At 33.5% G+C, this 288,358-nt stretch overlaps 12 protein-coding genes, 3 long non-coding RNA genes and 1 pseudogene across 28 annotated transcripts; 6 read left to right on the top strand and 10 right to left on the bottom strand.

The window, feature by feature from the left end:
- Positions 1–5,162: 5,162 nt before the first annotated feature.
- LOC128170947 (multiple epidermal growth factor-like domains protein 10) lies at positions 5,163–24,862 on the bottom strand (annotated as a pseudogene).
- A 38,287-nt stretch (positions 24,863–63,149) lies between these two features.
- On the top strand, positions 63,150–77,401 carry LOC128172252 (glycine, alanine and asparagine-rich protein-like). Its single transcript, XM_052838047.1, has 7 exons — positions 63,150–63,305; positions 65,119–65,136; positions 67,403–67,468; positions 72,571–72,639; positions 74,709–74,735; positions 75,006–75,278; positions 75,881–77,401. Exons 1-7 carry the CDS (start codon positions 63,260–63,262, stop codon positions 76,759–76,761), a joined length of 1,380 nt encoding a protein of 459 aa, XP_052694007.1. The 5' UTR covers positions 63,150–63,259; the 3' UTR covers positions 76,762–77,401.
- A 1,202-nt stretch (positions 77,402–78,603) lies between these two features.
- Positions 78,604–87,775, bottom strand: LOC128170409 (major prion protein-like). Of its 2 annotated transcripts, XM_052836182.1 has the most exons (10): positions 87,601–87,769; positions 87,366–87,395; positions 86,455–86,469; positions 84,789–85,058; positions 83,522–83,575; positions 82,775–82,789; positions 82,499–82,528; positions 81,870–81,954; positions 79,322–79,395; positions 78,604–79,064 (listed from the first exon to the last, which is right to left on the bottom strand). In XM_052836182.1, the coding sequence occupies exons 1-9, from the start codon at positions 87,638–87,640 to the stop codon at positions 79,326–79,328; spliced, it is 609 nt and encodes a 202-aa protein (XP_052692142.1). In that variant the 5' UTR covers positions 87,641–87,769; the 3' UTR covers positions 78,604–79,064; positions 79,322–79,325. The 2 variants fall into 2 exon arrangements, with proteins under 2 accessions (XP_052692142.1, XP_052692143.1); XM_052836183.1 differs by lacking the exon at positions 86,455–86,469 and having other exon boundaries at positions 87,601–87,775.
- A 4,727-nt stretch (positions 87,776–92,502) lies between these two features.
- Positions 92,503–114,398, bottom strand: LOC128172083 (uncharacterized). 3 transcript variants are annotated; one of them, XR_008242187.1, is made up of 12 exons: positions 114,358–114,398; positions 112,552–112,583; positions 111,450–111,619; positions 108,641–108,728; positions 105,261–105,417; positions 104,279–104,474; positions 102,706–102,964; positions 101,566–101,716; positions 97,168–97,250; positions 96,393–96,480; positions 93,567–94,768; positions 92,503–93,467 (listed from the first exon to the last, which is right to left on the bottom strand). XR_008242187.1 is itself a non-coding variant. In XM_052837856.1 (11 exons), the coding sequence occupies exons 2-11, from the start codon at positions 112,558–112,560 to the stop codon at positions 94,620–94,622; spliced, it is 1,350 nt and encodes a 449-aa protein (XP_052693816.1). In that variant the 5' UTR covers positions 112,561–112,583; positions 114,358–114,398; the 3' UTR covers positions 92,503–94,619. The 3 variants fall into 3 exon arrangements, 2 of the variants coding, with proteins under 2 accessions (XP_052693816.1, XP_052693817.1); XM_052837856.1 differs by having other exon boundaries at positions 92,503–94,768; XM_052837857.1 differs by lacking the exons at positions 92,503–93,467; positions 93,567–94,768; positions 96,393–96,480; positions 97,168–97,250 and adding an exon at positions 100,315–100,952.
- A 2,378-nt stretch (positions 114,399–116,776) lies between these two features.
- On the top strand, positions 116,777–149,131 carry LOC128171195 (uncharacterized). 4 transcript variants are annotated; one of them, XM_052836918.1, is made up of 9 exons: positions 116,777–117,031; positions 120,162–120,263; positions 136,216–140,194; positions 140,518–140,661; positions 141,308–141,384; positions 143,634–143,811; positions 144,176–144,281; positions 144,999–146,888; positions 147,264–149,131. In XM_052836918.1, the coding sequence occupies exons 2-9, from the start codon at positions 120,207–120,209 to the stop codon at positions 147,472–147,474; spliced, it is 6,642 nt and encodes a 2,213-aa protein (XP_052692878.1). In that variant the 5' UTR covers positions 116,777–117,031; positions 120,162–120,206; the 3' UTR covers positions 147,475–149,131. The 4 variants fall into 4 exon arrangements, with proteins under 4 accessions (XP_052692878.1, XP_052692879.1, XP_052692877.1 ...); XM_052836919.1 differs by having other exon boundaries at positions 116,777–117,109; XM_052836917.1 differs by lacking the exons at positions 116,777–117,031; positions 120,162–120,263 and adding exons at positions 131,639–132,507; positions 134,516–134,693.
- Positions 149,132–150,290: 1,159 nt separating this feature from the next.
- On the bottom strand, positions 150,291–151,772 carry LOC128171196 (uncharacterized). Its single transcript, XR_008242035.1, has 2 exons — positions 150,836–151,772; positions 150,291–150,760 (listed from the first exon to the last, which is right to left on the bottom strand). It is a non-coding gene; the product is annotated as an uncharacterized LOC128171196 (long non-coding RNA).
- Positions 151,773–151,800: 28 nt separating this feature from the next.
- Positions 151,801–156,793, bottom strand: LOC128172050 (translation initiation factor IF-2-like). Of its 3 annotated transcripts, none has more exons than XM_052837822.1 (3): positions 156,674–156,793; positions 154,356–154,548; positions 151,801–154,111 (listed from the first exon to the last, which is right to left on the bottom strand). In XM_052837822.1, exons 2-3 carry the CDS (start codon positions 154,538–154,540, stop codon positions 153,754–153,756), a joined length of 543 nt encoding a protein of 180 aa, XP_052693782.1. In that variant the 5' UTR covers positions 154,541–154,548; positions 156,674–156,793; the 3' UTR covers positions 151,801–153,753. The 3 variants fall into 3 exon arrangements, with proteins under 3 accessions (XP_052693782.1, XP_052693780.1, XP_052693781.1); XM_052837820.1 differs by lacking the exon at positions 156,674–156,793 and adding an exon at positions 156,475–156,570; XM_052837821.1 differs by lacking the exon at positions 156,674–156,793 and adding an exon at positions 156,475–156,561 and having other exon boundaries at positions 154,356–154,545.
- LOC128172048 (cyclin-H-like) lies at positions 156,735–170,484 on the top strand. The gene is made up of 11 exons (XM_052837819.1): positions 156,735–156,854; positions 160,411–160,548; positions 161,001–161,123; positions 161,537–161,610; positions 161,909–162,110; positions 162,378–162,485; positions 163,665–163,720; positions 166,426–166,496; positions 166,887–166,998; positions 168,801–168,876; positions 169,923–170,484. Exons 2-11 carry the CDS (start codon positions 160,432–160,434, stop codon positions 169,986–169,988), a joined length of 1,005 nt encoding a protein of 334 aa, XP_052693779.1. The 5' UTR covers positions 156,735–156,854; positions 160,411–160,431; the 3' UTR covers positions 169,989–170,484.
- Positions 170,485–177,693: 7,209 nt separating this feature from the next.
- Positions 177,694–201,171, bottom strand: LOC128173765 (uncharacterized). 2 transcript variants are annotated; one of them, XM_052839432.1, is made up of 15 exons: positions 201,085–201,171; positions 200,176–200,241; positions 198,822–198,904; positions 197,337–197,408; positions 196,740–196,884; positions 194,812–194,894; positions 192,488–192,556; positions 191,858–192,038; positions 190,671–190,826; positions 190,198–190,239; positions 189,604–189,639; positions 188,086–188,208; positions 186,230–186,250; positions 179,139–179,340; positions 177,694–177,763 (listed from the first exon to the last, which is right to left on the bottom strand). In XM_052839432.1, the coding sequence occupies exons 1-15, from the start codon at positions 201,116–201,118 to the stop codon at positions 177,727–177,729; spliced, it is 1,350 nt and encodes a 449-aa protein (XP_052695392.1). In that variant the 5' UTR covers positions 201,119–201,171; the 3' UTR covers positions 177,694–177,726. The 2 variants fall into 2 exon arrangements, with proteins under 2 accessions (XP_052695392.1, XP_052695393.1); XM_052839433.1 differs by lacking the exon at positions 201,085–201,171 and adding an exon at positions 200,923–200,968.
- Positions 201,172–202,227: 1,056 nt separating this feature from the next.
- On the top strand, positions 202,228–204,355 carry LOC128174932 (BPTI/Kunitz domain-containing protein 4-like). Its single transcript, XM_052840355.1, has 3 exons — positions 202,228–202,385; positions 203,436–203,546; positions 204,158–204,355. Exons 1-3 carry the CDS (start codon positions 202,337–202,339, stop codon positions 204,307–204,309), a joined length of 312 nt encoding a protein of 103 aa, XP_052696315.1. The 5' UTR covers positions 202,228–202,336; the 3' UTR covers positions 204,310–204,355.
- Positions 204,356–204,492: 137 nt separating this feature from the next.
- On the bottom strand, positions 204,493–208,155 carry LOC128174875 (IgGFc-binding protein-like; the record flags this gene model as incomplete). The annotated part of the gene is made up of 1 exon (XM_052840302.1): positions 204,493–208,155. A coding segment is annotated over one exon (1,251 nt), but the record flags the coding sequence as incomplete, so codon positions are not given.
- Positions 208,156–208,274: 119 nt separating this feature from the next.
- LOC128174933 (uncharacterized) lies at positions 208,275–216,106 on the bottom strand. Its single transcript, XR_008242594.1, has 9 exons — positions 216,056–216,106; positions 215,895–215,930; positions 211,649–211,729; positions 210,523–210,600; positions 209,931–210,066; positions 209,297–209,388; positions 209,105–209,173; positions 208,649–208,736; positions 208,275–208,407 (listed from the first exon to the last, which is right to left on the bottom strand). It is a non-coding gene; the product is annotated as an uncharacterized LOC128174933 (long non-coding RNA).
- A 6,216-nt stretch (positions 216,107–222,322) lies between these two features.
- Positions 222,323–229,296, bottom strand: LOC128174874 (IgGFc-binding protein-like). The gene is made up of 8 exons (XM_052840301.1): positions 229,091–229,296; positions 226,267–226,338; positions 225,934–226,060; positions 224,712–224,806; positions 224,536–224,604; positions 224,029–224,116; positions 223,715–223,789; positions 222,323–223,572 (listed from the first exon to the last, which is right to left on the bottom strand). Exons 1-8 carry the CDS (start codon positions 229,202–229,204, stop codon positions 222,323–222,325), a joined length of 1,890 nt encoding a protein of 629 aa, XP_052696261.1. The 5' UTR covers positions 229,205–229,296.
- A 14,739-nt stretch (positions 229,297–244,035) lies between these two features.
- Positions 244,036–267,391, bottom strand: LOC128171545 (ras-related protein Rab-27B-like). 5 transcript variants are annotated; one of them, XM_052837322.1, is made up of 6 exons: positions 267,291–267,391; positions 256,963–257,082; positions 248,436–248,542; positions 247,111–247,196; positions 246,345–246,572; positions 244,036–244,366 (listed from the first exon to the last, which is right to left on the bottom strand). In XM_052837322.1, exons 2-6 carry the CDS (start codon positions 257,066–257,068, stop codon positions 244,174–244,176), a joined length of 720 nt encoding a protein of 239 aa, XP_052693282.1. In that variant the 5' UTR covers positions 257,069–257,082; positions 267,291–267,391; the 3' UTR covers positions 244,036–244,173. The 5 variants fall into 5 exon arrangements, with proteins under 5 accessions (XP_052693282.1, XP_052693283.1, XP_052693281.1 ...); XM_052837323.1 differs by lacking the exons at positions 248,436–248,542; positions 267,291–267,391 and adding exons at positions 253,470–253,576; positions 266,962–267,273; XM_052837321.1 differs by lacking the exon at positions 267,291–267,391 and adding an exon at positions 266,962–267,270.
- Positions 267,392–280,059: 12,668 nt separating this feature from the next.
- On the top strand, positions 280,060–282,865 carry LOC128173178 (spondin-1-like). Its single transcript, XM_052838891.1, has 5 exons — positions 280,060–280,176; positions 281,070–281,198; positions 281,415–281,543; positions 282,124–282,294; positions 282,443–282,865. Exons 1-5 carry the CDS (start codon positions 280,068–280,070, stop codon positions 282,463–282,465), a joined length of 561 nt encoding a protein of 186 aa, XP_052694851.1. The 5' UTR covers positions 280,060–280,067; the 3' UTR covers positions 282,466–282,865.
- Positions 282,866–284,681: 1,816 nt separating this feature from the next.
- On the top strand, positions 284,682–286,338 carry LOC128173486 (uncharacterized). Its single transcript, XR_008242511.1, has 3 exons — positions 284,682–285,015; positions 285,347–285,416; positions 285,640–286,338. It is a non-coding gene; the product is annotated as an uncharacterized LOC128173486 (long non-coding RNA).
- The last annotated feature ends 2,020 nt before the right edge of the window (positions 286,339–288,358 follow it).

The following is a 288,358-nucleotide window of genomic DNA, read 5'->3' as shown; positions in this document are numbered from 1 at the left end:
ATTTGAAAACATAACATGTTATAAACATTAAGATGTAGTTTATTTAATTAAATGCTTTGTAATTTGAATAATCTTATTTTTTTTCTTTGTCCTCAACTTAATCTAGTCACAAAATCATCCACGTATTCTCTCATTAACTGTGTAGTTATCCTTAAAAAATGCCATATTAACAAGGTTAGTTCCAATTCATTGGCAAATACAGTCATCCTTCAAATCGTGAACTCTTATTTTGCTAATCATTAAATTGATTTTGTTTTATTTAAGACAATAGTAATAACACGTTTTGCCTTTAGAGGGTGACCTTTTAATAGTTTAATACCTATGGGTATTCAACCGTTTTCTATAAGTGTATGATCTACTACCATCGCATGTGATTTTTTTAATTGATTCTATTCAGGGTTAAATGGTTTAATCATTAAGTGCGATAATTAACGCTAATTAGCGTACCAAAATATGGAATTTTCCCATTAGGTGATTCAAAGAGACTCCATAGAAATGGTGACTGTAAAATTAAACGAAATTTTTTTCTAGTTTCTCTAAAGTTCAAACTGGTATTTTTTTGTTGTTTTATTTAATACGTTGTAGAATACAAAACACCCTTTTTCGTGTTTAACGGTTGGTTTGCTCAAAACAGGAATTTCAAAACCCGCTTGTCATTTTATTTTGGTTTTAACATCATGATATTGACTTGTTTTCATTAAAAAAATGGTTTTAGAATTTAAATATTATTTATACTATAGTTTAATGAGATTGATTTCGTTAAAGACAAACGAAACAAATAAAAATGCTCTACATGATATAAAAAAAACAATAGGTTGTGTATGTACATTTTTGTTAATTAATTTGAAAATAATATAGGCGTTATATATATTTCCAAGTCTTCAAGCCAATAGAATGTCTTGTCGACAAAGAAACATTTTGATTTGCAATTTGCATACACGATAAATGTAAATTACAAGACTGAATATCGCAAGTGTCAATGTACAGTGAAGAATTTTCATTTTTCCATGAGGTAGCTAGCATTGCAGAGAACAGAATGCATAATCCGCATAATCAAGTCATCGTATTTGTCATAAAAGTTTCTGTCCATATATCTAAATCATTACAATATCTAAATCATACCTAGGCTTTTGTTTATCATTAGTTATATATAACGCTTAATGAGACTGACATTACCGACATTCAACACGATATCTATGCTACAGAGAAAGAAGATATCTATTTATTAATAGGTGGAATGTTACCTTATATTCACTGACGTTTGATGACAGCTCCTGTGGTACATGTAAATTCTACTAGAGAACGTTTTAATACAGGCAAAGTTATATACAACTTTATAACATAAAACCACATAAAAAAATGTCAGTTTCCTTATAGATAGTTTGTTTAAAATTCATATTTAGTAAATTAACAATAGAATTTAAAGCAGTATGAATGTATATATCATAGAGGTAATATCGTTTTGAAACCGGATCTTTTGTATTTTTGTTTTGTCTCGTTTCAGATTATTAACATCCGGTTTTACATTCCTGTATTTATGTTCTGTTCAATTGTTCAGGCACGTAGCATCGGAGGGGGGCACACCTTTTCTAGCAGCAACTTATTTGCATAAAATAATATATACAAAAATAAACTAATATGTAGTTGGCCCCTCTATGTTTTAGGGAGCATGTAAAAAATTGAAATTAAAAAAGGAATTGTGAGTGAAATTAAAATTAAATATATACTACGCCACCACCCCCCTGCCAACGGATTAGGTTTTTGATGATTTTAAAGATTTTTTTTTAATGAGTATGCCCGCCTTTCAAAAACGATTTTACGTGCCTGTTGTTTGCCTGCTATATAACGGATATGAACTTATTAAAGAATATATATTATGCTGCTGCTGTCCGGATACTGTGTATAACACTACGATTCTGCATTGTATGGTTCTGTCTCCTGGTGTGTAACCAAGCTGTCAGAGATGACGTCATCGCAATTAGAGCGCTGGAAGTTCAAGTTCTACGTAATAAGCTTATCCAACCCCCAACCTACACGAAGAATATTAATGAATATGCTTTTTAAAAGACCAATGATTTGTACGAATGGAAACATGGAAAGCAGAATCAAAATACATTATTATGTTTACTTCCTAAAACGAAGAGAACTGACAGTTGTTTATTATGTTTTTGAACGGAATACTTTAATGAGTCGGCATAGTATATGTACTATATTCGGGTTTAATAATTTTTTTAATTAAAAATCAAATTGCAAAATCAATTATAAATACTGCTTGCTTTTTATTTCATTTGAAGATTAAATAAAATATTTGACAACAAATGCACTGTGTTATGAAGCTGTGTTAGTTACAGTATATATCCACATCTACCGGACAATGTCCCTGCTTATACATAGCGACCGCCTTGGTGCAATATCCCGCCACAAAGAACACATTAAATGAATTAAAACGATAGAAGTGCCCTTTTTGGTATTTCACGGAATTTCTTTTATGTAGAAAATTTACAGTTTTAGCTGTGAAAAATGTTCATGGGTTCATTATCTATCCGACTTGGCTTTCTTATCTCACTTTCCATATTTTCCTGTTTCCAAAGAAGATGAACAACAAAGAAAGAACTACTGGTGTAATTTTCTGTAATTTATTTTATTTTTATTTTTTATATAAAACGTATCACAAACCCTTTGACATAGTTAAAATAGAAAATGATGGATGAACATTGTGTTGATATTTTTTTCATTTGCTTTCAAAGTATATCATTATCATACAAAAGGTTCTAATAAAAATAAAACATTTACCAAAACAGAAAGCAGGATTGACAATGCGTTTGTGGCATTATTCTTAAGATAACAATAAATTGATATACGAGAAATTCGTATCAATGTAAACCACTATTGACGTCGTTAATATTTTGTTAATGCACAAAAGCATCCTGTGTTGTATGGGGCACTCAATGTCATGTTAAAGAGCAATGTGTTGATTGTATTTCGATTAAATCTGTGTAATTGCTCTATGTAACGTAGCTTCTAATGTTTAGTATCCTATAACTATTACATGTCTCGTATGTTAAGTTAAACGCTAATTTATTACAAATGAGCATCAAATGAATTCATTAATATAGATAGACATGTACATATTACAATCACGTTTGTAAACGCAGTTGGCTTTTCAAAATAGTGCTTCAAATGACCCCTTACGTAATTACTTGGTTCGGAAAGGGAAAACAAGCAACATTATGCATTCAGAGAGTTTTGTAACAAACATTGTGAACAGTTTTGACGGCGACAGTTTGATTGTAGCTAACAGAAATCCATTGCATAAATCCGCATTTGATATACAAAAGAGCATCGTTTTAAGAGAGCGGATCTTCAAGTGTTCTTTGATGTCCACCACGATACAGTTAAGATGTACTTCTCCCTGTATATGACAGAAATAAAGATCATTCTAATATTGTATGTATATCAGCTTTTTCCTGACGGGTAGAGCATGGACATGGAGCAAACAAATAGATTTGAACTGAATTGAATTAAACTGAATTGAATTATCAAGTGATTAACAATTACAGGTAAACATTAAAAAGGGATAATCACTGTCATAAAGTGACGAGCAATTACTAATTGGGATAGATTATAGTTTTTTTTCTTTATTCGATAGAACAACACGAGTTGTAAAAATAAAACCATTTTTTATGCTATATTCCAGAATTTGAAAATATATTATGTATTTGTTTATTGTTTGCTTACCAACTCTACATGGCTGGTTTCCTAAGAAAGTTCTTCCTTCGTTTGTGGCCAAATCACTCCCTAGGTCTGCACGGTGAACAGACTGTGAGGCAACGGAGAATCGACAAATAAGTAGACACGTCAAACATTAATCTGAAGTCATAGGATTTTAAGGAAGACAGTTGAGACTTGTAAATGTTTAATCAGCCAAATCGCACTAGCAACGAAAAAAGTTCTTGTGAAAGGTAAATACGTTTCAAAACAATGGTTTTATGTTATCTCTACATTTACAGTATAGAAGGTAGATTTCGAGTTATTTGTTAAGAGGGGCACGCCTTATCATTACATCCATACAACAACATGCATTTGAATATTTTTGTAATGCACAAAATACAAACTTATGATAACTGATTGAAAACATATGATTATAAATGATAAAAAACACAATTACATTCATTGTTAACCAAAAAGATTTTGCATAAATCGCCTGAAAACGTTAGAAGTATTGTTTACAACACGAGTTAGGTGGTTCTTTTTGTCGTCAAATGTTTTGCAGGTTACGTTCACCCGGAACTATCGAAAGGTGGTGCAAGATGACGAAATATCTGATAAATAAATGTTGGTATTAAATATTTGATATAGTATTTGGCCTGCATCTTTGAAATAGCTGTATAAGGAAAAAAGAAGTAATTGTTTAAAATTAAACTGACCATTTACTAAAAAGTTTTGCAATAAAAATTTATTACCAGTGGGTTTGTGGGTGTGATGGATATTCACGTTATAAGTACGTACTTATCTCTTCAAAGGTTGGTGATTTCCCTCAGTGAGTTACCGCTTTGAAAACATGATTAAAAAATATAAATGAACAGAAAACTGTTGATATTTGTTGAACATAAAGCAGCTGTAATACATTTCTTTACTTTGATATACGTTGCTTTATTTTTTGAGTTGTTAATTAGATAATTAACAATGTCAATATATACACCACGCTAATTTGTTGAAGAAAACATGTATGATGTTGTTATGTAAAATAATCTCTAAACAAACATATTATCTTACAAAATTATATAGATATGTTAAAAAAAATCTCAAGTTATCAATGACAAATCAGATAAAAATGAAGTTGTAGAAAATTCTTGAAATAAAAGCAAAATTGTTCGTGTTCAGTCACAATTGTGCACTTAAAATATTATAATATGAACAAACCTTTTTAGGTTATAATCAGCACAATTAAAAAGGGTTTCAATAATCAAAGTTGCATTACTTACCAATTGAGCAATTTTTTTCTTTAATCTGCTTAATACCTACCAGTTACCACTCAAGGATACATGTATCATATTTTTAAAAAAAACGCGTACAGTGCATTTTCGAATCGATAATTTCATATTATAAAGGCGGATTTACACCATTACGATAGAACCAACAATGTGTATGTGGGTTCTCTCTCTCTCTCTAACTCTCTCTCTCTCTCTCTAACTCTCTCTCTCTCTTACTCTGTTTCTCTGTCTTTGTCCCTGTGTATGTTTCTTATTGTTTGTTTGTTTTGTTTTGTTTTGTGGACACTTGTTGTTTGTTACTGGTGTATTACTGATCAACAGCACACTCTCTGACATACGTCCAACATTAAATGGACTCAAACTGATACACTTTTTAAGATCCTTGACTTTGTTGAAGAAAAAATTAGTATTTGTCAGTTGTATTAAGCAAGAAGACCTTTCTGATGCGCCATTAATACAGTTCTATGAATGCAGAGTAAAGTTGTGACCTTGATAATGACTTTCATTTCTTTTTGTGTAAAGACTTTGTGTATCTGCTTACAGTGTTTATGTTGAGGTGTATATATTAAGGAGTGTATCAACATATATATTATTTGAAACGTTGTTATTACCTACCATATATCAAACTGCAAATGCATAAATCATGATTAGTAATGCTTTAAACATGTTCAAAACATAAAATTAATTAAACCTGTTTCGAGTATTAACAAATCTGTTGGCGATCTATCCTGCATCAATGATTTGAAGTCACTTATAACTGAAAAAGGTACTATGGATATGTAATATGAGTAAAGTTGTATCATATCAACAACATAGACAGATTCCATGCAAGCTAACCTACCAATATCACAATAGTCTCCCATCCAGCCTGGGTGACATCCTCTGTCACACACACCATTCACATTGTTGCAGCCCGTACAGTTTTCGTTACATTCACCAGTACAATCTTGTCCGAACAATCCATATGGACAGGCTTTAATAACATTAATAAATATAAGATTGCAATAGTTTGTTTTATCACACAAGACAAAAACATACCTAGTCCATTTGATTAAAATCTGAAATATTCTTGGTTACAGGACAGAAGGATCTAGAACTGTAGATAAAATCCATATTACCTCTTACATCCCCGCTATGAATAAAGTATACAAATAGCAATTTATTTATTTTTTTCAGAGTAAAAATCCATCATTGTATTTCGATACATTTAGGAATTATCCAAAACATTATTTCATTTCTTAAATTTTCTCGAAAATGGTTTCCCAGTCCCGAAGATCTAAACAAAAAACAATTTGCCCCCACCCCCACTCTTAAATGTCTCCGGTCTGTGTCATATAGGTGTTCGTACATGGTTTGCACTGAAGTCGCCGTAGCAGACCTGAAGCGGAGACAATGCGAACAATGTGAAAGCCGACGAAGGTTTCGATCGGGGTCCATTTTCTGTTTTGTTGTGTTTAGTCGGTACTGTAGAACGTTGGTTGAAATTCTGACATTTGATATATGAGGACAATCTAAATGGCTGATTTTTAAAATAGATAATTTTGTACCGAGGATTTTTTTCTCAGTGGAAAAATGAAAAATGTAACCCCTAATTTTATAACGTCATACGCATGATAAATGGTTCATGTTTCTGCACACCATCTTTTCCCGGTACAATATCGGAAATCTGATATAAGACTTAATCGAATGGAAGAAGATTAGAGCTAAGAAGGGTTTTACAAGGATACACAACTCATCCTGTACAATGAATACACAGTACTTTAAAATAAATTGTTCCAGATAAGGAAAAACAAAAAGCCTTTTTATCTATCTATCTATCTATCTATCTATCTATCTGTCTATTTATTTAAATAATTAATTTTTCTGTTTATTTTCATACAGATGTACGTACGTGTTTTACACACATCGCCTTCATAACCAGCATCACATCCAGTTAGGCATGATCCATTGGTATGAACGCAGAGACTTTCATTACGGCACCGTCCACAAGTATCGGTACAGTCAACGCCATAAAATCCCTTGTCACAAGCTTTTGAATAAAAAGGCAGCTTTGGTTTGTTAATTAGCTTTTCAGTTTTTAATGTAAGTTTGAAGAAAGAATTGTGAATGTGCACGACTAAAATACGAGAAAATTTGGCGTACACATATTCAAGCGCAAACGCAAATGTCAGTGAGTTGGCACAATTAATTTTTGTGCATGCACCTTTTTTAAAAGGTGAAATAAAATAAGATTATTGTTCGATCAACGGTTAAGCTCAAAATATATTCTGTGTCCGCCAAAGCAGGTGAAAACAATGACTACAATCTCTAAATCGAGTACATGTCTTTTCAAACAAAATATATTTCACATAAAACAATAATGGATATACCTATGTCTCTATTGATATGAATGACATTTGATGCAGTATATAGTCAATTCAAAATCGAAATTTCCTTTAGCAAAGTAAAAAAGATAAAAAAGTGTAAAGAATTTATGTGGAATTTATAGATGAAAAATCTTAATAAAAAAAAAAAGAACTTGTGTTATTAGTAATATTCTACATGTATTTTGCCTTTGTTTTCATCCTCTAGTTTTATTTAAAATTCTTATTACGATGTAACAAAATATAAATCTCAAGAATATGTTATATTGATAAAGTTTAAATATATCAACAACGGAATCGCTTGTCCTATGAGATAACTAACCTATATCACAGTAGTCTCCCCTCCAGCCTGGATGACATCCTCTGTCACATACACCATTCACATTGTTGCAGCCCGTACAGGTGTCGTTACATTCACTTGTACATTTGTGTCCAAACAATCCATATGGGCAAGCTATCGTTTATAGGAAAACGTACTAAATTTAATATACACAATTTTCACAATGCAACGATTGTCCAATATACGTATTTATGTTCAATTTAATGCCCAATAAGTTTTGTTTTTTTACATAGTTAAAGAACATTTTTTAAATATGATTACGTAAATCACTGTATGTCATCACTACATGTCACCACATGTCACCACATGTCACCACATGTCAATCCAGTATAGAATAATCAATATATTATTTTCTAGCAAATGTGAAACCAGTTTTGTATACATTGACACTTTGAGATGCTCCTTGCCATAGACTGTGGAATATTATATAGACAGATAGATTTTGTTTTTAGGTTTTTTTAATGTTGAAAGGGTGAAATCAGAAGGCTTTTTAATTAAGAATTGCACAATGAAAAAGGAACAGCTTAATTTATCCTAATAAGGAACAAACCTTTGAATTATAGTTCTTTCAAAAAGATCTTTGATGCAATATGGTTCTTTTTTTTTTTTAGAAATGCACGGTGATAGTGCGTTGAGTGTTTATTTCTGTTGTAGTTAACGAAACGTCACACTGTTATTACTCCCACTCACCTTTTAATTATGCATCATTCTTTTTTAACCTACGCTCATTGATATTATTTGGTTACCAAACAATTCATTACGCAGATATTATTTTGATGAATAGCTTATTCAAAATTCACCGTTTTCGCAGAAGTATCCTGTATACCCTTTGAGGCATCCATATTCACACATACCAGTTACATCATTACAACCTGCACAGTTATCGAGACATCTATTGTTGCAATTTTCTCCAAAGAACCCGCGCTGGCATGCTAACAAAAAGAATAAACAAAATTCCGTGCAAATATTTCTTTATAATAGAGATATTTTTCCTATCTTTTATAAACAAAAAGAACGCTTTTATACTCACGTGTTTTACACAGGTCACCTTGAAAGCCAGCAATACATCCTGTTAAGCATGTTCCATTAGTATGGAAGCATTGGTTTACGTCTTGACAGTGTCCACATGTTTCATTGCAGTCAACACCAAAGGATCCTCTGTCACATTCTATCAATTAATTCCATCTTTGTTGAGTTTCATATATTGACGATTATTATTTTTGTAAATGGAAATAAATACAAATCATTAACTTACAAATTAAATAACAACATTTGATTTCAAATTTCTTGTCCAAGGATCTTCTATCACATTATATGATTCAATTTTATCTTTGTTGAATTATTGTTACGCTACTTTAACCCGTAAGAAATAAATTGTTAATGAATCTTCTTTATTTCATGTTAACTCTATCTCAAATTCAAGACATGTATACAAAAAATATCCAAAAATAGATGTACAGATACTATAATGACCCTTTAATTGTCCATAATTTTTATCTTGATATTAGTGATTGTTGTAGTGCGATCCGATTTATGAAAAACTATACTGTGGTTTAACGAATCCATACCACCACTCATTGAAACCGATGACGACCTGTGCAGTAAATATTGCATACATGCTATTTATACAAAGGTTCTGGGTAATGACAAAGTTAAATTTAAAAATAAATTGATTCCTAAAAAAATGCTTAGTTCATCATCGTATTGATTAGATCGAACGAGTCGTATCACGATTATCTGCATCTTGCAACGACGCGTATATTTAAGTAATATATTATATAGTATCTTATTTAAGAGTGTAAAAGATACGTTTGATCACACCTCACAAGCCATAACTCATAAACTCACGTGTTTTACACAACTCCCCCCGAAAACCAGCCTCACATCCAGTCAAACATGTTCCGTTGATATTGGAACACTTGTCTACGTCACGACAGTGTCCACATGATTCACTGCAGTTGTCACCAAATGACCTGTTATCACAAGCTAGTGAAAGTGCAAACAAAATGTTATTTATTATATCGGATATAATGTTTTGTCAATTTTTTTTATAAAATACATTAAATAAATCATCAAATCATAAATATTGAAGTTTACTCAAATAATTTGTAAATCTAAGTTTATAAAAAAAATTAAGCATTTATGAACTTTTTCTTTAAAAAAATAAAATACTATTTTAGTGTTATGTCTGTCCATTTTAAACAGTAGGGAAAGGAGTAGTTTGGGGGGTTTTAATCTTTGCAAAATGAATAATTACAGACTGATCTAACATTTTGCCGTTACTTTTTCTACTTCACCTTTTTATGAAATTTGCTAAAAGCCGACAAAGGTGAGTGAGCTAAAAAGACATTATTTATATAATTTATACACATTCAGACGGTATGCTTTTTATTTTTTTTTTTTACAAATAATAAATTTCTAAATTACCATCCTGACATTCTATTCCCTGCCATCCGGGGTTACAGCCAGAATTACAGGAGCCATTAAATCTGTCACAACCATCACATGTGTCATTACATCTCTTGGCACAGTCTGGTCCGAAGAATCCGAATGGACAAGCTAGAATTACCATATAAAATATGAAACACAAAGGCACATATAATCAAACGTTGGCATTTACTTAACTGAAAACGGCACTTAAGGTATATTAAAGATTATTGAACGAGACAACATTACTATTCAGTCGCGACCTTTTTAAAATTTACTTTTAAGGAAAGGTACATGCACACTACAATAATTTCATATGAATTGTTTATTAACGTACGTAATATCAAAATCAGACAATTTAATACATATTTTCTAAAAGGAAAGAAGTTTAAATTATTTTGTAATGAAAACTGTTTTTTTAAAATGGTCATTATACATTTTGATAGAGGGTTTTTGGGGTTTGATCTGAAGTTATTACCTTTTTTAAAAGTAATTACTCACTTGTTTTACACAAGTCCTTGTGATAACCAGCATCACATCCAGTCAAACATGTCCCATTGATATTGGAACACTTGTCTACGTCACGACAGTATCCACACATTTCACTGCACTTATCACCAAACGATCCTTTATCACAAGCTGTTGAAAGAAAAGAAAAACGAACTCTTGGTATGCTGATAACAAACCAAGGTTAATCTTTTTCGTCTATTTATTAAATTATATAAAACAGTAATTTTGGAAAAGGAAACAAATGTTTCAAATCTAGGGTTGATTGAAAACATATAGATTAATATATAAAAACAATATTTTTGGCACTTGTATGTAAAATACTGGGACGATTAGATAAATGAACAAACTCTACATTTGTTAATTGATAAATAACATAAAATATATGGCTAAACCAAGCATATTCTTGAATGATAACAATTCTAAACATGTAGACAATTTTTGTATTTAAGCTTTTGAAAATCGGTTAGTTGGTTTATTTATCTGTTTTACAAATTCATTTAACTAAACGTAAGATGCGAGCAGCGACTTAAAGTATTTTTTATTTATTTGATAAAATGCCATGTAAATATTTAAGTTTAATATCATCTTATGAACAAATAATTCTGAGCTTAACAGAGGTTAAAATCAGCTCAATTGACGTGGCTTAATCTAAAGACAGTAATAAAAAGTTGTAACGATGAAAAAATATAATTTAGACAGTATTTACCAAAAAAACAAAACAAAACAAGACTGTTCAAGATATAATTCTTTTTTTCATAAAAACATTTTTAAAATCATTTTGCTACCTATACATTATATTATGCCAAATACTTTTTTTGTCAGTAATCAGTACAAATGAACACAATGTCGGTACAAATCTCTCATTACCTTCTTGACACTCATGTCCCTGCCATCCGGGTTTACACCCAGAATCACAGGAACCATTGAATCTGTTACAACCACCACATGAGTCGTTACATCTGTCAGCACAATCCGGTCCAAAGAATCCGTATAGGCAAGCTGAAAGTAATAGATAACGTATGAATTTAAAAAAAAAACTAGTAACATGCCAAATAAATTCTTACCAATTCTTTAACTAAAATGTAATTAAAGTTGATTTTTATTTTTTTCATAACTCACGTGCTTTACATGTTTCTCCATCATAACCAACTTCACATCCTGTTAAACATGACCCGTTGGTGTGGATGCACTGAGTTAAGTCACGGCAGTGTCCACATTCTTGTTGACACTCAGCCCCATATAGTCCTCGAACACACGCTATTGGAAAAAACAAAATGATTACTTTAACATTAGACATTTTTCAGAACAATGAAATGGTAATTAAAAAAAATATGTTTACAAAACAACATCAATGCACAGTCTATTTTCCGGTGAAATCTTAAACAAATGTATACATGTGTGATGTTGATTTAATTACCAACTTATACCAAATAAAATTAAACAACGTCAGAAAGGTGTTTGTTCCGAATGGCAACACAAATAAGTTAAAAGTAATAGATCGTTTTTATTCCTTGTTAATTACAAAAAAAAGATGAATAAAATTGTGCATTTAAATAATTATTGTTAAAACCAAAGAAACATGAGCACATTATCTCTATGAAAATTGTATTATCTAAAATACAGATGTACAGATGTACATGCAACATAAAAATAACTGTATTGTTTCAATTTTTCAATAGCTTCATTTTGCTCTTCTAGACCTTGTTCTGTGCCTGTTTGTTTAATATGGTATCAGTACAAATCAATTTTGTTTCAAAGTCGTTTTATAGGTCACAGGTTTTGATAATCAGTCGTTACATTGGAAATTGGTAACAATTTTTTTAAGAGATCTGCGCTTGGAATATGAAGTGAGCGATTGACATCAATTTTGTTAATAATGATTTAAAATCCGACGAACAGTAAACCATTGCATAGAAAGAAAAGTAACTGCGTTTTACTGTTAAACAGAGCATAAGAAGATTACTGAAGATTTTTTTTATGGTTTTAGATTTTGAAGCAAAATCATACAAATACACAATCTCGTATTTCTTGGTTTTTAGAAATGGCGTTCGTTTATCTATAAAACTATGAAGTTTTACCATTACAAGTAAAAAAAAAAGCATCATTAAAGAATTGTAAAACATTGTCAATGAGGTACACTACGGTTTCACAGTGGTATCCATGCATAGTACAAATTTTTAAGTGTACAATAAAACATTCGTTACCTGATTTACACAGGAATCCTTGGAACCCAGGTTTGCAGCCCTGACAGGTGCCCGTTTCTAAATGACAGTAACAGTTGGTGTATGGGCAGGCGTTAGTACAGTTTGCCCCGTAAAACCCTCAAGGACATCCTGTAAAAAGTAAAAACAACCAGCACTTAAAACAGATTGAACTCTTTCCTTATTTATTTAAAAAGAATACATATACCCACCCACCCACCCACAAAAGTAAAAACAACCAGCACTTAAAACAGATTGAACTCTTTCCTTATTTATTTAAAAAGAATACATATACCCACCCACCCACCCACCCACCCAGATCAAAGTATTTAATCCAAAATAACGGTGCATCCATTTACAAAGTTGTTGATGTTATGTGTATTCCTGCTGGCCGCTTCAATTATACATGCACCAACAACAATACAGAAATTGTAAAGCAGCTGTGTGTAATATATAATAATGATAAGAAAAAAGAATTATGATACATGGGATGTGATAAAAGCAGCTTATTGTGTTTATATCAGTGATACAACAATCTTGCATTCTATAGCAAACATAAATGGAATTTAAATAAGAATTAGACGTGGTCGTTTTTAAGCCTTTCTTATTATATTAAAATTAAAATCCATATCAAAACAATACTCAAGTATTGCTGCTCCAAATGTGCATTGAAATTATATTGACAAATGTACACCAAGAGCATAATTATTCAAGGTTGAATTCAAGAAATAAGGAACACTCACCATACACCTCCACTTCACAGAGGTCACTGTTAACATCTGTCGAGTACCCTCTAGGGTAGGTAACTCCTGGTAGTCTCTCGTTGTAGTAGATGACGTACTGTCCATGTACAGGACAGGTGGTGGTGAAGACAGCAGGTATGGTGTCCCTTGTAAAGTTGTCGTCCTTGTAACACAGTGTTCCCTGTAGCCTGTCTGTTGTGTTGGAGACGTACGCCGAAAATCCAAGGCAGTACGATGACAGACTACGATAAAAGTCTACAAAAGGAATCACCAACAAAGATGAACTGATAAAAGCTAGATTAATTAAACAATATCGTTATTGCTCTGAGGAATCGGTATTTTTAAAAAGGATGAAACACGCTCTGAAAAAATACTAAAAAATATTATTGTAATAGAATTCTTTTGGAGTAGTGTGTATGAAGAAAATAAAACAATAAGCAGTCGAATAAACAAAAGTTTGCATGTGTTTAGTGAAACAGTAAAATGCTTTCTTTGGTGATTCACGCGGGAAATTGCAGAAAAATACATAACCCGCGTAAGTGTGTTATGTAATTTTTGTCTGAAATGGTCGTTTATATCTTTATCTTTCTATTAACAAATAAATTGTTTGTAAAAAGTAAAAAAAAATCGCTAAATTACTGTAAATGAACATCACTGCGTTAGTTAAAAGAAACTGTATTACAGCCAAATCGTCTCCTGTGGGAATTTGAGTCTCACACCATCTTGATTATTTCGTGTATTCCGAGACTTTTCATAGGTCGCTGTAAGTTATAACCTATTAATAAACGGGGTGTGTAGATTTCAGTTTGGCTGTTTCTAAAGAGCTATGAATTAACTATAATTTCCGTTAGAAATAAAAGAAATCATACCCGGTAGATGTAAATATTCCTTGATATGTGCATCGTTAAGACCTTCAAGTCTTGCCATCGCCTTAGTTTATATTTCTTTATGTTAAATATATAATTTTATATATTATCACCGTGTGGAATGTTCCCCTTGGGCACGACACCTTATCCCTGTTCCTGGCGTTGAGTGAATTTGACCGGACACCCTTAATTGACTCATGGTTTATCTTAGTATAATCCGTTAATTGAAGTAACTCTCAATATTTACTTTTCTATTATTATCTATTGTTAAAAATATTTTGTTATCTATATGTAATTAGTTGCCATGTTCAATTATTCGGCAGTTGCAGTGCGACGGTGAAGGCACTCGTACCTTCGACCGACCTCGCGGAATAGTGTAATAAGTTTGCGGAGTTTTAATAAATCTTGTAAAACGAATGCCGACCGACTTATACATTTTCCGTGGGTCACAATATGCCAAACTTTTATTTTAGAAAATATTCTAAGATAATAACATCCCGTATATAAGTTAAACCTGTTACATTCATTTTCAAGAAAACCTACAAAGATTCGAAATAACATAGAAGAATGAAATGCCTATACCTCAAATATACACTGGATGAAATATCCAGTTTCAGCAAAACTGAAACTATATGGAAACCTTGCTGAAACTCAAACACCGGTGCGTCTGTTTACCCCAATGAACCCCAATAATACCCAATGAACCCCAATGATACCCCAATGAACCCCAATGTTACCCCAATGATACCCAAATACACCTAATGATACCCCTATGATACCAAATAATATCCCAATGAACCCCAATGTTACCCCAATCATACCCAAATACACCGAATGATACCCCTATGATACCAAATGATATCCCAATGAACCCCAATGATACCCTAATGAACTTTGAAATATTAATACCCTAATGAAACTAAATGTGTGCATTGTTAAAAGATCTTCCGCGCAAGCGTGTGAATAAACACCGTACATGTGTATAATTAATATCGACAAGTTTTTTTTTCTTTTTGTTTTTGTTCATTTTTGACCGAAAGTTTTCTTAATTCTTTTTTTAAAAACTATTCTTTAAAATTAAAATAAAAAATCCAAACCATGGCTGAATATTTAGAGGAGCTGTCAGGGTTTTTAAAAATCCACACTGAAATGGATGATATATACAATTTGTTCCAAGGTCAAATTTCTCTATAATTGTTCATTACTGTCCCAAATAAGAATTTAAAGCAATAGGGGAGCAAAATTAAAAAGCAATTGGGGAGAGAGTGGTTATCCAATTCAACTTTCCCCGTTTTCTGCATTCATCATTTATTCGTAAAGACGTAGAACAGAATCCGTTCATTGTTTACAAATAAGTATAAATATTAACTACCAATCTGCCGTGCATCTTCCCCAATTCAAGGGTTTCTGATCTGCAACGCTTCTCAAAAATCGGTTTATATATAGCGGAGCGGATCGGAAACTCTTGAATTGGGAAGATGTCTGTCATGGTATAAAAATGAAATTATAAAACGCTAGCGTATGCGTGTTTATTTGCATCAGATTTGCTTGATCCAAAGTATCAGTCCAATTGTTAACTAGCCTTAAATATCCGCGTTTATGAAAATGTATACACACCCCACCGACAATCTTCAATTGTTATTACGCACCCCTTTCCACTAAGCATTGGCTATTATGACGTACAGTTCGGTATGCGACGTTCAACTCCGATCTCCGACTGTATGTCGTCAAATTATTTTAAGGTCAAGATCTAGTAAATGAAATGTGCCTACAGGTTTATGAAATTCAAGATATAAATTCTTTTAATGATGCTTCATAACACTATCTTTGTTTAATAGGGTGTACCGGGGCTTAAATTTTTAGTAAGCGCAATAAAAAATCTTGTTATAAACAACCATTTTCTATGAAGTATGAAGGATAAAAGCAACATATCTCGGAGTTTTGTCCATTTTTGACTATATAATGAAATATTAAACAAGCTCTTGATCTCCTCTTTAAAATGATGTCAGATTGAATATAGGTACCGGGATTACTTTTCCCGTGATTAAATATCGAATGTCCAAATTTTATTTTCTATACATAATTACTTTAAAGCCGTAAAATACGGGAAAAGATTCATCAAATCAATTATGACGTCATAATGGTTCCAGCACCAAAAAGATACTCGGGAATCATTTACTAGATCTTCACCTTAAGGTTGGTCGCGGGTTTGCTTTCGTCATCAAATTCTGTACTCAATTTAGACAACTCAAGAGGCTGTTTTGTGCATATTTGTTTATGACGTCATAACGGAGACATCTCAATGTTTCCCGCTTCACATTTTCTAATGTCATATGCTCTTAGTTATAATATAGTAATTCGATTGAGGTCTATAGTGTAAATACTGTAGTAGTAATTCATACCAAGCATTAGTTTTCATGTTAGAATCGTAAGTTAGAAATGCAGATTGGAAGCAATACATTATATTTATGTAGATTATTATCAAGAATTGGAGCGTTACTTTTTAAATCTATGTGAAACTGTACATAAAAGCTAACTAAGTAATGACAGTCACGTAGTCTCGAACTTTTGACTTCTTAAGCTAAAATTAGTAGCTTACATTCCTGGAAAAGCAATTTTGGAGAGTATGGAAATAATATACAAAAAAAATACGGCAATTTTCGGTAAAATGATCAAAAATAAAGATAAAATAGCAAAAAATCTAGCGAGAACACATATAAATTTTTTTTTACATTAATTCATTTTAAATCACGTTAGAAATAGAAATCTGACAACGACTTTACTTTGAATTTTGACGTCAAGGCGGCGCAGCGAATATACTTCAAACTGATTGAAATATCAGAAGAAGACCTTTTAAGGCCACGCAATTGCTTAAACAAAAACTATACGATGACAAGGGATAAAGAGCTTCAGTTCCTCAATTTTTTTGATGACCAAACTCCCATCAGGAGATAATTACAGGTCACAAACAATCAATTTTAATCATTTCCCATTACTAGATATGGCCCAATCGGTGAAAAAACGGCACGTAGTTGAAATTTCATTTGTGCAACATGTTGTTACATACAATTCATTAAGTGTATCAATTATGAACATACTTAGTATCATTTGGGTATTTCAAAGTTCATTGGGGTATCATTGGGGTATCATTGGGGTCCATTGGGGTAAAAAGACGCACCCCTCAAACACAAGTATAATCAGAAAATAAGTTAAATGGAAATTTATAGAGAAAATATATATTGCATTTATTGGCCAGTGAATGTCACAGTCTACAAGTAATTTATTACCCACAGAGGTATATACACCGGTGTTACCCAGGGAACCTGCTTGGGATGCCCATCCCCAATGTGACTGGTGGTGGGAATAGATATTATATACCCCTGTCAAGAGTGAATGCCACGTACAAACAAGGAAATAGAGTTTTGGGTTGGGCCCTAATTCTAACACAACTAACAGGGGATAACCAGAGATAGACCACAAAACCGCCCCTAGGAGTTCAACGCATCTAGCTGGTATTCAAAAGATACCACTTATTAACCAAAATTCCTCCTTACATGTAGTACCGTGTTGTAGCTGATGAATGAGTTGGTTGTCGCGTCTACGCTGGAATCGAAAACCTTTACCACAGCATGGTGTTAAACGTTATTATGTTTTTATCTGTCCTTGGAAAATCATTAATTCTAACTCATAGTATTCTCTCTTACTTTATTAATTTACAATTTATTATGTGTCACTAATCCATATCGCCGCCCATATGTTGAGGATTTTTAGAATGAATAATCCAGCCTTCATTATCAAGAAGTATTAATTTCATAAACAAATAATACATATATCGACTGCGAACAATAAACATAATTACATTAACATATTTAACAGGTGCCTCGTTTAATACAGTGAGGGTTTCTTTACATAACACCATGTCGTTGTTTCATAACCTAAGATCAAATTTACGAAGGCAATGATGGCGTCGTTGGTATTTAATTTCAAGTACAATGATCACTGCATACAAAAGGTGTTTGCAATGATATGTTACGTTTAGATGAAAATTAGTGTAAAACATCAATAAAGCAAGTTCTGTATCTGTGTACAAGTATTTCTGTTTTATCTTCAATTATTTGTCTGTATGTACATGGACAGAAGTATAATACGTAAACTGTGTAATGTGTAATAGTTACTAGCGATCACGAATTAGTCCATGTCAACAAAATGTCAATAATCAAATATATATGACTGCCGTCACGAGAAAATCAAATTTTCACAGATTCATATTTTTGTCAACTTGGATAAGCCAACTCCTCCTGAATGCAAATATACAAAGACACTCAAGATATTATGTTTTTTAAACATTTTATGACAATTTTAGTAAGACATGTTAGCACTATTTTGACGTTGAGCATCGTCGAATTCGTCACGAAATCACGAACGTCAAATTTTGTTTTGTATTATTTTTCATTATTTCGTTTAATCCTTTTCAATTGTTTGAAGAAAAAACATATCAATAACTATCTATACAATTGTACATGCCAAACAATATTAACAAAAATGAACAAAAACATTATGAATATCCAGGTACACTTCGGTAAATCGATAAGATAATTAAGGATATATAAGGATATTTGAAGTATATCAAACGTATTCCCACCTTGAAATACATCTTAGTTTTTAAAGCTGCCGGGGAGCTAACAAGCAAACATGTAACAAAAACACGTGAACAAAAATGATTAAATTCGATGCCTATGTTTAAGCATTTTAGATTATAATGAAGAACACACATAAGTGCTTCATTCTGAAAAAGATATATATTTATTTATTTATTGATCTTTTTTGCACGACCATTTTTATTGCATAGTACCGACATTAAATTGAACGAATTTTTTCGCAAGCGAGTTTTAATACCTAAATATTACAAAATTAATGTCTGTTTTTGAATTTCGCAAGTAATGTGGTATTTTCTGATTTCTCTTCTCTTTTATAAGTCAGGTATCAACAGTACTTAAAACAAGAGATGTTTGTGAAACACATATGCCCCCCTCCCTGGGAACCATCCACTAACAAAATGAACGTAAACTGCAAATATTTGGAATTTTTCTAAGTCCAAAGGCCATAACTCTGTCGAAAATAGCTCGATTGTGCCCAATATCGAACTTGATCTAGATAGTATCATGATTAACCTGTATACAAAATTTCATTTCAATGTGTTTATCCTCTGCGAAGAAAATGAGCGGGAACTGCAAATAACTGGAATTTTTCTACGTCCAAGGGCCATAACTCTGTCGAAAATGGCTCGATCATACCCAATATCGAACTTGACCTAGATATTATCATAATAAACATGTATACCAAATTTCATTTCAAAATGTTCATCCTCTGCTAAGAAAATGAACGGAAACTTTTGGTGGACCGACCGACCGACAGACCGACAGACAGCAGCAAAGCAATATGCCCTCCCTTCTTCGAAGGGGGAGCATAATAATTACGAGTGAAAAAACAATCAGCTTCGACTGTCTCACTGTAATGTCACAGCAAACGAGATGTGGATAGTGGATTTCAGAGAAAGGTTTTAACAAAATAACATCTATTTTATATACAATTATATACTCGTAGCATTCGGGGTAGGATGGTGCAGTTATAGGGGGGGGGGGGGGGTAGGCCACCCTCCCACTTTTTCTCGCAGCAAATTTTTTTTTTCAGAAATACATATAAAAAATTAAATTATCATGGAGTTAACCCCCCCCCCCCTTACATTTTTAGAAGCATGTAAAAATTTGAATTCTGTTAATGAACAGTGAAATCGAAGTTAAGTATAGGCAACACCCACCCCCCCCCCCCCTCCCCCACTTTGAAAAACAAAACGATGTTACGTACTTATAAACTGTCTCTACCCCACTGTTTTGTGGTACTGCATGATCACTAGTTTCAGCTTTCCTGGCTGATTAGTTTTTGAGAAGCAGATTTTAAAAGATTTACTAAAATATTCTTATATAAAACTTCAAGCCACCCATTGTGGCCCCATCCTACCCCCGGGGGTTATGATTTTCGCAACTTTGAATCTATACTACCCGAGGATGCTTTCATACAAATTCAGCTTTGCTGGCTGATTAGTTTTTGACAAGAAGATATTTAAAAATTTACTCTATATAATCCTTTGTTAAACTTTGACACCCCATTGTGGCCCCACCCTACCGCTGGGGGTCATGATTTTCACAACTTTGAATCTACACTACCTGAGGATGCTTCCACACACGTTTCAGCTTTCCTGGCTGATTAGTTTCTGAGACTTCGAGCCACCCATTGTGGCCCCATCCTACCCCCGGGGGTTTTGATTTACGCAACTTTGCATTTACACTACCTGAGGATGCTTCCACACAAGTTTCAGCTTTCCTGGCTGATTAGTTTTTGACAAGAAGATATTTAAATATTTACTCTATATATTCCTATGTTAAACTTCGACCCCCCATTGTGGCCCCACCTTACCCCCGGGGGTCATGATTTTCACAACTTTGTATCTACACTACCTGAGGATGCTTTCAAACAAGTTTTAGCTCTCCTGGTTTTATGGTTCGTGAGAAGAAGATTTTTGAAAATTTCTCGAAAATTTTCATAAATTCCTAATATCTCCCTTTGCAAAACGGTGTGGTCCTTAATTTTCACAACTTTGAATCCCCTTTGGCTAAGGATGCTTTGTGCCAAGTTTGTTTGAAATTGGCCCAGTGGTTCTTGAGAAGATGTTGAAAATAAAAAAAAGTTTACAGACAGACGGACAGACACACAGACGGACGACAGACAAAATGTGATCAGAATAGCTCACTTGAGCTTTCAGCTCAGGTGAGCTAAAACAGTAATAAACGGGAATTTAATCAAGAATGGAGCATTTTGACAAAGCAAAATGTGACTCAGTAAGTGTAACTATACAACGTGCATTACAAACAATACCGGCAGTTTTACTCCCACGGTATCGTGAATCATGGTCTGAAAAAAATGAGGTGAAGTATAATACACAACCCCTATTTTGGATTTCACTCTGGCAGAAAAAATGCGTATTTATTTATAACAAGACCTAACGGTATCAACTGAAATGAATTGCTAGTTTTGACTTATATTCACAGTTGTTTAAATCAAAAAGAAACGAAGGAAAATTGATCGATAATTGAGCAGTAATTATCCCGCATAAGGCCGATCGATGAGTGGCCGGAGTACGGGAGATAACTTCCACTAATTATAAAGAGTTGGTTCTTTTCATCTCGGCCGGTTTTACAGAATAGACAAGATCTGGGTTACACAACATTTTTTTAAACATAAAATGATAAGAGAATGTCAAGGGACTGAATAATTTTGCCGGATTGGACAACATGCCGGAATGGACAACATTCAGATTCAACAAGTTTTACTGTATACTTATGGGATTATTCAGCACAATAGAAGTAAATAAATTGTGTACATTTAATATTAACTATCCTAAGAATTCAAGATTAATGACCACTATTACCATAAAGGATCTTTTAAACCAATGCTACATGTAGACTTGATATATATATTTGCAAAAATTACCTACTTTTAATTATTTAATCAAACAAATAAATTCTTCAAGCTTGTATGTGTACAGCGTTGTATCTCTGATGCGATTTTATCAACTGTAATCATTGGAATAATCAAGAATTATCCACATTTGTTGTTTTCTTTTTTTCAAATGCAAGATTAATTTCCATGTGTATATCGATAGTACGAGAACTGATAGACGTATCTTATATTTAGTGGGTTATCACACTGGGTTTTGATTATTAACCAAATCTTATGTTCTTATCAGTAATGTTGAAAAATGAATGAATGAATGAATACATCTCTCTTTACCCCCTCCCCAACTTGCGCTCTCTCTCTCTCTCTCTCTCTCTCTCTCTCTCTCTCTCTCTCTCAATACAGACATCGGCAATGTGATTATCTATTTTTTAATCTGAAAAATTCTCCGATTCTCGAAAATATTATTTTTGCTGTACATTGTAACAAACACCCATAAGAAACACTGACTGTCAATATCGGCAAAAGAAGGTGTATAGGGAATATATAGCGCAAATGCCCATTCAGTTTAGTCGTAAAATACATTTTTGATTTTTTTTAAATTGAATCTATTTAAATATATTTTAATTCAAGTTTGCAAAAGCACAATTTCTAACTATATTCAGTTTTTAATATATTTAACAAAAAATAAAAAAAATATTGCTCCAAATGTGTGTGCTATCGAACCCATGACACAAAATCCCTAGATATATAAGGTTAGCTGCATGTCTGGTGCTCTAACAACTGAGCCATTTCAGACACAACAAAGTAGGCTGTTTAAATACCATGTGTCACTTTGGCCTCGAATTCACGGACTTGTATTATTTTTTAAAACGTTCAAATGTTGGGATACAAAATAATAGTTTTAATGTATAGTGGGTCACCTCTCCACGTTTTTGTTGTTTGAAATCGGTTTGTTTTTCCATTATACCTTGTTTAGGCTATGAGAAAAAATATAGAGCACAGACCCACTCTATATAAGAAAATGCCTTTAAGTTCTAAAAAAAAAAACCCACTATTTGCAGGTTTTGATACGTATATGTCTGTTTGAATCAACATATTCCCAGTATTGAACATATTTATAGATTAAAAATAAATGATATGTTAAATATATATTGTTTTAAATGATATTTTTTAAAATATTAGAATGATTTGCATTTGATATTCTAATTTCTCAGTATCTTGTCCGACCGTGCATGGATGTTTTACACGCCTTATGCAACCATCATCTTTGTTGATTGTATGCATAAAAAAAGGATGAGAAAATATCATAAATGACGTTTATTGTGCAGCGTCCATGCATGGTAATTTTCACAGAGGTCTTACATGTAGCATGCGCGGATCTAGAGAGGAAAGGTGTGTGTCAGAGGGGTCCGGTCCCCCCTTGTAAATTAATTTTTCTTTAAATTTGTATAAAAAAAATTGCCAAAAGTATGCCTCAGACCCTATCAGACCACCCTACCCCCACCCCCACCCCCCCCCCCCCCCGGAAGAATTTTCTGGATCCGCGGTCGTGTAGTGTATATATTTAGCGATAAATATATTTTTTTCTTCAATGATAAAACAGCAATGCCATTGACTTAATATCAAAAGTATAACAGTATAAATGACTGGTTTTTTTTTTTCAAACCTGTTAATGTTATTGAATTTAGAACCACGTATGTAACTGACCCATGCGCGGATCCAGAACATTTTTCCAGGGGGGGTCCGAAGGATAATTGTGTTTGCCGGGGGGGGGGGGGGGGGTCCGAGGCATATTTTCGCGATAATTTTACTATGTAAATTTAATAAATTTTCATTTTCCAGGGGGGGTCGGGACCCCCCCGACCCCCCCTCTAGATCCGCGCATGTGACCTGACATGAATATATTATCATATAAATGCTTAAACTATAAAACCTCGGTGATGTTATGACAGACTGAGAGTCTAATAACACAAAAAATGTGTGTACGTTAAATATCTCAAAAAATACACATAACACGTGGATTTGGGTTGTCAGATTGCACAAAAGAACAACTTATGTTTCGTGCAGATTATCACTTATATTTCATTCATACATATAGATTTAGTTTTAAGTTGTTTCTTTAAAAGCACTTTTCTTGTAAATGTCACGAAGAATAAGATTTTCCCATCAAATCAAATGAAAAGTTTACCGTGTTAACATATTTTTCAAACTCTTCGAATCCTTGAGTTACATGTACATGTTTTTAAAAGTATTTAACATTTTAACAGTCGGTCGCTATGTAGAATACAAATACATGACTAACGTGTTGTTTTTAAAGTTTAAAAGCGGGTGAAAAAGCAGCATTCTTACGAAAGTTCAGTTGTGTTCAATATTTCGTTCGATAAGCAATACAAACATAAGAAATTATTGGTAATCAAACAAACGTGGAAAATAAAGGAGCTATCGTGTAAAAACAATGCACGGCATTATCGAAAAATCAAGAAATAAACCTGCATAATAACTATTTCAAACATCATAATCAGATCGTGGTACGAACTTTTACATCAAACACAATAGGATAATTCTTAAATATAATAGTCAGTGGAAATAAATATCATTTGATCATGAATTTTGAATTGTTATATGAGGGTAAATATAAAAGAATAAAATGAGACTATACACTGTAGATTATTCTCCGTCCTGAAGTATATGGTGATGTTGTGGATGCTGTGGATGGTGGTCAGGTTCACCCACCAGGTGGCGGTTCGTTCGTTCCCTGATATAGCACATTGATCACCACCACTCAGGTCTGATTTACGTCCGTCTACAGCGTTACTGGCGTCACTAAACCATGGGTCCTGTAGGTACGCTGGTTTGTTGAGGGCGACATTAACTGTGAAGATAAACACACAGTATAATGTCATTCTCGGGATGTATATCAACACACGATGCTTTGGTTATTAAAAACATCACTATACATAAAAAAGTTTAACTATGAATTAGAGAAATACATTAACATTCATAGTAATATAAATAAATTCTAACTGTTATCAGGAATGTATATATTTTGGTTGTAAATGTCAACCAATTTTTGAAAATCAGTTTAAAGATTGAACTGTTTGTTTACATAATTTAAATTGTATCCAACAAAACACACAACAAAACCTCCCTCTAAAAATAGAACGTTTCCTGTCTTTTGAAAAGGGACTTTGAAAGCTGAGATATCGTGCCAAGATACATGTAGGCAGCGGCACGATAAAGAGCCACACTGCATGGTAAATGGCCTTATCACCGAGATTTAAATGTCATCAACTGTATCTGTTGATATACCGGTATATACATGAAAGGAGAGTGGAAGGCAGACTTTTAATACATCCTATAGATCCCGCCATTCATCTGACGCTCAACATGGAACCACTGTTTCCTAGATTCACATTATGTCTAATTTTTCAATACTAATTAATACCAGAGGCGGATCCAGTGTAAAATCCAGTGCTTGTAAAGGTGGTATGGGGCACATTTTAATAACGTGGACAGAAGTATATTACAAGTAATAGCTTTCAAAAATGCTTGCCTGACTAAACAAAATTATTCAATAGAAGCATGCATGTATCAATTAGGCTTATCAGAAATGAATTTTAATTTTCGCTGCTGATCATAAATTTATAAACGGAACGTGCAAATTAAGGACGAAATATCAGTCTTTTCCTCGATCTAGAACATGTAAATATATATATCAATTAAAATTCATTGAAATTCATTTATTTTATCAATTCATTTTTTTAGGAATGTACACATATCATATAAGTTTATGTAAGCTTGAAAGCTGGAGGGTAAAAAGTCGGGTATTTTTAATTGTACATGTATTTTATATATTAATTAAGATGCAAAATCAACTGAAAGGCATTTTTAAAAATGTCCAACCATATGAAATATGAAAGGGTATACAAACACGTTTTGATTTTGAATGTGTGTGGGCAGCTTAATCAAAATCATCTTGAAAAGCAATTAAAAAAGGATGAATTCTCAAATTCATTGAAAAAAACCCTAACTGTAACTTCAATTCAATTAGAATTCCTTATTTGCAGTTTCATTTATTGCATGCTCCTACAAAAGTGGAGGGGGGGGGGGGGGGGCAAATCCATGATATTTCCATTTATCCTATAAAGTTAAGAAAAGTGCCAGCTGCCAAAAAAGTGGTGAAGGGGGAAGCAGCCTCCTCACCCCAACCCCCGATGCTACGTGCCTGTGATTTAAACACGCAAAAACTATGAATGAGACATTATGGCGCGAAATTCTGCTATTACCGAGAGCCATGGGGATGGGATCAGATGAATTGTTGACATTTGTTCTGTAACAGCTACATACATGTATATTATACTTTGGTTCGGATGTTTTGGAAGAAATCTATCGAATTAAGAAACACATTTGATTAGTAATTGTCAAAATGTAGTAGTGTACATTTAATAGTTATAATCACTTTTCAAGATTAATGAAATCGCCCGACTGAACGAAAATCGGGTCACACCCCACTTTGGCGATTTAGTTCCTCCAGTAAACATTCCAGCTGTATAAATATACCTTTGTTTTAATTCAAACTGATGACTCTCTTGTAATAGTGATAATCCAACACCAATTATTACTTACATTGTACCGTAATAGACAATATGTTATAACTTGTTGCGATGACCTCCTTCCCCTTTTTCACCGTTCAAATATGGTGGAATGCTGATCTATTTTCAAATCAGGATTACACACGTGTATTGCATGGTGAACGTCCCTTTTACTTGAAAACTCTTGCTCGCTGTTGTTATAACATGCCATATAACACTGATTTTATCAATTGTGAACGTAAATGCCGACATCTTAAACATGCATCGGTTAATCTTTTTAGTGATATATCATGATATTGCTTTTCCCATTGTCTGCACTGTTTCGGAGATTGCAACTTTTAAACCTTAGATATGCCTGACGTCATGACGTCAGGCAATAAACAAATTACTATCGCCGGTTTTTCTTAAGTTACAATATTTGACAAAAAAAAAATATATTTTAAACATATTTGGAATGTAAAAACTATAAAAGCTCCAACGGGATTCGAACTCAGGACTTACATTCTTATTTCATTTTCTAACCGATTGGAATACACTGTTTTGTAAAAATTTTGGGAAAGAAAACATTTATAACATTATATTTGATTTCATTGTTTATATCGATAGGAAGTCTACAGCAACGAGAACGCGCTTCTTCCCTTACAGTTTTTTTTGGGGGAATTTTTAACGTTTTACTCGATAGCGTAGATTTCTTGCTTTTCAGTTCAAAACTTACAAGTTTGAAGTCTGAAGAAAATCACTTTATCTAAGGTGGCAGGGGACAGTTTTTTTGATACAATTCATTGTAGCCAAGGGATGCATGTCTTCGGAACTCTGTAACTAGAATTTCCTCAGTTCCCATTCAGCACAAATACCTTTAATTCACTCTTTATAAGGCCAATCACCAATTTCTGAAGAAAATTACTAATCAAAACCTGTAAAATCCTCTACATACTGCTTTTTATCAGATTTTGAACCTTTCATATTTTGCTAATTTTTCATGATTTTTCAGCTTTTTAGACCTCCCCCAGCTAATTCCCTGCAGAGGGTTGACCTTCCGTACCGCGTGCATGTTGCACTATCACATGTCAGAAACTTACCGGTGTATAGTTTACAATGTCCCATCCACCTACTTTTCGTGTTATTTTACCTCCCGTCTGTAACTTGCAATTTCACCGTGTAAAGTCAGCACAACAGTCATAGCCGCAGGTTTCGCATTTTACATCTGATTCTCATGTACATGTACCTAACATATGGGGCCTACATATTGCATATCAAATTCAACAAGAGACACCCCTTTAACTAATGATAATCATTAAAAAATCATTTTATGAATTTTAGCAACACTCATAAGCCTTCAAGTACAGCAACTCTCAATTTTACAAAAAATATTGACGGGTACTTTATTCGAAACTGTCCCTTGCTACCTAAATGAAAAAATGAAATTTGTTTTAAAAACTACCGTCCATTGTACGAAACTCTTTCATATAAGCGATTTCTAAATTTTTTATGTTAGATAATTATAGTATTTAGATTTAGGATTAGAAAAATGGCTTTAAATATATGAGAACTTCAAGTTAAAACGAAAACATGTATATCACAAAAGATGACGGGACTCTGTGTGACGTATCCTAGGGCTTTATCCGAATCACAGGTCGCCGCCTCGAGATCTGTCCTGATACGGATCTATGCCTATAATAGGGCTGTATCTCTCCGACACAGGCTTCAGACAGGTACACACAGTTGTTTAAATTCAAAAATCACTATTAACACACCAAGCATTGGTCATTTGGTTTGGGCAGGGTTGGCTCTCGAGTGACGAGTTTCATGGATGTCCCGGATGGCAAGGGAACTAGGGAAGCTGATCTAGCTGGAACCCAAGCTTAGAGGATATAAATGCAGTAGGAGGTCAGGTGTACAATAGGTCTGACCAGCTTTTAGACTTGATAACACCTTTTTATGCCGCCAGTGTACAGCACTCCGCACGCCCGGGTAATGAAAGATAATACTGTGATAGGGTAGGTAGACATAATCCTTACCCAGGGGTGAGTGGGAATAGGGCTACTTAAAAAATGGGTGTGTAAGAAACAGCTGGGTCTAACAATTCACGGGCCATGGAGTCCTCCCGGCGGACCACAATTGTGTTTTAATTAAAGCACGGGTTTTAGCTTTCGAGTCACAGTTTGCCTAGATTACAAAATTTTTGGTGAAGGTGTCAGGGAACTTGGGGGAAAATCACTCTCAGGGATTAAGTCCCAGGGAGAACGCGCACGCCATCCCGCCTCTTGAGGCGAAAATGGGTCATGGAACAGTATAAAGTTGTTGACTGGGGTCGAGGGCAACTGTTGATTGGTCGGACCGGCTCGCAAACTGTTGCCCGAGACACAGTCAACAACTGTTTTGTTATACCCCTTCTAGTCAATAACACGTTTTCGCGGAATGTGACGTCACCGGTCAACAGTCTTTTTTTAACGGTCAATTTTAACAGTTCCAATCTAACAGTTCCAGTCAAACAGTCAAAATGCTGGACTTTTTTTCGTATAGAGTTATATAGTAACTGTTTTACAGGGGTATAACAATGGACACTAGATAGGGACCCTGTATTGAACGCTAGGTTTTCCAGGGTTGCTAACACTGTGATCCCTGCTCGAATGGTACAAGTAATAGTGGGAGGGTAGTCCAACTGATGATGGTTTTCCTGGCCAGAGACACAGTCAAAGATAGCATTCATGGTTGGCATTCCCAGACCACTGGAATACTGGAGACAGTAGGGTAGGCCACGTATCGGACAGCAATGTCGGGACACGTGAATAGTGTATCAGAGTAATGGGGCCGTACTTTGGTGAAAATCGTTGTAAGGTGTGTCCGTCAGGGCAGTCAAGATCCTCAATATACTCGCTGTGTAGTGATTCTTATAGACAAGCAAGGCGTGATCTGCCACAGAGGCCAGAGCCTGTTGCTCATTTAGCTATTGCCAGTAATGCGTGGAATGGGGGGGGGGCTATCCCCCTTGTCCTCGCGGTTGTCAGCAGGGATCTGCTTTATGTTCTGCATGCTATCAGCAGTGGTATTTAAAGCGAGTTTACCTGAACAAATATCGGGTCGAATCCTCTTATCCACAAGCTCGCGTGGGTAAAAGTGGTGACAACAAGCATGTAAGTTCCCTCGATACTCCAACAGTTGGGGCGGCTTCTCGAGTTGTGCCATCTGTCAGGTCTGGGAGCTTTGCCTATGGGGAAAGTGTGCGGCACATACCGGTTAAGGTAGATGGTGTCCCAGGGAGTGCAGTACTCGACATTGCACACTGCTAGCTCTAACAACACCTGTCCGTATGAAAATCCCCTGTCACCCCCTGTGTTTTCACTGTCATCACCTCTACACTCCCTTTCAGCCTCTATACAGAGCCCATGTATACCCTGACATCTCACGTGCGCCCCTGTATATATCCCCTGTGTGCCACTGTAAGCCCCTGTCATCCCCTGTATGCACCTGTCAACCCACCATGTAAGCCACTGTACTTCCCTGTGTATACCCCTGACATCATCTGTACGGCTTTTGACTTTTGTTTTTTTTTCAATAGTATTTACTTTATTCAACTATTTAAATCACATATGTTATATTTTGAGCTATAAGTCAAATTTTGCACTTAACAGCGCCAAATCACAAGACGCACTGTTATCGTAATTTTAGAAATCACATTTTTTTGTTAAAAATTTATTGATACTTATATAATCATGCTAAAAACTGAAGACTTGAGATTCACCGGGTGGTAAACCTCACGTGAGGGCGGGGATTATTTTAGATAGATGTGAAAGCCGTCAGAGCATGTAGTCCTTCAGAGTTCAGGAACATCGCCACTCCATTGTGTTTGAAAAACAGACATAAAAATACATAGAGCGAATTGTTCATTTTTAAAATTGTCTACACATTGATGTACACTTTTACTATGAATATCCTAAACCTATGAATCGTATGATTCTTGGTAATAAATAATAAAATAAAACCAAAGATCAAGCGCTACACATGGTATTAAGCATTTAATTTTGAATATATCTAAACATATAGGTACACACTAAAACCAGTAAATCAGTCAGAATGTAGAATTTATAAGTAGCCATGTTCCATTAGAGTACGCCTTTCTTCTTTTTTTAACCCAGTGTTTTGATATACCTTTATTAATTTTCCGTGAATAGCAAAATATAGCTTCAATAGCTTATATAAGTTTGGCTAAGAAATTATTTTTGTATGTTTGTTTAATATGTTTCTGACCAGCTTATTGAACTCTTAATTTGAGGTAAAACTGATGATTTATTATCATAATCAATTTCATTAATTTCTACAATCTAATTTCCATATCCATTTTTACTGCAAAGTGGAAGATATCAAAGATAATTTAATTAATTGCCAGTGAACAGAAATTTGCGTTATACAAAAGAACTTACGGCAGAGTCGTAAATATTTTCAGTCTCATGGAATGATATTTAAAGAACAAAACTTAGACATAACCATATTTATAGAACTACTTTGATGTCTCTGATAATATTTTATAGCCAACAAAATGAAATATCGATTTTAACATTCATTAAATTTATTTGGTCGTAAGTTCTGTTTTAAAACGCCGTCCTGCCGCCAAGGTCAGAACATGTCAATGCTTTTTCCAACATGTAGGAGGTTATTTCGATATTGGTCGAGAAATAAAAAAAACCTGATTAATCATATGCGAGAAAGAGAGAGACAGACAGTCAGGGAGAAAGCGAGAGTTTGCATTGATTTTTAATTAAATATTTAATTATATAGTTTCCTCGGGAATCAATTTCTTCATAAGTAAACATGCAATGCTAATTTCATTACCAATTCTTTATCAATCTGCAGCCTTGTTAGAACATTCACAACACACATTACATGTAAATGTAGAACTAAACTAAGTGTTTTCTACACATGTAACCTAAGGAGTTTATGTAGATACTGAGAGAGAGAGACAGAGAAAGAGAGAGAGAGACAGACAGACAGACAGATAGTCAGGCAGAGACAGGGAGAGAGAGTTTGTATTGCTTTTTCATTAAAGATACGAATATTTTACCCGGGAATTCTTTTCCTAATAATTAAACATGCAATGAAAAAAATGACAATTCTAATTTTTCATAACAAATTCTCTATAATTATTTAAATTGATTTTTGATTCATCACTGTTTTTTTTCTACACCAGATCAGTTGATCAATGAACTTGAAAACACGATTAACAACTAGCTAATTGAAGCTATACTTTCCAAAGGAGAGGATGTTGACATAATAGCTACTGTAAACAACCCCTCTTGACAATTTGCAGTGTACGATAGCGAAGTAGGAAGAAACGAGATGATAGACACACGTGTACATGTATATATACACACACTTCCTAAGATATGAATGGTCGGTCAGTGATTATATAATAGCTACTGTACAAGGACGTTCTTGACAATTTGCAGTGCACGGTAACGAGATTGGGAACAATGAGGTGGCAGACACACGTGTACTTGTATATGTATATACACACGTCCTAGGGCCTTGATGCTTGGTAATGCTACACGATGATGCAATATATTGTTTAAACACCCCTTATGACTTTTTTCAGTCTGTCAAGAAAAAACAAGAAAGTACAAATTTCGATTTCTCAGTTCTAAGAATTAAAAAACATGAAAAGAAAGATTTAAATTCAGAGCATCATTTGGCACAGTGATATGAATTAAAACTGTAGATTGCTCTCATATTTCTCATTTTTCAAATCAAATCAAATTTAAACAAATGTATGATATCTTTCTAATCCCAAACCCGGAACATTGTTTAAGATCATCATTGTGTGTTTATACAGGTATGCTACCCCGTTACCGTCATTTGTAGATATGCAATAAATCATTCATTACCTGTACCATTGCTCTAAATATATATATACAATAATGCATATAAATAACTAATCTGGAAAATGCACACTGATAGAATTTAAAAGTGTCAATAAACTGGTCTATCCCCCCGTCTATCCCAATGAACTGGTCTATCAGTAAAATAATAATATCTCTCTCTCTTTCTCTCTCTCTCTCTCTCCCTCTCTCTCTCTCTGTCTCTTTTCTCTCTCTCTCATGATTTGCCCAACAACAAAAAATGTTGACAACTAAGATCAGCTATTTACATGAACTTCATAAAAACTGTTTAATTCTATGCATCATTACACTGGGCAAAACAGTCAAAATGTAGGTGATCATTTCGATCGGTGTTTGGTGTTTATGCACGTGCTGATCATGTTGTGTTATATTATGCGCTTTAGCTCAGACAGGTTACGTGGCACAGAACATTGCAGATATCCCTCATTCCTTCACTTATTGTTTTTAAATTATTTACAAAAAGTACGTGTATACCTTGATTTGTGTCAATGTTGGATCAGGATTATTCACATTTTTAATAATATTGCCCTCTATGAAATGCAAACTTAAGAAAAACGAGCACCGTCTAAAACACGAATGCTGAATATTAACTTTTAAAAATCAGGATTATTTAAAAGCTATTTGTTCACTTTACAGAACGTACATGGAATGTCAGGGGCACGCACAGGGAAATACAGTGGCTTACAGGGGATGACAGGGGCGTACAGGGTATGACAGGGGCTTACAGTGGCACACAGGGGATGTGCACAGGGGCTGACAGGGGGCGCACAGGGGATTGACAAATTGACATGTTCCTGGATATCGACTTTATGCAAAAAAATGGAGTACAATTACTCTGCTGCAAAGGAGAATTTCGCATGAGGGTAGTCTGCCAAACAGCCCATGCAACGTACGTTTACCTCCATTGTCAATGAAAGTGATCGATTCTGGAATTACTGGCAAGATGTCTGATTTTATTCATGAGCCCATGTTGAAATTCCCTGTACTGTAGGGTGAACTCTTTCAAGGTCATTTAACTATTCCGGAACGAGGGTTAATTGTGCCTCATGAACCTCATGCAGAAGGCACATATTTTTCGGCAGGGGGCTGCCTTTAGCAACTGCGATGCTTGCGACGGAATCAGGAATCTCGAAGGCATTTGTGAAACAAGTCAGAGTGAAAGGTTCTTCCGAAGTACCCTCACACATGAAGGGGTTACTTGACGACATCCGGAATAATGCTCCGCCTGAAGTGCGTCATGAGGTCGTGCGACTCATAACACAATTTTCGGATGTATTCACTGTTTGCGACTTAAAACAGGGCGAGTTCGCAGTTATCGAGCATCAGATTGAGACTTGAAACGCACGGCCTATTAATCAGCGCATACGCAGCACTCCAGCGGTCTTCCAAGGAGAGGAAGAGCTTCATGAAGACCGCATGCTGGCCGCAGAAGTTATACAATCGTCTACGTCAGATTGGGTGGCTGTTTTCGCGCTGATAAGGAAGAAAAGACGGTTCTGTGCGGTGGTGCGTTAACTATCGGGCGCTCAACAAGATGACGGTTAAAGGCACCTATCCGCTTTCACTCATCAAGGAGTGTCTCAACGTGATAGCGGGTAGCCTCTGGATTTAAAAAGTAGATGCTAACTCCGCAAACTGGCAAATTAAGGTTAATCTTGAGGACGGGGATAAAACGGCTTTCATAACCAAAAAGTATGGGCTCTTTTAGTTTACGATATTTTGCCTCTGCAATGCCCCGGAAACGTTTTCACGGGCTATCAAACTCATCACACATCTGTTTGATAGCCATTTTCGAGGATGTTCTTATCCTCAAAGAGTCTACGCAAACAAGTTTAAATGTGTTCGGCGTTCTTTTTACGGGTCTCTATCTTTTTGTTTAGACTCTTGACCACAGAGGCCACGAGGAACCGGAATATAAGCTCTCTTCTGAGTTGTATATCATTTGTAATAATTGTGAACACAGAATAAATTGATTTTATATCAAACTGATTAGTTGTCTAACAATTGACCGCACAAATCTGTTTAATACCTTAGATAATTTCATTTTTTTGGATCATTTTTCCTCCCCTTACTCCGAAAATGTATGTAATTTTTATCTTAGCACGCTTGCAGTTCAAAGTGATTGGGATTTCTTATGCCTGGTTTCTATTTCTACTACTTTTTTGTATATCTACTTTAGTTCCTTGTTGTCTTGGTCTTCTTATTTGCCTTTTATCATTTTGTCAAAAAAAGTATTTGTTTGTTTGATTTTCAACTCTATGTTAGCTAAAAGTTATGGAAATGTGATTTAATACGAAAGTCAAGAAGTTTCGAGATTTGAAATTCAAAATACGAGAGTCGAAATTCGAAATTCTATATTAAAATTGTCCAATCAAATCATGGATCTGAAACGTATATCCAAGCGACATCCAACTGTTCTAAATAAAGATCATTTGTTCATGTGTTTATCTACAAATAAATGCCTTAATAGCTCTTATATAGTATTTACATAATGATTTAATTAACTTTAATGAATTTACCCCGTACAGTATCAACAATTAAGTTAGTGATTACACTGTGTACTTTGCTAATCTTCATGATTTTGTTTGCTCTGTATGTATTTTCCCCCGATGCATTTAAACCCAATATATGTATTCTCCCCCGATACATAGTAAATGTGTGGCAACTGTTAACTGTTATAACTCAACTGTTCAAAATAGGTAAACGAAAAAGATCTATTTAATGTAAATGATTAATATTGAGTGTGATTTTAGCTATGAAACGAAACTCAATAAAAAAATAAACCTATTAAACTAGAGGTTATGATAAAGCTTAGACACCATGATTTAAATACAAGTTTAGAAAACATAGAATATATGCGACCTGATCGGCAAGAATACAAATGCATGTAATATAGTCTACCCATAATCCAATGTCATGGTCGAGGTTACAGAGAGAGAGAGAGACAAAGAGACAGACAGACGGACAGAGAGACAGGCAGACAGAGATAATCGTACTGTCAAACTCAGAAATAGAGAGAGAGAGAGAGACAGACAGACACGGAGGGAGAGACATACACAGAGAGGGAGGGAGAGAGACACAGAGAGAGACACAGACAGAGAGATTTAAATTCATTGAAATACATGTATATAAGCAATTTTTTGATAAGCCTTTTTAAGGAGAAAAGAAAGGAGGTAGCTTGGGAAGGGCTGACCTATTAACAAACTATAATTCCCTTCATCGTTGGTACCGCGAGGGGGTGAGGGCAGGGAAGGGAGCAGACTCATCCAAAAAATCTTGACAAGCCAAAAAAAAAAAAAGGAAACTTGAAAACCCTAATCCGTTAGATAAAGGTAAAACAGAGAAGAAGACTTTAACGTGCAGATCCTACTGTACCATTGCATCCAAAACAACGTCTAACACTCAAGCATCGAGTTAGACTTGCTTTGCTTTTCATTCACTGGTTTTAAAGATATTCATTTTTAGATATATTTAGATATTTTGTATTCATGACTGTGCTGGAATATCTGTTTACCCAAATTGACACAAATAAAGTTAAATACACCAATACACTTAAAAAGATGACAGAAATAATTTTGAACAACTCGTTATTCATTACTAATCGGGTTTGTCTTTTAGAAAAATTCTAAAGAATTACATGAATGTTGAACATACATGTAAATAGGCCTATACATTAATTTAATTGTCTGTTATGTGATGATAACACTTTTTATCAATGTTTTGCAGGATGGGTAACAAATCCCAGCTTATTTGTTTGTTTTTGCACTAAATATTTGAGAGAATTAGCTGCCAACTTCTATTCATTCCCCGCAGTTTGTTTTTCTTTGTATGGCGACAGTGGCAACAGGGCAACAATCAACTTCTTGTAAAATGTTTCCTGATTAAATTTCATCCGTATGGTGGCATAGATCTGCCACCACTTGTCAGATAATTATGTCGACTTGTCAGATCTTGATGTCGACTTGTCAGATAATTATGTCGACTTGTCAGATAATTATGTCGACTTGTCAGATAATTATGTCGACTTGTCACTTATCCACGTGTTAAAAAATTTAACACTATAACCTTTCCACGCCCAATTTGTGCCATCAAGTTGAAATAATATTTTCTGACAAGTCGACATAAGAATCTGACAAGTCGACATTAGCATCTGTTAAGTCGACATAATTATTAGAAAAAAGGAGAAAGATGTACTCTATCGTTACATAGCTGATTATACTAAAACACTAGTGTGTTGTTTATTACCAAGAATCATATGATTCATAGGCTTTATGATATTCATAAGTAAAGTGTACGTATAATTGTAGACAATTTTTAAAAATAAATAATTTACTCTATGTTGTATCTAAATATCTGTATTTCAAACATTAGGGAGTAGCGATGTCCCCGAGCTCCAAAGGACAACATGCCCTGAGGGCTTGCACACCTAATATAAAAAATAATTCCCGCCCTCACCTGAGGTTTACCACCCGGTGAATTCAAATCTTTGGTTGTTAGCATGATTTTTGAAGTATCAATAAATGAAGAACTAAAACATGTGATTTCTAAAATTACAATATCAGTGTGTCTTGTGATTCGGCGCTGTTGGGTGCAAATATTGACTTATAGCTCAAAATATAACACATGTGATTTCAATAGCTGAATTAAGAAAATGATATTGAAAAAAAAACGCAGTCAAAAGCCGTACAGGGGATGTCAGAGGCATGCACAGGGGTATGGAGTGGCTTACAGGGGATGACAGGGGCGGACAGGGGGTAACAGGGGCTTACAGGGGGTGAACAGAGGCGCACAGCGGATGACAGGGTATACCGGGGCTCTGTACAGTGGCACACAGGAGGTGTACAGGGGATGACAGTGAAAACACAGGGGGTGACAGGGGAGGACAGGGGATTTTCATACGGACAGAGGTTTTTAGAGCCAGAAGTGTTATAGAAAAGTATTACATATTATATATATATTACTTATCGTAATTTTAATGAATTATATAATAGTTTCAGTTCAAAATAAATAGCTTTTTGTCTCAGATTTGTGTACACTAGTAAATTGTTGCATCAATTTCATGTTTCATAATTTTTAATGAAGATTGTTTTTTTAATATTAACATAATATTAGCTAATGGCTTAAAATGTTTAAAAAAAATCAAGAAGTGTATTTCGTTAACGATATGTGTTCTTTCTTTGATTTAGATATTGGTTAGCGAATCATTCAAAGCAGCAAGAACTTTTATCTTGTCGACAATGTCTTTTTTAATAACTGCGAATGTTATATTTATTTGTTACTCATTAAACCGATGTAAAACCACATGGTTAACTCCATATAGAATACAATTTGACCATATTATCAGTATTATATCATGTTATATTGTTCCACCAATATATAATGCATGCGTTATGATTTAAATGTATGTCATCATGCTGTCCCTTTCAGATATTCACTGTGTAAAACCATGATGACGTCATTACGTGGTCATGTTCACTTGTGATATCTTTCGCTTTAAAACTCCATTTATTGTAAATTTAAATTCTCAAGGTAGGAGAGGTGTGAAGTTCGCTGAATGACACAAAATTAACTTCTTCTTTATGCAAATATGTTACAAAGCTAAAACAAACAAAAAAAGAGCAAATCATAACACTGGTATTGTTGAGATTTTTAATTTAACAACTATAGTCTGTCCCAAGTTATTGCTTCCATCACTTTTTGATGATTTTTAATAAAAATACACATACCTGTGAAAGAAAAACAATTGAAATCGATGAAAGGGAATATATCCATGATATCTTCATTGAACAATTATCCCTTTTCACTCATAAAATTTCACAGGAACGAAAACAATTTTCTTACGGAGATTTATAATGGGAAATGTTTACATCTTTTCTCCATTCGGAATACACTCGGAGTACATCGCGCAATTTTTTAACGCTATCATCCGGGCTTATTAATGGCTGATGCAATGCTAAATCTCCGTAGACTTTCAATTTTGGGATGTGTATTGAAACCTGAAGCGGTAGAGGGGGCGTTTCAAAACAAATAATCTGGACATTTTTCATATTAGCGGATGAACGTAGTTTGAGCACAAATGTATTTACTCTAATTGAAATATCAAGCTAAAAGTGGTGGAAGCAACAACTCGGGACAGAGTATAATAGTTAAGTTTTCTATCTGGCATTTAATAGCAAACAAAACTCTTTTCTAATGATGAATGTGGTTACATGTATTGCTTTGGTAAATTTCACCGATTAGTCATTGATTGATTTACTTTATTAGAAAAAATTATTGATTAGTAATCACGTGATTAGAATTGCACGCTGTGTAAAAAAAGTATATGATATGTAGGTATTTATGAAATGTGTATCGAAGAGATATACACCCTTTTTAAAACATCAGGGATTGATTGGAAAAATACTATGCAAAAACTTTACCAGAACAGCATTGAGCAGTTTCCCTGTAACTCACCCAGATGTGTTTAAAAATATGAAGCTTTTGAATGGTTTTTTGTTCAATGACGGTTTGGGTTTTATCGTACTCAACAAACATTTATACTTTTTTTATTTCATTCGTCAGAACAGTAGTTCAGTTAGTCTAGTTAGTCAATTTACAATGCCCATTAAAACTTTTCTATCAGGCGTAATTATTTAAGTAATTAAAACAGCACTGTTGTTTTTGTATAGAAGATAAAGATTATCTTGTCTATTATTGCGTTATACAATATTGTTTGCTTTTCTGTTTTATTTCCTTTTGCAGCATTCCAAACCGTGTTGTTTTAATGAAAATGTCAAGTGTTGTTCAATTTTCTATTTTTCCTCAAACGTTGCGTACCTATGAACTCTACAATGAAAATATGCTAATATGCTATGAGACATTGTTTTTATGCCGAAGGAATGACCTCAAAGATAGTCTCGCCTAGTCACAAATCATAGTAGCTTCTGATGGTAATGACCTATTTAAAAGTACATATCACACAACCTTAAAGTGATCTTCTCAAATGACAATTCATTTTAGAAAAAAAAGTTTGTTAAGTCCAATTTTATTCAGTTGACTTGAGAAAAATATGAATTAATACTATTTTTTTCTTTTGTTTTTTTTTCGGAGGGGGGGATAACATTGCATTCACATGACGCTATTCATTCAAGGATCACTTCCAGTGTAACGTGTGAACATTTAAGTGGCGTGCACTCAAGAGTAAAGTATCTTTCCGGTATTGTTTAGTAGTGGAATATCACGATTATGAATGAGTTAAACTGTATTGCTGTCGTTTTATCACTATAATGAAAACAAAAGTGGAGCAATGAAATTATCAATGACCAGTTTCATTGAGACATTATAATGTTTCTATATGTTGTAATACACTCTACATTAAAATTATACACTCTTCATGATAATAATTGTTATTTCTGGACTAGTATTGTACCTCGGATTCTCCGTTTTCAAAAACAAATGTCGTTTTCATTAGCTCAACACCTGACTGAAGCTACACTGTGTTTGCTTTTTTATATGAGCTAATGAAAACGTGTCAGAGTGTGCAACAGTTGAACATGTGTTCAAAACAACAGTGTCCCAAAGGAATTATGTTGGTATTTATCTTTTACATCATACTCCATATCATAACATAACAGTGAAATCTTATAGCATAACATTGGAATCTCATACCATAACATACAACCTCGTGGATTCTCATTCGTCATTTTATACCATGGCATACCATAGCACAGCATACAACATAATTTTAACTTGGTTTTAAATTATTTTTTTAAAGAACATATGTTCACTTTGCAGATTAGTGGTGAACTTTGGCTTAGTATCATTTTATTCCGAAATGTTTGGAACTCTTCTGTGTATGGAAGCGTTTTGTTCAAATCTCATAGCATTGCATTCAAATTTCATAGCATTGCGTATTTCATAGCATATCTTTAAAACCGCATATCATAGCATAGCATGAATTGTAATAGATATGCATGAAATGACTGTAAGACAAATGTTTAGTTACACAGCTGCCTGTATTTACCACATAGTCTATTAACTGGAAATCTATTTGTACGTATCCAACATTTATATCAGAGGAGACTTTTTTCTCAAAAACAGCAACTTTACAAGAAACACTATATCTGGTACCGTGTTTTTCTACTGTCATGTACATGGACAATGTGTAATCTACTACAACAAGAGACTACCAAGAGTTATCTTCCATGAAGAGTTTTCTGTTGTTTTTTACAGGAAGATTTGTGAAGTAGACCTGTGCTGTGTGTGTTATTAATTTCTTGTAAATTCAATTTACTTTAAAGGAAGTGAACATGAAAAAAATAATTGTTGCTTAATAAATTATAAAAGCCTTTTGAAACTTAAAAAAGAGGTATGTTACCTATTTGTTTATTTCTATCAAGAGATTTTATCAATTTAACACTCTCAGTGAAAGGTTTATGGAGGTAATCCATTATTCCCCAGCATGCATCTGTTCTCTGACGTAGATAAGCCACATTGCTGCTGGTGACTGGGTCAATGTTGGAACTAGGCCAGTGTTTATGTACAGAGTTGATAAAAGTTGAGGAGAAAAATTATGCCTTGATGTGAAGAAAAATTTTGAGTACTGTCATGAGAAGACAAGGATTTAGTACATTTCTATAAAGGAACCTCAGATAACTATTACAAAAAATGAATATAGATAAATTAATTTGTGAAATATAAGACCATCACATTCCAGATGTTTGTACGGAGATGCATGTGGCAGTCAGTGTTTACATAAATAAAATGCTGTTTTTAGATTTCAATTTAAATTAATATAAAATTGTAATTCCATTTTCCATGTGGGGTTTCTTACCGTTACTTTTTATTTAAATGCCCCGGAAATTCTTCTGATTTGTTTTTTTTTTATACATTAGATCTTGATGATATGTACGCCGGTTCTGTTTATGCTGTCAGAAGAATAACAGGACTAAGACACTTTTTAAAAGTCAGGATGCTGTGCAATGCACCTTGTGTGCTCATTTATGTAGCACACATAATGTTCAAACTCATAAACAAGAAATTCCCGACTGCAAGAAAAAATAGGTCACAATAACACTGATCCACGGACATTCCATTCTAGTTACATGTCACATTAACTGCTGGTGGGAATGCATCATTCTGAGATCCAAAATCTTCCTCCATAAACATTGTTTAAAATGACAACTCTTTACATTCCTTTCAAGTTTCCTTTCACATTTTGATGATGGCATTTTATCCCTGTCACTACACGTGTGTAAAAATGCAATGTGTCACACTGACAGCAGCATCAGTGCTGCCCTCTCTTAGATGCTTAGAGATAACCCAGCAGGGAGGTAATGATCTTAACAATATGGCAGCGCTCATGGATTGCAAGAATTAGTTATTCTAAGTGGTATATCTTTTTATTGAGGAAAGCTCTGTCTAAACGGTTTTCAGATATCATTATACACATCAAACAGACAGATTTGAGCCCTTGATAATTTTTTCAGGTTCACTTCCTTTAATCGCAAACTACTTATACACTGTGTTACAAAGCCAAACCTACTGTCTTGGAGATGATATACGTCACTCTACTGCCAATATTTACCACAAAACCTACTAACTGGACATTTATTTGTACATATCTTACATTTATATCAGAGAGGACTTCATGTCTCAAGAACAACAGCTTTACAAGAAACACTATACCTGCTGTCTTTACCACCACCTGTCCTGTATATTGACAGTGTGTTTTCTAATACAACGATAAACAACCAGGAGTTATCTTCCATGACGAGTATTATGGCTATATACAGGCATGACTGTGAAGTGCATGTTATTTATTTCTTTTACATTGGAGTCACTTAAATCAATGACTGCTCCCTGCATTGTTTTAGACTTTTTTATTTATTCCTTACAAACAAAAGTAAACTAACAGGTCGTTTTTTAACAAAATATGTAGAAAAAAATTACGATAAAGCATGATTACAGGAAAGAAAAATAGCCCATGTACACCGTACATGTTTCTGTGTTTATCAGAAGAAAGAAGAAAAAAATACTCCTTTTATTGATAATTTACATATTGTGGAATCATTGAATTTCGTGGAGGCCAGTTTTCATGGATTGCTTAAATTTCACAAGTTTGTGGGGACGTAATTTTGTGTATTCCCTTAAACCTACAAATGACTTTATTACCCTAATTCATTAATTCATGGAGGATGTTAATTCGTGGATGAGAGGTACCCACGAATTCCATGAAAATTGAGTCACCACGAAATCTAATGATTCCACAGTAGTGGTTTGACGTATCTAACGAATTTAACTAATAAACTTAGAGTGTATACTCAATATTTATAGAAATAAACTTCCACATATTACACACATTTTACATATCCGTAAATACAAAGAAACATAATTAATACAAATAGTAATACCCCCTCTCCTGAGGGCTGCATGTCCTGAGAGTGTTTATTTATTTTTTATTCAAAAGTTTCTCTGAACGAAAATCCACTTGTTGTTCATAATTTATAAACGAAAGACATAAAACACATGGATCACATACGAACCTGACTACCAAAACCCTTACAACTTCGGCTGTAATTCCTATTCCATCAATCTACATGGTCTCCGAGGACAATCTTCCCTTTGTTCCTATCCTTGTCAATTTTTTCTTCTTGGCCAAATCTGTCAAACTTAACGGTATTACGGGTATACCTATCTTTCTCATCGTCGCCCTTGTTGTGATAGACTGAGCGTGGTATCACGTGGCCGATTTAATGCCCGGGTTTATTCATATGCTGTATTTATTGTGGACGCAAAAATAATCCAAAAAAATATTAATTAATTTCTATATTTTTTAACCCGATTGATATAAACCGTGTAATTCATTGTGAAGATATATCTTTATATACCATATTTAAATAAATAGATCAATCAAATATTTCTTAGCATGAAAAAATACGTCAAATATACCTTTAAGCTAAAGAAAAAAACATTTCTCACTTCTTTTAGGTAAAGGCAGAGTTTCACTAGTTCAGCCACGTGTGTCTGTAGCCAAAACTCTCTTGATGTGAAACATAGCGATAAAGACAACGATAATGGACATCACAATGAGAACAGGCAGTATGGAAATTACAATTAATGCATGTTTTAAAATAAACTCGGCTGCAAAACAAGTTGATTTTGCGTTTAGTGTATACTGTAATGTTATTTCAATTTGAATATTTACATTTGCAAATGTTTCCTTATATGAACCTATAGAATAGCGAAGACGTTTAATTCTGTATGAACTTTTTAGGGTTAATAGGTCACCAATGACCGAATTACATGGCGCATTAATATCTACATGTAAAAGTACCACTTTTCATGTAAACAAATATTAAGTAGGTCACAGTATAAAAAATAATTGCAAGGTGATTTATACTGTTCTTTTGGAGTATTCCACAATTGTTTTTTGCATTAAAAAATAAATTTCTTCAACAAAATAACTTTAACTGTTTGTTGTTATTCAATGAAGTTGCCCGTCTGCTCTTTCACTGTACATGTACATGAAAATAGCAGAAAATGGAGCATTTGAAGTAGGTGGAGAAGACAAAACAGATAAGTTATTTTCGCTCTTTAACAATGCAATTATGGACAGTCTTGATCTTTTTAACTTAGAGGCTATTTCTGATAAGTCTGAAATATCTGAGATGTGCAAAGAGCTAGAAAAGCCATCTTTAGCTTGCCTCCCAAACCCAGACCCCTGCTCAGGCTGCTGAACCGAACAGATTTCGTTCTCTTACAGAAAATGAGTTACAGGAATTTCAGGATTCAAGACAATCCTGTTCAACCAAGAAAAATACAAACTCAGGCATCAAACTTTTCTAAGATAAGCAAAATAAATATCAAAATGTGAGACTTTGGGGGTGGGTGGAGATGGAGCAACATCTCTTTTATGCACAAATAAATACAAACAGAAAGCAGTAGCTGTTATGAAAAGAGAAACAAGCTCTGTTTGGCGACAATAAGCAACCCAGAATATGAAAATACAAACAAATCGGACGCGTCGTACAATATTTCATTACCTCTAGTCTCTATGCCTGTTTTGCCCGAAATTCCTCTACATGTTTCATTAGTCGTCGCTGACACTGCAACCTCGTCTTCCTCTTCACAACAGGATATCCACTCACAGTCTAACATCACCTCCTCAAGAAGAATGACAGCTAAAATTCTCTCCAGATCATCTTTCCACAACTGCACGTTTAATATAAATTCAATCTTTTAGGATGCGTGGTTAACGACCGCTTCACCACCTGACAATTCTACCTCCGCTTTGTGACTTTACATTTTCACCAACAAAGTGGGGATATTAAACCTTTACAATTTAGTTAATCCTTGTTATTTAGTGATATTGACATTTTCTATAATTTGTTGATTTTCAATGTAAACGATAAAATTTTACTTAAAGCTTTTGGAACTATTTTTTTTAAATGTCTAGGTCACGTTTCGGCTCAATTTTGTATGGCTGACAGATAGCGTCATAATTTAAACAATTTGTCTCTCCCTCAAACGTAAATATAAGTAACAAAAATAGTAATTTGAACAATATAACTCAATGAAATACGAAATATAGTTTTCTCTTTAGATCTGTAAAAAATGTTTTAAATTGTGGAACCAAAATTGACTTATGAAAAGAGGATAATTATGTTAATAGATTAAAATATGTCAAAATAATAATATCTGATATTATTTCAAAATTTGTTAAAAATAATTCCAACAAAAATATCAAATTATATGTGTATTATTCATTTTACTCAGTAACATGAATCAAATAATTTAGTGGGAAACAACTTATCAGGTAAATTTAACCACCAGTTTGAGGTTTTTTGTAGGTGTTTTGGTTGTTCAGCTCATTTGGACTGAAAGCTCAAAGAAATTTTTCTGATCACTTTTTGTCCGCCGTCTGTATGTCCGTCTGTCGATTATAGAAATTGCTGTTCTTAAAGGTGATAATTTAGAGTTATTGAACTGTTGTGTTTTCTTTTAAGTCTTCTTCTCTAAAACTATTCGCCAAGAAAAGCTAACAGTTGTATGGAAGCATCTTCATGTAAGGTAAATTCATTTTTTAAAATGATTTTTAATGATTTTAAGGGATGGTGGAAAATCATTACCGTCTTTCTTGAATATTAATCAAAGGGACTCAGTGATTAACGACATTAACTTTACTTATTTGTCTAGATTTGTTTTGGCTTTTTTGTTATTGTTTGTTGGGTTTTTTTTCGTTTGTTTGTTTGTTTGTTTGTTTGTTTTTTCATATGTGGTTTTGATGAGTTTTACACCAATCCTCCATAAAATAATAAATTATGGTTATGAAGTCATATTTTTTTGTAGGTATAAGAAAATACACAAGATAACGCCCCAACATACCTGTAAGATTAAGCAATCCGGGAACTTTGGCCTACAAAAATATTAATGATTCCACAGGACTTTGTGTTGACCTACAGCATAAACAACAGAGAGATCATTTAACTCTCTACTCTTTACTTTTATATTCCTTGTTTAATTAGATATTTAGATAGATAGATGAAAGATCGATAGATTTTGGTAATATGAATACACGTGAGTGTGTAATTGCTTGAACAGGAACTAAACAATTATATTCAAAACGTGGAACTCCGATCATCATTAGTTGTTTCACTAACTTTCTGATTTAAAATTCCTCCGTATTCCCTAAAATAGGAATTAAACAATGATCTTCTAAACGTGAACAACCGATCATCATTAGTTGTTTCACTAACTTTCTGATTTAAAATTCCTCAGTATTCTCTAAAACAGGAATTAAAAGTTGTCTTTTGTATCGACAATAAAAAGATTCACCTATGTACCTGCTACTATGAAGTATTGTAATGACAATAAACAGTGTAAAAGGATTTAAAAGCGCATACTTATCAAATGATATCAAGATAACCTATTTTTTCCGAAAATGAACGTGTTTATTCTTAAGGCATTAGATAACCCCCTTTTTATTTCAAATTTTGTTAAATGCAAACCTTTTGTAGAACAATAGATTGATGTGCAATTAAAACAAGGTACAGTCGCATAACTGATGCCCATTTTCCGGTTAGTTTTATTCAATTTATCGTGTTTTCAGCATACGTGACTATTCAGAAACCCGTAAATAAAATTAGTGTAATGGTAGTATTAAATCACTTTCTTTCGTGATGCATGCAGAATACTTGTATGAAGGTGGCAGCATTGCAAATAAGTACATAACCGGGTTAAGCGGGTTATATTTTTTCTGTCACAAGCGCTACCTTCATCACCCACATGAATCATTAAAGAAAGCATCTTATTGTTTATACTTAACATTTTTCAGCGACAATTTCATAATTGAATCGTAACAAGTAGGTAAAGTTAACTAAATTCCTGTTAATTTACATCAGTACATTAGCTAAAAGAAATAGACACATCGTCTTTTATGGAACTTTGAGTCTGAAAGCATGTGGCTATTTCATACAGTGTTTTTTGTTTGTTTTTTCAAAGTTTCGGGATGTGCAGATTTTAGTTCTATTAGATTCTACAGAGCTAATATTTACAAACAGTTTCCGTAAGTAATAGAGGGAATCAAACAACTCGGTAAATGGAAATATATATATATATATATATATATATATATATATATATATATATATATATATATATATATATATATATATATATATATATATATATATATATAAAGTATTGTTGTTTTAATGAATTATAATAGTTACAGTTCAAAATTAAATTGATCTTTGCCTCAGATTTGTGTACACTAGTTAATTGTTGCATGAACTTCATCTTTCATCATTTCTATTGAAGATTTTTTTTTTAAATATGATTTATAATATTAACTTATGACTTAAAATATTTTAAAAAATCAAGAAGCGTATTTCGTTAATGATATGTTTTTTTTTCTTTGTTTTAGATATTGGTCAGCGAATCATTCACAGCAGCTAGATTTTTTTAACTTGTCGACAATATCCTTTTCATAACGGGGAATGTTATATTTAAATGTTACGCATTAAACTGGTGTAAAACCACATGGTTACCTCCATATAGAATTCTATTTGAACATATTATCAGTATTATATCATGTTATATTGTTCCACCAATATATAATTCATGCGTTATGATTTGAAAGTATTTCATTATGCTGTCCCTATCAGGTAATCTCCGTGTAACACCATGATGACGTCATTACCTGGTCATGTTTACTGGTGGTATCCCTCGCTTTGAAACTATTTATTGTAAATTTATATTCTCCAGGTAGGAGAAGTGTGAAGTTGGCTGAATGACAAAAAATAACTTTTTCTGTTTGCAAAAAAGTTACAGAGCTAAAACAAACTCATTTTTTTTTTAAAATCCTTTTTATGTGTAATTACATTTAAAAAGGCAAATCTTTAATTTGACAACTAAAGGTTTGGTTCTCTATCTGGCAATTAATAACAAACATAACTCTCTTTTGATGATGAATTTGGTTATTGCTTTGGAAATTTTCACTGATTATTCATTGACTGGTTTACTTTTTTAGAAAAATCCATTGATAAGTAATCACTTGATTAAAATTGCACGCTGTGTGAAAAAAAATATTTGATTTTTTATGTTTTTATGAAAAGTGCATCGAAGAGTGATACATCCTTTTTAAAACATTACGTGATTGATTGGAAAAATACTATGCACAAACTTTACAAGAACAACATTGAGGAGTTTCCCTGTAACTCACCCAGATGTGTTTAAAAATAAACTATACTAGCTATGAAGCTTTTGAGTGTTCTTTTTTTTGTTCAAGTACAGTGCGGGTTTTTATCTCACTCAACACGTTTTTTTTAACTCTCTCCCAAATTTATCTATTTCAGGAAAAATATATACTGTTACAAACATTCGTATTCTTCTTCTTCTTTTTTTAACGTAAATGTATACTTTTAGAATATGTCTGAACAGTAGTTTAGTTAGTCTAGTTAATGTTCATTAATTAATTATGCCCATTAAAACTTGTCTATCAAGCGTAATTTTATAAGTAATAAAAACAACATTTTGTTTAATAAATAAATACATATCACCCTTTCTGTTGTTGCGTTATACATTATTTGCATTCAGTTTTATTTCCTTTCGGAACATTCAAAACAACGTTGTTTTAATGAAAGTATCAATTATTGTTTGATTTTCTATTTTTCCTCAATCGTCGCTGACTTTACAATGAAAATATACAATATGCTATGTTTTTATGCCTAAAGAATGACCTCAAAGATAGACTCGCCAAATCACAAATCATAGCAGCTTCCGATTGTAATGACTTATTTAAAAGTACACACCACCAAAAAACAGTCTTAAAATCATTTTTGCAACTGATAATTCACTGAAAAAAATTCTGTGAAGTCCAATTTTGATAAGATGACTTGAGAAAAATAGAAATCAATATGTTTTTTGTTTTCTTAGTTTGTTGTGTTTTTTTTTTATTTTGTTCTCTTTTTTCGGGGGTGGGGGGGGGGGGTAACATTGCATTCACTTGACACTATTCATTCAAGAATCCCTCCAGTGTAATGTGTGAAAATTTTAGTAGTGTAATATAACGATTATGAATGAATTAAACAGTATTGCTGTCGTTTATTCACTAGAATGAAAACAAAAATGGAGCAATGAAATTATCAATGACCAGTTTCACTGAGACATTATAATGTTTCTATATGTTGTAATACACTCTACATTAAAATTATACACTCTTCACGATAATAGTTGTTATTTCTGGACTAGTATTGTACCTCGGATTCTCCGTTTTCAAAAACGAATTTCGTTTTCATTAGCTCAACACCTGACTGAAGCTACACTGTGTTTGATTTTTTATATGAGCTAATGAAAACGTGTCAGAGTGTGCAACAGTTGAACATATGTTCAAAACAACAGTGTCCCAAAGGAATTATGTTGGTATTTATCTTTTACATCATACGCCATATCATAACATAACAGTGAAATCTTATAGCATAACATTGGATTACCATACCATAACATACAACCTCGTGGATTCTCATTCGTCATTTTATACTATGGCATACCATAGCACAGCATACAACATAATTTTAACTTGGTTTTAAATTATTTTTTTAAAGAACATATGTTCACTTTGCAGATTAGTGGTGAACTTTGGCTTAGTATCATTTTATTCCGAAATGTTTGGAACTCTTCTGTGTATGGAAGCGTTTTGTTCAAATCTCATAGCATTGCATTCAAATTTCATAGCATTGCGTTCAAATCTCATAGCATATCTTTAAAACCGCATATCATAGCATAGCATGAATTGTAAAAGATATGCATGAAATGACTGTAAGACAAATGTTTAGTTACACAGCTGCCTATATTAACCACACAGTCTATTAACTGGAAATCTATTTGTACGTATCCAACATTTATATCAGAGGAGACTTTTTTCTCAGAAATAGCAACTTTACAAGAAACACTATATCTGGTGTTTTTCTACTGTCATGTACATTGACAATGTGTAATCTACTACAACAAGAGACTAGCAGGAGTTATCTTTCATGAAGAGTTTTCTGTTGTTTTTAGCTCACCTGAGCTGAAAGCTCAAGTGAGCTTTTCTGAACACCTTTTGTCCGTCGTCTGTCTGTCCGTCTGTCTGTCCGTCCGTCCGTCCGTCCGTCCGTCTGTAAACTTTTTACATTTTGAACTTCTTCTCTAAAACCGCTTATCCAATTTCAACCAAATTTGGCACAAAGCATCCTTATGGAAGGGCGAATTTAAATTGCAGAAATAAAAGTCCGATCTGTATTCAAAGCGGAGAAAACCTTGAAACTGTAGAAAAAGGGGGGTGCATTTTTAAAAATCTTCTTCTCACGAACTACGGACTCCAATTCAACGTAGTTGAGCATAAATTATCCTTATGGGAAGGAAAATATATATTGCAAAAATTAAGTGCTAATTCTGTTTCAAATCTGAGTCATTACGAAAATAATAATAAAGGAAAGGCGTGTTTCAGCTTCGAGTTCGGCATCCGGTAAAATGGGTAGGCAAGTCTTGGCCTGGGCAAAACAAAAGATTGGCAGTTATTAATCTGCCAATCTCATTAAAATTTCAGGATATTTGATAAACCAGTATATTTGTATTCGCTGTAAATATTGCTGCAAAATAGTGCGTATTTGGAATTGACGATTGCCGATCTGTCCGGCTTTTATTTTGCCACGGCCCGGGTTTGCATACCCATTTTACCAAGACTCGTACTCATACTTCTAAAACGAGGTTCTTTGTTTAAAGCAGCCATGACATTATACGAAAAAGGGTCGATCTGACTATGATGAATTTGCTTGTTATGCAACAGTTCGCGTATGAAGGGAAATTTTTGAAACATGCAAAATATATTGGTGCCGATTTTGTGAAGTAAATTGAGGCTAAATATTTCAATGCGTTGACAGTTTACACATGACGTTGGTGTTAGCTTGTTCTGATTTTCGTTTCGTTTTCATTATTTATGCTTTGTAACCTGGGAACTATCGTCTGTATTTCGTGATTTTTACGTATCAAATCAAACAGAGACTTCGGTAAATCAAACAGTTAACTGTTTACCTGCGCAAATTAAGCAAAATCTGATGTATCAAAAGAGTACTGAAATACAATTCATTCTATCGGTAATTCGGCATTATCTTTTGCGTAATGGTAGATTAATGCAATAGGTTTTGTTGAGATGTTCGGCATTTTCCCTAGTTTATTCAGTTTAAATAGAGTTTGATATCGCTAATGGAAATATGTAGGTATATACATGTATATATATGATTCATTTCGAAAAAATAAATTGTGTTCTTTATTTGTTATAGTGCATGTTTCTTGTGTTTAATTGTTTACGAATTCTATTTACTAACCATATTTGAGTGTTAAGCTTCGAATTATAAGCAAGATACAGAGATTTGCTCACAATTCTATGTTTGTACACAGATCTTAAAAACAAAAGATTAAAAAAGTAAAACAATTGTCAATATTTATTAAGAAAATTTTCAAAGTCTGTTCTTTCAGAAACCAACTTTAACAACTTATTGTATTGTAAACTTAACCTTCTTTCGTCATTATTACTCCTACTGTACATGTGATCTTTGACTGTGTTTGTGTACATTTGTATAAACTCATTTTGAGCCTCAAATACCAGTGAACTTGTCTTGAGTGAATAAAAGAATTTAAAATCTTAGGCCATTCTTTTTTTTTCATTTTAAATGCTGAATAGGAAATACCAAGTTAAAAATCTTAAGCTGAATGTAATAAACTCATGTGAACAAAATATGACTCAAACCTAGGCGAACTGTGAGCTCTGTATCTTGCTTATAATTCTACGATTGACGCTGAAATTTTGGTTGAACATTAGAAATTCTATATGAATTAGAGTATGTTAAATACTTGTACAAACAAAATAAAAGAATGATATTCTGTGTATACCTACTCTCTGGGGCCCCCTCTTTATACAATAATTAATGTGAAATCTACATCAGTTTTGATAATTTTTCAGACACGAGTAAATAAAAACGACATATCTAAAACAGTTTCCATAGTTCTGACACATTTCTGTTGCAGGGATAAAGTAACTATCGCTATTCCTAAGAAACTATCACAGCGGAAAATTATCCTGGTTTGTACGCAAGGTAAATAACAGTCATTTAATTACAATGGAGAAGACAAATTAAATTTATGAATGTTTTTAATTTGAGGAATTGAGCACATTGAGGTACAATTTTCTTCTTCACATCTATACATGTAGGATTTTAAAAATAAAATACAATAACTATTATATTTTTTTAAAAATACAATAACTAGTATGTAGTTGATGAAAAAAATGTACCTATATGCTCTCATATATTTTGATCGCTTTACAAAGTGTGTGTGGGGGGGGGGGGGGGGGGGTAGAACAAAAATATAGGGAATAGGAAGCTAACAACTTACCAGTATACCCCTACCAAATGTTTAGTTTTATATCTTGCGAAGGATTTTCTTATTCTGGTAAAAATAGTATTTCATGAAGGTACAATGTCAAAGATTACGTGTATGCAAAAATAAGTGTAAAATTCGAATACTTGTCAATATTTATTTTTGTTATTCTACCGAGGGACCATATGGCACAATATCTTTTGAACGCCCATTGTTGCTCAGGTGAGCGATGTGGCCCCATGGGCCTCTTGTTTACAGGAAGATTTGTGAAGTAGACCTGTGCTGTGTGTGTTATTTATTTCTTGTAATTTCAATTTACTTTAATCGCAAACTACTTATACACTGTGTTACAAAGCCAAACCTACTGTCTTGGAGATGTTATACGTCACTCTACTGCCAATATTTACCACAAAACCTACTAACTGGACATTTATTTGTACGTATCTTACATTTATATCAGAGAGGACTTCATGTCTCAAGAACAACAGCTTTACAAGAAACACTATACCTGCTGTCTTTACCACCACCTGACCTGTATATTGACAGTGTGTTTTCTAATACAACGATAAACTACCAGGAGTTATCTTCCATGACGAGTATTATGGCTATATACAGGCAGGACTGTGAAGTGCATGTTATTTATTTCTTTTACATTGCATTCACTTTAATCAATGACTGCTCCCTGCATTGTTTTAGACTTTTTTATTTATTCCTTACAAACACAGGTAAACTAACAGGTCGTTTTTTGACAAAATATGTAGAAAAAAATACAATAAGCATGATTACAGGAAAGAAAAATAGCACCAAACATGTATCTGTGTTTATAAGAAGAAAGAAGAAAAAATACATCTCGTTGTATTGAATATTTACATAGTGGTTTGACGTATTTAACGAATTTAACTCATAAACTTAGAGTGGATACTCAATATTTATAGAAATAAACAACCACATATTACACACATTTTACATATCCGTAAATAGAAAGAAACATAATGCATACAAATATTAATACCCCCTCTCCTGAGGGATGCATGTCCTGAGATAGTTTATTTTATGCTTTATTCAAAAATTTCTCTGAACGAAAATCCACTGGTTCATAATCTATAAACTAAAGACATAAAACACATGGAGCACATACGAACCTGACTAGCAAAACCCCTACAACTTCGGCTGTAATTCCTATTCCATCAATCTACATGGTCGCCGAGGACAATCTTCTCTTTGTTCCTATCCTTGTCAGTTTTTTCTTTCTTGGCCAAAGCTGTCAAACTTAACGGTATTACGGGTATACCTATCTTTCTCATCGTCGCCCTTGTTGTTGTGATAGCTTGAGCGTGGTATCACGTGGCCGATAGGAATTACAGCCGAAGTTGTAGGGGTTTTGCTAGTCAGGTTCGTATGTGCTCCATGTGTTTTATGTCTTTAGTTTATCGATTATGAACCAGTGGATTTTCGTTCAGAGAAATTTTTGAATAAAGCATAAAATAAACTATCTCAGGACATGCATCCCTCAGGAGAGGGGGTATTAATATTTGTATGCATTATATTTCTTTGTATTTACGGATATGTAAAATGTGTATAATTTGTTGATTTTCAATGTAAACGATAAAATTTTACTCAAAGCTTTTGGAACAATGTTTTTTAAATGTCTAGGTCACGTTTCGGCTCAATTTTTTATGGCTGACAGATAGCGTCATAATTTAAACAATTCGTCTCTCTATCAAACGTAAATAAGTAATAAAAATAGTAATTTTAACAATATAGCTTAATGAAATGCGAAATATAGTTTTCTCTTTAGACCTGTAAAAAATGTTTTAAATTGTGGAACCAAAATTTGACTCATGAAAAGAGGATAATTATGTTAATAGATTAAAATATGTCAAAATATTGATATCTGATATTATTTCGAAATTAGTTAGAAATAATCCCAACAAAAATATCAAATTACATGTGTATTATTCAATTTACTCAGTAACATGAATCAAATAATTAAGTGGGAAACAACTTATCAGGTAAATTTAACCACCAGTTTGAGATTTGTTGTTGGTGTTTTGGTTGTTCGGCTCACTTGGGCTGAAAGCTCAAAGAAATTTTTCTGATCACTTTTTGTCCGGTGTCTGTTTGTCCGTCCGTTCGATAATAGAAATAGCTGTTCTTAAAGGTGATGATTTACTGTTATTGAACTGTTGTGTTTTCTTTTAAATCTTCTTCTCCAAAACTAATCGCCCAGAAAAGCTAACATTTAGTTTAAACAATATGTATTCATTATAGATTCAAATACATTTACATGATGATAATTACAATTGTAAGATCGGGAAAGAAGCCATAGGGCTTATGTGAATCCCTCTCTTGCATACACTGCAGAAATGAGAGGTGTGAAATGAAATGTAAGTACAAGGAACAAAAATAGGAAAATATGTCAAAAGTCAAAGTTGGAAACACATTTTATAAGGTAATGAAAAAAAAGTCAACAAAATAAAATATCATGAAAAGAATATTACAATATATTCGTTGGTTGAACATCAGAACAGAAATCTAGTATACATAATCACGTGTTAATGTTCAGACACATCCATACAAAAAAGAAAAAGTGGCTTTATTTCTTACACCAGTTATGTATACGTTTTCAGTACAATTTTAACGCAATACATGCTAACACATCATAGAGATACCGTAGGATTTTTGCCGATTTCCATTAATTATTGTCATAAATATAAGTGGTGGGAATAAGATAAACAGGCAACCGAAAAAAATGTATTATTATTGTACAACATTCTACGTGATATTATGATTGCCGAATCTTTTACTCTCAAGTATAAATCTTTGTACTGTGTGAAAAATTTGTTCATTTTCTACAATACTTAGATAATTAGATCCGTAGAGTAGTAAGTTAGGGTCTGTAGAATTTGCAAGTGTGTTTATTGTTATATTTCGTATTGTAGCATATTTTGGACAATGCAAAAGGTAATGATCAGTGTTTTCTACTGACCCACACGAACAAAAAGGGGATGGACAAAGGTCTCTGTTGAACATATAAAGATTTAAAGTACTACATTCTAAACGTAGTTGAGAGTGGAGAATTTGACCAATGCGAGACCCTATGTGATAGTATTCGGGAACAGTTATCTTGTTTTTGTTTAGATATTTTTTTAAGCTTCTGGAAGGATTGTTCTGTACATTGCTTGGTATTGTGTTCCAAAGTCGTATGGTATTGGGAAGAAAAGAGTCGTAATATAGCTTAGTTCTTGCGTAGATTTCTCGTATTGAGTTAGTGCTTCGTGTATTATGTGATTCATTGGAGAGTAGCTGAGTTTGCAAAAGGTTTAATAGATAATTGGGAACTTTGCCGTGAAACATTTTAAACAAACGAATAAGCCGATGGTCTTCCCGACGCTTAGTTAAAGGAACCCAGCCTGTTTCTTTGTATAGGAGAGTTTTGGAGGCTAGTCTATTACCCCCTGTCACAATTCGCGCCGCTTCAAGCTGAATGTTCTCGATTTTTAAACTAAGATATTCTGGTATATTATCCCAAATAATATCGGCATATTCCAGGACTGGTCTAATAAAGGAGAAGTACAATTTTTGAAGACTATTTCTATCTAGTATATATTTTACCTTACGCATTAGACCCAATTTCGCGTATGCTTTGGATAGAATTTCATTGATATGCAAGTTCCACGATAGATTGCTACTTATAGTTACTCCGAGGTGTTTATGCGATTCTACATCTTTGAGATGGACATTGTCGAAAATTAATGAGGGATGAAAAGGTTTCTTTAGTTTAAGGGAAATAGTCATACATTCCGTTTTGTTAGGATTAAAGGATACCAGCCATTTTGTCGACCACTCGTTTATTTTTTCAAGGTCAGAGTTAAGTAAAGTTCCGGACGTAAATGGATTTTCAACAGTTATATTATGTAAACTGAAGTGTCGTCGGCAAAAAGTTTGATGTTGCATTCGATATCAACCACTAGGTCGTTTATGAAAATCAGGAAGAGGAGTGGACCTAGATTGCTGCCTTGTGGAACTCCTGCTTTGACATTCATAAGTTCTGATCGAGATCCGTTAATTACAACACATTGTTTTCTATCATGGAGATAACTGCGGAACCAAAGTAATAAATTTCCTCGTATACCTATTTTTTCAAGTTTATACAATAGACCTTTATGCCAAACCTTATCAAAAGCTTTACTGATATCAAAGAATACCACTCTGATCTCTTTGCCTTGATCAATAGCCCGATAAAAGTCGTTTGTTATACATAGATTTATTGTGGAATCATTTGGACGGAATCCAGATTGTTGTAGAATTAATATGTTATTTGAATGAAGATAATTATATATGTGCTTAAAGATGCATCTTTCCATACACTTTCCAAGTACACTTAACAATGAGATGGGTCTATACCTACTCGCAATATTAGCTGATCCTTTTTAAAATACTGGGACAACATTTGAAGTTTTCCATAGACTCGGGAAGGATGAGTTTTGAAGGGAAAGGTTGAAGAATTTAGTAAGAGGATATGTAAGCTCTAATGAAGCTTGTTTGAGAAGCATTGGATTTAGGTTATCAGGGCCGGTAGCTTTGCTAGTGTTTAGCATTTGTAAAGTGTCCTTAACATCTTGAGAAGAAATAACGATTCTATCGATAATGCTTTGTGAAGTATTATTTGGGTTATCTGGTAGATCAGTATTTTCGTCATTGACCTGTGACTGTAGACAAAAATATGTATTGAATATATTTGATTTTTCAAAATCGTCGCTTGTCGGTGTACTATTTTCATTTAATTTGATAGGAGGATAAGAAGATTTGTTAAGTTTTTTAATATAACTAACTCTTTTCAGTAATGACCACCATTCTTTTTGAGACAGGTTTTTAGATTTGATCTGGTTTGCTAGTTTTAAGTAGTATGTTTGTCTTGCATTCCTTACTTTGTTTACACATTCATTTCTAGCTTTTCTGTACTTAGCCTAGTCTGCTGGATATTTCGTTGGTTTTTTTTTTTTTTTTTTGCTTTTTTGTGCAATCGTTTTCGTTGCCTTATTGCTTTGCGGACTGCATTGTGCAGCTACGCGGGTCGCTAGGGCGATAAGTGATTACCTTATTTGGTATATTTTCTGACGCAGAATCTAGTATTTTATTTGTCATTTCATTACAGACTTGATTTATATCATCCCAAATTATACTATCCCAATCTTGATTTTGCAAGCTGGTTTTATAATCACTAAAATTTGTTTCAGCAAACGACCAAATTTTCCTTGTGAATGTCCTAGTGTATGATTTGGGAAGTTTTAAAACACAATATATAAGACAGTGGTAGCGTGTAGTGCTAGGAAGTACATTTTCACCCATCCCAAAGAAATCAATCTTTTCCGTATCGTTTACGATTAACAAATTCAATATGGTTTCGGAATTTTCCGTAAAATGTGTTGAATTTGAGATTAATTGAGTCATTCCTATGTCTTTGATAAAGCCACTAATTTTGCAATTTTTTGAGTTGCGGATATTGTCATTAAAATCGCCCGTGATAAATTCATTTTCTATGTTTGTGTTTTTGGCTTTTTCCATAGATTATGCAATTAAATTCCATTTTTCCCTATCGGCATTCGGTGGACGGTAAAAAGTTCCAATAAGAAATTTTTTCTTGTCAATTAAGCATTCGACCCAGATGCATTCGGTTTGGTTAATTTCTAAATATGTTCGGCGTTTACATATTATATTACTATTTACATATATCATTACGCCACCATATCTATCGTCTCGTCTATCGCGTCTAAATGGCTCTTGGAAGCCTTGGACCATTAAAGTTTCAGAAGTTGTATTATTGTCTAACCAAGTTTCGTTTAGCGTAATAATGTCGAATCCCCCAAATTCTGCTTGAATTATATCAAGCTTGTTACATATACTTTGAACATTGAGGTGTATTAGAGTAACTGATTTCTCTAGGTATGCATCAAGAGAGTCTAGAGAGCTGTCGTTGTCATGGTTTATCACTGGGGGGCCTGGATTTTGTTCAATGTCGCTGCAAAGTAAAAGTAAAATATAGATAATTATTGATATTATTTTCATTGTCCATGTGGGTGATGATGTATATTTATGTGGGGGCATGTTAAGGCGGGAGTCGTAGTATTTCGATTCGTTGTTTGATTTTGGTGAGTTTTGGTTATTACGTGGCATTATAGTCGTGTATGTAGGTAAAATGCATAATATTAATATGATTAGTGATATTGATTTTGGTCCAAACTTAAGTTTTAGGTTGACCATCAAAATAGTAAGCAGATTAAGAAACTCATTATTCTTTTTAGCACCGTTGTATAACCCTGTCCGGATCCTGTGTGTGACACTATTTACTGGCATGGTTTAGGTAATTGGCGTGAAAAATACATATAACAATAATAAAAAAAAAGGGGGGGGGTTACACAGGATCCAGAGCTGACAAAAACGGAATAGTAATACAAATTTGATATGTAGAACAGTGACTTCACTTAAGGTTGATATTCTAGGTTTCTTTTGTGTTTCCAACTCAATATATAACCAAAGGAAAAATAAAATAAGGAAAATATGTACATTCAAATCAAAAGTAAGCATTTGTTTTCTTTTGAGTGCTGTAATGAAGGGTTTGACTATAGACAAAGGATTTTGTTTGTAATAAATGTAACAAACTTATGAAAAACTTAGAATTTGTCAAAAGTTAGTGATGAACACGATTTGAACACATACATTAATGCTTTTCACAACATGAGTGGATCTTAGGATCCGAAAATACCAAGATTTTTACAACGATCATGTGCGTGGCAGTTCCTGTGAGTGCGTTAGTTCACCATGAGAAGGATTTAACCGTCCGCTGTTTGTCGTCCTCCAATATGAGCAAGAAAATTGCTCATGTCTTTGGGGTTAAGGATCTTGTGTTTGCAGTCGTGAAAATCGATAACGAAGTTTTTTCCGTCCCAAACGAATGTTGATTTGGCTTGTATGGTTTTAACGAGTTGCCTAGCCTCGTAGGCTAGCTAATTTTGGGTTTTAGTAAGGTCTTGGTTTATGGCGACCTTGTCCATGCCCGTAACGTTTCTGAGGTCTTTGCTCGACTTGAGGAGGCTATGACGTAGCTCGTAATTTTTGATACGGGCAATGATTTGCCTTGGTTTTGCCGGATATTTTGGTCCCACACGGTGGGACACCTCAATGTCCGTCTGCTTTAGGGGAACGTCGAGTTTCTGGGCGATGTCCAACAATACTTGGTCGGTATCCCCACACTCCTTGGATACGCCGGAGACCCTGACACGACTGCGTCTGCTGTACATTTCTAGGTTGTCAATCTCGTGCTTGAGAGCTTCATGTTCGTTTTGCAATGAAATAATTTGATCTTTTAACGGTTCTATAGCGTTGTTTAGCTCTGTAACCAAGTGACCCTTGACAGCTACTGCTATTCGGTGTACATCGATGTCTGTTAGTACCGATTGTTGGGACTGCTGCTGAGGCACACCCACCCCCACCCCGTTTGTGTTTGGTGGAGAGGACAGAAAAGTCCCGGGACGTACCATGTGGGCGAGGTGTGGATGATAGGGTGACATTGGTGTAAAGGAGCCCTGAGGAACTTGGTTGGGGTCCTGCATGGATGCGTGCAGTGACATGGCTGGGGTTATGTTCATATGTTCTTTCGTTTTTTTGTGCAAGTGAGTTGTGCTTGGTGACGGTTCAGAGTCAGAGGAGCGGAATTCAGATCGTTTTCGTTTTGATTGTTGCTCGAGTTTAGACATACATATGATACACAAAAACTACACAAAGAAGGTTCACAGTACACTTTTGTTTTGTTTTGGTTCGCTATACGCTTGGCTGGCCACTGTTGTTCGAGTTTATCTTCACCCAAATACCATGTTATACATACTACACTTGGACATATAAATTTACATTCGGAACGTCCAGAGGATTAGTAATAATATATATCTTTCTTCAATTATGTCTTCAACTTAAGACATAATCAAAACAAGTTAAGGACAGCGACCATGGGTATAAACAATGAAACAGTGAAAAGCGTGCGTGCGGGGTGAGCGTAGACTCACCTGGCTAAGAAAGTATAACAGGTGTTCGGGTAGAATACACTATAAATTCCATGCGAATCTTCAAATGTATGTCAAATGTATGTCCATTAATCACAGTCAATGCAAAATTCACCCTTCACTATTAGGGACAAATAAGTAAAACTTACATATTTCTAATTTTCTCAGTCCGTTGAATATCCCACTCTCACCTGTCTAGCACATGCGCATTTCGGGGCTAACATTTGTATGGAAGCATCTTTATTTAAGGTAAATTCATTTTTTTTAGCATGATCTTAAGGGGTAGGTGGAAACCATTACCGTCTTTCTTGTATATTAATCAAAGGGACTCATTAACTTTACTTATTTGTCAAGATTTGTTTTCAATTGTTTTGTTTTTTGTTTCTATTTTCTTTTTTTCGTTTTTTTCGTTTGTTTGTTTGTGGTTTTTATTTCATATGTGGTTTTGATGAGTTTTACACCATTCCTCCATAAAATAATAAATTATGGTTATGAAGTCATATTGTTTTGAAGGTATAAGAAAATACACAAGATAACGCCCCAACTTACCTGTAAGATTTCCGGGAAATTTGGCCTACAAAAATATTAATGATTCCACAGGACTTTGTGTTGACCTACAGCATAAACAACAGAGAGAAAGATCTTTTAACTTTCTACTATAATCCTTTTATATTCCTTGTTTAATAAGATATTTATATCGATAGATGAAAGATCGATAGATTTTGGTAATATGAATACACGTGAGCGTCTAATTGCTCAAACAGGAATAAAACAATGATATTCATAACGTAAAAAACCGATCATCATTAGTTGTTTCACCAAATTTCTTATCTAAAATTCCTCCGTATTCTCTAAAACAGGAATTGAAAGTTGTCTTTTGTATCGACAATAAATAGATTCACTTACGTTCCCTGCTACTGTGAAGTATTGTAATGACAATAGACAGTGTAGAGGGATTTAAAAGCGCATACTTATCAAATGATATCAAGATAACCTATTTTTCCGAAAATGAACGCGATTATTCTTAGGGCATGTTTCATTTCAATCAAAATTTGTCATTAGATAACCCCCTTTTTTCATATTTTGTTAAATGCAAACCTTTTGTACAACAATAGATTGATGTGCAATTAAAACAAGGTACAGTCGCATACCTGATGCTGCTTTTCCGGTTCGATTTATTCAATTTATCGCGTTTTCAACATACGTGACTATTCAGAGACCCTTAATCAAAATTAGTGTAATGGTAGTATTAAATCACTTTTTAGCAATAAAATACTTTCTTTGGTGATGCATGCGGAATATATGTTTGAAGGTAGCAGTATTGCAAATGAATACATAACCGGGTTGAGCGGGTTATATTTTTTTCTGTCACAAGCGCTACCTTCATCACCCACATGAATCATTAAAGATAGCATCTTATTGTTTATGCTTAACATTTTTCAGCGACAATTTTATAATTGAATCGTAAAAAGTTAACTAAATTCCTGTTAATTTACATCAGTACGTTAGCTAAATGAAATTGCCTAGATGGCCCAGTGGTTAGCGCGGTGGCCGCTCACTGCTAGGAGAATGGGTTCCAGAGGTCGTGAGTTCAAGCCCCGGCCGGGGCGGAGGTGGAGCTCCAAAAAGGTGAATTTCTCTGTGCTTTATATATATATATATATATATATATATATATATATATATATATATATATATATATATATATATATATATAATATATATATATATATATATATATATATATATATATAACACACTCGTAATATATGCATAAATCGTGAGCAAATAATGCGAATCAAAAAGAGATAAGTTGAGTGAGATTTCTAAGTTTAAAGATGACTGAATTAACTGATTGTTAAACGACGGAAACGATTTGAAGCTACATACAAATAGTTTGTCCTATTTCGATTATATATCTTAAGATATGATGTAGTATACTATGGAATCATCATTGTTCATTGAAGCCTAATGTTTGTAGCTATCGCAGGTATCAACTGCGCACGAAATAGCATTCCTTGCATCGTAAATAAAAGCATTTGTTTTATATTTATTATAATGATCTCGCACTTGCTATCAACGAAATTAAGGCCCCACGTTCTGGTAAATTTCGACTACCCACGAACATTAACCCATATTAATCAAAAGGATCCCAGAGTACATTTTCGCTCTGTTTTGTCTTTTTCAGAAATTAAAAGATTTTATAATTTGATAACAAAAAAAAATAATTAAAACGCACACAGATGTATTTAGACAAAATCAATCACTATTATAAGTAATATTAAATGCTAAGCAATGACATGTCCATCCCATGTAAATATATTACCAAAGATTTACTTAATATCATAGAATATTTTTCTTCAGAAAAGAGCACGTTTTTAATAAATAAAGGACATTTTAATAAGTTTTGTTTATTATTTCTCATGATCGGTATTTTTTTTAAATTATTATTTTTATTCTTCAAAATTAAAATAATACTCCCCGACGTTGATGAATATTCCAGACTTTTTTGTTAATTACAGGTTCTAATACGTAAAGAAACTTTTCCTAAGGTTTACTTTAGAATTTCTCATTCAAGCATTTCGTGTATCATTTTCTTATAACATTAATCATAACACCTTAACATCAGACAAAGGGAAAAAAAACTTACATGCATCAGCGATAATTGGTCATGCACATGTAGAAGTGTTGAGCCCTGAGGCCAGTATCGTGTGGTTTACACTGACAGGGATCCTACTCTCTGCATTATCTGTCAAGGACCTCATTCCCTAGACTGGTACTCGTCGTAAACTGGTGGACTTGGCTCTAATGACTTAAACTCGGTGTAACTGTTTTGTCCATTTCAATACTGAGGTTAAGCCATGTGGAATTGTGTCAAAAATGTTGTTTTCTTACTTCTGAGTATAGGTGAGATATTAATTTAAATTTAAGTTTTTTTTGTTAATTTACGAACATTTCAAACGATTTTTATGAGATTTTCTTTTATTCTTTCATTATGTATATTCAACATATATTGACTTAAATATAAAAAGTTTATAAGCATCATAAACTTTTTTTCACTGAAGTCTTATTTTTTGTTATGATACATAGTGGGTTAAAACAATGATTATCTTTATTTCAATTACTACTTTGAATTATCGTCGTAAAAAAATGTTCATCAAAACCTAACGGTTAACATTTTAAAAGCAAAGAATATTGGTTACATAAAACCAATTAGTTTCTTTAATGTTGCAGCTCTGAATAATTCGTTAAGCCTATAGATAATATCAATAGTTTGCCTCCAGCATAAGAATAACAAGTTGTTGTATCATAAATATGAATTGAAACAGAGAAAAATGAGAAAATTATATTTTGATTGTGCGTTCACAAATTGTGGATGCAATTTAATTTTTAATTTTCAGGTAGTGCATAGAAATAACAATTTTATTTAATTTTGGAGATATTTCATTCTATAATAGGATGACTTGAAAAAAAGGGAAAACCCGTTGATCACATGTACAAAAAAATGAAATATTTCAGGACTTTTATTTAACTTTGAAATCAAACTTACCAAACCACCATACAAGATACTTAATTTGTATACTTTTGTTCTACCAATGATTAATTTGATATTTCCTGCAAAACTTTTTTTTGACAAAATTAAATACTGAAACATTAAAACTTTATTCAACTTCTATGAACAGTCTTTGAGTACAAGCTTCCTTTTTCTCTGATAAAACAAACCGCGGTACTGCGACTGATTTTCAAAGATTGGCTATACAATTACAAAAGTTATACATTATTGTATTAAAAACTGTATACAATAGCTACACAATTGAATTTTTTAGTCGCAATTGAATTTCAAGAGGTTAATAACAACGAAAGAATGAAATCCAATGATTGTAATGCAATCACATATACAATAAAATTCACATTCGTAGCAAAGATTATTTTGAGATAAAACAAAGAATCTCCATCACCCTTGTGACGACAGAGATAATTTATGTAACACAAAATTTAATTTTGGGGTCTATCCTTTTGGTCAGGAAATTTATCTTTGGATTAACCTTAAAATTTAAGACAGGATTTTTAAACCATACACTTTTTAAGTAAAGAAAAGCTTCCTAATATTTTAGCTTTAATATTTGAATATTTCCAATATATTCATACAATGATCTCCTTCTAAAGAAGATAGATTTAGTATAAAAAGTGCAATGACTGTCCAGCCGTCTTAAAAGAAAGCCTCATGTGTTATAAATCACGCATCATGGTATTACAAATTACAGAGACAATCGTCATTATCTAAGTCAGCATATAAATCGACTGTAACGGTCAATTGTTAGTTTAATGGTCACTGAGTCTGTCACGTTAGTCAATACGTAATGGGTGAGGAATCTGACCCCAGGGTCAATTGGACCTAAGGGTGTGTCAGAACATCATTGAGTGTCTCCGAACGTGCATTTTCACACCATTCAGACACCTTTGGTATTGTTATACTGATTTTAGCTGTTATGCTTTACAAATTATATATTGATATTGTTTGGTTAGCATTTGATCTGCAAATCTATGTCAGAAATATGTGAATTTACATGTTATCCGTAAAATGACAAAATGTTAAAGTCCTGATTTTGTATGCATATACATAAAACATCTAGACTTTTTTTTTATTTTATTGTTTTGTTTTTTACTTTTATCAGAAACAGTGTAAGGGAAACATATCAGTTTGTATTTTTTTTTACAGGCTGCGTGAATGGACAACGTAAGTATATCATATATAGATTATCTTTACAAAGTCCAAGGTTAACATGATCCCATGTTATGTTGGGTTCTTGTATGCACTTGTATGCCAAAATTACCATTTTGTCGGTGTGACATACAACCAAAAAAAGGTCACTTTAAATACAGTGATTCATTTTAATTGGTCATTTTGGTGATATTTAAATGAGGTCTATTATTTAAGTAACTTAATTTGTCAAAAAAGCGATTTATTAATGATTCAAGTGGGCACATTATATAAGACCAACCAATCGCATTTGTTGAATAACGATATAAAGAGCCAGCAGCAACAAACATTACATACACATACAAGCCAATTATTTAGCAAGAAAGCGAACCATACTAAAACATTCATACCTTTAAACGTTAAAATCCAATATAAGTGACTTGGACTAGAATTAATATATGTATGGGCACATTTCTAAAATACAAGACGCAACTTTAGGCAACTATCTTTATAACAAACACAAAGAATAAAGTTTGTTTTGGTGAAGAAAACCATTACCGTCATCATAAAAGAGCTTACATAGTCCTAATACATTTTGTCTTTGTAAATAGCAATTAAATGGTCTAAACCATATTTCCATTTTACTTCAAACGCTTGTTTTATTGTCTTACAGAATCCTTTAAGTTGTTTTTCTCTTTGAACATTTCGATGTAGGATTATATCAAAATATTTTATGATATACCTTTTTAATGAGTAAAAGATATCGTTGTTTCTTCATTATAATTTAGTATATTAAATTTCGTCTGCGAAATAATATCGTTATTAATATTTACACGCAGTGGTATATAAATAACTCAAGCAATGTCATATTTTGGACAATTTTCCCTTCATTGTGTGTTGGATGGGCGATTAGCATGTGATGTTAACCCTTTCACTAAGCACCATACGAGCCTCATTTTGCAATTGACCATCAACCTACAGTTTATGCTTTTTTATAAAACGCTTCGCGGTTTATAAAGCGCAAACTGCCCCAAACCATTTTATATCGTATTAAACAAATAAATATTGAATTCATTCCTTAAATGATTAAATAACTATTTTCAACATCTGTATATTTCTCCAGCAACGCATATTTTTGTTTTAATGATTCATTATCAATATATACTTTAATTTTTGGTACTGTTCATGCACTTTTGCTTTTAATCAAGTTAATATCATGAACTTTTAATATTTTATAAAAGAAACGCATTTAATTCATTTAATTAGCGTATTCAAGTATGCAGCTATTCTTAAGCATTATTGAAGACAATTAACAAAGTACTTGATTTAACAGAATATGCATTACATTTGGAAACGCTAAATAATGAATTTATTATCTTTACCATACTAGTAATGTTTAATATCATTCCTTACATATTATTGAATGACAATCAGCAATGTATTTGACTTAACGGAGTACTGTAAATGTGGTTATTTGCGCGTGGGGGAAATTTGCAGTCAGCGGATGACGATAATTTCTCCATGGCCCTTGATCCTACCTCTAATATGTGTAGAGGCCAGTGCTCGGCTCCTGTTTTGTATTGTTTCATCGAACTTTTGATTTTCAACACTGTTCGTTGTCGTCACATGTCTCACTAGCTACGCGGTAAGGCCATTCCAAGTTTGTTCTATGTTTAGCGTCCGCGGACGGATTGGTTTTGAGAGGTAAAAATTAAAAAAAAACAAAAAAAAAAACCCACAATTGTTGTTCATAAAATTAGATCGCTTTTTTATATGTCGGGCTCAGGATCGCATTTTTAAATCCGGATCAGAAATCAAATATAACAACATTCAAAGTGGAAATCATATAGTTGGTATTTGTTATTTTTGCATTTTGTTACAAAATGAAGAAAACACTTCAAAATATATAAACAAATTTTATTTTGTTGAACTTTAAAGTTGTGTATTTTTACCAAGGTTTGTGTTTTTTTCCTGATAGAAAGATAGGATTTTGAGTTTTGGGTGGACGCTAAACAAAGAAAAAACTTGCAATGGCCTAAGCCTAAAATCGCATAAAATATACCCACGCATATGGTAAAAAGGTGAATTTCTTACAAATTTATTTAACAACCACGGGTATTGTTTTACCATAAAAAAAACTCGTTTTTAACCACCAGCGTAAATAACCAAAATACACTTTATTTTCTGTCAAAGTTGTAAGAGAAATACTCAGTCAAACAGTGAATTTACAGTGAATTTACGGAGACCGATAAATATCTTCATCCTACTAATTATATTTTTATATCATCCACCATATTTTCAGTGAGGTATCCTCGACCAGGGGTAACAGCGCCTCTGGGACACGATCTGTTATCCAGAAACCACCAAGGTGTTCATTCTATTCATTGTAGTGATCATAGCCACTAATTATAATCCAGTAGTTTTCATTGACCTGTAGATTTTTTTTCATTGGTGTATATCAAATTAACCCATATTAGATTCGGTACTTGTAATCTTTGTAGCCTTGAGTCAACAACGGAAAGTAAGTGTACCGATGATAAACCCGTACGTTGAACGTCGGTTTCGGATCACAGTCATTTGAGGGGGGGGGGGGCTGTCTTCATTGTAAGTTATATATTTTTTTAAAGTTCAAAGTTAAAAACGCTTATTTGTTAGAATGAAATCAGTTTTACCTTAAATAAGCAATAGTCAAAAATTCATTAATCATTTTTATTCAAATAACATAATTGGCAAAAAGTCACTGTTTCACAAGCCTCAGGTTAGTAGAAAACCGCTGTGTTATAACCGTTGTTGGAAATAATGTTTGAGAAAACCAACTAATGCTTGATTCTTAAACAAACGAAGTTATGCTTAATGATTTTTAGGCCACGAGAGAACAATTTATTATTGTCCTATTAATAGTAACACAATTATTTTTGTTTTCATCAATAATGCAGAGATGTGCGAGTTTTAGCGACTAATAAGTGTTTCTTTACCAAATCGCACGTTTGTCGTTCAATGATAAAAATCCAAAACTGATACTAGTATAAAGTTAGTATTTTACTGGTTCTGCATTTCCGTAACATCATCATTGTGTCCAGCATGTCAGTACCTAAAGTATGAATTATTTGTTATGACTATATACGGTCAGCCGTTGCTGGGTCGTACGTCACAGAAAACATTAACTTGTGGCGTTGATGGTACATCTTAATTACACATTATGATTAACCGGCCACTCCGCTGGAAATGTCAATATCAATGCCCCAACCAGGTCCATACAAGGCTTACCCTGTTCATATTCTCTGTTGTTCTATCAGGGCTGCTTTTTAAACAATAAAATGCTTTTAATGGCCGTCTTGTTCTGGCTCAATATGTCAACAAATCAACAAAAGAAGGCAGTCATTTATCTGCAATATTGGTTTTTGGCTTAAAGCATGGTTATAATGGAAAGAAGTGTGAGTATACAATATTACATAAAGAGGTTTTTTATATTGTGCTAAATATGTTATGAACTCTCCTTAAGATCACGATACATTTTCACAGACCATTTAGTTAATTACGTATTAACTGCAATTCTTAAGAGACATAACTCAATACTGTAAACACTACAACAAAAATCACAATAAATCACTCCACGAAATAACACTTTGATAACAATTTAACATCCATGTCAACAGTTAACGCCACAATAACTTGTATATTTCCCTCAGTCTACTTTGTTCTCACTAACTTTATTGCATGCTATTATGTTACGTTGTTTGTTGTTTGTGGTATGCTGTAGGAAAAGTTGTTTATTTTTTTTATGTCTGTTATGTATCAAGTAGATCTCGACATTCCATGTGTGTAAAAACTTGTTTTGATTAAGGTACTTCATTACACCTAGACTTATACTTTTTAAGGTAGTACGTCACAAGATGGTGATTTAAATGTTTTATTTAATAGTATATATCAATCTACTCGGTTGTATATCATCAAAGCTCATTGGCGCTAAAGTATCGGGCTTATGGACCGCATATCGTGAAATCGAATCCTTATGAGGCTTCTGCTCATATTGACTTTACCAATATTTTTAAAAAGATAATTTTTCGACCAAAATTGCATTTGTTTTACCTGTTTGACTTATATCCACCTTATCTATCATGCTTCAAGGCATTTTATGCTGATTTGAAAAACTTAAGTATTTCAAGTTGTAGTCAGCTATTTTAATGCAGTAGTTATCGTCTTGATCTGTTTCTGTATTAGGAATTCAGGGCATCGATGAGAGAATAACTTACAGTGGAATCATTTTTATTCGAGAGGGTCAATATTCGTGGGTAGCATGCAAATTTTTTCTGGTTCGCAGGGACGTAATTTCGTTATTAGGAAGTTCTATTTGTAAATAAAATATGCTTACATATACTTCGTGGTGATGTAAATTCGTGTACAAGGGTTACCCACAAAAGTCACGAACATTGATGATTCCACAGTAGTCGTTGTCTGTATAAATAATTATCTGTGATAATATCAAAGGATTAGTGTTCTGGTTATCATTGAATTAACCTCTATGCCTTTTACTGCATCTAACTTTAGTTAACTTTTCTGCAGTGTGTACAAACGATTTTTATTAGGGGTAAAATTATCTCATGAGTTAACTAGAGTGTCATTCTTTTAAAAAAATATATAAAAAAAATATTTTAATTTTTTTTAAATTATACTTATTATACTCTTATTATTCCATAATTACAACTCATTTATTTATCATATTGTACTTTATGAGAAAAGTAGATTTGTGTGCGCACTGATGTGCATTGTTCGTTTGTGATAGTTAAAAGTTTCTATTATTGATCAAACATAAACATATCACCTAATGGTGCTGATTATATAACTGATAGTCATAGTGATTACTTTCAATTTTCATTAGTGCGCTCTTCACATTGGAGGCGAAATTAGAAGGGTCGTCTGGGACAAAATTTTGTCGTGATGGAAGCCAGCTGATAACTGATAATAACAGTGTTATACGTTACAATAAGTCAGAACACTGTGACGTCAAAATTAATTGTAGGCACAAATACGGGCCTTAGTAATTGTTATTAATGTTATTGACGTCATTTATTTGTACGTGTTATTGTTATCATTTATAATTAGTTGTGGTATTTGCATCATTTATATTTATAACAGTGATATTGATATATCACTTAAAGTTATGAAAGTTATTTGGATCAACTACAGGTGACACTCGATGGCTCGAACTTCGATCTCTCGAAGTTCTTGATCTCACGAAGTGAACTCACGGTCCCGATTTGTTTCTCTGTATAACTAAGCAAATTTACTCTTGATCTCTCGAACTCCGATCTCTCGAAGTTCTTGATCTCTCGAAGTAGAAACTGGGTCCCGTTATACATATTTCATTGTTTTTCACTCTTGATAACTCGAAGTGGTTGCTGTGTAAACATGCGGTCGAGCAAGCGTATAATTATAGCTTCGAGTGGACCTTACCTGGATGGTTGAGTGAATTCCTGGGGGCTAGCGTGGTAGTGTTAATTGGTTGATTACGTAAGTGACACTACCCCTTGCTTCCTTCAAAGGGTAGATAGGTAATTTGTAACTGATCTATTAATTTCAACAACTTTTGAAAGTTACGGAAACTGCTCTTTATTTAAAATATTCCAACGTTATGATTAAGAAAACATAATACGCTTAAAAGTTTTTAAGGTGAAAAAATACACTTAATAACCATACAACTCAGTTCTGTATTGTTTAAACTGAAGTAATGTAGCAGAAACTGCGATTTAAATCATGTCAGACTATCCTACCATGTTAAAAATATAAATTTCCGGCTACTATAATTTAGAACCAAAATGACCGGAACAAAAATTTCCGGATATTTTTTAACTTTCGATCTCTCGAACTCTTGCTTTTGCTTTACATTTTTTTACTTTTGCTTTACATTTTATTATTGTAAACAGTTTTTTGGGGGATCATTTATTGTACAAAGTTGTATGTATCACATATAGTTTAAGTGGTATTGGGGATCCTTTACTTTTGCTTTACATTTTATTATTGGAATCACGTATTGGTTACAATATTACCTAGATCATTTACAGTTAACATTGGTTTTTGGATCACTAATAGATACCAATGTCATTAGTATCACTTATAGTTAAAAGTTGTTTTGGGATCACTTATTGGTACACTTGTTATTGAGATGACTAATTATTTAGGATGTTAAAGGATCACTTAAAGTTAACATTGATATTGTAATCACTTACGTTTATTAATGTTAAATAGTTATAACACCTATAGGTATCAATGTTATATTTATCACTTAAAGTTATAACTGTTATTTTCAACACTTATAGAAGGCGGTAATATTTGGATCACTCATAGTTAATCAAGTTGTTTTTATCACTTATAGTTATCAAAGTTATTTGTAATACTTATTGTTAACAAAGTTGTTTTCATCACTTATAGTAATCAAAGTTATTTGTAAAACTTATAGTAGACAAGGATATTGGGATCGCTGATAGTTTACGATGTTTTCTGGATCAATTATAGTAAACATCGGTATTGGCATCACTTACTGTTACAATTATTATTGAGATCAATAATTGTTTATAATGGTTATTGAGATAAGGATTTTTTTTACAATGTTAATAAGATCACCAACTGATAATAATTTTAATTGTTTCTGTGATCACTTATTGATTACAATTGTTATTGTGAACACTTATTGTTTACAATTGTTACTGTGAACACGTATTGATTACAATTGATGCTGTGAACACGTATTGATTACAATTGTTATTGTGAACACGTATTGATTACAATTGTTATTGTGAACACTTATTGATTACAATTGTTATTGTGAACACGTATTGATTACAATTGATGCTGTGAACACTTATTGTTTACAATTGTTACTGTGAACACGTATTGATTACAATTGATAATGTGATCACTTATTGATTACAATTGATACTGTGATCACTTATTGATTACAATTGATAATGTGAACACTTATTGTTTACAATTGTTACTGTGATCACTTATTGATTACAATTGTTATTGTGAACACTTATTGTTTACAATTGATACTGATGATACTTATTGATTACAACTGATACTGCTAACATGTATTGATTACAATTGTTACTGTGAACACGTATTGATTACAATTGTTATTGTGAACACTTATTGTTTACAATTGATACTGATGATACTTATTGATTACAATTGATACTGTGAACATATATTGATTACAATTGTTACTGTGAACACGTATTGATTACAATTGATAATGTGAACACTTATTGATTACAATTGTTATTGTGAACAATTATTGTTTACAATTGTTATTGTGAACACATATTGATTACAATTGTTATTGAGATAACTTTTTTATAACTTTTCTCGGATTACTAACTTTCATCATAACAGTTTTATTTGTATCGTATCGCCTTTTGTTAACTTTGTCTCTGTTGCACTCATAAGTTTTGGTCCCTTTACACGCAGATCAATTTCCCAGCATGCTGCACTTCCAAATGCCAACCCAAGACATGGTCGCCGAGTTAGCAACCGAAGGTTTTCAATTAGTTGTGGAAATCTATATTTAGAAAACTTAAACTTAGAATCTAGTTCCTGCAGAAATAAAACTTTAAGATAATTTTAGAGTTCTCTAATCTAGTCATATCTAGAAATCCCTTGAAAATAGTGTCATCGTCTTACTGTCTTGAGAGTACTTTAACAGAGATTTGTTCAAACTCCAGGAACACCAAGAAAACCTAAAATTACATTTAAAAAGAAACACCAAATATTACACCCTATGAAACACTTTCAATAAGTAGTTCCACATAACCGTCATGTACTTATCCCTTAAATCCAATAAATCTATACCTGTGTATTAATTATAAAACAGTTGTTTTTTGATGCATTTTAGCAATTTGATATGCGATATATTTATTGTCAAAGCCAGTGCATTGCATAAAAAAAACTTTGGGTTTAATAAGAATTATTGACATTTATTGGAAATAAAAAAGTTATTGGAAGTCATTAACATTGTATTCTTGTAAATGAATATATGATTTGATTCATTATTTTTAATAACTTTTATAGCAATAATGCTTACTTTAATGAAACAAAACGATATTATGACACACACTTGAAACGTTACAATTTTATTTTGATGTATACCGGTATTCAAGAATATATGCAATCAGAGCTTCGTTTATGTTCTTTTGTCGGTAAAAAAAAAGATGTTAATAAGAAACTAGATGTGCTTTGCAGCTTAGAACTACTTGTAGATGATTTACGGTGCATAGTGCACTGTTTGATCATTAACGTCAGCTCAGACACATAGAGTAATCATATAAAGCGTGCCCGGATCTACTAATGTCAGGCTTGTAGCGTTTTTAGTGCATTCGTCACTGCATAATTCCTGACGTAGGCTCAATCAGTAGGGCATATCTAGCGCTGACAGGACCAAAGCGTTCGGTTTAGTAACTACTCATGAATAAAACTTCTTGGGATGGGCTCATACATGTACCACCTACATTGTCTTGAAGAATCCGGTTCTAACCTGTAATGACATGTTTGGAAAGATTGTTTTTTGTGTAAAATTTGTAATGACCTGTTGGCGAAGTTTTTCAATAGTTATCGCATTTCTCTATCCGCATTTGTTCCAATCAAAGATATAAACAAATTGATACCCAAGAAGAAGTGGTCATATGCCATGAGTCATCTCATAGTCATGTGCGGGGTAATTGCTTGAAACATTAAAATGAATCTATTCAAATCAAGCACTTACTAAATGCGCATGATTGAGGATGAGCGTTTAACAGTAGAAATATCTTTACAATTTCACGGCAAAAAAAATCATCACGTTCCATGTGCCAGTCTATATGAAATAAATATTTTGTAGAAGACTGAAATTCTGATTTAAGTCCAAGATCTTTCATTACCCGGTACCAAGAATGAATACCGTATATCAAGTATTTTTCGTGATGATCTAATGTTCGCTTTTTTCGCAAACTTTTTTAATCGCAAAAAATTAAATATGCAGAAATTATATCCTGTATCATTTTCTCTAGGACACTTAAAATCGCAAAAAATGACTAACGGAAATAGAAAATGCTACATATATTTTCCCATTTTGGCAAATTTTGTGACACGCGATAAAAAGCGGATATACGGTATATTATCATAGCAAAAAATTGATTTGATCATCACGTCAATTTCAACGACTTTTTTTTTATCTTATCGTTAGTAACCATTTGGTCAATAGATGTATATCTCTTTGAAACTGTGTATTCATAATCAATATATCTTAAGGAAAATAGGGGACAATGTGTACTATGCATGTTAGGGAATTTCAGTAGATTAAAAAAAAACCCACTACTTAAAGCATGTTTTTGAATGAGGTTTTATTATACACTTCTTTATATTCTAACCCAATCTGTTTGATAACTATTCAGCAAGTCTCAAATACTCTCTACCTTGTATGTTAATAAAATCCAAACAATAACTTGCTTATAGTCAAAATACAATTTTAATAAGTTTTGTTTGCATTGCATTTCTTAGAAAAATATTTACTGTAAATATATAGAAAATATCTTATTCGTTTTACTCACATTGCTTTTTTGTTCTTTTATTAGGGGGCAGTGTCTCAGGACTTAGACAGAGTGAGTGTTATATTTATTTATTTCTTTGAAAGATTTCAGAAAAAAACGCCCATGAAATAAAAAGAAATAAATAAAAGTGTGTGTTTGAAACATGTTTACAAACATAAAAAAGTTAAAAGCAAATGTTTATATACGTGTATTTGACATTTTCTATATATATAGTACAAATAACATCCCAAAGAAATGTGTGAGCATTCACATATATTAGACATCACGATATTTTGTGTTTTAAGGCAGATTATGTGAATCAATGTGTTTGTCAATTTGTAGAACTTTTAGAACGTCTCCTGATCAACAATCAGCTCCAACAGATGACGGGACAGGGAACCGGAAGTGCTATGAACTTTGGGAGCGCGTCGTTTGGCGCACCGTCTCTAGGAGGGGCCAATCTCGGTGGGGGAATGTTCTCCGCGGGGGGATTGAGTGACCCCGGAATGGGTCTTTTGGACACCTCAGGTTTGTTGACCAGGAGCCCACAACCTCCATCACTCAACTTTGCATCTCTTCTCGATTCCATGTCTCCCCCAAGGGCCTCCTTTTCAAGTGAGCTGCTCTTCTTTTAATTAATGAATATATATATATATATATATATATATATATATATATATATATATATATATATATATATATATATATATATATATATGTAATTGTCAGTTTGAACATCAGCGTGACATTTTGTACATTTTGGTAAATGCTGCAACACTTTATCGAATTTCCTATGTTATCAATATAATAGTGTGATATGTGCAAATATTGGTGTATGTAACTTTACAAAGACGCAAATATTTGATTTTATTTCTAATTATACTCATACTTACGTTCCAAAACGTAGTATTTCGTATTTTATGAAAATAAAATGATAAAAGCTAAAAAAAAAAAAAACAAACCACGATAACAATATTTAATGCATACTCACAGGCATATGACGATAATCTTAAAATTAAGTGTCATACATTACTAGTAAATACAAGGGATCATGTTTATTTAATAATCATATAAACGAGCAATTAGCAACTGTAGAGTTCTCGTTATGAATCCAATATGTACCAATTTATTACACAGTGTTATCCAGCAATAGAAGAAAGAGTAAATTGATTTTTTTTTAATGAAATAAAGAATATTTCAATTTAATCTTATTTTAGAACCTAGCAACACGAAAATTCTGAGTCGTTCTGCAGCAATCCAGAACTTGCAGCGACGACTGGATGCGATGAGGGGGAATCAGCTCCCTGAAACTCAACTGAAGGGAGGAATAGCGTTCCAGACGCCGGCACGTGACCAAGGTCTGAACGACAACATCATCAGCCAAACTCGGAAAGAAACGCCAAACGCTTCTGTAAAGATAACAGTCAAACGTACCACCCAGACATCGGGCCAAGTCCAGGCTCCTTCCATGATGCCTGCAGTTCAAGACACGTTCAGCGCGGCGTCTCTTCGCAACACTGTCCCTAAGTCACAAGCGGTGTTCCAGTCCTCTCCTGTGCTGCGAGTCCAACCGTCTTCCCAGCCCTCGGCACCGCCAGTAACTGCGATCGCACAGGCTGCGGCGGTTCCCACGGTGGCTGCCCAGTCAGCTCAACTTGCGACTGCTAGTCTAGCCAACGTGGCTGGAGCAGCAGCGATGACTTCTGCATCATCGGTCGCCGCCGCCAAATCAATGCAGAATCACATCTCCGATATGATGGATACGAAAATGGATATGATGAGTGACATGGCGGAAGCCGGGATGCTTGGTGGTGGTATGATGGGAATGGGTATGGGTATGGGCGGGATGGGTGGGATGGGCGGATTGGGCGGTCTCGGTGGTATGGCAGGTTTGTCTGGGCTAGGCGGGATGCCCGATATGATGGGTGGGTTGTCTGGAATGGGCGGTATGGGCATGGGTATGGATATGGGCATGGGGATGAGTGGGATGGGCATGGGGATGGGAGGTCTAGGAATGGGCGGTCTAATGGGCGGAGGGATGGGTGGGTTAATGGGCGGAGGGTTCGGTAATCTAGGAATGATGTCTGCATTTACGTGAGGTATCCAAAAACACGCATCTGTCTGGAAATGCACATGTATGGGGTGAAATCTCGTAAGGATACCATCGACCGATTGTTTGAGATGAGTTTATGAATGATGTAAGCCATGTTTCAATGATCACGCTGCTTCAGGATGCAACCCAAGCTACCCACTAAAGTTTTCTATTTAACAGAATCAACATAACGTAAAACTGTTTAATAAGCATCATCAGCCGATAGAAACATAGGCAATTGAATATATTTTATATCAAGTTGCTATTACAATATATATTATGTTGCTTCAAATATTTCTATGAAATGTGCTGTTGTTACGTTATACACTAGCCAGGTATGTTTTGGAGCAATGTGAATATTTCTAATTCTGTAAAATTTCTTCTTTAAGATAAATGTACCACTCTTGGTGATGTAATTTGGAACGCAATCTGACAAAACTGAAACCATTTCCATGTTCTCATTTCTACTGTGCTTTCATTTCGCTTTTACTCATAATGTATTGTTTTCTTCATCAGTAGCTTTTTTTATTATATACATGTCATCTCTCTAGATAGATTTATCCGATTCCCGATGTAAATAAACTTATTTATTGTTTTCTTAATAAACTATTACCATGCAAAACAATATTCTTTAAGGTTATTTTTTCAGCATAATAAAGGCGCCTTTCAGTGGTGTTAACGACAATCTTTTATCATAAACCGGGCTTGAATATGAGCGAATCCAGAATTTGTTGTACAAAAGGACCCGGCATGTTTCCAAGAACTCCATTCTTTGTGTTGAAATTTTCATATTATTTAGAAATAAGCCCCCCCCCCTCCTTTATTATCCCTCTTTTTGTGAATGTTAAAGGACAAACAAGCACACCTTAGATAAAACAATTGCAAACTTTCATGCATTCATATTGATTTGGGGGCTGTTTTGTGTTTTTTAATATCTAAAGTGAACGGCAACATACTGATTTCTACATCCTCTTGGGGACTGTTTTGTGTTTCTTAATCTCTAAAGTGAACGGCAACATACATGTGTTAACCAATGTTTGCCATCACAAGTGAGTAAAATATCATATAAGGAATCACAAAGAATTGAGGACATCACCTCAGAAAAGAACACAAGGCCTATGTGCTGTATTTTATCGTTATCTATATACTAGGACCTTATTATTAATCAAAGTACTGAAGTACTGACGGGAATTGATTTTATCGATTATCATTTATTTTAAAATCAACTCATCTTGCTTGGCAATTAGTTTCTAGTCTGTATTTAAATTACGCACTTTTTATAACATGAATTTTAATTAGACTTTTCAGACAAGAATTTAGAGAAACATCATATGAATCATAATATGTAATATTTAAAGATAGATTTTAATCTATGTATGTATAAGTGATCGAAACAATTCTAAAAATTGTATGGATCCAAGCACTGTTGATATCGATCTCCAGTCTCGATCAACCAGACGCTCAGCTGTCTCCGTTAATCTCCGACAAGCAAGAGAGCCTCTCTGTTTGTCGGAGATTTACGGAGAGAGCCAAGCGTTTGGTTGAACGAGAGTATATTATACTCTGGCGTAGGAATACATGAGACTACAAACATATCTAAATTGTTCGTATTATATATGACTATTTTCAAAGTGTTTATAGGTAAGTTTCCTTGAAAAACAATGCTTCAGCATACGTTACATCGAATTTTTCTATTATATTCAAGAACTAAGACTTGTTAGCGGTGATGCTTTGTGCTTAGGTTCAAACACTGTTTCACTTTGGGTTTGCCAGAGTAACTGCATAGGAGAGTTGATTAAAATCAACTCCCAAAAATCACATAATCAAATAAAGGAAAAAAAATTATATAATGAGGCTTTTATTGATATATATAATTAACATTCAATTGATAAATATAAATTATTTGATTACAAAAAAAAATATACAATAGAAATATACACATAACTTCAGAAAAAGGAAAATATACAAAGATTTTGCATATTTCATATGCAAAAAATGAGTAAATATTTCGTTTGAGCTGTAATATAGGTTTTTTTTATATTCGGAGAAATTCTTTACACAGTAAAGAACTAGACATTTATTAGATTTTATAGAAATAATTATTTTTGATAAATGTAATATGTCACTTGGTAAATAATGTACGTATTTCAGATTGAAATATATTCACTACGTATTTTCATCTCTCTTGTAAAGTCTAGCAGAGCCTTGGAGTAAGATGCAGATGTTCTCGCTACGAAGGTTTTTGTTTTTGGCAAAGTGGTTAAAAGCGTCAACGGATAACTCCTGTCTGTATTTAAGTCGTCCTTAATCTGAAACAAAAATGTGCAACTTTGATTATCACTCAATAATTTAATACCACAAACGTTTTAGCAAATATTAAACATCAAGTAATTCATGAATTAAAAAAAAAAGCAACAACAAATGTAAATTCGTGAAAATATGACATAGTTAGATCAAACCAAAGAAAACAGAATTTAAAAATATTATTATTGTCTGTGTTTAAATATCATTAAATGTTATTATTGCGTCTATTCAGAATCTGGCGATATTTTCACCTGTCCTGTACCTGTTTAATCACAGTCAACAATTCTGTTCCCTCCCTGGTACCATTCAGGGGCGCATCCTCCGCAGGGGTTTGTTCTGTATATTTAATACATAATAATAATAATAATATAATGTAATGATGATAATATAAATAATAATTATAAAATAATTGTAATAATTATGATAAATCAAATGGGGGTATCGAGTTAAGGTATCCGATGTACAATTGACCAAAAAATGATGCCTGGTAAGGTATATATTCAATGTACTCGTTTGATAGGTAAGGATATGTAGTTTCTAAAAATAGATGTTTTTCCCGCCAAATCACTATGGGGAAGTAACTCTAGCTCTGCAAATCACGCATGGTAAAATACTACTTTTCTTTGACGAAAACATGTGTAATCATTAATAATATTTATCAAATAAAAATTGCCAACATATTTTAATAAAAATAAAGTTTTTAAATAAATTGATTACCTTTATCAATATCTTTTTTTATTTTCTCGATTTTTTTTTTACAATGACCATGACGACTCACGCGATTTTTACCCCCCCCCCCCCCCCACGTCAGCCGTCGCATTTATAATCCAACGCATATTCCCGTTAGCTGGTAATTTTCCTGTCTTCTATACCTTTACCATTTAGAACTTGTAATTTTAGAATTAAAAATCTAAACTGTTCAGTTTTTTTCATTCAGCAAAATGTTTGCACAAAAAATATTGTTACTAATACAACGAAGTCGTGAATTGCGGGTCACATCAGGTGTGTAAAGCGTTACGAACAAAGCGTGCAAGAACCGTGTGAAATGTTTTATTAGAATTCATTCCAAACCAATTCATTCCAAACTCGTAGAAAACAATATATATTGTATTATCTTTTACTCAAAATTGTATCCTTTTTAACAAAAAAATTAAGTCAGTTTTAAAATGGAGACTGTCGATAAAGTCTGACTACGATGTTTCCGTATCGGTACAATTTTGGAATGTACAATACATCAACATGCTTTTCACAGTTATAACAAAATATTAATCAACCATTAATGACGCTGTGATGTTGTAATAAGCATGCATTTTTACACGATAAGATTGTGTACAAATACCACACATAACATGCATCGAACATCGGCTATCTGGCTGAACCTGTCAATCAAATTTCGAGTATTTGATTTCATTGGATGGTGACGCGCCTCTTTTATGTAAACAGCAAAATGAAACGAATTGACTTTAAAGCAGTCGGAATCAGTATCTAATAGTATTATTTGAATGATATAAAATCCAGCGATTTTGAAAAAGGGTAAAAAATGTACCGTTTATGCACATACATGTGATATGAAATGCGAGAGAAGAAAATTGTTTGGAATCCCGATGAAAAAATAAATCAATGATTAGAAATTTCATTATTTGACTCTTGTTAACTTGATTTACGGAAAATAACAAGGAGATGTTTTAACACAATAATTACAATAAACGTGTACAAGCATTTTAACCACGAAATCCGTATGCATAGTACTTATTAAAAATAGTTAGTAGCAAATACGCCGTTATACAAATGATAGGTCCGCAACACTCTGTATGTTTAATGAAATTAGTTATACAAAAAATTGAACAGATTGAATAGGGCCATAACGATTAACAAACAATTAACAATTCAAGTTATGCACAGTCACAATATCTACGAAATCAATGATTAAAACGACCTACTCATTATTTTTCGACGAAATACGTGACTTGTGCACTGCAACATTTACTCTATAAATTAGGATTTTTTTCTTCACGTTATTGCAAGAGCGCCGCGGGAAAAAAATAACGTCATACAACGGCAAATGACGTAAAGCTGCTACAACGTCACAATCAACGTAAGGGGGAAAAGTTAAAATAACTGGTTTTAAAATTAAGAAAAAAAAATATTGCTTTAGTTTATGCATCAATTGTTTATTATTTATCGTTTATTATGTCAGATAAAAAATAGTGCGACTTTTTGAAAATTTATTTCAAGCTCCATAATCTACCGAGCTCATCCCGGAAAATCCCGAGCTCTCTGGCTCAATTGTACATCGGATACCTTAACAAAGGTCCGGAAGGTTTTAAGAAAAGGGTTCTTTGATGAATAAACTATCAAACAAGAAAAGAAGCGGTCACATCATAGGATGTACCGATTGATTTCAAATCAAGTTATCGATTACTCGCGCCCTCAGAGAAAACGGTCATTATTCCGGGTGATTACGTCATACTTCATTATTTCATGTGATTACGTCATACTTTATTATTCCAGGTGATTATGTCATATTTTATTATTCCATGTGATTACGTCATACATCATTATTTCAAGTGATTACGTCATGCTTCATTTCTCCAGATGATTACGTCATACTTAATTATTTCAGGTGAATACGTCATACTTTATTATTCCAGGTGATTACGTCATACTTTATTTTTCCAGTTGATTACGTCATACTTTATTTTTCCAGTTGATTACGTCATACTTCATTATTTCAAATGATTACGTCATGCTTCATTACTCCAGATGATTACGTCATACTCTATTATTCCACGTGATTACGTCATACTTACACACAACGTGCTGCAGGGAATCGTTTGCATCTGATGGGACAGGGGTTAATATGGCACTGTCGAAATGTTGTAAAAGCAGGGCATTCTACAAATACCAAAGAGGCATTAATGTGTGAAAATATTGAAATATTATGACGTCAAAGACCGTGTACAAAATGTATAATGACAGTAAAAGAGGGAAATCGCCTCTATAAATATGAAAGATAACAAATATGTCCAAAAATAAATAAATCATGAGTCATTTGCAAAATAAAATAGTTGAAGGTGGGGCTGAATTTAACTTTCATCATCTGACGCACATATTAATGATAAAAAAGGGGAAATTTCCTTGAATAATCTGTAAAACAGACATTTGTTAGAAACCCATTTCATTAGAAAATGCTGCCGTACAGTAAAACACGCTCACGCTCACAGCGAACACTTTTATAGTGAACTGACGCTTATACAGAAGTGATTTTCTTTCCCAATGGGTTTTAAACATATTGAAGGTATTACGTTTTATTACGAAGCGAAATGGCACGTCCATGGCACTCCGTTTCAAGCAAAATATGATATTTTAAATTGTTAGAAATTCATTGCACTTTAAAGTTGCTTCTGTATGTGTGTACAGCATTTATAGCTCTACTTACGGTTTGCTGTGTAGACTACTTCGGGCGGGCCTGGAAAAGTGTGGAAACATCATTACATTAACCTTATGAATATACAGGCATAAAACAATGCTTTTAAAGTTAAGTTTAATCGTGTGATATTGACTTTGATTTTAGAAATATATTTAATTATAGGACTTTGCATATTTTATAGTATGAAACCAAACAAAACAAAAAATCCAAAGAGAAACAGTAGAATGAAATAAAGTATCATTATTAACAAACAAGCACAAATAAAAAGTTCTTAAATTCACTTACTTGGATTAAAGTTATCTGTGAAATATAAACAACAACAAAATATATTTAGAATGTTTTCACACTGGTTTGAAATTGTACACAAAAATTTTTTTTCTGTAAAGAAAAAGTTGTTTTTCATAAAAAATTTTGGTTTCACTTTTTAAAAAAAAATGGTTAATTATTATAGTATTTTAATGGTATTACTGACAAAATGAGTCGTTAAATCAAGATAACTAAATGTCTGCAAGAACCAAAAATTCAGTCACACTGCAGTTAATATTTAGTCATATTTTGGTAAACATTTAGTAACAATAAGATAACTAAACGGTCAAATTTCAGCAGACAAAAAGTCAATGTTCAGGAAACATTCATATTACGGTAAACATTCAATCACCTTAGAGAATTACAATACAACTTCAAGAATAGCGTCTAGGCCAAAGAATATTCCTGTTTGCAACATTTAGATGATATATTTTGCACCTGGGCATTATGTAAGGCTAGTAAAATCCTATGAATGAATATTCGTATTTGCATCAGATGAATATGCCAAACGTTCAGATGTTAATATATTCGTGAGATACACTAGTCTTCAGGTGTATTTCATGGATGCTTTCATTAAAGAATTGATATTCTAACTCTACTTAACTTTGGCATTGAGGAATTACCGTAATTATTTGTTCATGAAAAAACGTGTAACGAATACGAATATTGTTCTTGAAGAACAGAAATAGTTCCCCAGTAAATACATAAAATGGTTAACATATTTACCTCCCATGCTTCTTGCTTGCATGTTCAACATCAATGACATCGGGTTCATCATTCCTAAAATTAATATACATTTTACGAAAACGTTCTTCTGATGCATATGTTAAATCTAAAACAAACTATTGATTCACTGAATCAAGATTGAAATTTTTCACTAGAATTCCGTGCACTGATGATATCATGCATGTATCTTTTATTGAAATTGAATTGGGTAAAAGAAGGCAACATGCACAAAGTAAAAGAAGCTGAATGAAAGCTACAGTTTATTTTCTTAACTATATTAACAATGACCATATATTTTTTATGATGAAATGCATAATATTTTTCCTGAAATAGATATTTGATTCCGTGTTACTCTGCATTGTTGTATTTTGTTTTATGGATTTTTGAGATAGCTGACAGTTTGTTATTCAATTTGTCATTTTCCATTTATGACGTATTTTATTCAATAGATATAACATCTGTGGCTGGAAAACGCCCATCTGCTGAATATCAAAATATCTAATGATTGACCAATCACGATTTAATTTACTCAATGAGTTATTTTTCACTCTGTACTCTGTATTTCACTGTGACGTCACTGACGTGGTAACAGGATTGGGTAATGATAGTGGGCCTGGTCCTTCACTATTTTTGCTACTTTTTTTTATTAAGTTTAAACTGAAAATTATAAATATAAAGTTGTTCCTTTCCTTCTTATTTTACTTTTCAAATATTTTATTGAAACTTAATAGGATTCGGCATTGAACAAAGTCTATATGAACCAATGCAACGCCAGTGTTTGATATGCAATTTATGTACGACTTGTCTAATGTTAGAAACTTTTTTGTTTATGGTAAGGAAATATTTATGGTATTATCCCGCTTCATTTTATGTTTTGATGCCGAAACGTGTTTTCATAATAAACTTTAATTCATCCTTGAAAAAATAAACTTGGTTGGTTACGTGATTAAACCTTGTGAAGCCCGAGAGCTTCTCAGAGGATTTGATCTCGTACCAACCAAGTTCTTATCCGAGCTTTTTTAACATTGCAGTTTATAACATATTTACAGCTGGAAAAAAACAAACCACTCAGAATTACCGAGAATTTTAGTTTCCAATAATCCAACTGACAAGCGATAAGCGCGTGCTATAATAATTGTGACGTCATGAAAAAGTTTATACAGAAATGACGTTTTAGCTATTCTATAGGTTCGTATGAATAAACATATTTATAAATGTAAATATATATTGATAGCACCAAGTGTCTATTTTAGTGACGATATCTTACCTGTCATGGCGTTCAGGGCACTCATGCCCCCCATGCCACCGGATGATCCGCCCCCCATGCCCCCCATGCCACCTAGCCCCATCATGGCGGCCATGCTGGCTGCTTCCAACATGGGATTGGAAGACTGAGAAGATGTCGAGGAAGAACTTGTCCAACTGCCTCCTCCCTGTTGGGTGCCCCAATTACCGCCCTGTGATTGGCCTCCTCCACCTCCCCCGCTATTGGAAAAATGGGGATTGGGGTCCCAGGAGGGGTTATTTGAGGATTGGCCTGAAAAGGGAAAACAATTAAATTATGAGATATTGAATTGCAAGATTGCATTTAAATTTTTTTAATGTTTATTCTTAAAATCAGAGATAATGTTGATATGACAACGAATCAGAATATACAGAAAAAAAAAAATAGAAATACGTTTATCGGTCATAAGATTGGATTTTATTTTAAGTTTAACTTTCTGCATAGAAAATACATGCTCATGGCAAAAAGTATTCAAATGTGAACTTTTTAAATTGTTGGTTAGTTTATTGCAGTTTTGATCACGGAACAATTACAAGCACACCATTTATCTCTACACTATAAATGCACAAGACAGGTAGAAAATTATCCTTCCACGCAAACATGCATCTAAGCAACGTTTAACAACCAAGCGTTCAAGACTTCAAAACGGTGCTACGGTGCTTGAATTTACATTTTCTTGAAGGAAGATGATTAATTTTTACTAACTTGACATTAATTATTTTTTTTTGCAGACATAAACTAAAAAAGTATGCTGACACGTCCAGGATGTGAAGTCTTTGGAATTAATGGCTGCTTACAAACGGTTCACGCATGAGTTAAAATAAAGGAATAGGAAAACAGGACGAAACAAAAAGTAGATTACGATGAGGAAATGGTTATTTTATCATTCCCCGCAACCTGTCAGCGCTGACAGGCAGAAAAGAGACATAATAGAGGCGAAGGACGTGAAACGTTAACAGTGGTGGCATATTGGCCGCGAAATCTATGATCCATTGTGTTGAATTTCATATAAGATTATATGAAATATATATGAGAAAACGTCAGCCAGGCGTGACATGATTGACACGTGTATATTCGCGTGTGCAGATAATTTTTAATATGCATTTGACATATTGTGAGTAATGTTTCGTTATACGTTTAATGACGTATTTATGTATCTAAGTATTCATGTCTCTATTTTAAAATTTTAAAAACCCCTTTGTCACAATTAAAGTGAGATATCCTCTGTTAGATAACATTTGCATGCATTTATGTCCGCATGTGAATAAAGATAGTAAAAATAAATAAACCGAGTTTTATCTGCTATATAATGTTTTTTAAAACAGGCAACATTTTGTTAAAATCTAGTTAATTTTTCTTCTGATGAAAGTATAGTTTTTTTTATCACATGTAATAAGATTTTGTATTTACAAGACACAAGAAATCAAACAAATACCCAAAATGTCTTTCAAACAAGCTCTTAAGTACATGTATATAACTAAAAAACGTATTTGATATTCTATTTCTTGTAATCCAAACCCAGTATGTCAGTTCGTTGTTAATGATTTGATTCAAGTTATATACACTTATCACAACACGCCACTTATTACCACAATTTGTTATATAACAGTCGGTATACAAAGAAATCTTGCATTCTTATTAAACTTACCCCACATATTTTGAGCTAAAAGTAATATTTTTTCAATATAATCAAGTAAATTTTTTATAAGAAAGTTAAATAAAAATTTAAAATTTTAATTAGATACTGAATGATAAAAACCATGACATGTTTAACATGTTAATTGCATTGTGATATGTAATTTGAATAGGCAAAAAAGCAAATCTGCAGAAAATTCTGTTATCTTTAGTTTAAAAGATAATCTAAAGAAATGCAGGTTCAATATTTCCTGATAAGAACACTGTGTATTTGTTGGAACAACGTGAAATACATAAATTCTTGGTACACATTTGTCTTTCTTAAGTATGTCGTATATTGCCTTTTATGTTATATTTAGGCATTAAACAGGGAGGCCCATCACCTGCGTGACATTTAATGCATTACTGCGATGTAATTGTTTACGAACTACATATAAACAACCACATAATATAACAAAGCGAAAGAAAACAAACATCTTGCTAAAAACAGAAATAATACCCTCAAAACAACTGATGAATCCCAGTTTGTTCTCTAAAAGTGGTATGGGACATCTGTCGATATTAATGTGGATTAAAGTACAATGTAATTGAAAAACTTTCACCGGTTTAGAATTTTCAAATTTTACAATATTTAACAAAAAAATAGCTTTTAAAAATATTTCAAAAGGTAAAAATTGTAAAACCCCAGCGGGATTCGAACTCATAACTTACAGGTTCGTAGTAAACCCTCTAACCCACTGCGCTACGGAGTTTGGTGACCATTTTTGGAGAGAAACTACTTATATTATTACATTTTATTTTATTGTTAATTTCGATAAACAATACGTCACAACATGGAAGTGTCCCATACCACCTTCAAAAAATAGTTTTTTTATTTTTAAAAAAGGGTTATGAATACTTAAATTAACAAAAAGTTAAACTTACCCCTGGATTGAGCAATCACTAATGTGGAACCTAAGAAGGAAATGAATATCTAAATGAACATAATTGAGGTGGTCCATTTTAAAGATATACAAGTTTGAAGTTTGTGCATGTCAATCATACAAATTACTGTTTATTCTTCATGGTAAAAATTACTCTTTATTAAAAAATGAAATAAAAAATGTACGTAAAACTGCACATATCTCTGAACAATCAAAACAAATCTATGAAAACTCACCAACAAGAAAAGTTAAACTGAAAAATGTTGCTCTGTTCATGTTTGTATTTCCTCCTTTCTGTAATCCGAGTCTAAACGGGTCAGTCAAACGGGCCAAAGTGAGAGCAGCAAAAGGACAGAATTTACTTGACCAAGGATGACAGAGACCGGAGACAGGTTAATTTATGGGTTCCTCGTCACCGAGGCCAGCTTTCTGTTCCTGCTCTCAACGGAGATGAAATCTGTGGGGCTGTCAAAGGCGCCATAAAACGGCAACCATCGGCCAATTCGAGGCGCTCTTTAAATGGTCGTTAAGGTGAATTACATGTGATATGTTAATGTTACGGTAATAAAAAGGTCAAATGCTTCTACACCAAATAAAAAAAATTGTATATTTCTGGTTACCTTACATGCATTTTTTGAAAAGATTGGTTACCAAAAGGCAGTCATACAAAGGAATGGGCTTAATGCACATGTTAATGGATGATGAATTTTGTTTCGGGAAGTTTTTATTTCCAATTACTCATCTTAATCATAAACATAAAGAACAAACTATACTTTAAATAAAAATACTGTTTAAGGTATATATTAAGAAGAACATATCTTTTAATTGAAAAACCTCAAAATTTAAGTAATTGTAAATACATGTACATATGTCTGAATAGAAAAAGAAACTTGGAAGAAAAAAAGTTTGCAGTATATAAAAAAACTGCAAGTAATTGAATTGGTGTGTCTCTTCTTAAAGTTATATACATTATTAAAGAAATCATAGTATTTTTTGAGAGGGGATGAGGGTTACAACTTTAGAATTAACCAAACCTAAACTAAATATTAATGTAACTGAAGGCCCAAATCAAACCTTTCATTTCTCTTTATTAAATTCAATCCTTTTTAGATATTTTTTAAAGTTTGTTTTTGTTTGCTTGAAAAGGGGAAGGGGGGGGGGGTGCTAACAAATTTTATCAGTGAAACAAGTTTGCGGTGTTCGCTAAGCCTCCTTTTGACTGTGACGTCAATATCGTGTTTCGTATTTCTACAGTTTACGACAGACCTAAATAAAGAAATCAGTTTCGGTATATTCTAACGTCTTTTTGTGTGTTTGTGGTAGCTGTGACGTAAACAGTACGCAAGTTCAATAAAACAGGTGACGCCTAATCTAAAATGCAACACATTGATGAAAGCAGTTAATTTATAACGGTAATACACTTTTGACAGTATTTTTGCGTGGACCCTGAGGTCCACGCAGAAAATATATAAGCGAGGTTAAACCGGATGCTATGGGGAAAATTCAGCCTGCGCATGAGATAGCCTGGTTCCTGTGCGTAATGGGTAGCTCAGGAACCAGGCAATCACACGTTTATCTGAATCGGGATCGGGATTACATGCCATATGCACACATAAGTTCAAAGGCGCTGTAATTGTAAAGTTGTTGGTAAACAGTACAGAAACAAATTATTCCTTTCAAAGAAATGATCGGCTTGTGATATGAACTGTCAATAGTATGAAATAAGATAATGTTATGCCGAAACTACAACATGCAATGCAGCATCAAATAACATATTTGCAATGTTTTGTTGTTTTCCGAATACACATGTAACTTAACTTTACTTTTATAGTAGGCGAGGCTAGAGTACTTCCCGATTAATTTTTTTAAGCATTTAAGTATGATTGAATAATTATGTCACTGTATAAAAGTTTAAATCTAAAAAAAATGCATCAAAATATATGAAATTAACTTGCACAAAGCTGTCACCATAGTTAACAAAGTAGTGAAAATCGTAATGTGTGTGCAAATACTGTAAACCTACTATTATTCGCGACGACTTTATTTCGCGATTTACTTCTGATAAATTGGTTTGCTACGACAAATGTTCGCGACCAAGCCTTCTCTATACCAGTGTTACTATAACAACCATACGACAACGAAATATTCGCAAAAACGAGGCCCTCGCGAACCCCGCGGAAATTTTTCGCAAGCGAGTAAAAGTTGGTTTACAGTAGTAGAATTCGCCGAATGCCTCATACTATACATGCAAACTTCATTAATAGATATATCATAATTATCTTAGAGGTATGAACCCTTTATATTCTGAAATAAAATGTCAGGGCTATACATAATACGTAATACAAGGTTAAAAGCAGGGGGCTATAGTGGGTGGAATCTCTAATAATCTAAAGGCTTTCACGTTCTCGTTTGAAACACGTGCAAATGGTCCACGTATTGTAGTCATTTTTTAAAGGACAGCAACTTGTACCCCAACTTACTCTTGCTATCGTTGGATGACCTCTAGGCTCTATTTAACCCCTGTAGACGAACAGTTCTGCATACTGGCATGGCTTAATATTTAAATTTTACAGACTTTGGTTTTTTCTGTATATAAATTATTAAGACCCACAACATCGTACTTAAAAGTTTTAAGGCAGATCAGATGAGTATTTGTTGACACCTCCCCCCTTCTCTTTAAACTATTTATTGAAAAGTATTTCGAGGAGAGAAAAAAGCTGATGAATGCTTGATTGATTTGATGTTAATAATTAGTTATCAATAATTTTTATAATGTAGATTTTCAAACAACACAGATATTTAAGATATCTTTTCATTGTTTAACAGGGTTAAAACAAAACATTTTATTTATTTATTTTATTAAGCTTGCATTAAAAAATTGTAATTGCAACATCTTTGAAATATTTTTTGTGATATCAGGATTTCTAAAATCCAACGTTTGACCTTTCTGTTTTCAGCTAGAGGCATTTTGGTAAATTACTATTATGAAACCTTAGTTGCATTTAAGTTTACCATGTTAACTGAAAGCAGATATCGACCCAGTCAACTAAACAAGGTCAGACCCAGGTCATTCTCTCTGTATTGACGACAATAAGAAACCTTATCACCTGCAAACATGATGTCTAATGAAAAACATTATTTGATTTTATTAACTCTCTAAATGACTATTTCATACCATTATCCTTAGATCTACTCATAATTCGAGTAACAACTGTAAAACAACTCTTATTCTCTCTGTATTGACGACAATAAGAAACCTTATCACCTGCAAACATGATATGTCTAATGAAAAAAACAACATTATTTGATTTTATCAACTCTCTAAATGACTATTTCATACCATTATCCTTTGATCTACTGATAACTCGAGTAACAATTTCTGTAAAACAACTTTATTTGATTTTATCAACTCTCTAAATGACTATTTTATACCATAATCCTTTGATCTACTGATAATTCGAGTAACAACTGTAAAACAACTTTATTTGATTTTATTAACTCTCTAAATGACTATTTTATACCATTATCCTTAGATCTACTGATAATTCGAGTAACAACTGTAAAACAACTTTTATTCTCTCTGTATTGACGACAATAAGAAACCTTATCACCTGCAAACATGATATGTCTTATGAAATTAACTCTCTAAATGACTATTTTATACCATAATCCTTTGATCTACTGATAATTCGAGTAACAACTGTAAAACAACTTTATTTGATTTTATTAACTCTCTAAATGACTATTTCATACCATTATCCTTTGATCTACTGATAACTCGAGTAACAACTGTAAAACAACTTTTATTCCCGACTACTTCATTTCGCGATCTACCGAAGAAAAACTGATTCGCGACGATTCTTTTTCTTAACCACGCTCGTTTCGATATAGCACTCATATACATATATTAACATCTACCAAGCATAATTTCCTCCATTTCTTACGGAAACTTATAGTTAATTCTAATAGCTCTATAGAAACAGCCAGACTGAAATCTACACGCCCTATTTATCGATTGGTCGAAATCTACAGCAACCTTAGTGATATCCCGGACTGCACGAAATTATCTTGACGATGCCAGACTCAGAATCTCACAGGAGACGATATGGCTGTTTCTTTTAGCTAACGTACTTTAGTACATTAAAAGTAATTTAGTGAATTTTACTAACTTTTCATAATCAGTTTATTAATTAGTTAAACAAAGATGTTAATATAAACAATAAAATGCTTTCTTTGATGATTCATGCGGGTTATGGAGGTAGCTATCATTGCAGGAAAAATTTACATAACCCGCGTTACGCGGGTTATAAATTTTTCCTGCAATGTCGCTACCTTCATAACCCGCATGAATCACCAAAGAAAGCATTTTATTGTTTAAGTAGCACTCATACAGCAAAGACTAGTTCGCGGCGAGAAATATTCGCGATGAAAAGGCTCTTGCGAATCTCGCGAATATTTCTTGCACGCAGATAAAAGTTGCTTCACAGTATGTGTAGAGAGCAGCTATCAAATCTACTGCATTTTGTTGTTTGTCATATAAAAGTTTACCCCCTGTCTATTCTTTAAATGGCTTTCCTAATGATGCTTTATCAGTTTTTATTTTACTTTCATGTTAAAAACTGAAATCTGATTGATTTAGACACAGTTGATAATCCGTTCTATTACCCTCAGTGTTAGCAACACACTTAGCAACAGGTAACACAACGAATTGTTACATGCGCGTAAATTATGCGCGTACGGTTCGCCTTGGAATTCACGTCATTTCTATATAAAATCAGTAAAAATAAATCTCTAAAATTAAACATTCAGCATAATAAAACAAATAGTGCCTGTTTGGGAGGATAACAGTTGAAATTGACACCCCTCGAAAACCATTGTCAACCTCTGCTTCGCGTCGGTTGACAATGGTTTCCTCGGGGTATCAATTTTAACTGTTACCCTCCCAAATAGGCACTATTTATATACAAGCACATTGATCCCTCTGTTAACTGGGTCAAAAATAACGTTACACAAAGTTTACCCCTTTATTTTCCTTGAATGGCTTTTCCCCTGATGATTTATCAAGCACACTAATCACTCTGTTAACTGGGTCAAATATAACGTTACACAATCTATGTCTACATGAACAACAAAATATGCTGTGTAACAAATTTGACCTTTATTTAAAAAACAAAGTATCCAAGATTTCTCTGATTTATTGCATCTAGTAATGATCTAAAATTAATTGCTTAATTAAAAATATTCAAGACTTTTAACCCATAAAAGGCAAAACCAATTGATCTTTTTTTTTTTAACTTTTTTCATAAAATCTATTCATTTTCCCTTCATCTAACCTAGTTGACATCAAAATAAACAACTCCAAATACATGTTTTAATAAAGTTCAACATTCTTTTTTTCAGTTCTATCGATTTCTACAAAATCAGTATACAAAGAATTTTCATGTCGAAGATACAACAAGTTTCAAGATCCTCACAACATATACTTCACAAAATCAAAACAGGAATTTGAAACAACACTGTAGACAAATAGACGCATGTGTTTGACATTGGAGTACAATATAAAAATGGACGGCATTTCATTGCTATATATTTAAATAAAAATCTCAGAAACTTGTAAAGAAATAAAATAAAATGCATTTTATACATGATTGCAGCATGCAAGTTTAGTGTAAAATATTTCACATTTTTACTTAATGTCAGTAATGATACATCACAAACCTGTCAACTCATCATTGACATCACTTATGACATCATGCAAAAGGTGATGAGGTAAACTCCATTTCTTTGTCAAAGGCTTGATTAAATTGATATGTCAAGTGCATAAAAAATAAAATTTATCTTTGGGGAAAACGTTTCTGGACCAGAAAAAAAATTGAATACATTGTTCTGATAAACACAACTATGTTAGTGAACAGTCTCTACACATCGTCTCTCGAATATGCGTTAAGAATTTCTTAGATTTCTGTAGATTTCATAGGAGACTTGTGGTCAATAAAACAACCAACAAATCTACTTTAAATTGTTAGATATGAATTCTTTAGCTATAAAGTATTACTAGTATTTAGATTTAATACTAAAAATTCAAATCCATAAATACATTGACCTTTACTTTAAATTGTTAGATATGAATTCTTTAGTTATAAAGTATTGCTAGTATTTAGATTTAATACTAAAAAAAATTCAAATCCATAAATACATTGACCTTTAAATTTGAGTAATTTTCTTTGTATTCATAGCTCTTCTATAAAAGGAGATAAAATTCAAATCTTGGCCATGACCATCTAGTCCTCTTAATTCGTCTCTGATCCTCGAATGACCAATTCGAAATTAAAATAAGTTGTTTATAAAACTGGATCAAAATCATAATTCTTTTTAGGAAGTGATAACTGTTTCATGAGATCACCAGAAAAAAAAATCATCAAACAATATTAAAATATACTACATTTAATGAAGTAAATCAATATTCTTAATAATTTATGTAACTTTGTCTACATACTTTAATTAGCATAACTTGTTAAAGACTATTAACTTTCTCCTCACACTGATGCAAACAATTACACTACTTCATTTATCTTAATACTGAGATATATGAATATCCTTTGAAAATCTCATGTGAGTGCTCAAAGTAATGAGACACCTTCATTGAATCTCAGAAAAATACATGTAATGTTGAATAATTTTCACAGTAATTTCTTTAAACATCTAATGTAAGTGTGCACAGGGATGATACAGCTTGAATGAATCCCAAAATATTAATGTTGACCCTGTTATAAAGTAATAATAGGACTGTACAATACCGACTACTACACATGTATATAAGAACAAGAAAATGAAAAGCATCGGTTACAGGGAGGTGAGGTGTGTATAGGAGGGTATATCATTGAGGTACCCAATACCTATTACACTTTTAAGTTGTAGAAATAAAACATATAAAACAAATAAAATGTTTATAAAAAAATAAATATATAGGTTAATATTTGTATTGTAAAAACAAGTACAAGCTTGTACATGGGAAATTCACACTTGTACATGGGGCAAAAAAAACAAAAAACGGAACAGCTTCTAATTTAGGCAAAAAAAAAAAAAAAATATCATACAAATCATAACTAATATTAAGCAATAAGTTTGAGATACAAGGTAAAAAGTTGAGGGGTTGGGGTTAACATTTCCAATTTTGGGTTGGTAGTGCATTGATAAAGTAATGTCTGTCACTGATTATCTACCAGGCTCTCCATAATACAGGTCCTAATCAAAATTATTCGGGAGTGTTTTTCGTTCTCCTGTTGCGGCGGGCCGCGAGTTTGGCTTCCAAGCCCTGTTGTAGGCGAGCTTTGTTCATTTCTTGAGCCTTCTGGAAATCACTGATCTCCTTCTCGTGCTGTTTCTTCAACTGTTCGATGTTACCTGATAAAACAAATCAAAAATATTATTTAAAATTGAACATGGTGTTATTTTTTATGCAAATTGATCATAAAAAATATTTGTAGCTCTGTATCTAAGAAGAGGAAGATCTATATTAACAAATTAATAATTAACAAAAAAAAAAAAATATGATAAAACAAAACTAAAATATCCCTCATAATTTAACACTGCGTTATTTTAGACACAAATTGAGTGTGAAAAGTATTTGTAGGTCTGCATGTATCTAAATCAAGGAAGAGTGACCTTGATTAACTCATTATATATTACCCGATAAAACAAAACAAAAAAGTTCTTCAAAATGTAGTACTGCTCTATTTTGGACACAAATTGATCATAAAAAGTATTCGTAGCTGTATGTTATAAAAGGAAGATGAAACACAATTAACAAACAAAAAATTGAAATATACTATATGATCAATATACATTAGTATCATTCATGACACTCTGCACTAAACAAAAGAAAGATTAAACTTAGCAACAAAACACTTTATTGGACAGTAGAAGGGAGGAATGAGCATATACATATATATACAATGAAAATATATGTCTGGACCGGGAATCGAACCAGGGACCCCTGCAACTCTAGTCAGGAGTATTACTACAGAGCTACCCATGCATATATCAACAGTCTATATGGTCCCAAATACCACCGTATAAGGGGTTTTGCCCACCCCCCTCTTTTATTTTTCGGCCCTTTCGCCCTCATTGTCAGTGGACAAATTTAAGACTAAGTAAATTCTAAACAATTATCCATTAAACAGCAGTGATAAGTGATTGTACATTTGAATTAGATGCATTTCATGAGAAAAAAGTACCTTAACATTTTTAAATTGATAAATGTAATGCACACATGTAACTTAATTAAGCATGATTTTTCAAGGTATGTATGCAGAGACAAATCTGCTTTATTATTGTAAATATTAATATTACATGTATGTAACTCTGAATGTAAAAAAAAACCGAGATTAATTTTAACAATTAGGAGATAATCCATGTAAATGTATGGGGCTTTATACATCCAGGTCAATTCTACCAAATTAAGACTACAGTACATGTAGCAATAGGAATTTATTGTGTGTACATGTACTACTAAGTAAATCATATAAAAAAAAAAATAAACTTAGTGTTATTTATGTACATTCATAGCAAGTAACTCTACATTATGTGACTAAAGGAAGACAATTCTCTCACAAACCGAATCACGTATGTACATCAGAAGTATGTAATGAGAGAAAGGAAACCTCTAAACAAATAAAATAAATCATCAATGGAATATCTGTTAACCTGCATGTATCTCAATCCTGATAAATCTAAGGGGAAATTTACTAGGGGAAATTTACACTAGTTATGCAGTAACCTGAAAATCGCGTAAAATACCCCTGCATGTTTAGTAATAAAATCAAACCTTAGGAATGGTAAATCACGCATCAGGGTATATAATACCACGCGTATTGTTTGACGGTAGGAAATGCGTACTCAACCACTAGCGTAAATAACCACTTTTACAGTAAATCTTAAAAACATTGCTACACTTGTTGTCCATTGTAATGTTTGTAAGTAAATCTTGTGTGTAAATCTGTGTGTAACTAGATTAACCAACACTCACCAAACAGGGCCTCGTTGTTGGGGGGTGGGGCCAGCTCACTAAGAGGGACCGGTGTGGGGGCGGGGGGAACGTCCTGTGCGGGGCGTAGCTACAGCAACAGAAAATCAAAATATCAATACATAAATTAACACATGATTGTTATCAATCCTTCTGGTTGTAATGTTCAAATTTAGTTCTGTTCATAGTATTAGATTAATGTCCATCCATCTATAATTCATGTCATTGGCCAAGAAATGCTCGACAAGACTTGAATATTTCTTGAATGCTAAAAAATGTAGGATAACTGTAACAGGTATTAAATACTATAAATATATAATATTATAACAGTAACTTGATCCAAAGGGACGGATCAAGTTGAGTTGAAAGGGGCGGATCATCAGATCAAACGAGACGTTATAATGATAAATCTATTATATATATATCCTGAGGCACGTATAGTTAAAAGTTTTAATTGTAAAACCATCTATTTAAAATCAACTGTATGATGTTTACTTTTATAACAAAGCTATTTTGAGACAAACTCTTAAATCGCGCGAAAACACAGACATTATTTTATCATTAAATTTAAAACTCAGAGAGTGGTGATACAGAATCGAAAAACCACAGTGGGGTGATTCAGAAAACCACAGTGCGGTGATTCAGAAAACCACAGTGTGGTGATTCAGAAAACCACGTACAGTGTGGTGATTCAGAAAATCAGATCAAACTATGTAAAATTGAGAGTATCAAGATAGGAAAATTTAATGGTATGTAATTGAATATTGTATAGTAATACCGAGTTATCATCCTCTCCGTCCGCCTTGAATATCACCGCTTGGATCTCAACATCCTCCTCTTCACCGTCGCACATCGCCAATTCTACAACAACAAACGCAAAGGTGCTCATTGGTGAAAATACTTAAAGAAGATATTAGAAGCCCCCTTATTGTATAATGAACAAATGTTAAACATTGTCTATCTCCAAGTTGCTCCTTGATGGAATATACTTAAAGAAGATATTGGAAACCCCTGTTTTGTAATGTACTAATGTTAAACATTGTCCATTTTACAACAAAATACTCAAACTTGCTCATTGGTGGAAAATACTTAATAAAGAAGATATTGAAAACCCCCATTTTGTAAAGTACTAATGTTAAATATTGTCTATTTCACAACAAAAGACAGAAAGTCTCTAAGTCTCTCACTGGTGGAAAATACCTAAATATAACATTGGAAATCCCATTATGTATAATGTACTAATGTTATACATTGTCTATTTTAACCTATTTAAACCTTATACATTAACTGAAAATTAAAGATATCCTGCTTGATATATTATTAATATCAACACATGCAACATATGATATTGATAAAAAAATTTCATGAATTTAAAATGTGTTACATATTAATATATATTGTACATTGTTCCCGAGGATTTGGTGACATTAACCAACTATACCAAGCTACTGTCACCAAGTAGATTATATTAATCAGATTTATATCACGTCTTTTCACAAATCAAAGGCCGGAACGGCCACAAAGGCGTCGAGCTGACATTTTCTTTTAATATATAGAATGATATCAATAATTTGAATTTCTGTACTAATGTATATAGTCGTTTATCGAATAATATTAGAATAAAAAAGGAAATAAATTATGTTTTGTGCTGTTTCAAAAACAATAATCAGTATATTTCGTTATAAAATAGGTAGTGATGAGTTTATAATACAATTACTCATCATGGTTACAAAAATCGAAGAAATTTCAAAGTTAAAAAAAAATTATTAATTTCTTTCTGCTTTAAAAAGTCTTTGCACATTTCACAGGCTCATAATTTGAATACATTAACAGTGTGTCCCTAATTATAATAATAAAACATACTTTCAGTTATTTCAATTCCCGTTTGAAACAAGATTACCTATGCTATGGTTGTTTACAAACAAATCCACAACACGTGCTATCTAAAATGCTCGACCAAACCAACTGCATTATCGTGTTCATTAATTGCAACAAAATCTCTAGATAAGTTTATCGCTTACAATTATTTTGGAGACCATGCCCGATAACAAATACATTTACATATCAAATTTTATTTCTATCGGGCACAGTCTCCAATCAAAATGTAAGCGATAAACTTAAATAATATTTTAGTGAATGTTTACATTGCACCTTATTGTATTCATCCGCCATTTCTTGATTCTAATGCAATGAGTTGTCAATAACCAGGGAGGCAAAGTTGGTTTTTTTGTACACAATTTAGCTGAATAAAAGGAATACAAATCTTGTAATACGTTTAATACTTCAAGGAAATTTTTTTTTATGCGCATTAAAAAGGCGGTGCAGTGCATGAATTTTTGGACGATTGCCAATCCAGACGATCGCTAGAAGGCTGCCGAGCATTAGCTCGACGCCTTAAAAAACCAGGTGGGTTTAAGGAACAGAGAGAGAGAGAGAGAGAGAGAGAGCAAGAGAGACACAGAGAGAGAGAGAGAGAGAGAGAGAGAGAAGGACAGACAGCTAGAGACAGAAAGAGCCAAAGATTGTGCCAGATAACCAAGATAAAACAAGCCAGAAGCTATGATATAATGATATACAGAGAGTGGAAATGCCTGCAGCTACTAGCTCACCTAAACTTCTCTCTATAAAGCAAATATAATACACACAATATGGTCAATCAAACACTCATATAAAACATTTTGCAAGTACTCGCAGTACATGTACTATAAATAATATGTATGTTACTGCTATGTATATTTTTACCCCCCCCCCCCACACTGAAAACAAAAATACAATTATTATTAATAATCACTCCCCACATAATAATGCACCAATTATTTTTTCAAATTTAATTCAAAAAGCTGTGTTTTCTAGATAATTTTTGTTTTATTTTAAAAGTTAGCAATTAATTTATTTCATTAAAAAGAGTGATCACCATTTTAACTCTTTAACACTTTAACATTCAACTCAGTTTTCCTTTATATTCTTTTACAGTTGCGTGACAAGAGAGTTGATAATTTGATTGATGTGAATAAAATTCAGTGTATGAACAACAACTGTGTTACAAACAATCTTAATTTCTGTGAAAAATTTAATTCTGGTTGTAACACGCGATTTCTTGGCTGAAAAAAAAGTTAATTAATTTGTCTATCATGTATCAATTTGCCTAACATTATATTCGAATTAATGTTGTTCATTTTAATGTCATTTTCTAATGTAACATTAAATAGCACAAAATAAGAGAATGATAAATCAATACCTTCACATACTACACATTTTATATTCATAGTAACTGAATTGGAACTGTTTACATTTATTTATAAGCTGTTTATGATCATAAACCAAACCCTGTTTCGGTATGCTATATATATATAGTCTGTCCCAAGATATTTAAGCTGCACATTTGAACAATTTTTAGTAATAATACACACATATTTGTGAAAGAAGTACAATTGAAATCCATGAAAGGGAAAATTTCCAAGATAACTCTTTTCACATATTAATTATCATTTTTCCATCGTAAAAATTCACAGGAACGAAAACAGATTAAAGGGACTTGGACACAATTTGAGATCAAAAATTTAATTTTTATCTTTTATGTACATAAAATGGTTTACTGGTGCATTTTAAATGATTGACCAAAATATTGAATGTTAAAGTCAAGTTACAATTGTGATACAGAGGTACGAATTGATTATTAAGTAAACAAAGCTCGAGTCTTATACGTTGTTTACAAAAAATGTAAGATAGAGAATTGCCATTTCTTAGACAAAATGACATGAAAAAACAATCTAAACTAACTCAATATCTTCATAAATACTATTATCAACAAAAGAAAGATACATTTTATTAAAACTTACACCAATAAAACACATATGTAAAAATGACAATATTCGAGCTTTTAGTTTACACAACAAAGAAAATAAAATTTGAAAATTTTAAGTCAAATCGTGTCTTAGTCCCTTTAATATCCTACAGAGATTTATAATGGGGAATGTTTACATGCATCTTTCACCATTCTGAAGTCACTCGGAATACCTCCCACAATTTATACCTACTTATACTTAATTATGGCTGATGCAATGCAAAATCCCCGTAGACTTTCTATTTTTAGCCGTGTATTGAAACCTGAGAAGCTAGAAGGAGCTTTTCAAAAGGGAAATCTCGGGATTTTTTCATACTATTGAATGAACTTTGTATGAATCAAGAGGTATTTATTGATATCAAATAATTTAAGAATATATTTGGCAAAAATATCTTGGGACAGACTATAGCTATTATCTGTTTACCAGTAGTTCACAAATCTGTAGCCAGTATAACCAAAACTGATGTACCACATCTAAGATATATTTCTAGCCACACCCAAAAATTAAATTAAATCAATTAAAAAAAAATTAATTAAATCAAGCTTATCATACATTTGTTTAATTTCACAAACAGATCAGCAGTTTATTAGTTATTTTAAAATTAAATAGCAGCAAAAACTATTTTTGTTAAATTACTGTTAACAATTTATCAATGAAATTGAATTCAACAAACTTGCTCTCAAAAAAAAAACAACCTGTCTGATCTTACCATTTTTTGCTAATTATCAAGAAAAAAGAAATGTTTTATGTTCCATTGTACAAGATCAATATTCTCTCTCTCTCTCTCTCTCTCTCTCTCTCTCTCTCTCTCTCTCTCTCTGTAATGAATAGTCAAATAGTACTTCATTAATTCACATAGTGTTAACCCTGCATGAAAACCTACAGTCAATAATTTAATGTTTTAAGAAAGTAGCAGAATGTAATTTTTAAGATGTATGCAATTCATTACATATTGAGATGCTATTTACACAAACATTCACAAGAATACTGTGGTTTTATTGATATTCAAGGGTTTCAATTTTCGTGGATTAAGTGAAAATCCCAGTTTCAAGGATAGGTAAATTGATTAAGTCATACAGTGTAACATAATTATCTGAATTATCTATCGTGCCTAAAATATGCCCGCATATTCCCTGCAAATCTGCTTTCTTCCGGAGTACATCATGCCATTACATTACATGAGCCTTTAAGACACAGTGTAAACTATAATTATCTGAGTTGTTCAATGTGACTTAAATATGTCATTCCATGCCCTGCGACTCAACTTTCTCTTTCAGTACCTCATGCATACATTACATAAACATTTAAGACACGACGTAAATGATAAATACCTGAGTCGTCTATCTGGACTTGGCCGCCCATTCCCTGGGCCTCTACTTTCTCTTTCAGCAGTTTGATCCTCTCGGCTCTCAGCTTCTTACTGGCCTCGGCCTCTTCCTTCGTCGATTCCATGATGTCCTTCTCTATAACTGTATTAATCACCTGTAGGAAAGATTGATATATATATATAATTATTATAATTTGTTTCTATGTATATCATTACAGTAATGAATTGTGAGATTAACAGTAAAAGCTGGGGTCAAACAATACGCGTGGGTATTAAATACGCGGATACGTGATTTACCACTCTAAATTGTATAATATTTTACCATATGCTCGGGGGTATTTTACATGGTTTTTTAAGCTTACCGCGTAACTAGTGTAAATTTCCTCCACACATAAATAACCACTTTTACAGTAGTCAAAATCTCAACAAGGTTTGAACACAAGGTCTATTTGGGGTACCATAGGCAAGGCAGTTCATGATATTCACAATACATGAATAATTTTAGTTGAAACTAAAATGCACTTTTAAAATTGTAACATTTAGTGGTACTCAATAATTACAATATTATTGAGTTAAAATGAGAATGTCTTATCTTGCATCGACAGAAGGATTTTTCAACAATGCTAAGACCTCACTGTCAGCAGATATTTCATACACCTGTAACTTTAATGTTTGTCTCTCTACTGAATAGGCCTCAACACAGTAAATATTGCAGTATTTAAAATAAAAGCTTATCTACATTTTCAGTGGTTTTTCATAGGGTTAATAAACTCATGATTGGAATAAATAAAACTAAAACCATGGCTATTATTTTTCTACCTCACAAGAAGAGTTCTGACCAAAAAGGCAATTTTTGCATAATAAAGGGAGATAATTCCAAAATGGAATGAAAAATCTGATACTTATATGATACCGTACATCCATTTTTTTTGGTGTGTCACCAAATTTGCAAAAATGGGGGAAATCTGTAACATTTTTAATCTGCGTCAGTCATTTTTTGCGATTTAAAAAGTGTCTTATAAAAACTGATATAGGAAATAATTTCTGCATAATTCAATTATTTGCCATTTAAAAGAGATCACAAGCAAAGCAAAAATTAGATCAATGTGAAAATAACCGGATATAAGGTATTCTAGATCCTTACATTATCAAACCATTGGAGAAGTGCAGCTGCTCGTCGATGCGTGACGTTGTAACACTCCCCTGCATGTTTGTGACGGTCGGGCGACTGCATGTCTACATAGATGTTATTGGTCGCTTTCTCCAGCGTCTGGACCTCGTTGGGCTTGCAGTACGGGAAGTCGATGTTGTCCAGGTATTTCTGACAACTCTGCAGGTTCTGTATCGCTGCGATCAGGTTGTTACGAGCTTCTGTGGCGATTCCGTATTTCTCCTGCATGTTTCTGAATTATAGATGTTAATGCATTATGGTTTAGAGGAACATACAAAAGCTGAAGGTCTGTAGCCCCTGATCTGAAAAATTTCGGACGAGTGACCAGGTCGTTCATTTGAATTTCTTTTACGGGGGGCTACAGACTTGCAGTTAAACACACAATCGATAGACGTGAAACTGTCTAAGAATGAATACTGTATACAGGGTTATTTCCGCCCAGTGTAATTTTCGCCCTTCTTCACCTGTAAAAGGTTTCCCCCTGTCTTAAATTGGCTCGGGCAGTTGTATTTAAAGGGATATGATTTGAGACTTAGAATTCACCCAGTCTTAAATTTGCCCTCTGACAACAAGGGCAAAAGGGGTGAAAATAAAACGGGGGCGAATATTTCCCTGTACACAGTATTGATATATGAAGAAAGTTTGCAAGGGAAGAAAGTTACGACAGGTAAGACATTGTACGTGAATCTGGCATGAATTTCTCAACCTATCTCATTGTTTACACTACTTTTTTGTAGTAAAAAATTATTGAAATTTATAAAAGGACGAATTCAATAGCTACTCAAATTATACTTATGCAAAATGGCTTGCCAATTGGAGCAGTTGACACTTAATAAACGTACAGCAGTTTATTAAAAAGCATAAAATGTTCCCACCCATTTAATATAAGTATAAATTGAATATTTATTGAATTCCTTCATTATAATTTAATTTTTTGCACTAAATTGTAGATTAAAAAGGTTATCTGACCTCTAAAATGACATTGAATTGTACAAAATTCAAATGTAAAGTCAGAGGGATTGATATGTTTTTGACGTTACACTTACAATTTTTTTTAGCCAATCAAATAAGGCGTTACAACCGGTATAAAATTATTAATTTGTTAAATGTATTACAATGGATCAATACATATAAATGTATATCTGTGAGAAAAAAGACCTAAAACAGGGATCAGCTCATTGACAAGGAAATCAACTACTTGCTTACAGAAATCAATTCTTGCAGTTCTAAACCGGTCAAATGGGAATTAAAAAAATGATGATTCAATTTCTAATTAACAATGGACTAATTAATACTGTGGTTTCATTAATATTCATTGAATACCAATTTTCGTGTTAAGTTGATCCATGAAATTAAATGTTCATTGAAATGCAATTTCTATTAACATTTTGTATTGAATAAATAGGGTCATTGGACATGAATTTACGCATCCTTGAAACTGTGATTTTCTCTTTACCACGAAAATTGATACCTTTGAATATTAATGAAGCCACAGTAATACTTGACAAATCAATAATATTGGACTATGCAGATTTCTATCACTCACAGTGAGGTATTTTTGATGTCGGCCCAGCGTTTGTTGGCAAAGGCGAGCTGGTTACAAGCATGCTCCAACAAAATCCTCCCATTGGTCCACTTATACTTAGCGTTGCCGATCCTCTGTCGCTTCTCTCTGACTAGGTCGAGATCACTCTCCAGTTTGTTCTCGAGCTCGCTTCCATAAGCGCCGTCAAAAATTTTAGCTAAAATATAAAAAGAGAGGATGCCATTTTTTATTTTCAATATTTCAATTTATAAACAATGCTATTTTCTTCAAATCTGATTATGTAAATAAACTTCAACTTCAACTATTATCATAGATTACTGCCAAGCTAAATCAGTGGTTGTTAACTTAAAGAGATGAAATTATACAGTACAGATCAAACTCAACTTAACAGAAAGTAAACCCCAACTAAACCCTAGTAAGCTGGGTTTACTTTCAGGGTTTACTCAGGGTTAACTTGAGTAGACCCAGAGTAAACCCAAAAGTTAACCTAGAGTGGACACAGAGAGTAAACCGCGATCATAAGTATACCCCCGATCTGCGCATGTTTCCCAGGCTACCATGGAATCATTAGATTTTGTGGTGGTTCAATTTTAGTGGAATTTGTGGGTACCTCTCAGCCACGAATTAACATCCTCTTTTATTGGTATTATAAAGTCACATTTCGTTTTGTAGGAATTAGAAAATACACGAAATTCCCATGAACCTATAAAATTTTTAGCAATCCATGAAAAATTGGCCCCCACAAATTTTAATGATTCCACAATATTTTCTCAAGCTACTACTGAATACAGGGTTATTTTCGCCCCATGTAATTTTTGCCTTTTTACACTTGCAAACAGTTTTGCCCCGTCTTGAATTTGCCCAGATGCAGTTGTATAGTTTGCCCAGTCTTAAATTCCCCCTTTGACAATGAGGGCCAAAGGGGTGAAAATAAAACGTGGGCGAATATTTCCCTGTATCTCATAATGATCCTGCTCCTTACACAGTAGGTCTTCCTGCTCCTGGCACATCTTTTCGAGCTCCTCGATGCCTCCTTTCTCTCTATTGAGCTCCTTCTCCATATCGCCAAGTTGAGGCTGTATTGTGTCCAACTGCTTCTTGATCAGCTCCTCCCTATTTAATGCCTCCAAATACTCGGCCTGCACAAACGTAGAGAATCAAAGTACTGAAAATACTGATAGATGGAGGTATCATTTCAGAGGAGATTAAACATAGAGAAAAAGCATGAATTTACAATATACTGTAAATGTACTATATTCAGCGTGTTCAGCTTATACAATATTTGGCGGAATATGATTTTTCAACAAGTTAGCGAGGATTTGATTTAGCCCATTTCTAAATGTACCTATTTATCTACTTATATATATTACATTTGGCAATGTACTTGATTGAGAAGACACTGTTTTTTGCCAAAAACGCTAAATAGAATACACAGCCAAGTGTAATTCATTAAAGGGGAAGGAAACTAAAAATATGTTGTACAATAAATCAATTATTAATCATCTACTATAATTGTAAATCGTATTTATTTTCATTAAAAACCCCGTAACAATGAATAAATCAAGAAAATCGATCGCTTGATTTAAATTTCCCGCCGCCATGGGGGCTACCATTGAACTTTAATCTATGACGTCACACCATCTATTCCGGTTTGTCTTATCAACATAAAATTTGAAACAATATTGATTTGAGACCGTTCTTTTACCTTTGCAAACTACAAACTAACGTCAAATGGAGCATGTTCGTTGAAATCTAAAAGCGGAGGTTAGTGTCGGAGAAATCTCCGCGTAAATGTGGAAATTGTCAACAGATGCCAAGAATCATAGAAAATGTCTGCCGTCGTTATTTCGACATGGTAATTCCGACTTTAAAGAATTAATTTTAAACATCCCGATTACAATTATAACATTTATTCAGTTAGCGAAGAGCTTGACTTGGAATAAAAAATTAATTTTAAAAAATAAAATAAAAAAATAAAAAATCGTTTTCAACTTTGAATGATAGCAGATTAACAGCTGTCATTCACTTATGAAAATGCATATATTTATGCATACAATGATACATGTATTTATTCTATAGATCGACGTGTGAACTCAGACATTATCAATTTTGTTTAGTCGATTATTTGAGTAACAGAAAGGCATAAACCAGCGTTAGTTATATTCAGAGCACTGTGTACATTCATTTGTATATGTAAACCAAACCGGAATATTTGGTGTGACGTCAAAATAATTAATTTTTTGGGTTTCTAATACAAAAGAGTTCTACATCATGTCAGCCTCCAGAAAATACGATTTCTCCAACTTCAAACGTTCATTAAAGCTTAATTACGTATTTTATTTTCAAAACAGCATGACCACATGTGATAATTTACACCACTTTATTAAAATAAATAAATTATGTTTTTGACTTTCCTTCCCCTTTAACAGTAATGTGATACTGTTTCTGTCAAAATTATCTAATATATAATTTATTAAACGCTCACATTTTAATACAAATATTTGGTTATATAGTAAAACACGGCTTTAGCAAACACGCTTATAATAAATTTATGCTTACAGCAAAGTGATTTTTTCCATTTACCCTGACTTTAGAACACAATTATTGTAAGCTAGACAAATATAACAAATTAGACTTCTAGTGAAGCTAAAATGCCCGTCCCTGGCCCTTTGTTATGTTTTACTGTGTAGGGATTTTGGATATTTGAAAAATATTCTAACTCTGATTATAATGTATTAATTCTATTGGCTGAAAAAATTAGTTAATATATCATATATGTAAAACTTTTTAGCTTTCAAGTTCAATGCAAGCATTAAGACTAATGTCAAAAATGTATCAACGTTATAATTTTGTACAGTTTAATGACACTTTTAGGTCAAATGCCTTATTTTCTATATTTAATCCCAGAAATTTAATTATCAAGCATGAATATAATCGTTCTTATTAATACTTTTGATTAGCACAGCTAGTTGACACTTTTCTATAAACCACTTTACTGCTATGAATAGCACAGCTGTTGAACTCAGTCCTTAAGTGTCATTTGTATCATGGCTTTTGAGTGTTGAAATGATTCTGAATAAAGCTTAGCTACACTGCTACTGACTAGATAAAGTTTAAATTTGTTTTGTTTTGCCTCGGACTAGAATGTCTCGACGTCATTGGATGAATCGCGTCACGTGATTGCCTTATAAATTTCTTTACACGGCGGGCGTCCAAATTTTTACGGCAACATGGCGGACGTAAATTTATTTGAGCTTATTTTTGACACAAATGTTCAACCATACCTATAATTTTTAAGCCCCAAAATATTTAGAGTGACTTCCCCTTTGCCAGTGATGTAATAAAACGATCCTATATACAATGGCATCCAGGTTTGCACAGACGACTGACGAGAAAGGTACAAAATTATAGATAATAAGCCTATGAATTTAATTGGTATATATAATCTTTTGTTGTTTACATATCAAATTTAGGGTCCTCAACAAAACAAAACACTTATTAGGTTTGTTACTGACTGTTTAAAGAAATTTGTGGTGTCATTAAAGTCCAAAGAAGGCTCGCCTTCTATGGACTTTAACAACCCCACAAATTTCTGTAAACAGTCAGTAACAAATCTAATATGTAATATTATCGAGTAAAGAATGAGTACATATATAGAGAAAGAACTCATAATGTTATATTCGTTTAGTTTGTCTGTCATGATAATATGTGTAATTTATAAGTCAGACCATAGATACCCTATAAAAAAAAATTTTTGGTATCACAAAATAAATATTTAAATTTGCAAAGTGGAAAGTAATTTCTATTCGATTATTCATTTATCTGCATTGTTCCAGTCCACCCAACTTAAATTTGGTACCGCCTTATGCTGGGGGTTAAACCAGTGATGGACTGGTGTCCCATCCAAGGGGGAGTCAATGACTCGCCTCTATTTTGCACCAAGGAAACTATAGATAAGCATCGGCCTTATGATTGGAGAAAGATTCTACTATTTTGGTATCAGAGATGAAAAAAACTAGTATGTTGTATGCCTATTAATGCTTTAAACAACTCAAAAACATATCCTCTGCCCCATTTAATAGGACACAGAATTCATACTGTAGATTCCAAATTTAACAAGAGGAATTAATATCTGCATAAAATTGAGAGAATCACTTCTCCCAAACTTTTTAAATACCAGTATTGATTTCATTTTTCAGATATATGTTAACTCAGTGAAATAATGATAAAAATTTGGCATACCGTATGCAATTTTATATTCTCACGATTTGATTGGAAATGGTTGAATCGCAGAATTGAGTACTCAAGTAAAATATCTAAGGAATCTATAGTCTCTTCTGATAGGGTAGAAATCAAGCAAACCTTTTCTTTAGACATGGACTTGTCAAAAGCTTCTTGATTTAGGAAGGACTTAATATCCAGCTGATCTACGTCGGCTTTCTCTTTAGCCCTGAAATTGAAAGTAGAGAATAAATATTTACATCTTCTGGTGTTTCTTTGGTAATGATTAAACTACGTATACCGGTAAATTAGATTTTGTTAATAAACAGGTTTTTAAGTGGACATTACATGGGCATGTTCCACAAATTACTGTTAAATCATTAATTTTCATGGAGGCCAATTTTTGTGGATTGCTTAAATTTTACAGGTTCGTGGAGACGTAAATTTGTGTGTTTTTCTATACCTACAAAAGGAAATATGAATTCGTGGAGGATGTTAATTCATGGATCAGAGATACCCTCAAATTCCACAAATTCAAAATTAAACCACCACGAAATCTGATGATTTCACAATACGCTGTATGTTGGTAAATTTATATAATTGGTTTTTTTTTTGTTTCACTTTGTTCGCTATTTTCTATTTTCATAAAGAATTAAACCAATCAATCTTGAATGCTAGCTGTTATATTCTCCCTTAGTTCGTATGATTAAAAAAAGTATGAATATGCTGAACCAATCGAAAAATAACTAACTCATGAATCTGGATTGTTGCTTGTTAGAATGTTAATATAGAACCATTTTAACAAGACCTTGGACTTTCAGTAGGAGGTAGCTATCTATTTCTCGTGTCAAAACAAGTTAAAAATGACGCGGTTTCAAGCGAAATATGCACCGATTGCGTAGTCTTAGCTCAAAAGCCAGACAAATATTGTTGATTTCAAAGAGCCATGGCTGATTGGCTTGACATAAAATAGACAGGCCTACGTCACATTGCTGTTTAACACAACTACACAAAGTCCAAGCTTTTGTTAAAATGGTTCTAATATATTTCGTTAAAAAAAACACACACCAACACCATAGAATTGAACACACGTCACATATATAATTATAACAAGAGCACCTCAAAGCAGAGCATCCCCTTGCAAAATGAAATATTGTGCAGAGAAATGCATTATTTAGGAATATACATGTAGTTGAAGAGACCAAATATTTTTCTTTTTAAAACCCGCTTTGAATTAAAATATTTCCCTTATTCCTATCCCCACGAATGCTCAGCGGTGTATCCAAAAGGGAGGGGGTTCATTTACATGGTTGTGCAATTCCTCCCATTACATGTACTAGCTAGCTAAAACACACCACAAATGTTTTAAAGTCTTGTAATATAGTTTTTTGTTTATTCAGTGACATACATTAAGGTGGCTCTATACACCCACAGTTTATTCCAATTTTCAATAGCAGACCACAAAACATATACTTATCAAATATTAAAATGTCGATAGGGATACTATAGGTAATTTTAAAGAATTTTTTAATGTTATTTCGTGTTTTTGTAAAATATTTTTTAAAAAGACAGCTATCAACAAATTGAGAGTAATTATTTTGTCATATGATGGATATTTCCTTCGGACACATAAAAAAAATATAACACTTCTTAACATTCAAAAATGTTATTATTGCAATTTTTTTTAGTATTTCCCCAAAACATAATTTTTCATATTTTCTTACTCTGTTGACAAATCATCTGAAAAAGTTGCTTGATGTTATAAGAAAATGTATTTTAATAAATGTGACATAAAAAATTGAATGAAAACCATTGCAAATAAACACAATTTTTTTTTTTTATTTTATTTGGTATGAAAGTTCCTCATGTAAGGGTAATCGTTCCTAAGTCCCAAGGCCCAAACACCTTGGGGACTTTTCATTTCTGAGTTGAAGAAAATTTCCTAAATATAATGTTGGAATGATAAATACATACATATTTCATTATAGACTTTGCCCTGTATAAGTGAATAAATTCGCTTTAATGCAAAACTAAGTTAAATAAATAAAAGGGGAACATTGACTAGGCTAATAGGATTTATGTATCTCAACCTGAGAGAAATTCAAAGCAACCCTCTCATCCCCCGTTAGGTGTCAATATTAATGTGCATTAAAGTATATTATAATTGAAATATTTTCACCTGTTTAGAATTTTCTTTCACGGTATTCAACCAAAAAATACGTTTTAGAAATTTTTGGAAAGTTAAAAAATTTATTGTTCTCAACGGGAATCGAACTCATGACCTACTGGTTTGTAGTGAACCCACTAAACCACTGCGCTACGGTGTAACATATCGATGAGGCTAAAGAAACTTTTTAAAAATTTATACTTGATTTTATTGTTTATTTCGATAAATAATACCACACAACGTGAAGGTGTCACATACCACATTACTTGTAAGTAATGAATTTTCCAATTATCAAATTAAATCTATCCATTAAACAATTTTTTCAAAATAGCGGTTCCCATACAATTCACCTCAGTTTAAATCAGCCAGTACCGGAAATGCATGTTTCCAGAGTTACTTTTTTGCGTACTGCGTCATCAAAAAGTGGTGTATAGAGCCACCTTAAGCATTGAGACACTTAGTGTAGGCAAATTTTACGTTTCATATTGGATATCTAATATCTAGCGATTTACAGTCTCCTCTATGGAAAGATTCAAGTTTACATAAAATTTAATGATTTAGTAATTTTCCCCAATGGATAAAAATGGGTATCGTAAAAACATAATCACATCCATCATGCCTCCTTAAAATAGGAGAAAACTTACGTCTGTTCAAAAATTTAAGTTAGATGTTATGGTTAACGTGCCTCCTTAAAATAGGAGAAAATTACGTCTGTTCAAAAATTTAAGGTAGATGTGATGGGTAACTTGTTGACCAGCCTCCTTAAAACAGGAAAAAACTTACGTCTGTTTTTTGCACTCCTCATATTTTTTCTTTAAGGTCTGCACCGAGAGAACTATCGCATCGTAGCGTTTCTTGATGCTGTCGTATGTTTTACGAATGTTCTTGTTCTCCAGCAAGCGAATCTTGTTGTCAAGAGCGACATATTTGTCAATGGTCTCCTGCGTCACCTCCTGAATGAAAGAAAAAAGATCAAAAATGCATTTTCAAGAGTCATACCAGGAAAGGTAACTCAATGAGAAAAAAAATTCCTTTTTTCATTCAAATGTAGTAAAAGAAGGAAATTAAAGCAAAAAAAACCCCAACATGTCATATATTTGTGATTATTAACAAAATATCTATTATGATGCATTTTAATACATATGTATATTAAGGTTAATGCATTGTGTTACAATATTAATATAGATTTACTGTTCTTGCTTTGTTTTTTATCCTCATATTCATGAGTACTAGTAGAATATTTGAGGACTATGATCATTATATAAAATAAATTACTTCTCTTTTCAGTTAAAGTAAATCCACCCTCCTGTGACGTCATACGTTTTACATAAACCATGAAATCATTAAAATTCTTGCAAGTAGGTTTGAAATTTCTATTTTATTATAGGTGCACATCAAAAACTCAAATCATTGTTTACTTGGAGATATTTAATAAGCGTTTTTCATCCTTATATTCGACATAATTCAATAATGACAAAGGGAAATAACTCTTTTCTATTTTCCTCTAAGTGATATATCTAAATGCTATATTTTTTCTAATGTAAACAATTTTTTCTTTTTTTTAAATTAATTTTAGTTTTCTGGCATAGTAAGCAATGACATTTAAATAGACAAGCAAGTATCCATCCACTTATATTTAATTTTTAAACAAAAAAAGTGTGATTTTTAGATGATAATTTCAGCCTTTGGTTTTCATTACCTTACATCTTAAATAGTATGGATACATATATATTTTATTTATTTTTTGATGAAATTCAAGTCCAATAAGTTAAAAAAAGTTAAGTTTTTTAACTTTGAACCCATAATTTTATAGGTACGGAGTTACCTTAAGGTTAAGAATTAATATTTGCAACATTAAGATTTTGTTTTACATGTATATACTCACCCCTGCCATCTTTGCTTTTCTTTAGCGAGTACCTGAAAATAATTTACAAAGCACTTAGCTACATAGGCCTATATATATGATAAAATAAAACCTGGTCTCACAATTATTGTGAGCACTGCACGTAATGTAAATTAAACAGCCTGTATAACATGAAATAATGACAGCCAGATTCTAAACCAGCCTTAAAACCGGCCCCAGAAATCTCTAGTCGCAGGCTCTATGAAATAATGACAGCCAGGATTCAAAACCAGCCTTAAAACCGGCCCCAGAAATCTCTAGTCGCAGGCTCTATGAAATAATGACAGCCAGGATTCAAAACCAGCCTTAAAACCGGCCCCAGAAATCTCTAGTCGCAGGCTCTATGCTGTTAAAACGAGCTATAGCTAACTGACCACAAGCCATTGAAGTATGTGGTCTGATCTTCACATTACCTGGGACGTATATATACTGACTTTAGTTAGTATATTATACTGACAATACTAAAGTCTGCATCTCATTCAGCATCTGGAAACAACAAGCAAATCAATAATTGCTTCATAAATTAGGATTTGCAAATTGTGTGGTATGATTTTCGGTGTTGATTCAATGAACACGAAGACACAATGTACATTTTTACTTCAGGATGATGAACAATTTGTGTATGTCTGACTCTACATGGTAGACTTGTAATTATGAATCAAAGCATGAGACCATACTGTTATGGGACAAATTCTTGCTGTCAGTATCATTTCTCGCCACTTCATTCATTGTTAAGTCATTTTATCAACACAGAAAATTATATATTACGAAAAAGACGTAACAAAACGCTGTCTAGAAATAGTAGATCTGAGAACTGATTGCATGCCAGAAGCTATACATGTATATATAAAATACATGATTACTGTCTTGAAATATAAGCTTTATCTGGGCGATGGTCAAATACGTGACAGAGGATGAGGCTTGCTGTGCCTCTCACATTTTCGACCCTTGCCCAAATATAGCTTATATTTCAAGACAGTTATCATATATTTTGTTTTTCCTGCAACATAATATCACATTTTGCACCTCAAATAAGCTTTATTCGAAAAATTTCGCTGCATATCTGCAGTTGAAACCATGACGCCAATGTGAAAATGATGCAAGAAAGATGACGTCACAATTAATGCATTTGGGTTAAATGCACGAGGCTTTATTGGGGCATTGACTGAATATAGCTTAATTTGGTTTATTAGGTTACATTTATTCGATCAATGAATGGAAGGGGTGGTTGCAAGATAAAACTGCCATACAAGTAGGTATGGAGTCTGGGAGTCACAGCTCCGGGCACCACTCTAGATCTAGATGTCATGAGGGGATCTAGAGGGCGGTTGGAAGGGGGTGCAGACCCCCTGAAAATTTCAAACACATTCATATTCCAATAGTGAAATTTATTTATCGACAATAGAAATAGACATCCCCCCACCCCAGACTGGAAAAATTCTTGATCCGCCTTTATATAGATGTGAATACATGTACGGTTCAACGGACCTAATAAATGTATAAACGTATACTTAGCGCTGGTTAGTACACCCTCACACCTGGCATCCAGTACGGGAAATGTGGTTCAGTAAATTTCAAGTTTTAGCAGGTGACAGAAAATATAACAATAACATCATCTTGCATAAACATGTACATGTAGGTCTATCTTTGTAACGTTATTTGTCTATAGTTGGCAAAAAGCTACCAAAATTTGGTCATTAAAGTAAACATTTAACGGCTGCAATATCGTGTTTTGGAAATTCATTCAACAACACCGACATTAACATCGCCAAACCGTACAGTACCTACCGTAAGAGCCGACACACTGCAGCCAAGCGTTTTATTTAGAATGCTGGAGAAAACGTACCCAGGAGAAAACGTACCCAGGAGAAAACGTACCCAATTTATAGGGTACGTTTTCTCCAGGAGAAAACGTACCCGGGTACGTTTTCTCCAAGAGAAAACGTACCCTATGAAAATAATAAATAATGGTTTTCATAGATATTCTTAAATGAAACAAAATAAAATATACAATGAATATTTGTATCATTTGTTGTTGGTTTTTTTTTAAATGCATAATCACGTACTTAAATTATTAAGACAATAATTTGTAACATACACATACACGAACATGGCCTGAGCAGTTTAATTAGTCGACAAATAATACACCATAAACGAAACCGTTAAATAATAAGTGTTTATTGCAATCTCATTTGGAGAACTAAATGATGAGTATGTCAAGAAGTCGATTTCGCGTTATTTTTAACATTTTTTTTTAACAAAGTTGCTTAATAAAACCAAGTCTACTGAAGTCTTTTAAATATTTGTTTGATTCATATATATGGAAACTACTACGAAATGTAACATTGAACAGTCAATTTGCTTCCGACGCATATATATATAACATATATATGTCCAACCCCTTTAAAATTATAAAGTATTAAATTCATATATCTATAAAACTCTTACATTTCTGTATATTTATTATGAAAATAGTATTTAAAAGTATTAAAAACTATTAAGTAGTATAATTATGATTTTCATAGGGTACGTTTTCTCTTGGAGAAAACGTACCCGGGTACGTTTTCTCCAGGAGAAAACGTACCCTAGAGATAGGGTACGTTTTCTCCTGGGTACGTTTTCTCTTGGGTACGTTTTCTCCTGATACCTTTATTTACAAGTTTGCGAAATTAGCAGGAAGTGACGTCATTTCCATAGCAATTACTACAACACTGAATGTGCTTGTATATATATGCTCAGTCAGATTCTGTCAATAAATTAAATGTTTTGATCTTTCATATTTTAAAAGCCATGACTCTCTAGATAATATCTTTTAAATTCATTATTTCTTAATATCGCTGGTGTGTTGTGTCAAGTGCCCGTTATATTGACCTATATTGCGAAATCGCTTTCCTTTTGTTTTACCATTAGATTTTATAACGCAAATTATACGGCCTATTTAAGTCTTCACCATTTTTATAAACGATGCAAATGTGTTCAAACAAAATACCTATGGCATAAATGTAAATATATGATTTCTTATCAAATCTTAAATTATCAAATATTACAGCGGTTTTCCAAAAAAAAAAAAAAAATTCTAATTCAGAGTGCAGAACATTAAGTAGGGCCTACATGACATATTATTATAAATTACATGAATGCAATTTGCAGGTGTTTTTACAATGAGCCTGAAAAAAAAATCGCCATAATTAAGATATGAATAGATCGTTTGAATATTTGTGTAGCGCTATGCATTAATTGCAACCCCCCCCCCCCCCCCCCCCGCCTGAAAATAAATGATCTTTAAACAGATGAGGCATAGACAACAAGAATTAATAAATGAAAAAAAGAAAATGAAGAGAGAATAAATCTGTGCAATACAATCCACTTTCTTTTATTATGCTCAAATCAAATACAGTCACAAATTAATACATTAATGTATTATACGATTGTTATAACCTTTTGGATTTTTTTATAGAGATGTGCACAGCATCAACTATTTGGAACAGTGAAGCTACACTGATTATACTACCATTCTTTATTCTGATTATAACTTATAACTTTTAAGGAACTAGTCCCTTATATTTTTTCAGACAATGCGATAGTAAGATCGATAGGAGGATAGTTATAAACATCATGCGTCCCAATATGAATTTTTAAATAATGAGCTTATGTATAAATTAAATTAAAGTGAATTTTAAGTGTTTTTTTTTTTGTCAAGATTGTTTGGTCTCCCACTATATTTTATATTTTGCATGCATGTGATAAACCCTGAAACCCGCAGGCGCGAATCCATATTTTTTTTCTAGATCTTTGATCCGCTCCTAATAAATTGCTACAGCTTGGGTGGGGGTCAGATTGGATGAGTCTGCCCCCTTTCAATAACGATGCAACGTACCTGCCTGCATACATGATATACATGTCTAGTCAACAGGTCAAAATCTCTCTCTCCCTCTTTCTCTCTCTCTTAACAAGTTATTCCCCTTGTTAAAATACACCAAACCATGGTTTATATTTTCCCGCCGAAACCTCCGACGAAAAGACTTCCGGTTGCTGAGGAAACTCTAGACTTTTACCGATTCCTTATTATTTTTATCATAACAGCTTCATTCGTACAGCTCTGAGACTTCATATGGTACATGGTATTACCTTTATCATAAATAAGGTTAAAGATCACCAGGGAGAAGTTGTGTATTTATACTAAAAAAATCGATGCTGCAATTATCCGCGATGCTGTTAGAGTGACATCCCTTTGATGGTAATTATCATAATCAATACCTGCACCGTATTGCATTATTATAAGTATCCTCCAAGATGGCGTATGGATAGAACGTTCTGGTGATAGGGAATAGTGCTCCTGGAAGATTTAAACGTCGTCTTGAGTGCCATTTTATTGTGATTGTTTTATTCTTTGTTCAGTTTCATCAATCAATACGTTCTACATCTATTATTTTTCACCAAGATGGCAGATTTGGATCCGTAGGTACGTTCTCATAGAGTTAAAAGTTGTACTATAATAACAGTGATGGCTTGGATGCTGATTTTCTGTTTTATATCATGGGTAATGTGTATTATAATAATTCATTGTGATTTTCATATATATGTATAAACATGAGTCTTTCATACGTTATTCCTGAAGATCATAGGTATCGGATTACTGTATATTGATTGGAAATAATGCATGTGTTTGTACATAGGATCTTGTTTATACATAAATTATTCACATGTGTTTGGAATAAATAACTTGATAACTTGATTAGCCACCTCCATCTCCCATTCTATCTTAACTCTTACATTTAACATTGTATATAATTTTGAATAGTGATTATATGAATGATACCCTAGTGACTTAATAATTGGGATATTAAAAAAAGAAGGTAAATTGATTAAACTCCACATTGTTAACATGCAGCATTTTTAATATTCACAAATATGTTTGTGTAAATTATGATAAAAAAGTAGAGAAATATCAAATTTAAATTTCTGCCTCTTTGATTTACAAATGGTCCTTAAGGCTTATGTAATACTGTTCAAATGTGTACATATTAATGAGTTATCAAACTCTTTTTATAATGTAAAAAATAAAATACATGTATATGTATCTACAAATGGTCACACAAAAGTGGCAGCTGACCCAACCAGGATTTGAACTTGGGCCCCCTGAATCTCTAATCGTGGTCTTCCAGCTGCGCTATCTGGAGCTGGTATTCGAACCGGTCTGACGGTCACAATAGAATTGAGTTCATCACGGACAGGAGTGTACACTGGCATAAGAGAGCTCTGTTGGTAGAGCACCTGACTAGAGATTCAGGGGCCCAGGTTCAAATCCTGGTCTGGTGTCATTATCTCTTCCCTCCATTTACAGTGTACATTACCACTGTGACAACATGGACAACGCAGCAATGTTAAGGCGTCCCGGCGCTAAAATACTGCTGGAAAACGATATTTTTTGAATCATCGCAAAAATACTTTGACTGGGAGTATTTCTTAGAATCTCTGTTACATTTATTGACAACGATGTTAAACATTATATTTGATGCATTTTTGTGACGTTATATGTACTTTGTAATCCTAATATCACAAATGATCTTTTTGAATTGCATCGGCGCAGGTGATTAATGACATTAAATCAAAAATATTTTTAAGAAAAATCGTTTGTTATGTCATATACCTTGAAGTTCTTGCTTGGGCTTGAAATAGATTTTTTGTTTATGGAAGATATTGTTGAAACATTCCACAAAATCATCAAAATAATGCACATTTTTAGTAATCAAAAGCAATTTACAAAAAATTGGGGTAAATCCGTAGGTTTCCAAGCACGATTCACATTGGTACTTATATTCTCTACCAATTTTACGTAAAATATTCTAAAATTGTGTTGATCTTTCACCTGCGCCAAGCTGGTTGTTTCATGCATTTAAATTTCTTCATTCAGTTGCTTACTCGTAGCAGGGAGAGTCTCCAAAGCACTAGACTAAGTTTATAAACAGCCTTTTACTTAAAATGAAGCTTTAAAACTGCCGATTATTTGATACAGATTATTACAGTAAAACACGCTTATAACGAAGTCCCAGGGACGGCCAATTTAACTTCGTTATAAGCGTAATTCGTTATATCCGTCAGGTTTACAACATGAAATAGAGACTTTGGGAATGAAATTCGCTTCGCTGAAAGCGTCAATTCATTATAAGCGTGTTCGCTATAACCGTGTTTTACTGTAATATGAATGACTTCTGTACGTCTAGCATTAACGGCAGCATCTTTGTAAAGGAAACATGCGGATTTATACTGGTTTCACAGAATTCACTTTTAATGTTAAGATACATTCCCTTAAACTATCGTCAGGAATGCAGATCGTGACATCAAAGTTCATTATGACGTCATATCATATGAAGTACAGACAAGTGACTTTCTACACATCGCTGTAAAACCCATCGGGAAGCCTTAACATGCTCGGCCGCAAAGAGTTAAAAGGGGGCAGGATACTGGACATTCTTACTTATGTCATTATAATATCATTTTTGTAAGATATTTACAAAGATTTTCTCCTGACTGCTTCAAAGAAAATTTTATGATGGAATATTAAACTAACCAATAACTTTCTTTCATTTTTAATTCTCTTTAAATGAATAACAAATAAAATTGTGCCCGTCTAATAAAACCGATTCATCAAAACTCAAAAGTGATTTTTGAGATAGAAATGAAGATATTTAAAAGTTGGGTATCAAATTTTATTAAGCTATTAACTCCATTCCAAATAATAAGCACCAACTACATGTATTTGCTTCTTGTGGCGGAAAACCATGGACATGGGATGTTATACAGTGTACGGATGATATACAAGTGTTTATGTATATATACATGTGTATATGATAGACTAAGTGATGTTTACTTACACGAAAGCTGTTAAGTCTCACCATCTGTGAACTCTATATATATGCAGCTTCCATTTCTTGTTATTGGCCAGCACTATTAAATACAATGTAAGATTAGATCTCAAAAGATTTTCAACACAGGTTTATAAGTATTGAAGATACTGGTTATATTGTTGCTATTATGCAATCTTTTATGTGCCTGCTATTTTGTCTTACTTTAAACATGTTAAAACTTTATTCAAGGAAAAATCATTATGATTTTAAGAAAACATTGTGAAAGCACTCACTTTGTCATGTTTGTATTTTTCAATTGATACTGGCAGTGCTCAAAAACCATGCAATTCAAGAGAACAAAAGATATTATATAACAAAGTGTGATGCAAGTACTCATTTAGTAGACTGGTTTTCTTATGGATTTTTATGTTGAAAAACCACGGAGTCCTATGTTTCCATTACCTCCAAATAAAGAAAAGCTCAAATTACTCCACATTTGTTTAAAATATCAATATCCATAAATACTTTTGTGTTGTAAATACATGCTTTTAAAAAAAAAGATTCCAAAAGTTCTGTTCTTTAAACACATTCTCTGATAATTATTGTTCTGGTGTCTGATTGAAATCAATGGTTAATAATGAAATATCTTGGAGTTTTTCACATTGTTATAAAACAATAGAGGGACAAAAGATAATTTAATTAACACCATGCATGCTCATGCTTTTTCTTTTTTTTTTTAAACAGGTGTCACCATGGTGATGTCCTTTGACCCCTGTGGTTGACCAGGGTATGGACATAAATGAAAACAACACAGTCTCAGCAAGCAGTCACCCCACATATACACAGGTAAATATAGGGGGAGTGTCAAAAGTCAAAAACTCGTGCTATCAAAAGTTGGAATTTTTTTTCATCACATGATCTCCTATCCTATTTTCAAATCAGCCTAGTAATGAAAGATGCCACACTTTAACGTACCTTGTGCAGTTATGGCAGCCTCTATATAGAGTCATAGACATTGATACTGACAGGTTGGAATTATATAGATAGTGCCTGTTTGGGAGGGTAACAGGTGAAATTTACACCCCGAGAAAACCATTGTCAACCGACGCGAAGCGGAGGTTGACAATGGTTTTAGGGGTGTCAATTTCAACTGTTATCCTCCCAAACAGGCACTATTTATTTTGTTATACTGAATGTCTTAATTTTTAAGAAAATTTTACTGCTTTTATATAGGAATAACGTGAATTCTACAGCGAACTGTATTCGCATAATTTTTGCGCATGTAACAATTTGTAATGTTACCCGTTGCTAAGTGCGTTGCTAGCGCTGAGGGTAATAGAACGAATTATGAACTGCGTCTTAACCAATCAGATTTCAGTATTTAACATGAAAGTATAACAAAACATTTTAATGCCCTGACAGTGTATTCAATAAATAGGAATAAATTTAGATTGAATTCATTAGGAGGGTGTAAGACAGGGGGAGGTAAATTCTCAATCTACGAGTGCATGTCACCGTTGATACACAGTCAGGTGTACTTATTATGGCAGTATTGAATGATACATGATCGTGAAGGCTGAAACAGAAAGACTAGAAAAATAAGGGTTTTGAACTATTCGTGTTGGAGACACTAGTGAATAAACAGTACAAAAACATTGCCAGTTAGATATATTTTACATTTTTTGATTAGTCGAATGGTTTTGGACTTTTGGTAAACCCCAATCAATATCCAGGAAAAAAATCTCAACTTTTAATAGCACGATATGCCAACGGCTCATGAGGAGCGGTGCAGATCAGAAAACCTTGGCTAGCAAAGATGGTCATTGCATAAAATTTTGTGCTCCATTGAAATGAATTTAAGACAATTTGTTGTAATACAGATTTGATTATTGGCCAATCATAAGTTGTTAAACGGATTCTACCAATGAATCGATTTTCAACCGATTTAACAACACTACCATATACCGATAGGCTAGATTTGGTCACGCCCTGACTGTATTTGATGACCATCCTCATGATACATGGACTCAAAGAATGATTCCTTGTTCGTTAAATATACCAGTCTCAAGAGTCTTATAAAAGAGAGGCCATTTTGGTACAGCTATTGATTTTTTAATCATTCATAAAGGTAGAACTAGATGATTTAAAAACACAGCACACACAAAACAAAGCTGGAGTAATGAATGGCCCCCAATTAATTGTGGCACGCTAAAGAAACAGATGACTTGGTGCATACTGCTTCTATGCATCTCTGAAAACCAGATTAATTGGAGCATGTAACCGAATGGAACTGACAGAGTCTGAAGAAAAGAGTCTTTTTTATCTCTTTTTCTTTCTCTCTTATTATTTGTCTCTCATCCAAATTGTATCTATAACTGCCTCCCCTCTCTCTCTCCATTTTCCTATCTATCCATCCTCTTTTTCTCTCTTCTCTCTCTCTTTCCTTTCATATAATACTTTTTTTCCTACTCTCTTTATCATTGTCTGACTTAGTTACCCTCTCTTTCTCCATGTATCTGTAACTGCAGGTAACAATTATTTGAAAGTCAGTTCTCTCTCTCTCTCTCTCTCTCTCTCTCTCTCTCTCTCTCTCTCTCTCTCTCTCTCTCTCTCTCTCTCTCTCTCTCTCTCTCTCCATGCACACATTTTACTGCTACTTTATCAGATATTAACTACTGTAGATTGTGTAAAATCGCAAGAAGCACACCTTGCAATTTTAAAATCTCGCTTTTATTTTTCGGGCATATGTAAACTACAAGAAAATATGATCAAAATTCTGCATTTGCGATTTTATGTTCTCGCGGTTTAGTTGAAATTGGGTGAATCACGGAATTAAGTACCCGCATAAAATAAGGAATCTTCAGTGCTGTCTCTCTCTTCCTCCCTCCCTCCCTCTTTCTCTGTTTCTTTGTGTCTGTCTATGTCTCTCTATCTCTCTCTCGGTACACATCATTCAGTAGTCTATTCTGTAAAACTCTGCAACTGTCAAATTAGGTGATCCTATTTCTGTCTGTATCGGATTCTGTGTAGAGCTTGAGAATGGAAAAATCAATGACATTTCACAGAGGGCCTGAATAAACACAAACTGGAGACAATCGAATCGGCAGATTTCAGCGACGAGATTACCACAGCCATGATAGAAAAACGGTCCCATTCAATGTCTCCGTAGAGAAATTGATTTAGGAGCGAGGGAATTTTTTTTTCTATTTTTGATTAGGTCAATTATTCCCAGCAATTGACAATCATAGGCAAGTGCATTTAATACAGTGTATAGACTCGTAAATGAGCTCAGAGCTGTTTGCAGTGTTTATTTTTTTCTTTAAACTTATTGTAACATGTGTAAAGTTGAATATGTTAAACTTTTACTTAGTAAATTATAAAGGGAGATATTGGCCACCATTTTATTTGTTCCTTCTCCCCTCTTTGATCTCAATATCGACAGGCCAATTTAAGACTAGGCAAATTAGAAACAATTTTAAAATTAATATGTTAATTAAAAAGAGTATCTATTCTACATTCTATGTATTCAATTACCTGTCAAATTCAAAAAGGGATGAAACCGTTTGCAAGTATAGAAGGGCGAAAAAAAAAAAACAGGGGGCAAAAAAAAAAAAATGATTTCATGAATTGTTGGCAATGATTGTTAATATTGATATTGTAAGAATGTCTTTCATCTGAAAAGACTAACTACATAAAACAGAAAAACATGTGACAACTAGGCACATATTTAATTAATTTGTGAAATAATGAGAATTGTGTATGAAGATGGGGAGAGGGGTGAGAGTGATAGATTGTGTAAGATGAAGAAAGTCAGAGAGATTGGATAGAGAGAAGAGTGAAGGAATGAGAAAATTAGAACAAATGAAAGAATGAATGAGAAGGGGGTCTGGATGTCTAAGCTTATAACTAGAGTGTGTTTAAAATGTAATAATAGCTGGGTAATTATGTCATTTTAGGAGGGGGAATTCCCTGTTCCCCGGGTATTAGAGACAACCCTGAATACCCCTAATTAGAAATATGTAAAGATGTGTATTAGAAATATGTAATGATGTGTATTAGAAATATGTAATGATGTGTATTAGAAATATGTAATGATGTGTATTAGAAATATGTAAAGATGTGTATTAGAAATATGTAAAGATGTGTATTAGAAATATGTAATGATGTGTATTAGAAATATGTAAAGATGTGTATTAGAAATATGTAATGATGTGTATTAGAAATATGTAAAGATGTGTATTAGAAATATGTAAAGATGTGTATTAGAAATATGTAAAGATGTGTATTGGGAGTGAAAGAGAAAAAGGAATGTAAAGATATAAAAGGAACGAGAATAAGGAGAGCATTGGGAAGGAAAGAGAGATGAGAAGGATGAATAAAACATCAGTAGAGATTGATTGACAGAAAAAATAGCAAGACATGCAAATTCAGAGAGAGAGAGAGAGAGAGAGAGAGAGAGAGAGAGAGAGAGAGAGTGTTGAAAATAAGACAGACTAGAAAATGAAAATTGATAAGCTGATGAAAACCGAATGAAGAATTGATTTTTTTTCATAGATGACATATAATGGAAGCTGATTACAGGGTATTAATATAAAAGACCTGGGGCATATTGAAAGATGATTAGCCGGACAAAGTATTGACCTGTGTCTTGGTGTGTCACTGCGCGGTTGACATCTGTATTGTGACCCTATGCTGTGTGGTGGCTCGCGGTTGATAGTTTATTGTTTGTTCACTCTAATCACTGAATCATAGTGACTCATTTAATACCGGTGTCTAACTCATATTGAGTAAACCCTCAATCCTGCAGATGTCTGCTGATGCTGCGTACTGTAAAGATGGGGAAAAAAGGAGTGAGAGAATGAAACAAAAAAGTCAAGGGATTTAAAGAATGAAGTGAGAATCAAAACGTGAAAAGGGGAAACGGGGAGGAAAAGGAGAAATATTTTTGATTTTGTTTGATCCAAAAAAAAAAAATTCATAAAAATCACATAATTTACGTTTTATGAGAAGGTTGGCTAATCTGATAATTTATTTACTGTAATCCTTCCTCAGATCCCTCTGACGATCTCTATAATGATTAATAGATGAAACACTGGAAGTTAATCCAGTTAAAAATTAAAGCATGTAATGGTACATAATAAAACATGTAATGGTACATAATAAAACATGTAACGGTACATGATATCGTCATAACTCACACACACCGTGTGTTCCTCTGCTTCCTCAGTGCCTGATTGAGATGATACGTTGGTGAGATTTGTTTGTTGTTGTAAGATTTATAGGGTAATGATCAGGAAACAGATTTTCAAAACACATTAAACATTTATGTTTCGGTACTCTTGTAGCAGCACTATCTGTTTAATTCTGAGTTACAGCACACAAGGGAAGATTATTGCAGTAGATAACTGATTATAAACGTTACATTCTTCAAACTAAACCCCCCCCCCCCCCCAAAAAAAAAAAAAAATTTGATACAATATAGTTTTATAACTCAAGATAATGCACAATTGTTATTAGAGATCTGCGCAGCATGCAAACAATTGAAGATACAGGTAATTATCATTGCAGTAGATTGCAGAACATTCACCAAGCTTCAACACCCCCCCCCCCCCCCCACACACACACACCAACCAAACTCTCTCCCCCCCCCCCCCTTTTTGAGACAATAATTAGTTTCTTTCAAAGATCATGCACTATTTTGTAGACTTATACTTTATAAGAAATCAGTGCAGTGAAGAATGTCAATCTTATTAAAATGAAATTGTTTAGACGCTCCCGTATTCGATTTGTCGCAGTGACATATGGGAGCACGGAGGATCTAATTTCAGTAGATTGTGAAGAACTTGCAAAAGTTTTAGTCAGTAAGTTCATTTTACCAGTATATTGCAAATGTTATTTCATCAATGCTATGAAGCAGTGAGTTTCTTTAAGCAGTGAAGTTTCTTTATAATAAGCGGTTTCTTGAAGCAGTGAAGTTTCTTCAAACAGTGAGTTTCTTTAAGCAGTGTAGTTTCTTTAGATAATAGAAGATGCACAATTGTAGATGTCGCAGTGCAGCAGATAAGGAATGCTTTTTCTCAGTTTCCCCTGATGCATTGCAGGAATGAATTGATCAGAATCAATTTAGCATCACTGTGCAAGGAATTCGTTCAAATATTTCAGATTTTTACCATTGATATATTAACATAATATTTCTTGTAACTTCCTAGAGAGAGCTAGAAAAAACAAAAGAAACAAAAAGCAGAAACAGTTACACAATCTCATAGTCATGTAATAAAAAAAATTCACTGTACAGTTGCATCTTTATAACTCAGCATCATGTATGATCACATTATGTGTGTTGTTATACTGAGAGTACCTTCCTTTGGAGATGACTTTTAAAAACAGAAATCAAACAATATACTGTATAAGCTTTCAACAAAAACTGACCATGAAAATATGTCCTTGAACAAATATGGAATCTTAATCATACACAGTAATAGCACTTTGTTGGATTTTCGTAAGACAATTAAATAAGGCGTTACAAGCAGAATTAAAGTAATTCATATTAGCAGTGTATAGTGAAACAACTTCAAAATTTGTAATTAAAAGTCTGGATGATGTCTCAGCAATACAGTTACTGAACCAGTGTATTATACAGAATGCATAGATGTTCAAGGTTTGCTACCAGCCATGCTGATCTGTCTTTTTAATGCAGTAGAAATTAGTCCAGTTGCTATAAGAAAACAAATCACACACAAATGTACAAGCATAGAACACTGGTGTATCGTCAGTCGTCAATATCTCTCCGTCCAAGTCTCTCCCTCCAGTATTGATCCAGTTTTTTCTCCATTATTCCCAAAACAGTGCTGCTATCTGAAAGCAGACATTTCCTTTTTTGGGAGACGCAAAGCTCATGAATATTCATAAGGTTTCTATACTTGAACAAAGTAATTTCTTGGTCCCCCCCCCCAAGTGTTGGGATAATTATGTAATTTACATGTAGACCGATCGAGACACACAGGGACAGCCAGGAGATGGCCATTTACATCTATGTACGGGTATGCTGAATACTGACGCCAATTTGCATTCAGAGGAGAAACAATGCACAGTAAAACATGGTTAAAGCGAACACGCTTATAATGAATTGCCGCTTACAGCGAAGTGAATTTCATTCCCCTTACTTTATTTCATGTTGTAAACTTGACGGATATAACGAATTACGCTTATAACAAAGTAAAATTGCCCGTCCCTGGGACTTCGTTTTAAGCGTGTTTTACTGTATTAGGAGAGGGTTGGGGGGGGGGGGGTGGTTATTGATTTAGGTGCAAGATGTACATGTGCAGGTATGCTGAATTCTGAAGCCAATTTGCATTTAGAAGAAACAATGAATTGGGAAGGGGTGGGGGGGGGGGGTGTTATTGATTCAGTTGCAAGATGTACATGTGTTAAATGCCCAGTATTCGTGCATTATGTCTTTGGATCTGTGGATCATGGAATTCAGAATCAAACACAATGTGAAACTCACTTAAATGGTGTGATACATGTACTTATATGTACAACCACTCTCCCCAAGTGTATGGTAGAAATGACAGGATACACTGTATGGTCACATACATGCTGTCCACAGTGTGTGGTATAATGAATTTTGAACCTTTCTAAGATAAATGTCCAAGATTGTATGTTACTAAATCAAATGCTTTCAGCATCAGTCTTTGCATTTGTACACTAGTGTGGCATTTTCATCGCAGCAACCAGGAAATTCTGTGAACTTGTAGCCCTTACAGTAACATTCCAGACAGAGTGTTCTGGTCACTGACCTTCAGTACAATGTCCTTGAGAATTCCTGGGAGAGATAGAGTCATATGGTCCATATCTCCAATGACAGAATTATATACTACAAAGAATAGACATTAATTTGTCTTGTGAATCCAATATTGAGGACTAATGGATCAATCTTGCTATTATTATTATTATGAATTCTGGGTAGTATTTCTGTTGGAACTAGAATTTATCACATATTCAGCCCCCCCCCCCCCCCGATTTAAAATATAAAACATTTTTATGTTTTTGACTTTTTTGACTTTTGTTTAGTTTATTACAAAGCTCAAACTTATATATTCTCAATGTTTATGTGCATTTATCAACCATCAACCATTTATTTTGGTTGTGATGGTAGAGAGATATTCCCATCAGGCCTCTTGTTCAGCTGGTTTTGAAGGGGAAATATCTCAGCATTTAAGGAGAGTTTCTATGAATGATTCAGTACATGTTTGTGTGTAAATGATTCAGTAATTGTGTGTGTAAGTGATTTAGTATTTGTATGTGTTTGTGTGCAGTGCCTGTGCTGAATTTCTTAGACACACAGCATTGTTATGAGCCGCTGCATGATTCCGGTTAACTGTCGGTAGCCCTGTGCATTTGGCAACAGGGAATTTAAGAGCTGCAGTGTAGCGGCTTTTTATTGATTCAATCAATGATGTGTACTGTGTCAGCTGATGTTGGATGATGTCTGAGAGAGAGAGAGAGAGAGAGAGAGAGAGAGAGAGAGAGAGAGAGAGAGAGAGAGAGAGAGAGTCTATTTGAGAAATGTTAATTAAAGTGAAGCAAGTAGAAGTTATAAGACAGAATGGGACAGGGTGTGAAAGATGAAAAAGAGATAAAGGGGAGAATGATTAAATACATCAAAAATTAAAAGACAAAAATGCAAGAGAGACAGAATTGTTTGATATATGATAGAAATAGTGACTCTGAGGTCCATGGTTTTTATACATAGACATTTTTACTAGTTTATAGAGAGTACAGAAATAATGGAACTAGTTAACAATGACATGTAAATCAGAGGGGGGGGGTATTGTTAACACTCAAACTCAATAAATGAGTGCAAATACAAGTTGGTATTGGAGGAAAAATGAAACAGTGTCCTCATTGGTGAAATATTGTTTTTTCAAAAGATTAATATATAACGTTTATTTTTCTCAATTTTTTTTAACATCAAAGAAAGCATATTTTTGTGAGCTCAGTTCAAACATTGACCATTTTTTTGTGACTAAAGTGCCAGGACATATCCGTTACTAGTCCACCCGTGGCTTGTAGATGCTTCAAAGAAACATAAAAAGGAAAGGATCCTAATAGATTTTATTTTTAATATGAAGTACATGAAATAGCTGCAAACCAGTATCAGGCTTTTGCTGATACTTCCGATTAATTTCTATCTACTGTCAGCTAAAAGAAACGACCCGAATATGTTTTTTACAAAATCAAATGGCATGTCATATAATCTAATCATACAAACTATTTCATATTTGATAGACAAAGACTAAAACTACAGGTTTGCTAAAATTTTATTAATTTAACTAACACTAAAATATCTAACATTTTAAACAAAATAAAAAGCATTGATAAATCTTTCAAACAGAGATTAAAAAATAGTACCTCTATTGTAACGAACATTACAGAATTAAACAATTGTTATTTCAAAATTATAAACATATCTAAAATGGCATCTTGCATAGTATTTATGTTCATCCGAGAAATACAGTGACTGATACTAATCCCATTTTTAATTAATATTGATACTAATATTGATACTGGTGGATATATATCGATTTTATGTTCATTTGTGTATGAAGTATTGCACAAAAATAAGTTTAGGTACCTAAATTTTAAAATAAGTTTAATTTCTTAAAGCATGTGTTTTGTTTTTGGAAAATGTAGTACACTTCCGATTAATTAATTACAAAGATATCTATTAGAAAAACCCAACATGTTGTTTGTAATATAACAGAGACCAGTGTTGTAATTTTCGTTACAATTAGCAAAATATATCAATTCAATTAAATTCTTCATGAAACTTTTTGTTTCTTGTAAATGATGAAACATTTAAAAGAGAAGTAGCAACTTAAACATCAACAAAACCATATAAGCTTAGATTAACAAATTTAAACTGTTTTTGAATCAACTATAGGAAATGTCCGTTACCTAAAGATTATCAAGTTTTTTTTCCCAAAGTTCGTTATCGATTAGAAATAATCTTCTAGACTTTCCCAAGGGTTTTGAATCTTGATTTGGCCATATTTTTTGTTAACAAATTAAATAATTTCGCCGTTAATCATTTCCTTTAGTGTGAAAATGTCAATGAAATGATCAATACTTTCGTATGAAATGTACGTTACTCTAGTTTACAAGGATATAATTTGAAGATACTGGAGTATGCTCACATATTTCCTATAGATAAGCATAACATAATTTCAAAAATACATAAATATGTGTTTATACAGGGTTTTTTTTACAGCCTTTATTTTTAAGTTTGGTATCGTGTGTTTTAAACGGTGAATTATATTTGTAATTATATATGTGCATTTCCTACGTTGTTCTTTGATGCGATTCATGAGATAAATCCCACTTAAGTAGCACGAAATTAATCAAATATGATACTTAAATAAGAATGTGTGTAGGATTTCAATTTAAAGCTATTTATAATTTCAATATTTGTTAAAAATTACAATGCTTGTCTATTGAAATGTTCGTTACAATAGGTAACGGACATTTCATTCTTTTTTGAGATATACTACAACGATATTAATAAACATAAGGATTGTTTATAATATTAGAACTGATCAACATGACTTGTATTTTATGTACCCATTTAAAATTATTCGATACACATAATATAAACTAATAAATCTTTATAAAAGTGTATGCAACTCACGAGTATGACGTTTAGATGGTTTTAGCAGGAATCATGCTGTCTAATTGCCATTGGCACTAATAGTGGATGTTGATGAACCAACAATTTGTCATGTGTTTTCTTAGCATCAAACAATTTGAGCTAAGATTGAAATTACAAAGGGAATCGTGAAATACCGTAACGAACATTTCGGTAACGAACATTTAGTAACCAACATTTATCTGCCTAGGCGGCTTCAGAATAAAATTGTAGTGTTAATCAAAGACAGTTTTTTGATGGCAACAAATACTATCGTATGTTCAATATTCACTTTGAACAGTTGTTGCATTTACTTCCTCAGTTTCGGCAGTAACGAACATTACAGTCTTAAATCTACGCTCAGACTTTTTTTGTTTTTCGTACTGATATGATTAGACAAAAGGAATTACATTAAATGTTTTAACATTTATGTGAACAAAAAGACCTCGCAATGTTCTTAATAAGATTTTTGTATTTTTTAATAGAATTTGCAACTCTTGCGATGGTTATATATCTAAAGTAACGGAGATTACACCGAAACTGGAGACAATGTTCAAATTAAAATAAGTAATTCTTGGACTAGTGAAATTAACTTATTGTCTTTTAAATTATTAAATTTTCTTACTGAAAAATAATATGCAGGAACTTATTCTGCACATTGTCCAGATAATATGGCAAAACAGTCTCTTCAAAATGAAATTCCAAAATGGCGACAGTAACGAACATGTCAGTGTGAGCATTTTATATAGATTTCTCGCTGGAAATTAACACATTCCACTGATCTTTTTATGTGTTTTTGAAACACTTATGGACAAACTTTGTATTACAAAATCAATAACAATTCTGCTGATTTTAATTTGTTTGTAATTTCATGGCGACATTAATTGCACCCATTTATTGAGTTTGAGTGTAAACAGTCTTAATATTTAATGTTGGTGCAACGATGAATTTCAAAGTAGTTGTGATGCATGGCATGAATTCTGTCATGGATGCAAATGACCATTTTTTTTTTTGGGGGGGGGGGGGGGGGGGGTGTAGAGGAGGAGGTTGTCGTTTGTCAATTTTAAGATGCCACATCAATCATGATGCATTAATTATTTACTAGTTATGGGCTGTAAAACAGATCAATATAAACTGGAGTATAGCTCGTTTCTATTTGCACTGCGAACTACAGACATTTATTTTTGCAAATATTGGATGTTGTTAACTGTAACAGTAACAAAATAAACAGGTTGATAAACAGTGTAGGTCTGTTTTATTGAATTCCACATCATTATATCAGTTGCATGATTAATTCTGAACTCTATATTTCTCATCAAGGGGCCACAATTTAGTGAGTTCTTATCCTAAAAATACTTAGTAACACTATAAACAACCGGTTTCTATCTCTGACTCTCTCTCTCTCTCTCTCTCTCTCTCTCTCTCTCCCCCCCCCCCCCCCCATTGGAAGCATTAGGGATAGGCTGTAAAAACCCTAAGTGTTGTGATGTATTGATTGCTTCCCATTCAGGATGTTATAATAATATCAGAATTTTTATTGATTTGTAACTTGAGAGAGAGTGGAGTCGACACAGTGAAACTGAACCATTTTACCCCCAGAGCCAAGAAATGCATCAATTATCAGCTGCAATTGTGGGGTCTTTGTTTCCATAAATACAGTGTCTGCTAGCTAGTCCTGTTAGCCCTATATACAACATGTACTGGTATCCTATATACAACATGTACTGGTATCCTATATACAGCATGTGCTGGTATTGATGGTTCAGTGTCATGTAGAATTTTGGATGTTGTGCTCTGTAACACTGGTTTGTCAAACGCGCACATGATCAAGACAGTTGAAACAGTTTTAATTCGGGATCTGGCATTTTGGATTTCTATCTGTCAAGTTGTTATGTAACCGTCATGGGAGGCAACTATTTTGAAGGAATTTATTATCCGGTTTCATGTGTGTGCGTGCTTCAGAGAGCTAAATAGTGTGTTTCTTGAATTGTCTGTGACAATGATTTTGTGGTGTGAGTTGGATTTTAAAGATGACAATCTTGCCCTGAAACCAGCATTTAGTTTTTAGATTTGGATCAGGAATTATTCTCTTCACACATCAACTAAATCTTTAGATTCAGCCATTGTAATCAACATGTAATTGACATTGCGTAATAATGCAATAGTCTGCATTCAGGGGATATGTGTTGTGCATTGAAGAAGCATTATCAAAATAGCTCTCATGCTAAATTTAACATAAATATGTTCCTCTTGTAACTGAAGTTCCAAGAATTTAGTACGGTACTGCTATTTCTATTTTGCCGCACATATTGATGAATGGATAGATCGACATTTGAATCTAAAGCTGATCTATGCAGATGTTGGTTTTCAATGTGAACATGTAAAAAAAAAAACAATTCTAAGGTAGAGGTTTTGTTTCCATTTAATCTTTGTTAAGATGGATACACTTAGGTGCAACTCAACAAATAAATTGATCATTCCATTAAACTTGAACAGCTAAATAAAACCTGGAGCTAAATAATTGTTAGGGTTTTTAGCATTTTAAACAGCTGAACAGGAAATAGAAAATGTTTGCATCCACAGCTCAGAGTGAGAGTGGAGGAATTTGAAGTTTTTACCTATTCATTACCTTTGCGTAAGATTTTTAGGAAACAAACAAGAATACACAATTTATATCTGGAATACTCAAACAGAGAGGTAAACTTGTTTCAGAAATTCAGAAACACACTCTGTATCTAAAATACAGTATGGTATGATATGATACTGTAGATTCCTAATTAAATGCGAGGAATTAATATAGGCGTAAAATCGCGAGAAGCACCCTAAAATCTTGCCATTATTTTTTGAAAGTTGAGAACTATAAGAAATAAGGAGAAAAGTTCCAATGTTCACAATTTATTATTTGATACAAACTAGCAGGAATTAAGTACTCGTTGTAATATAAGGAATTTACAGTATGGTTTTTTATAGAAACTGCCGCTTCCTACAATTGTTGAATTGTTGAGTGAGTCGAAATAGAATTACTGTAACTAAACCAATTTCCAAAGGAAAGGGCTCAAGGACACCAGAAAATAACGAAATCTTACATCATTATCCAACTCTCTCAAGGTTCAATATTCTGTGGGAAACCTTGGATGCTTTGACTAATGGGGGTCTATAGTCAACCAGAAACAAGACTGTAGCTAGGCGATCAATAGAAAGGAAGCACTTTTTGTTTCTCCTGGTAGTTAGAGAGAGAAACAGAGAGAAAACCTTGATGGCAGATAGACATTTGCAATTTTTATTCTCCCCAGCTGGTTCATGTCTTAGAGTGATATAAGCGAAGGCTAGGTTTTATTTCTATTGATATGTGCAAGTCTACACAGGATTTTTGTAAGAATTATTGTATTGTTTTCCCCAATCATACAATCATATGTTGCATAGTTTACTACCCCCCGATCATTATAAGTAATGAGATCTCGTTGTATTAACAAAACCAGTAAATTATGAAATATTGGATTAGAAATATTGTGATTATAATCATTGCTATGATTGTGAATACCAACTTATTATGTAATACAGTTGATGTAGCTGTCGACTGCTGTAATTTATCATGTGAATCGATGCTTTTCTTTCCTCTAAGCAACACCTGGTGATAGATAAAATTCAGCATTTAAAAAAATAGAACTACCAGATTTTTACTAGTAAGGCGAGAGAAATTTAATTTTTAGTTTTACGGATTTTGTTGTAAAAAATTTGGGTCGGAGGAGGGAAAATAAAAAAAAAAAAAAAAAAAGTGGGCAAACTTTTATTAATCAAAATTACATATTATTTGCTTGAACTTATAATATTAAGTTTAATTTGTCCACTATCCACTGTGTACTTTGTGTTTGTTTCAAGATCATTGGTATTAACCTTAAAACTTGTTCAGGATAACATTTTCTTTGCTTTTCATAAAAACTTTTAAGCCAAACCATGCATGGCTGACCTCCATCTTAAATACTCCATGTTATAGAGACGCTTACACTTGATTTTAAAAGCTCCCTTTGTCAAACGTTTTGCAGATTTCAAATCAAATAAAGTAATTTTAAAACCAAGATCGGTCAAACTTGAAAATTCCGGAAAAATTTCCGAAGATACGATTTTTTTTTCATTATTTTTTTTTTTACAAAATTGGAAAAATTGGGTCGGCGGATCCGTAAAACTAAAAATTTAATTTCTCTCGCCTAATTTTATGATCTAAACTGTTGAAGAAGCTGCTTCAGTTAATGACACTCACAGTACAAGAGAACAGGATGTATTTATAAATTAAACTCAAGCGTACCGACATTATGTATATCTGAACCAATTGCTGCATTTATAATTCTTGTATCTGTTCAAGAAAAAAAAAATATATTGATTAAATTCAAAGAGTTTTTCTGTGTCATCACAGTTTGACCTTTCACCTTTGACCTTTGTGGATGAGTGAGTTGATCACAGTGTTGCTATGGTTACTGTTTTGTTTGTGGTACTTTTGGTTGTCCTTGGTTACGTGGCTGTTGACCTATCCCCGTGTCCTTGAGGTTATTGTTCCCGTGTTGCTCTTTGGATTTATCACACTAGAAATGAAGGTAATCTATAAACTGAATGATTTCAAAACATAAACATTTTTACATAAAGTTTTCCTTTAAAAGTCTGTACATGTTATTTGAAATAAATTATCCAGGTTCAGTCAAGGATGTACATGTACAGGATTTTACCCTGGGTTGTGTTCCAGTTAGGATGTATGGAATACAACCGGGGGTAAATCCCTGTACACCCTTGACTGGACCTGGAAAATGAATTTATTTCCTATGGAAATCAAATAAATCTGTTTCTCATGTCCAGTCAAGTCTGTATTACACTTTTAAGATGTACCATTAAAGCACTTGATGCATTGTGACGTCACATTATTCACATAATTAACTTCAGCACAAGTCAGGTGTAACAAAATAGACCAGGCTTATTAGCCAAACAAATCTCGTGTCACAGGCTACATTGGAAATAATATCATAAAGTTAAACACATTGACTCCGTATACTGAGGGTTATTTTACCGCATGTTATTTTCACCCCATTACAGTAAACTGTTGTAAATAGATATCTTATAACTGGCCTAAGACCAATTCTCTCCAAGTACCATTCGTCACTTGCAAACATTCTAACTTTAAACAGCTGCTATAACATAGCAATGCTTTTATTTCCCTGTAAATGTGTTCATTCCTTGTGTACACCCTATGTAACACAGCAACAGCCTTAAACACTACAACCATTTCACTCATTGCTGTGATACATTGATGATTCTCTACTTAATACTAGCCGCATAGGAAGAATTTGAATCAGAAGTGCATTTTCTAAATGAGATTTGTATAGAGAGAATTTTATTCTCAAGTTAACAAATGTGTAGGAGTGTTTGATTGGTAGATGGAACTACTACTGTCAAAATTTCAGCCCTTTTCGCTCTTGCTGACAGGGGGAGAATTTAAGACTGGGCAAATTCCATAGTCGCAAATAATATATCATTTAACACAACTGCATCTGGGCGAATTCAACATGGGGCGAAGCAGTCTTTAAGGTGGAATATATCACATCGTCACAAATGGCTGACCTCAGATCAAAATGACATTTCGTTTTATTAAAAGGATTTTATCGACGATGATATATAACTTACTGCATAGCCGAGTGGATAAAGTGTCGAGCTTGTGATCCGTACATCCCGAGTTCAAATCCCGCAGGGGCTTTTGTTGTTACTTAGTAAACTAAATTGAATTATTTAGATATTCATTTTTTTATCCCCAATCTGCAATTTTTTCGCTTATTTGACATATATACAGTGTATTTATCGTTATATCTTTCATAATCAAATAATTTACTGTTAAGTTATGTGACTCTTTCCAGGTGTGTTATTCCACCTTAAGTGTTAAAGGGCGAAAATAACATCGGGGCGAAAATAGCCCTGTACTCAGTAATATGCGTACTAACTTTGATCATGAATTAATGTCATCATATAACATTTTGCTATTTAAATATTTGTCAAATGCAGAACCCAAATATAGTCTATTGATTTTCCAAGGGAAAAAAATAATTATTTCTGTCTTTTACTTTTTCTTTGCAGGGTCTAAATGGCAACCAATCATATTCCAAGGTGGACAGTATGGATGCAGTGATTGGTCATGATATCATCCAATCAGAAAAAACATCAGCAGCCACAGAAAATAACCAATCATCACCCAAGACTGTGTCAAACTTAAACTTTCACTCCGAAGACAGACCTATTCTTAATGGTGTAGTGAACCCAATTTCACCGGATGAAAACAAAGAAATGAGAATAACAGATGTGAAGTTGGAGACGCTGAAAAACAAAACAACATGGCAGGAGCTGTCTCCAAAGAGAGAGCGGAAAATCAGCCGACAGAACAGCGCCGGAAGCATCAAGAGTTCCAGCAGTGGTAGTGGTAGTGCCAGCGGTACGTCGGGGAGCAGCGATTATTCCTCCTGCTCTCCGCCGGGAAGTCCCACAAAGTCCTGGAAATCCATCCGAGAGGGCAACAAAAATAATGCTCTCTCCTGGAAGGAGCTATCCGGAGGAAATAAGTCTGAGGAAAGTTCCGAGGAGAATTTGTCTCCTCCGTCGAAAGGAACTAGTACGAATGAGAACCAGTTTGTGGGGAAATGTGTGTGTAGTCCTGAGCACAGAGGACGTGAAACAAAAACAACAACAACAAATACACAACAAGTTACAGACAATGCTTTTATAACTGCTGCTATTGATCACACCATGACAGACAATGGGAAGAAGGGGAGTACAGGCTGTGTTCATACAACACACAACAGGCAGGGGGACACTGATAAAAACACGGCCTGTAACTGTAAGGTCAGCAACAGACCCAATCAAAACGTGAATAACAAAAACCAAGGAAGTCCCGATCACAAACCGTCGACCAATCACAGAAACCCTAACAAGCTGGAGAGCGCTCAGTCTGAGGAACAGAATAATGAGTATTTCTACGACGAGGATTTCACAGTTCAGTTCGATACTAATCTACGTGAATCTTCTCCGGGATTGAACTGTACATGCATAGATCCAACCATTGTCAGTGATTTTCCTAACATTGTGACTGGAAGCTACTTGTCTTTTAATAATATGAAGGGATCTGCAATTCTGGATCCGAATGCTCATACGGAACTGTTCTGTCCGGATGAGTCGGAATTGTCCTCGTGTAGAAACTCCGCCATGGATATGTCCTCTAGTGAACGGGAGATGATGTGCTCCAGTGATATGTTGGAATTCAGTGACAACCCACTCTTTACACCTTCCCCCACAAAAGAGTTAGAAAAACAGAACGTCTCCACTGACAGCCTGGATAAGAATTTCAGTAGATCAGTGGAGCACTGCTGTCAGGATGGCAGTCTGGAGTCGAGTGACGGGAACCTGTGCATTAACTGCTGTCCCAAGAAGGAGGACTATTTCCTCTCCTTTGATGGCTCGCAAGGGAGGTCCCAGACCAACTCAGAAAATGACACATCTCTGCTTTCAATCGGGTCGGGTCAAGGTCATTGGGGTCAGAGTTCATCCGGAGAAGAAATGGTTTCTGAAGAATGCACAGACAGTTTCCATTTCTGCTACACCAACGGGAACGTACAGCAGCACGGACTCCGGAAGATTAAAATCCAGTCCCTGAAGGCAGTTCACGAGAGTAACGACGACGCAGACATTGAGAACAGTGAAGATAGATTATCCACCTCACTACCCAAAATCACCAGAAGCCCTATATCGGAGTTCAACCAGAAGTTACATGCAGGGCATCATGGAAAGAAGGGGTGTTGTCCCGGGAAGCGAGCGCACCTGAACAAATCAAATTTATTGCCTCCTTCCAAGAATTCCTCGATGCGACAGACTGTTCCCAACAGGAAGGTGACCTCGTGGAAGCAGGTCAAGTCTCTGAAGTCCCTGGGTAAGGTTGACATGATGCTGGATGCGAATCGTAGCAGCAGTATGCCTGAGCTGTATGTACAGGCCTGGCAATCCTTTACTTCTCAAGAGTTGGACATCGCCAAGATTGCAGAGAGTTTCCACGGAAAGAGGCACTCCGCGTACCTCCTGGACCTCTACCAACGAGTGAGGAACCAGTCTAATCCAGTTTCTCCAGAAACGATGGCCAACATTGAGCAGATCCTTTTCCACCCTCTCATTAGTCAGAACCGATGTCACGGCGAGGCCAACTTGAGTGCGCCAGCTGGTCCGTGCGCGGTGTGTGGGCGGGACGGTTCGCATAGCAGCCACACCCTGACTAACAGCAACATCCACCACCTGGTCAACACCAGCCGGTCTGGACAACCGCTGGACCAGTACACCAGGAGACGGATCATCGAGTGGTTGGAGAGAGACAAGATTGAGGGAGAGGCCAAGGGCTGTCAGACTCAGAACCTCACTCAGAAAGAGACCAGGGCAGCCGAGACACTCATCTCCCCCACCACAGTGATCCTGTGGAGCGGCACCAAAAACTTCAGTGCCCAGTTCCCCCCTCACACCAAGGACTGTGGGATACAGACTTCATGCAGTGGACAGACCTCCCATGTCCAGCAGCAGACATCGCCCACGTTAGACGTGCAGTACAAGAAGCTGTGTATGACAGAAGTTGCTCAGCAGACGTCACCAAGCCTAGAGAAGCACGACGTTCTCTCCATGCTGCCGGAGACTTTTACAGACCTGGATGACATCATTCCAAGACGAGATCCAGTTGCTCACAAACAGGTTCCCAGATCCCAGAGCGCTGACAGCAACGTTCCCAAGAACCCTCTTGAAGTGCCACAAAGAGGCTGCATTTCTTACTATACGTTTAAGTCCTTACCAGATCTGAACTTTATGATCTCTAGTGCTGATCTTCAGGAGGAAGAGGAGGATGAAATCTCACTGTTTGATCCTATACCTGTAGCCATGCCTATCCCCATTTTGACACCAACTTTTGCCAAGTCTTTCTCTGGGTCATCTGGAAAGATGGAAAGTCAGTCAAGCGGATCGGCCAAAAAAAGGTCACGGTCAGTTCCAGCCAAACTCATGAATCCACAACTGCTCAAGAATGCTGGCGAATCTGGATCCAGCAGTAGTGGAGTTAGCACCAGTTCCACATCATCTGGAATAGATCCGGGTTACAGTACAGAGGAGAGAACATTCAGTGTTGGTAGTCCTTCAAATGACATTGAAAGACTGTTGTTTTACCCTCCGCATGTGGAGAGCAGTGCCAAGAAAGATAAAGAAGATATAGAAGTTCAGAAAGGTTATGAACAACTAGAAGGTGAAGGTCAAAACAAAGCCCAAGGTCATCCGAAACTGAAGAGAGTCTGTGAGAACAAGGTCAACAAATATGCAAATGAGGTTCACCCAATATCTCTTGATGCAATGCATAAGCCAAAACCAATTGAAATAATAGACTCCAAGACTGATGGTAAGGTTGCCATGGAAACTAATCCAGCCATGGAACATCTGTACTCCCTACAGGAAGAGAACACGCCCGTCTCCTCTCCGGATGTCAGTCGCTGTCACCACACCTGTTGTCATGGTGATGACTGTTTCTTTGTCAACCACCCCAACCAGTTTTCCAGTGAATCGAACTCGTCCAATGGAAGCGGACACACTAAACCAAACCGGAAACCCCTTAAGTCCTGTCTCCGCAAACAACACTTCCTGAGGTCGAGATCATTGTCAGACCCCCATAATCTGGGTCAGGCAAGTGACAGCCAGAAACAGAGGCGGAAGTTGAACCGGCATTCCTACGCATGCGAGGAAGTGTATTTGCTGACGGATGAATCAGGGCAGTATTATCTCTGTCAAAGTGACAATTCTTCACAGTCAAATGAGAGCACAGGGCCGGCACTGTGTTACTTTGATGAGGTATCCGCGGACGGAACACAGACAGTCAAATTACGGCGGAAAAATCCACCAGAGGCTGGAACCAAGTCTGGGGTTGAAGCGGCGGATACGCTGAGTGGAAAACGGAAGAGTGTTAGCTTTGCCTCTGAGGTTTCTTTCCATGACATCAGTCCTCACGCCTCACCCAAACACAAAGTGGAGGAGGTGGAGGCAACTCAAGCAGGTATGTTAACTACAAAATTTTATTCTTATTTTGAAGAGAGAGAGATAAACAAAAAAGATACAAGGAGAAGTAAGAAGAGAGGGTAGAAATGCATCTCATGTAGAATTCTGCTGATTCGAACATGATTTCACTTTCTTATGGCATAGGTAGCAAGCTTAACTGCCTAAACGTAAGCAAAGGAAAACTTTGTGTATCTGAAAATTTCATTGATTTGTTAGTGTATTAAACTATGAATTTTGCCACCTGCTGAATTGTCACTTTTGCTTTAGGCTGCTTTTTAAAAGATACTGAGTTTATTGATGATTCTCTGTACTCGGTTATAGATCCTTCCATATTGCCTCGAGTCAACTCAACCGAGAGCTGTGAGTCCTCAGACTCAGACTCACCCCCGGATAACTTCAAGCTGTCCCCCTCCACGGAGCAGATAGTGTACGCCCACAGGTTCGACGAACTGGAACGCAAGAGAGGTATGTCCCCAGTCTATTGATATCAATAGCTAATTAATTCAGGTGTTGTAAAGTAACTGATATATTTCTTCATATCTGGGACCATAATATTCACTACTCCAATTAAAATTTCTGGAAAATCTCATAAAATTAGGCAGTTTACATGATCTTGATTTTTGACAAAAACCAAAGTTGTTGGTAGATATTTCTGTTTCATTCATCACAATTATTACAAATTATAAAACAATTGCTACAAAAGTAGTTTTGAAAAATCAGTTTCACCGTTGACCTGAATTTTTACGATAGTGTGTTGTTTTGTTCTTGAATGATAATGGTTATAATGACTGTGTTTTGTCCTTGGATTGTGACAATCTATATAACTATGTTTTGCAGTAGGTTTATTGTTTTGTTGTCAGGTTTACTGATAGATTTTATTCTTTATGCTAGGTGTACTGATAAATTTCATATTACAATGTTTACATTTTATTCTAGGTTTACTTACTATTTATGTTATATGACAATGTTTACATTTTGTTCTAGGTTTACTTATAGATTTTATGTTACAATGTTTACGTTTTATTCTAGGTTTACTGATAGACTTTACAAAGTTTATGTTTATTCTAGGTTTACTGATAGACTTTTTAAAGTTTAATACGTTTTATTCTAGGTTTACTTATAGAGGTGTGTCGTGTGTCGGAGGTCATCCTCAATCACTTCAGTACAGCCAAGAACCCCTTTGACAAGGTGAGACAAACTATGTATACCTGTAATCTGTATACCTGTAATCTGTATACCTGTATACCTGTAATCCCCACAACCCTCAAAATATACTTCACTGCTCCATCTTCAAGCCCTCTTAAAATGAAGGAGGAAGATCTGACACTAATTATATGAATCTTTCGTTTTATGTCAAATGCATCATGTTTTGAATGAAAAACAAATGTTGCTGCATTGCAACTGAATGGTGGTGCCTCATGATTTAATAATCATTAATGGAGGGATAGGGGCTTAAATATATATTTCTTAAATTCCCATGTTACCTTTCACTACAAATGCATTACGAAATGTGTTAATATTTAATCATAATTATACCCCCGCAAACAAAGTTTAGGGGGGTATATTGGTTTCACCCTGTCCGTCTGTCCGTCTGTCTGTAGACGCAACTTTGTCCCCCCTATAGAATTTTTTATTACTGCATGGAACAATTTGAAAATTTGTACATATGTTGAACACCATCTGAAGATGTGCACCTGCAATTTTTTTTAAGATCAGACAAGATTTAATGATTTTATGACAGTTTTCATTTTCCTTATTCTATATATTGTACACTAATGTTGAAAAGTAAGGGAGGTAATCCTTACAGATTTTATTAATTTAAGAAAACACTCTAAAATATATTTATATAAATACATCCAGATGGAGTTTTTTGTCTTTATGTCTTAATTAATAAAAAAAAAATATTTTTTATAAGTATTCTATCAACTGACAATGCAAAGTTTTTGTTTGTCAATGATAAATTCTTAGGAGCTAATGAGAACATCAAAGACAAGTGTGGCTGAATTCATTTGTCCCAAGGGAGCCATTATCTGAGCCATGGTTCAGATGGAGCATGTGTTTAGGGGAAATTGATAATCTGTAAAATGGGTGATGGTTTTGGGGCTATTTTAAAACTGTTTCATGTAAACCAAAAGGTCTATCATTATAAGGAAATAAATAATATAATTATTAATAAAGAAGTTAAACTATTTTTAGAGGTTGTTTAAATTTATTTGTCAAGATATGATTGTAGTGTTTTGGCAATTTTAAAATTGTTTGCAATATTAAATTTTCTTTTTTACATATTTTTACATAGTATGGTAATTATGGTAATGTTTTGGGAGTTTAAGGGATCAATTTTCTGATATGGAGTTCAATTGTGCCATAGGAGAAAGTGAGGAAAATTTGAAACAACTAATTGCATATGTCAAGACTCTTATTAGAAAGATATTGAAAGTCTTATCAACAGAAGAGCATTGCTTGGCTACCGGTATATCTATTCACTGCAAAGGGAGGGGTTATTGTCATTTTGTTGGTTTTTCTTTAAATCAATTAAATTAAAAAAATATATCATCAAATACATACATTTGTAAATGTATTACTGTTATAGATATGTATTTACAGTGAAATTCTGACAATTTTGATTTTAATTTTTCTTTGTTAACTATTTTTTTTTTTTTTTACAATTCTAGAATTATTTTTTTTGTATATGTTCCAAACCTTAATTATTATTCAATTCAATTATTTGTCCCATTTGAAATTAGCCTAGCGGGGGTATTAGTCCCATTAGGACAGTTCTAGTTGCTGTAGATTCCTAATTAAACCCAAGGAATTAATTAATTAATTAATAATTAAACCCAAATCCGCATAAAAATGCTCAAAACAGATCTCAAGGATTTAGATATTTTGCTTTTATTTTTCAGACATATAAAAAAAATAAAATTAAAAAAAAATTGGCTTCTGCAATTTTATATTCTCGCGATTTGATGCAAAACGGTTGAACAGCAGAATGAAGTGTTTGCCAATTAAGAATAGGGAATCTACAGTACATGTCTACAGTACATGTCTACAGTACATGTCTACAGTACATGTCCACAATACATGTCTACAGTACATGTCTACAGTATATGTCCACAGTACATGTCTACAGTACATGTCTACAGTACATGTCCACAGTACATGTCCACAGTACATGTCTACAGTACATGTCTACAGTACATGTCTACAGTACATGTAATAAGCTGATTAGTTTACTCGCCGTATTACATGTCCCTGTCAATTCTTTATATTTTTGCCTATTCTTTAATTTCCACATTATCAGTTGATTCAAGTACCTCGCATCAGACTACGTTGATAACAATTATTTTGATGGTTCTCCATGTAAAAATTTTACCTTGTCTTTGATGTTATTCTTAAATTTCTATGATATTAACTTCACTTTTCTTTTACTTTTCAAGTTGAGGCTGGGAAGTTCCGCCGACACGCCAGAGATCGGTGACCTAGTTTTGAGTCGTCTCTGTCCGGCACTAAGTCAGGTCGTGGGGAACGGACTGAAGCCGTTCCTGAACGGGTTCCAGATGTTTGGCCGTGTCAATGTCACCGTGTGGAAAGTGGCGGAAATTTCCGCCGAACAAGGTGAGTTTTCCCAAGTGGAGGCTCTCACACAAGGGGCACCTAGACTTAATTTTACAGTTTGAGCCAACCCCCTGCAGTGGCTGCACTGATGTAGTTTTCTGTGTTTTATAAAGACATTTTTGATTTTACACTTTGAGCAGGCCCCTACACTTAAGGATCTCTACTTGTTTTTATATACATTCTTAATTTTCCACGTTTAGCATCATATACCCCTACATTACACTGTATCTAAATTATACAATGGTATGTTGTTATATGCATTCTTATTTTCACACTTTGAGCAGGTCCCTACATGAGAGCTATCTATGTTATACAATGATATGTTGTTTTATACGGTACATTCTTAATTTCATACTTTGAGCAGGTCCCTACACTAGAGCTATCCATGACCTTGTCCAGCAACTCAAGAGTCACGCTGGCCTGACCAGCTGTGCTGCTAAGTTTGAGGCGTTTCTATTTGGACTTCTCAAGTGAGTTTATGTAAAATGAATTCTTAAGATTTTTCTGAGCCCAGATTTTAATGACATACTATGTTAACAAAAAGACTCCTCCTTCTTCAACCTTAATTTGTCAAATTGATTTAATATGACCTTGACCTTGATTAATATAAGGTCAAACAAAAACTATTCTTATTGTTTCACTATTAATAATAAAGTAATTCTGTGGATATTGAAAACTACATTCTATAGAAATAGATAAGCATAAGATTCCAAATAGACATACAAATAAAACAATTTTATATTCTACCTCTGTTTCAAGATTAGGAACTATGAATTCTCAAATAAATGTTTGAATGTTATTGAGCCTTTTCACATTACTATCATAAATTAAAACAGATAGAATTTCATGCCAATGTATATAATTTAAAGAACTTAGATTCCTAAAACCATTTAATGAATTACTGTTTACTGTGGTTTCATCAATATTTGTTGAATACCAATTTTCGTTGATTTCATTGTTAAGTTTATCCTTGAAATTAAATATTCATTGAACTGCAATTTCTACTAGTATTTTGTATTGATAGGGTCATTGGCCACGAATTTACGTATCCTTGAAACTGCGATTTTCACTTTATCCACGAAAATTGATACCCTTGAATATTAATGAAACCACAGTACCTTTAAGCATCTTTCCTTAAAGTCAAAACTCAAAACTTCAAGACTGATGTAAGTTGATTCTATTTTCAGCCTGAGACTGCTGGACTACTGGATGGGATATCTCCCTTACAGCGACGCCCTCACCGACAAGTTCTACAACTCAGACAGCGTCGTCATCTTGAGCCGGACCTGTCATGAGCGAGCTTACGACGAGATGCTCATCTCACTGCAGCCTCTGTCTGTGCTGCCATTCCAACTGGGTCTTGAGTACGTTTTAGAGAATTCCAAGCACCTGACCCACTCCCCCAATCTGAGCCCCAACAGAAACAAGTCGCCTTTAATCAGCCCCTCTCTAGAGAAGGAGGTAGTTATACCCCCTCCAAAGCCCGCCAGAAGTATGGGCGTTAACGGAACGGGACTGATCTCTGCTAAAGCTTGGGAGTGGATCAAAGGGAGTGTGTGTGAGGAAACAGGGGATCAAAAGTCCACAGAGGTGGATCAGAAGATGGTGGAAAAGAAAGAAGAGGTTGGATTGGTTGAAAAGCGAAGCAAGTCTTTGAATGATGTAGAAGGGAGAAAAGTTCAGAAGCAGGGTGAAGGCGGATTACCAGTGGTAAAGAGATCGGTGAGCAGTGGAGGGAGTCAGTCGGACGTTAGAGGAATGACAGACTCATTCTCTGGAATCGCCCAGAAACTACTAGGGATGAATACCTCTCGGGAAAAAAGTCCGGAAAACAGCGTCAACAAAACACAAACTGCTAACAGCATCGAAAAGAAAGCAGTGAAAGACAAAGTTCAACCCATGGATAGCACAGAAACAGTGTCATCCAAAGCCAAGTCTGGAATCCTGAAATTCTTTGACAAGTTGCTGCTGTCCAAGGACAATGTTTCAAGCCCCAAGAGTCAGATTCCTAAGAGGTACAGCTGGAATGTTCCCAGTGAGGGTCAAAGTTCATCTGGATCACCTGGAACCAAGAGCCTGTCTCCGGTATCTGGGAACAAGGAGTTGAAGAATAGTCTGGAGTATCAGAAACAGAAGTTTGCCAACCAGAGGAAGACCCAGAAATCCAAGTCCGAGAGCGTGGTGGCCAAGTGCATCCAAAGCGAGGCCACAAAGGATGATGGGAAGGCTGTGGTTGGAAAATCTGAAGGAAACAGTAATGGGAAAAGTCTGAAGGCTACTGAAAAAGTGAATGCCCCGTCTGATAAACTGGTGTCAAAAATGGCAAGGAATCCACCTTCTAATTTGAGTTTGAAGATGAGAATTGTGGAAGAAGCCCAAGAGAAGGCTCCAGTGAAAGTATCAGACTCGCCCTCAAAGAAGTTTGGTTCACCTCAACGCAGAGCAGCAGACAAGGCAAAAATCAGCAAGATACCCACACTTCAGAAGAAAACTGAAAGTAAAATACCCAAGAGAAACAGTCTGGTGTTGGACTCATCTGGTTATAGCTCATCGAGTGTGCTCAGTTCACCAACTCGAGTCAAGCACTCATACTCTGCTGGACAGATTCCAGTACCTGTACAATCTCCAAAGAAGACCAAATCCAACAATGCCACAGCTGAAGCTGAAACTTCAACCAAAAAGACTGCTTCCTTAAAACCAGTTGTCTCTAAGTCCGATGTGGAAAAACTGGAGGGAATGGCATCTTCCACGGAATTTCCAAGTCAAGATCCGACAGAATCCGTGGAGTCCAATACCTCCAGTGAGTGTGCTTCTCTAGAAGTGGGTCCTACTTTGGTGGCACCCAGCCAGACCAAGAAGAAACTGAACGGGTGTGTGGAGACGCAGAATGAAGCTGTGAAGTCAGACCAGAAGACCAGAGCTGCGCCGGTATTTCCCGGAACTGCCCAGGCGGTAGAGCTTGATATTAACTCCAACTCCCCCCACCCCTGTCCATCAGAGGAGGCCCGGGGTCAAAGTGCAGAGAGGGGAACTTGTGAGGCGGGTGACCAGAAGGATTTCATGAAACCTGACTTCAGGTAAGGAAATACCTAAACTGTGTGCATGTTATACATTGTACCACAAATTGTGACTCCTATCTTTTGTTTGACTGTCACAACTTACAAAAATTATGGAACTGTACAATATAATTATCAAAGAAGCTTGAATTTGGCAAAACATGTTGTATACATTTTATCAATCTAATTTAGATTAGATGTTAGATCCGCTAGCTTACTCAGTGAGTCATTACTTTTTTATTTATAGGCAATTCTAGTTCTCTTTGTAAATGCTTGAGAAACATGCTAAAAATTATACATGTACATGTAAAAAATGACCTATTACAAAAAATAAACTATTTAGATTCTTATATTTCAACAATTGAGTAACAGTGAGACCTGGGTCTTATTTTCCAGATACATAGAGACTGTGGTAGATTTTGAGTCGTCAGAGATATCTCAGCTCTCCTACAAGAGGGGAGATCACTTCGAGGTGCTCGCTGAGATCGACTCCAGCTGGTTCTACTGTGTGAACGGCCCACAGGAAGGGCTCGTACATGTCAACGCTGTCAAGCCTCTGAGTGACAAAGACGAGTCGCATCTACTTCATAACACATTTGATTCATAATCATCTTGGTCATTTCTGCGTTTGTTTAACTTTTAAAAAATTCATTCAACTCTCATTTAGTCTGTTTAAAAACATGAAAGCGGTACTGATTGTATTTGAAATGCTGATATTTCAACAGAAAGGATTTCATTGATCATAGGAATGGTATTATAGTCATAGAAATCAAGTTCATTAAGTATTAATCAACATTACTGTGTAGAATCAGTAGATACATATTGTCATAGGTAGGATTTTAATTTCTTTCAGATCAGTAGTGTGTTATTTTATTGATTAATTAAACTTTATATTATATTGAATCGTCTGTTCGAAATATATTTGAAGATACCAGTACACATACATTGAACATGTATTTGTTTACCTATACCTAATATGTATTATCAAATCATTTTGAATGAAACTTGACATGTATGTAAATACGTTATTGTATAGGAACTTTTTAACGGATGTGTGCAATATAATAGGTGTAATACAAATAACTGAACATGAAATTGTACTTCTGTTTATAAATGATGGCATTTTAATGTCAGCTGCGTAATAATTAAGGTTGTGTTGTAATTAAGTTGTAATTTGATGCAGCATCGTTATTCACAATTTCCGTTTGTTAATTTTGTCGGGATTCTAGTCCGCTTGTTGATATTTTTTGTTGCCATTATGTTGTGATAAAGTCCCTCATTTATATGTGATATATCATGAAATTATTGATGGTTCTGTTTTTTATTGTTTTTTATGAAGTTGTTTCATTTTTTAATACTTCATTGAATGTATCGGCCCATAAACCGTTGCATTTGGTTACTAGTAACATAGGGATATTGTTCATGTGTGGATCCAGATAATTTTTCAGGGGTGAGTCAGAGGCCTATTTTTGGTAATCTCACAATGTGAGTTTGATAATTAAGGTTGAATCTTTCAGCATCATGGACTTAACCTGCCACCCTTTTTCTTATTTTGGACATGCCATTTATATACAGTTTTTAGTTTACTGGTTACATAATACATGCATTATGGATCTTTCACCTACTTTCTATTTTGTCCCCAATCAGGTTTTTAAGGATCCTCAACACCCCGTGACTTCTACTTTTTATGACAGTGTGTCATAGTATATGGCAATTTTAACCCATTATAAAACAGCGTATATCGCCAAATTTTTAGTGTTATCTCTGTCGTGCAACGGTTGTAGCTACAATCTACTGACCCTCTGGTCCCGAGTTCAAATACTGCATGGACTTTTGCTTTCATGAATAGAAGTCAAGTTTTTAAAGTTGATATTTTTCCCCCCAAAAAATGAAATTTTTTTTCTTTCATTTTCAAGTCACACACATGCTAGAATTCCATATCTTTAAGTAATTGAACAGTTCGAGCTTGTAAGCAGAATTTCTCCTAAAAAGTGTGGAGGACCCCTAAGATGAAACTCACTAACTGAACATTCTCCACAATTTAGGTTACAGTTTCAGTAGAAATCCTCCGACACTGTAGGTATTCGCAGCACTCAGTGTTGGCACTATGAGAGGAGAGTAGTGGTCTTTCTTAGTTTTGAACTTGTTAGTTTTTTCGAGTGATTTAACTTCATGCTACTTGGAAAATGGAAAGTCCTCATGCAATACCTGTGTATACTTAAACACCCCCCCTCCCAAAAAAAAAACCAAAAAGGGGGGGGGGGGGGGGGGAACTAAATAGACTGCAGTACTATGGCACTCTTCTAAACAGTGGATATGATCTCGCCTATGGTTTGACAGTTTGGTCTAAAACAGTTGTTTCAACGTTAGACTGTATTTACTTTAGCACCCCAATGTATGTGGATCTATAAATTCCCTTAAATTCACCATGATTGTCATTTAGAAAGACTTGTCAATGATACTGTTCCATACAAAAACTGAGTCATCCAACACTTAGTACAAGCCGTACATTTCCTGGATTCTATTCCTAAATTATGAGTCTTGATCCACTCCCCAAAACTATGAGTCTTGATCCACACTTCAAAATTATGAGTCTTGATCCACTCCCAATTGTAAGTCTTAATCCACTCCCCAAACTATGAGTCTTGATCCACTTTCCCAAATTATGAGTCTTGATCCACTCCCCAACTTATGAGAATTGATCCACTCCCCAAATTATGAGTCTTGATCCACTCCCCCAAATTATGAGAATTGATCCATTCCCCTAAACTATGAGTTTTGATTCACTCCTCAAAATCATGAGTCATAGACGAGACATTATAATGGTGGGTGTTGATTGAGGGCAGGTTGATACAGCATGAAGGGATTTCTTTAGTGAGTCTGGCTAGGGTAACAATATTGATACATTAACGACTATTAATTTTTGCATTGGAGTTCCATATTTTTAAGTGTGAAAACATTAAGGCCAATTCATCTCTGTCAACATTCCTTGTTAAGTTCGGTAAATTCCTTATTAAACGTGAGGAATTAATATCCACATAAAATCGCGAGAAGCAGTCCTCGCTGATTCTTAAATCTCACTTTTATTTTTCAGACAGTTTTGAGCTATATGAAATTATACAAAAAATTGGTGCTCACGATTTTATATTCTCACAATGTCATGCAAAACAGCAGAAATGCAGAATTAAGTACTCGCATAAAATAAGGAATTTACAGTATCTTAAAATGCATTGTACTCTTGTTGTACATTGTAACTTAGTGGGAAAATATAAATTAAATCAACCTGTCTAAAAATTAAGAAAAGGTTTTACATGTTTTACTTATAAATCATCTTTCTTCAGTCAATGAAATTGATTTTTACATGTATTTTATCATTTCTGGGTAATCAATAAACGTTCTATAGGTTTAGTCAATTTTTCATAGAGAACTTAAATACTATACACAGTGCTGCTATATCGTCACTATAGCTAATTTTCATACAATAATCATTTTTCTATAATTACAGGAACTAATTATTGAATGTGTCATTATTGTTGATTCTGAGACTTACTGGACAGCGACTGTTACAGTAGAGAAAGGTTGCATACTCTCCTCCATAGCTGACATATTGCTGCTTTAATTAACACTCCTCCATGTAGATTACTAATTAACTTCGCTAATTTCTTGTTTTGATCTACACCTATCACTGAGTACTTCTCTGTTTGTGCAGGATTTGTTTTCACTTTTCGTCTCGACATTTTTGAATCCTAGCTATAGAGTAGACTAGTAATACATGTATCGCTTCATCACTGAAAACAGGTAAAAACTTATTAACCCGAAAGCTCTCTAACCTGAATCCCTTTACATATACCGCTTCATCACTGAAAACAGGTAAAAACTGATTAACCCGAAACCTCTCTAACCCGAATCCCTTTACATTCTATATCACTTCATCACTGAAAACAGGAAAAATCTGATTAACCCGAAACCTCTCTAACCCGAATCCCTTTACATATATCGCTTCATCACTGAAAACAGGAAAAACTGATTAACCCAAAACCTCTCTAACCTGAATCCCTTTCCATGTATCACATCATCACTGATAGTAATAGGAAAAAAACCCTGATTAACCCGAAACCTCACTAACCCGAATCACTGTCTATGAGGAATTCTAAAATCTATGTCATTTCATTCAGTTTGAAGCCTACACCTTTTTTTTATTAATTTTAAAATGGCTGCAAATTGAAATTCCATTATCTGTGATTTCATGAATTTAATGATTGTGCTTTTCTTCAACCAGATTGAGATTTTCTTCACCTGAACACATAACCCCAGACTGAAGCATGCAAATTTTGAGTCAGCCAGATTGAGTTGGAATGTTAAATTCGTCAACTTCATAATGGCCCCAATCTCCCTCATTTCCATCCATAACCTGTTTGCTTTAACACTTTTCTTTGTACCGGTACAAGTTTATCGGTTAGACATGCTTTCAGTTGAAATAAATGTATTATGTGGTTGAAATTTTTTTTTAACACTTTATATATGTCAACTAATTAAGAAAGCTGGCTAACATTTTTATTGTTGTCAATGAAATCCTCTACCACTAAGGTAAACAATTTATGTCAAGCGTGATTGATCTCTGAATTTTATGATCGGTCTCGTAACTGTATTGATGGGTTCTATATTTATGTCAACTGCTTCTTTCATTAATTCTATGTGCAATACAATATACTGTTATTTTAATTTCACTATTATATACATCCTAGGCAGAATATATTGAATTACCTGAGAGTTCAGTATTGAAAGCATATAAATGCAATTGTGCTGTTTACATGTAAATATATATACTGTTGTGATGCATATTGCAGTAACAATGATGCAAACTATAAGTGTTTCACTTACAGACATCTTATATATTTATGATTGTCATTTAATAAATAGGTAATTGTTGAAATAACTAGACAAGTATGTTAATAATTAGATTGTTCTTTTAAGCATAATGATATAGAGAATTACAAATTTAAAATGAATTCTTATCTTGATATTTAGAGCTACAACACCTTCTTAATTGCTTTTGAGTTAACTTATTAACTTAATCCATTTTGCCAATGCTAAAAATTGAGGAAACTGGTAACCAACTTGTTTGATGTAGGGCATTATTTACTTGTAGGATTTTCTCATGATCATATTATATATATACCATAATAAAACTTTGATGCACCTTTATCAGAAATGGAATCATCTTCCTTTGAGATGCAAGTGTATTTTTTTTTTCCAAATCAAAGTCCTAAAAGTACTTGGAGATTTATTTACAATGTCTATGTGCATCAATATTCAGATTTTACTTTTCAGTTACTGTCAATGTTAATAATTTTTAGCATTATTTATAATTGTGTCAGTTTTCATGATGGCCCTGACATCAGAAACTGATGCAAGACCCTTGGAAACAGATTTGTGTTCTCGGTTTCAATGTAACAACCTGTTTACAAACCATGGAGAGTGTACCTTAAAGAGAGTGTACCTTAAAAACAGTGAACAAAATGTTCATTTCTACATAGAATATACATGACATTGTATGTAACAATGATAATTGATAAAATATTTCTTTTCCATAATTTACTCAATTTTAATGTGACAACTGGTTTTAAATTAAATGTTTACCATGGTGACTCTCTTCAAGAAATAATATGTGTATTTGAGTATTTCTACTAGATAGATTATACAAGTATGCATGTACTATGGTATTGTACTGTACATGTGCAATGTACTCTCCAGGTTGACTCAGTATGTGGGATGCGTATAATGTACTGTACAGAAACTGAATCACTGCTCGTCAACTATATCTCCCTGCTATGGATTCTACACTTGTTAACTTGACCATTATGTGTTTATGATTATAATACATAATATTGTATACAGTAGGTAAATTTAAGTCATTTCTGTTGCCTAATAAAGTCATATGAAGCAAGGATGCTGATTTTTGTTATATACAGTCTACAATTCTTACACAACCAAGAGATTCTGCAGCTCCTATCCATCAAAGCCTGGCCATCACCAACTTTCCTCAAGTCAATACTGAGCCTCATAGTTTTGACCTCAAATTTATGCACTTTTCTTTCAAGAAATTGAGTTTAGGACGGAGTTGAGTGACATACATAATCATTTTGGGGGTGCTGTTAATTAATTGTTCCTCTGATATGCTGCATGACTTTAGTTGATCAGACATGAACAAGTTGATCAGACATGAACAAGTTGATCAGACATGAACGAGTTGATCAGACATGAACGAGTTGATTAGACATTAACGAGTTCATTAGACATCAACGAGTTGATCAGACATTAACGAGTTGATCAAACATTAACGAATTCTTGGTTGGAGCAGAAATGAATGACTTTCAGTCACAGGCTAAATGCCTTATAGTGTTGAAAACCTTGATACATGTACCTTATAATTAGCTAAAATACATACAATAGACAAATTTCTCATAATTTATTTATTTTTGAATGGACCTAACCATTAAGAAGCTTCGATCTGATTAAATCAAATCCTTCATGATTACTGTAATTGTATAACGCCTATGAGGCGACATATCTACTGTGATTGTATAACACCTACGAGGCGACATATCTGATTCAATAATCATAGTTACATACATCATCAATCAGGTGCATCGAGGATCTGCCTTTTATTATATTGTGTGAAGTTTCTACCACAATCAACATCTGCTAAACAACATAGTACAATAAACAAAAAGTTCAGTCTTTAAGAATGCAAAGATGCACATGCTGTTAAACAGCTAACAAAATTATTACTGGAAGAAAATTTTGTAATTGGATCCTTCCAGCCAATTGAATGCCTTCATTCAACTGCTTCCAACCAGTGAAATGCCTTTTGATTGTCCAATGGTCATCTCTGATCCCTGTCCCTATATCCTCCTGAATTGCGGTTGTCACGGTAACGGTCTCTGTTGTTACCACCATAATCAGAACGCTCTCGATCATTGTCTCTGTTACCCCGATTATCATCTCTATAACCCCGATTATCATTTCTATAGCCCCGATTATCATCTCTATAGCCCCGATTATCATCTCTATAGCCCCGATTATCATCTCTATAGCCCCGATTATCATCTCTATAACCTCGATTATCATCTCTGTAACCACGGTGGTCATCCCTGTATCCACGGTTACCATCTCTATATCCATGACCTTCCCTGTTGCTGTTGTCATGGTGACGCCCTCCACGTCGATCCTGGTAACCACCTCTGATAATTTAAGATGTACATTGAGAACAGAGGATATGCAAAGTTTGAAATCAACTTTTGAAATGCTCTACTGGATAATTATGATTAATAAGGTCAAATGAATCAACAAACACTTTAGAAATATGAATATCCTCCCCCCCCCCCCTCTCATCAAATTGGAATTGTAGTCCGGTTTACCCATTATGAAAATTGCTCCTTGTTTTAATCTAAATAAATCTTAAACTAGTGCGTTATCTCTATTAACCTGTTTCTGAAGTTGCCCCTGTTTTTCTGGAACCAGTTTCTGATGCAGGGTGGGGGTGGGGTGGGGGTGTTGACTGTCTCCATGTACTCTGAGTCATCTTCTGTATAGCGAGTCTTAAACATCTCGTCAAACAAGGTCAGTAACTCCTCAGTTGACTTCTCTTCTGCTGACAAATCTAACGCCATTTGGTCTGCTGAAAGATACACATTGAATCAGTTTATCTTGATGCTTTCCATGAGTCATTTTTTCAAAGAAAAAGTTATTTCCCTACTAACAAGTAACACTATTGTAAACAAATATAAAACTAGAGCTTCGTTTACATGACAATAAATTCTTATCTCTGTATCTCACTACTAACTTTTGGTCAATCATTCAAAATGCACAAGTAAACTATTTTCTACATAAAAAATTAAACATTAAATTTTGATCTCAAATCATGTCTAGGTCCCCTTAAACTACAATGTAAGGGGCGAAAAAACACTGTTTTGTGAAGTTTGTTTTGTAAACAGACTTTGTACATAGATTTTTCATAAAAAATATCACTTAAATCATTGGGAAAACTACTGCTTATTTTTGGATACCGTCAGTCCTGTAACCAAAGGTCATGCAGACAAATTGAATACCGCATGTTAGTGCAGTATGATATACTTTGTCTGCATGGTCTCACTATCTGGTGTGTTATAATTTACTGCAGCAGCTTTGTACACACTTTTGTTGCAAAAAATATAGGGAATGTGAATATACTGCCTAAAAATATACACATACTGAATGAAACCGTCATTTCACTCTGTCCATAAAACAGACCAACTTCCAAGTATAGCTTTAAAATCTGCATGAGATGCCTCCCACAATTTTATGCAGACATCATTTCCTCATGTATATCAATTAGGAACTGACAGTATATAGCTACAATGAATTTAATTATAATCACACTAATAATTTCCCAGTACGTGTCTCAATTCAATGTATTTAATTTATAAGAAGGATAATTCAATTTCAATGAAAATAATTGAATATGAATATAGATAGGCCTACATGCTAAAATTTCCTGGATAAGGATATACAATTTGCATTGTCTTATCAATTTACTATTAACGAGGCCGAGTACAGAACGAGTACGCACGCTTTCGCGCAGCGTTTCATTTGTATTGTGACGTCATCTTTTTGCTTAGTTGACGCCATGGCGTGATAGTTTTAACTGCAGATATTCAGCGAAAATTGTTGAAAATATCTCGTTTGATGCGTAAAAATAATGTTATATTGTGGAATAAACATTAATGTCTCTAAGTATAAGCTATATATGTGCTCGGGTCGAAAACGTGAAGAGGGTTCAGCAAGCCTAGCCATCTGTCATTTTTTCTTAACCCGCCTAAATATAGCTTAATTCATATATTTCAAGACAGTAACCATGTATTATATATTAATGACCCTTAATATGTGATGTTATATATTTTTTTATTACTTAAATATGTCTGAATGTTTTAATAATACTATATAGATCACCTTTTCCGCCTTTGTCAAATAAAAATAGCCATTATCTGACGAATCTGGGAAATTGGGCATACAAAAATCAACTTTGATAAGACCCCTGTAACAAACCAGGAGGTAAAAGGTTTTTTTTATTTAACCATTTGATGCCTTTTAGCAATAACTTTAATATGTAGAACAGAAAAAGAAATCCCTAGGGCAGAAGTTTTGAAAAAAATGTAAAAAATATGCAAAATTGATACATTTCAAGCAAAATCCCATAGGGTCCTATGTTAAAGATTAACAAACTTTGAGATGACCCCCTAAACAAACGGTGTGGTAAATGTCTTATTTTTTGATCTTAAAATAATAATTATATCAGTAGAAATTCATGTAAAAAGTTTCATCCAAAAATCTAGGGCAGAATAAATTAGACCCGGCCTCGTTAAAATAAAATTAATATACACATATACAAACTACATATACAGGTTAATAAAATCACCAGAGAGGAACCTTGAAGAATAAAACAATAATTTATAAAAAACACCACTGGTAACCAAAGACATAAATAACGGCATTAACACGAGTTGACGTTTTTAAAATTATTATACTAAGTATTCAATAAGAGGTATAAAAACAAAGCAATGCCAACCTTTTTGTGGTTGTGAAGTATTCACACAAACTGACAAAGGAGGAAGACAAACCCACGTTGATCTACTTTTACTTTCGTTTTATGAACAAAGATAGGTAGTGCGAGAAAACAACTAAAGGATTCAAGTTCATATTCAACGCCCTGAGGTTAGATTAGAATAGAATATTATTGATAATCAAAAAATTACACAGATACTTACTGGAATTACTAAGTCTTATGACTTTTATGAAGTCGAGATGCTCATAATCCGAATATTACAGGTACGACTGATGTGAAACTATTGCCAATTCTTTCCTCACAGCTGAAATGCAAGAACATCTTTGAATTTACGTATAGTTTTTGTGTCAGCCATGAAGACTAGGTAAAGAGGGATTAACCAGGTAAGTTTCCAGTACTATGCAGAAACTAAAGCTTTCGTTTTAACGCCTATTGTCTCGTATATGTCTAAGGAGGTGGGTTTGAATGGTGCCGGATGCTACTGTAGTATGCCAGATCGAGTCGACGAGTGGTTACATTCATAAATAAGGTGTTCCCTATGGAATTTGGAGTTGAATTCGTTGTCGTGATATTTTACTGTAGTTATTAGGTCCAGTACAATCACTAGATTTAGCTACGTAGCTTGAGTTACCTACCTGATTCTGAAGTAGGACCTGGTTATGTAAGGGTACAGAGATACATGTATAACAGATTCTTAATTTCCAAATTAGGAACCTTTTAGGCATCATAGATAAACAGATAAAACACAGACATTTAAAATAAGCTAAGAAATAGGTGCCTGCCATGGTAGAGCACATATATTTTATTTTTTATTAGTGTATTGTTTTGTGTATACCGTATTTTCCCGACGAATCGTCGATGCAGACGACTAGTCGAATTGCTCATTTTTAATTTCAACGAAATCCTATGATACGTCGATTCAGACAATACGTCGATCTTATCACTTCAAAATGGCGTATAAAACTGCAGTAACATTATCAGTGTATGATGCCACGATGTCCCCGATATTGCTACCAATTATTATTTAATTTAATGATTAACATTTAAACAATTACACTTTATACTTATGCATCCTATTTTCAAATACCGGCAACATCAACAAAGTCTCTTGCATTTTAAACAATTCCCGATATCACATGTTATGCAAAACTTACTTTGTCAGAAATATTTTTTTCCCATGCATTAAAATTATTATCCACTCTGACCATCGCCAGTGTATTGCCATTACGTAACCAGCCACCTGTTGACTAGGCGCGTGGTCAATGTTTGTTTAACAATTTCCGGTGTCAGAGGCATGCACCTGTCTCGTGTTGGACTTCAAAGGGGGATCTCAAGTGCAGAAAGCTTAGCAATTACAGCCTACTCCGGATATATTGAAATTCAGGGGACCATGCAAATTATTTCAATATATCCGTATTTCAATATAAGCGAAATTGACTGAAGTGAAGCCGCCATTTTTGAAAGTTCAATCCCGATGTAAGCATGGACCAAACCTGAAAAAATTATTAGATCATCATTTATCTATAATTACAATAAACAGATTACATTGAACATTAGTCCTTGAAAGTTTGTTTAAAATTATATCCGAAAGTTTTGTAAGTTTCATTTTGTTACTATCTTAAACCTCATCATAATCTCGGATCGCATTCTTTTACGTTTTAGAAAAACGTTAGAGAAAAATCACTACACTCAAACGCTTCAAATATTGCTGAACGCTGCTTGTATATCATCGTAACTAAGTGTACACACGATAATTTCAAAACCCTTAGCTATTTCGAATATAGGCTTTGTTCTTTCATCAATAGCCATAACTATAGTCTGTCCCAAGTTATTGCTTCCATCACTTTTTGATGATTTTTAATAAAAATACACATACCTGTGAAAGAAATACAACTGAAATCGATGAAAAGGAATATATCCAAGATATCTTCATTGACAGATTATCCCTTTTCACTCATAAAATTTGACAGGAACGAAAACAATTTTCTTACGGGGATTTGTAATAGGAAATGTTTACATCTTTTCTCCATTCGGAATACACTCGGAATACATCGCGCAATTTTTTAACGTTATCATCCAGGCTTATTAATGGCTGATGCAATGCAAAATCTCCGTAGACTTTCAATTTTTGGTTGTGTATTGAAACCTCAAGCGTTAGAGGGAGCATTTCAAAACAGATAATCTGGACATTTTTCATATTAGTGGATGAACGTAGTTTGAGCACAAAGGTATTAACTTTTATTGAAATATCAAGCAAAAAGTGGTGGAAGCAAAAACTTGGGACAGAATAAAGTTTGTATTTAGGGTCCGGAGATAAGGTGTTTCTTTTCCGTGGGGTTTCCATATTACGTTTAGCCTCAATACATCCGTATTCGTAAAAACAAAAAATTAAACATTGAATGAATTTTAATTTTTAATAAAAGTATAAAAACAAACATGAAAAGAACTTATCAATTCACACCTTTGTATACAACCGGTCAGTCTGGCATAATTACTGTCACCTACCGTGACGACAACCGCCAGGGAGAACTTCAATATAACCGTTATAAAAACAACTAATTATCACCTTTGGGGACCGATCAGTGGCTTCAATATAAGCGATATTTCAAAATAACCGATTTCATTATATCCGTGAAATTAATGCAAAGAATATGAGAGGCAAAAACTTGGGATTTATTTCTATTTCAAAATAAGCGGAATTTCAAAATAAGCGAGGCCAATATAAGTGGAGTAAGCTGTACTATGATTTTATGAAACTTGTGTACTTTGTATCCAGTAATGCAGTTACACGCTATTGTTTTATATAGACACTGTTAGAAATAGATCGATCATTTGTACGACTTGATAATGACGATATACGACATACATACGTTCCCTAAGATATTTAATTAACAATAATCAAAGAATTGGACAGTAATTAATCAATGAATTACAATCACTCTTATAACGGTACTCTTTATATATGCAGTGCAGTGCAGTAAAGATCTCAGCCTGAGGGCAAGATTATTAACACAACCGGTGTCAGCCTATTCATGTATAAACAGTAATATTGATAATTGCCGATTACGTATCATATTTTGACCATAAAATATTTCTTATTTATACTTTCCACTAACAACTATTTACTAATAAAATTATAATAAAACTTACAAAACATTCTCCGGACCTAATATTGTTCCATTCAAATTTGGTTTCAATTTTACTGAGCAATGTTATCTTCCCACTAGTGATATATGGAACCATGTGACGATGTGTTTATAAAAACGGAATGGTAAAACTTTTAATTGATTAAAGACAATGAACCTTTTTTTAATAACTGTTGTTATTATGTATTTTAGTGTTAACAGATGAGTGAAAATGATAATTATTAAAGATGAACAATGAATTCAACAACGTAATTTTCAATCACTCAGCCAACTCAAGATGATTAAAACCAAGATTTTTAATGCAATTTTTAACAATTTTTTTACCTCAAGCATACGACAAGTCGAACAAGACAATAAGTCGGGTGTTCTGCTTCAGAGAAAAAAATACCGACTAATCGTCGGAAAAATACGGTAGATTTTAATACAGATTGAGTGTGCGAGAGTCGGGCTGGTTTAGATACCATCACCAGACACCACATGACTAGAGATTCAGGGAGCCCGAGTTCAAATCCCTGGCTGGTCCGTCATTATTTCTTCCATCTGATTAAAAGCCAAATTAAATGCCTTGCCAACCTGGGGAACTGACAGCTAGGTTAATTCGATCCTGCCAGGGTAAAAAGTCTGGGGTGATTTTTGAGGGCAAAAAATCATTTTTGGGGGAGGAATGTGATAGTCAGACTTGTCAAATACTGATCCCAGATTGCCCAATAGGTAGAGCACCTGGCAAGAGATTCAGGAGGCCAGGGTTCAAATCTCTATCTGCTCCGTCATTATTTCTCCTATCTTGTTACAGGTGTATCTTAGAGAATCCAGGATGTTTGCCTCGAGCAGTCAGCTGAAGCACTGGATGTTTAACAATGAAGGCGAGATTCAGTCCCTGAGACAGGAGGCCAACGAACGCTACGTAGAGGAACATGGGACCAAGATGTCCGTAAGTCTTAATTTAATGAAGCGATTTATCAAAACAATATTTGATAATGTATACATGGTAATATTTGCCCCCATTTTTTTTTTCGCCCTTTTCTCCCTCGGTTGTCAGTCATGAGTGGGCAAATTTAAGACTTGGGGAATTCCAATGACTCAAATTATCTCCTCATAAACACTACTGTGTCAGGGCAAATTCAAGGCGAGGCAAAACTGCAAGTGTAGAAACGCAAAAATTATGTAGGGCAAAGATAACCCTGTATACAGTGACTGTTAACATATTTACTGTAATTTTATTTTTCAGTGTGATATAAACTGATAAAAGGTCTATAAGAGGGACAATTTTAACTTTATATACATGATATAAGATATGATATATGTGAATAGAAATATTATGATAGCAATGATTGTCTTGATGAAATTAATTTTCTGACTGGAAGTCCCCTTTTGTTTATGAAGGAGGAGCAGAGACAAGCCTATTTCCTGTCAGCATCCGAGGAAAGACATCTCTGCCGCCATTTTGAATTCGTCCTTAAGGAATTCTGTAGCAGGTTCCAGCCACCAATGCCCAAATATGTTTTGGTAAAACATGTATATTCAACCTTAATAAACCCCTTCATGGTACAACTGCTTACTCCCAAATTTTAAATAGCAGTGCACATCACAAAGAATGTATTGCTTAAAAACAGCACACAACTACCACAGCCTTTCTGTATTTTATTTTGGTGGTCATTGCAGTCTAATGCAAAGAGTTAATCAATTATTCATTTCTTCATTGGATCTTCTCAGAATATAAAGTTCTACATATTATCTTGCCAGTCACAAGAAAAGTTATTTTTCTTGAATGAACCAACTACAAAACCCGAACCTAACTTAAAATGGTATAAATCAATCTTTTGACTCTGATTGTACATTTGTGCAATTTAGAGTCTATATATAGAGTTATATAGTGAGAATCTACCACTGAATATAACAAATCATTTGTTTCATTCCAGGGAACAGCCCTGTGTTATTTCAAGCGTTTTTACATAAATTGCTCAGCGATGGATTACCATCCCAAAGACATCATGTAAGTTCAGTACATTGATTTTGACAAGAGGGGTTGCATTCAATCTGAATGTTTTATTACTGAAGTTTACTATTAGTAATTAACCAGTAACAGTGACACCTTTCAGTACTTTGATTTTTGATACATATAGCAAGTTGCTAACACATTTTGGTACTCTGTATACATTGATATTTGACAGGTGGACCTATGTATATTTAGCAACGTTGACACTCAGTAGTCTTTGATTGTTAACAAGTTGATTGTGTATTTAGCCTGCTACTTTTACTTTGATGCATATCAGTACTTTGATTTTTGACAGGTTGACCTGCGTGTACTTAGCCAGTAAGGTGGAGGAGTTCAACGTGTCAATCAACCAGTTTGTGGGGAACTTGAAGGGGGACCGAGAAAAGTTCGCCAACATTATCCTGACCTTTGAACTTCTGTTGATGGACAAGCTTAACTATCACCTGCTGATCCACAACCCTTACAGACCCATGGAGGGGCTATTTATAGATCTCAAGGTCAGAGTTCAACAGAATGAACTTTCGCATTATTTGCACAACTGTTTTAGAAAGGAGACATTTTCCTTATCTTCTTTTAAAGAGAAAACTGTATTTTTATTAAAATACATTTTCTTATTCCAATGTCTAACATATACTGATATAGGGGCCAATGAATCCCTTTTTAAGAATTTAATGAAAAGTTTAAAAAAAAGAGGCCCCCCCCCCAAAAAAAAACAAGGTCACAAAAAACTATGAACTTTAAGAGAACTTTTTTTTCTTCAATAGACCAGGTTCAGAGTTTTGGAAAATCCTGAGAAACTCCGGAAAGGAGCGGAGGAATTCCTGGAAAAGTCCCTGATGACTGATGTGTGCATGCTATTTGCACCTTCACAGGTACGTCTCACCAGTCTTAAAGCTTAACATCGCTCGTAAATAGGCACCGTCACACAAGTACCTGGTATATAAATCATTCGATTTTGTTACACCAGACTGCACAGATGAAACTCGTGGCCGACGTGTAGTATTCCTTTTGTTGTCTTTGGATTTTTGGCATTTATTTCTTATTTCATATGCATATTCTGTTTGTAAATTATATTTTGACTAGTTCTTTTGAGGTTAGTATTCTCATGGCTTGAAAAAAGTGCTTAAAACTTGATAATTTCATCACGACCGAGTAACACAGCAATGCAAGGTGTATGTCCACACAGGTGAAACCTCTACTGCAAAATGCTCTAAACTGCTAAGAGGTCTGCTGCTTATATAGGGGTTGTAGGGATAATGGTGGTGAGAGAAAAATATGGTGGACAGTGCCTATTTACGAGCGATGTTTAACTTTAAGGTACAATGACCCTCTTGTAAGAGAGATAATTCTTATATAGATATAAAACTTGTTACAATGTATATATGCTGTTTGCTCCCTCCCAAGTATACTGGTTTCTCACCAACTTTAAGGTGCACTGACTCTCTTATATAGTTATTGGGCTTTCTGTGATCTTCATGTTAAAAGATTTCTGTCAAATTTTGCCCTTAAATTTGTTCTGAATTTGTTGAGTTTTTGAAGTAAATTTCAAATAACATTTCATTTTATCATTTTCATTTTAACAATTGTGTTCATAGTGCAGAGACGATTGCTACCGTACATGTTAATAAGAGTCCCTAGTACAGGTACTTTTAATAGATGTACCTTAAGGTGACTCACTACACCTGGAAATAGTGTCTCAAATTAGGAAAAAAATGCTTTATATGAAAGATAGCATGATGATTAAGAAGTATATAAGTCAAAACGTCAAAATATATGCCATTTTGGATAACAAAAATGAATTTCAAAATTTTACTTTGTAACAGTAAAGAAATGCCCTGGGCGGATTCCAGCTTGTGATCATCAGTTCAAAAGTACTTATTAAGACTTAACCCACTGAGCAATGATGATATTCAACCAAATCAACTGATACGAACAATTTAACAATACATTAAAATTGCCACCATATGACGTAGTGTCTTAACAAGGATAACTCTTAATGTAGTGATCTACCTTAACGATGTTGTTACACCTGACTTCACCTTTCTGTGCAGGTAGCATTAACAGCTGTGTTGGTCAGTGCTGCCAAAGAGAAGGCTAACCTGGACAGGTGAGTGTATTAAAGTTAGGCTGTCCAAGGTAAATTTGGACGGGCGAGTGTATTAAAGTTAGGCTGTCCAAGGTAAATTTGGACGGGCGAGTGTATTAAAGTTAGGCTGTCCAAGGTAAATTTGGACGGGCGAGTGTATTAAAGTTAGGCTGTCCTAATTAAATCTGGACAGGTAATTTCTATGTTTAACATCACACTTTGTAGGTTTAGGAGAAATTGTCGTTTTAAAAATTCAAACATACATAAAAGTTTTTTAGCAAATGTCAAGGTAACTAGATTTACATGATTTAGAATGCATTGTACTACTGTACTTTTTAAAAAATGGATTCTGGATAATAATTGTCAGGAGTTGGGGTGTGTATTAATTTTTAAAATGATACTGTAAATGTATTATATTTAAGTGTGTTTGATTGTACATGGAATCAATTTTTTAAGTGAGTTTGAATTTTTGTAATTTTTAAAAATGTTTCTATTCTTTTACATTTATCTATGGCATATACCAATTTGAGGATAAAAAAACACGCTAAAAAGAATACACAGCCAGATGCTGTAAATTGTAACAATATTTTGTTGTGAATTAATAAGAAGGAGTACTTAATATGTATAAAACTGTTGCCTCCTATTTTTAGCTCACCTGAGCCAAAGGCTCAAGTGAGCTTTTCTGATCACAATTTGTCCGTTGTCTGTCGTCGTCGTTGTTGTAAACTTTTCACATTTTCATCTTCTTCTCAAGAACCACTGGGCAGATTTCAACCAAATTTGGCAAAAAGCACCACTAGGTGAAGGGGATTCAAGTTTGTTCAAATGAAGGGCCACGCCCTCTTTAAAGGGGAGATAATTGAGAATTATTGAAAATGTGTTGGTATTTTTCAAAAATCTTCTTCTCAAAAACTAATCGGCCTGAAAAGCTTAAACTTGTGTGGAGGCATCCTCAGGTAGTGTAGATTCAAGTTTGTTCAAATCATGGTCTCCGGGGGTAGGGAAGGGCCACAAGAGGGGGGTCAAGTTTTACATATAAATATATAGAGAAAATCTTTAAAAATCTTCTATTCAAAAACTATTAGACCAGAAAAGCTAAAATTAAAATGGGAGCATCCTCAGATAGTGTAGATTCAAGCTTGTTCATGGTCCCCGGAGGTAGGGTGGGACCACAATTGGGGGATCAAGTTTTACATAGGAATATATAGAGAAAACCTTTAAAAATCTTCTTCTCAAAAACTATTAGGCCAGAAAAGCTAAAATCAAAATGGAAGCATCCTCAGGTAGTGTAGATTCAAGTTTGTTCAAATCATAATCCCCGGGGGTAGGGCGGGGCCACGATGGGGGGATCAAGTTTTACATAGGAATATATAGAGAAAATCTTTAAAAATCTTCTTCTCAAAAACTATTAGGCCAGGAAAGCTCAAATTTAAATGGAAGCATCCTCAGGTAGTGTAGATTCAAGTTTATTCAAATCATAGTCCCTGGGGGTAGGGTGGGGCCACAAGGGGGGGGGGGGATCAAGTTTTACATAGGAATATATAGAGAAAATCTTTAAAAATCTTCTTCTTAAAAACTATTAAGCCAGGAAAACTCAAATTTAAGTGGAAGCATCCTCAGATAGTGTAGATTCAAGTTTGTTCAAATCATGGTCCCCGGTGGTAGGGTGGGGCCACAATTAGGGGATCAAGTTTAACATAGGAATATATAGAGAAAATCTTTAAAAATCTTCTTCTCAAAAACTATTAGGCCAGGAAAGCTCAAATTTGAGTGGAAGCATCCTCAGGTAGTGTAGATTCAAGTTTGGTAAAATCATGGTCCCTCGGGGTAGGGTGGGGCCACAACTGGGGAATAAATTTTATACAGGAATATATAGAGAAAATCTTTAAAAAAAATTCTTTTAATAACTATTTGGCCAAGAAAGCTCAAATTGGTTTGTAACCATCCTCAGATAATGTAGATTCAAGTTTGTTCAAATCATGGTCCCTGGGGGTAGGGCGGGGTCACAATGGGGGATAAATTTTTATATATAGAGAAAATCTTTAAAAATCTTCTTCTCAAATCTATTAGGCCAGGAAAGCCCAAATATGAGTAGAAGCATCCCCAGATCATATAGATTCAAGTTTGTTTAAATAATAGTCCAGGGGTAGGGTGAGGCCACAATGAGGGATGAATTTTTACATGGGAATATATAGAGAAAATCTTTAAAAATCTTCTCTATAAGGACTATTTGGCCAGAAAAGCTTAAACTTGTGTAGAGGCATCCTTGGGTAGTGTAAATTCAAGTTTGCAAAATCACAGTCCCTAGTGGTAGGGCGGGGCCATGATGGCGGTTTGAATTTTTACATAGGAATATATAGAGAAAATCTTAAAAAATATTCTGGAAAAGTTTTCAGTCCAAAACTCAGTACTTAGTGTGAAAGCACAGGTTATGCAGATTTAAGTTTGATGAAATTATGATTCCCTAGAGAAAAGTGGGGCCACAAAATGGGGGGTTGGGGTATATAGGATAGAGAAAAATCTTCTTACAGGTACAACAACAAAAGGGGCTTGGTATTTACCCAAAAAAAAAGAGGTGGATAAAAATTTGCAGATTTTCATTCTTTTTAATAAGATCTACTGTACTTAGTTGTCAAGATATTTTGATACTGTAATGCTAATTTGATCAGAATTAAGGCAATTGTTGCTCAGGTGAGCGATGTGGCCCCTGGGCCTCTTGTTAATAGGTATGTAACAGAAACGCTGCTAAAGGGCATGTCCCCAGAGGACATAAAGAAACTACAGGTGCAAATCAAAAGTAAGTTTCTCATTCAGTTTTTCATATTTTTGTTGCTGTTATTAATAATTAAAGAAAACAGAAGTTCTACCCTATCAATAAGCAGTGCATTTATAAACTGATAGGATATTAACAAAAAAAAAAGGTTTTTTTTTAGAAAATTACTATTTTTTGATATACAATTTAATGTTAAAAAAAACTGTTGCCATATTGTCAGAATAAAAACCCATTTTTTGATTTTTATTAAAATAAATATTTAAAAAAAATTTTGAATTCCTCCTTTTCAAATCCTGCAATAAAAATCAAATACATGCCTTTTGAAAGATTTTGTATGCAAAAACAAGATGTTAATCTATTTGATCTTATTGCTTACTGGCATTAGTCTAAATGATTTGATCATTTTGCATTCAGAGCTGAGATACATGGTAAAATCACAGGAACAGATTCCCAGGGAGCAAATGGTTCATCTACAGAGGAAGCTGGACCACTGCCGGAACCAAGAAAACAACCCAGAGAGTGAAGTGTAAGGAAATTGTGTACATAATGCTGTATACAGGGTGATGTACATGATACTGTATACGAGGTGATGTACATAATACTGTATACAGGGCGATGTACATACCGTAATCCGGTGAATATAATACGCAGTAGTGTACAATACGCACCCCCCACTTTGGGCCTGAAAATGGTGAAAAAAAGCTTGTTGGGATGTATAATACGCATAAAAAAAATTGACCAAACGGTAATCCTGAGTATCAACAAAGCAGTTATACTTTGTATGCACGCTCAACTTCATCGCGGGAATACGCTACCGGAAATAAGAAAAACACAATATTTTCTTAGACACGGATTTATTGTAACTAATACATCGCGTTAATATCTTTATTTCATAATAAATGTTTTAAATAGACCTGTATTAAATATTCTACCGTAAATAAAATCAACAACTTTTAAAAAGCGTTTTATAATTGTTTAGTCATTACAACCCCTGTGTAGTGAAAAACGGGCCGTGTACAGGTATACTGTAGAGATAACGGACCTAATTAAATTCTTAAATGATGCCGATCAAAGTGATCAATTAGAGGCCTGGAACATATTAAAACATGTGCACAAATAGTTGTGTTGTGTATAGTACACATAGCCTACGGGGAGTGTCTGAGATACCCAAGGTGTCAAGTGTTAGCGGAGGGGGAGCACAACAATGGCTTCAATTAACGGAATAGATTATAGAATTATTTATAATCATAATTATTTGCAATAAATCAATTAGCATTACATGAAAATGGTTAAAGATGTGTAAGCTGTTTTCAAAGATCAGTTACAAATAACACGTGGGCATCCAAGCCCGCATTCTATTAATAACAGCTGTAATGGCGGCTTACACGGAGATAAAGAATAGGCAGTTCAAATTAATTTTTAAAGGCCATTTTGAAACAGTTTATTTATTAACAGACTTTAAGTATACATTTTCTTTAATTACACGCTATGGCAATCATTTCCTAAGGGTTAAATAATAATATAAATGTGATAATTAAGTAATGTTACGATGAATAGCGGGGTATCGGTCCTGTCTGTGAACAGCATAGGTAATACGGTAGTATGATACTCCGTGCTTCTGCTAGGGAAAAAAAATGTCCAAAGCCTATAGGGATGTATAATACGCACCCCTTTCTCACGGTAAAAAATCCTAGAAAAAAAGTGCGTATTATATTCACCGGATTACGGTAATGCTGTATACAGGGTGATGTACATAATGCTGTATACAGGGCGATGTACATAATGCTGTATACAGGGTGATGTACATAATGCTGTATACAGGGGGATGTACATGATACTTTATACAGGGGTATTCTATGTACATTATACTGTATACAGAGTCATTTTATGTACATAATACTGTATACAGGGCGATGTACATAATACTGTATACAGGGGTATTTTATGTACATAATATTGTATACAGGGTTATTTTCACCTTGTGTCACTTTTGCCCTTTTACACATGTATTTTTTGTCGCAGAAGCTAACTAAATAACATTTTAATATGACTGTTTCATGTATGTTTCATATTTCCGACTAAGAGCGCAAATAATGGCTTTATAGCAGCGATACACAAATTTCTTAGAAATCAGTATGAAATTATATATGCGCGGTATTCAATTTTTCTGCACTGCTTGGTGTATCATAGGAACAATGACATCCAAAAATAGGCATTCAATGCTTAAGTAATAGTCATCTGAAATGAAATGGAAGCATATATCTATGGTAGCGTTAAAAGCATGATTTCTTTCTGTTTTAGTAAATCCAATGTTTATTTTTTTTGAAGATATAAAAGAAAATTGCAAGAAATGTTAAATGAAGATGAAGAAATTCAGACAAAGAAGAGGAAAAAAATCAGTGAGGTAGGCATCCATTGTTTACCCCAGGGTTACTATGACGTCCTTGGGGTTACTATGACGTCCTCTTGGACCACACGTATTTACAACCCAACATTACGATTGTTTGGTACATGATCAAATCATTTGAGAAGCCCTTTTGGCTTCACAAAATTTGATCATGTGACCAACCAAGTTCATATTCTGGTGAACTTTTTAACATTGTTGTTTATCTCTTAAAATAATTGAGCACATGATGTTTAAAAAACAATTTAGATTTTCATAAATAATTTTAAAACATATCTAAAAGCTATACTGATGACTGTATCTACATATACATGTATAAAGTGATTTTATTATGTCACCTATTAACTTATAAACATGCATAAAACAGTAAATAGATATCAAGGAGGCTGAATGGTCAACAAATTAGCCATCTAATCTGACTTTGATTTTATAAATTGATTCTTTATTTTAAAGCTATAAACAAATTTACCATTAATAATTGAACAACAATGCCATATACTGTATACAGGGAAATGACTTTTCCATCTTTTCGCCCGCTTTGTCAATGGGCAAATTTTAGACTGGGCGAACTCTAATGTCTTCACGTATCTCTCTTTAAACACAACTATATATGGGCGAATTCAAGAAAGGGAAAAACTGTTTGCAAATCAAGAAGGGCGAAAAAAAAAAACATGGTGCAAAAAACTCTGGAAGCAGAAATATTTGTTGAGGATTTAATTTCGTTATTTTCGTTGGCAGTATAGATCAACAAATTTAAATCCTTGACAAACTTTTCACCCAAGTATTAATGAATACAAGAAATAGCAATATGACGAAATTAAAGGCCAACGTAATTGTTTTTGGTCTAAAAACAACGAAATGGTGACCCAACGAAATATGTGCTTCTACAGTATACAGTATTTTAACTTCATGCAGAAGTCTTCTTCTTAGTGAGATCAATATAGTCTGAAAATGGTCTCTACCATCCAGCCGTCTTAATCAAATAATTTTGTAGGCATATATAGGTGTGTGTGTATAAAGGTTCAAAATGATGATAACTCTTTCAGGAGCAGAAGAAGAAGGACGATGAATTACTGTTCATGCCATCATACGTGCCATCCTCCAACACGTGAAAATCTGGTCATGAAAACAATACACAGGGATAAGATATAAATTGTTGACAGATGAAGATTGCTTTTTGAGCGATGAAGGTTGCTTGTTGAGAGATGACGATCGCTTGTTGAGTGAATAATCGCTTGTTGAGTGAATAATCGGTTGTTAGGTGATGAATCGCTTGTTGAATGATGAATATGACTTGTGGAGTGATAAAAGGGTATTGCATTACACTGCATTAATTGTCAACAGTTCTACTGTCTGTACATTTTGGATGGTGTCCACTCGTAATCAGGGGATGAGTGAACTCTTGACCCCTGACATTGTGAAGATGAAGAAACATAATTATTACTTAATTAATAACCACAATCAGTTTATGAAATGACAATAAATGAGCTGTAATGTCAGGTTTTGCAACTCAAGTGCTTTGTATGGAGCATAGTAAGTCTGTTTTAATTAATAAATCATATTTTGTTTGAAAAATAAAAAAATAATTTAATTAAACTTAAACCAGAATTTTTCAACTTCCTTATATTATAGCAAATATAGTGTTGCTGAAGTTAATTACCATGTATGACCACACTTCAGCTTTTGCATTTTGGCGCATGTTTTTAAACTTCAAATATTAATAAGTCATAAATCAATAATCAGAATTTAATGAACTGACTGAAATGCTTACGTTTGAAGCCTTTTATGATTCCAAATCCTTTGTACATATAAAGGCATTTAAGAATAGTAGTTGTAAATTTGTGACAGTTTTTTTTCTCTGTGAACCGGTTGTTTCCAGATGTTTTCAGATTCGTATGTTACCAGTAAATGTTTTCATTTCATCGATATTTTATCGTTTCATAGCAATAACTATGAATACCATCTTAATATGTGGGTTACTGTTTCCCTCACGGAGCTTTGCACATGTATTATTTTGTTCTTGTTAATGTACATCATCTTGCAATGTTGCAATGTGTAAGAGAATTGGAGGAATGACAACAACATGGCTCTAGACATTGGGTTTTTAAACAGAAGGGTCCTGGGTTCGAGCTTAGTGTTGGTCATTTTTCAAATTCTATTGCATGTGTACCTCTCCTTGTTACATTAAATGGAAACCAACAATTTTTGGGTTTTAGTTTTCAAACTATGATATATATATATATCAGACTTGGGTGGAATTACATTGTAAAGTAATGCATTACATTATCATTACTTCATGAATTTGGGCATTGAATTACCATTACTTGATTTTCTGGAAGTAATGCATTACATTACCATTACAGGAGTAAAGTAATGCATTACCATTACCATTAATTTGTTTTAAAAAAGTAAAGCTAATAAAGAGTTTTTGCAAATGTTTCAAATATTAAACATACAGGTTCATGCTCAGTATTAGGTTCAAATTAAATAACTATACAGGAGCCATTCTTTATTTGTTCAATATATAATCATCTTGTGGCATTATGAACAACGTATTACTTAAGGAAAATGATATTTATAGACATTTGGCATGATACAATGTAGGATACGAAATAGAGACACAGAATTACATGCATAACAAAAAACAATTTATGGAATAATGTTGCAGTTATTAAAAGCTAAATAGAGATATTTCCACAGATTACACAAATCTTTATAATTTTGGACACTTAATTGTATTAATTCATAAACAGATGGTTTTTCCCAGGTATATTTCTTAAGATACGGTATTTTAATCATATTTCTTACTACTGAGGACACTTTAAGACAAAAGATTGCTGTTGCACTTTATGATCGAAGTTTCAAAGGGTTCATCTTTTAACTGCATCCTGTTAGTTTGAAAATCTTCACAGCTATACTAAATAAATGTTTTACAGGAGCAGGCAAAGCTTGGACTGAAAAGTCCTTTTTGACGATCTTTATCTTAGGATATATTAAGTGCAATAATAGAAAAAAAACATGAATCTTGTATTTTCTGTCACTCCAAACTAATGTACAGTGAACTTAATATTAGAGAGAGAGAGAGAGAGAGAATAAGTAAAATTATTTTCAAATGGGTTATAATATTGGAAGTGATATTGATTTTCATCATGGATGGACAGTGCATTCATTTTGCTTTTAAACATGCATGTCTGTCTCCTATTCTATTGGGACATAGCGAAGGGAAGGGGGTTAGGGTGTTTAGCACTTCTTATAACAATAGAATGTTTTGATACTTAGTTTATCCCGAGGGCATAGTGTATTGTTGACACCTTTCTTATTGAAGTGCACACTAATTAGAGTAAATTGTTTAAATGATTCAAAACTCTTAATAACAACACTCTTAAAAATGTTATGAAATTGTACTGTTATATTTAGTAATATTAACAATTCAAAAATGAATTTTTTAAAATCTTTTTCAATAATACAATTAAAACATTTTGTTCTCAAGAATTATTTTGTTCCTCTTTAAAAATAAATTTAATCAAATTCAATTTCAACTATTCATTTATTCATCACATTTTTTAAAGTGAACATGCATAAATAAGCATAGTAATGCCATGTAATGCCAGTGTCATGTTGTAAATTTTGAATTTATACTGGGTGGGTGTAAATACAAAATTTACATCATGACGTAAATTTTGTATTTACACCCACCCAGTAAATTCAAATTTTACAACATGACACCAGCATTACACTAGATTTTGGAAAGTAATGAATTACATTACCATTACTTGTAATGCTAATTTTGTGGCATTACACATTACTAGCATTACTTTGAAAACATGTAATGGATTGCAATGCATTACCATTACATTTAGCATTACTCCAAGCCTGAGATATATATAACCATTTCAACGAGTTGGATAAAGCAAATATAAAATCACACAATTATAGATGTTCTATTTATCTCATACAATTTGATTTATATTATGAAGCTTTTGAGACAGTCCCTTGTGTGACCCAAATTGGATTTTTTTTTCAAAGATTAAAAACGATGATGCAACGTTGTGTTATGCGGCTATTGTGACCTTGCGCAATACAATTTAGTACGTCATTCCTGAGATAAATCTAACTGTTTTAATGTAAAGTTTCACTGAAATAAACCTTAAAATAATTTTTTAGCTCTAGATAATTTTTCTTAGAGCTTATATTCACTTGATTAAATGGAAATTCCGATTAGAAGACTTGAATAATCAGTTTTGTTGACATACACAAAGTTGCGAATGCTCGTTAGTTTGAATTGACTCGAACGAGGAACAGTTGTTGATGCATGATGTTTTATAAAACAAACACTAGGCTAGCCTTATGATTCAAGATTTACTGGTGGTGGAATAAAGTCTTATGAAACATTATTTCGGTAAGTTCTTGTATATAAACACAACCAGAGCGCTCTGTTTTCATCGCATCGTCAGGATGAACTCGATCCTTGACAGTTAACGTAATTTGTAACTGTGTTAGTTTTATAAACTTCACAAAGCAAATTGAAAGTTGGAAGTGGGCTAAATTTATCAAAAATCTTGACAAACAAGAAAAAAGGGTATTGTGGTTACGGTTTTGAATATCTTTGCAAAAAAGGTAGGGGGGGGGGCTAACCTCCCCCCCCCCCCTCACAATAGCCCCCGGTTCCGACGCCTGTGCTACGCAGTTATGTGTTTTCCTTCATATTTGTAACTTTGACAAAATCAATTTTATATTAATTTTTTTAGTAGATATAGTTATGTTGAAAGTACTAGCAAATTTTCGAAAATAGGTCACTGAAGCGTTGAAGCGAGGGGCTGTGTCAAAAGTAGTTCCGACCGGAAGTATTTGATATAGCATCACCCGTGTGATATAGCAAAGGTTTATCACACGGGTAATATACACCACACGTATGAGATAAATACCTATATCTGAATTTGTTTTAATATCACGTTCCCCTTTTTAATTATAAAATGGTTAATATCTTTAAGCAGTACATTGTAGCTGATGAAATGCAGATTTATCTGCTTATACATTTGGACACAATTTTATTTATAACATAAAACTTAACTTAACAACAAATTAGTTCAAATAATCAGACATCAGGCATATTGATTTACGATTCTGTTACTAAATTGGTTGTAAGAGTTTCAGGAAATTAAACAAAAGTACTACATAGCGAAACCGATTTAGAAACGTTAAAAAAAAATAATTATGATCAACAATTTGGGGCATTCATTACAATTTTAAATCAGGACTCAACATTTGAGCACTCAAACTCAATAAATGGGTGCAATTGATGTCGCCATGAAATTACAAAAAAATTAAAATCAGCAGAATTGTAATTGATTTTGTAATACGAAGTTAGTTCATAGGTGTTTCCAAAACACATAAAAAGATCAATGGAATGCGTTTATTTTCAGCGAGAAATCTATACAAAATGCCTAAACTGACATGTTCGTTACTGTCGCCATTTTGATAATTACATTTTGAAGAGGATGTTTTGCCATATAAACTGGACAATGTGCGGAATAAGTTCTTACATATTATTTTTCAGTAAGAAAATTTAATGATTTAAAAGACAACAAATTATTTTCACTAGTCCAAGAATTACTTAAATTATTTTGAACATTGTCTCCAGTTTCGATGTAATCTCCGTTACTTTAGATATATAACCACTGCAAGAGTTGTACATTCCATTAAAAAATACAAAAATCTTATTAAGAACATTACGAGGTCTTTTTGTCCACATAAATGTTAAAAAAATTCATTTAATTCCTTTTGTCTAATCATATCAGTACGAAAAACAAAAAAAGTCTGAGCGTAGATTTAAGACTGTAATGTTCGTTACTGCTATAACTGAGAAAGTAAATGCAACAACTGTTCAACTTGAGTATTGAACATACGATAAGCATTTGTCGCCATCAAAAACTGTCTTTGATAAACACTACAATTTTATTTTGAAGCCGCCTAGGTACATAAATGTTGGTTACTAAATGTTCGTTACCGAAAGGTTCGTTATGATTTTTTTACGAAACTCTTTGTAATTTCAATCCTAGCTCAAATTGGTTGATGCAAATAAAATACGTGACAAATTGTTGATACATCAACATTCGCCATTAGTGCCAAGGACAATTAGACAGCATGATTCCTGCTAAAACCATCTAAACTCCCGACCCCATCAGAATGCATACACCTTCATAAGGATTTATTAGTTTATATTATGTGTATCGAACAATTTTAAATGGGTACATAAAACAAAAGTCATGTAGATCAGTTCTTATATTATAAACGATCCACATGTTTATTCATATCTTGGTAGTATATCTCAAAAAAGAATGAAATGTCCGTTAACTATTGTAACGAACATTTCAATAGACAAGCATTGTAATTTTTAACAACTATTGAAATTATAAATAACTTTAAATTGAAATCATACACACATTTTTATTTTAGCATCATATTTGATTAATTTCTGGCTACTCAAGTGGGATTTATCTCATAAATTGCATCGTAGATCAACGTAGGACAGGCACTTATATAATTACATAATATAATTCAGCATTTAAAACAAACGTATAAATAAAGGCTGTAAAAAAAACCCTGAATAAACACATATTTATATATTTTTGAAATTATGTTATACCTATCAATAGGAAATACGTGAGCATAATGGAGTATCTTCAAATTTTATCCTTGTAAACTAGAGTAACGTACATTTCATACGAAAGTAACAAACATTTCATTGACATTTTTACACTCAAAGAAATGGTAAACAGCGAAATCATCTAATTTTAATTTGTTAATAGCAAATAGGCCAAATCAAGAGCCAAAACCCTTGGGAAAGTCTTAAAGATTATTTCTAATCAATAATGAATTTTGGGGAAACCTTTGATAATCTTTAGGTAACGGACATTTCCTAAAGTTGATTAAAAAACAGTTTAAATATGTTACTCTGAGCTACTATGGTTTTGTTGATGTTTAAGTTGCTATTTCTATTTTAAATACTTCATCATTTACAAGAAACAAAAAGTTTTATAAAGAATTTAATTAAGATTTATACATTTTGCACATTGTAACGAAAATTACAACACTGGTCTCTGTTATATTAAAAACAATATGTTGGTTTTTTAAAGATGTTTTTGTAATTAATCCGAAGTGTACTACATTTTCCAAAAACAAAACATTTGCTTAAGAAATTAAACTTATTCTAAAATTCATGTATCTAAACTTATTTCTGTGCAATATTTTATACACAAATGTACATAAAATCGATTTATACCCATCAGTATCAGTCTCAATATTAATTGAAAATAAGATAAGTATCAGTCACTGTATTTGTAGGATGAACATAAATACTATGCAAGATGACCCTTTAGATATGTTTTTAATTTTGAAATAACAATTGTTTATTCTGTAATGTGCGTTACAATAGAGGTACTATTTTTTCAATTTCTGTTTGAAAGATTTATCAAAGCTTTGATTTTCTTTAAATGGTTAGATGTTTTGGTGTAAGTAAAATGAATAAAATTTGAGCAAACCGGTAGTTCTAGTCTTTGTCTATCAAATATGAAATAGATTGTATGATTAAATTATATGACATGATATTTGATTTTGTAAAAACATATTCGGGTCCGTTCTTTTAGCCGACAGTAGATAGAAATTAATCGGAAGTATCAGCAAAAACCTTATACTGGTTTGCAGCTATTTTATGTACTTAATATAAAAAATAAAATTTATTAGGGTCCTTTCCCTTTTATGTCTCTTTGAAGCACGTACAAGCCACAGGTGGATTAGTAACGGATATTTCCTAGCACTTTTATCACAGAAAAATGGTCAATGTTTGAAATGAGCTCACAATAAAACGCTTTCTTTGATGTTGAAAAAAATTGAGAAAAATAAACCTTATATATTAATCTTTTGGAAAAACAATATTCCACCGATGAGGTCACTGTTTCATTTTTCTTCCAATACCCACCTTTATTTGCACTCGTTTATTGAGTTTGAGTGTGAGGCGCTCGTGATTCTTATTTGGAGTCCTCGTGGAGAATAGATAGGGCGCTGAATAATAAAATTTGGGCCGCTCATGAATGGGGCCTTATACTGTGGAATCATTAGATTTCGTGGTGGCTCAATTATCGTGGAATTCGTGGGTACCTCTCATCCGCGAATTAACATCCTCCGCGAGTTAACAAATTAGGGCTATAAAGTCATATTTCTTTTTGTAGTATAAGATAATATACGAAATTACGTCCACACGAACTTCAGTTGTAAAATTTAAGCAATCCACGAAAATTGGCCCCCACGAATTTTAATGATTCCACAAAAGTGTTTGAGTAAAGTTAGTAGCACCCAATTGAATTGCTGTTTTTTTAACTGCATATATTTTGCGCGAATTCAAGATATATTTCCTATGCATAATGCTATCTATCATATTCAAGTTATCTAATTTTCTGCTGATTTGTTTTAAGAAGCTATTTCAAGATGTAACGAGTGATCGTCTGACTTCCGTGTATACCTGTCAATCGTATCCTTGCTCAACTGTAGTGTCCAGAATCGTTTCCTTGCCGTTTGATTATTATGTTTGGATCATCGAAAAAGGGGAATTCGATGTGAAGAGACACGAGAAAGTCTATTGAATCACTCAAACATTCCGACAAAGAAAGTAGATAAACAAATCACGAGATTTTTAAATATACCAAAATGTGTACTCGTACATGTAGATTTCCTTTCCGCACTCATGCGCAATGATGTTGAAATCGTCATTCATTGGGATCGGTATTCCTTCCGTATGAAGAAAATATAACATAAAATTGATAATGTTTAACGATTTTATTGAAAACATATTTGTTAATTTGCGTGGCATGTAATGTTAAGACCTTGTATTCTGTAAAACAAGAAATAAACGGAAATTTGTTAATTCGTCATTCAAGGCACAACACAAGGCACAACACAAGGGACAACACGAGGCACAACACAAGGCACAACACAAGGCACATCACAATTTAAAACACACAGTTCCCTGCATGTAACCTAGTTTTATACTGTATACCAACTTTTATTTGAGAAATGTTTGCGAGAGCCTCGTCGTCGCGAATATTTATCGCCGCGAACTAGTCTTTTTTGTAAAGTTGTTATGACAAAATATGGGTCTGGACAAGGCTTGGTCGCAAACATTAGTCGTCGCGAAATAGTTTATTGCAGGTAAATCGCGAAATAAAGTCGCCGCGAATAAAAATTGGTTAAGAGTATTCATTAGTTCATTTTTAAGAGGACTTGATGGTCGTGGCCAATTTTTGAATTTTGTATTTTAGTCTTTATTAAAAGGACTACTCGTATGTATGAAATTTAAAATAAAATTAGCTTTTTTTTTACTAAATAATAATTCATATCTAAATAAATCAGGTCTTAAAATATTAGGTAAATCCGTTGGTTAACTTGTTGACCACCAAGTCTTCTTGAAGAAAAAGAAATCATATATATATATATACATGTAAGTTTGATATTTTTATCGTTAAGTAGGCTGGATGGTCTAACAAGCTAACCAGCAGATCTTCCTAAAACTTTTACGTATGATATGAGGAATCATTTCATAAAGGAAAAATCCATCCTTGAAAAATTGAGTATTACCCTAACTGTATACAGAACGCTTCTTCTTAAGGTCAAGAAGATCTAGTAAATGGTTCCAGACTGTCTTTTTGGTGCTAGAACCATTATGACGTCATAATCGATTTGATGAATCTTTTCCCCTATTTAAGGCTAGTGTATGTAGAAAATAAATGATATTTTGACATTCTATATTTAATCACGGGAAAACTAATCCCGATACCTATATTCAATTTGACATCATTTTAAAGAAGAGATCAAGAGCTTGTTTAATGTCGTCTTTGGAGAGACGGTAAACATTGTAGATATATTTCATTAGTCATAAATGGATAAAACTCCGAGATTTGTCACGTTTATCCTTCATATTTCACAGAAAATGGCTGTTTAAAACATTATTTTTCATTTTGTTTACCAACAATTTAAGCCCCGGTACACCCTATGAAACAAAGATATTGTTATTAAGCATTATTAAAAGAATTTACATCTTGAATTTCATAAACCTGTAGGCAGCTTTCATTTACTATATCTTGACCTTAAGGAGATTAATATTGTCGAAAAATGACCAGGGCCAACTAGTCCTCTTAACTCATTGTTGACACTTTAGAAGAAGACACATTTTTCAGTGAAATAAAATAAATAGAAAGAGAATATATTACTGGTTAGAGAAGTCGTTCTCTTTGCTGTCACAAAAAAGTTTGTCAGTGTCATTACAGCTCCATCCTGGATTGTTTACTTCTCTGCAGTAGAAGCAGCAGAACTTCTGGAGTTCCGGGTCGCCATCTTGACAGATCTGTAGGTTTTTCTCTAGATATTCACACTGGCAGCGGGGAATAGGGTCCGAACAATCAAGGGGCGCCGCTGGAGACAGATACAAGCTATGGTAACTAGTACTTAAATAAATATATACCGCCTTTTTCTCTTAAAAATCTTTTGAACTATTTAATTTTTAATCATATGTTTCTAATTATATGGTTGTAACTATTGTATCTAATGTTTTCATCATATGCATGTTAATTAAGGTAATAATTTTAAATGACTAGTTCTATTTGAAACGTTTTCCTGTCGCCTCTGTGAAACCAGAAATTAACACGCACTCTTTATCTGAATTTTCTAAATCTTTATCATTACAGAAAATCCTCCCTAGGTTTATATCAGAGTCATTTGTAATCTTGATCATTGTTCATACAGGCACCGTTACGCCTCTTAATGTAAAATGCTGACTCGACACAATCCTCCAGAACCCAAAAATATATACATGTAAACACAATACCCACAGAGACTTGCTCATTCAAACGATTTTTTAACTAATTATTACAAATTTTCATCCACTTAAAATGTTTTAAAATTTTTTAAAAATGTCAAATAAAAAATACTATTCTTATCACACATCTCATCCATCGGAAATATTTGAATAAAGAAATGTTGACATTCTGTATTTCGATTTCGAAAGTAAAATCTTAGATATAGCTTAAAAATTACGTTATTACCAAAACTAAGGATACTGAGACACGTAGGCAAGGGTAAAAAAATCCATATCTTCTTGTTCACTTCTACATGTTATAATTCTATCCTACAGGTGCACATGTACTAGTTCTATTCTACATGTCAACATGTACTAGTTCTGTTCTACAGGTCTACATGTACTAGTTCTATTCTTCAGGTCTACATGTACTAAGTCTATTCTACAGGTGTGCATGTACTAGTTCTGTTCTAAAGGTCAACATGTACTAGTTCTATTCTACAGGTCAACATATGCTAGTTCTATTCTACAGGTCAACATATGCTAGTTCTATTCTACAGGTCTACATGTACTAGTTCTATTCTACAGGTCTACATGTATTAGTTCTATTCTACAGGTCTACATGTACTAGTTCTATTCTACAGGTGTGCATGTACTAGTTCTGTTCTACAGGTCAACATATTCTAGTTCTATTCTAAAGGTCAACATGTACTAGTTCTATTCTACATGTCAACATGTACTAGTTCTATTCTATAGGTGTACATATACTAGTTCTATTCTACAGGTGTGCATGTACTAGTTCTATTCTACAGGTCAACATATGCTAGTTCTATTCTACAGGTGTGCATGTACTAGTTCTATTCTACAGGTCTACATGTACTAGTTCTATTCTACAGGTCTTCATGTACTAGCTCTGTTCTACAGGTGTGCATGTACTAGTTCTATTCTATAGGTGTGCATGTACTAGTTCTATTCTAAAGGTCAACATGTACTAGTTCTATTCTACATGTCAACATGTACTAGTTCTATTCTACAGGTGTGCATGTACTAGTTCTATTCTATAGGTGTACATGTACTAGTTCTATTCTACAGGTCTACATGTACTAGCTCTGTTCTACAGGTGTGCATGTACTAGTTCTGTTCTAAAGGTCAACATGTACTAGTTCTATTCTACAGGTCAACATATGCTAGTTCTATTCTACAGGTCTACATGTATTAGTTCTATTCTACAGGTCAACATGTACTAGTTTTATTTTACAGGTCTACATGTACTAGTTCTATTCTACAGGTGTGCATGTACTAGTTCTATTCTACAGGTCTACATGTACTAGCTCTGTTCTACAGGTGTGCATGTACTAGTTCTGTTCTAAAGGTCAACATGTACTAGTTCTATTCTACAGGTCAACATATGCTAGTTCTATTCTACAGGTCTACATGTATTAGTTCTATTCTACAGGTCAACATGTACTAGTTTTATTTTACAGGTCTACATGTACTAGTTCTATTCTACAGGTCAACATGTACTAGTTCTATTCTACAGGTCTTCATGTACTAGCTCTGTTCTACAGGTGTGCATGTACTAAGTCTATTCTACAGGTGTGCATGTACTAGTTCTGTTCTAAAGGTCAACATGTACTAGTTCTGTTCTACAGGTCTACATGTATTAGTTCTATTCTTCAGGTCTACATGTACTAAGTCTATTCTACAGGTGTGCATGTACTAGTTCTGTTCTAAAGGTCAACATGTACTAGTTCTATTCTACAGGTCTACATGTACTAGTTCTATTCTATAGGTCTTCATGTACTAGCTCTGTTCTACAGGTGTGCATGTACTAGTTCTATTCTACAGGTCTACATGTACTAGTTCTATTCTACAGGTCTACATGTACTAGTTCTATTCTATAGGTCTTCATGTACTAGCTCTGTTCTACAGGTGTGCATGTACTAGTTCTATTCTACAGGTCTACATGTACTAGTTCTATTCTTCAGGTGTGCATGTACTAGTTCTATTCTACAGGTCTACTTGTACTAGTTCTATTCTACAGGTCAACATATGCTAGTTCTATTCTACAGGTCAACATATGCTAGTTCTATTCTAAAGGTCTACATGTACTTGTTCTATTCTACAGGTCTACATGTACTAGTTCTATTCTACAGGTGTGCATGTACTAGTTCTGTTCTACAGGTCAACATGTACTAGTTCTGTTCTACAGGTCTACATGTACTAGTTCTATTCTGCAGGTCTACATGTACTAGTTCTATTCTGCAGGTCTACATGTACTAGTTCTATTCTACAGGTCAACATTTACTAGTTCTATTCTACAGGTCTTCATGTACTAGCTCTGTTCTACAGGTGTGCATGTACTAGTTCTGTTCTAAAGGTCAACATGTACTAGTTCTGTTCTACAGGTCTACATGTACTAGTTCTATTCTACATGTCAACATGTTCTAGTTTTATTCTACATGTATACATGTATTAGTTCTATTCTACAGGTCAACATGTACTAGTTCTATTCTACAGGTCAACATATGCTAGTTCTATTCTACAGGTCTACATGTACTAGTTCTATTCTACAGGTCTACATGTATTAGTTCTATTCTACAGGTCAACATGTACTAGTTCTGTTCTAAAGGTCAACATGTACTAGTTCTATTCTTCAGGTCTACATGTACTAGCTCTGTTCTACAGGTGTGCATGTACTAGTTCTGTTCTAAAGGTCAACATGTACTAGTTCTATTCTACAGGTCAACATGTACTAGTTCTATTCTTCAGGTCTACATGTACTAAGTCTATTCTACAGGTGTGCATGTACTAGTTCTGTTCTAAAGGTCAACATGTACTAGTTCTATTCTACAGGTCAACATATGCTAGTTCTATTCTACAGGTCAACATATGCTAGTTCTATTCTACAGGTCAACATGTACTAGCTCTGTTCTACAGGTGTGCATGTACTAGTTCTGTTCTAAAGGTCAACATGTACTAGTTTTATTTTACAGGTCTACATGTACTAGTTCTATTCTACAGGTCTACATGTACTAGTTCTATTCTACAGGTCTTCATGTACTAGCTCTGTTCTACAGGTGTGCATGTACTAGTTCTGTTCTAAAGGTCAACATGTACTAGTTTTATTTTACAGGTCAACATATGCTAGTTCTATTCTACAGGTCAACATATGCTAGTTCTATTCTACAGGTCTACATGTACTAGTTCTATTCTACAGGTCTTCATGTACTAGCTCTGTTCTACAGGTGTGCATGTACTAGTTCTGTTCTAAAGGTCAACATGTACTAGTTTTATTTTACAGGTCTACATGTACTAGTTCTATTCTATAGGTGTACATGTACTAGTTCTATTCTACAGGTCTACATGTACTAGTTCTATTCTACAGGTGTGCATGTACTAGTTCTGTTCTAAAGGTCAACATGTACTAGTTTTATTTTACAGGTCTACATGTACTAGTTCTATTCTATAGGTGTACATGTACTAGTTCTATTCTACAGGTCTTCATGTACTAGCTCTGTTCTACAGGTGTGCATGTACTAGTTCTGTTCTAAAGGTCAACATGTACTAGTTTTATTTTACAGGTCTACATGTACTAGTTCTATTCTATAGGTGTACATGTACTAGTTTTATTTTACAGGTCTAAATGTACTAGTTCTATTCTACAGGTGTGCATGTACTAGTTCTATTCTACAGGTCTACATGTACTTGTTCTTTTCTACTGGTCAACATGTACTAGTTCTACTCTACATGTCAACATATACTAGATCGATCTATTCTACAGGTCAACATGTACTAGTTCTGTTCTATAGGTCAACATGTTCTAGTTTTGTTTTACAGGTCTACATGTACTAGTTCTATTCTATAGGTGTACATGTACTAGTTCTATTCTACAGGTCTACATGTACTAGTTCTATTCTACAGGTCAACATGTACTAATTCTATTCTATAGGTCTATGTGTACTAGTTCTATTCTACATGTCAACATGTACTTGTTCTATTCTATAGGTGTACATATACTAGTTCTATTCTACAGGTGTACATGTACTAGTTCTTTTCTACAGGTGTACATGTACTAGTTCTGTTCTACAGGGGTACATGTACTAGTTCTATTCTACAGGTCAACATGTACTAGTTTTATTTTACAGGTCTACATGTATTAGTTTTATTCTACAGGTCAACATGTACTAGTTCTATTCTACAGGTCAACATGTATTAGTTCTATTCTACAGGTCAACATGTACTTGTTCTATTCTACAGGTCAACATGAACTAGTTCTATTCTACAGGTCAACATGTATTAGTTCTATTCTAGAGGTCAACATGTATTAGTTCTTTTCTGCAGGTCTACATGTACTAGTTCTATTCTAGAGGTCTACATGTACTACTAGTTCTATTCTACATGTCAACATGTACTAGTTTTATTCTACATGTCAACATGTACTAGTTCTATTCTGCAGGTCTACATGTTCTTGTTTTTATTCTAAAGGTCTACATGTACTAGTTCTATTCTACAGGTGTACATGTACTAATTCTATTCTACATGTCAACATGTACTAGTTCTATTCTACAGGTCTACATGTACTAGTTCTATTCTACAGGTCAACATTTACTACTTCTATTCTACAGGTCAACAGGTACTAAGACTATTTTAGAGGTGTACATGTACTAGTTCTATTCTACAGGTCTACATGTACTAGTTCTATTCTACAGGTCTACATGTACTAGTTTTGTTTTACAGGTCTACATGAACTAGTTTTTATTCTACAGGTCAACATGTACTAGTTATATTCTAGAAGTCAACATGTACTAGTTCTATTTTACAGGTATACATGTACTAGTTCTAATCTACAGGTTTATGTGTACTAGTTCTATTCTACAGGACACCATGTACTAGTTCAATTCTAGAGGTCTAAATGTACTTGTTCTATTCTACAGGTCTACAATTACTAGTTTTGTTCTACAGATCTACATGTACTAGTTTTATTCTACAGGTTAAGATGTACTTGTTCTATTTTACAGGTTAAGATGTACTTGTTCTTTTTTACAGGTCTGCATGTACTAGTTCTATTCTACAGGTCTACATGTTCTAGTTCTATTTTACAGGTCTACATGTACTAGTTCTATTCTACAGGTCTACATGTACTACTAGTTCTATTCTACAGGTCTACATGTACTAGTTCTATTCTACAGGTCTACATGTACTAGTTCTATTCTACAGGTCTACATGTACTAGTTCTATTCTACAGGTCAACATGTACTAGTTCTATTCTACAGGTCTACATGTACTAGTTCTATTCTACAGGTCTACATGTACTACTAGTTCTATTCTACAGGTCTACATGTACTAGTTCTATTCTACAGGTCTACATGTACTAGTTCTATTCTACAGGTCTACATGTACTAGTTCTGTTCTACAGGTCAACATGTACTAGTTTTATTTTACAGGTCTACATGTATTAGTTTTATTCTACAGGTCTACATGTACTAGTTCTATTCTACAGGTCTACATGTACTACTAGTTCTATTCTACAGGTCTACATGTACTAGTTCTATTCTACAGGTCTACATGTACTAGTTCTATTCTACAGGTCTACATGTACTAGTTCTATTCTACAGGTCAACATGTACTAGTTCTATTCTACAGGTCTACATGTACTAGTTCTATTCTACAGGTCTACATGTACTACTAGTTCTATTCTACAGGTCTACATGTACTAGTTCTATTCTACAGGTCTACATGTACTAGTTCTATTCTACAGGTCTACATGTACTAGTTCTGTTCTACAGGTCTACATGTACTAGTTCTATGCTACAGGTGTACATGTACTAGTTCTGTTCTACAGGTCTACATGTACTAGTTCTATGCTACAGGTCAACATGTTCTAGCTTTTATTCTACTGGTCTACATGTACTAGTTCTATTCTACAGGTATACATGTACATGTTCTAGTTCTATTCTACAGGTCAACATGTACTAGTTTTATTCTTCAGGTCTACATGTATTAGTTTTATTGTACTGGTCAACAGGTACTAAGACTATTTTAGAGGTGTACATGTACTAGTTCTATTCTACAGGTCTACATGTACTAGTTCTATTTTACAGGTCTACATGTACTAGTTCTATTCTACAGGTGTACATGTACTAGTTCTGTTCTACAGGTGTGCATGTACTAGTTCTATTCTACAGGTCAACATGTTCTAGTTTTTATTCTAAAGGTCTACATGTAATTGTTCTATTCTACATGTCTACATGAACTAGTTCTATTCTACAGGTGTACATGTACTAGTTCTATTCTACAGGTCTACATGTACTTGTTCTTTTCTACTGGTCTACATGTACTTGTTCTTTTCTACTGGTCAACATGTACTAGTTTTATCTTACAGGTCTACATGTACTAGTTCTATTTTACAGGTCTACATGTACTAGTTTTATTTTGCAGGTCTACAGGTGTAACTGTTTTATTCTACAGGTATACATGTATTAGTTCTCTTCTATAACACCTCACCTGTGGTTGTTGAAGCAGAAGCTGAAAATGAAAAATAAGGAAGATAATAATCACGTCTTTTTAGGAATAAACTTTTCTTGTTGATTCATTCCCCAATACGGACTGTTACAGACTTAAACAGAACTTTGAAATTATTTTGAGTAATATTTTCTTCTTCAAAACTGCACGCCTTCAAAACCTTAACCAACGGTTCAAAGCCAATATAAAATAAATTTTGACATTATATTTCATATTTTTATATAGATGTAATGAGAGAGAGAGAGAGAGAGAGAGAGAGAGAGAAAGAGAGAGAGAGAGAGAGAGAGAGAGAGAGAGGGGGGTTCTTACCCTTTGATGGACCAATTTTATATTGTTGCCTTTCCTTAACATTTCAATTCTATTCGAATATTTCTCTTTTGTTTGTCATGCTGAATAATATGGTGACGGATATAGGTATATTCCTTTATTACCAACATTGATAGAACATTCCCAGATTACCCTTTACCCATATACTTAATTTTTTATATGAAACTAAGAATTGATGGAAATAACGGTAATGTCGAAACTTATTAAACAATTCAGGTGAGAAAGGTAAATTATATTACAACAATCTACTTAGTATTTTTTAAAGCCTTAAGCATAGTTCAGCGCTTTATTGTTGTTAGACTTCTACTTCCGATGCATCGAATAACCGCTCCTATGAGCTGAAGTTTACATCATTTAAACTGGTTAGGGAACCAGTTTCAGGAGTTTATGCACATACCTGCACAGGCTATTGTGAATCTAATGCACTGGCTATTGTGAATTTAATGTACGGGGCTTACAAAAACTATAACTGCAGGGGCTGCCACGCAGTGATGAGGAAATATGATGCGTATACAGAAGTTGAACTGTTATATACAAATATTTGTTGTATACATACATGTACAGAAGCTGGGTTAGCGCTTTTCAGTACTATCAGTACTTTGATTATTATTTCTGATTAGAATGACGCTCTGCCATTAGTCAAAATGCATCACATAGTTGCTGTCTGAATTTCTTGACGGTTAACAATTGACATTATCCACTGGGAAGTTTACTTTTGACTGTTTAGTGTCATACCTTAAAAATGTGTATTCTAAGGCTAGATACAAGAATGTTAATTTTTCCCATCCGCTTTATTATAATGCAAGTGCAAAAGACAAAACTGTTTACAGGGAAATATTCACCCCTGTTTATTTTTGCCCCTTTCGCCCTCGTTGTCAGAGGGAAAATTTTGGACTGGGTGAATTCTATTTTACAAATAATATCTCTGAAACACAACTGCAACTGGTCAAATTGAAGACCGGACAAAACTGTTTTCAAGTGTAGAAGAGCAAAAATAACACGGGGCGAAAATTACCATGAAGACAGTATTAAAATACTGCAGTATAATATCTCCTGATGAGCAGTCGGTCCCTTGGACCCAAATTTGATTTTAAACTAATAGTGATGATACATTAAAATTCATTATCTAATATTTGTAGATATTCTCAATTTAAAACTTTCCTTCTTCCTAAATTACAAACCTTCTTGCCCCATACTTGCAATACACTATCCCAGCTCGTCAACTTTTGCGTCATACACTTATGTCCTTTGTTAATTTAATCAAAATCAAATGAATACTGTTTTGTCTCTATTTATTTTTCAATGTATAACAACTAACGCCCTGAGACGTGTATCTAACTATTAGATAAATACGTCCGAACGCTTCTAATTTATTTTCTTAAATTGATTATGTTCTGCATTTATCCAGATGCAGTTTTAGCCTTGGTACTACAACAATTAAAGTTGTCAAGTTTTAAGCCAGTGTATGAAAGCAGGCATGCAAAAAAAAAACCGCAAACGTAGGATCTTACCCACACATCTTGGGTTTTTGCAGGTGATTGGACAAACATCTATTCCTGACGGGTTGGTAGGACTGCAGAAAAAGTCGGCATACTGCGCGCAGTTCATTCCGTCCGTACAATTAGCTAGAGGAGCTGGAGCAAAACAGATCGTTCAATGAAAAGATAGAACAACGGGCATAGTGTCAGATATTACCCCCAAAAATATAAATACTTTATATAACCAGTTAGTGAATGCAGATCAGTTTAAGGTGGCTCACTACAACGTGAAATATTTTCTAAAATCAGCAGAAAATTACTTGATTATGATGATTATCATAATGGATAAGAAGTATTTAAGTCTAATAAGCAAAAAAAAAAAAATTGTGCAATTTTGGATGAAAAATTACATTTTCAAAAATGTAATTCAGTTAACATGAACAAAAGCTCCATGCGGATTCGAACTGTGATCGGCAATGACTTAATCTGACATTAACAAACTAAGTAACGATATTAATATAAAGACTTAATTTAATATGTCTGTATCATTTTAAAACTGAATCATATAATTAAACAATTATTGCTTGTTTTTTTTATCAATACGATGATTTAGCTACCCTCGAAGGAAACTATTTACCTCATCCTCTGGGATGGCTTACGTGAATATTATAATTCTCCAGTAGTTTGAGTATTGTATTGACCGAAAACAGCATTAAATGTATATAGTATGGAATGTTTACACTTATTTTATATTTATGAGTTCAAATTAAAACAGAAACAAAGGAGCTGAGCAGTAAACACTGAAATAGGGTTAAGAAATATTTTTTTAGTAAAGTAACAGTGATTAAGTTTTGCAGATGTCGAAAGTAAAAATAAACGCTACAGGTTCTATTCAATCAAGAGTGCCGGAACATTTGTAGGACAAATCTTTATGGCATTTATATATATATCCAATCAAAAGACGAAGGAGAATAGCTTTCTGAACCGTTACTGCAAGTCTTTGTTCGTTCTTAACCCAGCAATAAAAGTACGAAATCTCTTTTCCTTTAAAGGGGCATGGTCACGATTTTGGTCAAATTTCATTTTTCTGTTTTACTATTTACAATGCTTTATGAATGCATTTCTAAAGATCAAATGAAGTATGAGAGTCAGTCATTAAGTTATAAGCAAGATACAGGGCTCACAGCTCTATGTCATGTAAACAAGGCTCGTGCCCTGTTTTTGTTTACATAGGTTCAATTTATCAGTAAAAAATCTTTTTCAAGCTGATTTGTTTATCTTCTTATTCATTCTAAGAATAAATAAACAGTTCCTAACGGTTAACACATTAATTTTAGGTCTAAAACTGGAAACTTCCCTTCAACTCTTAAAATGTAAACAAAAGCTTTGTTAACATAGCAAAGAATTGTAAGCTCTGTAACTCGCTTATAACTCAACGAATGACACTCAAATTTTGTCTTACTGAAGCATTGTGAATTTTTGACCAAAATCGTGACCATGGAGAAATGAAATGAAAAAAAACCCAACAAATTATCTTAATTAATTAATTACTTGTGGTCATTGAAGTCACCGGGTTCGTAACAGACTCTGAAAATCAAATAGAAATAAACTTATGTAACGCTTAGAATATCACACAAAATAAAAAAAACTGGAAAAGTAAAACAAAAAATTATTAGAAAATTACGCACATGTCCAAATATTTTCAACATTACATTAAAACCTATTTTACTATTGATAGGGTTCTTAAAATAATCGATATAATGAAGTAACGAAATTTTCTTAAAAATTAGACTACCCTTTAATTTCCTTGTAAATGTCGCAATGAATTTACATTTACGAAATCATGATTCAATTTCGTTTATATATTTTTTTAAAACAAAATATAGGATTGGTTTATGCTTACTTTTGATACAAAGCTTTGAAACTGTGTAGAACAAAACTAATTATAGGATATTCGTACGATAGACTGGCAATAAAATAATGTTACGAACGCGCTTAATGTATAATGTAACTTATCACAACTCTTCGAGCCTTCGTCATAATCTTAATTAAATTCAACCATCCGATGATGTTTATATATTTCCGATGGTTTGTTTTTAGTTTTGCCGGAAAGACCCGAGAAGTTACGATCTATTGTTACGTTACGTTGTGTAGTTGTCACCACTGGTAGTGGCAAACCCCCTCCACCTACAAAATAAAACGTCAAATTAAAAACAAATGTAATTTTTTAATTATGAATAAATGTTAAAACTTCAAAACCTTTTTCTTAATATCCAGTGGTTTTAATAATATTTATTGCTGTGAAACTTCGTCAATTTATTGAAATTCGAGAAAACTAAATTTTTTTGGGGCAAACAAGTCTATCAATTTAACAACAACACTCTCTTAATTAACTGGAGAAAATGGATAGGAAAATAATTTGTTTATTCATTTTTAATGATTGAGTTTTGCTTTTCAATTTCAATTCATGTGAAATCATATTTTCAAGTTAAGAACTGTATTTATGAAAGAAGCCGATAGAAACAATACATTGAAAATGAACTTAACAGAAATCCAATCAAGTTTATTTTTAACGAATAACGAAGAAACAGTTCATCAGATAATAGATTTACACGTACTGCATGTGTTGCAGGTGCGCGGACAGAAGAGGCGTTTGTTGGCTGGGTCATCACAGAAGGTGGGGTCCTTTGCCAGGCTGTCCCTACACGAGGATGTCTCATAGTCCTGACACAGGACCAACGAAGGAGGGGCAGTCAACTCGTACTGGTTCACCACTGTGGAGAGAGAACCAATCAAAATAAACAGAATAACAAACATGGAGGGTTAACAACTCTAAGATGTATCGTAGTCCTGACAGAAAACAACAAATGAGTGGCTGCCAAGTCTTACTGGTTTACCTTTGTGGAAAGAGAACCAACCAAAACAAACAGTCGGAATAACCAATACGGAGAGTACTCAACTTTTAGTGATTCAGCACTATACAGAGAGAAACAATTAAAATATACATTCCAAAAAGCAATTACGGAGGGGCCTGCTCGTACTTGTTCAAAACTGTGATGCTCAAACAGAAGAACAATCAAATGAACTAAGAGTAGATAAAAAAGTTTTGCCAATGTTAAGCCAACTGGATGTCGTATTCAAAGTTTGATAAAAGCATGCGCAATATGTTTAGAAGTTTATATAACACTGTTGGTTCGCAGCGATGACCCGAAAGAGAACATTTAAAAAATAAAACCCAGAAAATAGAAAAAAGCTGCTATGCCATCATGTGAAAAACGGACAAGAAACGCCAAACGTTTGCCAGCTAACAAGTGACTGTAAGACTAAGATATGCTTATCTAAGATTTAGATAATCTAGAAACTTTATTACTTCATATTTTTTCTTAGCATTTATTTGTGTACACAACCTGTTTAAACTATTTGATTTGTAGCGTTCCTTAACATCATTTCCACTTTTTTAAAACACTCGTGAATGCAACAAATAGTAGAAATCGATTCACCCCGTCTATTTAAGCAAATGTCCCTGTTCAAATCATATTATTGTATTATCTAGCACACATTTAACTCTTTATTATGTGAGAAACCCACTCACCCTGTCTACTCGTACAATGTTCCATGTTACAATCATATCATTGTATAGTTTTACCCCATAACAAGCACCCATTACAACTCTTTATTATGTGAGAAACCCACTCACCCTGTCTACTCGTACAATGTTCCCTGTTACAATCATATCATTGTAAAGTTTTACACAATAACTAGCACACATTTTAACTTTTTATCTATTTATGAGAAACCCATTCACCTTGTCTACTTGTACAAAGGTCCCTGTTACAGTTGGTCCCCGTACAACACTTGGCGCAGTAGTCTCCCCCAGGGAGGGCTTCCTTGTAGCGGTTTAGGTAACTCACCCCCGTCTCTCTCCGTCCAACCACAGGAGCGACCTGCCCAGGGGATGGTGTGGATGTTATCCCCACCTTGCACCCCTTAAAATTAACGGTAAAAACCTTCAGATTTTGCATACGGTGATTCTAATATAATTTCACGTTCCACTGGTTAAAGCAATAGGAATACAACTAGAACCATTTTAACAAGAGCTTGGACTTAAGGTAGTTGTGTCAAGCAGCAATGTGACGTAGGCCTGTCTATTTTATTACTAGCCACTCAGCCATAGCTCTTCGAAATCAACAAGATTTTTTCTGGCTTTTGAGCTAACACTACGCAATCGGTGCATTTTCGCTTGGAATCGCGTCATTTTTAACTTGTTTTGACGCAAGAAATAGCTACGTTCTACTGAAAGTCCAAGGTCTGGTTAAAATGGTCCTAAACTATTGAACTGGAAGTACAAGGGATGATTATTAATATAATGCACAGAAGGTTCACAGCTATACTAGGATTTATAAAACCAACTCTGTATTCACAAACACCAACGTACCGTTCTATGAGCGCATCCCATTCGAAACCGCTTCTCGCGGTTCACATAAATATGTTCAGTGTAACAGTACTGCAAAATAAATAAATAAATAAATAATTGTCTTTTTTTAGATAATCGTTTGAAACTAATTATATGTTGGTGGTAGTTTTTGTACTAAATGTTATTTTTGTTTCAAAGAAGACCTTTAAATTAAAGATATATGTAATATTTAAAAATATAGGAATTCTCTTTGTTTACTCACAATGAAAAAAAATTCCACTGATGATAATGAAAAACCGTCTATACTGTGCTATTAACCTTACATGGTAGTGTTATGCTTTACTTTCAAAAAGTAGGTCAAAGACCTACTTTTTGAGTTAATGGCCATTTAATATTTTTGGAAATTTAAGAAAAATCCTTAAAAATTATACACTATGATTGAGATTTTCTTAATTGTGAAAATAATACAAATTGCCAAACTCTTTAACAAATAAAATATAATTTATGAATAGCATTGACATTAAATAGATACAAAACATTAAGTTTTCATTCAAAATTTTTATAGATATTCAAGTCCGAATTTCCTCTATCAGTTTTCAAGTGCCTACCCATTTTTGATTCAATATAACAAAAAACTGAATGATGATAATGCTTAAACATTTATAGTTTTAAATTAAGTATATTGACCTTCCCTTGCTGGCATAACATTTATATGAGGTCAATGGTCAACATTTTGAGATATGGTGTCTTTTATCATTTTTAAGCATTTCTCAATATTTTTGTAGAATGTTCCATACGATTATTTTAACGAAAATGTGAGATAAAACGAACAGAAAATATGCAAAATTATGTTGACTAACTAATAAAATCTAAACTTTTAATATTATAGTACTACCAAAAATATTTCAGTTGAAAACAAAATTGAAAAATTTAGTCCAAATTTCCTCTGTTTTGCTAAAAGTCAAACATTGTTTCCTTATTCCATAATATAGTAAAATTATCGAGTTTTATGTCAATAATAATTCATTTTATAAATACTTTTTGTGTTTAGAACAAATTTTACTCATGACATTGAACTTTTTGACAATCCGGATTTGGGAACTCAAACCCTGAGTAAACAACGTCCTTAACAAAAGTTTGTGTCTAGAAAAAACACACACAGATTTTAAGATAGATCTGATTAGGAAACATTGATAAAAGTGTACAATTTCATAGTTTACAGAGCCTCGAATATGATGTATATTATATAAATAGTGCCTGTTTGGGAGGGTAACAGTTGAAATCGACACCCCGAGAAAACCATTGTCAACCGACGCGAAGCGGAGGTTGACAATGGTTTTCGAGGGGTGTCAATTTCAACTGTTATCCTCCCAAACAGGCACTATTTATTTTGTTATACTGAATGTCTTTTTTTAAATTTTAAAGAAAATTTTACTGCTTTTATATAGGAATAACGTGAATTCTACAACGAACCGTACGCGCATAATTTTCGCGCATGTAACATTTTTTAATGTTACCCGTTGCCAAGTGCGTTGCTAACGCTGAGGGTAATAGTAAATATTATTAACTGCGTCTTAACCAATCAGATTTCAGTATTTAACATGAAAGTATAACAATTTAAAATGTTTTATCTCGTTTCCCTTTCTTGTCTGAAGTATAGAATTGTACTAGTTTTAAAAGTACGCCTTTCCAAATAAAAAAAACACCCCAAAACCCCCATATTTATTCTTCTTATATCAATAATTAGAATGGTTATCAATGTTTGGTAATTTTGTGAAAATGGCCAGTTTTAGAATATGTAAATTCAATGCCACTGAATCTTTTTTTTTAACATTTTATTTGATATTCATTTCAATGAATGTTTTTTTTTCAACTTAACAAAAAATGTCATTTAACGAAAATTGTTAAAAAAATGTACTAGTTATAAAAAGCAGTGTGGAAAGAAACAGACACTGGGATTTAGTGAAATGAGACTTTTGACAAAACGTAAGATCGTGGACAACCTGAACGGGCTGTACCTCTAAGAACAGACCAACACCATGCAAAAAATTGATATATTAGCAGACTATTGATAATCTTTTTTTTAAAAGGAGCCAAACAGTGTTGGCAACTTATATGAGTCGCATTTTAATAAGTTTTTATTTTTGTCATTGATCTACTCAACAGCTATTCGACAAACATTGTTATTTAAAGAATAATGATGAAACAACAGTGGTTTTATTAAAAATATATGTAAACAGTACATCGTCAATTTTGTTTACGTTGTTTTTCAATGAACATTTTAATAAGTTGATCAACTTATAACGAATTTAGAGAACAATATGTAAATTGTATAAATATATCACCTGGTCTTCGTCACATTGAAGAGAAAGGTTGCAGTCTTCAGGATTTATGACGTCATCACAGAAAAGACACCGTTCTTTTAATTCTACAAGGAAATAAATATGCTTGAAATTAAAAAAAAATAACACATTGATTTTATTTTATTGAAATATATGTTTTTAAATGACGTGTAGACTCCTTAATTTTATTAATATATTCTACCCATATTCTACTTTTTAATTTATTTAAGCACATATTTAAGGTGTTTTTTGGTGATCTACTTATTGATTTTTTTACTTACATTCCAATATCTTTGTTTTACACTTACTTTCTTTACTTGATGAACATTCGTCAAAAAATGTTACCCTATTTATTTCGAATAATTTTTTTTTAATAATCATCTTCTATATTTTAAAAGGCTTGATAGTCACCAGATTATTCGTCAAATCTACCTTTAACGTTTAAATATGATATTTTGGCATCAAATAATTTTTATTTCGCAATATTTTAGTTTTATGTCCGCTACTTTCAAATGATATTTTAAGCTTTCTGCTAATGGAACTCTATCTCATTCTAATGGGATAGATCATTATCTACATATGGCATTCTTTCCTTTTTTTATTATATGATCATTTTTTAACGTTTACACCAATCAGTAAATTGACCTAATTATGATTTGTATTAAAGATTTTCTTGCTATTCGGATTGGATGTATAAACTACTCATAACCCTTTTGCTAATATAATATTTTTTTCTTATTCATATGAGATTTATCGGTTACTTATGTATGGGATTGTATACTATTTACTGATGGGGGTTATTATTTTTATTTGTATGCGATATATTAGTTACTTACGATATAGAACTGTATCGTATATACTACCGGGACTATATTTTTTAAAATTTAGGTAAGATTTACAGTTACGTATGAGTGGGAGTATATCCTATTTACTAACGGGGTTAAAATTTCTATTTGGATGGGATTTATAAGTTCCTTACGTAAGCGAATTGTCTTACATACTGAGTGGGTTATTATGTTACTTTGGATGGGATATTATTAATTTGGACTGGGATTGTCAAACAGTTGTACATAACAAAAATCCCTATCATGAGATTTATTAGTTACTTATGTATAAGAATGTCACACGGTTGTACATTAAAACAATCCCTGTCATTGGATTGATCAGTTACTTACGTATGGGAATGTTACACAGTTGTACGTTACAGTACTCCATGTCTTGTGATTTATCAGTTACTTACGTATGGGAATGTCACACAGTTGTACGTTACAATAATCCCTGTCATGCAATTTATCCGTTACTTACGTAAAGGATCGAATGTCACACAGCTGTAGATTACAATAGTCCCTGTCATGGGATTGACCAGTTACTTACGTATAGGAATGTCACACAGCTGTACATTACAATAGTCCCTGTCATGGGATTGACCAGTTACTTACGTATAGCAATGTCACACAGCTGTACTTTACAATAGTCCCTGTCGTGGGATTGATCAGTTACTTACGTGTAGGAATGTCACACAGCTGTACATTACAATAGTCCCTGTCATGGGATTTATCAGTTACTTACGTAAAGGATCGAATGTCATGCACACAGCTGTACTTTACAATAGTCCCTGTCATGGGATTTATCAGTTACTTACGTATAGGAATGTCACACAGCTGTACATTACAATAGTCCCTTTCGTGGGATTTATCAGTTACTTACGTAAAGGAATGTCACACAGCTGTACTTTACAATAATCTTGGTCGTGGGATTTATCAGTTACTTACGTATAAGAATGTCACACAGTTGTACATTACAGTAATCCCTCTTAAGGAATTTATAAGTTACTTATGTATGGGAATTTATCAGTTACTTACGTAAAGGATCGAATGTCACACAGCTGTACATTACAATAGTCCCTGTCATGGGATTTATCAGTTACTTACGTATAGGAATGTCACACAGTTGTACGTTACAGTAATCTTTGTCATCACAGCATTGGTCACACGCCTGGATGTCCCCACTCCCCAGCCTCGTCATCTTGTGCTGACTGTCGTGTGGAATGTTGAATGATCGTCTCGCTGAGCAGCCCTGTAAATGGCCATAGAATAGGAATTTTATGATAAGAAGCTAATGTAAACCGACTTCTATTCGCAAGTAGCATTTTTCGCGAGGTTAGCGAGAGCCATGTTGTCGCGAATATTTCTCACGCGAGACAGTCCTTGTCGTATGGTTGTTATAATAACACGGGCCTCGATGTGATTTGTTTGCAATCATACGTCATCGCAAACTAGTGTTTCAAAAGTAAATCGCGAAATAAAGTCGCCATAAGTTGATTTACAGTATGCTAAAGTGCAAACGAAGTTTGTCTGGTATTACTCCAAAAATTTTTTCTTAAAGAATTCGGGTTAGATCTCAATTGTAAATAACTTCCGAATTAGTATAAAATTTTTATCTAACATAATTTTTCCCAAATGAAAGGCGCAATTTGTTTTCCCCATTTAGTAAAACGATATACATAGGTAGGAGGTATTTTTACTTACAGCAACAGATTCACATCCTGAAGAGAAATAAGTCAATCCATCTGGTGTCAAGAACCTCCGACCGAAACATTTCTGGAACCAGTTAACATAATATACACAAAACAACACAAGTAAAAATTATAGACAAAAGTAACAATTGGTAAGGGGACCTGCAGAATGTACTGGAAATAGAAAAACAAATATTTTGATTCTATATTGTAACACTATTGAAAAAATTACGTTATTTGAAATAATAAAATTAAAATCATATTTCCAAGTCACATGACGCAGGTTTTGGTCTATGAGTTATACGGTGACTTATTATAGCATTGAATGATTCATTTTTGACGTCGTCGTGTCAATAACTGCCGTCAGGTGAGCAGACAAATTGAATAACGCGCGTTAGCGCGTTATGATAATTTGTCTGCTCACCTGACGGCAGTTATTGACACGACGACGTCAAAAATGAATCATTTAATGCTTATATTTACATTCCCTTACTGAAGAAATCAATTGTTTACTTAAATAAATCGATATAAAGTGCAGATCACGGAGGGAGTGAATAAGTAACAGCAGGAACAGCTGTTTTGTAAAACCGGTTTAAACTGGTTTTCACATAGACTGTTGAGATGAGATCGACGAGCATGAAAATATAATCCATGATAAATAACTCTTGAAATGGTGCTTTAAACAATAAAGTCAACTTTTTTGTTGAATAATTATAAAACATGGTGTTTTTACAATATTCATGAAATACATTTTTTAACAAATAACATAGAAATCACTGTTTGAGAACTACTTATGTAAATTACACGTAAATTCATACGCAGTGAATAGGTGTTGCATTTAGAGGCATTTAAACGTCACGGAATTTAATGGAAAAACACAGTAGAATGTAAATATTAAAAAATAAGTTACGCTAACACGGGAGTGTTATAATCACAATATAAATAACATATCACATTTTTCCCTCATGACGCTGAACATGCTTACCAACAAGATATAATTACTATTCAGATGTTGGCATTTTTACAGCAACGATGAAAGCATATATGTTGCATACAAATTAAGGACACCGGGTGGTTATCATACAACTTATCAGATCTACCTTAATTTTAATAAGTGATTGTTGAGGCACATTTTTTATTTTAAAAAAGTCAAAAAATTCTAGCTTTTTAAAATTGAGATTTTTTCGCCATCTCATTATTTATTTAATAGCAAAAAAAATCAACTGTAAGAAATGAAATCAATAGCTTCAACTTTATACTTGGGTTGGAGCAGTTTACGCTTTTTATAAACCGCTTCATACTTTATAAATCGTAAACTGCTCCAACCCATTTTGATATACGTATAAAGTGGATGGCTATATTGCTTCCATCCATTGAATACGAAGCTCTTATTCTAAATGAAATCAATACGGTGTAAAACAAATGACTAAGACCACACATTCCTCTTAAAAATAACACTATCATGTATTTATTCACAATATAAATTATAGGTACATACTTCGTGAGATCCGCATTGTACAATACGGGTACAGTCCCTTTGGTGAGCCACGTGTGAACAGGAGTAACATAAAAGTCCGGACACTGGAAATAAAAAAAATCCGGACACTGGAAATTAATTTTTGCAGATAGAAGCACAAAACATTGAATAATACATTTTTACAGTCTTCACTTTTAAAGGCACATGGTCACGATTTTGGTCAAAAATTATTTTTCCGATTTGAATGTTTACAGTGCTGTAGTAAGGCATTTTTTTTTTTTACAGGCAACAAAACTTTGAGTGTCATTCGTTAGGTTATAAGCGAGCTACAGAGCTTGAAATTCTTTGCTCTGTGAACAAAGCTCTCGTTTACATTCTGAATGATGAAGAAAAAATCCAGTTTAAGATTTTAAATAAATGTGTGAAACGCTAGAAAGTGTCTAATTATCCTAAATTAAAATTAAATGAAAGATATGTATTGAGCTTGAAAATTTTTTTTTTATTGGTATATATTGAACCCATGTAAACAAAAACCAAGGCAAGAGCGTTCATTACATGACAAAGAATTGCGAGCCTTGTGTCTTGCTTATAATACTACGCGTACGAATGACTATCAATTCGATTTTTAGAAGAAATGCATTCCTAAAGCATCGTAACTAATAAAAGCAGAAAAATAGAATGAGACAAAAAATTGTGACCATACCCCTTTAATATTGGTAAATGGTCGGATGACTTAACATCACGCTGAATCATCTCATTAATAAAGAATTTTTCGACATGAAAAAATCTGGCTTCAGTTAGAAATTAAATGAGTGAACATACTTGTAGATCTTCCAGGAAAGATAAAATTGTTTTAATATTGATAGAGATTATAATCACACATATTTCTAGGAAATATTAAAATGAATCAATATATAAGTGTTTAAAAAAATGATGGAGATTACAATTACAACTTTCCATGAATATATAAGTGTTTTAATAATGATAGAGATTGTAATTTTGTGTTTTTCAAGGAATATATAAGTGGTTTAATATTAATAGATGTTATAATTATACGTCTTTCAAGGAATATATAAGTGGTTTAATATTGACAGAAATTGTAATTATAAGTCTTTCAAGGAATATATAAGTGGTTTAATATTGATAAGACTATAATTATTCGTCTTTCAAGGTACATATAGGTGTTTAAATATTGATAGAGACTATTAGTATACGTCTTTCAAACAATATATATGTTTAAATATTAATAGAGACTATGATTATACGTCTTTTAATGTAAATATAGGTGTTTAAATATTGATAGAGACTATAATTATACGTATTTCAAGGAAAATATAAGTGTTTTAAATTAAAAGAGACAAAAATAATACTTTACCTTGCACGAGGTTCAGTGTGGAAAGAATGAGAGACAGTAAGGGGAGGCAACTTGCGACCGACATGACTGAGCAATATACAAAACAATATCAATGGCAGATAAACCGTTATAATTTTAACCATTGTGAAAAACTTTCAATGATAATTATTATTTCTAAAAGTGAATAGTATAATAAGGCTATAAAGAGGAACAGTGCGATTAAAGGAAAAAAAGAATTAGGAGAGAGAGAGAGAGAGAGAGAGAGAGAGAGAGAGAGAGAGAGGTGTTTTAACATGATTCAAATTATGATAATGAAATGCAATTGCTGATGATGCATTTTGATATAAAGAGAATTTTTATGGTACCAACTGACTGAAAATAGCATGCCTGTATTTATAACATGGCGATACTAACCTCGTAATATTTATCAATTCAAAAGTCGCAATGGATAAGGTACATAAAGTTCTTTTGCACTTGGAAGCACGTGGTTTATCATGAGAATATTTCTAGTTCATTTATCAAGATACCTTTAATACTGGAGTCAAACATCTAACATAGCAATATATTATAGAATTCCAAAACATTTAATTGAATAAAACAGAGCTATAATAAATCTTGTAAGTTATTAAGTAAATACTTATTGATTTTAAACTACTTCGAAGTATTAAGGGTAATTATGTAATCATTTTGACATATTGTGTACACAGGAGAAATAAATGTGTCAATAATATAATGTTATCAGAGAGGAACCTGGTGAAATTTTTGTACCTCTATTATTTAATATCTCAGCGTTGTTCATATATTCTGAGATGTTATATCAACAAACAATCCTTTTAATTTTGGTAAAGTTTAAAATGGATTTGTGTTTATTATAGTTTAACCATATTATAGCTTAACTAATCAAAGAATCTCACAATCTTTTAATCTTACCTTTGGCAAGCAACGAGAACCCTTTGGCCGCCATTTTGATAAGGTCCTTGTCACGACTGACATAATTCAACACGTGACAATGCCTCCGTCTGCTGTTTCATGGATTATACCGTTCCTCTCTCTGTCGTAAGGAGCGACAGAGATAGAACGACTGCAGATTTGTTTTGGTTTTATGTTATTTTCTTAGATGCATTTAAACTTTTGTATTTAATTTTGTCTATTATACAATTTTGGTACGTAAGTTATTTTTTTTCTAACTTGATTGGCACCACATGGTTAAAATAATCATAGATGATCAACCTTTCATATCTACTGTCAATAAGAAAAACTAGCTTTAGTTGATGCCATTATTCAGGTGATACTTACATTTGCTTATATGTTTTCCTAGATCTTATATAAACCTCCAAAAAAGCGAAAAGGTTCATTTAAGCGGTGATGTTAATCATGACGTTACAAACATTACTAGTGAATTGCGTTTGCTTTCTTGTAAACATAAAAATACGGTTATGTTAAAAATTCTGAACAAATTGTCTTCTCAAACGTATAAATAAGTAATGAAGAGCACAATTTAAAAGTTAAGGGGGGGGGGGGTTGTTGTTAAATATTGAAATTTGAATAGCACATTTAAAATATGAAGTAAAATAAATTACACAAGAACCACTTCCGACACCAATAGTAGGTAACCCCTAACTCTACCATTAACTATTTAAATAATTAAAAAGATTATTTTACTTACGTTAAACAATAGAATTGTCAGTTGTTTTACCAAACATCAACACACTTGTTTCACCTAATTCCCTTTTTCCCGTTTTTTTTCCGGTCTTCTTTTCTTTCATTCTTTCTTTTTTGGCTCAAAACATGTTCATAAAAAAAACCAAACATATTATCTCTAAAGATTAATTGATATCTTATTTTCAAAAAATAAAATGTTCACTGACTTTAAGATAAGGGCATCCGATAACGACACAATTATATAAATGTATCATTATATACCAAGTTCGTAGCAAATTCTAACTCTTTATTTTAAAACGTTGACATAATTTCTTGAAACTTGTTGAAACTTTAACAGTTACCGATAGATCAATTTGTTTATTCTCAAAATAATTCAAACTGGCACAGTTTTAAGATAGAATTGATAAAAGATAACGAGGTATTACACTAAGTTTATCAGGGAACCGCACCGTTCCGATTACATACTGCACTCTAGATCCATAAACAACCCCTCCATTATCAGAATAGTTATCTTACTGCGATGAACGGCGTACTGTGTATTCTACTTGGATCCCTTTGTCTTCTCCAGAGTATGTATGACAAAAAATAGGGCTTTACTTAGTAATCACTATATATGATGCTTTATGAGTTTATAAAATTATCTTTTTTTCTCGCTAGAATAAACGTAAAATCAATGAACAGTTCAACCTGCCATTTATTAAGCCATCAAAATATTCTTATATTCTGTTAAAAAAAATACAATACTTTTGTTGAACTAATTTCCATAAGTTTTGATCTCTTTGATTTCAGTCCCATATTTCCTAAAGCCTTTATCGTACTGAAAACATTTTTTTCATTTCAGTCAATGGGTGTAACATTCGTGTGTATGCATGTATTTGCTTTTTACGTGTTTTAACCTGAAACTTGCGGGTGACAACCATGAAAAACATACAAAGGTTACTCAAGAATTCATACAATCTAATGGTCCATCAAATACTAGTAATTTCTAGTAATGGTAATTTCCTTATCATACTTAGATGTGTTACTTACTGTTCTACGTTGACAGTGACGTCACTGATTGTTACCCCAACCCTTCACAATCGCTAAACTTTTCTTTGCTATGACCATACTATTAACAAGAACTATTCGCTCGTCTAATATTCTATAGCACGCCGTATAATATATGAAAGAAAAATTGAACACAATTCTGTCAAATATGTTTTCAACCTATTATACACATGAAAGATTGCAATTGCAAGTAAACAACTGGAAAAGCAGTGTCTGACTAAATGACGAATTGCGCTTATATACAGATCATATAAAGATTGAAAGCATGATTTCTAATGCTTTGGAATACAATAATGGAAACAATAGTTAAAACAAACTATTTTGGCTTCGACGGTTATACTCCACCAATTAGATAAATTTGTGCTTAATACTCTAAAATAAGACACACTGACAAAGTTTTAAAGAATGTAAAATGCAAGAAGTTGTGTCATTACTTTTCTTAAAACATACACTTTGAACAATTTGAGATTGTTTTAGTGATATTGTTGTGATATCTAATTGATAGTTTGTGTATTTCAAGCTCATTTTGAACAATCTAAGGATTGTGTTGTAGCGTTTTCGTGTATTTCCAGCACATGCAGCCAACCTAGACGCGGTGTTGTGTGGACCAGTCTGTATGATATGGTGTCCTTTTGGTAACGTGATGGACGAGCGGGGCTGTCCAACGTGTAGGTGTAGAAGTGGTAAGTGATTTTGTTAATGATGATGATGATGATGATGATGATGATAATGATGATAAGTATGATGATTGTAAAGAGGACGTAAAATGAAATGTGAAGTTGCATTTCAATGTACTAATTGGGCTGTCTGACATGTTAGAATATTAGCTGTTAGTTATTAATCTGATGATGATGATGATGATGATGATGATGACGATGATGATGATATAAGGCTGTATTCTAATGTAACCATAGGGCTTTCTGACACGTCGACAGGAATGTGATGATGTTAAAGATAAATATGTAGAAGATGAAAGTCTATAAATCAATGGTGTTGGTAATACCATATAAGGGAGGGGTTGTACTGTCGGTTAAAGAGTATCAGTTATATTGTTTATTTATCTAATTTAACCGCTATCGTTTGTTGTTTTAATGTTATGGACCTAAAACTTCATTCAACCAGCAACAAAAAAAATCATAAATAAATAAAATGAATTAAAATTATACAAAGAAATTAAATCGAAATACATATATGGATCCTAAACTGTTAATCTTGCATGTATACAAGTAGTGCATGCTCTAAGCGTCTAAATGATTACATAATAGAACATAATTTTTTATTTTATAATATGTAGAACACACAACAACGACTGAGGCTCCAGTTTCAACCGGGACCCCTAAGGTGTGTGCGGGGGTCATGTGTGACATATACTGTCCCCAGGGACACACACTAGTAGACGGCTGTCCAGTGTGTGCCTGCAAAACTGACGATGGTTGGGTTGGATAGAAAAAGTATTGTCAAAACTGATGTTAATTAAAGAATTGGGATTTTTTACTTTCTTAGTATAAACATTAAACATATTCTCAAAACGCAACAGAAACTGTTCAAATGCTTTCAACAACGATATATTTTGATTACTTTTATAAAAATCTGCAAAGAATACTTTAATAGACTACAAATCAATTACATTTTCTTTCAATTTTATCTATAAATTACCAAATTTTGATAACCATTTAGCATTGAATATGGGTTGAGTATAGCAAACGACATTTAAAAAGCAAATTTAGATTGTACATTTATATAAGTGATTGAAATCCAATTGAGTATTGTTTAAATCTTTGCTACAAGTTTTTATACTTTTGTTGTTGGTCGTTTGTCTTTCCTTGGTTTTCGCTGGCAAAAATTTTATCAATTTATAGGAAATCAAACTAAATAGTTGCATCAATTGACATATTAGAGAGGTTAAGCATTTCAACGTGTACGTGTCTGAGTACGTGTAATTAGGGAAATCCCCAAATTGTATGTGTATTGCGTCACATTTTCCGTATACCGCGTAATTCTACAAGTTGTACATAACGTGTAGAATCAACAGTACACGTAGGTGAAAACATTTTTTATAAGAATATAGACTAAGTGTATAAAAGATGTTGTGTAATGTAAAGCAGACGATTAATTAAGGACAACTATGATTTTGGTTTCATCAAAGTCATAGAATTATTTCATAAACAATGAGAGTAAACTGAACATGTTCAAAACGTTGAATCTAATTATTTTACACGTACGCGTACACTTAGAATTATACAACCAAATTTTGGTACGTGTAAACAGACTTGTAGCTTCACACGTACCCGTAAACGTACTCGTTTAAATGCTTCACCTCTCTGTTACATGTATCAAGAATATTTATAAAGAAAATAAATGTTTTTTCCTTTTCCTTTATTATTGATTTTAAAATTATTCTAATAACATTGAAAAAAAGTCCTAAATAACTACAATTACTTTACTATGCTTTAAAAGAAATATTCATAAAGAAAAAAAAAACGTTTTTTTCTTATGCTATTTTTATTGGTTTTAACATAATTCTAATCACATTAAAAGATGATCTACATAATTATAGTTACTTTTTAATGGAAATACATGTAATGTAACTGCATTTTTTATTTATTTATAGCGATATAATTTATATTTGGTTTATATTGGTTTTTCAACATTTAAAAATGGATTTGAATTGTCATTTAGTAAAACGCTAATTCATTATATCATTATACATATATACATGGCATAAAGCAATGTCCTTGGTTTCGTAAAAAATGTTTTTCGTTAACAAGAAATTGAATTCCCCCCAAAAAAGTGGTACGTGTACAGTATACAGCTCTCTTCATCTTGTCTCATGAATTGAATTCTATTACAAATTTCTAATCCAGAGTTGATTGATAGTTGATTATTGAACATATATTTCCACAAAATGTCAAACGTGCTATTTTTTAAAATTAGAATTACAAATATTTAAATGTTTATAATGTATACATCTTATAAGTACAAGAACAAATAAGTAATTAACAAAGTTGTTTTAAGGAGGCATATACAATTCTTTTGTGCTCATGACATTGTGCATAGATTTATTTTCATGCAGCCGTAGGTGCAGAGTTACACGTATAATCTTTTGATGAATTCTGTTTTCATACAAAATTAACATTATATAAGTTAACGTTTACTATAAAGTAAAAAAGTTTAAAATGCTAAAATGGCGCCTACACCATCGTTTCTCAGTATTTTAAGCTTTATATAAAGTTAAAGAAATGAAAGTGTTATAAGCTCATTTATTCATAGCGATGATGGATTTATGAAAGAAAACGAGAAACATATAAGCATTTTTAAACTGTTGCTTTGTAAAAAAAAATTAATAATTTAAAGCCAATATAAATATGTACTACAATATGCACATTTTCTTTTTCAAGAAAAAAAAAATTAAATTTTATATTATCTATGGATCAAACCATGAGGTAAACATTTATTTTTTATTTCTTAGTTTGGTGACTTTTTACAATAGTTTTCATATATTTGAAAAAGAAAAATCCCTCTGGCAGAAATACAAATATACGCATGTGAAATAAACGTTATAATTTAGTACTTTTTCAACAAATTCCCAAAGGGGTTCCTTGATTAAAAAGACAATACATTATCTTTTTCTTATTATCAATAAAACGTCAGTTACTGTGGTTTCATCAATATTCGTTGAATACCAATTTTCGTGGATTTCGTTGTTAAGTTGATCCACGAAATTAAATGTTCATTGAAGTTCAATTTCAACTAACATTTTGTATTGATAGGGTCATTGGCCACGAAATTACGTATCTTTGAAACTGTGGTTTTCAGAAAATCCACGAAAATTGATACCCACAAAAATTAATGAAACAACAGTAATCAATGATTCATTTTTTAATTAAATTTTAACATTTGTTTTATTGAACTCAGGATAGATAACTTCATATAAAGGCTAAATATTAATTGATAACTAAATTAAGCCATGTCATTTTTGGGGTTGTTGTTTATTCGTTGAATAAAGGTTCTAGACAAAGATGAAATCTGTCTCTGATACTTTTAAGGTAAAACAAAATTTCCTGCAAATCCATAGCCATCATTCTTCCTATGACCGTACACAATGAGTCCAAACGGTTCCTGATCTGTGGTCCTTAGGGTGTAGACACCTTCTTTGACTGGAATTGTTCGAACGTAGAATGATTTACCCGACGAAATAACTGACCGTTGATATACTGCATCAAATTGACTAACAGGAATTTGGTTGATATAAAGGTTGTTATATGATCCAGTTGGAATAATAACACAAAGGTAATTGTCTCTGTATTGGTCGGGTACTACAATTTTGTAGTAATCAAGGTATTGGTTAATGCCTGGGATAACTGTCATATAAGGACCATTGGAAGAAGAACCCATAGCATATCCGGTCACCATAACGGGACGCTCTGAATTCACGATTGTTATCTCAGTAGTATTAACTCTAATATTGCTGTGCTCCTTCTTATTTAGACGGAACCTTGATTTATCGTTTCCTGTACTAACGTTTACGTTATTATGAAATGGACTCAACACTTGTATTAAAGTTTCCGAATTATTGAAAAATGATGGGATAATGTAATTGTCATCAAGTTGGTCGATTGGGGGTAATTGGGACACCATGTGACTACAATTTGTACCTAAAAAGTCCTGGCATTTATTCCCAGAAAACACTGCGACGGGTTTATTAGATGTAATGTAGGTTCCGGTAAGGTCTCTTTCATGACTAACTTGGAAGGTGTCTAATTCTCCAAAAGTCTTTTTATAAACGCCTCCAGACCAATACGCTGCTCCGTCTATAGTTATAGATTCGTTCTTCTTGATGTTAAATGTAATATTCAAATTAGTATTGTTGTGTAAAATCCCAACGGTGAATTGGCTTGCATGGAAAGAACTAACATACAGTCCTTCTGTTGATGAAACAAGATATTCAGTCGATAATTTGTGGGTAGGAATAACCAAAGTTCCGTCATTTGTAAGTGTGTCATTTGAGTCGAACAATGTTACGCCGGTTACATCTGTAGTCCTTATCATGACCGCTTTGTATTCAGTTACTAACTCGTGGCAAGCCAAATCAAAAGGAAAGGGAATGCTTGCATATGAATTAAAATTTAAAGTTAAAGTGTTCCTTTCTATTTTTAATTTCATAGTTTGGTTTAATTTTCGAGAACTCGTTATTTTTAGAGATGACCTGTTGGTTGTAGTTATTTTTACTACCAAAGACCCATTTGCGCTTGGGTGGTTTTGCATAAACAAAACAAGAAATTCCTTCCCAAGGCTACCTAGGAAAATTTAAAAGTAAGTTTATTAAATATTGAATGTTATATCGTTTAATAACAAACTGAAAATCGCGTTGCCTAGACTATAAGTAATGAAAGGTAAATTATAATTTTATTCAACGCGTAATTTTTTTTATTCATGTATATGATAATTATCTGCCTTTGGGTTGTGGAGCTGCAGTTGACCCTGACTGAGTTGTTGTTTTCACAGTGGTAGAAGGGGTTGTTGATAAAGACGGCTCGGCATCACCTTTCCGAAATTAAACGTTTGGATTTATGATTATATTTTTTTTAAATATTGTAGTGTAAAAACCAATACATGTAAAACCAAACGCTTAATATATACACTTTACTTATCTCCCACTCCCAGAAAAGTAAAGCTACAGGAGTGCAATTAAATGCCTGCTTGGGATAAGGTAAAGAACGAACATAATGAAATTAAATATAAAAAAAGAACATAAGGGATTACATCAAGAAACGATGATGCTTACAATTGGCATTGCATAAATCCGACGGACAGCACTTGGAACAATATTCAGCATTTCTCTTCCCAAAAATGTCAATGTGTGGTGGACAAGACTTTGGAAAAAAACAATTTTGTTTAAATATGAAAGAATCGGAATGGTTTGGCAACAAAAAAGAAAAAAAGCCAACTAGGGAACAAATAATTATATAAATATATTTTTAAAAAGATATATTTGTTTTTTGAAGTCTATTGGTTCAATGTCTAAATGACAATTGCTATGTCTATACGATAATCTGATTTGTGAAAGGTTAGAGAGCATTTATTAGATAGTGTGTCATCATAGTCATCAGATATTAATATATACATTTGTCTTTTTTCAATTAATATAAACCATCACAATACAAGGTAATACAAATGCGAAAACGCTAGTGAAGAGTCAGTATTTGATATACAGACGTTTTTCTTTCAAAAGTGTTCTTACCTGTTTGTTGATACAGCCAGATGTAAAGATAATGTCATTGTACTCATATGTTTGCTGGACATAGCATACCTTAAATAATAACGAAGGGCGACTTGAGGTAGTCTTGTGTATTTGTATATTTTATCATCGTCATTATTTCATATTTTGCAAATATCCTTTTGATGTATGCAACGTTAAATCACAAAAAAGTACCTGATCTGAGTAGCAAACTGTGATCGTATCACAAAGTGATGGGTTAGCAACATCTTTACAGTTAAAACAAACTGACCGGTTTAATGGAAAACCTTATGTGGAAAACAAAAAGAGAATAAGCATCATGCGTAGTTTTTCTGTTTTCGCCTATGTTAATTTGATTAATGGACTGCAATTTGTAAATACAGAGAATTGGAAGGATACATCGACTTTCCTTTGCATAATTATATGTTACGGCGAATGAAAACAGAAACCGGTTGTGACTCAGAAGAAAGCATTGAATATACAGTAATTATATTAAAATCCCTAAACAAGGTATGATTCACAACATAAGGGAAGAAAGACAAAATTAATAACAATTCGTTCATGTTAAAAAAAGGTTAAACATGTATCGATGTGATATTTCAAAAATATGTATTTGTTCATAAAAAACGAACTTTTGTTTTTGGCAACTCATTTTCTCGTTTAACGTTTGATAAACTGGTTCGCGATAATGATTTGTTCGCGACCAAATCTGATCCAGACACGTGTTGGTATAACAGCAATGGACCAAAGACTGGTTTGCGGCGAGTAATACAAGAGCTCTCGTTAACCACGCAAATTTTTTTCGCACGCGAAAATTGGCTTAAAGAACCTTTCTGTCCGCAGCCTTTCTGGTTACAGAGATCTGAGGAGCAGCAATCTAAACATAAATGGTGTGGATAATGGGGGTCGATGGCCCTCTGTAGGTGTTGACTATCACTTCCATTATCACGTTTTGAATAACATAACTGAATTAATAAAAAATAAATAATTACGTTACACGTCAAGATATTTTTTTAAATACTCTTTAATACAAAAGGATGATTTTATATATGCAACGAGATGATTAAAACGTCATTTGCTTACATTTTCTCACATTATACATGTAGATAAAATAAAATAAAAAAAAGTAAATGATTAGTGTTAGTGCATACAATTTAACACTACTTAGGACAAAAAAATGTTGAGTTCTATGACTTTTTGAAATTTCAAATAACACGTATTATACTTGCAAGAACAACGAATTATGAATTGATAAAAATACAAAATCAAAAATGAAATTAATAAAGAAATAGATATTAAATAAATAAATGAATAAATAAAAAAATAAATAGATAAACAAATAAATAAATAAATAGATAGATAGATGTATTGAGAAACATTGAGGAACTAAATGCAAATTTCGACAATATCAAAACAATTACCTCAGAGTCTTTGCTTATACATCCAGTCTCAAAGACAACATTTCCGTTCAATGAATAATGGCTCTCCGTGAAGCATACCTTAACAAAATACAATATAGGAAAATATTTTTTTCGTTATTAGTATATCATTTAAAAGATGTTTTACTTACATAAACAAATCAGGGTGTGAATATCATGTTATATACATCTTTATTGTCTTTCACAGAGAATCTGTTTTTCGTGGTGTTTATTTGAACCAATAAATTGTCAGTGCATTTTTTTCATTGTAGTTGCATGTTCTCAAATTTTTTATATTTTAATATATTTTACAAATTAGCAAAAGTTTATAAAGCAAATGCCCCTCGTTTTTATAATAATGGGGTATTTTTTTAAACCTAGTATTTTTTAAATTTTGTATTATACATTTCAAATATAAACACAATGACTTTAATCTCCATAAAAACGTCATATAAATTTTTTGACCCATTTTTAAAACATTATAACAACCAATCCTATGTATCGGGATTACTTTTCATGAAATGGAATCTCAAAAATGTTGTATTTATATTTTCTACGACTGTTTTTTTAAATCTAAGTAGTCAAAAATGAAAATAACAAAATTTACCGAATTAATTATTACGTCATACTGGGTAAAGTACCCCCCCCCCTCTATAAAAAAAAAAGAGAAAAAAAATCAGGCCCCGCCGTAAACACCTTTTCTGAAGTCAATAAACGGCCTCAAGTCTGAGTTTTCATCTCATATTTATGCATTTCTTTTACAATGATTTGAGCTGATGACTGAGTTTATTGATGTAAAAATTTTTGGTGAGACGAGGTCGAAATTCAAAACTAAATTTTGAGTTATTGTATTAATAAACCTACAGAACATCAATAAAAAAATGAGTAATGGCTATACAAGATAGATTAACAATTACTTCGCAAGAAAACAATTTCAAAATCAATATGAAAAAAAATATACGTATTGCATCAAATTTCAGCTAGTGGAATTTTAGTTGTTCGTTTTTTATATCAAATGGAAGCGAACCATAACATTAAACACAATATGTATCATATTTAGGTCTCTTAATTAGGTAATGGTAACAAAATAACATAACTCTATTATCTTATGTCAAAAATTTTGACTTACTTCTTCGCCGCTGCATTTTTTTTACTTCGTGGCAATGTCTAGGGGAAACACTCTTAGGGCACGACAAACAGTACAGCCCATCTTAAAAAAGGAATGAATTTTAAGGGTTTTATCATGTTCTGTAAGAGGAATTCAATTCATATTTCTTTTTCCACTTAAAAATGACTGTAAACAGACCGAAACCCTGCTAGAAAGTGTAAAACGTTGATGACATGATACACATCTATTAAATAAACGAAGATCTAAAAAATAAACGAAAAGATAAATTTTCAATAATTATTGACGAAACCGGCCATTGTGAATTATCATAAACAATTTTAGCAATGCTTTCTGTCGTTTTATCTATGAACACAGGATGAATGACCATCTTTAAGTTCTCCTTAAAGATGCTTAAAGGTAGCTTAAAGACGATCTTTAAGCCACCTTTAAGCTACCTTTAAGCTACCTTTAAGCCACCTTTAAGCCATTAAAAAATCTTTTAATTCAATATTGTGCTTAATTTACCAACAAAATATATTAACTATATGATAATGATAGAAAAGGTATTAAAAACGGTTTTTGTTCTAGAAAATAAAATGAAAAAAAAATAAATAATCAAGACGCCCAAGACGAGGATTGAACCCGGGACCCTTCGTTTACCTCGCTTCCTCTGCGCCACGGCTACTTACATATATAGGGAGGTTTTTATATTCTATATATTTCAGTGGATATTGAATCAATGTATTCAATGTGTATTTTTTACTTGAAAAGATTTTGACTTCCATTCAAATTGTAACAATCAATCATATCTAATTTATAAATTACATGCATGCATATATTTAGAATGAAATACGGAACTTGGTCTTCAGTGAAAAAAATATATTATACCATAATGGAAACCGTTAGGCTTATATAGTAAATAAATTTAAACAGAGTAGATAAACGTTCATCTAATTCACAGCTAAATGAAATGCAAGGAAGAAGATGAAATCATTTCTTTTATTAAATGCATTGAAACTATTAGGGTATTAGTTCTACGCAATTTTCCCGGTTTTCATGATCACGACGCCGTTCTAGTATGTTTAAACATTTACTTGTATACATGATTTTTAGACTATCAATTCTATAAACAATATTACCAATAACGGGTGACGTATTTACTGCATGTGGCAATTGCAAATGATGTATACATATACTTGTACATACAATTGTATGATGTACAATGCCGGGTATGTGACATATTTACTCTCATACATATATTTAAACAATTAACCCCTATTTATGATCACCGGTACAGGAATTAATTATAGCCTCTAGATTTTACTCTTACATACATGTATCTTTAATTTGTAGACGTAACATTTTTAAAACACAGAGTTGGGAAATAATTCTTTGAAAATGAATTACAAATGTAAATAAACTTTTATTCACTAGAATTATCGTATACACGTACAAACTAAAATTCAACGCCTTTAGAAACACTGACTTGCACCTGGGCACACGACACACCTGTTGTGTATATCTTGTATATTCTGTGTTAGTTCCAGGGGTTTTCTTAAGTTGGACAAACAATAGACTCTAATTAGATATACACAAACATGCACCTGGGCACAAGACACAACTGTTGTGTATATCTTGTATATTCTGTGTTAGTTCCCGGGTTTTTCTTAAGTTAGACAAACAATAGACTCTAATTAGATATACACAAACGAACAAAACTATGTCTAGACAAACAAAGCAGTAATATCCTGCCCGATATAACAAAGGCAGTTGAGATACTTTTCATCTTTAACGTGTATCTAGCAGATCTAGAATTAGACCTAGAAATAATTAAAATTGAAAAAAATACATACCTTCAACCGATTATTAAATTAAATCATCCAGTTTTGGTTCATTATCTTTATTTTGTTTAATAACCGGATGAACTAAGAGAGAGAGAGAGAGAGAGAGAGAGAGAGAGAGAGAGAGAGAGAGAGATTTCACCGATTTATTTATAATAGGAAACAAACATAATTAAATATAATTTCATACACAAATTTAGATACAGAGACTGCGCTCACCCCTACAATAATTTTGAATAATTTTGAAAAAAAAAAATATAAAGAATTTTATAACGCCAATATGTGTCCATCGGAGCGGTAGCGATATGTGTTTAATGGCACGAAAAATAAAACCGCCTGGAACTTCCCCTCCCCTTCCTTGGAAATTATATCATCACTCGGATCACCCCCTCCCTTCCCTATAAAAGAGATTTTGCATTTAATACATGTTTTTATTGTTTAGTTTGATCAAACCTGACTTAAAGGGAACTTAAAGATGGTTTAAAGACAACTTAAAGGGCGCGTAAATGCCACTTAAAGATGCTGAAAGGTAGCTTAAAGATGGCTTAAAGGTGACTTAAAGAAGTTTGGACATTAAGGACCTATAAGCTCAGCTTAAAGGTGACTTAAAGGTGGCTTAAAGATTGTATCTCCTTTAAGCCACCTTTAAGCCACCTTTATTATGTTCTATTATGTGTTAGTTTACGTTCTTCTTTAACAAAATCTATTGAATTTAACGTTTTAAATGTATTGGGGTGCCAAATACCTTAGCATCGCACTGTAATCAAAGATGTGATGCCGAGGATATTTAAGAAACTGACTTGACTGAAACTTGTAAAGAGCTAGAAAATTGTTGTGATTTGTTTTCAAATTATTTATTTAAATTGTTTTTTGGCAAAGTCTCAAAGACCCTTTAGTGCCGATGATATTAAGAACTTGAGATTTCTGTGTTGGGCTAAAAAAATAAGACAGACAGTTTTAACATGTCCCACAAATAACCATTTGCAATCTTTGTAAAATTTCAATTGGCTCAAAAATAATTGAAATAAACTAGATGCAATCTCGTTGCAAGCAACGAGTGGGTCTTCCGTCCAATTTTAGAATTATTCTTAGAAAATTTAAACACGATTTAAATAAATTTAAAATTGAAAAAAAAAATAAAATTCATCCAATTAATTCGAGAAAGATGTCATCAGATGCAAAATTGTAAGCGCAACTTAGATATTTTGTTTAAAAATTAGTCTGAGGTCATTTTATTATGATTTAATTGAATGAAAAAAAATTAAAAAATTTTAAATTCATCCTATCAATTCGAAAAAGGTGTCATCAGACACAAAATTGTAAGCGCAACTTAGATATTATGTTTGAAAATTAGTCTGAGGTCATTTTAACACAATTTCTTTAAATTTAAAATTTTCAAAAGATTTAAAATTCCTCTAATCAATTCGAGAAAAATGTCATCAGATGCAAAATTGTAAGCGCAACTTAGATATTATGTTTTAGATTTAGTCTAAGGTCATTTTAACACGATTTGATTAAATTAAATTAAAAAAAACAAAATTAAAATTCATCCAATCAATTCGAAAAAAAATGTCATCAGACGCAGAATTGTAAGTGCAACTTAGATATTATGTTTGAAAATTAGTCTGAGGTCACTTTAACACGATTTAATTAAATTAAAATTTTTTAAAAAATTTAAATTTCATCACATCAATTTCAAAAAAAGATTTTTTTAGATGCAGAATTGTAAATGCAACTTTGGTATTACGTTTTAAAATTAGGTCATTTTAGCACATTTGATATGAGTTTAGAAATTTAGCTTCCCTACTCGGAATTTCCAGACAACCTATCATTCCTGAAAATTTCAGCTTTCTATATTTTTTAGCTTTAAAATAGATGTGTGGACAATGACAACTCATCGAAAGTGTGTCTTATATTTTGACCCCGACTAGGAATTTCCGAACAATGATTTTCCTTGTAAGACTAAATTTGTATATACTTTACCAATCTGTAAAATTTCAGCTATTATTTCTCGTTTTTGTGGAGATGCGTGGACAAAAAGAATTCGTCAAAAACGTGTCCTATATTTTGAGTTTCCGGACCATGATTGTCCTTGTGAGGCTAGATGTTCATGTAATCTATCATTTCTGCAATTTTCAGCTTCCTATCTTTGCTTGTTTTTGAGGAAATGCGTGGACAAGAACTTTTTAAAAACTGATAAATGGCGGATACGTCTGAACAGGAACTGATTTTTACAAAAAAAAATGTATATAAACTTTAGATGATTATAGATCAATGCTGAAAATTTGATAAAAATCGGACCACCCATCTCCGAGAAATCTTCTGCACAAAAATTGTAAAGAAAAAAAAAAGATAAAAAAAAAGTGAAAAAGAAACAAAAGAATAATAGAATGGTCTTCCGCTGAAGACGGAAGACCCTAACTTACCTGATGGATTGATAAGGGTGAAGAGTATACAAAGTCCTATGGTAATGAATGAAAAATACATAATTTGAAAGTATTCCATAATGAATATATCAGAAAATTTTAGAACCATTTTTCAATTTTATTTTTTGCCCATCGAATTTGGTAATAAACTTTAACATTACCTGAATATCTTGTCAAGTTGTACATGGTAAGATAATGTATCCTGCCAAAATGATACAGTCCTTATAGTTCTTCGATATCTATATATATATATATATATATATGGTATGTAATAACGCCTACATAGAACTTGAATGACGAATTTATTTTTCTTGGAAAATTATTAATAAGAGCACAATCTTAAGGTACTTGGAATGAACTGATTGACATTTGGAATTGCAGCCTTTTTATACGCAAAGAAATATAATCTAAATCCCATTCAAAATATACGATAGAGAAGCGATTCATTGTTTTTAATCCAAACAATGGCAAAAGCACTGTAATATGTCTTTCGGTACATTTTTACCTTGTTTTTTTTTTATTTTGTCAAATGTTGTGACAAAGTAATCAACTGCAATGATATATAGATACATTTTTAAGTTCACCAAGCGTTGAGTAATAGCATTAAAAAAACCTTGTTGAATGACAATAACAAACTGTCAACCACCGCAAAAATCCATAAAACAAAATACAAATTCAAAGCAGCGCCACACATACCTAGGTGCCAAGGAGGAGTGAACATCCTCTGCTGACCGGTCACACTCGCCGTTTGCTCTTTCTTATAATATGACACAAAGAATAAAGTGATTGTATAATGTACAAAATGCTTCAAATAACATTTAACAATTACATTAAGGAGCTAAAGGGGCATTGCCATGATTTTTGTCAAATTTTCTTTTTTTTCTTGTTCTCTTCTAAATGTTTAAAATGCTTTGATGAGTCATTTCTAATACTCAATCAAAATTTGATCGCCAGCAGTTCAGTTATGAGTGAGATAAAAAGTTCACAGTTCTTTGTTTTATACACAACGATTAAGTCATCTTTTAGGTTACATTTTGATTTTTCCAGGTTTAGTTCTAAATGGATAAAACAAATGCTTAGATAGTGTTAATTTATGTCCAAAACTAATCAGCAGATAGGAAATCAGATTTTAAATGATTTTTTACGGTATCTTTAACCAATGAAAAGAAAAACCTTGCACGAGCCTTGTTAACATAAAGAATTTTGAGCTCTTTGTCTTGCTCATAACTCTACAACTGATACTCAAATTTTGGTTGATCATTAAAATCAATGCCTTACTAAAACATTGTAAAAAATAAGAATAGAAAAATCAAATTTGACCAAAATCGTGACCATGCCCCTTTATCAGAGAAAAATATTTTTCTTTAATTTTTTTTAACGATCAATTCAAAATGCTTTATGATAATATCTCATCATTTTTTTTTTAAAAAGTGCACAATCTATATATGATCTTGAACTTAAAATAGCTAATTCCAAACTTATATGAAAATGATAACACATTAAGAAATAGACTCTTTCCCGGTAATCAGTTTTCCTGGTAGCGACTATTGTGTCAGTACATTGTTTAAAGATAAGGAGTATATATGTTAGAATCATAACTGTAATGAGACTAATTTTTTTCATAATCAGGTAGTATGAAAAACGAATCAATTTTAATCAAGAAAAAGGTGTATTGTTGACCAATAGAACCTAAAAATATCATGTTTTGTCCTCAAAAATAAAAACATGAGCGGTAGCATTTCGTAAACTCGTAGCTCAGATTTCAATACAGTCTAAATTGTTCACCACCATCGAGTCCTCTTGTACGTATATATCGCAGGATGAAATTCTGCCTACCAGCCATATTAACGCTATCTGGAGGCAAACAGGTGACTGAATATCAAAAGACACCGTTCCAGACCTTTTCAGCTAGCATTCATTTCAGCAGGTATTCATTCTGTAGTATAAAGTACGTGAACTATTCTTCATTTCATACAGAACAACACGTTTGATCGTTTCGTTAATTGTTGCAAAAAGTATTAAAAAATAACTACTCTTGTAAGATGTGAATATATAGAGATTTATCTCACACGTGTGGTGTATATTACCCGTGTGATAACCTTTGCTATATCAAACGGATGATGCTTTATCAAATACTTCCGGTCCAAACTATTTTTGACACAGCCCCTCGCTTCAACGCTTCAGTGACCCATTTTTGATGATTTGCTAGTACTTTCAAAATAACTATATCTTCTACAAAATTTGATATTAAATGGATTTTGTCAAAAACTTACATAAGGAATAAGGAATCATTCTTTGAGTATTATGAGGTGATAATTTTGGTCGGGGCGTGATCAAATCCAAAAAAGCCCATTCCTTTGTATTATGCTGAGATTCGTAAACAAAGCAAAACATCTACATTCAAAACTTTTTAGAACCATTAAGGTTTAAATTAAGACGGTACATTTATATAACTAGACTTTGACCCGTGCGTGCACGGGTTGACATTGCGTATCGGACATTTACGATAAAGGTACATCGAAAATCCTTATTATTGACATTTACATAACAAAGCTAACAGCTTTAATTAATTTCACTACACTTTCCTTAGGTTGAATAATCTAACTGTGTCTCGGGAAAGGCCCTCACCACAGTTAGAATGCCTCCCATATACCCGTAATGTAGCAGAAAATTGCAGAATCGCTCTGGAACGATTTTGGAGAAATTTAATGAAGTTGCCTTGAACATAACAGACAAATTCATCACAACAAACCTTTTTGAGATTGCAAATACATTTCAACTAAAAATTTAAATCCAAAGAATGGAAAAATTCAACACCTTTTCGCCAACGTACACGTATTTTCTTTGTAAAACTAGGTCCGAAGGACATTATTCATTTTTACGATAAAACATCTTCACTCTCCTAACAAATATAATGGAACTTTTTTTGCATGTAATCAAATATTTTTGTCATCACGAAGACAAAAGTAAGTACTTAGTTGAAATGTATATTTGTTATTTTATACTTTCTTTCATAAGAAATCATTAATGAACAGAATATATAGCAAAAGTGCAATGAAAATTTACCTGTATTTGAATATTTGAATTTTTTGAGTTTATTCATGCAGATGTGATATTGTGGTAACATAAACTAAAGATCCCGTTAGCATGGATGTATTGCGCAAGATTGTAAAATCCAAAAAATCCAGATGATTTTCCGGGATTTTTTGAGGAATTTTCGTTGATTATTAATTAGCGAAGCTTAAATGAGAAACAATAAACACAAAATGGTAATTTTCAAGTACCAATGATGTTTAAAATATATAAAACAAAAGACAGTATTCTTCCGATTTCTTAGTATTAAAGACAACAAATTCGAGTCTATTATTTTAATTTAGTAGTATAGATTAATTGGAATTCAATTTAGTATTGTTCAAATTTTTGCTACAAGATGTTTAAACTTTTGTTATTAGTCGTTTGTCTTTCCTTGGCTTTCCCAGGCATGAATTTTATCAATTTATAGGAACTCAAACCAAATAGTCGCATCAGTTGACATATTATCAAGAAACTTTATAAAGAAGATAAATGTATTTCCTTTTGCTTTTTTATTGGCTTTAACATTAATCTAATATCATTGGAAAAACGACCTAAAGAACTACAATTACTTTACTATGCTTTAAAAATAATACACATTAAGAAAAGAAAATGTTTTTCTAATGCTATTTTTATTGGCTTTAACATTCTAATTACATGAAAAGATGATCTACATAATAAACGATATAGTACAGCATTTTATTCTAGACTGTCCTGTCCTATATAAAAGTCGCGAGTATCTTATGCATCTTATAGTAAATTCGTTGACTGTAAATACATTTGTCAAGTTGACATACAACTCGGACAGCGTAATAGTTGGTACTATTCTCGGATCGAAGGACGACGACGTCATTCCAGAGAAGGAGTGGGCAAGCTATATGCTTTAAGTTTCGGAAGGCATCACAGTGATGATAAAGGACATGTAACGTTATTTTGTTTAAAATATGTGTGATTCAAGATGAACACTCCATGATATTTGAACATTGATTGTGTTCTGTATATAAGGAATTGTATATATATGTGTTCGTGATAATTTTATGCTTGAAATTTCAGCACTGTGTAAACACATTGCACCAAACACTTGTTTGATGGATTTAATAGAGGAAATGAAGAATGTTTGTCTGTCTATACGATATATTTGGCGGATATTGGTTTTTCAACATTTTAAAGTTGATTTGAATAATACATTTAGTAAGACGCTAATTCATTATATCATTATAAATATATGCATGGCATAAAGCAATGTCCTTGGTTTAGTAAAATAAATGCTTTACGTTAAAAAAAAATTGAATTCACAAACAAACATGGTACGTTTACAGTATACAATTCTCTTTATCTAGTCTCATGAATTGAACTCTATTACAAATTTTTAATCCAGAGTCCATTGATAGTTAATTATTAAACATATATTGCCAGAAAATTGCAATTTTTAAAAACTAGAATTACAAATTTGTAAATGTTTTTAATGTATACATCTTATATGAATATATCTATACTACTATATTAAAATAATAGTTCCGTATTTTGGGTCTTTAATACCGATAAATCGGAGGAGGAGTGTCTTTTGTTTTATATATATTTAACATCATTGGTACTTGAATATTGCCAATTTGTTTTTAGTTTTTCTCAATCAAGCATAGCTTATTATTAATCAACGAAAATTCCTCAAAAAATTCCGGAAATCATTTGCGTTATTTGGATTTTACAATCGTGCGCATGCACATTACATTCACGCTAAATCACGGTAGGCTCTTTAATTTATGTTTCCACAATATCACATTTGCATGAATAATCTTAGAAACCATTATACATAGACGTTTATATTTTCATGGGAAATTTGCTGTATATTCTAATCATCCTAGAAAATACGGGAGATAACTCTAACACAGTGCATTTACTATGAAAAATCCAAATAGTTCCGAAGTCGATATAGTGTGTTAATTCTAAGCGAAAAAAAAGTGGGTGAAAAAGTGTTGGATTCTTCAATAATATGAATTCAATTTTTAGATGAAATGAATTTCCAGCCTCTAAACGGTTTGTTATGAGCAATTTGACTGTTATTTTCAATGCAGCTTCATTCATTTTCTCCAAAATGGGGTGGGTTCAGAACACGAAATGTTACTCGAAAAGAAGGTGATTGACTCCCCCCCCCCATTAATTGGTGATTATTTGCATAGGTATACATTAAGCAACAAATTCTATGGTAGTTTATGGCAGTTGCTCGGGACTGGAGCGTGATGCTGGACCCGTGAAAATGTGAAGAAAGGGAAATTTTTCAGAAAATTTGGAGACCGTCCCTAGCTATTCTATATAGTGCTATATGTAAGTTGTACTTGTTTTATTCTGAAATGTTTAAAAATTCTCAAGAGTCGGGACCATGTGTCCCGTGCATGTAAACCAATTTTAGCAAATTTAAAAATCGACTGAATAATTAGATCAAATATATGAGCAGTATCTGCCTCACATTTCCTCGACCAAAAGAAACTATCCCCTGCCACCTTCAAGGTGGCAGGGGATAGTTTCGAACGAAAGACCCGGTCAAAATTTTGAAATAAAGGGAGAACCTGAGGTTTTGCTGGTTATTTGAGGGGTATAAATTGCTAGAATAGTTACTGCATTCATTTTGTGGATAGAGGAGCTAATGTCAATTTTATTGATGTATGACACTTTAATACTGGTCGCACTTTTCATCAGATATGGAATGAAAATGCGAAACTGTGGGCAAAATGTTCACTTTCGGTTTTGTGCTTGAAAAGTGGGGTGGGTTCAGAACACGAAATGTCACTCGAAAAGAAGGTGATTGACCCCCCATTAATTGGTGATTATTTGCATAGGTATACATTAAGCAACAAATTCTATGGTAGTTTATGGCAGTTGCTCGGGACTGGAGCGTGGTGCTGGACCTGTGAAAATGTGAAAAAAGGGAAATTTTTCAGAAAATTTGGAGACCGTCCCTAGCTATTCTATATAGTGCTATATGTAAGTTGTACTTGTTTTATTCTGTATTGTTTAAAAATTCTCAAGAGTCGGGACCATGTGTCCCGTGCATGTAAACCAATTTTAGCAAATTTAAAAATCGACTGAATGATTAGATCAAATATATGAGCAGTATCTGCCTCACATTTCCTCGACCAAAAAAACTATCCCCTGCCACCAATACATTATCTTTTCTTATTATCAATAAAACGTCACTTAGTCAGTGATTCATATTTTTCAAATTTTAACTTTTTTTACCTGAGGATAGATAGCTTCATATAAATGACTCAGTATTAATTGACAACTAAATTAAGCCATGTCTTTTTTTTTATTCGTTGAACAAAGGTTCTCGACAAAGATGAAGACTGTCTCTGAGTCTTTTAAGGTGAAACAAAATTTCCTGCAAATCCATAGCCATCATTAATCCTATGACCGTACACAATGAGTCCAAACGGGACCTGATCTGTGGTCCCTAGGGTATAAACACCTTCTTTGACTAGAATAGTTCGAACATCAAATGATTTACCTGACGAAATAACCGACCATTGATACACTATGCCAAATTGACCAACAGGAGTTTGGTTTATATGAAGATTGTTAAATGATCCAGTTGGGATAATAACACAAAGGTAATTGTCTCTGTACTTGTCGGGTATTACGATTTTGTAGTAGTCAAGATACTGATGAACCCCTGGGATAACTGTCATGTAGGGATCATTGGAAGAGGAACCCATAGCATATCCTGTCACCATAACAGTACGATTTGATTTCACGATTGTAACCTCATTCGTTGTAACTTTAATATTCTTGTATTCCTTCTCAGTCAGGTGCAACATGGATATTATATTGGTTCCAATAGTAATGTTTACCTTACTATCAAACGGACTCAACACTTGTATAAGGGTTCCCGAATTATTGTAAAATGATGGGATAATGTATTCGTTATCAAACTGGTCAATCGGTGGTAACTGTGATACCGTGTGACTACACATTGAATAAGAAGAGTCCAGACATTCATTTCCAGAAAAAACTGCAACAGGTTTATTAGATTTAATGTAAGTTCCAGTTAGGTCACTCCCGTGACGTACTTGGAAGGTTTCTAATTCGTCAAAACTCTTGTTATAAACGCCTCCTGACCAAAACATTACTCCATCTATAGTTATAGGTTTGTTGTCCTTGATTCTAAATGTAATACTCAATTGAGTATTGTTGTGCAAAATCCCAATGGCAAATTGACTTGCATGATATGGTCCTACATTAATTCCATCAATTGCTGAAACAAGATATTCAGTCGATAATTTGTGTGTAGGAATAACCAAGGTTCCGTCATTTGTAAATGGGTCATTTGAGTCAAACGATGTTACACCGGTTAACTCTGTAGTCCTTATAATGACCGCTTTGTATTCAGTTACTGACTCGTGGCAGGCCATATCGAATGGAAAGGTAAAGTTTGCATATGAAGTAAATAAAAGGTTCCTGTCTATTATAACCTTCATAGTTTGGTTCAGTTTAGGAGAACTCGTTACGTGCATATATGAAGTGTCGGCTGTAGTGATGTCTACTAACAAAGACTCATTTGCGCTCTCGTGGTTTTGCATAAACAAAACAAGAAACTCCTTTCCAAGACAACCTAGGAAAATGTAAGATTAAATTTATATTTAAAGTTATATTGTTTATTAACAAACTGCAAATCTTGTTGGCCTTTGAGTAATGAAAGGAGAACAAACTAATATTTGATTCACAAAATGTGCATTTATATAATTATTATCTACCTCTGGGTAGTGGAGCTGCAGTTGTCGTTTTCACAGTGGTAGAAGGAGTTGTTGATAAATGTGGCACGGCATCACCTTTCCGATATCAAATGTTTGGATTAAATGTTAGTTTTTAAATATTCTAATGTAAAAACCGATGAATTTAAAACCGAAGGCGCTCAAAATATACACTTAACGTATCGCCAACAAACATACATGTAAAAATAATCTACAGGGATTAATCCAAATGCCCTCTTGAGATAAAAAACGAGCAGAATGAAAGGAAGAAAAAGAACATTTAGCTTTACATAAAAAAAAAAACCAATGATACTAACAGTTGGCATTGCATAAATCCGACGAACAGCACTGGAAACAATGTTCAGCATTTCTCTTCCCAAAAATGTCAGTATGTGCTCTACAAGACTTTGGAAAAACCAAACATTTTGTTTGGAGTTAAAAGAATCGAAATGTTTTAGCAAGAACGACTAATATGATCCAACTGGTTTTTATCTTCAATACACAGCAAGCCTTGTATGATCAAAATTATGTAATAAAAAAAGAAAAGATTTTCTTATTGGAAAATCTTATATTTATTTTAAATAAATAATGCCTTTTTATTAAGTCTGTTTTTCGACACAAAGACGTTATCTGTCTATATAACAATTTGACTTTTAACAGGTTTTGAAGAATTTATTAATTAGCAAATTATTAAAGTCATCAGATATGAATTTAAAATTATGTTGACCGAGTCGTCATTCCCAATTTATAGAACCCATTAACATACAGTGTTATACAAATGCAAATACGATATATGAAAGTTTTCCTTTCCAAACTTTTCTTACATGTTTTCTTATACAGCCTGATGAGTAGATAATATCACCAAACTCCTCTTCTTTCTGGATGTAACATTCCTAATACATGTAATAACAACATAGAGTGAATTCGGGTTATTATAAAACTAGTATTGAATAGTTGACCATTAAATCATAATTTATGATTCTGATAGCAAAATCATTACCTGTGATTTGTCGCAAACCTTGATCTTATCACAAAGTGTTGGATTAGAAACTTGTGGACAGTTAAAACAAACCGGTCCACGAGGGGATGGATAACCTTATGTTGTAAAATGAAAAAAAAAAACAACAACAAATCATTACTTGTGGATTTTGTTCTGTTTTTTGCCAAAACTATATCTTAATGTTTAAGCAAGCGGATACAATAACCTGGAAGGAACACCAGAGCATCATATTTGAACTCCAAGCATTTCTTGTTATAGTTTCATTTAGAAATAAAGTGCATTATTTTGTTAAAAGCATCACGTGTGGTTTTTGTTCTGTTATACTTACATTTTTCATTGTCTTTGCCAGTGAAAGTGTATTGATTTTTTACTATATAACCCATAACTTCAAATTGGGGCGCCAGCGGGGTGTTCTTATTTATATTTAAATATTATTTGTACAATGGCTTAAAATTATGTAAATGTAGGTAATAAGGAATCATTCTTTAAGTATTATGAGGTGAAAATTTCGATTGGGGCGAAATCAAATCTTTCATAAAGCCCTTCGGGCTTAATTGGATTTGATCATGCCCGACCAAAATTATTTCATCATAATGCTCATAGAATGATTCGATATTCCTAATTTAGTCTATCTTATTGTTGGAGTGTACTTTTAAAATAAAAGCTGATTGGAAAAATACTTTGATTTTCTTATACATAATACTAACATGGCGATTGAAAACAGAAAGAGGTCGGGGTGGGGACTTAGAATAAAGCTTTGCATATAAAATTACCTTGATATAATTATGATATTTCAAAAAAGGAATGTTAATTATTTCAATCACTGGGGGGGGTAGGGTGGGGGGGGGGGAGGGTAGGGATAGATAAAACTAACAAGAATTTGTTCATGTTAAAAAACAAGTTGTGTGAAAAGCAGGGTTTTGGTCTGCTTTAGTCCATGTTATTGTTGGAGTAAATTTTGAAAAATAAAATTAATTAAAGCTAATATGATAGAAACTTTGACTTTCCTATAGATAATACATACATGGCGATTGAAAACAGATAAATGTCGGGACTTTAAAAAAAGAGCTTTGCATATAAAACTACATCGATATAATTATGATCTTTCAAAAAAAGGAATGGTAAGTATTTCAATCATTGGGGGAGGGGGATATAAAATAATTTGAATTTGTTCAGCTGTATGTAAAAAAAATGATATCTCTTATGCAATCAGTTTGCTTACCTATCTGCCCGCAGCCTTTCTGGTTACAGAGATCAGAAGAGCAGCACTCAAAACATATAGTTCGTTGATCAACGGCCTGTTGTAGTTGGTGACTATCACTAACATTAATTTGTCCTGAATGGCATTTCTAAATAAATAAAACCTTGATCGTGAATTAAGTTTTATGACTTTTTTTTTATAAATTCAAACTATAATACAAGCAGAAGAAACGAATACAGATTGCGTTGTTAAAACTGCAAGAAAAAAAAAGATTAATTAAAAGATTTAATGAATAAAAACGTTAAGAAACATTGAAAAGTTACAGAACATATTACAAATATAGTCAATAACCACCTCAATGCTTAGACATCCAGTGTCAAACACAACAAGTCCGTTCTTTGACAAATGGCTCTTCGTGATGCATACCTAAATAGAAGACAAAAAAACTAACTTTTTCTCTCGGAATTGGTATATAATTAAGATAAATAAATCAGAATGTGAATATAATGTCAAAGTACATTTCTATTGTCTTCCAAAAAGATCATTTTCTCAAAGTGTTTAATGGAATAAACATTTTCAGGGCAATTATTTTCTAAAATTGCAAGTTTTCCATTGTCTTTGCCAGTATCATAAAGATACTTTAATTAACAAAATCAAACACCGCAATTATTTTAGATGCTGAAGGTACAACAGAAGCATTCATCGCATAAAATAATATTAAGCTATACATGCAAGTTTATTAAAGATTTTTTTTTATATAAAGAAGAAGAGGTACAAATCTAGAAGTTTTTTTAAAACAAATATAGAATGATCAAAATGATTGAAATCACAATAAAATAATTTTTTAAATAATTTCTTCATTTGTTTTCTCATTTCTGTATAATCCTGAGGTCTGAGGAAAAATATATGTCAAATCAATTATGACATTATAATGGATATAAAACAAACCATCTCAATCCCCGCCGACACAAACTTTTCTTTTGTCCGAGTTTTTATATCAAATTTATGCAATTTTCTTACAACGATTGGAGTTGAGGGCTGAGGTGATGTAATAGTTTTTTTAGAGTTCCAAGCTAGATTTGTAGCTTATTTATGAACTACAAAATATCAAAGATATTCATTCCTGTACAAAAAAGGTCAATAGGTTCTATTTATGAAGTCATAGTGACCATTGAACGAGTCCATGGTTAGGCTGTTGGATGACCGTGTACATTAACCTCACTCGAACGTAAATATAAGTAATTAAAAACAATATTTAAAGGATAACTTGTAGATAAACTAAGTTAATACGTCATCAAACTATTTTGAGACTTTTATTCTAGTATATCCCAGGTTTTTGTTTTCATGGATAAGAATTTGCGCGTAACCTGTTAATTCAAAGTGCTGAAGTTTTATTTTACAACCAGTAGAATTGAACATTGGTTATATAAAATAAGAAAACAATTAACTCGCAAGAATGAATCTTTAATGAAAAGATATCAAACAATAGACCGATGCGCGGATCCAGAAAATTTTTCCAGGGGGGGTCCGAAGGATAATTGTGTTTGCCAGGGGGGGTCCGAGGCATATTTTCGCGATAATTTTGCTATGTAAATTTAATAAATTTTCATTTTCCAGGGGGGGTCGGGACCCCCCCCCCCCCGACCCCCCCTCTAGATCCGCGCATGAGCCCTATGTGCCAGATCGCTTACCTGAGCAACAATAGGCATGATAAAGCTTAATGGAGTCATGATACAAAATATCATGACAAAGTAGTATAATATATGTCGATCCCGTATAAATGAAAATTCATTTCACGTTTGATATCCTTATGTTTATTATCAAGTACCTTTCCTAACAGGATGATTTTATAGTTATATCACATGCTGAGCATTGCACTTATCGACAAGACCATAAACAAGTTTTAGATATATGATATAAACCTATATCAAACTCTGGACCTCTTATGAGACCCAAGAAGTGACAAGGGGCCAAGGTCACAATTGAAAATAAATGAATAATCAACTATTTGTCAAAATGTTTGCATATAAGTTTAATCATGAATCATAACATTTCAAGCTTTGTGGTTAATAAAAATGTTACCTTTGTAAAATTGGATCCCAATTCTACCGCTTTTCTACGCAAAGGTTTAAAGATTTTTCTTTTTTTATTATCCTATGTAAAATGTTGTCATTCCATTCGCTGTTACCCGATCATACCCTCGGGGATCATGGTTAAAATCGACTTTAATATACTTTACCTGAGAATGCTTCCATACAAGTTTCAGCTTTTCAGGATGATAAGTTTCTGAGAAGAAGAGTTTGAAAGGTTCACTCTATATTTCTATGTAAAACATCGATCCCCCCATTTTGGCCCATCCTACCCCCAGAATTAATGCTTTTCACAAATTTGAATTTACCTTACCTGTAAATGCTTCCATATAAGTTTTATCTTTCCTGGATGATTAGTTTCTGAGAAGAAGAGTACCAAAGATAAAGTCTATTTGTGCCTATGTAAAAATATGACCCCCATTGTGTCCCTACCCTACCCTTGGGGGTAATGATTTTTATAGCTTTAAATTGACACTACCTGAGGATGCTTCCACATAAGTTTAATTTTTTACGACACAATGGTTCTTTGAAAAAAGATTATTGACGATTCTCAAAAATGTTGAATAGTTTCCAAGTGTCTCTTTTGGAAAAAAAGCGTAGTTCTTCAGAAATTTCCTTAGAAATTTCACAGCTTTGAATCCCCTAAGCACCCAAGGGTGCTTTGTGCCAAGATTGGTTGAAATTGGTCGAGTGGTTCAGGAGAAGATGTTGAAAATGTGAAAAGTTTATGGACAGACGGACAGAAGGACAAAACACAAAATGTGATAATAAAAGCTTTCTTGAGCTTTTAGCTAAGATGGACCAATGAAAATGTTATACTTATTTTTAATTATGCATATCATTATAAAAAGTTCTATGTTGCATTTGTTTAGAGAAAAATCATCAAATTCAATACGGAACGATGGAGTTGCCTATGCCCTTTCTATATTAGGCAGTCACAACACCTGTCATTATATATATATATATATATATATATATATATATATATATATATATATATATATATATATATATATATATATATATATATATATATATGATTGCATGGTATCATTACTTATTATCTTAGTTGAATGTTCTTGACTTACCTCTCCTTCGCTGCATTTCATTACGTAGTGGCAATGTCTAGGGGAAACTCCGTCAGTGCATGACAAACAATAGAGCCCATCTTGAATAGGAATGAATTTAAGGATGGTTATCATATATCATGATAGAAATCATATCAGTTTGCTTATCCTTTAAAAAACGATCGTTAACTGGCCGAAATCAAGAGGAATTTGATGTCATGATACATACCTATTATCACACGTGGATCAACTCATAACAATTCTTTTTATGAAAATTAATTGTCAACGATTATTGACAAAATCATCGTGTATCATTTAATTTTTTTTGTTTTCCATTTTTACAATCACATATGATTTCATAACCAAGGTATAATATATATATACAAGAATTTTTTGGCATTCCCACTTTCACACTCTTTCTCTCCCTTTCATACTAAATTTTCTCTAGAGCAAACATAAAGGATATATATATTGCTTGGAGTACAGAATTATAAAATGAACTACTATGTTGTAACCATTGAATAATAGTTCACATAATAGTACATTATTAACATTAAAGCCAACTCTATTTGAAGTTTTTCTATAAATATACATTCTTAGATTATTCCATATAGGTAGTATTTCTGAACATGTCATAAATATGTGCTGAATTTTTTCCACATTTTCCTTACAAAAAGCACATACATCAGATGAAATAACGTTAATATCATAAATGTTGCCGGAAAACACATCCATCATTAGTTTGTTTATATGACAATACAAACCAAAAATTCAAGGAACGACTTGAAAAAAAAAGTTCGCCATCACGTAAGCAGCTCAACATAGAATTCAATTGTGTCGAAGTCGATTTCCTTAATATCATTGACAGGTCCCTAGTGATATCCCACCACCTTTAGGAATTATGCTACAGATTTTCTTGCTGTTCTTACTTCTCAAAAAATTCGCATATATTTTTATCCGTTATAATAGCAAACTTTCGCATTGTATGTCCGTTGTTAACTTGTCTTGACTGATTACGTATTATGACGTCACTTTGTTTTGGAGTCGCAAAACTTATCCATATCGCCGTTTACTAATCAATGGATCACAAACGATTCAATCAAACAGGGGTAATATTATGTAGATATTAAAAAAAATATATTGACCTGTCAACATTTTTCTGCCGAACTAATTTCACAATTTTTGCTTATTAATAATATAAACTAGCTAGCTTTCACACTATTTATATGGTGGTATCAGTCACGAAGAGTATAAAAAAATTGACTCGGACTTGAACAATACCTTTGTTTTCTGGTCCAACAATTTATTGGTTACACTGTATAATATCTAAATCAACTGTCAACCAATGTCAGCCCTCTCGCATTCGGCCCTCGGGCTGATATTGCAATATCGGATTGATATGAATTGTACTGTTGCATTAAATATTCAATTAACCCAGGTGAAGAGCAGATGCAGTTTGCGTCTATCAATGCAAGCACACTTTTTAAATTTTTTTTTACGAAAATAAGAATGTCTGTAGCGTAATCCTAAGGACATATATATTTACATGCCCGAGAAATAACCAAAACCAAACTTAGAGGTAATTTAAAATTACTTGTGACATCATGAAAAAAAACTTACATGATCGAATGGTAAGGGTGAAAAGTATACACAACCCTATGGCAAAGAATTGAAAAATAAAGATTTTGAATGTATTACGCAATATTTTTTATCAGATGACCTTTAGATTATTCATCAATTTTATTTTTTGCACATCGAATTTGTTCAAATTTCTTCCTTACCAGAACAAATTGCCAAGCTGTACATGATTAGATCTAATATGTATCTGTAGTGCATTCTTTTAAGTTCTTCTCTATCTATATATATAGTATGTAATAACGCCTACATGACAATTGAATGACGCATTAATTTTTCTTGGAAAATTGATAATCAGAGAACAATCCCTAGGTACATGGAACAAACTGATTGACATTTCGAATTGCAGTCTTTTTATACGCAATAAATATCATCTAAATCACATTTAAAGAGGCCGACTTTAGTTTGCATTGCGCATGTTTTTGCGCATTCTAATATAATACAGTTGATTTATACTTCTTATGAATTTTTTTCGATATCATTTATAAAATTGAACACAATAAACAAAATACAGATAAAAATATTTAGATTGTTAAAGGAAATTTTTATTTTTAACACGATTTTTACGTTGTGCGGTAGGGGAGCATTGTCATTGCGCTTTTATGACGTTATGATAAAATGAAGCTTTGTGGGAGTACGTTATAAGAAATAACATAAAAGAAAAAGTAAAAATTGTACGCTGTTGAAATTTTATATACAGAATGATGCTATCCTCAAGGACATTTTCCTCATTTTTTGAATGAATCCATTATACCAATCATTATTCGTGATGATCAAATATATAGCAAAATTTGGTGCATTTTAATATTTTGAGATGGTCCCCACTAAAAACCAGACGGTAGAATTTTGTGTTTTTTACATATAAGGTAGGAAAAGCTTTTAATAATCATATATAACAATTTGAGAAAAAAGCTATTGTAGTATTTTTTTAAAACTCCTTTGATGTGCGGAAAGTGCAGTTTCCTTTATATTCCTATAGTAAATGTACCTCTATTTTGAGATGGTCCCTAAAATGAACCAGACGGTCGATTTTCATGAACCTTCGCAAATAAACTAGAGTTGGTTTAAATTACATATGGTTAAAAAAAAAGAGTTATGCTATTGTAGTTTTTCCGCAAAAAAAACCCAAATCGGCCTCCTTAAGATGTACCCTGAAGAAGCTATTCATTTTCGAATTTAAACAATTGTCAAAATGCTGTTTTCTGTATTTTGGTAAATTTTTGAACTTTTTTGGTTATTTTAATAGATGTAATATGTTGTGACCAACTTACCAAACACAGTGATATATACATTATTTTAGTTGACAAAGTTTTATCTACATTTGCAAATATGCTATAACTTATAGAATAGCAAAAACGTTCAATTCTGTGCACATATTTTTTATGAAGGTCACATTGATTATTGCACGCGTTTATCGCTTGACAGTTGCATAATTGTAGACATAAAAACATAAAAAGATGGTTATCTAATAAATCTGAAAAAATGACGTAACTGTAAGTAGTGAACAGTAATGTTAAAAGTTTACCGGGATAATATGAACTTGGTTAAAACGTGATCAAATCTTCTGATAAGCCCTCCGGGCTCTGCAGGATTTGATCACCTGACGAACCAAGTTCGTATTCCGGTGAACTTTTTAAATTGCTATTTATTTCTTTATTGACTAATAAAATTACTATATCGTGTTGAATAAAAAATATATCTAATACTATAACGCAGAGAAACAGATTCCAAAGCTCACAAAGACGAGGCATCGCCTTTATGAGACCACCTTGATCATAATACATGTATATGGAAATCATAGTTTATGATCTATTATATCAAGATAGAAGATATTATGGCGTGATTTGACACAATATCATAAAATATCATAGAATACAAATGATACAATATCAAAAGCTACAACATATTTATGATACAACATACTATTACATAAAACAAAACTGTATCATATCATGATGTTTTATTGTTTCATATAAAATATCATATTAATAGATAAAATAACATGATATGATATCATTTTGTATATGATACAATAAGATATGATATAATATATGATACAATATGATATAATATCATATAATACAAAATTATATCATACAATATCATATCATATCATACGATTCGATATGATACAATCTTTTATTACATACTTAGTAATAAATACAGGTTTTTGGCATATGTGATACAGATGACATCACAAAATCCGTATCGGCCTCCGGGGCGGATACAGGTTATCAGCCCTCCAGGGCTGATACGGATACGTATCACACCCATTTCGGAACTCCTCTGCCTTATTTCGCTTCGGCATTTTTGCATGTTTACAGACGAAAAATAAAATTTTTTCAGTTACAGTCGCCATTTTTAAGTGCAGTTGAAAACTTCAAATGCTAGCAAGTGTTTTAAAGCAGTCAACTTTTAAAATCTGATGAAATTCCGTTCTGTAGCTTCATGTTAAAACAAGAAGAACTCATATTTTTATTAAATATATGTACACGTGCAGACTCTTTTCAAATAATATGAATAATCAATTCAAAAAAATTTGATGGTTTTAATTTATTATTAAGTATGTAATAAATATAATAATAGATACCCTTTTCCATATCACAGCTTGTATCAGCCCTCGACCAATATCATCCCTCGGGCTGATATTGGAGTCTCGGACTGATACAAGCTGTGATATGGAAAAGGGTATGTATTATTCTCTATGTATCATATACCATTGTATGATATGGTATTGTAATATACAATATCTTATAGTTTTTATTTCATATACTATTTTATCTATTGAAATGTGATTGTATTTTATGATATGGTATCATATGGTATGATATTGTATTATATGACATTATCATGTATCATATGATAAAAATAATTTATTGAGATTTAACATATATATTGTATCACATTATATTGGATCAAATGAAACAACACAATATCATATCACATGGTACAATATTATAAAAGAAATTATTATATGATATACTACCATATTACATCAAACAAAGTTATGTGATACAAATTATTTAATATGATACAATATCATTAGAAACAACAATATTATATAATATCATATAGTACAATATTAAATAATACAATTTCGTATGATATTTAATAAAATATGATTCAATATCCTATCATAAATTATCTAACAATGTCATATTACATGATACAATATCATATCATATAAGTAAATCCAATAGAAATAGGAATCACGATAATATATACCGTATATCAACAATTACATCTATCAAGCAAGTTTGAGTGAGGAAGGACAAAGTTTTCTTAGCATCCTTATTGATGGAGTGCAGTCCTTGAATATGAGTGCCAGCCTTTTGTTTCAAAATCAATGTTGAATATACCATGAAAGTCAGAACATTTTTTTCTAATATCATACATGTACTTAACTACAAAAATAATTTGCACCTGCTCCAGCATCAAAATTGAGATCAAGGTCTGTATCAAAAGTTATCTCTTTTAACACACCCATAGCTATATTAACTGCCTAAGTGTGACAATGTATGATCAAAATTTACTTCATTTCGTAACCAGCTCCAAGACCCTAACATAATTTGAGTTATTCCAAAATTCTAAACCTGCTTAAGCATCCAGAAAATCAAGATCACATTCAGTATCTAAAGCTATATCTCTGGTTCATTTACATAGTTAAATGCAAGTTTGAATAAGTGCTAATTTTTAAATTAACATGTAACCAGCTCCAAAAAAAAAAACACCTCTTCCGAAAATCCCAGATTCAGCATTTAAGCCTGAGAAATGTATCATTATCACAAGACGCATCATGTATTTATTTATTTTTTTAAAAATTGAACCAATAATAACTAAAATTTGTATATCAAAGGGCACCTGTTCGAAAAACTTTAACCTTTTCCAAAAACCTAAACCTCATCCAGCATCAGAAACCTATGGTCTAGATTCAGCATCCAATGTTGTGAAGTTCATCAGTATCAAAGGATGCACCAGCATGATGAACTTAAAATCAGTAATTACTTATAGTCATCAAAGGGCACCTGCTCCGAAAAATCGATCCATCATCCAAAACCTTTGACACAAGAACAGCATTTTATTCGGTCAAGTACATAAGCATCATATACACACCATCCAAGTATAGTAAAGATAGGACCATTAGTAACATCAAAGAACTCTAAAAACTTTAACCAACTCCAAAAAACTAAACCTCGTCCAGCATCCGAAAACTATGGCACAAATTAAGCATCCAAGGCTGTTGTGTGCATCAGCATCACAAGATGAAGTATTGAGTTGGGTATAAATAGGGCCAGTAGTAGTAGCTTATAAATAGCCGTCAAAGGGCACCTACCCTAAAAACTTTAACTTGCTCCGAAACATCTTAACTTCCTCAAGCATCTGAAATTCATGGTCCAGATTACGCATCCAAGTCTTTCCTGTCCATAAGTAGGTCCAGATGCATCATCCATACAAGTGTGGTCGAGATGAGACAAGACGTAACTTAGATACAGAACCTGCAACAAAAACTTTAACCAGGTCCGGACGCCGACGCCGAGGGTATGTAGCATAAGCTCCACCGACTTTGTCTTGGTAAACTAGAAATGTGGTTGTATAATGTACAACATGTTTCAAATATATAATGTTTATTACAAATACTGTAAACGTCTAAAGGGGCATTAATTGTCATGTTTTTCGGCAAAATTCATTTTTCACCTTTTAAATTCAATAAGTCATGCATTTCTCATTCTCAACCAAAATTCCAGCGTCAGTCGTCGAATTATAAGTGATATACAGAGATCACAGCTCTTTGTTTAGTAAATACAGATTTAGTTATCTTTTTGTTTAGATTTTGAATTTCCCAGGGTTAGTCCTAAATCCATGTAACAAATGCAATGAACTATTTATTAATGTTCAAAACTAATCAGCAGATAGAAATAATCTTGAAAACGATTTTTTACGGTATCTTGTATCAATGTAAAAAAATTACTCAGCACGAGCCTTGTTCACATACCAAAAAATATGGAGCAATGTATCTTAAAACACTACAAATGACCCTAAAATATTGGTTCATCTTTATAACTTCCTTATTTAAGTCTTGTAAACAATTATGACCATGCCCCCTTTATCAGAGAAAAAAATATTTCATTATAAAAAAAACAATTTAAAATGCCTCATTTCATTTCTTAACTATCTTTTAAACAGTGCTGAATCTTCTATAATCTTGAACTTAAAATTGCGAATTCCAAATATATGAAAATGATAACACATTTATAAATAGTTTTTGCGGTAAACAAATCCAAACTGACCCTTTCCCCGTAATCAGTTTTCCTGGAACGACTATTGTGTCATGTTCATTGTTTCAAGATAAGAAGGAGTTTATATGTAGGAATCAGAACTGTAATGTGACTTATTTTTGACATAGTCAGGTATTATGTAAAACAAACTAATTTAAATCAGCAGATAGTTGTAGTGTTGACCCCCAAAAACTTAAAAATACCATAATTTATCCCAACAAATAAAAATTCGTGGCTCAGATTTCAATACAGTCTTAACTTTCACGACCATCGAGTCCCAATAAAGGGATATATCACAGGATGAAATTCTGCCTACCAGCCATATTAACGCTATCTAGAGGCAAAAAGGTGACTGAATATCAAAAGACACTATTCTAGACCTTTTAAGTAAGCATTCATTTGAGCAGATATTCATTCTGTAGTATGAAGTACGTGAACTATTATTCATTTCATACAGAACAACACGTTTGATCGTTTCTTTAATTGTTGCAAATTTATTAAAAAATAACTACTCTTGTAAGATGTAAATATATAGAGATTTATTGCAAATAACTTGAACATTCTGAATTTTATTATAATCTTTAAATAACAAAGTGGTCTGTATTGCTGACAAAACCTGCAAAAACAAATACATGGAAATCTGGGCATCTTTATGTTAAGGAGGCTGGGGGATCAAAATATCATATAATACAATGCCATTAGATTTATTTGAAAATTCATATGTGATTTCTGAAGCTATGAACTACTATTTGATAAAAAAAAATTCATATTTTTTATCATAAAATGTTATCATTTTCCATTATCTTTATATGGAGCTCTTCTTTTAAAGAGAATCAAATGAATATTGTCTAAAATGGCAGTCACCCCCAGCACCCTTAAGTTATCAATAATGTAAAGCGACGGAAAAAGAACACGTGTACAATCAATGGTAGATATCCGTGTCACATTATGTAGAAGTTACTTTATAACTGCATTGATTTAATTCCATATCATATCTATATGCATCATGCATAAATAAACACAGAAATAATTTTTTTAAAGACACAAAAACAGGATTTTAAGATTAAATGAAAGAATCAAATTTTAAAATTTGGCAGGAAAAGATGAATTCGAAAGGGCTATTGAAGCTAAACAATGATTTTTTATCGCATAGCATAGGTTAATTTTCACAAGTATTGTTATTAAATATGTAGTCTATGTAGATATTTAATAATATATTTTATTTAATAAATATATATGTATACCAACAATAATAGTCATGCTTAGATCTATAAATAATAAAAAAAGATATAGATCTGACAAAAAATATATATATGAAGAATACCGATTATATCAAATGTAAACAAAATATGTAAATGTAACGAACTGTTTAAAAAAATCATTTTAAGGTGTAGAAATTCTAACACAAAATATTCAAACATATGTACTCTTGTCTGTCATGTTAAATAAAACAGGCAAAAAAACATAAGCATCAAAAAACAATGGATTTCATATTTCAGTTTACAATTCTCTTTAAAAAATTCAAAGTAATTCTCCATTTTGTCAACCGACCTTTAAAAAATATGCATTCAAATCATACAGGAAATTATAAATACTTACAACTAGCTAAAAAAAAACACATACGGATTTCAAACATATTAAAGGAATGTTCATGTATTAGAATCAAAGAGTATCCGTACTCAAAAAGACAATGTTTTTGCAAATATTCAAATGTTTTCTGCAAATATTCAAATGTTTTCTGCAAATGTTTAGATCCCACCCTGTATTATAATACTATGAATACAAAACATTTGAACAATTTATATTGCATTCACATTTTATTGTACCTATAGGATTATCAACATGCTCGTAAAAATTTGTTTAAATAAAAAATTAGAATTGGAATGAGAAACGTATTTGTTATACACTGGAGTACATGTGCTAGGTGAATACCTGATACCATTAATTTTGAAATTCGCATGAATTCAAGAATATTCGGCCAACATTTGTATACACTCACATACAAAGTAAAATCGTTCATTGTTTCCACCAAATTGTTTGGGGGAAAAGCATGCTTTTCTTATTTATATGATGTCACAAATTTACAGCGTATTTGTTCATTTTAATTGAATTTTCTTCAAATTAAATCGGAAAAGATATTTCCTTTAAAATCTATAAATCATCAAAAGAAGGTTCAAAATTAAAAAAAAAATCGATCAATATTTATTTAAAAAGTAAATAGTATCAGATATTCTGGGACATCCTGTACCCTGTAAACAAGGAATATGTTATTTATTGTGTGATCTAAATGAGTGAGAACCAAGCACCATAAGGTATTTTGTGATGCACAATATAATAATGGTATTATCAAAATGATGAACCATGGACATTTTAAATAAATGAACGGTAAATCAAAGTCTAAAAAAAATTAAATCGATTTTTGTTTAGATGAGGTAAGTAACAATTTTCTTACAGAAAAATCTCATGTATTGTATTACTTTTTTTTTTATACAAAACATGTATTTGTTACAGCTACTCATTATATAGCATATTTTTCTTTTGTGGATAATTTAAGATACAAAAAATATATTGTTTTGAACTAGTCCCAATACCTTATTCTTTTTCTCAATAACAAAAAATTCAAAATTATTATTCAATAACAATTGCATTAAAAGAAAGACAAAAAATGTTCAACAATAAATTACCAGACCAATCACAACCCATTATATATATAAACAACCACGACAGAATGTCATACATGTGTATTATGATTGAATATTCACTAGTATACACTAAAAGCCTGTATCAATCCGCAAAAATAATACAATCTGTTTACACATATATCATAATGCATTATTCTTATGTCCATCACCGCTGTTACAGAACGTTAAAAAATCATTTCCATTGTTTAACCTTAATTATAATGAATCAATTTGAAAAATCATTTTAATAAATCAAAACGTAGTCTAAATTCAATGAGATATAAATAAAGAAGTCACTAATTTAATTGACCATATCGATCAATATGACTACGGACTATACTATATGCTATATGTATAATATACGCAGCTCATAAGCTTGCCTTTAAATTACAATAGTATGTGTACATTTGAAGGAAGACATATCATGAAAGAGAAAGGAAAATAAAATAAAATAACCGGATATAGGAAAAAACAGTCAGCAATCAATACATTTAAAGTGCAGTAAGCGTGAACGAGATCTATTTGGACCTAAGCTGATGCTGCTGGACTAACAGTTACAAAAGTACTTTTAAAATAGTATCGTAATTGTGTCACAACTCTGAGATGAGCGATAAAGAAAAAACAAACGAAGATCTGGACGAAAATATTAATCAACTAGAGCAGAGCTCGTGGCAAAGCCCCGAGTAGGTCTTCCGTTGTTGCTGCGAGTTGAAAATATATGTTACGATTATAATGACTATACTTTCAGTTCTGCTTTTGTTATAAAAATGTGTTGTAATTGAAAGTCTGTATATAAAACGTGTTTTGAAAAAAGAAAGGAAGAAAACGAGCAGAGTTTATGTAATCGTTTCAAACATTGTTTAAAAAATGAGATCATGTTTAATGGCGAGTTAAATTTTCAAAGGGTAGCAAGCATTGTTATAAACATTAAACAGTATGTACTCATGATTCATGTCAGGAATTGTATTTCTTTTTTAAACTGAACTCGCCTACAAAACACGTAAACTTTTCTAAAAGATAACTTCTATATTAAAATATTTCTAAATTTTAGAAGACTATGTGCAAGTTTAGAATTGCGTGCTGACAAAATTTACAGACCCTAAAACGTACTACTACAGCAAAAAAGCGTGCGGCCAACGTGCGAGAAACGTTTCGTGTAAACCTTTTAGAGTTTCATGTAAACCGTTTAGCGTTTCGGGCAAAGCGTGTAAATCGTTTCGAGCAAAGCGTGCGAGAACCGTTTGAAACGTTCATCAGATTTCATTCGGAACTCTCTGACAAATTAATTGTTTCAAAATGGCGCGCGTGTTTTACATTACTTTAACAAAATTGAACGAATTTTTAACAAACAAAAGAAAGGTATATGTATTAAAAGACGACTAGTTACAGAGTACATGTATATTTAACGTTTTCATGCGATGTTTCAGTACTGAAACAATATTAAAATTCGATATACATAAAAAATATTAAATACAGTTAGCGAAACATGATTTCTATTAGAACAAACCTAAATCAACTTTAACATGCACGATCATGTTTTGATAAGCATGTATTTTTATTATCTATTTACATCGATAACTCTTACTGAGACCATTCGGCTGTGTACAAGCAGCACACATAACCTCGGACATCGGGCGAGACCTGCACCTGGCTGAACCTGTCAATCAAACTCTGTGTATTTGTTTTCATTGGATGGTCAGGCGTCTCTCTTTTGTCAAAAGCCAATGGAAAATTAATGAATTCAAGGTAATCGGAATCAGAATTTGATAAAGCACACAATTTAAATGATAGAAAATTTATTAATTATTTGAACAAAATTAAATGTAAACATTGAAAGGAAATAAAAAAATTAATTATTATGGGAATCTATACGCATGGTACTCAATTAAAATAGATTATATTATGATTTTATTATTTTATGTAGTAAAATCACCCTTCCAACTGTTACTCAATTACATAACAATTGTTGACCTGGGGCTATAAATGTTCTGAGCTGTGTGCGCTGAAGCGGCACAAGATTCTCGATCGCATGCGGCAATTGAATTAACACAGACTGGCCGAATAAACAAAGGGGTGGGAAAGTGAAACAAAATGTTACACATAAGAAGAAACCACCAAAAATGTTTTTCGACAGATCTTGATATCTTTTCTCCAATTAAAAAAAAATCCAGCGCGAGCACCTGTCAGCGGGGCGGGAGGAGTGGGGGGGGGGGGGGCAGCAATGAGTTCGCTTCCACAATGAAACTACAGAAGTGATTAATATGTGACCGATAGAATCTAATCTAAAGTTGTTTAAACTCATGTGAATATTTTCTAAAATAATCATCGAATGCCTCAATTCAGGGCATTCCTTTATCGTGCTAGCACCTACCGCAAACATGTAACATGGAACTTTGATTATAATTTGATTTGATTTTTAAACTACCTTGTACGCTATCGTATAAATCAATGCTTAATCAACTGTAAAAGTAAAATAACTTTATCTTAAACCAATATAATAGTTGAAAACATAATAAAATAAAGTTGTGTCCGTGCAAAATATGAAACATAAACGCGTTATAAGGTACATGTAGAAGAACACGAACCGACCGCGGATCACTTAACCACTCGCGCCGGATCTCCTCAGCCATGTGCGAGGGATGATCATTATTTAAAGGTTTGATATTTGAGGGGGGTGGGGTGGGGGTGTTGATTTAAAACATTAATTGTACAGTTTTTAAAGTAGTTTACATAAACCAACCAACCATTAGTTTATGTCTAACGATTTTTCCGATATGGAGTAATATCGTTCATTAATATTCATTTACACTCAAATATTTAATTAAATATATACAAGTAGGACAAACCTTTATAACATAAAATTAAAACAGTTCTTGTATATACGGCTATATTAACTCAAACACGTTCATATGCATGCAAGTGTAAGTCGCGGTGTGCGAATCTTGTGTATTAAATAACCGCTTACCGCTAGGTAATGCAGCCGTGGCTGATCTCCTCGGCCGTGGGCGAAGGATAGATTACGTAAAGGTACAACGCACAGAAACGCACAGCTCAGAACCAAGGAAGATTTGAAAAGTTTGCAGTATAATGACCTTACTCTATCAAATAGAAGTTCTTTATTTTAAACTAAAAACCCACAATTGATCTATGTCTATTATTGCTTTAGAGAATGACATTGCTTTTATTAATTAAATGAACTACATGTATTTCTTACTTGACATCCAATCGTTTAATCCACAAAAGATTTTGTGTAATCAAAACTAAAACAATTCTTGAGTTCGCGGCTAAATAAATTCATATATGAGAGACGCAACTCTCGTGTATTAGATAACCACTGACCGCTAGGTAGTCCAGCCGCGACCACGTTGACCGACTTTCTCGGCCGCGGGCGAGGGAGAGCTTACGTAATGGTACACACACAGCTCTGATTCAAGGTAGATTTTGAATGCATGATGTTTATATTAAAAAGGTAATGCATATATTTTTTCATTCCATATTTTGTGTTTTACTAGAAAAGAAAAAGAATGTTTTGTTTTCCAATTCCCGTTTTTAAGGATTGTGCACTATAAGAACTTAACAACGACTTAAACTCCTAAAAAAAAGCATGTATTCTAAAAAAAAAATTCTTATGAATTAATGCCTCCTGTATAAACCAGCATACTTTCTGCGGTAACTCCATGCCAGCTGTACGCACAAAGTCTTTCGTTAACTTGTCAAATAAAAACAGGTACATGCTAACATGTAAAGCTTTTTACACTCATACTACACAAACCACTTACAAAATAACATTGAAACGACCTTCATGAGATCCCAACAAACAACTTTTCCAGCGACAGCCATATCAAAATCCTTACCGTTTTTGAGTTATTAAGCAAAATTTTTTAGGGGCCATTGGCCCTTAATTTAAGGGGCCAGCCCCTTTTTATTGGTGTCAAATGAAAGCCCTTGTTATTTTGCACAACTTTTATTCTACATGTCTTTACAAAATTTTTTTCGTTCAAAAGATATAAAGGAAAACATGTCTCAATTTTTGCACTTTTTTGAATCCTGTTTTTTGACCCCCTCCTTTTCCTAAATAAAAAACGTAATCTAAAAACATAAACAGATGTGCACAACTACAATGTCTCTGTTATTCAAATTCGTTGGATTCCCATTCCCTGCTATCATAGTCTCGGAGCCTTTGTCTGGAAACAAAAGGCCCTAAAAAAATTTAAAAGGGAAATAACTCTTTAACGGAAAGGGAATTCTACATTTTATGAATTGCTTATGATAGTGTTTTGTAAAGTACATTAGCCCTGAAAATTTGAGCAAAAACCGTTTAGAAATGAGCAAGATATGAAGCCTCAAAGTTCGCGTCTAGGAAACAAAAAAAAAAAAGAAAAATAAGAATAATCTTAATTTTTTTCCCGCACAATAATAGAAAGGTCTTCCGTTGGAAACGGAAGACCTTAATGATTTGTTTTCCAAATCCCGTTTTTAAGGGTTGAGCATTATAAGAACTTAACAACAATGACTTAAACTCCTAAAAAAAAAGCACGTATATTCTAAAATAACAATTCTTATGAATTAATGCCGTTTGTATAAACCAGCATACTTTCTGCGGTGACTTTATGCCAGTTGCACGTGCAAAGACTTTCGTTAACTTGTCAAATGAAAACAGGTACATGTTAACATGTAAAGCTTTTTACACTCATACTACACAAATCACATACAAAATAACATTGTAGCGACCTTTATGAGATCCCAACAAACAACTTTTCCAGCAACAGCCATATCAAAATCCTAACCGTTTTTGAGTTATTAAGCAAACTTTTTTAGGGGCCATTGGCCCTTAATTTAAGGGGCCAGCCCTTTTTTATTGGTGTCAAATGAAAGCCCTCTATATTTTGCACAACTTTTATTCTACATGTCTTAACAAAATATTTTTCGTTTAAAAGATATAAAGGAAAATATGTCTAAATTTTCGCACTTTTTTTAATCCTGTTTTTTGACCCCCTACCTTTTCCTAAATAAAAAACGTAATCTAAAAACAAAAACAGATGTGCACAACTACAATGTCTCTGTTATTCAAATTCGTTGGATTCCCATTCCCTGCTATCATAGTCTCGGAGCCTTTGTCTGGAAACAAAAGGCCCTAATTTTTTTTAAAAGGGGAATGACTCTTTAACGGAAAGGGAATTCTACATTTTATGAATTGCTTAAGATAGTGTTTTGTAAAGTACATTAGCCCTGAAAATTTGAGCAAAAACCGTTCAGAAATAAGTAAGATATGAAGCCTCAAAGTTCGCGTCTAGGAAGAAAAAAAAAAAAAAGAAAAATAATCTTTCCCGCACAATAATAGAAAGGTCTTCCGTTGGAAACGGAAGACCTTAATAAATCGTATAATCTGCCGACAATAACAAATAACATAGAAAGTGTCGCAGTTAGGGTTCGCAATGGGAGACAACTCATAAACAAAATGCGTATGAAATATATTCCTTCCAAACCTTAAAGTCTGCAGTCATACACGTGTTTAACAGAGACATTTGGAGTCTCGGTTATATTCGTCAATCTCTCCTTTCTGCAGTCGGCGGCCATTTTGTGCGAATGGTCGCTGCGTTTTGTCCATGCACTGCTCCATCCTTAACATCACCATGTCCAACAAACACTCCACGACCTTAGCAACGTTTTGACCAGTCGCGGCGCTCGTCTCAAAATATGGAAGCCTGCCAACAGAATTGTATGTACGAAAGATTATTCATTAATGTATCCTAAATTGACCTCTAACGAATTGTACAGACCAAAGATTATTCAATTCTGTTATTCTGTGTAATGTATCTTGAATAATTACATATTAATTAATAACTAATTTATTGCTATGTAAATAGATATTTTGTCCAGTACATGCGTTTCTCTCAAAATACGGAAGTCTTGCAACAGCTTTGTACATTATAAAGAATATCCTTTTTGTTGTAACGTTTTTATGTTTAGGCTCTTATTACTTGTCAACGAATAGTTATTTTTGTCCAGAAGCGACCGTATTTTATAAAAATTGGAGCCTGACAACTGAGGCATTTATCATCATCATTTATACCTGTGTTCTGTGTTTGGGTTGACCTGAAACTAATAATTTGACTCTACTAGTCAAAATATCAATATTCAGTGCTTGTATAAAATTACCTATATTCTGTTAGATAACAGCACTTGCCTTATATTACGGAAAACCGATAATACACATACATTCCAGTAATTATATATGTTTATGTATTGTAGCTAGATAAACCGGTAATTGATTAATTATAAACATATACATATTCTGTTTCGAAGTTGCGCTTGCAATACAATATAAAAGCATGCTACCAACATCATTATTTCAACAAATCAATTTCTGTTTATACATGTATCAAGTTTTTTCATGCTTGCATTAACATTTTTACCTTTGTCACAATTAATTCAGCCTAAAACAGATCAATGAGCTTCATTGTTGTGTATATCTGTGATTTAGAACCAGAGTTTGATACATTTTCTGTACTTATTGCAAACAGAGAAAAATTTTCCAGATTTATTTGATAAAGAAAACAAAAATTATTTGAGCTTTTGGAATGATGAAGGATAATTGATGAAAATTGTATACATCGGATGAATTATATGGACGACCCAGCCTACTTAAACTTTTAAGAAAAGTGTTTATTTCCTACCAATGTTTTGAAATTTCTCCAGAAATGTGTCAATTTCAAACCAGTATTTCTGACCGACATTAAAATAACTCAATGAAAACTGTCTGTTTCTGACCCATGTTTCATAACTCTCTATAAATGTCTAATTTTAGACTCATGTTGAATAACTGTGTCAATGTCTGGCCCATTTTTCAAATTGACTCCTTCGATATACATGTATTATGTCATTTGAATTTCCTGACCCATATTTGTAATAACTCTCTAGATCTTACTGACCCATGCTTTAAATAACCGTCTAGAACTTACTGTCCCGTGTTTTTAATAATCATCTAACATTTACTGACCCGTTCTTTTGATCCATGCTTTAAATAACTGTCTAGAACTTACTGTCCTATGCTTTTCATAACCGTCTAGAACTTACTGACCCGTGCTTTTTATAACCGTCTAGAACTTACTGACCCATGCTTTAGATCCATGCTTTTAATAACACTAGGAAATACTGTCCTATGCTTTTCATAACTGTCTAGAACTTACTGACCCATGTTTTTAATAACCGTCTTGAACTTACTGACCCATGCTTTTAATAACCGTCTAGAACTTACTGACCCATGCTTTTGATCCATGCTTTTAATAACTGTCTAGGATATACTGTCTTATGCTTTTAATAACCGTCTAGAAATTACTGACCCGTGCTTTTAATAACCGTCTAGAACTTACTGTCCCGTGCTTTTAATAACCATCTAAAATGCTTTTGATCCATACTTTAAATAACTGTCTAGGATATACTGTCCTATGCTTTTAATAACCGTCTAGTACTTACTGACCCATGCTTTTAATAACCATCTAAAACTACTGACCCATGCTTTTAATAACCATCTAAAATCTACTGACCCATGCTTTTAATAACCATCTAAAATCTACTGACCCATGCTTTTAATAACCATCTAAAATCTACTGACCCATGCTTTTAATAACTATCTAGAACGTCCTGACCAATGTTTATAATAACCGTCTAGAGCGTACTGACCCATGCTTTTCAGCAACATCCCTGGCCCGTTCTTCAGACACTTTTCTCTGGTCCTCTAGGTCTGCCTTGTTTCCACACAGAATGATGTCGGGATTTTCGCAGTACGCATGCGTCTGTAACTGGGTCAGCCAGTTTCTGATGTTGACAAAGGATTGCTCATTGGTCAGATCAAACAGTAGGATAAAGCCCATGGCATCACGGAAGAACGCTGTTGTGAGACTTCGAAATCTAAACATAAAACAGTCATCATTATTTTGAATCTATGATGAGGAGCATCCTAATGGAATTTATTTTTACTATATAGAGTATGTTAACATGTTTACGTATAGAAGAGTTATTTATGTACCCAAATGTGAAACATGAGTTATGTTTGATTTGTAGACAAATAAATGATTTTGTGGAATCCCTTCACCAACACATTACATCCTTTCTTAACAAATGATTTAAAAATGGCCATTTCATTAAATAATGTTCTCAAAAATTGGTTAAAAGGAGGCTCTCTATGATAAACTGTCATCGCCATTAAAAAGATTTAAACATTTCGACATTCGTCGTCCTGAGATTAATACAATTCTCATCATTAATGAATCATTTTATGGGCATCAGTATTGGTGGATTATAAAAAACATGGTACTTCAACGAACAATTGATTAGGAGGATCAACTCAGTAACAAATTCCTGGAACATTGACACTCAATAAGTATTGATGAAGCCACAGTAGTAGTCCAGAGATGAATTTATTTTTTTAGAAATCGTCCGGAGTTACCTCTCTTGGCCTGCGGTGTCCCACAGCTGTAGGTGGATCCTGTGACTCCTCCCAACAACACCGTCTGCTCCAGGGACACGGTGAACCTACGGGTGTCAATCAAACCACGTCACTAAGTCAGAGAGAGAGAGAGAGAGAGAGAGAGAGAGAGAGAGAGAGAGAGAGAGAGAGGAGTGAGAGAAAGATAGAGAGAAGGAGAAAGAAAGTAAAGAGAGAGAGGTGGAAGTGAGAGAAAAAGAGAGAAAGAGAGAGAGGGAGAGAGAGAACATGATCAATATTTAACTTTCTAAAAACTTGGGTCAATAAAAAAAGATCAAAGAGAGGAAGAAGGAGTGAAATTCAGCTTATGAGAGAGTTTCGGATAGATATATTGTCCACATACAAATGTTTTAATAAAGCAACAGTACATTTATTTGTGTGCTTGCTATCAAAAGAATAAATTATGTTAATAACTGAAAAAATTGAGAATAAATACAACATAAATTATACACTACACACTACCCATGCAATGATAGCTATATTTTACATGCAAAATTAATCTTCTACAAGATACTCGGCATATAATGGTACCCAGAACGAGTGTATTAGCATATACAATTCTATTTAGATTTATAAAGTTTTGAACAGGGTCATCGCAGGGCTTATCTCGTGGTGAGCTAACCGAAGAAACGATTCATGAAAATAATTAAGGACTAAAGAATCATTCTTTGAGTATTATGAGGTGATAATTTCGGCCGGGGCGTGGTCAAATCCAATAAAGCCCGAAGGGATTTATGATATATTTGACAACGCTCCGACCGAAATTATCACCCCATACTATTCAAAGAATGATTCCTTATTACTTATATTTATATTATTTCCAATTTATACACTCTAAAACACCTTTATTTCGAAATCACTATTATTTTTGTTGCACATGCTATGTATTATTACGCGGCGCAGCCAATACTGTTTTTCGATTATGCTATAAGACACGCCCATTTTGTGTCACTCATGTTTTATGAAGTTATTGGGGTTTAAGGTTCGAAATTGATTCGTATTGTTTTCACAGACAAAGATAGTTCAAATGTAAATATTCCTACATATATGTTGTATTTTTAAATAAATATGAGATGAGAAAACATACGCCATTCTTTGACAGTGATATCATTAAGTATATAAACATTGTGTTAGTAACGCATGGTTTAGGAAAACATTGAGATACTTGCATGGACTGATTGGTCCGATTAGCGAGTGTTTTGCTGCTAGTATATAAATAGCCTCTACCAGATACTGCTAGAACGTGGAATTGCTATGTAAGATTATATATGTCACTGAAAAAGTACCAGTCTTTTTTCTCTGAAATCCACCCCCACCGTCGAAGCAAAACTAGCTTTGAATTCCTTGTCTATATACTGATGTAGGAAGCAGGTTTTGCCCACGGCTGAGTCACCTGTGTGAGAAAAAAGAGGTAAGGCAACATTCTGCATTAGCTAGTGACTTACTACCAAATTCATCTCCAGAGAATATTGATACTGAGTTTGCATAAGGATACCTTAAGATATATTTCTCTATTGTTCTGAAGAGAATATGGGTAACTTATAACAATATACACACAATAATAAAAATACGGCGAGATGGAAAGACCACTTAATTTGGAAATTAATAATAAAATATAATAAATAAAATATCGTCTTTGTTTTCATGTTAGTCATCTGATTTTATTTTTAATAAGTTGACAACTTGGCATGCCCATTTACCTTTAACTTATTTGTTTTTACAATGACTGCCTTTCTTTGTTACAAAATTATCTGAAAACTTACAAATCCGTAAGTTACATTCATCAATACATGATGATTTAGAAAGTTGAATTTAACTGACATTGTTAAATAACGAAGTGCCTTCCAAGGTTATGGTTTCAGGAACAGCAAGTGTTTCGTGATATTTTCAAAGACTTGTCAGCAGTATTGGTTATATGTACATCACAATATACGCCGTTTTTGTAACCCCACTAAACACAAAGCCGTTATTCCTATTAGCCCCTTGGGGCCCCCTGGCTGAACCTAATCAGAAAACAAATAACAAGTCTAGGTTTTTTAATAACAATCTTTGTCACGGACGCCTCGAAGACCTGTTACTCTCGCAATTTTTTTTTTCGAAATTGATTTATTGATTATTCATTGCATTTATATGAAGAAGTCGGCAGAGCTAGAGAGGAGATAAAAATTCCGATAGCTATGCTCTGCACTGGGAGGCATTGAATGGCGAGGTTTATCTATGCTCTGCACTGGGAGGCATTGAATGGCGAAGTTTATCTATGCTCTGCACTGGGAGGCATTGAATGGCGAGGTTTATCTATGCTCTGTACTGGGAGGCATTGAATGGCGAGGTTTATCTATGCTCTGCACTGGGAGGCATTGAATGGCGAGGTTTATCTATACTCTGCAATGAGAGGCATTGAATGGCGAGGTTTATCTATGCTCTGCACTGGGAGGCACTGAATGGCGAGGTTTATCTATGCCCTGCACTGGGAGGCACTGAATGGCGAGGTTTATCTATGCTCTGCACTGGGAGGCACTGAATGGCGAGGTTTAACTATGCTCTGCACTGGGAGGCACTGAATGGCGAGGTTTATCTATGCTCTGCACTGGGAGGCACTGAATGGCGAGGTTTATCTATGCTCTGCACTGGGAGACATTGAATGGCGAGGTTTATCTATGCTCTGCACTGGGAGGCACCGAATGGCGAGGTTTATCTATGCTCTGCACTGGGAGGCATTGAATGGCGAGGTTTATCTATGCTCTGCACTGGGAGGCACTGAATGGCGAGGTTTATCTATGCTCTGCACTGGGAGGCATTGAATGGCGAGGTTTATCTATGCTCAGCTCTGGGAGGCACTGAATGGCGAGGTTTATCTATGCTCGGCACTGGGAGGCATTGAATGGCGAGGTTTATCTATGCTCTGCACTGGGAGGCACTGAATGGCGAGGTTTATCTATGCTCTGCACTGGGAGGCATTGAATGGCGAGGTTTATCTATGCTCTGCACTGGGAGGCACTGAATGGCGAGGTTTATCTATGCTCTGCACTGGGAGGCACTGAATGGCGAGGTTTATCTATGCTCTGCACTGGGAGGCATTGAATGGCGAGGTTTATCTATGCTCTGCACTGGGAGGCACTGAATGGCGAGGTTTATCTATGCTCTGCACTGGGAGGCATTGAATGGCGAGGTTTATCTATGCTCTGCACTGGGAGGCACTGAATGGCGAGGTTTAACTATGCTCTGCACTGGGAGGCATTGAATGGCGAGGTTTATCTATGCTCTGCACTGGGAGGCACTGAATGGCGAGGTTTATCTATGCTCTGCACTGGGAGGCACTGAATGGCGAGGTTTATCTATGCTCTGCACTGGGAGGCACTGAATGGCGAGGTTTATCTATGCTCAGCTCTGGGAGGCACTGAATGGCGAGGTTTATCTATGCTCTGCACTGGGAGGCACTGAATGGCGAGGTTTATCTATGCTCTGCACTGGGAGGCATTGAATGGCGAGGTTTATCTATGCTCTGCACTGGGAGGCACTGAATGGCGAGGTTTATCTATGCTCTGCACTGGGAGGCACTGAATGGCGAGGTTTATCTATGCTCTGCACTGGGAGGCATTGAATGGCGAGGTTTATCTATGCTCTGCACTGGGAGGCATTGAATGGCGAGGTTTATCTATGCTCTGCACTGGGAGGCATTGAATGGCGAGGTCTATCTATGCTCTGCACTGGGAGGCATTGAATGGCGAGGTTTATCTATGCTCTGCACTGGGAGGCACTGAATGGCGAGGTTTATCTATGCTCTGTACTGGGAGGCATTGAATGGCGAGGTTTATCTATGCTCTGCACTGGGAGGCATTGAATGGCGAGGTTTATCTATGCTCTGCACTGGGAGGCATTGAATGGCGAGGTTTATCTATGCTCTGCACTGGGAGGCATTGAATGGCGAGGTTTATCTATGCTCTGCACTGGGAGGCATTGAATGGCGAGGTTTATCTATGCTCTACACTGGGAGGCATTGAATGGCGAGGTTTATCTATGCTCTGTACTGGGAGGCATTGAATGGCGAGGTTTATCTATCGAGATATCGTGCTTGTTACTAGAGACCATCAAACGTGTCATCTGCATCAACCACTTCTAATGTCAATGCGCTTAACAACGGCAAATCCTAGGTTTCAAGTCGAAACAGTTGTTGCCTTTCTAATGGTTACCTAGCTAGAGTCTGCACCATCTGGACTCCAACTACATGTATATAGTAACCCTGTCCTACTGATTATACGCTATCTTAAGAGAGATGAATGGTCGTGGCCATTTCTAAGACTATATAAACCTCCTTAAAAGAAGAGCTCTGTATAAAAATATAGGAAAACATTCTTTGAAGTTACACTTTAATGATAAATAAGAGTTTAACAAAATTTAATCATTAATTTTTGTCAAAAGAAAGACTTCTAAGGAATATATAGCGAATCAATATTTGTACAGGACGACAATAATTCAACGCTGTTCCAATTAAGGCTTCTTAATGGCTTTTCCCACAAAAATATGGTTAACAGAAATCTAAAAGCTATGGTATTTTTGTCATTTTAGAAGAAAGTAACATTTTCGTAAAAAAAGAAGAAGAATTCAACATGAAAACTGCAGCTCATATTACTTAAAGAACTGTGAAGTAGAACCCCCCCCCCCCATCCCCCTCCTTATGTTTGTTGCATTGGGAGGGGAGAGAGGGGAGGGAGAGATTTATTTGCATTAATCCTTGTAAAAAATGCAAAGAGTTCCACGTGGTGGAACAGAAAGGATCTCAACGGCACATTTCAATTACACATGTTTTGCCAAGAAATCAATTCCAGTTTTTAATGTATCTATGTGCTGATTATAGACTTGACAGTTGTATCATTTAGAGTATTTTAAAAGTGTTTTAATCTTTATTGGATTCGCAGTTTTGAGCAGCAAACGCTGTTAGAATATGAACGTTAACCATCGACGGCAACATTATGACGAAAGACTTAAATAAGGTAAACAAGGTAAACGATCAATCCAATTAAATGGATAAAAAAAATCATATAACACTGTGTATTGCTTTTCGGGTAACGCAAAAAGATACATTTCAAAATGTTATATAAATACGTATAAGATGCATAAAAAGACTTGCATGAAATAAAATGCATTCAATTTTGAGAATGCGATTGCAAAATTTACAACACTGGTTTTAGTACAACACATAACATGCTTGATACACTTAACTTGAGTATAAAGAGTTTTAAAATGAAGAGAATCCTCCCTCAAAAAATCGATCAATAAACAAAAACTTTGTAAAAATCGTTATATTTTATATACTCTATTTTTTATTTAGATACTTCGTTTAAAAAAAATCAACACAAAGACTTCATATTTGGTCAGTGACTAACCAAAGTATGCTCAGTGCTAGGATAGGCAATGATTTTGGAAATCAGTGAAAATTATATAGATTTAGGAAATTTGCTTGAATCAGTTTCTATCAAAAACAAAGACAAAAATAAGACCTTTTATGATTCTGAACGGAATATCCAAGTATATGCCATCAATACATGTCAAAATGAGAACTATATGGAATGTAATCGACAGACAAAGCAAGGTGTTTTCCTGCTATGTAATTAAGCATCATTAACTTAAGTGCTTCAGCGACAGTTTGACCGATGAAATTCTTTGGATTAATATTCATGAAGTTCATTTTCCATTAGACTGTCAGTTTTTAAGGACTGATGTGGAGCTGTAAGCGCGGACATAACTTCAGTCGGTCTTCACATTAAAAACTAGACATCCCACAATTTGAGTATTGCTAAAACATGACTTATGAAATATTACAACTAAAACTGTGATCACAAAACATTTGGCCTTTTTTCTACATTGTTTTATTTCTGTATAAATGTGTAGGTTTGTGTAATATATTTAAATTTCAGATTCTGTTGGCAGATTGCTTTTCTGTTTCAATGTTTATTTCTCTTTTAATTTTTTTTTTTTATTGAAAATAATAAAAAAAATTAAAACCACCATAAAAATTAATATAGATATAATTTTTTCGTTTTTTTTTTACAGTTTGTTCGACCGTATGTGTACACAAGTCTTGTATATCACCACAAGCCTCATACATGTACACAAGCCTATGATGCATTCAAAACCATGCAGCGACATGCACAATACATTGACGTCACAATAGAAACTAAGAAACAGGCCAAACAGGCAATGACTGAAGCAGTTGAACATGTACAATAAAGTGGTACAACAGTACGATAGTACTACAATAGTAACACAATAGTACTACAATAGTACCACAATAGTACTATAAAAGAAAATATGAGTATTACCACCCGCTTCTCTCTGAAATCAATCCCTACAGTTGAGATAAACTTGGCGTGAAATTGTCTGTCTGTATATTGGTACAAAAAACTGGTCTTTCCCACGCCAGAATCACCTGAAAATTGCATATTCTATTCATAAAAAAATATTCATTTCCACGCTAAGGTGTTGCGTCATATCAATTTTTTAGAATGATGAAAAAGTACCATTCCAAGCTTACTTTTACCAAATCAAAGCAAACAAGTAGAGGAATACATATATTAAATAATCAGAATTCAGGACACAGGCTCCAGATTTTGTGAAAGAGTTAAAAATAAATATAATCAACAATTCAATCTTTAAATGACATCAATAACGAATACATGTAATTTCATTTTACATGATTGTATTGGTAATACATGTAAAATGAAATTTAATACTCAAACAAAATAAGGATACAAAAAAGAATTTTAATTATAGTGGTTGAGTTTTCTAGAGTAGAATTTTTATTAATTCTTCCTTTAACTGGACTTTGTTTGTGCCCGACAAAGACCCTTCAAACATCTCATAATTTATTTTGTGATAAAAGTTCTAGATCGTTTTTTTCTCCAACTATACAGCTTTGTTCCAAACTTCCATCCACATCTGCCATAATAAATTAGCATTATAAATGCATATTAATGCAATAATTATTGTAATAACGGTTATATTCAACCCAATTTTATTTTCGGCCTTTGATTCTCCTTGTCAGCGGGCGAATTAAAAAATGGGCGAATTTCAATGTCTCAAGTAATTCCTTTAAACACAACTGCATAGTGGCGAATTCAAGTAAGGGTGAAGCTGTTTGCGAGTGTTGAAGGGCGAAAATTACACAAGGGGGAACTAACCCTGTGTACAGTATTAGACATCAAATGTTTCGGTTATATTAATTTCCGGATGACCTGGATCTTGATCAACAAAAATCAGTTGCAGAGAACCAGTTTATCTCCAGTCAACCATGAAACAAAGTTAGTTTACAGTAATTGTTTACAACCCAGCAACAAAAACAACGACAAAAATGATGCATGTCTTCTAGACTGCTTGTAATATCAATGGTTGGAGCCATGATCATGGATTTGGAATTTGTATCTAGCAATGATGCTTCATTTTCTGGCCTTTGCTGGCAATTAACTGATAAAAGTGTGTCCTTGATTCTCTGGCCCTTCTCGTCACCATCACAAAGTCCTTTTGTTATTGATTCTTCATACACTGCTTTTCATTCCAGATTTAATGACAGAACGGAAACTAGGGGAGACTTCTTTTTACTGAAAGTCTTCACATGGAAGCCTTAGAGATTGGAAACATGGGAAATTGCTATCACCATGATCTTTTAATTTAGAAATTTATTAAGAATGAAGATTTTCATTAGAAACTCGTCAGAAAATGCAACAAAGAAAGCAATTTTAACTAGAGGTACTGTGAGCAAGCTCACAATTGATACCCCCCGCTAGGAAAAAAATCATAACGCGTGTATTTTTGCTATTATAGAAAATTTTGGATGAATCTATTTCACTGACCATTTTCTATAAATAACAACTGCTCTATTTTTTAAAACTGTTAATGCTAATAGGAGTAAACAAACCAATTTCTATCCTTTAATTCCATTTTATTTTAAGTTAACTGTTATTGCATGAGGACATTTGCATCCTTCCTTTAACAACCATGACTCAAATCAAACTCGAATCAAACGAAATCCACATGTCAAGCAGCCATTTAATATTTAAACATTTTGAATTATTGGTATACTGAGCCCGATTTTTTCCGAAGTTTTTTTTCCACACATTTTTTTTTCCAAATAAAAATTTCATCGGGGCAGCCCATTTTCAGAGAGACAGGAATGAAAATCTAAAAAAAAATTTGATGTGGCCTGAGAAGAGCAAGCTTTGTATCAAATTTTAGCTTCTAATATTTCCATTAATACAAGAAATGACACAGACAAAATTTAGCATTTTCGAAACAATGACCTTGAACTTCCTCAATTGACCTTGTGTCAAGGTCATGACACATCCTTACGTCATAAGCAATATTTGTGTGAAGTAAGAACATTCAATGCTTCTCCATAATAATGATATGGACCAGACACGAATTTTGCATTTTTTCTGCCAGTGACCTTGCACAAACAACCTTGAGTCAAGGTCATGACACACCCTTAGGCCATAAGCAATCTTTGTGTGAAGTAAGAACTTCCAATGTCAATGTTTCTCTTTAAGGAAGATATGAACCAGACACGAATTTTGCATTTTTTCTGCCAGTGACCTTGACCTTGCCCGAATGACCTTAGGTCATGGTCATGACACACCCTCAGGTCATAAGCAATCTTTGTGTGAAGTAAGAACTTCCAATATTTCTCCATAAGAAAGATATTGACCAGACATGAATTTTGCAATTTTTCTGCCAGTGACCTTGACCTTGCGCGAATGACCTTGGGTCAAGGTCATGACACACCCTTAAGTCATAAGCAATCTTTGTGTGAAGTAAGAACTTCCAATGTTTCTCTATAAGAAAGATATGGACCAGACAGACGGACAGACGGATGCACAAGGTGATTCCTATATACCCCCCCAAACTTTGTTTGCGGGGGGTATAACAACTACACTGTGTTAGAATTTTGAGGGAAATACTTCAAACTGTTTTAAATGCTATTTCTGAAAATCATTGATGTAATTTTGTTATATATAAAACAATTTTTTAACAAATCTGAAAGGGGCATAGAAATAATTAACATGATTGACCTGAATATGCCCTGTATTCAATAACAAATTGATTATTCTTTTTTAACTTCACATAGAATTCAACCTATAGTTATTGTAGGAATATGATGAAATACATGTAACACCACAAGAGTTTATGTAATGCTAGGAATTTTATGAAGCTTCATTACATAAAATTTATCTAATGCCAGAAATTCAATGAAATAACATTACACAGAATTCGTTTAATGCTAAGAACCTGTTGAAATGTAACATTACAAATATTAACCTAATGCTAAAATCTGATAAAAAAATTCACACAGAATTTACTGGTACTTGATGAACACATGAAATAACATCACACAGATTTTACCTAATGCCAGAAAGTTGATGAAATAACATCACACAGATTTTACCGAATGACAGGAACTTGATGAAATAACATCACATAGATTTTACTTAATGTCAGAAGTTTGACAAAATAACATCACACTGAATTTACTTGAAAAAAAAAACATCACAGAGACTTTGCATAGTGCCATAGAAACTTGATGAAATAACATCCCACAGAATTCAATTATTTCTAACAATCTGATAAAGTCTTACACAAAATTCACCCTATGCTAAGAATTTCATGAAATAACATCACACAGAATCTACCTAATTCTATAAAACTTGATGAAATAACATCACACAGAATTTACCTCATGCTATAAAGCTTGATGAAATAACATTACACAGAATCTTAACCTAATCCTATAAAACTTGATGAATAACATCACACAATATTTACCTAGAGCCAGGAACTTGATGAGGTAGTCATAATCAGCAGATGCAGCAAGGTTGCCGTGGGAACCAAAGTGGGTCGGGGATCCATTGGGGGGCCCCACATCCTCCATGGTCAAATCGGAGTCTGAATAAAAACAGGAATGGGAAGTTTAATGACTGGAATCAGGACAACAATCCCTGAAACGTTCTACTTTCCCATTTTTCTGTGCGTTCACTGTGTGCTCATAGCACATACACCATGCGTTCACATCTGCAATCTCGGCTCTGCTCCGTTTGCGCTCACCGTTCACTTTGCGCTCACTGTCCGTTCAGTGTTCATTTATCGTTCAATCAAATAATATGATATTAAGGCTGATAGCAATACAAACATGTAGTTTAGTTTTTCCTCTTAAGCAACCAAACGCAATGCAAGGATAACTACCGAGGCACTCCAAATAATTTTTTTTATCTTGCATTCACATATTGTTCACCATGCATTCACCGTTCACTTTTTGCTTGCATTTGCACTCTGCGTTTGCTCATTGTTCACTGTTCATAAGTGCTCACACGATTTTGTTCAGAGTGTGCTCACTGTTCTCTCAGTCTGAGTGCGCTCAACGTTCACTCACTGTTTAAGTGGGAAAGTAGAACGTTTATGGGAGTGTATAATAGCTTTTAACTTTAACATGAATCTGAATATAATAATATTGATATAGGTTAACATGGTCACAGAATAATAGCATGGAGTTAATGGTTTAATATGAACCAACTGATTTCAGAAATCAATCATCTCTTGTATATGAAAGCAGGTTCAAAGGTCATGAAAAATGTAAGATGTTTGTCTATAGTCATGCAATATTTAATCAATTGTATTCTATCTCAGTAGTTTATATTGTTATACAATCCAACAAATTACCCCTCTAAAGCTGTAGGAATAATAATAAGTAAGCAAAAAAAGAAAAAGTGTCTTATTCTATTTTCAAAGCAAACTGTAATACATTTATGATAGCTGTAAAAAGGTCCATTTAAAATTGTACCAATTCTTAATCAATTTAAGCACATGTGCTTGAAATCATGCTTGGAAATCAAGACCCAGGACTAAGTATTTTTACTGTAATAAGTCAAAAATAAGACTTTGTAACACGTTTTATCTATTGAGATCTCTAATTCTGAGCTAACATCATGAACTATAAAATTTTAATATCACAAAATATAATTACTATGTAATAGCCTTAACACTGGATTTTATATAAAGTACATCTGTCATCATTCTGAACCATTCATACTTTTCAAAACAGAAACCTTCTATGAACTGTTAACTTAGTCAATTCAGCATACTGTAAAGCAACTTGTATTTGCTACGACTTAATATTTCGCGATTTACTGTGGTTCACCACAACTAATTTTTGCGATCAAGCATTGTCTACAACTGTGTCGTTATTTTAGCTATACAGCAGGGACTAAAATTGTGGTGAGAAATATTAGCGAAAATGAGTCTCTCGCAAACCTCGCGAAAATTTCTCTTTTGTGAATTAATGTTGGTTATACATTGCATTTTAGCCCAGTATCCAGTCCTAACAGTGTGCATGCAAAAATGAATTCTATATCCAAAACTTGAAAAGAATGGAAGGTGTCTACCTGACATACTGAGTCAGCCCAATGGACGCAAGTTCTGAATGAGAAATAATCAAAAGAAACTTGGTAGAATTTCATGGCATTCCCTAAGATCAATGAAATACCTATAACATCATATAGCACAAACATTGAATAAAATGATGGCATTTGGCATTGATGATGATCAGTATACATTTTATTATTAGGGTGGAATAACACACCTCGAAATTGTCACTCAAATTAACTGTAAATTATTTGATTATGAAAGATATAATGATAATGAACTATACATATGTCAAATAAGCAAAACATTTGCAAATTGGGGATAAAAAATGAATATTTAAAAAAATCAATTCAGAAAGTAACAACAAAAGCCCCTGCCGGATTCGAACTCGGGATGTACGGATCACAAGCCCGACCCTTCATCCACTTGGCTATGAGGTAAGTTATATGTTACCATCGATAAAAAATCCTTTTAATAAAAGAAAATGTCGTTTTGATCAGAGGTAAGCCATTTTATGATAAAATGTGTTATTCCATCTTTTTTAAAAAAGTAACTTGATCCAAAGAGCAGGATCACTTTCCATTGCCAGGCACGGATCATAGGATCAGACAAGACATGAAGCGTTTGATCTGATGATCCGCGCCTGGCAACGAAACGTGATCCTGCTCTTTGGATCAAGTTACCAATATAATGATAAATCTATTATATACCCTTGTCTATTTAAAAGTTTTGATTATAAAACTATCCTTTTAAAGTCAACTGTGAAGGATATAATTATATAGCAAAGCTATTTTGAAACGAACTCTTTCAAATGCGCTAAAATACGAACATTATTTAATGCAAACAACGTCATCAATGTCAGAGAGTGAAAATCACAGTGTGGTGATCCCGAAAATTAGACCACACTTTGTTAAATTGACGGTATCAAGAAGGGAAATTTGATGAGTGTACTGTGGAATCATTCAATTTAATGGGGGCCAATGTTCGTGGATTGTGGGTTTTTTGCTGATTCGCGGGGATGTAATTATGTGGATGCGTCAGTTTTCAGTTTTGGTATGTAAACTAAATCTTTAATTATTAGTTTTCATTGAGGATGTAAATTCCTTGGCGAGGGCTACCCAACACAAACACCACAAAAATTGAGCCACCACGAATTCCAATGATTCCACAGTATAAAATAGGCTCATATACAATGACCCCACAATGTGGCCACACTACCATTAAGAACTTAATTGTTCCAAAAGAATGACTGTATACATGGAACTACATTATATGTATTCGCCCCAATTCTATTTTTGCCCCTTTCGCCTTCATTGTAAGCGAATTGAACACTGGAAATTTTTTTAAAAAATTGGGAATTAAACTGGGTAATTTTAAGTAACAGTTTCCAATACAAACTGTGACTGGGTTTTATCATTCAAGAGGGGGGTGAAACCACTTGCAAGTGTTGAAGGACAAAACAAATGCATGGGCAAAAAATAAAAGTCTATGCATAATATAAATAGTGCCTGCTTGGGAGGGTAACAGTTGAATTGACACCCTTGAGAAAACCATAAATTGACCTCAAGAAAACTATTGTCAACCATTGCAAAGTGGAAGTTGACAATGGTTTTATACTATTTAATCTATTATACTGAATGTCTTAATTTTCAAGAAAACTTAACTGACTTCTTTAGAAATGATGGGAATTCTACGTTCAACTGTACCCGCATAATTTATGCACATGTAACAATTCGTTGTGTTATCCAATGCCAAGTGTGTTGCTTACTCTGACGGTAATAGTATATAGATAGTGTCTATTTGTGAGGATAACAGTTGAAATTGACACCCCGAGGAAACCATTGTCAATCGACGCGTAGCGGAGGTTGACAATGGTTTTCGAGGGGTGTCAATTTCAACTGTTTTCCTCCAAAACAGGCACTATTTATTTTATTATACTGAATGTCTTAATTTTACAGATTTTTTTTACTGCTCTTATATAGAAATGACGTGAATTCCACGGCAAACTGTACGCGCATAATTAACGCGCATGTAACAATTCGTTGTGTTACCCATTGCTAAGTGCGTTGTTAACGCTGAGGGTAATAAAACGGATTATCAACTGCGTCTAAACCAATCAGATTTCAGTATTTAACATGAAAGTATAATAAAACAGATTATCAAATGTGTCTAAACCAATCAGATTTCAGTATTTACAATGTAACATGAAAGTATGATTATTATAATAATATTAATTGACTTAATTCTTGAAATTGAAGACTAAGGAAATTAAAAACAATTTGACTGGGTTAAGTAAGAGTATCCAATTCAAACTGTGACTGGGTTAAATATCATATTATTCAAGAGTGGGTGAAACCACTTGCAAGTACTGGTTAGGACAAAAAAAAGCATGGGGCGAAAATTAGCCTGTAAACAGTAAGTCTAGGCATTAGTCATTGTCAACCAACAAACATTACAGGATGCCATTAAACTGTTCACAACCCCCCCCCCCCCCCAATCATCCTCCCACTGACTCCAGCTCTTACAATCTGACATCCATCTTTTGATCTCCTCCTAATTCCCACATTGTACAATAACAATTGAATGCTTTGCCTAATGAAAGCCTGCCATTGCATCATTGATCGAAGTCTCAATGCATGCATTCAGGTAATAGATAATGGCCCCCAATGCATGGTAAATGGAAATTCCGCTAGTTTTCCATGCATAAATGTTGGGGTCCTCGCCCCAGTACTTACGTGGTTTCCTGGAGATTAATTTTCTAGCAGTTTCTGTATAGCTTGTTTGACCTGGGTAATTATTAGATAGTGACCAGGGGGTGAAATGGTATTGGTCACACACATTGTGGGGTTTAAGTTCTGCATTGCCATCAGGGGATCAGGCTTAAAACTGCTCTCTGGTGAAGAGTATCAATTGATGAATTTGTAGGGAAGGAATTATGACCTAATAGTTCTTTTTGATCCTACGTGCCACAACCATACAAAACAAAGATGTATTATCAGCAAGCAGAATTTTACAACGCTCACATATGGAAGACAGGAAACCGTAATTCTAACCATGAATAAATCAAAGAAACATATTTCTCAGATCTGATCGTTAATTTGACAATAATAAAGGATTATGACATTGATACCAAGATTCAGGGAAGGGAGATGTCAAGATGAAATTACTAATATATGTGAATGCAACTTTCCGTAGTTCAGATCGAGTAAGCTAATTATTTTCCAATTACAAATTTAGAATTTCCAAAATGAAAAGACTGAAGCATAATATAGTACAGATGTTACAAATTATAATAAATAATTTTTGTCATTTATAAACCCTATTACACATAGACATGACAATAGCATATATATATTAGTTCCCTTTTAAGGAGGCTTAGGGTGGTCAACATATTACCATCAAATCTACTTTATGTTTTAAGATATTATGTTTTAAGCTATAAACTTTCATTTTGTAAAGAAAAAAAATTCTTTTTATATATTTATCAAGCTTTAAAATGAGTATTTTCCTGTAACAGTTCTTCTTATTATGGAGATCAAATTAGTCTTAAGTTGGCCCCAACCATCAAGCCTTCTTAAGGTCAGATGCGACCTATCCTCCATTTTTTGTATTTTTCCTATCTCTACAATGTGAAGATTTCCACTAAGTATTTCTATAACTACATTTTCATGTTATATGACACTTTTTTGGGAATAAACATTTTTATATGTTAAATAAAAAAGGAATAATATATCAAGGAAAATTATATAAAATTGAGGAACATCTCATGTGTCCTTAAAGTTTCTTTTTTCTTGTTAGTCCAATACATATGTACTATCTATATGCACACTTTCTTGATGCAACATCTTCAATTACAAGTCACTAATATGAATAGTATGAAATAGAAGATGGAATGCAAACAATGTCATCCTGTTCATTTAACATCAATAATGGGGGGATGTGGGGGTGGGGTGGGGTGTGCCCCCTCAACTTCTAGTATTGAGCAATAATTGTTACAATAGATTTCTAATTAAATGAATTTAAGAAATTGATTTCCGTGAAAAATTGTACACAGTTTTGTATTCTCACAATTCAATATAAAAATTGACAATAGATTTCTAATTAAATGAATTTAAGAAATTGATTTCCGTGAAAAATTGTACACAGTTTTGTATTCTCACAATTCAATATAAAAAAAAAACATCATGCATTACCTATGCAGCCAGGTGCAGTATTCAAACCAAGAGTTGAAGTACTCACATAAAATTAACAGACTACAGTTATAATGAGGTTCAAGATTGTGTTTTGTTATTAAAGTTCGTCCCAAGTTATTGCACTTCAATCACTTTTAGATGATTTTTAATAAAAATACACATACCTGTGAAAGAAGTACAGTTGAAAACGACGAAATGGAAAATATCAAAGATATCTTCATTAACAAATTATCCCTTTTCACTCATAAAAGTTTACAGAAACGAAAACAAATTTCTTATAGAGAATTATAATGGGAAATGTTTACATCTTTCTCCATTCGGAAGTACCCCGAATACCTCGTGCAATTTTTCAAAGCAATCATCCGGGCTTAATTATGGCTAATATGCAATGCAAAATCCCTGTAGACTTTCTATTTAAGGATGTGTATTGAAACCTGCAGCGGTAGAGGGGGCGTTTCAAAACCGATAATTTTTCATATTAGTGGATGAACGTAGTTTAAGCACAAAGGCATTTATTATTATCAAAATATCAAGCAAAAAGTGGTGGAAGCAAAAACTTGGGGCAAAGAATATAAAAAAGTACCTAGGACTGGACTAAAAGCAGATAATTCTGTTTTCATTCATGATTAAGAAAAATACAATACAACATGTTTATCAATAACAGACTATCGGTCAAATCTCATTTTTAAATGGTTGTTTATTTATCAAACAAACACTCGAACGATTATCGATCTCTGGGGGACAAATAAGCATATAAAATAATAAATAAAACACAGGCATTTTATTGACATGGCCAGAAAACCTAATAATTTAAATTGGTTCATACCCTTCTCTTTTCTCGTTTTCATTTATTGGAACACTGCTGGTTGAGTGCAGCAATAAAATCGCGGCCATAAATAAGGTCACATTTAGATATTAATAATGTAAGACTTATAGTCTGTCCCAAGATATTTTTGCTGCATATTTGAACGATTTTTAATAAAAATACACATACCTGTGACTGAAGTGCAATTAAAATCGATGGAAGGGAAAATTCCCAAGATAACTTCATTCACACATTATCATTTTTCCCTCGTAAAAATTCACAGGAACGAAAACAGATTTCCTACGGAGATTTATAATGGGGAATGTTGACATCTTTTCTCCATTCGGAAATACTCGGGACCCCTCGCGCAATTTTTCAACGTTATCATCCGGGCGCCTACATCTCCTTGGCAATGGAAAAACCTCGTAGACTTTTTATTTTTAGCCGTGTACTGATACCCGACAAGCTAGAGGGGGCGTTTCAAAGGGGAAATCTTGGGATTTTTTCATACTATTGAATGAACATAGTCTGAACCAAGAGGTATTTATAAATATTGAATAATTTAAGAAAGTATGCGGCAAAAATATCTTGGGACAGACTATAGTAATCCTATGAATTAAAAGTCACAAAAGTCAAAATTCATCGATATTTTATAATTGAAACTTCACCGATATTTTGTCATTGTGAAGCTATGCAGGATGTTTAAAATTGATTCGGCAAACCATTACACAAAAAAGTGGGGAAAACATTTAGGTTGGGAAAGAATCACTACGGGTGACAGAGCGCAATAAAAAATAATATATATCCTGTTCCTCATTTCTCTGATATGGGACTAATAAGCTGAACATTTTATTAATGCAGTCATAATTTGAGGTACCAATATAAATCTAAAACTTAAAAGGAATTTAAGATGTATTTTTTTTATATATCAACTTGAGGCAAAATATTTTAACAGGAGAATTCCTATTCCATGAAATAAATGCAAACCATACATTTCATTATACTAAGGGCAGAACATTGGGATTTAAAAAAAGGGATGCCATTATAATAAAACCTTAAAACTTACTTTCTCACTTTTGAATTTGGTAAATTTAACATAAAAGAAAAGCAAGTCTCTAAAATAATGTACACTATCTTTAACAAATCTAATGGTGATCGAGTGAATTGAGATGCTTCATGAATTTGGATGATTCGGGTATTTAGAAGGATTCACTGTAAACAAGATTAGTGGCTTAATGACTAGATTAGAACAAAACCCACTTCTTAATCCATGCTACCAGCAGTCGCTAAATATTAAGTGATGTTTTTATTAAATTAATGGTTAGGAATTTCTCTACATTCACAGTGATGTCACATTAAGATGGACTGAGAGCTTAGAGAGCTGTAAATAGAGAGAGATGATGTTTGATTGGTGCAGAACGTTTGATCAGCCAATGAAAAAGTTGGAAATAAAAAAGGAGCTTGATTGCTTTGCTCCCCCAGTTCTCTTCTTAATCGCAAAAATCTGATTTAAATATGGTCTAACAATCACATAAAACACATATTGGTGTAAGCTGAAGAGAAAAGTCTCGCTATAATTTGCTGCGCAGAAAATAAATGATTGTACAGCCTTATTACCATGCAAATGTAAAAAACAACATGTTGTATGCAAATGTGCCCTAAATTGGTTGATTATTTTGATTAATTGATGCAGTTTCATGAGCAATTAATCCCAGTATGCGCATTTAATTGATTTTTCAATGGAGTTATATCAATAATGCCAATCTAGTGAGTTAGAACTAGGGATTAATAAATGATGAGTACTTATTCAACAGGCGAAGTGTCAGGTCATCACCATTTTTTCACTTAAATTAAGAGAATTCAATAAAAAGGTAGTCTCAAAACACTGATGTTATGTCATTTCTTTGTTCCGGTAGTCTTAAATTTTACCTGTGACAGTCCAAAATTAGTGAACTTCTAAATATCAGACCGTTACCAGTGGTTACAGTGCTGATATCCTTCAAAATTGGACTGTCTAGGTAATTCAACGATGAAATTCAATGGCGGTGTTTTAAGTTTTATATGTGCCTTCTGACTGTATAAAAGAATATTAGACAGATCTTGGCCTTAACTGCTCTCAAAATTTTCTCTCTGATATTTTAAATACAGAACTATATTTTCAGCATATATCCATTACATTATATTTTATCTCAAATATATCTGATTAAGAAGCACTATACATGAGGGCTATGTTTCTCCCAAATACATTCAAACTTCATTATATCGAACTAGATAAGACTTCTAGATATCCAAGTTTTTATGATATTCGAGGATAAAATGCTTAAAAAATAAGTGGTTGAGACTTTTGGGACTTACAAATCACTTTGACTTAACTATTGTATTCGAGATATCAGTGCTTGAGATATCAAAGTTCAACTGTATATAAGTATTTATGTTTGATTATTTTACTGCATATATAAAGTATATAAAATGAAGTCACAATGAATTTCGATCAATATTGTAAGTGAAGATTAACCTCAATGTATCTCTGAACCCTGACAATAAATAATGAATAGAAATCAAACTGCATTTTAGATTAGAGGACACATTATTTTGTACTCAAGAAGCAAATGCTCTCTACATTAAGTTAAATACACAGATAAGTCACTGTTACCCCCCCCCCCCTTCCTAAAAAGGAAGGTCACCACTTTGTTGGAGTATTCTTGAACTTTGACCCATAACAATGACCATGACCTCAACCTCTGAAATGTAAATTGCATGGTTCAGAGGTCATGACTAAAGGTGCAGACAGACACATAAAGACAAAAGAATGGAAAGAAAGATACAGAGACAGACTAAAAACATCATAATTTCATATAGAAGAGTCATAAATATGAATGAAATTAATTTAACTACCCATGATATGAAAATTATAGTTTGCAGATTTAAACAAAAATGGAGAAAATAGTGAATTTACAAGTATATATGCCATCATAAATGAATCATTTGACAAAAAATACCCTCAAAAATAGCCAAATTCTTAGAATATAATAAATGAAAAAAGTTGGCAGTAGGGAAGCAGAATGAACTCTATGGGATTTCAAACTGACATTTAACTGACAAAATGACACATTGACATGATGACATACTAACAGCGACAATAAGCCCTTTGATATGAGGACATATTGACAATTTCTGTGGTTTCGTCAATATTCATATAACACTAATTTTTTTTATGGGTTATGTTCAGTTCAGATCTTCAAACTTTAATTTTCATTGAAGTGCAGTTTCTACTACCATATTTAATTGATAGGATTACTGTCAAAAGATTTACATATCGGATCCTTGAAATTGTTATTCTAGATATTGATGCCCAGAAATATTGAGGAAACCAGTGTGACAGTTTTCTGATTTAATAACATACAGTACCTTAAGTCAGCTGTTTACTGTTTAATACATTCCAGTCATCACACAAAATAAAAGGAGAGATTTCTCAACAGCCTTTTTTTTTAGTCAATGTTTACCATTCATCACATATTGGTCCTTTAATGAACACTCACAGATTTGGAGTAAAATCACAGAAAACAACTAAGAGAGATGAGCAGCTTCTCCAGTCGAATGCAACCAAACTGCCCACTAGCTGCCCTTTATGAACACTCACAGATTTGGGGTAAAATTGCAAAGAAAGATAAAAGGAACAGGACAGCTTTTCGAGTCAAATGTTACCCAATCACACCATACCCCTTACGATCACTCACAGATTCAATGCCAGAAGCTGACACTCGGCTCACGGACATTAACACACAGTGTGCTGTTTTCCTGTGCTACAACCTATCAAGTCTCCTGTCACTTCTCTGCAGTGTAAAAATCAATTAATCTCCTGTCTCATTTGTCGCCCGATCGCTTCACGGTGACAATACTGGGGGACTTAGTTCCATCGCCCCAGTGGCATTTACACTGCAGTGTTGGATAATCTATACATTTATTAGCTAACCTAAACATAAATGTATAATTGAGTAGTCTGACAAATATATGATTTATTACATAGAATCTAGTACTGTTCTTTATATGCAAACAGTGTAGGGCAGGTGCGTGGGGGGTTGCGACTGCATGTAATAAAAGAAGATGGGGATAGACCCAGTGAGCCTGGTAGCTCAGTTAGAGGGTGGGAGAGGGTGAGGTTAGATTTTGTGAATGAATCAAAGGGTTGGTAGGGTGGGGGTCAGTTATTGACTTGTCCAGTAAGAGCGCTCTTTGTGTGGGGCGGGTAAACGAGGTAAGGTCGGATGTTGGGTCAGGGGTTATAGGTCAAGTTGAGGGCAGTTGTCATGACAACCCATGCAGAGTCAGTGGTAGGGCCGGTAGCCTGGGTTTTACTCACTAATTATGATAAAAAATTGTACTTCAGAAATACTTTGTGCACGAAATATGGATACCAAAATACACAAATACATGCATATAATTATGTCCATATAGATGACAAGCTTCTGCGCATTATCTGATAGTTATTAGTGATCAGTTGATAGTTAGTGAGTGTTTCAGGTTGGGCTGAATGGCTCTTTGTTTACATTAAGATAATTGTTAATAGTGTGATTTTTTTTGGGGAGGGGAGGGGGAGGAGTAGAGTATAATATTGAGTAGTATACAATATGTAATCTATATCATATTTAGTTCTCTTTTTTTCCCTTTTCTACTATTTAACTTCAAGATAACAATTAACTGATTGTAACAGATGCTGTCAAAGAATCAGCCATGGTATAGAAAATATGTATACATGTTGTTTCGTCTAAACATTTACAAGAGTTGTTTCCCTTACATTACTATTACAATTCTGAATTCTTTTCTATGATCAGAAATCTATCAAAAAAATTTAAGTAAACAAATGTGATACAAATAGAAGTATTATTTGGGTAATAAATGCATAAATCGATCGATCGATCGATCGAGAGAGAGAGAGAGAGAGAGAGAGAGAGAGAGAGAGAGAGAGAGAGAGAGAGAGAGAGACTGACAGACAGAGCATATTATTTAAAAAAAAACAGTTTTGTTTGAATGAAACTTGCATCAACTGTATTAAACTTTGAACTGATATGTACTGTACATATAAAATTATTGGGTAATAAATGCATAAACTGAGAGAGAGAGAGAGAGAGAGAGAGAGAGAGAGAGAGAGAGAGAGAGAGATGATAATGAACATTTTTAGACAGTACTTCATATAGCTCGGATATTTCACAACAGGGGATTTTTAACAAATTAAAGTTGCAAATCCAACAGACACCTGTTAATGTGCTGTTAAGTCAATAATCATTGTGATGGACAACTGGTAGTGAGGAAAGTATGGGACACATGCAAACAGAAAAGTTTTCTTGATGAATGCTTGGCTTTTTAGTTTGATCTATTTGATGCACATTTATATTACTAGTCATTTGAGCTCGTTTTACTCAATATTATAACAGTTTAAAAAGATAGAATCAAAGTGTTTCAGTAGTACTGAATCAGTTCTTGCATTTCAGCCAAACAAATATCTTCAGATACATGTAATTATCTAAGACATTTAGAGGCATGGCCACGATTTTGGTCAAATTTTATTTTACTGTTTAATATAATGTTTACAATGCTTTGTTAGTGTATATCTAATGATCAACCAAAATATTACTGTCAATTGAAGAGTTAAAAGCAAGATACAGAGCTCATAAATATTTGTTATGTATAAACAAGGCTCATGCCATGTTTTTGATTACAATGGTTCAATATCATGAATATACAATTCAAGCTGATTTTTTTATCTGCTTAAATTCATTTTGAATGAAGATAAACAGTTCCAAGTGTTTGTCACATTTATTTAGGTCTAATTCTGGAATTTTCAAAATGTAAATGAAAACATGATGAGCCGCAAGGTTTTTTTTCTAATAGTCAAATTTTGGTTGACTATTAGAAATGCCTTAATGAAGCTGCAATGTAAAAATTAAAAACGGAAAATAAATTTTGACCTTAATCATCATGACAATGCCCCTTAAACATATTATTCAAATAATAATTTTTTGCTTCATTAATTCTCCTCCACGTTTCATGGTGACTCACTAATTATCTACAAACAACATATAGGTATTAATAATTAACATGGCTACATTTTGTATGGCTACATGCATGGCTACAATTGTATGGCTACATAATCTATGGCTATGTTTTGCATGGCTACATGTTGCATTGATACATGTATGGCTACATTTTGTATGCCTACATGTATGGCTATATTTTGTATGGCTACATTTTGCATGCCTACATGTATGGCTACATGTATCTAAACAATATTATGAATATAGTATTCAGTGGAATTTTATGTAGGTATATATAATATTCAGATAAGGCAATCTGACTCTGACTTATACAGTACCGATCAGACCCAACCTAACAGAAAGTAAATCCAGACTAAACCCTAGGTTCTTTTTTAGGGTTTATTCTGGGTTTGCTAGACTAAACCATGGGTAAACCCGAAGTAAACCCAGGGTGGACACAGAGAGTTAACCCCGATCAGAAGTATACCCCTGAAAGCAGACGCTACATGTGTTAAACAAAGGGCAGGAATTACAGGCAGTAAGATGGTAAGATATAACAAGGGCACTGCAAACGGAGCATCCCCTCGCGACATGACTTGCTGTAGGGGAAAATGCATTATTCAGGAATATAAATGTACACGGGGGTGTTAAGGAAGCATATGGAATCTGAGTTGCATGTAATTCCCTGAAATCACAAATCTTAGTTATTATGTACGTATTCAAATATCTGAGCAACGAAACGTACGTAGATCAAAAACAAATAAAAAATATTGAAGACAATTTTTTTCCAGAAATTAGTTTGTGTTACGTAGATTTACACATTGATGACGTCATGACTAAAAGTTAAATGTCGTGTGAATTTGATCGGAAAGCATTGTAAACATATTCAAAATATAACTAAATCTAAGAACTCTAAAAAAGTATTGTGGTGTGATTTATTGAGAATTGAACATAAGAATGCTGGGGGGATGTTAGTTTTATCAATCATTCGCTAAAAGGTATGTAAATTTGCTTTTATATCTCGGCCAGGCTTTCCCCTGTCGTTGTTTACGGTGTAAAAATCCGACTAGAACAACACTACCCCGTATATATTGAACTTGAAATTTTATACGTATCGTTAGTTTGATCAATGCTTAAATTGAAAAGTGCTGCTAGAATCCCATGTTGTGTGTTGTTTTGATGCAATTTGCCGTTTTCCGTGCAATCTATATAAAAGTTGGGAAGGTTTTACTAGAACCGGATAAATAACTTTTTAATAAGGACAAACATATGATTCTAGCAGCTGTTTTGATGAAACTGAGATGTTTTGCTTTCACTTGGTACGCTTATTTTATCTTGGAAACCACGGGCTAGTGTTGTTCTATCTCATTTTATGTTAAGGAATAAACATAAGCTACTTGTATTTATAGTTGTCACGTGATAATGCACCAATGTGGCATTTATTTAATGTACTACCCGATTTTATTGCACTGACATCTATTTTAAAGGATAATACTAAGTTTTTGATCTTATTCAAAATAATTATTTAATTTCACGATTTTGAATATAACAGTCAAAATAAGACGCTAAATTGCCCATATGCTTCCTTAACACCCCCGCGTAAATTTTCAGATCAAAATTTATCAGATCAAAATAAATATGATACAAGTATTTCTAAAAACCACTTTGAATTCATAATATCTATTTTATCCTAATCCCCAAGCTTTGTGGTGTATAAATTGGGGGAAGGGGGGGGGGGGGGGGGTTGGGGGTTGGGTTACATGTACGTGGTTGCACAGTTTTCCTATTCCTAGCAGAAACTCAACACATATACACATATGCTTTTGTTAAAGTTAAATAATTTTGATTCATTAAGTGACATTCATTTTTATAGAAGCATACATAAAATGTCCGTATATATTATGAAACGTAGCTGAAGATCTAGCGATCTGTAGTCTGCTCTGATGGACAATTCTAGTTGCTTGTGGTATGTCAACCCATAGTAGATATGCAGCTATTATTAATATGAAACAATCTTCGTTAGATAAATATGCGATATCTGTCAAACTCTCCTCTAAATTTTGGACTAGTTCTATTGTAAGTAATACGGGAAAATTTGTACGAACAAAGTCGATGTTAATCGGATGACTTTAATTTCCTGCCCACTTCAAATTTTACCTACGGGCAATATTCTAACCGTCCAATACTACAAAACTTTTGGTCTTTTTTTACTTTTACTAGAATAAAATCCTAAAAATATCAAGTTGTTGATTTGAACTGCATACTGTAGCGATGAACTTAAAGTCGAACACAAAATTACCGGAAATGTCTATCGTCAAGTCGTACATAAAATTCATGTTTTAACGTCACTGTTTTACGATATTTAAAAAAAGTACATGTATTGAATCAATTGACTTAAAAATCTCTAGGGGTTGTCCTTTTATAATGCCAAAGAAGTGTACAAAGTTTGATGAATATTCATTGCAGGGTTTTCTTGGAATTTTGCTAAAGAGGTGACAATGGAGACACACACACACACACATACATACACACACACACAGCAGCAATGCTATATCCCCCTCGCAACAAATTGCAAGAGGGGATAAAAACGATGAGTCTGCATCACATTTCAATGCATAAAGTGAACCACAGAAGCAAACCCCGAGTTAATTAAAACCCGAAGTAAACCTCAAGTGAACCCGAAGTAAACCCTGAGTGGATGCAAATTTACAAAAAAAAACTCAGAGTTAACCCCAAGTAAACCCCGAAAGTAAACCGGGGGTTTTAAGTTGGACTCTGCTCTGGTGTTAGGTTGGTTCTGATCAGTACTGTAAGCTTAGATTAAAACTAAGGCCAAACAAAAAAATAGTTTTGTTTCCGCTTGAAAAAAATTAGGGTCGGTAGGTCGGCTTTTTTTTTTTTAAATCTTTTTTTTTCCTCTCCATCTGTTCAATTGTGCATATTAAACCATTTATCTTTTAAACTGGGTAAGATAAAAAAAAAAAACAAGCATTTGTTGTCATTGTTTAAATGATCTGATGAACTTTTTCCCCGGCTGGTGGGAGCATTACTCGAGCTCAACTGGCACAACATGTGCTGCCATTTGTAAATAACAAACATCTACACAACACTGATGACATCTAAATATGTTCTATAAGCGTTTTTACGACTTAAATTTAGAGGACACAATAAATTTTTAATCGGATAAAAACGAAATTTTAACAAAAAACGAAAATTTACGCAAAAAGCTCGAAAAAAATGTTTGGGTCGGCGGGTTTCAGTTAGGGTCGGTCGGGAAAGCGGAAACAAACCTATTTTTTTGTTAGGCCTAATAGAGCTCTTTTATGCTTCCTTTCCTTTGTGTTTTTTTCGAGAGAATTAATAAGCAGGTTAATTTTTAGTGTATTTCGCTGCTTTAGTGTAAAGATTAAAACGGCAATTCCTTGGCTGATACATACATGATTTTAATGGTTCAGTTAGAGCTGGATCGTCATGGCCATTTTTACACTATATTTAACTTCTTCAAATGAAGAGCTATGTATGAAGATGTAGAAAAATGAAAGGTCAAATCTTATATCCCAAAAAATTCTATTTTGTATTTACTAAATAATTGTTTATTGTTTATGGCCAAAAATATCATATTTAAAATTTGAAAGCAGATCTGATAAGCAATTTGTTAACCATTCTGCCTCCTTTATTAAGGGAAGATGGACATGTTCCATGTTTTACCATCCTATCAGTCAAAGCGTAGAGTGTAGGCGTCTTATTAAGCAATGGATTACAACCTTTCTACAAAGTGTGTCTCTGGCCAATACTCAGAATATTCTGGCCCAAGAAGATTATCTGAAGACTTATTGTGCATACCCGATGGAGATGTATAGTGCACATGCTCTGAAAAGGCCCCCAAGTCAACAACTAATTTACTAGAACAGCACTTCATTGGTCCCAAGAGGGCATAAGAAAGAAAGGGAGGCCAATAATATAATGTGGAACGCTTGAAAATGAAATGTACCAGACCTAAGGGTCGTTGATTATAAGGCTGGAAAAAATGAAAGAAATTTGTTGCTGTCTTACACACCATTGAGTGTAAATGATGATGATGATGATGATGATGATGATGATGATGATGATGATGACGACAAATTTAACACTTTTATTAGATTGGCTCCCACATGATTTCATAATGAATGAATAGAAAAAAAATAAACAGTTAATAAATTTATGTTACTTTCATTGAATGATCAAACCGTAAGTTGGGTAGGGTGTCACATACTAGTACCTAAATGTAAGGGGGTATGCCTTAAACTTACGTTCCAATTTTTTTTGTAACATTGGAGTAAAGTCATTCATTGGTATCTCCTAGGTAGGGGTATAGTATTTGAGAAGAGCTGCTAATATATTTTTTTTTTTTGGGAGGGGGGGATGGACATGTCTGTTGAATTCAATGTATATATATATATTTTTGTTTTCTGGGGGTGGGGAGGGTAGGGGAGGGGGGTTGTCTGTTGAATTGGATGTAGTAGGTGTGAGATATGTATAAGGCCTGCAGTGATCGTTCAAATGGTTGGACCATAAAACATATTATTCTACTTTTTCTTTTCTTTCTTTTTATTAACATTTATTCATTGTATTTTCATAAACAGTTTTTAAGATAGATACAGGTTTTACAATGATTTTTTCCCTTTCACAGCCCATTTATACATGTACACACATTCACATCAGTAAAGTTATATGCTTTTCGATTTACACAGGTAAATTATTCAACTTTGTCAAGTGTTACACATTGACCCAGCTTTAGATACAACATTACATAAATTTCTAACCCAATCCAACTCTTTTAATTAGAACACCACGCCCCTTCCCCCTCATACTATCCACCACCCTCGTTCCCCTTAAAATGCATGTTTTATGCATCAGGAACCATAAACTAAAAGTTCATATATCTCACTTTTAGTAATTATCACTTGTTCTCCTATTTATTAATTCAGGCATAGCACATTATTTATTATTTACTGACCAAGAATTGTCGCTCGATAAAAAAGAATATGGTTCTCAAGATAAACATCTATAGGGATTAGCACTTTTGGCAAGTTGGGCATCCTTCTTTTAGAGGAATGGTGCCCAATCTGTTCGATACATGGTGTTTTCGTTGACATTAAATATTTGTAAAACTGAAAGTTTTTGGCAAATGCATCATTCATCATCGGATCTATAAAGTGACCATGTAATGTAAAGCCAATGCACACTTATTGTAAGAAATCGTAGTAAGTGTATCAAAAAAATATATATACCTGTAATTTTTCTACGGAGTCGACACGTCAAACCGGAAGCTCAGGACATGCGACGAAAAAGATAAAATGACAGCGGTCATCTTAATTTATTCCGAGAAAAAGAAATGAACCGTAAACTAGATATTCATGCGTGGATCTAGATTTTTTTTTCCAGAAACGGGTTGGTCTGAGCCTCTGAGGAATACATTTGTTAGCCAGGGTGAAAGGTGATTCTTTAAAATATTCCGCGCATGTTATTTACATTCTAAGGACGAGGCTACTGAATTTATTTGAGAAATAACGAAAGGTCACAGGACCCCAGCCTGACCAGGGTTTGGAGTCCGCACAGCTCTCTGCCACAGGTATTCCTAAATATCTGAGGTCAGAACTGAGAACAGAGAGAGAGAGAGAGAGAGAGAGAGAGAGAGAGAGAGAGAGAGAGGGGGGGGGGAGGGAGAGAGAGAGAGAGCACCCCTTTCCCACTGGAAAATAATTAATTATGAAAAAAGTATCCTTTGGACCCCCCCCCCCCCCCCACCGCCGAATTTTTTTCTGAATCCCCGCAATTAGAGAGAGAGAGAGAGAGAGAGAGAGAGAGAGAGAGAGAGAGAGGGGGGGGGGGGAGGGGGAAAATAAAAGAAAAATAGATGTAGTATAAATAAAAATGGGCGCAGAAAAACCCTCGAACTTTTTGTGGTTTTTTTTTCTCTACATGCATAGAAATTAGAATGAAGTAGAAAATAAAAAGAAAATATGTGATATAATTTCCAATAAAACAGGAACTTACTCCCTAACATAGGTCTGTTTGTAAAGAGATAACAGTACTTGGAGTGGTATTTTACATCGTTTATATGAGGCTGTCCAATTCTTAACATCGTAACAATGCGGCCTTGTTTTTCTTACATATACTCGCATCAAATGCATCCCGTGAGCGATGAATTATGCGTAATATGCAAGGGCGGAAGGTGTTAAATGGGATATGTACTTAGGTTTATAATTCATTTATTATAGTCATCCATGTACAATAAATCATATACCTGATGTGTTATATAGACATTAATTCCGCAAAGGTAAAAATGAAGTACATCCTACTCATCGGACCTATGTATGTCACTTATGAATAACTTATAAACATAAATAAATAGATATTCTATATGGGGGGGGGGGGGGGCTTCATTTCTAGTATAATAAAAAAAGGAAATCACGTGGTATAGTTTCCAAGTAAATATAAATTGCACTTTCTCACACACGACTGTTTGTAGAGTAATAACAGTACTTGAAGTAGGTTACTAGTATTACATACAGTGTAGACATCGGATTAACCAGAGGCGGGGGGGGGGGGGGGGGGCTTGGAAAGGGGGGGGGGGTCTTGGAAAAGGGGGGCTTACTCCCCCCCTGCCCCCACACACTTTTTTTGCAAAGTTAGACACAACATAACCAGGTATAATTTTTTTTTGCTTGTTCAAGATTTCTAAGAAGTCTTCCCCCCCCCCCCAATCCACTCATATTGAATTTGCTTCCGACGCCACTGTATTACATCGTGTAATTGAGAACAGTGCTTTCATTAGTTTATTGTTTGTTTGTCTTACATATTCACATTGACTTTACTTTAGTGATAATGGTGGGTTATGTGCCCCTGAATGTCGCGTAACTTGGTGGGGGGGGGGGGGGGGGGCTGAAAGAAAGTTTGGATATTTGATTTTCATGAAGTAGAGGCTAAAATGTATAATATAGCCCCCCCCCCCCCAATCCACTCATATTGAATTTGCTTCCGACGCCACTGTATTACATCGTGTAATTGAGAACAGTGCTTTCATTAGTTTATTGTTTGTTTGTCTTACATATTCACATTGACTTTACTCTAGTGATAATGGTGGGTTATGTGCCCCTGAATGTCGCGTAACTTGATGGGGGGGGGGGGGGGGGGGGCTGAAAGAAAGTTTGGATATTTGATTTTCATGAAGTAGAGGCTAAAATGTATAATATAGCCCCCCCCCCCCCCCCATTTACCATTTACCCCAAAAATGAGAGAGAATGAGAGAGATATACTAGTAGTAGACGTATTCGTAATTACATGTAGACTTAATTTGAAATTATTTCTAATCTCCATACATGTACAGCGTACAACCGTAGTTATACAGACCCTGAAACGTACTACTACACCACACGCTCGCTGCACGCTCGCTACCCGCTCGCTAAACGGTTCACACGAAACGCTGAACGGTTTACACGAAACGCTGCACGCTTTGCCCGAAACGCTAAACGATTTACACGAAACGCTGAACGGTTTACACGAAACGATTCTCGCACGAAACAATTTGCTCGCTTTCCACACGCTTTGGACACGCTTTTATCCTGATCGATTCGGGTCCTCTCGGATTTTTACCCTGACTCTGTTAGTAAGAATTAATTTTAAGAAAACACGAAATAATAGAAATACTGATATTAGAAACATATATGTAGAGAAGTATTGAATTTATTAATTAAATTAATTTGGTACTTATATTTAAAGCAAAAAATTTTTTATTCACAGAATTCGCCAAAAATATTACTTCTATAAATATAATTATTGCTCAAAAGAAATATCCATGATTCTTATTAGTGTCGTAAATAATAAAAACTCCAGAGAAAAAAGTTACCGTAACACAATATGCAATACCAAAAATAAAATCCGTATGATTACAAACTGAAATCGGTTTTTCAGTATTCGGCGGGATTTGTTTTTTCTTCTCACGTTAATATTTTTATTGGTTTCAGAGAATACGATGTAAAAATACTAACTGTAAATAAACCTGTAATTATTTACATAGATAATTTTGAAAGTTATGTAAAATGAAATTAGTCACATAAGTTAGAAAATGCTATAAAACAACCGATTATTTTTTTTTTACGTCGAATCATTCGCGTATATAAATGTTCCGTACATAATATCACAGAAAAAAATCAATGGATTAAACAATAAAGAAAGTTGTCATTACTATTTCGCATTTCGGAAAGAACAAAAAATAAAAAAATGATTTAGATTTTTGTCTCAATATTCGTATACATAACCGGCGCCCCGCATAACGGCGTACAATATATCTATCATAATTTATTTGAATTAATTACCATGCATATAGATTCCCATTATAATTAATTGCATGTGTACATTTTAGGAAAATTTCAGTGTGTTAATTACTTGTAGTTTTCCGTTATCAGTGTTTAAATAATTAGAATAATAACTTGTAGAACTATTTTTAATCGGGATTCAGAAGAATTTACTTCCCGCATTTCATAGAAATGAACAGTATATTTTCTTTCTATGTTTACATTTAATTTTGTTCAAATTAATGTTAAATAACCTATCGTTGAAATTGTGTGCATCATCAAATACTGATTCCGACTACCTTGAAGTCATTAAATTTCTATTGGCTATTGACAAACAAAGAGACGCGTGACCATCCAATAAAGCGAATACACAGAGTTTGATTGACAGGTTCAGCCAGGTGCAGGTCTACCCGATGTCCGAGATTATGTGTACTGGTTGTATACAGCCGAATAGTCTCAGTCTTCTTTTAATACGCGTACTTTTCTTTTGTTTGTTAAAAATTAATTCAATTTTATAAAAAGATAAGTATATCATTTCTTATACATGTAGATTTTTTTCACGAGAATATCTCAAAGGAGTTTTGCCAATCACAAACATTTTAAAGTAATGTTTAACACGAGCGCTTATTTGAAACAATTAAATTGTCAGAGAGTTCCGAATGAAATCTGATGAACGTTTCACACGGTTCTCGCACGCTTTGCCCGAAACGATTTACACGCTTTGCCCGAAACGCTGCACGCTTTGCCCGAAACGCTAAACGGTTTACACGAAACGCTTCACGATTCACACGAAACGCTAAACGGTTTACACGAAACGCTAAACGGTTTACACGAAACGTTTCTCGCACGAAAGTCGCACGCTTTTTTGGTGTAGTAGTACGTTTCAGGGTCTGTATATGCAGCCCTGACTAATAGTTATAAATATATATATATAAATATATAAATACATGTATGTTTATATCAGTGGGGCTATCTTTATCATTCCTGGGAATAGTGAGGTTATTGATCAGAGCAGAGAACCTAAAAGAATTCGGAACTGAATGAAAAGTCGTTGACATATACACAGACCAATGTCACATTACATCCACGTGGAGATCAAGTGTAGTAGTCCTTGAAATATATTATACATCTCTCTCTCTCTCTCTCTCTCTCTCTCTCTCTCTCTCTCTCTCTCTCTCTCTCTCTCTCAATGATTAACACATCACATGTAGCAAACATTTTTTCGTAAAACATAAAAAAGCGAATAAACATGAAGTTGCCCCCCTCCCTCCCTTTTTAAGGAGCACGTACAAAATTGAAGTGAAAGAAAAGAAATTAACAGTTAAAGTAAAGGAAATTGATATTGAAGTAAGAGTATGTTACCACCCCCCACCCCCGACCCCACCCCCACCCCCACACACTTAATGTAACTTTCACAGTATAATTAAAAAAAGATGAGCGGACGTACAATTTTTTTTTACTCTTAAAATTTACTATATTTTTATAATCACAATGTTTAGGCGGGGGGGGGGGGGGGGGGGGAGGGGGGTTAAAGTCCAGCGAACGGCCAGTGTGAAACAAAAATATTACAAGTTACATGGTAACTGAAGCCCTCATAACATTTGATTAAGAACTATGATATTCGTAAATCTGAGGTTTCCAACCCCCCCCCCCCCACCTCCCAAAAAAAACCACGAATTTGTAAATGAAAAATGTTTAAGAAAGTTTTTAAAATAGATCTTACAATCTGTCTCTCTGTTTGTTGAACTTTGTTCAGGCTAAACCCCCGATTAAGGTAATCTTTGGAAGAACTGATAGATCGCTCAAAATCGTTTAAAAAGTGTAACAGGGGTTATTTGAAGTAAACAAAGGACACGTGGTTTCCACCCCACCCACCCCCCCCAACCTCCATCCTTAAAACACGCACATACAAACATACTTTCATCATCGATGCAAAGTGCCTGCATAACCTGAATGTATATCTATATAACTATATGTAAGTATATGTCAGTAAGTATTTGTAAAATCTGTTTACCAGAAACGATCCTTCGCAACCTTGGAAAGCATGTTTATACAAACTTATAAATAAGTGCCAGTGTCAGTGATCTCTGCCTGATAAGGGACGCTATATACTATATATATTTAAATCAAATCTGGATATGATTGCATGCCGTCTATTTCTGAGTTGGAAGTTTTGGTTTTCTCTTTTTCTTTTTGGCCAAAAGGACCAAACGCAATGGGTTATTATAAGGTCTTACTATGTTTCACCTTTCTAAGTGAGTATATATATGCACTTAATGATTTATCTATTTTACGTTTTTTTTCTCAAGTCCAAAAAAAAAAAAAATAATAATAAAAATAATAATGGCATTTTCACTCTCTAACGAATATCGTGGACTGCTACCTACTTTATATATCTCAGGATCATAATTCACAAGCAAACTTTTCTAGAATCTAACTTTTATTAGTTTAGTATAGACGTTTCCGATGAATCGTTATGTTGGAGTTCATGGAGAGATCAATTTCTGATGAAATGTTGCTTTATTTCTGTAATTAACCTTGCATATTAATCATATTTCCCAAAATAAACTGAAAATTAACAGTTTACAGCAAATTACAGAATACAGGTAGAATTTCAATAGCTCAATAGGGTATTCAGTTTGGTCTATTTAAAATTCTCCGGTTTTCTGAAATTCGCTGTAAGAAAAACAAGTTGTAGGAATTTAAAAAAAAATGATAATGTACCGGTTTACCATGCTAGCGTTAAAGAAAAGTTCAAATCAGTAAGTTTTACTTTGCATACATGTATGTGGCAAATTGTTTATTTCCTAAACAAAAGACGCGAAACTACTCCCCACCAGAAAAAAAAACAAAACAAAAAACAAAAAACAAAACAAAACAAAAACCAAAAGAACAAAAGATAAAGGAAAAAATATTAGAAGTCAAACTTAAAAAAAAATTTCTGATAATGTACCGGTTTACCATGCTAGCGTTAAAGATAAGTACAAATCATAAGTTTTACTTTGCATAGGTAGCAAAATGTTTTCTTCCTAAACAAAACACTGAAAACTAATCCCCATAAATAAACAACGAAAAACAAAGAATAAAAGAAAACAAAACAATATTAAAGAAAACAGATCGACAGACACATATTAATGCTCTTTTTTAGTTCATAGCTGTCATGGTGACGCATGTGTAGACGTTCTTCCGGACTGTCATGAGTACACGCTGGCTGCTTGTGAGGCCCCCTACCGGCAATGGGCGTATCTAAACTGTGCAGCATATTGTGGATTCTGTAGTAAATGTGTAGTTTATCTTTGTATGAGAGAGAGAGAGAGAGAGAGAGAGAGAGAGAGAGAGAGAGAGAGAGAGAGAGAGAGAGAGTTTCATCATGGGTCACATTATGATAATAGCATGCAAATGTTGATGTTACATTTTGATATACTAGTTGGCTCGTTAGTTGTACAGTCTTTCTATATCTTAAGAAAAATAAACCAAACTGATTTCTTGTCAGAAAAACCTTGTGATGACGTCATTATGGACTGTGAGGAGTATGGCACCGGGGCATGCAAAGCCCCGTATGTGTCATGGGCGACCAAGAACTGCGCAAAAACATGTGGATTCTGTGATTTGAACAAACAAAGTACGTTGTTTTTTCTCTACCAACAATTCTTTGAGAAGAAAAAAAGAAAATAGGATTTAGATGTTAGCATTTTGTAAACAAAGAGTTTAACCATCCCTTAAATAACACACGACTTCTGTTTGCTTGGTGATACACACAAATTATTAAACTTCATATAAAAGTGTAAACTTGTATAAACCTGTTTATTAATATTCACAAGTCCCGTGATAAAACAAAAAACTCACCAAAAATATCTCCCAAAAATGTCAAGGCTTATTGGTGACAATCTACCCCCTCTCTTTGTTATACATAGTATATTGAATCATTCAATGAGAAATGTATTCGATTAAAAGCTACAAAAATATCATAACTCAAACTTAACTCTATACACGTATACTTTTTACGAACCGCACACTGGGTTATAAGGCTTAAAATTTCTGGTTTATAAAGCTTAAACTTTAGTGTTAAAAATGCTTAAACTGCCCAACTATGTTTATACTCATAAACAACATTTATCTTTGAATACATGACTGTATTGGTAACTATAGAATAATAACACGGTGCATAAGAATAAAGTTTTCTGTAATATCTTTATTTTTAGAAGCCCAATGTGTATACAGTGACTGGATGACAGTGTCGGAATGTTCCGTGACGTGTGGGCGTGGTTATAAAACGGAAGTGAGGTCGTTTACAAAGGTCAAAGACAAAACACCGGGGTCAAAAGACTGCAAAGAAAACTTAGAACGTTACACAGCATGTGACCTTCAGCCGTGTTAGTACACACAAGTGGCATACAGATGCTATTTATAGAGTTTTGACGATGTCTCTGTTTGCATGATAGAACCATTTTAACAAGAGCTTGGACTTTGGGTAGTTGAGTCAAACGGCAATGTGACGTAGACATGTCTATTTCATTGCAGGCCACTCAGCCACGGATCTTTGAAATCAACAGGATTTGTCTGGCTCTTTGAGCGAAGACTACGCAATCGGTGTATATTTGGCTTGAAACCAGCGTCATTTTAACTTGTTTTGACATAAAAAAAAAATAGATCGTTACATCGTACTGAAAGTCCGAGGTCTTGTTAAAATGGGTCTAAATGTCCTATAAAAATAAGTGGGTCTTTATTGTAGGTCAAAATAAAGAAAACAAATTACACAGCAAAAACATTAAACCGATATCAATTTTCTGTGCATATGTGTACAGATATACATGTATATATTTATATGTTACAAATCGTAGATTTCTTGTTGTACATTCATTGTTTAATGATATAAAATATGTTGTATAATAAGCTAGAATAATAGCATAGAGTAGATGGTACAATAAAAATCATTATAATTTACTTGTTGATTTCAATGATTCTCAAAATATAAAAGCAAAATGAAATGAAAGAGGGGATCATTTGAGTGAGAGAAACAAAACAATGTAGGAGAGAGAGAGAGAGAGAGAGAGAGAGAGAGAGAGAGAGAGAGTCGAACAACATTTTTTTAATACTAATCGGTAACCCCTATAACTGTCCCAAGATTTACTGGATTCACATTTGGCTTAATTTCTTGATATGAGTATTTATAAATACCTCAGGGTTCAAACGATGTTCATTCAAAAGTATGAAAATTTTTCAAGATTCCTCAGTCAAATCGTCCCTGTTAGCTTATCAGGTTTCAATACAATGCTTAAAAATGTGATGTCTACGGAGATTTTTTATTGCAGCAAGCCCGGATGATAACGTTGAAAAATTGCGCGATGTATTCCGAGTGTATTCCGAATGGAGAAAAGATGTAAACATTCCCCATTATAAATCTCCGTAAGGAATCTGTTTTCGTTTGAGTGAATTTTTCCGACTGAAAGATGATAATGTGTCAATGAAATTATCTTGGAAATTGTCCTTTCCATCGATTTCAATTGCACTTCTTTCACATGAATGTGTGTTTTCATTAAAAATCGTCCAAATGTGCAGCATAAATATCTTTGGACAGACTTTAGTATACTGGTATTTTATTGTAAGAGATAAACAATCGCTCATAGGAGATTGGTCTTGTGTTTCAAATATACAATTATGGTGCACTATACCACCTTTGTTAACGTTATAGATCATGACCATTAAAAATAAGGGTCTTTATGATGCAGTTTGGGATTTTGGAAACCAAACAAAATGGCGATATTTTAACATATGTGTATATAGAGGATATCTATATTGTGTGATTTTATATTTGCTTTATCCAACGAGTTGAAATGGTGTATATATTCGCGAGGCTTGCCGAGCGAATATAACCATTTCAACGAGTTGGATAAAGCAAATATAAAATCACACAATCATAGATGTTCTATTTATCTCATACAATTTGATTTATATTATGAAGCTTTTGAGACAGTCCCTTATGTGACCCGAATTGTTTTTTTTTTCAAAGATTAAAAACGATGATGCAACGTTGTGTTATGCGGCTATTGTGACCTTGCGCAATACAATTTAGTACGTCATTCCTGAGATAAATCTAACCGTTTAAATGTAAAGTTTCACTGAAATAAACCTTAAAATAATTTTTTAGCTCTAAATAATTTTTCTTAGAGCTTATTCTCTTGATTAAATGGAAATTCCGAAGAGAAGACTTGAATAATCAAGTTTGTTGACATAACGTTGCACGAAGTTGCGAATGCTCGTTAGTTTGAATTGACTCGAACGAGGAACAGTTGTTGATGTTCTATAAAACAGACACTAGCCTTATGATTCGAAATTAAAGTGAATAAAGATGCTTACTGGTGGTGGAATAAACTTCTTATGAAACATTATTTCGGTAAGTTCTTGTATATAAACACAACCAGAGCGCTCTGTTTTCGTCGCGTCGTCAGGATGAACTCCTTGATAGTTAACGTAGTTTGAAGTTTTATAAAAATCACAAAGCAAATTGAAAGTTGGAAGGGGGCTAAACTCATCAAAAATCTGTGGTTACGGTTGTGTATAACTTTCAAAATTGTGGTTACGGTTAATATGTATAAGCCCCCCCCCCCCCCCCCCGCCTTAATTCACAATACCCCCCCCCCCATTTCCGACGCCTATGCGACGCTGTTGTGTGTTTTCCTTCATATTTGTAATTTAAATCTTTGACAAAATCCCTTTTATATCAATTTTTGTAGTAAATAAAGTTATGTTTGTAAGAGTATGAAAATTGTTGATTTGAATAAATAAATAAAGTTATTGTAATTAATACATCTAAACATTACACATATAAAAAGTTAGATCCACCCTTTCTTTTAATTCATACACATGTACATATACCCTTAGGGCAGTGCTTGATCATGAGTTGGTCAGTGGATATTTGTGATCTTGGTTTTTATTGGTTGTTTGTGTCAGGTTGAATTTGGTTGGTTTGTATATTTTGCTTTATGTGTTTTACCGCCAAGTTTGACAATCTTTGTCTGGACATTGACCAGAGCAGACTTTATATTTATATAGAGAAGTAATTTAATTTTGGACCAGACCTTGCTCTTTTTCTGGTAAGTTATACTAAGTATACTAATATCCTATAACACTTACTATTAATAAATTGATTATCCTATAAATTGCAGACAACATTAATTCAGTCAATGATCACAAACTAATGAGTATGAATGAATTAGAATGAAAAGATATTTTTTATATGGAATACAGTGTTGATTATAAAGATCAATATTTGGTTTATTTATCATAGTATTAATTGATTCTCAAATCAATTGTATATAAGAATTTTATGAAGATCAGATATTTGATTAAATTGGTCATTTATAAGATCAATTAGATTATACTTTAGTAATAAATATTTTTAGAATTATTCTGTTCATATTACAGAATCAGTCAATGTCAATATAATTTCACCACGCATTCGGTGTACGTTTTATGAGCCTGTTCCCATAGAATGGTGAGAAAGTGTTTTCGAATATTTTTTTTAATCTGATTAATATATTTTATGACTTATTTTGGAGAAATGTAATTCATGTATATTATAAGAATTACCTCCCGCTAAATGTTTAAGTACAATTATAGTAAGATAATGTAAAAATATTATCTTGATGGAATTACATATATATTGTACTAATGTTATATTTTGATATAAATTATATTATTGTTTTATGATATTTCAGGGCTTAAATATACATTGCAAATTTTAAAGTCACTGTGTCCGGATACGAATAAACGAACCATACAGATATCTTTGTTGTCAGTTATTTTAAACAAAGACTGTAACATTTTGGCGCCCACGTTGGGGCACAGTGACTTTATATGTAATTGGAGCTGGAAAGACTTCACCAACCCTACCCAGTAAACTGTGAACCATGACGACCATTGCCAGTGTATTCCTATTGAACCATGACTAGTGTTCCGCGCCTGTGTTCCTAAATTGACTGGGATCCGCGCATCTATTGTTATTTCTAGGATCAGCTGTTCAACTCATCGACAGAGTACAACACGTGCAAACAAACTGTGTATCTCACCTGGTGAGTCGTATAGATATAAGACTTTGGTGCACCATATTGACATTAGTAATTTGTGTGCGCGCATATATGCATACTTTACCTCAAGGTAGACAAGTCTTGATTTATTATAATTCATAAAACTGTTGAAAAAATTGGTATACCACAAAGCATGTAAATCTGTGATTTCTTTAGTTTGACAGTGCACTTTAGTATAAGTTATCCGGATTTAAATACCTGTGTAATATTGATTGAGACAGGGTTGCGTTTGGCCACAATCCTTAAACCATTTTTTTGTTGAGATATATTTTTGCCCTTTATTGTGTATTGATCATTTGAATTTGAAATTAAGAACAACAATAGCAAGAAAGGAAGTATGGGTACAGTGCAGTGTAAGTGAAAACATTAACAATTTGCGCACAACCCATATTGTTTTCCCTTGTATTTCCAAATATACTAATTAACGTTATAAAAGCTAATTAGACAACCATTTGCTGTATACTCTCAAGACTTTTGACAGTTTATTGACGAGACTGACGTGAGATTTGGACTACTTTGTCGGTTGATTGAGTTGGTTTTGCATCATTGTTTATTTTGAGGACGAGTTCAGTGTTGAACAAGTTTTCTGTCGCAGAATTGTAGTAGTATCAGTCTAAGTGGTTTATGTGTTGTTTGATAGCTATACACAGTATTTAAAACACACATTTAATTAATTTCCCCTTTAATTTAGTTTTAAGCTTTATCTCCATTGTTTATATTATTTCTACTCGTATCTAAATCATCGGGTTCGGTTTTCGCCGTTCAAAAATCATCGGGTTCGGTTTTTGCCGTTAAAAAAAAATCTAATCGGGCTCGATTTCCGTAATAATTGCGTTTCACCGGAAGTAAACAAAGTGTAATCGAGGAAATTCGCTGTTTCCATTCATCTCGGTATTTTTTCTAGTTTATTTCAATATAGAAAAGATTTATTGAATTCTTTCATCATTTGTTTATTGTTATCTTTATATTTGAACTGAATTTTTTCTTTCAGGTAGAACTTATTTATTTCTTTGATTCATTTATTTAAAGAAACATTATCACCTGTTGCTTGCAATAATTTATTGTGCCTTTTGCATACTGTCCAAATTATTTATGGTTCATTTTGAACTACCCTCCTGATTCAAAACAATTCACATTGCTGAATTTGCTATTTCTTGCAGAAAGTTATTCTGTGTGAAATTTAGTTACTCATTTGCTTATACCAACATCTACTTGGATACATGCATTGTATTATTGCATGAATTTGTGTGAATTTTCTTTGATACATTCAATATTACTTGTGTTAGCTACAATCATACAATTTAACACCATGGCAGACACTGAGGAATCAATGTCAACAGAGGAGATAGCCAAAGTGGTATCTGCACTCAAGCAGCTAAAGATGAAACCAAAAGCTGATTCAGCTGAAGATTTCTTATCATGGATGTCATCTGCTGTTCAGGAGAAGAAGATCAAGGAAGAAGTTGTAAGTACTGATACTGCCTCTGCTTCTTCACCACATGCTAAATCTCTACCTCCTAGTCAGTTCCCTAAAATTCCATTTTTCTCCGGAGATTCTAAGAATGATGCAACATATGAAGTTTGGAGATATGAGGTGGAATGTCTCTATAATGAGTCTTATAGTCCAGATGTCATTCATCATGCTATACGACGCTCACTTAAAGGAGAAGCAAGTCGAGTGGTAATGCATCTTGGACCAGGAGCACGAATATCCTCAATTATACAGAAGCTAGACAGTATTTATGGCACAGTGGCTGAAAAAGAGGACATTCTGTCAGAGTTTTACAGTGCTAGACAGAGAGAGGATGAGGAATGTGCGAGATGGAGTTGTAGATTGGAGGATATTCTGAATAAGGCCATACAGAAAAACCTCATTGACCGTAGTCAGTTCGAGGTGATGCTAAGAACCATGTTCTTTAAGGGACTGCGACCTTCACTTAAAGATATATGTGGACATCTATATGATAAATGCAAATCATTCGATGAATTGAGAACATCTGTGAGAAAATTAGAGATTGAACATCATCCACAAACTACAGAAAAGAAATCAGCTACAGCAAAAGCTGCAACAGTGATAGATCAGTCAGCTGACAGATTCGATAGCATAGAAGCTAAGATTAATCAGTTAACCACTGAGGTCAGAAGTATGAAGGAAAAAGAGTATTCTTATACTCCTATGCCCCAGCCTTATAGGGCACCAAGACAACCATATCAGAGAGGCAGACAGGAAAGAGGATACAGAGGAGGATATAAGCAATATCCCAGATTTCCTCAGCCCCAAAGTACAGATGTTGCTAAGGAACCTCAGAGTTCCAGGGTAAGAGAACCCCCTACTTGTTATAGATGTGGA

This window comes from Crassostrea angulata, chromosome 2, assembly GCF_025612915.1.
Source record: "Crassostrea angulata isolate pt1a10 chromosome 2, ASM2561291v2, whole genome shotgun sequence".
Classification (NCBI taxonomy): Eukaryota; Metazoa; Mollusca; class Bivalvia; order Ostreida; family Ostreidae; genus Magallana; species Magallana angulata.
The sequence above is the reverse complement of the archived record's forward strand: the minus strand, read 5'-3'. Positions and strand labels throughout refer to the sequence as shown.

Excerpts from the sequence above, each read along its gene's own strand:
- LOC128172252 (XM_052838047.1), top strand. The coding sequence starts at position 63,260 with ATGTGGAATTGTGTCAAAAATGTTGTTTTCTTACTTCTGAGTATAG. Across the intron at positions 72,640-74,708 it reads CGCCGAGTTAGCAACCGAAG|GGGGCAGTGTCTCAGGACTT; the intron begins GTTTTCAATTAG and ends TTCTTTTATTAG. Across the intron at positions 74,736-75,005 it reads TGTCTCAGGACTTAGACAGA|AACTTTTAGAACGTCTCCTG; the intron begins GTGAGTGTTATA and ends GTCAATTTGTAG.
- LOC128170409 (XM_052836182.1), bottom strand. The coding sequence starts at position 87,640 with ATGAACAGAGCAACATTTTTCAGTTTAACTTTTCTTGTTG. Across the intron at positions 81,955-82,498 it reads AGTAGTCTACACAGCAAACC|AATGCCCTGCTTTTACAACA; the intron begins GTAAGTAGAGCT and ends TGGTATTTGTAG. Across the intron at positions 79,396-81,869 it reads TTCCCTGCAGCACGTTGTGT|AACAAACCCCTGCGGAGGAT; the intron begins GTAAGTATGACG and ends TTAAATATACAG.
- LOC128172083 (XM_052837856.1), bottom strand. Across the intron at positions 102,965-104,278 it reads GACATCAAAAATACCTCACT|AAACATGCAGGAGAAATACG; the intron begins GTGAGTGATAGA and ends TCTATAATTCAG. Across the intron at positions 96,481-97,167 it reads ACGGAGAGGATGATAACTCG|CTACGCCCCGCACAGGACGT; the intron begins GTATTACTATAC and ends CTGTTGCTGTAG.
- LOC128171195 (XM_052836917.1), top strand. The coding sequence starts at position 134,544 with ATGAGTGAGTTGATCACAGTGTTGCTATGGTTACTGTTTTGTTTGTGG. Across the intron at positions 134,694-136,215 it reads TTATCACACTAGAAATGAAG|GGTCTAAATGGCAACCAATC; the intron begins GTAATCTATAAA and ends TTTTCTTTGCAG. Across the intron at positions 140,195-140,517 it reads GGTGGAGGCAACTCAAGCAG|ATCCTTCCATATTGCCTCGA; the intron begins GTATGTTAACTA and ends ACTCGGTTATAG.
- LOC128172050 (XM_052837822.1), bottom strand. The coding sequence starts at position 154,540 with ATGGCGTTAGATTTGTCAGCAGAAGAGAAGTCAACTGAGGAGTTACTG. Across the intron at positions 154,112-154,355 it reads AGGGGCAACTTCAGAAACAG|AGGTGGTTACCAGGATCGAC; the intron begins GTTAATAGAGAT and ends TTAAATTATCAG.
- LOC128172048 (XM_052837819.1), top strand. The coding sequence starts at position 160,432 with ATGTTTGCCTCGAGCAGTCAGCTGAAGCACTGGATGTTTAACAATGAA. Across the intron at positions 161,124-161,536 it reads CAATGCCCAAATATGTTTTG|GGAACAGCCCTGTGTTATTT; the intron begins GTAAAACATGTA and ends GTTTCATTCCAG. Across the intron at positions 162,486-163,664 it reads TGCTATTTGCACCTTCACAG|GTAGCATTAACAGCTGTGTT; the intron begins GTACGTCTCACC and ends CTTTCTGTGCAG.
- LOC128173765 (XM_052839432.1), bottom strand. The coding sequence starts at position 201,118 with ATGGCGGCCAAAGGGTTCTCGTTGCTTGCCAAAG. Across the intron at positions 197,409-198,821 it reads TACAATGCGGATCTCACGAA|AAATGTTTCGGTCGGAGGTT; the intron begins GTATGTACCTAT and ends AACTGGTTCCAG. Across the intron at positions 192,557-194,811 it reads TTCAATGTGACGAAGACCAG|TACTGTTACACTGAACATAT; the intron begins GTGATATATTTA and ends TTTATTTTGCAG.
- LOC128174932 (XM_052840355.1), top strand. The coding sequence starts at position 202,337 with ATGAACGGCGTACTGTGTATTCTACTTGGATCCCTTTGTCTTCTCCAG. Across the intron at positions 202,386-203,435 it reads ATCCCTTTGTCTTCTCCAGA|CACATGCAGCCAACCTAGAC; the intron begins GTATGTATGACA and ends GTGTATTTCCAG. Across the intron at positions 203,547-204,157 it reads AACGTGTAGGTGTAGAAGTG|AACACACAACAACGACTGAG; the intron begins GTAAGTGATTTT and ends TATAATATGTAG.
- LOC128174874 (XM_052840301.1), bottom strand. The coding sequence starts at position 229,204 with ATGATAACCATCCTTAAATTCATTCCTATTCAAGATGGGCTCTATTGT. Across the intron at positions 226,339-229,090 it reads TGAAATGCAGCGAAGGAGAG|GTATGCATCACGAAGAGCCA; the intron begins GTAAGTCAAGAA and ends TCTTCTATTTAG. Across the intron at positions 223,573-223,714 it reads TGCAGCTCCACTACCCAGAG|GTTGTCTTGGAAAGGAGTTT; the intron begins GTAGATAATAAT and ends ACATTTTCCTAG.
- LOC128171545 (XM_052837320.1), bottom strand. Across the intron at positions 246,573-247,110 it reads GACACCGCAGGCCAAGAGAG|ATTTCGAAGTCTCACAACAG; the intron begins GTAACTCCGGAC and ends TTTTATGTTTAG. Across the intron at positions 244,367-246,344 it reads GATGTTGCTGAAAAGCATGG|GCTTCCATATTTTGAGACGA; the intron begins GTCAGTACGCTC and ends TTCTGTTGGCAG.
- LOC128173178 (XM_052838891.1), top strand. The coding sequence starts at position 280,068 with ATGCCGTCTATTTCTGAGTTGGAAGTTTTGGTTTTCTCTTTTTCTTTT. Across the intron at positions 281,199-281,414 it reads AGCATATTGTGGATTCTGTA|AAAAACCTTGTGATGACGTC; the intron begins GTAAATGTGTAG and ends ATTTCTTGTCAG. Across the intron at positions 282,295-282,442 it reads AGCATGTGACCTTCAGCCGT|GCCACTCAGCCACGGATCTT; the intron begins GTTAGTACACAC and ends ATTTCATTGCAG.